Source organism: Mastacembelus armatus, chromosome 13, assembly GCF_900324485.2.
Source record: "Mastacembelus armatus chromosome 13, fMasArm1.2, whole genome shotgun sequence".
Taxonomy (NCBI): Eukaryota; Metazoa; Chordata; class Actinopteri; order Synbranchiformes; family Mastacembelidae; genus Mastacembelus; species Mastacembelus armatus.
The window spans coordinates 15,967,968-16,221,424 of record NC_046645.1 but is presented as its reverse complement, the minus strand read 5'-3'; the positions used below and the strand labels follow the sequence as shown (position 1 = coordinate 16,221,424).

Genomic DNA, 253,457 nt, shown 5'->3' with positions numbered 1-253,457 from the left:
GAGAGCAGAAAAGATTTCTAATGCCATATGAACATAAAGTTATATTTAAAAATCATTTTTATAGGCAATGGATTATCCACAGTTGACCTGATTAGTTGGATTTAACATTACATTTAGTACATAGTTTTAGCACAAAAAGACAAGAAACAAGACCAGTGGGTACTCATTCAGCAGTCAGAGGCCAAAGCATCACCTATTTTGGATTCAAAGGCAAATAACACCAAAGCCAAAATATTTACATACAGAACAAACTGACCATATAGTTGCAAATGCAGGCATTTCAAGATATGCATATGCACTTATCAGATAGCTTCATCCATCCATCCATTATCTATACCTGCTTATTCCTAATTAGAATCACAGGAAACTGCTGGAGCCTATCCTATATACTTTTCAATTTGTTGTGCATTAATAAATGAAATAAATTACTGGACGTTAGAGGTGGTGGGAGGCAGATTGGGTTACATTTGGTTGCCAGTTTCTGCTCTTCATGTTAATCAAAATGAAATGCTGATTATTCCATCACCAGGTGTGTGTGTATACATGTGTGTGTGTGAGAGTGTATGTGTGTTTGGTATAGCACTGTCACCTCCTCAGCAGGTACTCAAGCTTCCTCCCACATTCAAACACATGCAGTTTGGGGTTGGGTTAACTGGTAACTCTAAATTGCCCATAGGTGTGAATATCTCTGCGTGCCAGCTCTGTGATAGACTGTGATCTTTCCAGGTTATACCCAATCTTATGCCCAGTGTCATCTACATCATATTAGATCCTATTGAGTCTTTATTTCAACAAGATCAATTTCCTTTTGTATCTAATATACATAGAAATTAATTTGTTTAAGCCTTACTAAGCGAATGACGGTCTTGGCTGTGAGGTTATTGTAATTGGTTCCTAGCAATAACAATTTCTTTTCAATCATTATGTTGCCCTTTTCTAAAAAAAAAAAAGTCTCCAAATCACTTTGGCTTTACCTTTTCATTTTAAAATGTACTTTTTTTCTATATGTACATATATACATATGAAAATATGTTAAGCATGTACAGAGTAAGACACATTTATGTTGTTCCTGCTTATGAGTCCTTTTGTTTAGTAGTCCTGTAATATTGTTGTACAGAGGGGACTTTAATGCTGTGTGTGACACAGTATGTTGTCAATCTGTGGGTGCTTGCAATTGCAGTTAGTGCAGCCATGTGTTCCATGAATGAGTGAGAGGGTTACACATGTACAAACAGCTGCTAGAAAACAAGCGCAAATAAAAATACAGTGCCGGCATGAATAACATTACCAAACAGAACATGGACTCCTTAGCCTGCTTTTCATACTGTACTATACTATACTATTAATTATTATATTAATTAATTATATAAATTATATAATTATATAAAACAATTATTATTAATTATATTATTAATTAATCGTGTAATAATAAGTTACAATAATTAAATAATTAATTCATGGTCAAACTGACTATGACTTTAAAGATTTAAAGTCATCCCATCTACAAGAAGTGTAGGGTTGTGCTGTGTTCTTCTCAAAATATGTTTACTTGTTGCTTTGACTTTTGCAAGAGATTTTTAGATTTGTAGTGTGTTTTCTTAATGTTTGTGCTTTGTCTTTTGCATGTGCTTTGTCACTAGGGACCACCGTACACAACAAGCAATATTTATAAAAACAGGCTTGATTCAGATTCTGGTGCATGGCACAACAGCTTCAACAGATTTTAGTAACACTTGGACTAAAGACACAATAAAATTGTCTTTGTTAGAAGGGTTGCCATAGCGAGTCACGACTCAGGCGTGTGTCATAGCCAGCAACATGTAGTATCACAAAGAGTGCCTTTACTCAATATGTAAATCTATTTATATCTGATGGATTGTCACTTTCACATACTGAAGCTTCCAGTCAACCTGTTTAGGGTAGCTCATCACACTGCAGGCTGGTCCCTCATACTATTGTCCGCTTTGAAGAAAGGGGACTGAAATAGGACATGTGTTCAAGTGTATTGAGGCTCGCACACTGTTTCCAGCACCCAAAGTCATCCTGTGTTGACTACAAATAATGAAATATTGATTGGCTGGGAAATGTCACTGTTGACTGATTGCTGGAGGGCAATGAGTCACTACAGTGAAGACGTCTATCATCAGTCCACTAGGGGGAAGCAGAGCAATACTGTGAGCCCTCTGGTGTGGGACACTTACTGGATGTGGATGCCTGCCTTGATCTGTTTATAGTTGTGAAGACACTCGTTGACATAATGCATCCCTTGTTTTAAGATAATCATTAATTTGTTGCATTGGATTAATTGAAATGGATGACATTTTAATTTTACACATATAGTTACAAATTGATAAAGCTAAGACCATGGTCATCTTAAAGACTGTTACACTATGGTGTTTGTGGGGTCAGGCTGGTAATGTTTCAATTGTGGTTTGAATTTAATTCATTTTTTTATCTATTGTAATTATACTGCATCATTTCTATTTAAGCCCTGTTTTAAAATGTCGAACTATACAAGCTATACATTTTTTCTATTGTTCTAAAAAATAACAACTGTATTAATTATGTTGTGTTTAATGGTAACACATAATCTACACTATGTCATATATTTTCATATATTTTTTAAAATATTTTTTTATTTAGCAGGCATCAAGCAGTTAAACATAGTTACATAAGGATAGGGATGTTGCATGGAGAATCTTCAGGCAGAACAGGTAACAAAGACCAAACCCACTGACTGAAATCCTTGGGAAAGCAAATTATCCAATCACAAGAATGTCCAAAACCAATGAGTGAGACAAGTAGAGGACTAGAGTCTAAGTGGTAACAAGACAAACAGGGAACAGTCACAACAAAGTCACTGGTGAGGTGCATACTTCGACAAAATGGGCAAGCTGAGTAGCTGGCATAAATACAGAGGGCAAGCTAATGGGAAACTAGTCATGAGACAGGTAATGAATAATTTAAATCTAGAGACAAAAACAAAGACTTCACGGGAAATGTAGCCAAAATAAAAGTCCATAACAGGAAACCATGAAATCATGACAAGGGAGTGCAAGAGATGTGCAAGAGATGTGCAAGAGATGTGCAAGAGATGTGCGATAAGGCAGCCTCTGTCCTGGTTAGGCTCACAAATCTAATATAGTGTATTTTATAGGTCCACAAAAAAAGTGTGTGCGTGTGAGCCTTGTATTATTACACTGTGGGCATTAAACCTATTTGCACACTCACACTGTGGCAGCACCATGTAAATCACTGAATTTTAGGGTGATGAATTAGTTTAAGCCTAGGCAAGTCGTGGTAATGGTTGAGATTAGGGTAAGTCTTGGAGAATGGAATGTAAGTCAATTTCAATGTCCACACAAGAATTGAAAACAAAAGTGTGCGTGTGTGTGATAAAATGCTTGATAAAATGTGAGCCTCATCTCCTAAAGTTCTATCCAGCAGGTCTGTCTTCACAGTGGCCCAGGTGCAGGATAAATTAGACAATAAGAGGCGTGAAAGTGGTAAATTCACAGGAGTGGAACGGTCACTCATGGAGAGAGGTTTCAAGGGTTGCATTTGCAGTGTCACACCCCTCCAAACAAGCCCTTGATAACAGCAGACTGAATATATCACTGAGTCCCCATGACAACTGAAGAGGAACAAATGTCACGGTGTGCACTGGATGACTGGCAGGCATCCGCTCCTTTCATCCACAGCCACAGCCAGTCATGGCAAATACCACAGGATGCATTATGCAGATGCTGTAGTCACAGCACACCAGTCCAGAGAGAGAGAGAGGTTAGTCAGAGGTCTGAGGATTCTAAGCTTTTACATGCCCTGACAGCTGCTACACTCATCCAAGTGTGCTCTCCATTTTGATCTATTTAAACTACGTAAACTATGATCTATGTATTGTATAAGTAATTTGATGTCATATTTAGCAACATTCAGATGGACTTTTTATTTTAAAGTCTGAAAATATGCAAGTTGAGTGATTCCCAACACAGTTTTATCTAGTTTTTTTGTTTTTGTCCATCTCTCTGTAGACACCAGTCTTTGTTAAGGCACATTGATTTTAGTACAGTCAAGATATGCATTTATTCAAAATAAGATTTGTAGTGGTCAGCTTCTCCTAACCTAATATGTGTGCCACATTCAAATGTACTAAAAATGAACTTTCTGACTTATTTCTCTAACATAAAGTGAACATAAATTGTCCTGCATTGCCAAACCTATAGATTGGTAACAAAATAGGATCAGCAATATATAAAGCACTTTAACATCAAGAGTTCCTGCGAGTTGTTTACAGTGTATTTAACTCGGACTTGTTGATTCTGAAACATGATTCTCATTACTACCCTGCAGCTTTCTATATAATTCTAATCCCCTGCTATAAAGGAGGATGCTAGCTGTTCGTGTGCTTGCTCTGCTGCCATGGTTGGCGTATCTTAACTGAACCGTCAGCCCTAGCGTGATGGGCTCCACATGCAAAATTTGATTCTTTGTTACTGTTTTGAATACTCTGAGTGCCAGCCAACACATGACAGCTGTTTATAAATCAGACAATGAGTATCAAATCATCTGACTAATAAATATATAATAACTCTTTTATCTAACATTTGAAAGCCATTCTCTTGCCTTCGCACTTGTTTATTGAAGAGGGTGCTGCTCACACAGTTGGTACTTGTTGTGTTCCCAAAGGTATTACCAGACGCTGCTGCTAAACAAGCTGAACTATGGCAGTACAATGTTCACCTTTGTAACGTTGTGTTCTTGTGCTATGCTGGAGGTGCCAAATCCTGCACTGACAGTTTCAAGAAAACAATGTGAAAAAAGTGGAGGTTGTACTCAATCAGAGTCAGGCTTGTGAATTTGTCCCTGTGTGATGCACCAGGTTGCACATGGACTCACACATGCAGGAAAGGGCAGACAATTTACAACCATATAAATATCTCTTGGTCATTTTATATATGTTCTCATAATACAGGGGTGTCCAATCCTGCTTGTTTTCCAACTATCCCTGCTCTACCCACTCCTCATTACCTGGATCAGGTGTGTTCAGTGCATTAGAATCTGGAAGATACCATCTCAGATGAGGGTGGAAGTGAGGGAAGACAAAGTGAAATGGTATCCCTCAGCTTTTGATTGGCTGAACACACCTGATCCAGGTAATGAGCATTGGGTAGTGCAGGGATAGTGGCCCTTGAGGACCAGGATTGGCCAACCCTGTCATAATATGCTAAGGCATTCCTCACAAGATGCAGCAACAGTAATAAAATGTTAAATGGAAGAAATAATTTCCAGATTCAGTCTTATGCAGGGATTTAATAATACTAAAGGGACCCCTTTCACCTCTAAAGTCCGGTTAAGACAAGTAGAAATGAATGAACGTTACGGTCAAAGAAAACTAGGTAAACAACTGGTCTGAAAATTGTGTTTGTGAAATCATTAAATAGGTCTCCATGTAAAGTGGTGCTGACCATGAGAACCCTGATTAAGGTGGAAGGATAAGTAGACTGGAATCATGTCCCAAGATGCCTAATGGATCTGAATAGGGTAAACAAGGGCATATAAGCCTGCCTCTCCTTCTCTGGCATTACTATCATGGAGGACAATGTAACACAGCCACCAGAGTGCATGGGCTCCAGATAAGATGTGGATGAACACTGAGACATATTGCATGCTTTGCCATGCAGGTGAGAAGAGTAATCCTTTTTACCTCAAGAGGGCTCTTGGAAGTCTGCTTTTAACCCTAGGGCCTACAATGCTCTTTGGTATTGTTCCATCTGACAAAAGGGTGAACAATGATATCATATTTAAAGCAATGGAGTTGAGCAGAAAATTTTTCATATATTTATTTTGAAAAAAAAAAAAAAAGCTGTAGTTAGTTATGTCTTATCCAATTATTTATCATAATTCCTGATCACGTCCTGTCCAGTGCTTTTATTTTGAAGTATTTCTTTGTCTTTTTGGTATGTCCCTTAGTCTTCCTTGCTTTACCCCTGTCATTAGTTCTCAGACTGTTTTCATGTGACCACTTGTCCACTCACTATAGAAACCCCCAGTCACTTTCCACCCAGTGCTATGTTTTAACTTGCATCATTTCCCTGACACTTCTAGCTCCCTTAACATTTTGGCCCTGGACCAGAGCCAGTCCCAGATCAAGACTCCAGTTCACACTCAGTATTGCTGAGTGGCCATCTCCTGTCAACACCAGGTTTAATGGCTTAGCTCCACTTGCCTACACTTCTACATTTGAACCTGTCAGCCTCAGTACTGAATCTTCAGCCAGCTCCTGGTTTGTGACTCAGCATAGTCTGCCTGCCCTCCTGCACTCTAATGTAGTTGTCTCAGCACAACCCCTGTCTATTCTCAATCAGTAACTCACCTGCTTATCCCTGTATATTGGAACCTGTCTGGCTCAGCCCTGTTTTCATCTATCTGCTCCTGGTCAGTAATTGAGCTCCCCTGTCTGACTCTGGGCACCAGAACTTGTCCTTCTCATTCTCCAAACACTGGTCTACCTTGTTCAGTTACTTTGCTAACCATTCTGTCTGACCTGGACTCAGCCTTTTCATGACCATGCCACCTGCAACTTCCTGCACCTGAACCAGGCTGCCCGATTTGCTTGCCTCATCCTTAATTCACCTGTCTTGTCCAAGCTACCCACCACTGAGGTACCTGTCAGCTAACCTGATCATCTTGTTCATAACTGTTCTATCCCTGGTCATGCCATCTACTTGCTCAGTGCTGCTGAAGCGGCTGTGCCCCCTTCTCATCCCTGTAATAATGTCTTTTGCACTTTCATATTTTGTCTTGTGCATTCTGCTCCAGTCCATTCCTGAAACCTGACAAAATTATTTGCGTTTGTAGTAGGAGTGCACACTGATTTAGATTCATTAAAGATTTTCTTGAATGTAATTACTATGCTGTCTTCATTGGGACTGCTTGATTCTCTCAACCATCCATCCATCCATCCATCCATCCATCCATCCATTATCTATACCCACTTATTCCTTAACCAGGGTCACAGGGATCTGCTGGAGCCTATCCCAGCTCTCTTTGGGTGAAAGGCAGGGGTACACCCTGGACAGGTCACCAGTCCATCACAGGGCCACATAGAGACAAACAACCTCACACACTCACACTCACTCCTATGGGCAATTTAGAGTCACCAATCAACCTGACATACATGTTTTTGATCTCTGGGAGGAAATTAGTAAATCCATGCAAGCACGGGGAGACCATGCAAAATCCATACACAAAGGTCCCTGAGGGGTTGCAAACCCAGGCCCTTCTTGCAGTGGGCAACAGTGCTAACCACTCATTCACCGTGCTGCCTCCTCTCAACCAGTAGAGAAAAATTATGGCAACTTTGTTAGTGCCACATTCAAAATCAGTTATAATTGCATTTAACACGCTGTAAATATTTAGGTATAAGAACAAGAGACTATAGGGCCACCATGGGGTATTGCATAATAGTGGAATTAAGAAACCCACAATAACAGAAAAAGTGCTTGAGCTAGTTGAATAAGTACATCCTGGCTTAATCTTTTGCATGTTTGCTAAGCCAAGATGAGAAGGTGCAGCTACGCCAAACCAGGTGCAGATAAGTTCACGTTCATGGCATTCATAAATAGGCCAAGATAACTGAACAAGGAGAAAAAGCCTAGCAGACTATAGTGGGCCAAGTGAATGCACATTATCTATTGACTCCATTTAATGTCTTATCTATTTTTATTTCTTCTATAATGTCAGAATTTGATCTAGTTTATCTTTTCTATAATATCTATCTATCCTACATAATGCTCCTTCTTGAAGTGGAGGGGGCTTCGGTGGCCAGAAAAGGTGATGAACATGTGATAAGTGATTTCTGTGCTAAACTAATAGTTCATCAACAGATCATGTGGCAAATAGAGGTTTTCTGCATCCTTACCAGAATAAAGGAACATGCCACTTACTAAGTGCTGCAGCATTACACAGACCATCTGTGGAACAGTGAGGGCTCCACACTGTCCGGTGTTGCATCTTTGGAATCTGCAGCCTACATAAGTATCAGCTGCCATCACCTAAGAATCTGTACGTTTTGATCAGACATTCTTCTGTGATGGCCAACAGGTCTGACCTGAAGCCTCTTTCATGCCTGAATGACCACTTCCTCATCTAGTTGTCCAACAAAGGGCACGCCATTGTGAAGCAGAAACACGTGAATAGTTTTTTAGCCAATATATAAACTACATACTGCCATGTCATGGTTTTTAAACTGAACTGTCTTTGCAACTCTATCAACCATTTCTTAAGATCTCAACAACTGCAATAATATAAGTATTCATCAAACCTCTGACAGCAATATGAACAGCAGTCTTCCCAAACACTAGATATATAACACTAGGTCTGACAGTAATAATGACAGCCACATGAAAGTTTATAGAAATGACTGTTTAAATTAAAAATAATCATTGCACTAATGTGACATTTTACCACCTGGTAATATTCATCTGAACAGGCATAGGCCACCTGTGGAATAGATAGTTTTGTTTTGATGTTGATCTTGTGATCAAAAAGCAGGGAAATGTCACAGAATTTAGTGAAAAATATGAATTATTGACAAATCAGTATTAAACAGTCTGTTGTATAAACTCATAAGGATCATTGTAACCTTTGACATTGTGACCTGTAGTGAACCTGTCCAGTCATGAGGATTACTGTAGTCTGTTATTGTAAACTGCGCATCCTGGAATGTATTATTCAGAGAGGAGATATCTAACCATGCCTTTGTTGCAATTGGGTATTGTACGCTGGTGGGGTAATGAGTAGTTCAGCAGATCTGATGATGTTTCTCATGTTTCAGAATACATAAGTTCAGAGAGCATTTTAATTTGTCAGAAAATAACCCCACAAATGGATGACAAAGAAAATACTTGAGCAAATAAGTTGGGGTAAACATAATGAATGCAGATTTTTGTGTGCAGGACATGATAGTTCATTGCACAGTTTGATGAGAATGGAAATGCTGAATCATATTTTATGGGTTTCACTGTCACCAGATCTCACACCAATGGGAGAGTTTGGTCTAAATGTTAACACACTCCAACAATAACAAAAAAAACATTCCATCTTGGTAGTAGACTGGGAAGAGGCACATTTTGGTGACAACTTTACAGTCTTCTTTTGTATTTGAGTTTGTTATAAATGAGTCCAACTTTGCTGCAGCAGTACGTGGTTTAAGTTATTAAATGTGTCCGGAGCCTGTAATGAATATGCTACATAAACCTGTGAAAGACTACTATTCCTGCTGTGATTCTAATTCTCAGCCAAGCAATCACCCTAATCCAGCTAACACAAACACATCCTTGTCTCACTGCTTAATGTTGTTGTCTAACTTTAATATGGTTAGTGAACAAAAAGTTGGGGTGGGGAATTGAATTTGTGTCCTATGCAGATTTCTGTGTGCCTTCCCAGCTGCTGATTATGATTGGTGTGTTATTGCTCACTGAAGCATAACAAATCTGTTATGTTGTTTTGCTAGCAATAATTCAATTGCCACACTGTCACAAAAGTAATTTTCCACCATTTATTTTGATGCCATGAGCAGCAAGTATGAGTGCACCTGCTGCCTCTGGCCTACATTCTCCGCAGGTATACTGAAGGAGTGAAGAGGTTGGCAGGTACATCTATGGGTTTTACCTTTCATCACTAGTCAGTTGTGAAGCCTCAAAACTTAAAAGATTAGGTGATTTTCTGTTTTGTTATTTTCTACATCAATGCACTGGGTCATATGTTTCTGCCTCTGTTTTATTTAAAAAGCGATCTCCAAACTCTAAGAATGAACATCACTTTTTACAATCTCTAAAGTAAGAAAGAGTCAACTGCGCATTCACATAATCTCTGCTATGTCTGCACTGCTCTAGCTTTTCCCACTGTTAATACCCCACATATTTCATAAGAAAAATCATTTCAGGCAGTGCAGTGGTGTGGCTCACTGGTGTGTTTTAATAGATTTTGGATAAAAATTGAATTCTATGGCACAAACCAATAAGCTAAACCATGTTCAGGCTTCACACACATAAAGGTGAGTACACAATCATTGCTGCTTTTAGTCTCTGAGGTTTGTGGAAAATATCCCAAACATAGAGAATCACTGGCTTTACCCTCATAGTTTCTTCTTCTTTTCCTTTCAGCTGCACCCTTCAGGGGTCCCCACAGCGAATCATCCACCTCCATTCAACCCTATCCTCTGTATCCTCCTCACCCACACCAACTATCCACATGTCCTCCTTCACTACATCCAAGAACCTCCTCTTTGGTCTTCCTCTAGGCCTCCTTTCTGGCAGCTCTAACCTCAGCATCCTTTTACCAATTTATTCACTGTTCCTCCTCTGAACATGTCCAAACCATCTCAATCTGGCTTCCCTGGCTTTTTCTCCAAAACATCTAACATGAGTTGTCCCTCTGATGTACTCATTCCTGATCCTATCCATCCTCGTCACTCCCAGAGAGAACCTCAACATCTTCAGCTCTGCTACCTCCAGCTCTGCCTCCTGTCTTTTTCTCAGTGCTACTGTCTCTAAACCATACCCGGAACATGAAGACACTGGATTGTGCCCCCCTGTGGTTTCATTCTTGCTGACACTCTTTTATCACACATCACACCTGAAACTTTCCTCCAACCATTCCAAACTGCTTGCACATGTCTCTTCACTTCTTTTCCACACTCTCCGTTGCTCTGGACTGTTGACACGAGGTACTTAAAATGCTCCACCTTCTTCACCTCTACTCCCTGTAACCTCATCGTTCTACTTGAGTCCCTCCCTCATGTCAGCCTGTCCATCACCACAGCAAACAAGAAGGGGCTCAAAGCCGATCCTTGGTGCAGTCCCACCTCCACCTTGAACTCCTCTGTCACCCCTACAGCACACCTCACCACTGTCTTACACCTCTCATACATGTCCTACAGCACTCGAACATACTTCTCTGCCACTCCAGACTTCCTCATACAATACCACAGCTCCTCTCTCGGCACCCTGTCATCTGGAAGAACCTCCTGACCTCCCAGAACTTGTTTCAGCTCCTCCCTGAAAGTCACACAACACTCTTCCTTTTTCAACTTCCACCACTTGGTCCTCTGGTCTGCCCTTGTCCTCTCCATCTTCCTCACCACCAGAGTCATCCTACACACCACCATCCTATGCTGTCTGGCTACCCTCTCCCCAACCACTACTTTGCAATCACTGATCTCTTTCAGGTTGAAACGTCTGCACAAGATGTAATCAACCTCCACTCCACACCCTATGCTCCTCCCTTTTCGGGAAAAATGTGTTCACTACAGCCATTTCCATCCTTTTTGAGAAGTACCACCATCTGTCCTTCTGCATTCCTGTCCTGCATACCAAACTTACCCATCACTTCCTCGTCACCTCTGTTTACCTCACCAACATGTCCGTTGAAGTCTGCCCCAATCACCACTCTCTCACCACTAGGGATACCCTGGATAACCTCATCCATCTCCCTCCAGAATTTCTCCTTCTCTTCTAACTCACATCCTACCTGTGGGGCATAACCACTGGTAACATTCAACATCACACCTTCAACTTCCAGCTTCAGACTCATCACCCTATCTGACACTCTCTTCACCTCCAGAACATTCCTAGCAAAATCCTCCTTCAGGATATCCATTCCTACTTTCCATCCACACCATGATAAAACAGCTTGAACCCCACTCCTAATCTATAAGCCTTGCTACCTTTCCAGCTGGTCTCCTGAACACACAAGATATCCACCTTTCTTCTCTCCATCATATCAGCCAACTCTAGTTTTCCCTGACAAAGTCCCTATATTCAAAGTCCCTACTCTAAGTCCTACACTCCTGCCCTTCCTCTCCTCTCTTTGCCTATGAACATGCCTTCCTCCTCTCCTTCTTTGACCAACAGTAGTCCAATTTCCACTGGCACCCTGTAGGTCAACAGCACCAGTGGCGATCGTTGTTAACCTGGGCCGCAACCAATCCAGTATGGAAGTCATATTTTTGATTCGCATGTCTGATTTGGCTTAAATTTTACGTTGGATGCCCTTCTTGACACAACATTGCATTTACCCTGACTTGGGACCAGCACATGAAGACACTGGATTGTGCCCCCCTGTGGTTGAATTTTTACCCTCATACTTCAGTTTTTAAAATTAAAGCTGCTGTGACTACTAAAACAACACAAAATGGATTCACAAAAGATCCACTAACACAATGCAGTACTCTCACCCCCATAGAACTAGCTGATAAAGAATCTGTATTCGCTGCCCTAGGATGACAGTGTGTTGATAAATAATAAATATGTGCATAGATGCAAGGTTTGCACAATGTGTCAATCCATTAACTCCAACTGTCGTAGTAGGTTATGAAATTCAATACACCACTATCTGTTAGTATAATTGTGGTTTGTCTTTCAGGCGAACAAAATATCAATAACACAATCCCTCATCAATACTTAGCATTAAATACACTAAAACATCAAAAAGCTATTTACAATTTAAACAAATGCACTGGTTAGTCTCAAATATGTAGTATGTATCTTTGTGAACACTCATTTCAAATCTGCACAGCTACTGTCAAATCCATACGTTATCTTTAATTTTATCAACAAAAATATTGTCAACTGGCCACTGTGTAACACTGTACTGTCTACTTTAAATCAACTCTCCCAAATTACTATTTTATAGCCTACTTTTTCAGACACCCTGCATCACTCCTATACAGTAAAAAACAGCAACAATGCAGCTGATTGTTGGGAAGGATGGTGAAGGCACAAAGTGTAGTGCTGTCATTACTGGCTACAAACTGAAAAACTTTCAGTCTTTGGAAGGTGATGTGTATAGAGCCAATACCTTGAACCAGTATTATATCAGGTTGGACAATGTGGCTACTTCCATCCATATCTCTGCAGCTACTCCCTCCACCACCACCAGGGAGCAGTTGCTCCCTCCACCTTTGCAGCTCCTCAATACACCTAATTCTCTATGACTTCTCCTTCCACCTCCCCTTCTGCTGCTGCTCCCTGTACTTCCACCTCTACGGTTGCTCCCCCCACCGTTATTACCTCTGGCTGTTTCCTCCACCTCCACCTTGGCAGATGGCAGATTACTACACCTCATCCTCTATGACTGCTCCCTCTACCTCCACCATCCCTCTGTTACAATCTGAACAGCTCCTCCTGTCTCTAACAAGAGAAGAGGTTGGAGCTAAGCTCAGGAGACTTCGGCCAACAGGCCTAAATGGAGTGTGTCCAAGGCTTCTGAAGGACTAGCTCTCCCTCTTCATAGGCTCTTTAATATGACCCTTCAGTTGGAAAAAGTCCTTGCACTGTGGAAGACTTCTTGCCTAATACCGGTGCCCAAAACAAGGTAGCTGGTAGAGCTGAATGACTATTGACCAGTGGCTTTGACATCCCACATCATGAAGACCTTGTAGCAGCTCCTTGTCCGTTGCATGAGGCTGCAGGTTGAGGAGGATCTTGATCCGCTTCAGAACTCTTTCAATGCCTACCCCACCCAGTTTAATCTGTATGTGTGCATTAGTTCTGCAGTTCCCAAACACTATTATTTTTGTTTTACCCTGTTAAATGATAATTTATTTGTCTCATTTTTTTCAATTCTGTATTGATCTCCAGGATCAATAACTGAAGATCACTGCCAGAACAAAAAACATTGTTCTCATTAGCAAATAAAACCACCTTTTATACATTTGACACTTTGCATAAGTCATTTATATAAAGAATAAATCACTTGGGGCCCAGTGCTGACTCGTGCGGGACACCGCATGTAATGTCCAAACATGTGGAGCAATTATCTCCAAGCTTCACTACCTATTTTGTGTCAAAAAAACTCTTCATCCAGTTACCCCTGATTCCATACCGCTTTAATTTATTTACTAAAAATCTATGGTTGATTGTATTAAAAGTCTTTTTTAGATCCATAAATATTCCAGTTGTATGCCGTTTGGTCTATTGAATTTGTTATATCTTCCATGCAGTCTATTAATGCCTATGATGTTGCTCCGTTTGATGTGAATCCGTATTGACTTTCATTGAGTATTTTGTTTGTCCAAGAATTTATACTGAAAAGTTCTGCATAGTTTTTCTAGGATTTTAGAGAACTGTGGGCATAATGAGACAGGCGGGGTAACACTGTTGCCTCACAGCAAGAAGGTTGCCCCAGCAGGGGCCTTCCTGTGAGAAGTTTGCATGTTCTTGTACTTGCGAGGGTTTTCTCCAGATATTCCAGTTTCCTTCCACAGTCCAAAAACATGTATGTCAGGTTGATTGTTGATTTTAAATTGCCCATAGGAGTGAGTGTGAGTGTGTGTGGTCATTTGACTCTATGTAGCCCTGCAATGCACTGGTGACCTGTCCAGGGTGTATCCCTGCTTTTCACCCAAGGAGGGCTAGGACAGGCTCCAGCAGATCCTTGTTACCCAATGTCCTTTCTTCAAAAAGCAATTCTGAAGCAGCTCTATCACGGCATCACAATTGCCATCAGTTCATCCAATAATGTGCCACACAGCCCCACCCACTAAAATCTGTCCCTACCCTTTCAGTGGGTTTCACCACCTGAAAGAAAGAGCACACTAGAGGTCAAATGAGTGCCGTCATTCACTTCCATGGTAGTGGGGTGGAAGCCAAAATGTGAAAAAATAAACCAAAATTATCTGCATGATTAGATCCTACTTTTTTAGTTGGATCAATCTTTTAATTCAGTGATTTAGTGTTCAAGTCCCTTGCTTCTGTGTGAGTATATCACATAATTGATAACATTGAAGTAGAAAAGCAGCCAGTGGTGCTTTTACTAAAGCACAAAAATATTCAAGTCCCACATATAAAGCTTTCAGCTTTTAAAATCTCATATACTGTAAAATCTGTTCATTCTGTGACTCCCTGTTGACATACAAGACAACTGCCATTCATCATTGTCATGGCAACAGACTTTGTAACATGACAGCCTTGCCACCAGCGACCTATCGGGCCTATCAGTGTGTCCTGGCTTCTTTTGTTCCTTCCATAAACCACAAGCAGATAAGATTATCCATGACAGCCTCAGGTCAGTCACCAACCACATACCAAAGCCAGATGAACATGGTGGCAAAGTAAAGGGAGATATGCTGTGACTTTTTTAGGATGTGGATTTTTTTTATTCTAAGTGCGTGTGATGGGCATTTTTATCTCTTTTAGCCCTTCAGGAGTTAAAAAGCCTTTGGAAAGCCCTTCATGTCAAGGTACAGCCACAGCTCTGTGGAGACAACTGTGTGATAAAAGACAAAAGCTGTGACTTTATCTTCCAATACATCTCAGGATTTAAAGCTAGGCTGTGACACTTGAAGGAGCACAGTAGATTTGCTGAAAGTAGAGGGAGAGAAAATTAGAAGAACCTAGAACCAGCAGTCAAACTCAGGATTATCTATAGTTCTAAACATAATAATTCATGTCATACTGCGAGGACTGAGACTCTAGACTAATTATTTCTACCCCATTGCTGCTCTTGAGAGAGCAAAGGAAGAACAATATCCTAATAACAGAATAACTGAATTTTCATCACAAAATCTGATGATTTTGAAGAATGGATCAGAAGTGAACAAGCAGGATAGGAAATGAAAGAAAGGGTAGCAAGACAGAAAATGGATAGATCCAGATGAGGTAACATTATTTATTTAAAGCCATAATTAATAAGGGGTGCTTTATCATCATCCCCCTCCTCTGATGGCTTCAATTTTTAATGTTACTCAAGGGACAAAAATGGGAAAATATAATGTATTTTCCATTATGGGCGACAGTCAATGCCACAACTTATGAAAGATCCAGAGTGTGCAGGAATAGACTGGGGTGGTGGGGTCTGACTTACACAGGATGCATTTAGCATCCAAAAGGACTTTACCAGAAGCTGTGATACAAAACACAATCACTGCAGATACATGCGTAAGACAGAACAAACAAAATCTTGAGGTCTAGCTCAAGGTATAAATGTTGACATGCCATTTTAAAACTCATTCAATCACAAGGGCTCTAATTTTTCAACTATTTACCTTCCTAACAAATGTACAGTAATAGATATTACAGAAAATTATTGTGCAGCTCATGGAAGACAATGAAAGCTTAGGTAGTAGTGGTTCAAAGTGGCACTCTGCTGTGGTAAGTTTCCACCACGACTGTCATTTGTACCACAGCATGGCATGTGTTACACTATAATCCACCTGAAAAAGTCTGTAGGTGGCACTCAGCATGCACTACCACGTACAGCACACTGCACATACAAAGACCATACTGTAGCCCATACTAAAATAAATGTGTATTTAGAAAAGTAAAGAAAAAGCCCAGTGGTCAGGGTTTGCTGTAAACTGTCATTATTGTGTGTGGATTTGTATTATGTCTGTTCCCTGCTTCACATACTGAGGAGGGTGCCAAAACTTCTGCTCTAATCAGGAGCACATGTCCATAATTTTCTGGTACTCCTCGGAGGTCTGCAGGACACTGACAAACAGCCGAAAGAGCCCCGCAATCAACCTCTCCTCCAGCGTCCTCCCCTTGATGTCCGGTGGGTCTGTTATGATGTTGAGGTGGGTGCAGGATGAAAAGAGGTAAGGAACCAAATGCAACCAAACAGGAAACTCTTTGATTTCCTGAATCCACCAGGCTCAGGCTCACATATTAAATCTCACCACTCGGCGGTCAGGCAAAATAACTTCGCCACTCGCCGTTCAGGACAGGCAACAATAACCACGCCACTCGTCGTTCAACAAACCTTCTCCTCCGGTGACATGCACAAACAAATGTTACATTAACTTCGGGTAATGCTCCAACGAAGAACAAAGAAACACAGGAGGTATAAATGCATTCAGAACCAAAGCCTTACTACACACAGGTGAAACTAATCAAAACACTGAGACAAAGTCCAACCGGAACTCAGGAGAAATCCACATCATGACTCATTGTGACTCATCATGAAATGGGAAGTTAGAGACTCCAGTGATCATAGTCAAATGCATTCCTAGGGCCAGAGTGGGCAACACTGAATCCTAAAAATTTACTAAAATTAATGTTAAGTCACTGTGTAACTTTACCAAAACAATGTCAGACTCCATAATTTTCTCTGGACCTCTCCCCAATCTGACCAGTGATGACATGTATAGCCACATGTTATCGTTCCTTTGCTGGCTGTCTAGGTGGTGTCCATCAAATGAAGTGGGCTTCATAGAAAACTGGGCAACTTTCTGGGGAAAACTTGGTCTGATAGCAAGGGACGGCATCTATTCCACTTTGGATGGTGCAGCCCTCATCTCTAGAAATTTTGCCAAGTTCATTAGCCAACCTAAAGTTTGACAATCCAGAATGGGGACTGGAACACAGAGACTCTTCTTAACCCTCTGGGGTCTGAGGGTGTTTTGGGGCCCTGGACAAGTTTGGACATGCCCTGACATTTGTGCTTTTTTCAATTGCTTTTAAACATATTAATGGCTAAAGTCTGATAACACTGTAATCAGCACAAACTGGGCTACAATAATATGTGAGCAGCAAGTTTATACATTAGTTTTTACTCTGAGGAGAAAGTAAACTCTTCATCGCTGTCTGGAACATACGAAACGCTTCTTCACCTGCGTAGCATGCCATCATCCAAACGCACAGAAAAAGTGAGTAAATTCTATGATGTAGTTTGACATTTTATGTCATTTCTCAAGGGTGTGCAAATAATTACCTGGTTCACCTCAGATTATTTCTATATGAACAGTTAACAGATCAAGTTAGCTGTAATGAGGTGAGACAGGAGAAAACGTACCGCTCCTTACGTTCATACGGATTAAGGAAAGATCCTATTCTGTGAATTTTGGGAATTGTTTCTCATCTCAGGCTCAAATTTCCTATGGTGTTCTGCAGGGCTCTATTCTGGGTCCTCTCCTTTTCTCCCTACAGTATATATGCTTCCATTCATATTATATTTTTCAGAAACATAATTTATCATATCATCTCTATGCCGACAACACTCAAGTATATTTTCCTGTAGAAAACAGTAACTGTTCAATGTCTAATCTGTTTGCATGTCTTCAGGCCATTAAATGCTGGATGGACATTTTTACAATTAAATAATAATAAAAGTTAAATAATGGTTTTGGTCCAACAGCTGTGTCATCTGGCATTGTCAAGCAGCCTGGCCCCCTGTCATCAAATGTACGTGACCATGTTAGAAACCTCGGCATTGTCTTTGATCCTACGTTGTCGTTTGATAAACAGATTAGTGCTGTTATGAAAAGCAGTTTCTTTCAATCAAGATCAATTGTTAGAATCAAGACGATGCTTTCCATGAAGGACCTTCAAACTGTAATTCATGCATTTATAACTTCAAGATTGCATCACTGCAACTCACTTTATCTGAGTTTGCCTAAATCATCTCTGTACCAATTGTAATTGGTGCAAAATGCCGCAGCCAGAAAACGTGAACACATAACCTACTAGCCTCTCTACACTGGCTCCTGGTCAGAGAGAAAGAGGGAGCGAGAGAGCACAGAGGAAAACCAAGCAAGACTGGTTATTATTGCACATTCATATGGATAATAGCAAACATACATACACATTTATTGAGCACAGAATATATTTTTTCTCGCTCAAACAAAAAAAAAAATTGCTCGAATGTAATTTCTTTTCGAAATGTAATATATGTGCCTGCAAAATATATTTTACCGTGCTCAAAATCTCCTGTTGCTCACTCAGGATAGTGGCACAAAAAAATGCCATATCTCATAGATATCATCTCTAGCCAATAACCCGGCCTTAGTATTTGTATTAATAGCGTGTTACCAGCCACAACGAGTCATAATAAGCCGATCAGCCTCCATACTATGGTTAGGAGACAACTGAGAGGGAAAGAGCGGTAACACGTATTTCCACGTCTCCATCATTCCTCAACACAGGGAATTCTTCCCTTCCGTTTCCAGGGGACCAGCTATCAGTACAACCGCCTGCCGTTTGGGTACTGGCTGGGTTGAGTCCAGTAGAGTAGAGCCGAGTAGTGCTAAAACTGTATAATGGAAAAGTGGTATTAATCAAGTTAAAATGACCATGGAAGCGTTCCTGTTTTTTATTAAGCCTGTTTGGTCTGAATGGATTAGTACTTGGATAACTGACTCTATTCTGATGGCTAGTGCTTTGGTAATGACTTTTAAATGTGTTAATAAGTGAGGAGGGGCATGGGGCTTTGGACATTGCCAGCAGTTCTAAATTGTTTAAAAACATCGATTTCTGATGGTTTTGGATCGTGGTCAGAGGAGAATAGTTTGCTAGTATATGTTGAAATTCATTATTAATATCTTGTGAGTTATGTACAATTTCACCTCTGGAGTTGGATTTTGATGTGAGGATAGCTTTTTCTTTTTTATGTTGCAGTTGATTTCCCTAATATTTACTTAACAGCTACTTTAACAGTTACTTTTTGTTTGCGTGATGTAGTAGTAGTGAGTAGTGGGTTTAATGAGGATGTAGTGAGTCCAGTCTCATTCCAGTAACTTTAACCAGCTTTTTTTCACCAGTTCATTTAGCTGCCTTGCATCCTTCTGCTTTATGCTGCCTCATGCTGCAACATAAAAAAACAGGGCTGGTTCAGGTAAGTGGAATGAGGCTGGCCTCGCTGGAGGCTGTGGTGGAGAGATGCACACAGACAAAGGTAGAGTCCATCCTGGAATACACTGACCATCCCCGTCACAACATCGTGATGGACCAGAGAAGCAGCTGCAGCAGACGATTCATCTCACTGCAGGACTGAACAATACGGGAGATCCTTCATCCCCACTGCCATCAGACTAAACAACACCTGTGGGGGTTTTACACCAGGTCAAAGGGTCACTTGGACATATTAACCCATGCATGGTATGTGATTTCTTAGGGTTTTATGGTTGTAGAGGGTTGTAAATAACTGCCAACAATTTGTTTAGTGCCTGAAGATAAAGGACACCTGAACAAACATGTAGGGTCCAATATGAGCCCACCCCTCTTGACAAAGATATATAAACCTGGTGTTGTAACACTAAGTTAGAGGATTTTCTGCAAGGACCTCCTCTCCGGGCCCATGATTAGACCTGAGATGATTCATCACACTTGTGGTTGTTTCTGAGAATTAGCAACTCTCAAACTTTCCACGACACACCTTAGGCAGTGGCAGATGACTAATTAACATGAATTAAATGATTACTTATTGGTTATTACTATTTTGCTACACGACTACTTCAATTTCCCTTCAGGGATTAATAAAGTTTAACTGCAGCACCTCTATCTGAATACAAATCAAATATTTTTTTACAACATAAAAAAATATTAACATATGTTACCATTTTTTACTACAAGAACTCAAAATGCAACATCAAGACCTCATATGAAAATAAACCTAATAAATAGACATCAAAATGTTTTTGGAAAGAGCTAAGAACAAAAGAACTGAAAAAGGATGATATCTTTTCAGCACTGCTCACCTGATCCCCTCCAAGCTACATTGCTACCAACCACTGAGAGGATAAATCATGGCTGCACCAAACGTGTCCTTCCTTATCTGTTACTCCACTATTTAGCTTGGATTTGTGTCTGACACAGAACTATGGTGCACAGTTAACACCTCTTCTATGAGTAAGAAGGTTTTTGCTGCTCATGGTTTAGCTTTGAAGACCTCACTCCTGTGCTGGCTGATTGGTACCCATAATTACTGTGCTTTGTTAATAGCAGGTAGTGTCAGGTGTTAACAAGAGGCTGATTGGAGTGTGAGTGTAACAAGATGATTGGGATGACTCACAGACCAAAGCTAAATATTCCTTAGTAAATTCTCTGTGGTGTAGGGAGAGACAGAAGAGCTGACGGGGAGGAGTGTGGTTTGAGGATGTAATTGCTCCAGTGTGGAGGCCCACAGGGTAAGGTGTGCTCTAGATAGCCCAGTCCTGCAATCAACCAATGGAGGATGGAGGCTGCAGCAGCAAGATGCTTGAGAAGGGGTTGATTAAAACATTCCAGGGACCATGTTCACAGATTACTGAGACCATATGAAGATCTGGGATATTATTCATTTCTTCTTGTAAGAAAATAGGAGGAGGAATGGTGAGGAGAAATCACTTAGAAACAGATTTTTGTATATGATACACAAAGTTATATTGTCTGTAGCTTCTGTGGTGTTCCTGTGTATTTTGTGGGTGGGGAAAGGTTTGGGGTAGTTATTATAAATTCATGTATACCTGATGTTTGATTTCATGATTTAATGCAAAGACAAGTGCACACATTCTAATATATATATATATATATATATATATATATATAGAGAGAGAGCAATATAAAAATAGATATGTGGGATTTAAAATAATAAAATTAAAGTCTTATATTTAAATAAAGCAGCTGCAACATTGTTTCATTCTTCTAATGCTGAGTGTACAAGTGTTGTCTGTACATTTTCATTTAATGTAACCACTAATGCGACATCATTACCTAACAAACTAGTAAATAAATTATTGTATTATCAAATATCCTGCCATGTATCAAAAAATGGAAATTGCTCATTTCAGATAAATTTCCAACTGTATATCTTGATATCAGCAGTTTCTTAGAAATATTTAATTAATTAGTCATTACTAGTTTTTTCAGCATTCATGACTGGGCAGGCAGTTTTTATATTTTTCAGTTTAATGTTAGTTTTGTTCCATCAAACCCTGTGATGCTGTGCCATCCAACTGTAACCACCCGTTTATTACCTTCATATTTTTCTCCTTTAGCCATCATTTGAAAAACCTTTGCACTTAAAAAGCATTCACATCATGGACTAATGACATTGACTTGGAGAAACGCACCACAAAGGAGGAAAGCAGATTGTTCATCACAGTGAACTCAGAGAAAGGCCATAGGGTGGCTAAAGGAAGATGGGGACACAGAGACCTGGTTATATTTTAGCCTTCAGACACATTCACAACTACAGGACTAACAGAGTGTGCTTTAAATGCACACTGGAGAGTACAGGGCCTTGCCAAATGAGTTCTCAGGAGACCTTTCTGTACCTGCAGTCATTTTTCAACCTATTTTAATTGGTTCTCCTCAGTCAGCTGACATCCTGCGTGAAAGCTGCTTTGGCTTTGAGCCAGGTCCCAATGTAACCATCAACCTCATTGTGACACAGTGTTAGATGGACATAAGTTGTCTTTTAATGGAAATCTTCTGCACTATTGTCCAGTACTGACACAGATGAAATACACCAAGTAATTCAAGTACATCAATATAGACAGAAACCAGCTTAAACCAAGCATTTGGCTATTTCCTAAGCAGTGATGAATGGTTTGCTTGCTTCCTGTGCTGTCCATTCTGTCCATGGGGAAAGTAAAGCCCTATAAAAATTTACTTTAAATGTACTCTACTTAGGTCCGACTTACACTGATAGTCTTACACTGATATTTTATAAGGTGTCTGGGAATATGACTTGTTTTATAAAATTGTTGGCAGAAGACCCAACAGGAATTTGATGTTTGTTTGCCTCAGACCCACTCACATGGTTCACGCACCTCATCAGCAGATGGAGTTGGCTCAGTGGTGAAGGTACAGTAGGTGTTCACACTCGACATGTCTACAGTCATATTTGCAAGCAAAGTGTAGTAATATCCTCTAGGCTACTAGTTGTGTGAGTTAGGGAGGCTCCTTGTCAGTGCTTCTAATTTGTGATCCAGAGGAAGGAGCTCCCAAGGTGGTTGCCAAAGCACCTTGAGGTGCAAATGAGAAATGTCTGGGCTTGTGTCATTACTACTACGAGCTGCCATTTTACACATTTTGATTAGGAGATGGAAATTACATTCATGGCCTCTATAACACTTTACAAAATCATCTGAAATACAAATGTTTAAGCTTAATTTAATATAGTGAATTTAGTAGAAAAGCTCCCACTTGTGATTCTGCCTGATAAAAATACAAGTAAATCAGTTTAAATCTGAGAACAGGTGGCACACGACGTAAACTCACAGTGGGGATTTCATTTGACATAAACATCCACCCACTGGCTGTTCCTAAAGCTTGCAAAAATATGTTATAGTTTTCACAATCAAATGGAACTGGTGAAACAGTACAGACTACAACCCAATGTCTCTGTTCAAAAAGGGTCTATGATGTCAGATGTGAATGTCCTCGATATTCTGGTGGCTGACCATTGTTTTGTGCGATGCCGTCTGGTTTTGGTCTAGTGTTCTCAGACGACTGATGCTTGTTTCCAGGGTTTTGTTCACTCTCTGTCCAGGGTTGTTGCTGTTTCACAGATTTGGTGTTCCCAGCTGGAATATGTGATCTCATACACCAGTCCAGCCTCCACGAGGATATTTACATCCAACAACAGAAACCATCTGTAACAGAGGCAGGAATTGCAATCTTGCCTGAACACATGACAGTCTGTTGAACATGTGGTCCATGAGATACCATTAAAATGGAAACTATTATTTTATCAAATTACCATTACCAAGTTATAAACCTGATTTTAAGTGATTTGGTGTCACCGCACTGTTGGAACCTGCTGAACCTGCTTTTTGATTGTGATTTTTTATGTAAATACATTGTCTTTTAATTTGAATGTTGTCAATAAACCCAACTTTATGTTTCTGGTGGCTTCATGTTGCTCAGCAGTAAAAACATTAGGTAAACTCACTGAAAAACGTTTTATTTCATTTTTTTAGACAAACACATTATATTCTGGACCAGAGCAGAGGATGGAAACCTTTCACAAACATTTTTATTGTCATTATTTGAAAATACAAATATAAAATTATACTTTCCACATCTGGGATGTGAGAGACTCCCATCCGCCTTTTTTCTATTTGTTTTTTTTATTTTTTGTTTTTTTTTGTTTTATTTTTAAATTTTTTTACAACAGGGTTTGAGGAAGCCATAGAAGAACACCTGAAAGAAGCTTTCAGGTGTTCAGTCAGCTCTCATGTTAAAAAATCTGTTAACATTAAAAAATGGGCAAGTGGTAGGAATGGGCAAGGCAATTCCCCATAAAGGACAAGATTCTACTATCTACTGTTACATGATTAGACACTAATGATTGCACTGCTTTGAAAACATAACACCTAAGAATCAATGTAAAGTTATGCCAATTGAAATTAACATTGTACCTTTTGTTTCACTACCATTTCAAAAGTATGCATGTATGTAGTACTCTGCACACACACACGTGTGCAACCAACACTCAACTCATTTCCCATAAAGCTTTATATGCACACACTATATGCACACACTAATGGACTCTATGATCATACATGTGCATCTCCAGCATGAGCTGTGTTTGTGCGGTTGACCATACCTATCACTTGCCTCAAAATTCAAGTTTATGTGGATACAGTGTAGTACACTCAAAATACATATTCCAACAGCTTCCAGGTTTTATGTTTCAGTTTTTTAGCCAACAGCTATCCAATGATGAACTTTAGCAAGACATTTAGCAAGATGTGTAACATTCATTAGCTGTAAACTGTCAGTATTAAAGTAAAGTATAGCAACAACAGAGCCATGCTACCTTAAAGTGCAAGCTATGAGCAAAACAATCTGAAGCAATAAGAGGGAAAACCTGCATGAGAAGTGAATGGAAAAGGTAAACAGCTCATACTTTAATAAGCTCTAATTTCCAAATTTGTAAGCCCTGATGTGAAGAACTGTCTGTGACCACCTGAAACTATATTGCTGTGTAACATGTTTTCAAATGGCCATCTGAATTAAGATCAATAGTGGAAGATTTGCTGACAGTTTAAATTCCAGTAAAGGCACAGTACTGTACAAGTGTGAAACACTTGGTCTCAAATAAAGTGTGCTATAAAAGCAGAAGACAGGTCCATCATTTAGCTTTACCATGTGCAATAAAACACTGAATGTCTAGCTCTAAATGTAGAGCACGGCACTAACCTGTGTGGACTAGTAATAATGCCTGTCTTGTAAATTATATTCATATGAAACTGCAGTGGCAATGTGCAAAAGCATTCTGATGTTCATACCAAGGCAAGAAAGATAACGAGGCAAACACTATACCAAACACACAGACACCTCTAGCACCAGTTTGGGCTTTTGGTTTTACACCTTTTTGTGTCACATAAAAATTTGTATGTGACATGAGCAAGACTAGCAGTTTCAAGCATGATGCTGAATTCAGCTTTGATTTGTGCTTCTATTCAGTTCTGCTCATCAGTTCTCTAATCAAACCAGTCTATAGACATCATCGTCCCAACAAACATACCCAGTATCTACATATATACAGTATATTTGCATTCATGTCCTCAGCTGCAGTAAAGGGGACATGTTATTCCAGAGTAAAGGAACAAGTTGGGCATTGTTATCACAGAGCAAGAAAGTAGGTGGATGTGTCAATATTGACAACAAGATGTGGAACTTTAATTCACAAAACCACAATGTTTAACTTATCAAGTTGTATTTGTGCCTGAAGCACTGAAGGGCAGTTACATTAGCTTCTATCATTAACTGTGAAGGACCAAGACCACAGACAAGAATCATTCTGCCATGCACAGATATAATGGGGATAGAGATATTGGGATAGGCGAGTAGTTGTTTTGCTAATGCTGGAGTAGAAAAACGAGAGTACTGAGGACACATATGGCGAGCCGTTTTCAAGTTAAAAACATGGACAGGATTCACATTAAAGATATCTGTAATGTATTTATGACTAGTCAAAACTAAGTTAGGATATCTGCAATGGCATTTTGACTATTTGAAATTCTAATTACAGATATCTGCAACTACATTTTGACTATTTGAAATTCTAATTACAGATATCTGCAACTACATTTTGACTAGTAAGAACTAGTACCGATATCTTAAATAACAAATTGTTCTCATCATCAATACATTGCAGATATCTGTAATGTGAATTCTGTTGGTCAAATAAATGCTAAAACGGTGCAACGTCAGTGACTTCATTTCGGATATCCAAAATAGTATTGTGACTAGTCAAAATGTAATTGTAGATATCTTCAATTGTCATTCTTACTAGTCAGAATGAATCCTGAATGTGACTAGTCACACTGCAAATTTGACTAGTCAAAATGTAATTTTAGAAATCTGAAATGCAATTTTGGATATTCAAATGAAATCTATTTGATGTGAAAACGGCTTGCCATAGACACATAAAGAGCATTTACTGCCTGCCTCTGTCATTTGGTAAAACCACAAAGCCATAACTTGATACATTAACAGAATTAGTGTGAAACATTAATGGCAGACGTGGAAGAGCGCTCATAAAATGCTTCTCCACATGTCTATCCATATGTTCATACATTGCAAAAATAGCTATGGTGATCTGAATAGAAAGACTATTCAGATCACTATAAATATTTTTGCAATGCTTCAAGTCCAAGAAAGATAGTTTCTGAAGTTGTGTCGTATTTCACTCAAAATGAGCTGAGTAGTGTGCTGATCAGCAGGCAACCGGATAACAAGCTTTTGTGGTTGTCTGTCTAACTCGGATTAAAGTAGGAGCTGTTTCCATGATTCAAAAGTAAATAACAGGTCATTTAGGATGTAGATGAGTTTAAACTGAAATGTACATTTACCAAAGTTAACAAGTAAAAAAAGCTATATTTAAAAATAGTAGTATCATGGGAAACTGGAATATTTCAAGAGTACAAATATTACAACACAGATTAATGATATTTATAATAGTCACTATTGTTATTAATATTATTATCATTAATCTTTTATAACTATATAAAAATATCGTATCTGTTTCATCAGTGTAAGAAAAACCCTTCTGCTCTTTAACCCCTGTCAAATCATAATAAATCAAAGTCTTTTGCATATCTAGCATTAGCATTTAAGGTAGTATGGCACACCCCCTTTTTTATAACATTCAAGGGTGGGGATCCAATTAATCTTTGTTTACAAGAACATCTTACAGCAAGTCTTCCTTCAAATGTTTTCAATGAGAGCTTTGGTTCACTGAAACCACATGAGAGCAGCACAGAACAGAACGTTGACAGAAAAATAAAAATACAAGGGAAACCAAGGTAAGCGGTTTTTTCCCAGATGAAAAAAAAAAAATCATTAAGGTCTATCCTTACTGGTCCTACATAATCTAATGAGTACAAGCTATAAGTGTCTACTGTAATTACAGAACATCTATTACTAGTTACTATAGGACAAAAATAGTGAGAGGAGAGAAGAAGGAGAGTGATATTTTTAAAGGTTAAGAAATCTGTGTATAGACCACTACACTGGTATCAAAGACAACACTCCTATATAACATCATTGGATTTTCTTTTGTATATATATATTACTGAAATACATTAATGACCAACTAAGTGTTATTGTAGTGGATGGGAGGGAATGGAGAGAGAACTGGATGGATGTACAGTACATTATATTATTAGTTAGTTTTATAGATATTAACAACCACAAAAATATTGATACAAATCCATCTTAGAAATGTAAATCATACAAGGGAACATACATGTTTCTCTTTTTAATTAACGACATACACTTTTTTTTTTTTTTTTTTTTTTGGATTATTTGATTATTACTTAAAGTCTCCATTTTAGAAACAGTCCAGCATTCAGCTCCCTGTGGGTTGTAAAAGTAAGATGTAAAATATCTGTTTCAGCACAGAGGGGAACAAAACAGCATATGCATTTATGAATTCATAAAGCATTTCAAACATTAAAGAAAGCTTGATTCTTTAGTTATAGCAAATTTCTATATACATTAAATTATAGATAACATTCCTATTTTGCTTTTATTTTGTGATGCTTGTATGAAATTTGTGTTTATGTATGGCAGATTAACCAGTGTTATGCAGGCTAGTTGGCAAATGTCAAAACTTAAAAACAGTAAAACAAATGTCCTGACATTTTCAAGTTAGACTGACCAAAACTGGATAATAAATAAAAACCCTTTACGTCACTAAGTTCACTTTGTAAAGCCAACTAATGTGCAAATTAAATCTGCTCTTAGCCTTACCTTGAATCACAGTGCAACAACAACTTTGTTAGCCAGTCATATTTTTGAAGCTTTTTCAAATAAGTTCTCTGGTCATCATAACAAAACACACAGGACTGAGGTAATAAGCAACACTAATCTGCTACACTTCCTCCTCATTTAAAGGAAACACAAGTTGCTAAATATATATCAGACTTAAAATATTGCCTTTTATGTGACACCAGACATGTAGAAACAATTATATTGTATCAAACAAACATCATCTCTGTGAAATATGAGGACACAAATGAGTTTTGCGGTATTCCCAAAACTATCAAGTGTGCTTTGGATTGATTTCTTTTCATGCTACTGATCTCCAGAGTCACTGTCATACAGAAGAATAAGTGGGCATCCTGTCTGCTGTGTGTCACTGAGTGCAGATGCACAGATGTTTGCGTCGTCTTTTTTCTAACTGTGCACGCAATAGCTATCATGTAGACAAAAATGCTGGTTTTAAATTAGCCAGAGTTGGAAAGCGAAGAGCATTTACAGATCTGTCATGGGATTATCATTTCCTCAGGCATTGTGCAATGGATGGGACTCTCTTGGGACAGTCAACATCCTCCCATCCAGCATAGTGTGGCCTTCTCATCTGATCAAATATCACATAACAAAAATATGCCTGTCTCTCTCTACACCACTATATGCAATGACTGGAACACAACTTACAGTTATATACTACTTTTTTTTTTTTTTTAATTTGAAGTAGTATTAAAAGGACAATTATATATTTTTTCTCCAGACAACAAAACATTTATAAAACAGGACTGTGAAAATACTGTAGTCCTCTTATTGCCAAAAATAGGTTATGTTTTGTGACCACAATGCTAGAACCAAAGCTACTAAATGTTATTAGTGTGTCTTGTGTTTTTTTTTTCTTTCCTTTTTTTTTTTTTTGATGAACCAATCCTGTCTCCACTGAGTCTCACTGGTTCATGTAAGATATCTCTGTATGTGCAAATTGACAATCGTTCAATCACTCAAATATATAAAAAAGTATCCACAGTGTCTCAGCTGACACACACACACACACACACACACACAGACACACACACACACAGAAAGATATACATAAAATAATTTGAACTAAATATGTAAAAAGAATTTTTCATTCTTCATTTATAATCCAAGAAAAAAAGTCATAATCCGAGATAATTCATTTAAATAAAAAAACAATCAGAAGTAAAATCGAAACCAGCAAAACCTTACACAAGGATACCAGACAACAGTACAGTCAGAGGGATCTTAACAGCAGGTCAGGCTTTATAGTACAGCAGACTGTCTCCTTTTTTTCTGGGATGAGTTTTGACTTTTCTTTTCAAGCTGTCCTTCATCTGGTGCCACCTCTGCTCTGGCTCACTGCGTGGATGCTGTAGTGGTTAGGGCTGGATGGCATCACCTGCACACAGAAGCAGTTTAGAAACTCCGGCCTGACATCCCCTGGCCTCCTGAAACATTCTTCTGGCAGCACAGACACACAGCCGAAAGTCAGTCAGCAACAACAACAGCATTTTTCTTTCCTGACAGAACATTTACAGGCTGTTTTTGTAGTGTGTCTGACTTAATACAAAACAACACTGGGTATCTGCAGGTTCCAAAGCTCCTCACTGGGCTTAGTTTAAGACCAAATGATGTCAGATTTTTTTTTAATGTGCAAAAAACCCCCAAAACAAACAAAAAAAAACTACTGTTAGTTCAAGCTACAACTAAACAATGATATTATATAAAGAATACACATGAAAACATGCAACTTAAAGATTCCATCCATCCATCGTCTATATCCGCTCTTTCCTAATTATAGGGTCACAGGGTAACTTAAAGATTGTTCAAAATATTTTCTTTAGCAGACAGTGAAATTTGGGCCAATCTAACATAATATAACAGTTTTCTCAGTAACAAACTACTACAATAAAACTCATATGGAGTTCATTACAGACTATACTTAGAGTATGTAATAGTAATTAAACATAAGTTGTTCTGTGCAGGATTTGAAGATTTGCAATTCCTCTTCCATCAAATAAACCTCTAGAATGGAATAATCATGTCTCTAAACAAACAAACAAAAAACAATCAAAAACACATGTCATCCTGTTTGATGGCAAAGTGTCTTTTGAAAATAAACACACAATATAAAAAAAACTGACAGTATTTTTTCTTTTTTAAATTTTGTGATATATGCTTGGTACATGATGAAAATGTTTCAAAATTTACTTCAGTATTTTATAGACCCACAGATACCCTGTCATGTCCTTCCAGGTGTGTGACACTGAACAGACTTTGAGAGACATTAAGACAGGGATTCAATCTGCTGGCAAACTATTTCATGCAATGATATCTGATAAATAACTGTCCACTAAACATATAAATTCCATTCAATTCCACTTTTACTGTAACCCAAAGCATTATTATCACAGATGTTTTTTTTTCAACATTGGAATGTGGATTTATGGTTGGCATCTATCTATTTTTGAATGTACACAGATCAATAATGAAACAGGAACTTGTCTTCATGCTTGAAAGCAAAATGTGACATTAACATCACAAAGCTACATAGGAGTTGCAAATGTATGATCCATGCCTGGAGACAAAGGCCAGCAAGCTTTGGTATGATGCATGCAAAGACACTCATGCTGTGACTGCCAGAGAGTGTTCTGGTGTTCATATGAAGGTTTAGTGAGCAACACACACTGCAGACAAACATTGCTGTGATGTGCTGCTTTCTCCTGTGACTTCCTGTCTTTCCATACCACACCATGGCTCCTTGTACTGCTGCCTGACTTTAAAAAGCTTTTCAGCGTGGGTTAGTATGTACAGTGGGTACGGAAAGTATTCAGACCCCTTTAAATTTTTCACTCTTTGTGTCATTGCAGCCATTTGCCAAAATCAAAAAAGTTCATTTTATTTCTCATTAATGTACACTCAGCACCCCATCTTGACAGAAAAAAACAGAAATGTAGAAATTTTTGCAAATTTATTAAAAAAGAAAAACTTAAATATCACATGGTCATAAGTATTCAGACCCTGTGCTCAGTATTGAGTACAAGCACCCTTTTGAGCTAGTACAGCCATGAGTCTTCTTGGGAATGATGCAACAAGTTTTTCACACCTGGATTTGGGGATCCTCTGCCATTCTTCCTTGCAGATCCTCTCCAGTTCTGTCAGGTTGGATGGTGAACGTTGGTGGACAGCCATTTTCAGGTCTCTCCAGAGATGCTCAATTGGGTTTAGGTCAGGGCTCTGGCTGGGCCAGTCAAGAACGGTCACAGAGTTGTTCCGAAGCCACTCCTTTGTTATTTTAGCTGTGTGCTTAGGGTCATTGTCCTGTTCAAAGGTGAACCTTCGGCCCAGTCTGAGGTCCTGAGCACTCTAGAAGAGGTTTTCTTCCAGGATATCTCTGTACTTGGCCGCATTCATCTTTCCTTCAATTGCAACCAGTCATCCTGTCCCTGCAGCTGAAAAACACCCCCACAACATGATGCTCCCACCACCATGTTTCACTGTAGGGATTGTATTGGACAGGTGATGAGCAGTGCCTGGTTTTCTCCACACATACCGCTTAGAATTAACGCCAAAACGTTCAATCTTGGTCTCATCAGACCAGAGAATCTTATTTCTCATAGTCTGGGAGTCCTTCATGTGTTTTTTGGCAAACTCTGTGCAGGCTTTCATGTGTCTTGCACTGAGGAGAGGCTTCCATCGGGCCCCTCTGCCATAAAGTCCCGACTGGTGGAGGGCTGCAGTGATAGCTGACTTTGTGGAACTTTCTCCCATCTCCCTACTGCATCTCTGGAGCTCAGCCACAGTGATCTTTGGGTTCTTCCTTACCTCTCACCAAGGCTCTTCTCCCACGATTGCTCAGTTTGGCTGGACGGCCAGGTCTAGGAAGAGTTCTGGTCGTCCCAAACTTTTTCCATTGAGGATTATGGAGGCCACTGTGCTCTTAGGAACCTTGAGTGCTGCAGAAATTCTTTTGTAACCTTGGCCAGATCTGTGCCTTGCCACAATTCTGTCTCTGAGCTCCTTGGGCAGTTCTTTCGACCTCATGATTCTCATTTGCTCTGACATGAGCTGTAAGGTCTTCTATAGACAGGTGTGTGCCTTTCCTAATCAAGTCCAATCAGTTTAATTAAACACAGCTGGACTCCAATGAAGGAGCAGAACCATCTCAAGGAGGATCAGAAGAAATGGACAGCATGTGAGTTAAATATGAGTGTCACTGCAAAGGGTCTGAATACTTATGACCATGTGATATTTCAGTTTTTCTTTTTTAATAAATTTGCAAGAATTTCTACATTTCTGTTTTTTTCTGTCAAGATGGGGTGCTGAGTGTACATTAATGAGAAATAAAATGAACTTTTTTGATTTTGGCAAATGGCTGCAATGACACAAAGAGTGAAAAATTTAAAGGGGTCTGAATACTTTCCGTACCCACTGTATATTGAAATGGTGAGGTCTACCAGAGTGACATGCTTTGGCAGAATATTAGCAGGGGTGAGTCTATATAGATTATAGAGATTAAAGTTTACAATTAAGGTTGTTGAAAGTACAAGTGAACTGATACTGCTCTAAAGGTTTGACCCTTTGCAAGATTTGACAAAGACATGAAACTATGTGATTATATTTACCACAACATTTTACAATTGGAAAATTTATGCCGGAAATATTTTTCCCATCAGCTGGTAAACAGCAAAAAAATGAACAATAATAGAGAGCATAGATATGAACTCCTAATGCTCAAGCACACAATAACAACAATAATTTAGACAACAGTGTGCATCCATCTTTCTGTTTCAGCACGTGTCCACATGCACAAGTCCACCTGAAATTTGTTTCCCCATTTCCCCCAAGTTTAACAACCTGACTGGCCTGCAAAAAACTCTAAACATAAGCCCCACCATTCATCCTTTAGTCAAGCCGTACCATCCAGTCAGTTGGATGGATCTCACTCGTGCTCTCATGGGTGAATAGGAGCACATTTCTGCAGCTAGTTTCTAACATCTGGTGAAAAGACTGAAACCAGCAGAGTGGAAGCTGTTATAGCAGCACATTAATTCCCATGGTGCTGGAATGACATACTAAGCTGTCATGTGTAGTTTTAGTGTTTGGATATCCACATGCTTTATTTGGATGTCCAAATACTTCTGTGTAGCAGTGTAGTACAATTAGTATAACACTACAAGCGACATGCTAAAAAGTATTGAGCCTGGTGTGTGTGTTTATGTTGGATGTGCACCACAGTGAGTTGTCAGATGACTGAACAGATTATGCAGTGACAAATGGTGAGCCAGGGTCAACATTTTTTGCCCTCTGTGGCTAAGCTGACACTGTATGTGTCCATGGCTGTATGAACATTGTGGTACGATTAGAAGGAGTCGCAATTTTTTATTTCTTTTTTTTTTTCAAGCCATCAGTGATCATCAGTTGGCTCTGGGAAGTGGAACTAGTGCAAAAGAAACAAAGAAATTTGTTCTCTCTCCCGGAGCTGCGAGAAAAGCATGACAAAATTTTTTTCTCGCAGCCCTGGTTTGGGAGTTCTTGCAGCTTGTTCTTGACACATCATCTAGGCAGAACTTTTTTCTTGTGTGGTGTCCGACAACTATTGTGTGATTGGTCAGAAATTCGAAGTGGGCGTAGTTAAAGCAGAAAGTGGAAATATTACCATTCTCGCTTTTTTCAATGAAATGTCCTGAGAAGTAACTTTGTTCTTGTTCTCAAAAACGAACAAGTTTCTCTGTTCTCGTGGAGTATGTAGGCTTTATCGACATTCAGTGTTTTCTAAAATCTCCAGTTTCAGATAAAGTTCCATTAACAGTTGAACCAGAGCCACCTGAGCCTCCCAGACTGCAGCAGCTAACACAATGTGAAGACACAGTCACACAAACAACCAGAGCAGTCCTGGATCAGCCCGACACTGATGGCTTGATGGTTTGCAACATACAACTATTGTAATGTCCCCTCCATGATGGCAAATGTCAGACTGCCTATGATGTGATGATATTGATATCTGAATGTTTTTATTTAAAATCTTGTAGGTTGAATTTACAATTCAAGAACAGATTGTTTTTCTTTCTGCATCGGATAAAACCAATTTCAAATCAATCAAAATCAGCTTGAATTTTCAAACACGTGCACTGGCCAAAGCAATCTGCTCAGACTCAACAACTGCAGTGCAATGAGAATTTATGAGTAGTGTGTATAAGACAAGAAGGCATTTCCTATAGTAATCTTGTCTCAGATCAAGTATATTTGGACCTAATGTTGATGATTTCATATCTTAAACAAAAAGTTAAAATTTAGGAGCAAATGTAACTTCATGTTCATCATAATATGTTAATATTTTATGTGTGGACCTCAAGTAAAAATAATAGGTTTCAAGATCTATTTTTAGTTATTTGACAGCTATATACAGAAGAGTAGCCATTTCAAGACTGAATATATAAAAGGAAATGGAGAAAACAGAGGAATTCCAAACTACAGTAACTGGATAAATGGACACAAATGGATAAATGGACTAAATTCTAGTAACACATTTTAAAAGTATGCATGCATATATGAGTCAGTGGTTAATATTGCAGTTACATTGAAAGACAGATGGCTCAGGGTGATTGGAAGAACCATTTACAATGGACACCAAATTACTGACAACTTTTCAAAGGGCTTGGCATTTTTGTGTACAGCTACAGTGCAAACCCTGTGAATAGCTGTGTCATCTTGAGGGTCAGTGTTCACAGTACATATTATATAGGAGCAGGAAGGACAGGGAAAATAAGATGTGCAAGGGATGTAAGAACAATACACAGTTTTATGGGTAGACAGAGTTGTGATATAAAAATAGTATATAATACCTTAAACGAGATGGCAACCAGTCACGTGTTAGCTTTCAATGGTATCCATTTGTAAATGCTGTCGCAATCAACGGACCCTAAAATGTATAATTAGTAACTGTGTCAGTACGCATTTCTTGGAAAAAGGCAAAGAGTAGCAGACTGCAGGTGAGTGCAGTTATTCATTGGATGTGATGCCAGCATGAATGGAAATACATCTTTCTTACTTTTGTGGGAAGGACAATATGTACAGTTTGCTAACAAAATTTAGATTCTGAAAAAACAGAACTGTAACAACTATGACACACAATCTGAGCCATATGGATTTTGCCATGAACATGTAATTTGTGGTATCTTTGGTTATGTAAACTAAAACAAAATATGTTGATAAATTTGATCTAAATTGAAATAAAACATTGTTTAATTATGTCAAAAAAATGTCAAATTAATACTATACTGTGCCCATCTAAACTCTTGTATCATAACATTTAAGACTGAGACCATGACCATGATGTTTTTTCCCTTAGCATTACGTGTAACACTGGTGTATAAGGAGAAAGCTTCGCAAAAGAAAGCAGCAAAATTTTGCCAGAATTGAGTAACTAATAAAGGAAAATTACATCCTGAGTGTTAATTGGCTCCAGTGTCCAAGATACAGCTTCAGGAAGAAATTGCATCAACATAATTCATAATTAGGAAGAAGGTGTGCGACTATGCTCCATAACCTTTCTGCAAAATGTGATATAGCATTGAGAATGGTGTCACACCAATCATTATGCATTTATCTTTTTATTGATACCAATAACATAACTTTCCATTAATTTATTAGTTTTTCATGTAACATTTTCATGCTGTTTTTCAGTAAAAACTGACTAAATTGTGGGTGGTCCCATTGCTGTGTAGCTTCCCAGACTATTAAGATACAACCTCAAAATTCAACAGTTTTAAAGCTTATGAAATATAATGTGAGTAATATCAGATAATTACAGAATGCAAGCTCTAACATCAGATTAAACGACAAGGTTCCATCTGTATTCGGTATCTAAACTGCGCTTTTTGGCTTGCACACAGCCAGGACATAGATTACTGCTGATACGTCAAAAAGACATTATCTGGCCAAGACAAATTTACTCTACAGAGCAGAAATTGTTTTGGTAGAACTGGTAGCTTAGAGATAATCAGCACTTTTTGACGAGTACTTATTCTTACATTTGGGCTTTTGGCACAAAAAAAACAATGGAAACATTTATTTGGTTCTAAAGTAACTGTGTATTATCTTGTATTATTCATCACACGTTTAGAAGCTTCCATATGGTAAAACAACTGTTGTTGTGTTGTAACTGTCTGAGAATTTGAACCTAGAAAGCAAAGTGGATAACCACACCCACACTCAGACCAGTTATTCACGAAAATAAACACCAAAAACCTTGACATTTGAAAATAAAAGGCCAATATATTACAGTTAGGTAATAATCTTTAGTATCAGATTTAATTTCATTCATTCCATTTTCCATTGTCCTACTGTACTTTGTTGAGAAGTTACGAGGCATCGTGATCATCAGTCACCCCCAAACCTTGCAGGCAAATATACTCACCTGTGTATAGATAATTATAAATCATTTTCATGAAATATCTTGAAAACTTTAGCCAACCAGCCTTTTCATCACCTGTTTTCTAACTAATCTAATCAAAATACGGAAGAATTAGCACATTTTATCTCATAAAACTAAATGCCGTACATAAGGTTGTCTTATGTAGGTGAGCTATTTTAAAATGCATGTTTTCATGTTTGTTGTACATAGTGTATATGTTTCCACTTGTATGACTTTCATTTACATAAGGTCATGATCTTTAAAATTGATTTGATTTTCACACAGATCTTTTAGAAACACAGATAAATGTGTAAAAGACAGAGACTAGAGATTAATGGCTTTTTGTAGGTTCTATCATTTTCTTTCTTTCTTCCTTTGATACAGAGTTTAGATCTACTTGAGATACCTATCACATTCATGCTAACACATATTAATTAAACACTCAAACATTACTGGACAAGCAGACAGTAATTCTGCACAGGTGTACAGAAGTGTGTTGCATTCACCAAAGGGAAAAAAACAGAAATGTTTATAAATAAATAAATACATATATATATATATATATATATATATATATGTGTGTGTGTGTGTGTGTGTGCTTTCCATATATCAATATATCATAACTTTCACCTTGCGAAGTCCTAATGTGAGATTCAGTCTCTTAAAGGATAAGTCTGGTGATTTTATGATTTTCTTGTGTGACACAGAGCTCCACTAGAAATCATCAAAAACAAAGCAATGAGCTGCACAGTTGCATTGGGTCACATGTTCTTTCATTACCACAAATACACATACTGTAGTTTAATTGGACATAGCCTCATGTACACTGTCCTGTTCACTAGAGCACTAAATCATGGGCTAATGCACTGCTGAAAATAATCCCCAACAAATGTGTCATTTCCTCCTGCTTTGAATAGAAACTACAGTGACCAGCTGTTTTAGAAAATTACAGAGCATCTTCTTCTTCTTCCTCTTCTTTTTTTTAACATTTTTAGTAGGAACAAAGTTTTAAAAGACAGCAGAGATTTTGGCAATAAAAATATAAGATAACACCAGCCTTAGCTTTTGAGAAAATAATCCATCATTTGTCTATCCATTCATCCTGCACACTGCATTATACACCCTGAACAGGTTTTACTGTCACAGAGTTGTAATGTAGATATTCTGTGTCCAAATTCAGGGGCTGGATCTTCTGAAAAATGTGACCTATGCTGGTGGAGCATCTGAAAGCTCAACTGTGCCTCTCGTTCACACCACAAAGACCAACACCATTGAAGCACCTGTGCATTCCTTGACAACTTGTTAAATCAAAAATGTCACACTTTACTCTACATATTGTAATGTATGTTGTAAAGAACCTGCAAGTTTGCATCAATTTAATGGAAAACCTATCCATGCAACTTTCATTTATCTATGATGCTGTGCCATTAGCAACATTTCAAGGCTGCTAAAAACAATTGCTTTATTCCAGGCTTTAATTATTTACTAATTGCAGCTGCTTTTCATTAGTCAAGCTGCAGCTCGTCAGTGATGAACACCTGCACACAAATATGATTATGATGTGGTACACAATAATTCCCAGCTTCATAGGTTTATCACAGCTCCACAGTTGCATAACTGACCAGTGCACAATAGGTTACAACATACTGAGGTCTGCAAAGGACACATTCTGAAAAGAAGTATGTTTTTCTCAAATGTACATAAAGCCTTTGAAAATTGACAGACCTTGTTATGATGTGTTATAAATACAAAATCAGGCTACAATATAATTTAGCAAGTTGTCACACAGAGATGCATTCACTGACACCTGTACACTTTTTAGAGTTGCCAGCCCACCTGACCTGTGGTATATCAGCACATTCTCATCAGATGCTGATGTTATTAGACAAAGTATGAGTATTTGATGCCAAAGGTACCCTTTAGAATAATTGTGGGATGCCAAAGTGTACTACACAAAAGGTACCTTTTAGTGTCTGTATAACATGACACAAAAGGTACTTCACAAAGCATCAGTATTTCATGTGAGAATGAAAATGGGCTGGGTATACTGTATGTATATGGCAGCAAACCAGGGTTTTCAAATAAGAATGTGAAAACACTAGATTTTCATTTCAGGGTGACAGTCCGCTGATCACCAGGTTATCTGTGCAGTCATAATAATTTGAGAGTGGTGGTACAGTAGTTGTTTCAATTCAATCAGCCAGCTGCCTGGTTAGGTGATCCGGGACCTCAAAATTGGTCATGTTTGTGGTTAGCTCTGTGATACTCTGATGACCTGTTCAGGGTTTACCTTACCTCTAACCAAATATATTGTGAGACAGTCACCAGCAATATTATGCAACTTAAGTGGACATACATAATGTGCCGATGAATAAGTGGGTAAATGGAAGAGAAAATGGATGTGTTTCTTTGTTGAATGCGGTGCACTTCAGTGGATATGTAATGCATGAAAACAATTGATATCAGGTCACCATTGTCAGCCTGTGTAACTGGATACAGTCAAAATAAGCCATGCACTACCACATTTACCAAAAAATCTGCAGTATCATTCAGACTTTAATTCTGCAAAGGTATGCAATATTGATTATGTTAGAAACAGTACAGGGAAACATTCAGACAAATTATAGGTGGAACATGATTTCTAAGCTGGATTGTTCAGTGTCATGCAAACAATTTACTAGGGGGTAAAGTATCAAAATATGCTGCTGCAATATACTGCATAAACTGTGACCAAACAGGTCTTCTTTATAGTCATGACAAATATATGACACATTTCTTTCTATAGGATTCTCAGCAGACTGTGTTTTAATGAATTAAATGGCTCTTGAGTCATAACAAATAGCTACTCTGAAGTCCTACAGACAGTTTTTTCAAACCTCGGTGTGCTGGGGAATTCAAACTTACATTACACATGGTACTGACAGTGTGTCTGCGCTGAAAAGCAGATGGTCAAACACAAAAGGCCTTGTTCTGGTCAGTAACTGTTAAATTACTTGGGCAGAAAATCAAAGAAGCTAATACAGAATGGATATACTGAGGTTTTGGTTTTCCCTAGCTTTCATCTGCCTACGCAGCTCTATCAAGAAGTTCATATTGGTTGATGGCATCAGCTGGGAAAGCATCAAAGGCCATGAAGAAAGATTTTCATAACAGTAGTTTGCAAAAGGATTCTTCCAGTTCTTTTTAACTGTTATCATGCCCTGCAGTGACGACCTAGGAATCCTGAGTAGAGAGATTAGAACTGAAAATACTGATGTTCAATGGTGCACACAGAGATGCTTGTTAAGAGAAGAACGGGCAATTTCTGGCCTGGAACTGCTGGACATATAAACAGATGGGGGAAATGGGGCTAAATGTGAAGGGAGTACGCAAACTAACATGGCCCTTCAGCTTTTTCATCAACTAAAGACATTTTATGGTGAGGTGTCAGTGGAGTACTGGAAGATAAGCATGAATTTTAAAGCAGCAGTGAAAGTGATTGCATAAAGTATGACAAATTTACTGATTCAAGAGGTGGACAATCAAAATGCTCTATAGTTAACCTTGCTATTTTCTATCTCACATTCTTTTTTGTAATCAATGGAAAAAATAGAAGAACAAGAGGGTGAGAAATGAGTTTTAGATATCAAAATTTAGTGGAGAGATGGAATGAATTGGATGATGATGATGCTGCTGCTGCTGATGATGATGCAAATGACAGTGACAAAAAACAGATATACTTACTGCAATGCTGTGGCTAAAGCCAGAGCCTGGCTGAGGGCTGGTGGCACTGATGTAGTTGCCCACACCAGAGTCCTGACTGGCAGTGCCATAAAGGTCAGCTACAGGCCCAGGACTGTTGGCACCAGGAAAGGCTCCAGGCCGGGTTGGGTTGGTTCCTGTTGAGGACAATCAGGAGACACATTAACCAAAGAAACTATAACACTGGCACTCAGAGATGAAGCCTGACCGTGACCTGTTACACACAGAGACAGGAAATTTATTTCATGCAATCTTCATGGTAATGATTGCGTTGGTAATGATTTGGAAAGATCGTATGATATGAGTTCTTTTTATGAACAAAATTAAATGCAGTTTGACACTGACCGAAGGGCATAATGTGTTAAAAGGGTGCAGGGTGACATTTCAGTTCACCAATGAGCCTTATTTAATCTGAAACTTAGTACATAAAAGGATAATTACTGTGGTTTTTACCAAATACTTTCATAGTCAACTATTTTTCATTAGTCATTTATGGTCATTGGCAATATTCACCTCCAATGCACAAGGAGGTGAGACAAAGAAATCTGGTTCTTTTGCTCTATACAAGATGTAGTATAAATACAACCCCCCAAATGTAAAAAAAAAAGAAAAGTTATAAAAACTCTTCTTGTCATTCACCACTCATTGGTGCTCTGTGCCTTGCAATGTGCAGAACCCTCAGATATGACTGCCAGACAGTTTATAAATGCCTGGCAGATATTGCACAAGGGAACTGGGCACAACACCCCTCATCTAATCAACACCTGTCACTAGTATAGCCTCTACACTTCACCACACCCACATCCCCTTCCCCTCTATAACTTCCCCTGCTCCTTCTCCAGCCTCTTTTAAATATATGATGGTGATTATCTTCTCCAAAGTGCCTGGGGCATTGGATCTAGCCTGCTGCCTGACAAGCAGGAAATTACACAGGGTGTCCTGGGTAATGTGTGCTAAAAGATTGCAGGGGTGAGCTATTCCATGGGCTCTTCACCAAGAGGGGAGTAATACTGAAGGGGAGATGAACTGCAGACCACCATTCATATTGAGTTTCTTGGCTCAAGCCATTTTTAGAGGAGTAAAGTATATAGAATATACATTACAGGTTAGGAAAAGAGATAACATACAGTCGTCCTTTGGCAATGGTTGACATATGAAAGAAAGTGAATGCAATGCTGTGAGTTCTCTGTAACAGAAATATTAAAGTCCTCTCACAAGTGACTGTGTGTAAACCACAGCCATATAAAATTTTTTTTCAACCTCTGGCTGAACAGAAATAACAGGGATAACTGAAGATAAATGGCAAATTTCTATATTGGTTGAGATACCTGTGCTGTGCTTTGTTTGAATAAAAAACATGAAAGACCAATGGGTTAAAAGTAGGAAGCAGTATTGCGAGCTGCAAGATTACCTTCTGTCATGAGAGCCCAGTGTAAATCCATACCATAACCATTCTATATGTATCTATGTACATGCATGATGTATAGAGTACTGTGTTAAAAGTTTTAGGCACTGAAAATACACAGGGGAAGCTTTTAATATAAATTATATAAATAGTTCTTCATTCCAATTAACTTCAAAGGAAGTGCAGCAAAGGGAACAAAACCTAAATCTAATCAGTATTTGCAGCTTGTGTCACTTTCCTCATCCTACAATACTATAAAACAGAACAGTATATTAAGTTCAGATCATGTTTCTGGTTCTAATCCCAATCAAAGTATTGGGCTTTTGCAAATAAACAGTCAGTTTGTTCCTGAATGGAGTATCGTCCTTCACAAGTAATGTCTGGCAGAGTGCAGACACTATCTGCAGAGAGCACATAAATCTAACATCAGCAAAATTACATTTTGGCTTGTCATCAAAATATGATGCATAATTTCCAATGGCAAGTTCTTTGTCGTCATGGTAACAATAATATGCTGCTTACAACCATCACCAATTTATTAGGTTTAGTGAAAAACGTACTTGTTAGATTTAGCTACAAATACTACTGTAAGACCTCACTCCTGGTCACGGTGTTGCCATAAATAATATATACCTATGCAGATTTATTAAAGTATTTCTGGCTTGGCACACTGATATGTATCTGCAAGCTCACACAGTGAAATCTCTAATTAGTACTTTTTTTGTCCATTCATCCATCAGCTATTTTACTTATTCTGCAGAGGGTCATGGAAGGCTGGAACCAATCCCAGCTGACACTGAGTGAGAAGCAGGGTATACCCTGGACAGATCACACCAGTCTACCACAGTGCAGTTACATAAATATAAAAATGCTCAAACTAATATTCACACCTACTGATAATTTAGAGTCACCAGTGATCCTAACCTCCATGTGTTTGGACTGTGGAATGATGCTCGAGTACGCTGAGAAAACCCACACAGACACAGAGAGAACATGTAAGCTCCACATAGAAAGGCCCCGGATTGCTGGCAGGTTCAAACCCAAAACCCTCTTAGTGGGAGATGATGGTACTAACCACTGCACCACTGTGCTGCCCATAATATATTCAATTCAATTGAACAAACCTAAAACCCACACCACTTCAAAAACTACTTACTTTTCTCCCTCTGACTGCATTTAGTGACCCACCCATTAATAAACAGGAATATAAAGTCAGGTTGGGCCACCTAGCTTACATGCTACTTAGTTAATGGAAGGTTTATTACTTTTGAGAGTTAATGCTCTCAGTAGAGCTTTTTAAAACCCAAAACTGAAATATAAAACACTCAAAACCACAGAAGGATTTAACATCTACTCTCAGACAAAGGCCAGGCAAATGGAGATTACATATTCATACTATACTCAACTCCTTGTATGGCCACACCTGAGTGTGCATGCTTGATCTGATCTTGAAAGCTAAGTAGGGTTGTGCCTGGTCAGAACTTGGATGGGATACCACCTTGAAAGACCAGTGGGTTGCATCAGGAAGGGGATCTGGCATAAAATGTACCAAATCAAACAAAAAAAAAAAACAAAGCTATTCTTTTCATTGTATTTTACTCTAAAACAAATCTCATTAAAATGTTGGTTCGTTTGGTTATATTCAGCAGTGTATGTAGTGATATTAAAAAAAAAACACATTTGCAAATGTGCATCTGACAAAACAAATAGTTAAATTATGAAACAATAAAAAAATTGTAAAATTCTGGCAATTTGATTATCCACATGCTTAACAATAGTACACAAAGTTAAATTGGAGCTACAAACAATAAAACATGCAGTGACACACTACAGCATTAATATATAATATGTGTACAGAACAGTATGTTCAATTAGATTTCATCTACTACTAGAGTGATTATAGACCTGTTTCAAAATGCACTCAAATGCATCAGCGTATAACAAAAATAACCAACATCAAGCCAACTCCTCACTGACTGTCAGTGTCAAAAAACCTGATAAAGATGTCACCATAATGGTAGGATTAATTGAAGAGTTGATGTATTGTATTACATTGAATTTATCAGTGTGAGCCCCATATAATATTGAAACTCACTATAGTTTCTGACTTCTTTCATTATACTTTTAGCTTTACTAGACATGGACCCTAATAGCTACTAGGTGTGGCTCACCTTGCAGGTCTTCACTACTGGTTCTTCACATTTAGCCATTTTTCCTAAACAAGATATGCATGATACAGAGGATGCACCAGTGTAGTTTCTCACAGTCAGTATGAGCACAACCAGTAGCTGTTTCACAGTGTGACTACTGGACAAGGTCTTCTCAGTATATGCAAAAAGCGGCACACTCACTGTTCATTACACATTTTTTTTTATCTGGGATGTAGTAGTGAGTGTATATCACAAAACACAACCCGAGCCCCTAGACTCAAGGCAAAGATATCAATCTCCAATGGTAAGTGTTTGCTGCAGATTTCACACTCTGCCTCTTTTCCTTTGGTGCTGGGAATATTAACACATATGGTAACTCAAAAACCACAAGATACTCTGAAAGATCTGTTTTTACCTAAAGAAGGAATCATTTACCCATTTAATAGCCATTCCAGGTACAGCTCAGAAACCCCAAATATACAGTCGTTCCAATATTCAAATCTGTGAGAACAAGAGCTAATGACCAAAGAGCAGAAATTTTTCAAAGGCAATGCTATAAAACATGCACTGCATTCTAGGCAAATTTCCCATTCTCTCAAGCTTTATTATAGCCCACCACATTCCTTCAGTCTCTTTCTCAAGCTGTTGATAAGTTGTGTTGTGTGTGGGTCTACATGCATGTGTGGGAGGAGCAGAGACATGGAAATACACACCTGGGCTCTTAAAAGGGTCCGGGCTGTGCAGGTGGTGCTGGAGAGATGTGGGAGAGTTGCAGGCCGAGCTGGCATGCTCACTGGGCAGGATTTGAGCAGCCGCCTGGGCCCCCAGTGAGCCATAGTCAGCCAGGGAGTAGGGCGTTCCTCCCCGTAGGTCACCGCTGGCCATGGAATACAACCCATAATCAGGGAACCCTGGGAGACAGGGAAGGGTAAGGGAGGAGTGGGATGAGGATCAGGAGGAGGGGGGAAGGGGGAAGGGGAAGGGAGGGTTGGGACTCCATCATTGACTTATAATGACCTTAACTATTTCTTGAAATATTGGACTGGATCTTCTAGCCTCTGTGGTGATGTACTTGATGCCAACACCTGCCATCCAATCAGTCTAAAATTATTAACAACAACAACAACAAAAAAAGATTATCACACTAGCTGATAACTACTTTTTGTGATGTATCCAAAACATCATTCAGACAAAAAACTAGAAAAACATTCAGGACCAAACACTGCAACTTTAAAAATCCATTTAGCAGCACTAAGGACTGAGGGCATAGATCCATCTGAACAACACCCTGCAACTGAGCTCACTGTAACTGTCTAGGGATGCTATCCTCAGTGGTGAGATTTTGTTTATTTCTTCTGCTAAAAAGACTTGAATAGATGAGTTCCATAGATGGTCCTGTCTGAGTCTGCGACTCAAACAGAAGGTGCAGGTCTAGAGCTTGGTGGCCCATCTCTGTGTTCATTGTCTCGGTGTTCAGCCTTCAGGCAGGCAAAACCCTCTACCAGGTGTCACTGGTGGGTGCCACTGGTGGGTGCCACTGGTGGGTGTCACTGGTGGCAGCATGAGTGGTGAGCTGAAACAAAGTCAGACTCACACTGCTGAATGAGACAGCAATGCCAGGAACATGTTCATCAAGTCCTCTGACAAAATAAACTCTAAATTAACAAGGTTCATGACAATAGCTGTACTGTATGAGCTCAGAAAACTTCACAGAGAAGTTGATTTGCAACATGACACATCAGCTGCCATAATCCCCAGTATTACAGCAGGGAATATTTCCATGACAAAAGCAGTTTTTCATCTCAGATTATGGGATATTGAAGGTAGCATAGTTAGGACATTTAAAACACAACACTGAGCACATTAATATTACATATTAAATAGTTAAATGGCTGGCAGAGACTAAGATTTATGTTAGTTTTCTAACAAATTTCTTTTAGAAATATTTTGTCACTGTGTGGAAAAACCCACTATGAGACAGTGCTGATGAGATGTGAAAGAGGCTGCTAAAATGAACATACTGTCTCAAGCTGCTAGTTGAAAATCGCTGATCTGACATCAAATCCATGCACAATAATTACTGCAGACGAGGCACAAAATAATACATGAAAGCAGCCTATGAGGCAATGCAAAAAAATCCCACCATGTTCTAATCAATCATGTATAGATTTTACTAACCACAGATGAAAACACTGACAATAGCAGAGCTTAGATTTACATATGGTAACCAATGACAGGACGCTAGAATGTAATTAGTTTTTGAATGTCTTTTATCATCCACTGCAGCATTAAAAATGAAGCCTGACCTAAACCTAGCCAAAGTGGGGATTCGCACAACGGTATTTGGTGAAACAACTTACAACTTATTGTATAAGGTCAAGGGTCAAGGGTTATAAGGGTTATTTTTTCAAACTTAACTACAGGAACAAGAGGATGCTCTACTTCCCTGCCTTCATATCACCACCAGTTCAGTATATTTTTCTTTGATTGTTGATGCAAAGTAATTAAATTGGAATAAACTATTATCACATGGTTTTTACTTCCATTTGTTAAAAGTACACTATGGACCATTGTAGAACTAATTGATGCTGCTGATCTGCTGCTGGTCCACTGTAAAACATAAAAGCAGCCACACAGCTGATGTACCTGTGAAAGATTGTGTGTAAGCTGAGTGCCACCCACACACAGTCTACTGTGACACATGCTTTGATTCAGCACAAATACACTGCAATTTTGCTAAAGGTGCACCATTATTGTGGCAGGGTGTGACAATTTTTACCAATGCATCATAGTATCATCCAAGAACCAACTGCAAGAAAGAAGAATCATTAATTAATTAACAAGGCAGGTCAAATTAGCCCACTTTTAACCCTGTGCATAATATGATACACTGCAACAGCCACAGACCAGAAGACCTTTTACCAAAACAAAATAAGGAAATAATGATTAAGAATGATCAATAATTTAGGTCTGACTGTACTCATAAATCAATAAGAACAAGCCAGGGATTTCTCATTAATTTTAGATGTGAGGCTGACAAGTTTGTAAGATAAGAAATAAGTTGTTGAAACGGGCTTATATTCACACAGTTTCTACTCATGCATTGTGTCTCACACTTCTAAAATGTTTGCTTTGCTAAAAAAAATGCTCTGGGCCTGCTGTACTCTTAATGCTGCTCCACACTGCCACACCATGAATGAAGAGAGGAGTCGGTGGAATGAAAAGAGAGCAGACTGGAAGATGATTAGTGAGGATGAAATGATTATAGAAACACTGTGGACAGTCTTTGCGCTGACGTGAGAAACTAGAGGTGCAGGCTACTGTCCTTTAATTCAGGACAGAAGACTGAAAGTGTTTCTGGATTCCTGGGGAATTCCTCTTACTAGAGAAGACAGGGGACCACAGGCACCATGGCTTCAACGGTGGCTCCAATATTAGTCCAAAAATAAGCAGGCAAAAACAAGGCAAAAATAGATCAAAAAAGATCAAAAACTCAGGTGAAGGTACCAAAGAGGATGAGGCTAAATCAGGGTCCAATTCTGACAAAATACAGAGAAAAACCATAGATGCAGGTAAGTATCAAAACAGGTTTCAGGCTGAAGGCTGGAAAGAACTGCAACATGCAAGGTACAATCTGGCACTGATTGCAAGGAAGTGTGAGCTCATGTAGTCAGAGTAACATTAATAATTAGATGTATGGAGTTTGGATAATCACTCATGATACTTGCTAGATATGAAACAGGGGAGATCAGAAAAAGGAAATAGTTCAAGAAAAATAAAAGCCTAGCCTTGAAAGTTCCTTAGACTCCAGAAGACTCCCAAGGGCAACTCACAATGCCCCAGCAGGCTTGTCTGGATGAGCCTCTTGTAAGGCCCATATGAGGTCATGTTCCAGAATGTGCCTGGACAGCACCCATGATAATTCCTCAGAGCTATAACCTTCGCAATCCTCCAGGTACTCGAGATTCCTGCTTGCTTGCTAGAGTGGAGAAGGCAACATACCATATACACTGGGCACCCAGCGACAAACCAGGAGGCTTCTTGGTGCCATAGGGAGAGAGAGCCCACTTGAGGTGACCAGCTTAATCTCTTGAAATAAAGGATGAATGTGCAGTGACCTGGTGAGTCCCAGACAGACCCAAACAGGTTTAAAGATTGTGAAAATGGGGAAGGGACCTGGAAAACAAGGAGCCAGTTTTTGCAGACATCCTTCAAAGGCAGGTCAGAAGAGGATAAGACTTGTCGACCTACCTTGTACTGGGGCGCTGGAGTTTTCCGACAATTACCCCACTGAGCATATGATCTAGACGTCTAGAGAAACGCTCTTTGGATAAGTTTCTACATCTGCCAACACCACTGAGCATCTTTCTGCTGGGGGTTAAAACTGATAACAATAGACAACTGAAGCGGGAGACACTTCTGTGATTGTAGAGGTTTGGGCATACTCCAGCCAGGCTTGGGGACCCGTGTCTGAAACAATGTACTCAGGGAGTCCATGCAGACAGACATGTTGGATAAGTTGCCCATGTCCTTCACAGAGGGGAGTTTCCTGAGTTCAGCAAAATAAACCACTTTGGAAAAGCAGCCAATGATAGTTAGATCACAAGTCTGTCCATGTGAGCGTGGTAGACCAGTAATGAAGTCGAAGCCAATATGTCACCAGGGCCTTTTGGGAATAGGAAGAGGACAAAGGTAACCCAAAGGAGGATTTGAAGATGTTTTATGTTGAGCAGGCTGTAACATACTATCTGACATCTTTGGTCATGGTGGGCCACCAAATCCTTTGTTGTCTTACCAAAAGGGTGAGCTGGCATGACAGATGGGAACCATGTGCTAACTAGAGGGCTTGTGGGCGGAGTGCTTGGTGCACAAATAGCTTACCCGAGGGACATAAGGAGGGATCAGGAGACTCTCAGGGCCTATGGACCTGTTCCTCCAGGTCTAATTTAGTGGTACAAACTCTAGCACTGGATGGTAGGATGTGATCCGCCAGTGGATTTTCCTCAATAGGGTCTAACTGGTGAGAGACAGTGTGAGTTTTGGTGTTTTTCTAACTCGGTCTGTAGAAGAAAGTAAAGTGGAAAAGAAAAGTAAGACCCATCTAGCTTTCCTAGAATTGAGTCTTTATTTGAAGGCATCCTAGATTTCTGTGGTCTGTTACCGCGAAAGGTAGTGTGACCGCTTATAGCCAATGATGCCACTCCTCCAGGGCACATCCTGTTCTCCTATGCTATAGTTGAGTTTGGATGAAGTGAGCCTACATGAGAAAAAGGTGTGTTCACTCGTCTAGCTCTGACAGCTGAGACAAAAAGGCCACAATTCCAATGTTGGATGCATCCACCTCTACTAGGAAGTAACGGTGAAGACTTGGAAGAAAAGGTGCTGAGGTGAACCTATTCTTGAGGTGTAAAAAGACACTTTCAGCCTCTGGAGTCCATGTTAATATAAATTTGTAGAACATCAGTTAATGGAGATAAGTGGCAAAGCTGCTAATGGACATGATAAACTTTCTGTAGAAGTTAGCAAATCCTATAAACCTTGGAGTTTGCAGTTTGCAGGACTGGGTCACCTTACCCAGATCCATGCTGATCTGACCTGCTTCCACAATAAATCCCAGAAAAGAAATGGATGAGGGATGGATGTTAGCTAGTAGATGCTGAAAAAAGCTGTTGAATGTGCTGGGCCTATTCCTGTAGAGTTTGAGAAAGTTAAAGTGTTTTTAGATACACTAACACAAATGTATGTAACATACTGTATCTCTTAACACTTCATTAATAAGGTTTTGGAAAACTGCTGGAGCATTAGTGAGCCCACTCAGCATCACCAGATATTCATAGTATTCAGGTAGTGTATTAAAGGCAATCTTCCATTCATTCCCTTCTCGTATGTGAACCAAATGGTACACACCCATACTGGACGCACAGAACACCCTGCTCACAATACCTCAGCACCAGCAGAGGCTCCGGCCCTTGTGTTCCATGAAAGGGTACAAAATTCAACAGCATACTTCCAAGGAACACAATTTCCTTGTAATGTAATAATTTTATGCTGAGGTGGTTAGATACAGGCATTGGCTGGAGGTATCAGCTGTGTCTATCTTAGGCCAAACTGTATTGTCAGAAGAGAGCTTATTGTAAATTTTATTGTGCATGTAAGAAGAATTATTGACTGCAGCAGGATTGCAGGGGGCTACAGCATAGCAATAGGGGTAACCCTCATGGGTTGTGTTTTGTGTTGCTTTTTGCTGGAGAGGTCGAGGTCTCTAAGACATACAGAGGAAAGATTAGGTTTGAGAAAAGGCCATTGGGTTGTGGCTAATAGAGGGAGATTCTGTGTAAACTTACACTGATGGAGACACGTTGTATGGGAGAGAGATGCAGAACTGCCCAAGGCTCTGACTCAGAGTGAGTGGTGGGCCTGCCATATTCTTTATGGTTATCTGCACTGTCACACCACGAATGAGGAAAAAGCGCAAAAAATAGATATAAATATATAACAGATATATAATAATCTAACCCTTTAGACAATAACCAAAGTAAAATTGAATTAAAAAGCCAATGAGAATCAGGGAGATTTTAACTTTAATTTGAAGAGAACAGGGTCCGTGATTAAACTACTGTGCAAAGGGAGTGAATTCCACAACCATGAGAGGGCTTGATTATGCCAATGCTTGTATTTAGTTCTAGGAACCTCCAAGAACATGCAGTTTTCACTGTGGTATGTTTGTGGTGCCCTGGCAATGGCTTTGTGTCACGAATGCAGTGGTTTTAATCCTGCGCCAGGCTAAAAAAAATCCAATGTGCAGTCCCTTTTTCTGCCACCAGGTGTCGCAAAAACATATTAGCCTGTTTGTGGATACATAAATATGCAGGCACTGCTGCAGAGAAAAAATTATAATCTGTTACACCAGGTTTCATGTATTTTGTCAAAGCTCTATTAAGATGGGGCACAACACCATAAGTTACTAAAAGACTAAACACCATGTACAGTTTGCTAGAATGAAAACATCTTTGTGAACACTAATTGCAAATCTGATATATCACACAGCTGCTGTCACAACCATATGTTGGCTTTAATTTTGTCAGGAAAAATATTATCAACTGGGCTTCATTAAAACACAATAGAGCTGACCACAGAGAGGGGAGACTGGAGGTTTAACAGTGTAACACTGCACTGTCTACTTTAAATCAACTCTCCCAAATTATTATTTTATCTTCTACTTTTTCTGTCACTCCTACAAGAAATAACAGCATACAATTGCAATTCCAGCCTCTGATTTGTTGTGGCAGTAAGGATGGGGTCAATTTTTAAACTGTATTTATCTCTTAACTTTAATTATTTTTACACAGGAAAAAGAAAAGAAAAAGTCAGATATGGTTTAGTGTCGATTTAACACTAGCCTATATATGTACAAAATCCCAACATATTTTGTTCTGCCAAAATATCTGATCCTTGCATTATCAAAAAGAGGGAAAATCTAGTGCCATGCAAAGATGGATAATGTATTCCCATGGTAATAGATGCCAGTACACAGGCAGGAAAAGTCCCAGAAGAGAAAAACAAACTTCCTGACCTTTTTCACAAAGTAAATCCTTAGCCATGCATAATAAACAATGAAAGCTATTGTGTTAATGTTGATAAAACAAAGCTCTAGTAGTCAATCTATAAAAAGATCTTATTGTGATAACCTACGTTGCTTAAAATTGTGCTTATTTGGCAAAACAAACTGATGAATGATCAATACATTATCAATATTACTATGACAATCCTTTTCTACAGACATAAATGCTGGATTACGCATCAGCCTCATCTCTGTAATGAAGTTGCTATACACTCTAGAGCCACAGCTCATATGTTCATTTTGACTGGTTGACATATAAACAGACGTGAATACATGTACAAACTGCTAGTATGCTGATACATCAGTAAATTGCTTTCAGCACAAAAGTCAGTTTTCTGACTATAGCTTAAATTTTTTTTATTGAAAGATTTATTATGTGCAGAATCTCACAGTGAAAATTAAAAGCAATTTCTATCTCAATTTAGAGTGCATCTTAAAATGGGAGCTAAGGGAAGTCTCCTGCATGAAAGCACAGCGTTGTTCACCTCTGAAAACCTTTCAGATAGTTCTGCTGGAGGTTTCTTCTGTTAAGGGGAGTTTTTCCTCTCCACTATTGTCAAGTGCTTCCTCATAAGGGATTTGTCGGTTTTCTATGTAAAAAGCCTTGAGATGATTTTATTGTTCATGTGCAGAACTGTAGGGTTAACATGTGGAAAGTAAAATTCAAAATTCATTTGATTTTTGAGGCGTCCCTGGTCCTGAAAGAGTAAAGCAAAAGCAGTGACAATCCACATCATTTCTGACATGTACTTTGATATGAATGACCATAGAGACGAATACCAAAAAAATGACAACAATTTGTGAATGTGTACTTTTACAGGACGGTAACAACACACTCACACTCTCACTCAAAGCTTTAATCTTTTCTGATGTGTAGGCTAATTGGTGGGTGTCACAGAGATTTTTAATCCCCCCATCAATTAGACAGAGGGCAGGCATCCCATTCTGTTGTCTTTCAGCTCTCTAATTAGATCTGTAACAACAAACAGATGAAGACCTGCACTGAGGTCCCAAGCCACTGTCTGGTCTGTAAGGTAAATAACTGTGTATGAAGAAAGGAAAACACAATTGCTACTAGCAGAAACACACCAGGACAGACCAGCATTGATGTTGCCTCATGTATAGCTATTGTCAAGCACAGCTATGAAAGGCTTTTTCAAAGCAATGACAAACAAGACTCATGACATCAGAACCTCTGGTTTTCCCGTGTTATGGAACAGCCCAGCACAGAGAACTGAAGCGATGAGTGTCATGGCAGTGGTGAGAGTGTGAAAACAGTTGTAGCCAGGAAATGGTAGGTGGACTACACCTAGCACAGCCAGCACAATTGTGTAAACCAAAATTTACAGAAGGTGCAGTTAAAACTGGAGTGAAACAATTGTACAAGATGCTCATACAAGTTGACAAGCCCCAAACTAAAGTTTAGAAGGACAAAAATATAAATATGTGGGCTTACTCAGACATAATCTATATAATAATGAAATCTGTGAAGCACACACATTTTTACCTTTTCTCCTTGCCTCTTCTTACCTTTTCTTAGCTGATTAACTTGACAAGATATCTGGCAGGAAGACCCTTGTGAAACTGGGCTATATAAATAAAACTTGACTTGACTTTCATGTTGAAAATGCATTAGAGTGGGCTACATTTTATGGTACAATGTGACCATTCATGACCAGGGATTGTGTAGAAATTACTGAGGGCCTTGAGAATTCAGTTTAACAGTATTTATGAAGTGACCCATGCTAAGATCAATAAAATAGGCAGTTCCTAACTGACAAAAGTATTTTGTCTGACCAATGAGATACATGACTTAAACTTTTTTTTATTCATGTTTTTAATATGCCAGTTTGTTCTTGCCTTTACATATTACAGCGGTCCTTTCATGTACTGATTCTGATGTAGAGTGCTGTCCATGATTAACATTAAATGTTAATTTACATGGACTACAAGTGATATTTTTCCTTTTACTTTGTAGTTGTCCCTGGGGATTTATTCCCCTGCATAAAAATAGCAAAACAGCTCCTCTATCTGAGTCTTGGTCATTGATAGTCAATGAGAAAATGCTTAACAATTGCCCTGTCAGTGGAAAAACGCCATTTGCTGATGTAAGCAAAAGATGTCTGTATGTAAGTGCTTTGGATGGGTGGGAGGCTGAAGTGAGGGCCAGTACCACAACAAACCTTAGAAATAACACTGCACCACAATGAGTTGCACGGAGCAAAACTGTCAAGAGTCTAGTGTATGTGCATTTATGTGTGTGTGTGTTTTCTTGCTGGTGCACACTGACCTTGCAGAGTCAGAAATACCAGCTGGTCCAGATGCACACATGAGCACATTTACTCAGTGTCTGAAACTACACAGCTCCTGCTCATTTTAAAATCAAGCCTTTTTGTGTTGCACTCCTATCTTACTCTTGAAAACACGATCTAATGTATCGCACATTCTTTAAAATCACCAGTGGGATTTAATAATCTGCAATTTGTTTCATTTCCTGTGATCATTTTTCATAGGATGGGTTTCTTTTCTATTTCTGCCCATAATGGTTGTTCCTCTCTGTCAGGCCTTCATCAAGCTGAATCACAGACTAATTAACATAAAGAGAATTTTTTTGTCAGCCTAATATGGCAGCTCATAAATAATCTACAATGACTGGCACTTCATTTAGTGCCCAGATAAGCCATCATGAAGATGTCTAATAGAGCCTATATCTTGCAGGTCTAGCACTGACTTGCCACTCCTTAGATGTTTATGAAATGTGTCGTTTTTTTTTTTACATTTTTATGTACAGATTCACAAAATACACACACTACTTACAACATCTAAGAGACATCTAAGAAATTATGTGAAAAGTAATCTGTTCCAGGAAAGTCTAGATAGACGCTTATTAACCTCAGCATGAACAAAATAATTTAAGAAGTGTTTACCCGAAGAAGCACTTGTGAGACATACTCCCCTGCCAAATCCCAGAAAAGAAAAGAAAGAAACTGACAAACTGCTCTCATCTTTCACTGGTGCTACGGTCATATTAACAGAAATGAACGTGTTGCTGTTATACACAGTACTGTGCAGAGGTTTTGGGTACGTCAGATATTTTATATTCATACAAAACCATGAGTGATCCCAGGCTTATTTTTCAGGACAACAAGCCCATAAAGAACCCACTAGGTTTTATGAAGGGCTATTTTTAGAGGCAAGAAGAACCAGGAGTCCTGCAGCAGATACCCCCCACAGAGCCCTGATCTGGGCAGTGTGGAGTCAGTCTGTGATCACATGAAGAGACAGAAATACTGGAACAGCCTGAATCTACAGAAGAACTGCAGTAGCCTCTCCAAGGTGCTGCAAAGTACCAGAAGAAAACTGTGCAGTTCGAACCAAAGAGAACTATTTTTAGTGCAAAGAGGAGTGCTGCATATACTGGTTAGATTTAGGATTGGTTCCCTTTACTGCACTTTGTATGAAGTTAACTAACAAATGAAAAACTATTTTGGTAGCTTTTGCACAGTAGGACCATATTTTAATGTTTGCTTGAACAGACATAGGCCTGGTTCTTCAAACATGATTCATATAATGCACAGTGAACTGCAGGGCTGCAAAAACAAGCAGTGTCCAATAGGTTGATGGTGTCACAGTGAGTGTCAGCAACTAGCCCCCCTCCTATAGCCTGCCTGTTGTCTTCTCTCAGTATTCCCTGTTTAGAGCAGAGTTAGTGACTATAGGCCTATACATACTATGTGAGAACAGAGAAATTTGTTCTATCTCCTAGGGCTGCGAGAAAAGAATGCTATCATTTTTTTCTCCTAGCCCTGGTTTTGGCAAGTTTTGAGGAATGGCTGGCAGATGCAGTGAGGAAGTATGAAAATCTTCATAACACATTTTGTAAGACATATAAAGACACACAAATGGCTAATAATTCATGGAAAGAGGTAGCCCGAACATTGTGTACGGAGGAGAGAGTCTGTCATAAAAGATGGCAATATCCGATATCTTATGTGTTGTATTGTAGTTTATGTCAGATTTCCACAATGCTTAGCACCCGTTACGTGTGCTGCAGTGGCAGGGACTCCCCAAGAGTTCTGCACTTGAGTTTCTTGTGGAGTATGAAATGTCCTGGCAAACACTAACTTTGTTCTTGTTCTCACCACCTCGCGGAATATGGATCAGCCTTAAGGCACAAGGAGTAAATTGGGTGTCTGAAATTAATCACACAATATTTCTGCACCTTCTTTGGGCCCCTCCAGTCTTAACTTGTCTATGCCTAAAAATACTCATATATTGAATAATTGTAATTATTTTGGAATGATATGATGTTGACCGACCCATAGATCCTTTAATGTATTAGCAAATAACAGTACTATACTACTATAACATAAAGTACAATAACCAATCAATCAATCAATCAGATTACTTTATTAGTCCCCAGGGGGCAATTAAAACTCACGCAGAGCAGCATACATTAACACAGACGCAACAAAGCATGGTAAAAATTCAACTACAATAAATAAGAATAAATACAATATAAAGTGCTACAAAGGTCACTTTCCTCCTTTGAGTCCTGCATCCAGGACAATGAAGTCTGCGTCCCGAGGGAAGCCAGTCAGAATTTTTAGACAGTGCGTGGGAAGTGTCTACAAGTATCCTGTAAGCAGTTTTAAGTGTCTGTTCATCATATAAGGTTCGCAGCACTCTAACAGGAGTACCAACAATACCAACAATACATATTTGTATTTAATGAAAAAAAGGAAACGGACATAGTTTTATATTAGAGCAACACAGCTCAGTTAGTACAATTAAGATTCATTTGTTAGATTGTGATTTTAAAAAGGCAGATGCACATTCTGCATGTTTGGCTATATTCGTCAAAAAATGGCCAGTATTTCTCAAATTATGCCCAGCAGCATATTTAAATTTATGATCACAACTGTATGAAAGCTAAACATACTTTAGTCAGAAAGTTCTTCCCAACACAGAAGATTCCACAAACGCTTTGCACTTGTAGGTTGCTTTACTTTTCCCTCTATGTCCAGTTTCTCCCAAACCAGCTTGATGAGATTTATGCCTGGAGATTGTGCTGTTGTATCAAACCCCTACTCAAAAAGCCTAGTCTTGATCCAGGAGTCTTGGGTTAATTATAGACCAATATCCAACCTACCATTTATTTTTAAAATTCTTTAAAAAGCTATTGCTAAGCAGCTATCAGACCACTTACACAGGAATGAACTATTTGAAAATTTTCAATCAGGATTTAGAGCACATCATAGTACAGAAACTGCACTGTTAAAAGTCACCAACGATCTTCTCTTAGCCTCAGATAATGGACTTGTTTCTATACTTGTCCTCCTAGACCTTAGTGCTGCATTCGACATTATTGACCACAACATCTTATTACAGAGATTGGAGCATGTGACTGGCATCAGAGGAACAGCATTAAATGCAGCTCATGACATGATGAACCTTCCACATGCACAAAAGTTAGTTATGGAGTTCCACAAGGCTCTGTGCTAGGACCAATTCTGTTCACCCTGTACATGCTTCCTTTAGGCAATGTTATTTGGAAGCACTCTTAATTACCACTGCTATGCAGATGACACTCAGCTGTATCTATCTATGAAACCTGTTAACACAAACCAGTTAACCAAACTTCAAGCGTGTCTAACTGACATAAAGACCTGAATGACCAGTAATCTTCTACTTTTAAATTCATAGAAAACAGAAGTGATTGTATTTGGGCCTAAAAACCTCAGAAAGAACTTTTCTAAAATTATAGCTACTTTAGATGGCATAGCCCTGGTCTCCAGCACTACTGTGAAAAACCTTGGAGTTATTTTTGACCAGGACATGTCCTTTAACTCACACATAAAACACATTTCTAGAACTGCCTTCTTTCACCTGCGCAACATTGCCAAAATTAGGAACATCCTGTCTCAAAATGAAGCAGAAAAACTAGTCCTGGCATTTGTTACCTCAAGGCTAGATTACTGTAACTCATTACTATCTGGATGTCCCAGTATCTCCATAAAAAGCCTCCAGTTAATCCAGAATGCTGCAGCCAGAGTCCTGACAGGAACTAGCAAGAGAGATCATATTTCTCCTATATTGGGCTTCTCTTCATTGGCTCCCTGTAAAATCCAGAATAGAATTTAAAATCCTTCTTCTCACATACAAATCCCTTCATGATCAAGCTCCATCATACCTTAAAGACCTCATAGTACAATATTATCCCAACAGACCGCTTCGCTCTCAGAGTGCAGGTCTTCCTGTGGTTCCCAGAGTTTCCAAAAGCAGAATGGGAGGCAGAGCCTTTAGCTATCAAGCTCCTCTCCTGTGGAACCAGCTCCCAGTCTGGGTTCAAGAGGCAGACACACTTTTAAGGCTAGACTTAAAACCTTTAGTTTTGACAAAGCGTATAGTTAGGGCTGGCTTCGGGTAACTCTGAACCATCCCTTAGTTATGCTGCTATAGGCCTAGACTGCCCAAGGACCATCGGTGCACTGAGCTCCCCTACCCCTCCCCTCCCTTCCCTTCTCCTCTCTTCCTCTCCCCCCCCCCTCACATGTATATTCCACCACTGAATTTCACTAACTTTGTGCTCTTTCTCTCCCCTAGTTTGTGCTCTCTCCCTCTCTCTCTGTACCTTCTGCAGCAGGTGCCCCCAGTCCTGGAGCTGTATATCGCTGATGTGCAGTTACTGGCTCCACCAACCTGCAGTTTCTATTTGTTGTTTATTGTTGCTGTTCTTTTCTCCCTCCTCTCTCCACTCACCCCTACCGGTCGAGCCCGGTTCTGCTGGAGGTTTTTTCTTCCGTTAAAGGGAATTTTTCCTCTCTACTGTCGCCAAGTGCTTGCTCATAAGGGATTTGTTGGGTTTTTTGTTTTTGTAAAGTGCCTTGATGGCAATACTATGATTTGTATTGTGATTTGGCGCTAAACAAATAAAACTGAATTGAACTGAATTGTGGCTTTGGGTCTTCCAGACCTCTTCCTGTTAGGTTCCTCCAGTTTCCAAGTTCATTTTGATGGGGTAGGAAACTGTACTCACTTGGCTTTCTATGCAATTTCTCTAAAATTGGGGTGTTCTAAAACATTTGGCCAGAAATGGTGCCCAGTGTGAGGCTTAAACCCAGTCTCAGGCTCTACCAACTGAAGGGTATCAAAAAGGGGGAACATGCACTTTATTTACACTATGATAATGTTGCTCCTGGGCTTAGCACAGTGGACTTTAGTCTATTTAAACATGCAAAATTAATGTCTCATCATGTTGCTTTAATTATACACTAACAACAGTAACATGGATTTCTCACATTAGCTAATGAATGTTTAATGAAAACTGAGGGTCAATAGGGGTAGAAGAGGATCATAAAATTCACACAACAGTCAGCTGAGCAAAGTTAAGTGAGTAGAGCTGTTAGCATTCCCTCTGTGCAATTAGCTACTTTAAATATCTGGATGGACTCACTGGAACCATGTATTTACTGTTCCACAATGGCAGATTTCACTATGCACATGCCAACAACTTGCTATCAGTCTGGAGAGTGGTGGCTTTCCACCATCTGAATTTCTTATGACATTCACATTCTGTGGCAGAGGCTTTCAAAATACAATCATTGCACCATCCAGCAGGCATGTACACAGAAGGACAGCAACTAATGCTGAGCATAGTACTAAACTCTGACAAATACCAGAAAATGTGCATGAGATTCTTGCATTCTTTTCTGGGACTGTTGAGCACTTTTTACTGTGGCAGCTTCCACAGCATCACCTGTCAGCAACTTGGCCCAGCAAGACAAAAAAATGATCAGCAAAATGTCAAAGTTTGTCATGTACTATGTGACAACTGTCACTCACTTGTTTAGGTTTATTTTTCTTTATACTCAAATAAACTGATCATGGTTTACAGAGTTCTGTGTGTGGGGTGTGAAGTAAAGGTTCCTTTTTTCTCAACTAGCTGGATGGGCATGTTGGCCTTGGCACTGGCAGAAAAGCAAAAGACAAAATAAATAATCTGCACTGTAGTTTGTAATATAAGTCATAAAAATGTGTTATTAGAGGAAGTGAAGAGTAAGGATGCCACCAGTATTAAAAACAGATGCGGCAAAACCCAACAGCTCTGGGTACCCCAGTAACCACATGAAAGAAGAATGTGTTGTCTGTCTGGCTCCTTTACTACTGCATGCAATGTTAACTTTTATTCTTTTATTTTTCTTTAACTTCTTTTTTAACTTTTATAAGTCTAGCCATGTGACTTCTAAATTTTAGTTATAATAAAGTCTTATTTGTGCTATGTTGACAGCTAGTAATTTTTGCATCTAAACAGAATCAACTCCATATCTCTGAATCTTTACAACCAGCTGACACGGTCTCCAGTAAACCAGCATCATCTGCCTGCTCTAAAAGCTGGTGAAAGAATTATGGGTCCTGCTCCTGATGGCTCTGGTGATGAAGGGCAAAACAGGAACCTCGTCTCACTTTGAAACACTGACAGAATCAGCACCAACTGGCCCAAAGTAGACATGATCCATCCTTTCATCTGAACCAGACCTGTCTTTTAGATTGAGATCGCCACAGGCCGTGACACTGACTCAAAATTGTTCACCTCAACAAAATAATCCTCTGGTCCATAGCACAGATATCTCTATATGTCCATACACAGGTTAATTCATAATGATAAAATCTAATCTCACTACAACTTTCTTCTAAATAAATCCAAATTGCTATTGCCTTGAAAAGTCTGTCTCATATCAGTATTTTACTTTTAATTTCATGTAAATTGCACAAAATTCAGTTCTGCTCTATTTCTTTTCTTTTTGAAACAATAAGGTCACTGATTAACAATTTGTTCCACAATTTATGATTGACTACATTAATCATATAAAATTTTGTTTGGTCCACCAGATAAGACCTGGTGCTTCTGAAGTAATTACTCTAAATTTAGACACTTATCTAGTATACCTAGTATTTTCAGGTATATTTACATGCTGTTCAGCTAGCAGCTGTTATATTAATGAAAAGATGAAGTGCAACAGGAAAAATAAATAAAATAAAATACAAATGTCCCAGTTTCAGTTACTTATTACACACAGAACAAGGAGATATGTCTGCTCTTGTAGACAAAAATATAATTTCATTTGGACTCCAACTGGACATGCATTGTAAAGAAGTTATATGCGCAAGCAGACCTACAGAAGGAAATGCAAATAGTATAATAATAAGAATCCAACCATCCATCCACAGAGCTGGCAGGTAGAGTAGCTCTTGAGACAACCTATGGTAGCTATCATAACTATATCTTTATTTTTTCCAAAGTGAGAGGAGAGAAGTCTAAATTTTACCCTCTCCTTCCACTTTATAAAGACTATATACATATAGATGTGTGTATGTTTGTGTGTATGTGTGTGTGGATGTTATGTTGTAGAAAAGCAATGCAGACCAGAGAAGTGAAAAACTGCATGGAGAGAGCGTCAGGCCACACAGAATACAGACAGAGCGTTTACCTGCCCCTGCGTTCTGCCCGTATGCCGTGTAGCCGCTGCCTCTTCCACGGGTCCCCCTACCTGAGCCGCGAGCTGCTGCTACTGCCGCTGCTGCCACCGGTCCATATGCTGTAGCTGGAAAGCCTGAGAAAGCGACACAGGAGAGGGCACTTATTTTTAAATTTATTGTTTTCTTATACACATTCATCATTTATATTCATAAATACATTTGTTTCAAAATCTTATTCTTCTAACACTGGTTACAAATTAGATATCTATTAGTTACAAAAATAAATATTAGTTAAGATTATAATTTGACAACTTCTGAGATGGGCCTGTTGAGCTGTTTCAGCTTCACTTAATATTAAAACAGATCCTTCAAGGACTCATACAGATGGTTTGTCCCTACCCTGTAGTATGGCCCATAAGAGCATATCCTGAAATAATCTGGAATCTAGGTGGAATGAAAAGAACTCTGCCAATATTAATGTCAACATTTGTCAATCCAGCAAACATCAGACAGTCAACATCACATAAACTGTCCTACAAACACTATTGCAATTAAGGAATCATCACAGTTTCATTATGTTTAAGCATAGTACCTGGTTAGGATTAGAAAGAAATATTGGTTTGGGTTAAAATCTCCTTCATCATGATGGTTACAATAATGAACAGAAAGTTAAGGTTTTGAAGTGGTCCTAGAGAAAAACATGTTTAACAGTGTCCTGTGGGAATGTCGTGTCTTCTCTGACCCACCCATCTACCACAATCCTCCTCCAAACATGGATTTGTCTCTCTCTCTTACTTCCTCATTTGCTTGAGTCATAATTATTAAAGTCAAGGTTGATTGATCCCTAACTTACTGCTGGTTCTAATAACCTGCAGGCACAAACAATATACAGTATGGAGTAATTTCACACAGTGAAGAATGATATAGAAATAACAACATGCTGGCACAACTTTACAGCACCTACTGTACAGTTACAGTAAGTCAAGCATCAAGACCAACATGATTCAGCTGCTACAAACACTTTCATGAGAACAGTCAATAAAAAACACAAAAAACAAGATTAGGAAACCATTCAGTAGTATTTGGCCTTTGGGCTCTATGGAGTGGAGTTTACTCATTCAGGGAGGTAATTTGCATTCTTGGTCTGGGAAAGGGTCTGTCCTAAAGAGGATCTTTGTGTTTAATAAACACATTTTTTATGATGTAAACATTTCCCAAAACACAAAAATAATATACAGATAACTTATGTAATTTAGGTAATGTATACTAGATCACTTTTCAAGTTTAGCCATTTTCAGTAGTGCATGAACTTTCAGACAACTGAAAAAATACAGCAAGTCACTGTACAATGTTGATTATACATCTAGAGATGGTCTCCACATTTGGCTCAGTACGGTGTTTTGTTTGAACCAGTGGTAGAAGTATTACAAGCTTTTACTCAAGTAAAAGTACCATTGCCACAGTATTGCAAGTGAAAGCCCAATAATCACAATTTTATTATCAATAAATATTTCCAGTGCTATGAAAAAGTAGTTACCTCCATGGCCCTATGTGAAAAAGTAAGCACATGTGAACTGGTTGGGCAAACTCCCATGAACCCTCGAGCACCCTGGAGATGGTATAGAGTTGGTCCAGCGCTCCACGACCAAGACGACAACCGCATTGTTCCTCCTGGATCTGAGGTTCAACTATCGGATGAATTTTCCTCTCCAATACCGTGGCATAGACTTTCCCAGGGAGGCTGAGGAGTGTGATCCCCTTATGCTTTGAACACAGCCTCCGGTCCTCCTTCTTAAAAAGAGGGACCACCAATCTACCAGTCCAGAGGTACTGTTCCTGACTGCCACACAATGTTGCAGAGGGGTGTCAGCCAAGACAGCCCAAAAACATCCAGAAATTTAAGATATTCAGGCCAGATCTCATACACCCCTGGCACCTTGCCACCGAGGAGCTTCCGAACTACCTCAGTGACTTCAGCCCGGATGATCGACGGATCAGCCTCCAAGTTCTCAGCCTCTGATTCAATGACAGGGACATCAGTGGGATTGAGGAGATCCACAAAATATTCCTTCCACCGTCTGACAATGTCCCCAGTCAAGAGCAACAGCAGAGCACTCCTTCCCCTCCTTAGGCACAGAATGGTTTGCCAGAATTTCTTCAAGGCCAACCAATAGTCCTCCATGGCCTCATCGAACTCCTCCTAGACCCAAGTTTTTAGCTCTGCAACTGCCAGGGCCGCAGTACGCTTTGCTTGCCAGTGGCCATCAGCTGCCTCAGGAGTCCCAGAAGGCTCAATAGGACTCCTTCAGCTTGACAGCATCCCTTACTTCTGGTGTCCACCACCGGGTCCGGGGGATTCCCACACAACAGGCTCCAGAGATCTTACAACCACAGCTCCAAGCAGCCATGTTGACAATGGAGGTGGAGAACATGGTCCATTCAGACTCAATGTCTTCAACCTCCCTTGGGATCTGGTTGAAGTTCTCTCGAGTTGAACACCCCTCTGACAGTGGGTTTGGTCAAAGGTTCCCAAGAGACCCTCACAATATGTTTAGGTCTGCCGAATCTGTCCAGCTTACTCTTCCACCAGTAGATCCAACTCACCACCAGGTGGTGATCAGTTGACAGCTCAGCAGCTCTCTTCACCCGAGTGTCCAAGACATATGGTTGAAGGTCAGATGACATGACCACAAACTCGGTCATTGACCTCAGGTCCAGGCCACTCCAAATGCGAACGATATTGGCGAACAAGCAGGTGGACCGTTGCTATGCACAATGTGTGTCACTAAGTGACACTATGACTCTTTTTTGGCACTGCGGTGAGAGTGAAAGTTGCGTTTGATGTGAGGATTTCAAGAGTCTGTCACCTTATCCTGCTGCTATATTAACACCCGCAGGCCATGCAAAATGCCCTTATGCTCCTGATGGTCTGCTTGCCACTGGCTTACACCATAACCATGGTTTAATTTTTATTTCATGTTTGCAAACTCGTTAAAGTTTGTTTTGATAATAAGAGATTGAAAACAGACTTCTCTATATTCTTTTGTAAAAATATGATTGATTAATTGAAAACATAATTCACAGATTAACTGATTATCAAAATTGTTGTTTGTTGCAGTCTTACAAGAAATTACTTAAATAGAACCTGTCTGACAAAGCGAAGCATGCTAAATGATCTCAAAAAACAACACATCATGTCATCTCAAAAAATTCAAGAATAGATGAGAAACAAAGTTATTGACATGTATCAGTCCTGAAAGGGTTACAAAACCACCTCTAAGGCTTTGGGAACCACTATTATTCCAAAATGGAAAAAACTTGGAACAACTAGCAAAATTACCCCAAGAGCACAATGACAACTCATCCAGAAGCTCAAAAATAACACAGAACAATATACAGTGGGTACGGAAAGTATTCAGACCCCTTTAAATTTTTCACTCTTTATGTCATTGCAGCCATTTGCCAAAATCAAAAAAGTTCATTTTATTTCTCATTAATGTACACTCAGCACCCCATCTTGACAGAAAAAAACGTAAAATGTAGACATTTTTGCAAATTTATTAAAAAAGAAAAACTGAAATATCACATGGTCATAAGTATTCAGACCCTGTGCTCAGTATTGAGTAGAAGCACCCTTTTGAGCTAGTACAGCCATGAGTCTTCTTGGGAATGAGGCAACAAGTTTTTCACACCTGGATTTGGGGATCCTCTGCCATTCTTCCTTGCAGATCCTCTCCAGTTCTGTCAGGTTGGATGGTGAACGTTGGTGGACAGCCATTTTCAGGTCTCTCCAGAGATGCTCAATTGGGTTTAGGTCAGGGCTCCGGCTGGGCCAGTCAAGAACGGTCACAGAGTTGTTCCGAAGCCACTCCTTTGTTATTTTAGCTGTGTGCTTAGGGTCATTGTCCTGTTGAAAGGTGAACCTTCGGCCCAGTCTGAGGTCCTGAGCACTCTGGAAGAGGTTTTCTTCCAGGATATCTCTGTACTTGGCCGCATTCATCTTTCCTTCAATTGCAACCAGTCGTCCTGTCCCTGCAGCTGAAAAACACCCCCACAACATGATGCTCCCACCACCATGTTTCAATGTAGGGATTGTATTGGGCAGGTGATGAGCAGTGCCTGGTTTTCTCCACACATACCGCTTAGAATTAATGCCAAAAAGTTCAATCTTGGTCTCATCAGACCAGAGAATCTTATTTCTCATAGTCTGGGAGTCCTTCATGTGTTTTTTGGCAAACTCTATGCAGGCTTTCATGTGTCTTGCACTGAGGAGAGGCTTCCGTCAGGCCACTCTGCCATACAGCCCCGACTTGTGGAGGGCTGCAGTGATAGTTGACTTTGTGGAACTTTCTCCCATCTCCCTACTGCATCTCTGGAGCTCAGCCACAGTGATCTTTGGGTTCTTCTTTACCTCTCTCACCAAGGCTCTTCTCCCACGATTGCTCAGTTTGGCTGGACGGCCAGGTCTAGGAAGAGTTCTGGTCGTCCCAAACTTTTTCCATTTGAGGATTATGGAGGCCACTGGGCTCTTAGGAACCTTGAGTGCTGCAGAAATTCTTTTGTAACCTTGGCCAGATCTGTGCCTTGTCTCTGAGCTCCTTAGGCAGTTCCTTCGACCTCATGATTCTCATTTGCTCTGACATGCACTGTGAGCTGTAAGGTCTTATATAGACAGGTGTGTGCCTTTCCTAATCAAGTCCAATCAGTTTAATTAAACACAGCTGGACTCCAGTGAAGGAGCAGAACCATCTCAAGGAGGATCAGAAGAAATGGACAGCATGTGAGTTAAATATGAGTGTCACTGCAAAGGGTCTGAATACTTATGACCATGTGATATTTCAGTTTTTCTTTTTTAATAAATTTGCAAAAATTTCTACATTTCTGTTTTTTTCTGTCAAGAAGGGGTGCTGAGTGTACATTGAGAAATAAAATGAACTTTTTTGATTTTGGCAAATGGCTGCAATGACACAAAGAGTGAAAGATTTAAAGGGGTCTGAATACTTTCCGTACCCACTGTATGCAGGGGTACACCCTGGACAGGTCATGAACAACTTCACACACTCACACTCACTCCTATGGGCAATTGAGAGGCACCAATCGACCTAACATGCATGTTTTTGGACTGTGGGAGGAAACCGGAGTACCCGGAGTAAACCCACACAAGCACAGGGAGAACATACAAACTCCTCACAGAAAGGTCTCTGTCCTTCTTGCTGTGAGGCAACAGTGCCAACTACTAAGCCAACGTGCTGCCTGCTGCTACAGAACACTGTACGTCAAAACAACCCAACACAAAGACAGATCCTTTCCCCGTGCCATCACTCTATGAACACTTACCACTCAATCCATGTTGTGTGACAACTGAACACTGTGAACAACCCCCAGTGCAATAAGTGTGAATAACAACTGTAAATATTGTAACTACTGCATAAAAAATGTAAATATTGTAAATATACAACATTCACTCAGAAGCTCTTCTACTCCCTTGACCTGCTCCTAATTCTATTCCTATATGTATTTGTATTTTATTTTCCCCACTTTTAATTAATTGTTTGTACATATTGTGGGGACTGTTGTGACAAGCACACTGAGAGACACTGTACATACAAGTCATATTCCTTGTGTGTCCAATATACTTGGCAAATCCGATTCCAACTTCTGATTGATTCTGTCTACAATAACCATGGGATTATGTTATATTGGTTAATATTATGAACAGGAATTAGGACTGGCACCAATAGCAGCTTAATGTATTTGGGTTAATGGATTTGTGATGCGATGACTGTGTTTCTTTGTTAGGCATATGTCGGGTTGTGGTGGTGGGTTTATCCTGACCAGACAATCTTTATCTTTATATCTTGTACTGTGCCCAAAATAAAAGAATAAATATTAATTTCCTGGCATTTCTGGGAGAGTGTGCAAGTCTGAGATGGACAGAGTATACACTGATATATGCAGCCTCCATAAAAGAGCCATATGCTCACACTCTAAAGTCCGACACAAAGGCTTCGGTGTGCTCAGTTTTTATATATTTTCTAACTAACAGTCAGACGTACAAATTAAAGTGTCACAAACGGAGGTCGGTGAGTGAGTGAAAAAGTTTAGCTTTCAGTAGTACAGGTGGAGAGTGAGTGAATCAAGTTTTCCCCATGGGGCTTGTAGCTGTACGTTCATGCTTCTCAGACTCCAAAATATTACAGTACATACTCGACTTGACTTGGCTGACTGTGATACTTGCTCTTGTACAGATCACTGCATTTGACACTTCCCCTACTTGTAGCTCTTACAGCGGAGACCACCTGGGAGCTGCAGTGCTCAAAAGAGTCGATCATATACCAGAGCCAGAGAGCAGTCAAAGCCTGTTACCATGTGGACATTATTCCTGCTCCCTGCAGGTCTTGGGGAGGCTCACTGCTGCTCTTAGGTTCTGTCAGTGGTTCCCAGAGTTGGGGGCATGACCCCTGGGTGTTGCAGAGCTATTGCAGGGGGAGTGCAAGGCATGAGTACTAATAACATAACATGAGGTGCTTTCGGAGCAGAGGAACTTTTTCATAGTTCTTAGAACCTCTGGAGGAAATTCCCGTTTTTGTGTAGGAACCACAGAAACTGAGAACTATAATAGGCCTTAGAACGCTGTTTAAGGGGAATTTTTTAGGTCCTACTTCGGAGTAGGTTCTTTTCAGTACAATAGAAGCTACAAGTAATGTATGCTTGCATTGATTTGTCAAACACTTGGCAAGTCATCAAGTACCATCAACCACTGTTTTTAAAAGTAAATTTTAGTAGTGAATAAGACTTTTCATGCAACGGCAAAAATTCAGAGAGATTTTGAAAGATCAAAGCGAAACAAAAATTTACGCTAGCGTTGCTGTTAAATGTCACACCACAGCAACCATCAGCTGGCTTACACTACTTTGACGTTACTACTATTGGTGTGAGGGGACAATTTTGTGAAAGGGCTCCAGCTAAATATAGCATTACAACAGAGGATGAGTCTTCACCACTCAAAGCACAACTTCCAAAGCAAAGAGGAAGGAGTAATGTCATTATACAAAATACATACAAAATGGAAAATGTTTGTTTACTTACTGTAATAATATACACAAGACAATTATCAAATAGCAACAACTTCTTTTTAATAATGCAATATGCCTGTAGTTACATAAAGAAGGATAATGAAGCAAATTGATTTATATCCACTTGTTTTTTGAGTTAAGTGTTAAACAAAAAAAGCTGCCTTAAACAGGCATCCACACAACCTCTGCCACAATCTCTGTATAAAAGTGCTTATGTGTCAGCTCTGTGATAGATTTGTCCAGAGTGTACTCTGCCTCTCACCCAATGTCAGCTGGGATTGGCTCCAGCCCTCAGTGACCCTATTATAACATTTGCACTACAAGTTCTCCATCAGTCTATGGAATGGTTTAACAATATAGAAAATAAATATTTTTTTTACAGTATGTGAACATGTAACTACTTTTGTTTGTATTTTTGGCTGTACAAGGTAGCAGTGTATTTTGTGGCCATTAGTTACATATGCATTTTTGATTGTTTGTAAATTGGAATTCAATGTAATTTTCTTGGATGAATTATGCCACGAGATAAATAACCCAAAGAATCTTTAGATTCAAATGTGTTTGATCATATTCTCTCCATCTATCACCTAGAGGCCTCAGCAATATGAAGCGAGGCCTGGCAAGTGACTTAAACAAAGCAGGATTAGCAGAGGTTAATGAATCAGGCCAGTGCCTTGCTGGCACTCTCTGGGACTCTTGCCACCCAGGAAAAGCTTGTGTAGCATTAAATCAATTTCATGGACTCTTTATTGCTGGAAAGATAATGCCAAAGTTTAGATTGCAGTGGGTTTCTGGGCCTTGCTATTTAGCTTGTCCTTAGGGGGTTTCTGTGGTCTGAGACCAAGGACAAAAACAGTGAAAGAGCTCAAAGCACAAATAAATCAACTGTAGAGTTTTTACAGTCTCATTTCCGCTATATTTTGTCTATGTTCTTTCCTTGCCTTCTTTGCTATATACTGTCCTAGTTCCTCTGCTTAATGAGTGTAAGTTCTTGCCATTTATTCTCTGTTTGTCTTTTGCTTATCTGATATCTCTATACCGTTTGATCTGTCAAGTCTGTGTGAACTGAGATGTGTATCTCCTCATGTAGAGTTGAGTTCCTATCATTTATGTCTGCATTCCTATGCCATATAACATATATTCTGCTATACATAATTCCATATGTGTTATTTTACCATTTTGATGTTTTCAGAATTAATGTAGGCATTAGAACATATTAGAAAGGAAGGAAAACAGTGTCCAAAGTTCAAAGACTAGTACTTTTTCTGCAGTCAGAATATGAATGGATCAGCTAGCCTGTGTTAGGTAGCTCACACTGTGATGACCTCTCAGCCAGGTGCTAATTACATTTGTACCATTTGGTCACATTTCTGCACCAAAATTTGGAAAGGTTATCTAACAGGCTTCACTTATACATAATACCTGTAGGAGTAAAATATTGGGACATATATATAATTTATCTTGTCTCTGACAAATTTCAATTAGTGATGTCTTTGCACAAGGGATCTAAAAGAAACTTTGACACATCATTTATTGTGAAAGGTGACTAGGGCCTGCACAAATGGATTATCTCTTCATAACTATTATTAACAAAGAGAACCTTGTTCAACAGCCTTGTTCAGTAGTGTCTATGGCCAAAAGTAATTTCATTGCTAATAAATTTGTGTGTCTCTGCATGCCCCTTGGTATTACTCACATTGTGGGCACTTGCTTTGCTCATGTGGCCCAGATACTGGTCTCCACCATTTAAATCAGTGAATTTTAGGGTGATGATTTGATTTAAGGCCAGAGTAAACGTTAGGGTTAGGCAAGTAGTGGTTGTTATGGTTATGGCTTTGTGGTAAGTCTCCAGGAAATAATGTTAAGTCAATGTAATGTCTCCATTAAACGTGCATGTATGTGCATGCATTTGTTTGTGAAAACATAGCCCATGTTATAGGCAGTTTATTTGCACATTACCTTTACACCCAACACACCAGTGCATATTTCTTCTCTTTTGCCATAAACCCCTATCCACTAACCCCTAACCACTAAGTACACACACACACACACACACACACACACACACACACACACCCCTAACCACTAAGTACACACACACACACACACAAACACTCGCTCGCAGAATCTTAAAAGCATCCTACCAGCTAATTTGGAGCTCATTTATCTGGGTTGGATTAAGCAGATGATGTATGTTTATGGAGCAGGGTGGCCCTCAGGCTCAGTACATATCCATGCTGTTTCCAGTCAGCTCTGTGCTTCCTCCATAGAGATGGTCGCCTAAAGACTTGACTATATTTAAAACCCTGAGTGCCAGCCATAACCTGCTTTCAACACATACAGGAAAGTATTCTATAGTAATCACATGCCATTTGAGAAGTAGAATAGAGGTCCAAGAAAATGGCTTTATCTGTTTTTCTGCTTTAATTATTGTCCAGTCTAGTTTTCCTGTTAATTTAAATTTTAAAACCCTAACATATACAGAAAAGAATGATCCATGTGTGGATTAATTTTTAAACTAAAGAGAAAAAAAAAATCATACAATTTATATGTTTAGAGTTTGGTGTATTTTATTCCATTTTGTTTCATCTATGATTTTTACAGTTTAAGTTTATTTTAGACTTCTTGCTGGGTTCTTTTTTTTCCTGGTTTAGATCCTTGAATTCCCTGAATTGGTTTATCTTGCCCTTTTTTTTTCTTTTTTTTTTACCACATATCACAAGCAGTAATAAACTGATTTACAGAGCTTCCTAAATTTCTGAGGACAGGTTTCTGAGGACCAAATAAGTGAAGGCACAGTTAGACGACCATATTGTATTTTATGTTGTCTCTGGGTTGATTTTTGTGTTTATTTATTTATTTATTTTCAATCCAGTAGTAGTAATAAGGTTATTACTAATAGAAATGATGGGAAAGCCTGCAAAATTATGACCCATATTATTATAGATGATGCAAAATATGCATATATCAGAAGGTCACACAAAGGATGCATTCCTTTTAAATTTTAAGACTGGATTTATGGCTGAGAGCTAAAAACAGCAAAGAAACTTTGGAAATAGAGGGGTAGTGTACTTCTGGTTTCCACTCACAGTAATTGTAGCAGCCTCTGCTGCAGGTCTAGAGTTTGGGCTCATTGTCACGCAGAGCAGTGGTGCACCTTTGATTGCATCAGGAACTGCATCTGGTCATGACTCCAGACCCTTTCTCCATGTGACTGACCTCTACCTTCTAATTGAATGTTACACCCTACTCATCCCCTCTTCAACATGGTTTACTTGGGCTTCACACAGCTTGTGAGATCAATGCACCATCAGTGAACTGAGATATTGCATGAATAATCAGTGGAAGACACAGCTCTTGGAATTTTGATCTCCATTTGACTATTGGCCATTACAACACATGTGGAGTGTCTTGAGATGTAGGCCTGTAAGTTTTTGATTTCACTTTCCAATAACTAGTTGAACAGATGCTTTAGTGTATTTTTTATTTGTATAAATGAGGTAAATTTATTTTATAATCTCTTTAAATAAACATTTTCTTTATTTAAAAACACAACTAACTATTTTGTTAACTTGATATAGATACCAAGAATTCTCTTATAGAGCTCCTAACTTAGCTTAAAAACTTTAGCTAGGAATCTTAACCTTAAGGGTGATTAAGGACTAATCTTTGAGCAAATCTGAATAAGGACAAGACAAAAATTCATACCTCAGTGAGGGGGTGGGGCTGACCCCCTTGTTACAAAACAAAACAAAAAAACAACAAAAAAACAGCGAAAAAAAAAAACTCCACAGACACAACGGAAAGTGCATGATCCTGTATATTATTAGGCTTTATTTTGAAAAACTGTCCATGACAAACAGGCCTACTTCTATATATTTTGTCCTAATCACACACACACACACACACTTAATCTATTTAAAACTGGAAGAAAATGTCCTTCCTCCTCATTTCAGCATTTTCTCTTCTGCTTAAGAAACTCCTAAGCCTCTTAAAAATTCTGCCTCCCGATACTCCTAACATTGTTAAACACAAGGAGCTCTTTTAAATGTTAAGATGCTTTGTGACTTTTATCTTTACTAGCATCTATGGTTAGAAATTGTTGAAAAATGCCCACAATTCTAAGAATTTCTTAAAAGTTCATCAACAGGAGCGACTTTTTGCACTCAAAATTCTTCTGAATACAGCCTCAGGACTTCCCTTCTTTACGGGACTATTCTGTATCACAGGGATAGCTGGTGATAGGGAAACAATGGACTACATGTGTCTATATTTTCCAAGTAGTGGAGGAATATGCCAATATACAGGAGCATGCTATTTAGCTGTTGGCCCAGACACAGGTTCACAGGTCACAGTATTGCCACAGAGATGGTCTGGGAACTGTATATGGATATATTCCTTACTAATATGAATGGTCATTTAAGGAACAAGTGTTTTCTGATGAAATTACTTTGTTTTTAGTTATGTTGTTCTTAAACTGTATCATTTGCAAATATTAAGCTTTTGCCATTTTATTTCTAATGATGCATCCTCTAGTGTTTCTAATGATTTTTTCCATTCACTCTAAGAATGAACCTACCTGAAGTGTGATGTCTGTTTCTATGCATTATTTCACCTATGTTATCAATTACCTTGGGAGCTCAGTGTTCTTCAGAGAGCAGCCTTTCCTATTAGCCCTTTGTATTTCTTTTAAACTGCAGACTAGGAGTTGACAGCCTCTCCACACCTGCACTTTAACCCATACCTCCACTGCCTTTTCAAAGCTTCTGTGATGTTGCACTCACCTGGAGTGAGGCAGCTAGAGGTTGCAGGCTTTTATACCCTTAATGGCAGATGGGAAAGAGGAAAAAAGCCTTGTTTTTCACAGAGGATGTGTCAACAATGGGTTGTCTATTTTGAGGAAAAGGATTGATGGCTGTACCAATTTGATTCTCACTGTGCCTTAATGCCTTCAAAAATAGTTCTATGTAATGCAAGCTCAGACTGGAGGCATCCAAAAAAGCCCCTCTGTGTGTGAGTCTGTGAGAGAGAGAGAGAGAGAGAGAGAGAGAGAGAGAGAGAGAGGTGTTTATGGTGCCAAATGGGACCAAATGACCTTTTTTAATTCCTCCAAAATCCAGTCTTTATGCTCAGTAGCAAATTGAAAACTTTTATTCTGATTAGACTCAGTAACAAATGGCTTTCCTATGTCCACACTACCAATTTATCCCATTCCGGTGAGTTCCTTGTGTGTGTGTGTAAATGATCTTAGATCTATTAGACAGAGCTATGATTTCTATTGCCTCAGCAATGCAACTTTATTCAAGTGATCTCCAATCACAGCCATTTGAGATTTCTTCCATGAAGTTGACAGTTCACTACTATTCTCTTACATTTTTAGTAATGTTTTAGAAAACTGTAACTGTTCTGTATAGAGGCAAGGTGAGAATTGGACAGTCACTGTGCATCGATAGTATGTGCATTGGTAGCGTTGCACTTTATGGTGCACATAAAAAATGACAATGAATGAGCTGTCACTGCCATTCACAGAAAAACCAAAACAGTCACCTTTGCATACCTGGAGAAAGCAATATAAAGCTGAATTTATTGTAGATGACTGGAATGGCACATACATTCACACATCCTGTGATATCTGTTTGCATAACTGATTAAGCAGTAATCAAAAGTGAAACATCATTTCCAGGCATGGGCCTCAACAAACAGATACGCAGAGGTAGATGGTGAAAGAGAACAGAGGAAAGGTGTGATTTTATTAGCTGTGCCTGCTATGGAAGTTGCCTCTTCCAGAGGCTGTGACCTTGAGACTTCACTACCATACTACACATGCAGATTCAGGCACGCTCTTCTGTGCTACAAACTTCAGTCCTCATCAGAAGCCCACATATCCTCCATCAGAAATGAACTGTGACAAATACATGGAGACAATTGCTTTGTGAAAAACATGTTAAGGATGGGAAAGTGGATAGAGATAGATGTGGTAACTGCCTTTTGCTTACATCTCACCAAGTAGTACAAGTAGGCCAAATACAACTGACATCACTGCAGCAAAGTAGTGTTGTGATTACATTCTGCAGTCACTGATCCGAATTACTATTGAGTGTGTTGGTTTTGCTGGTAAATACGGAATGTGGTGACCAGAAATGACTGAAAAAATAAGCATGATGCATGGTATACGTCAATATTGAAAAACAATAAACTGATATATATATATCCCAATACAAATCTGTTACCAGAACATTATGTCATCACTGTATGCAGGAAACAGGCAGTAAATATTATATTATAAATCATTACTTGTGTTTAGATACTCAGGTCATTATTTAGCTGTTGAAACAGGAAGATGAAATAATACACTGCTGATGGACAGGGACAATAAATATTGTGAGCTAATTCTTAACAACAGCAATTCTTCTTGTATGAATGTTCAAATAAAAATTTGAGTAAGAAATATTTAGACAGCTTCTCCCTCATATTTAATGTATATAATGATCTGTATGTAACACAGCATTGGTATGGAAATTGGCATCTTACATTTATTATGGAATGCAAAAAGGACTCACTTCTCTCACTGTGATGTATAATTACAATTTTATGTACCTTTTGACTTCTCTTGTATTACATAAAATAGGGTTTATATAATTCTTGTGTTGTTAGGTATTTTTCTTATATGTCTGTATGCACTGATGTGTGTAGAACTAAGGGTTGGATGAATTCCTAAAATAACTTGAATGAGAACTTGAAGGCTAATGTCTCTCACACTCACACGGTACCTGAGTGCAGAGAATTGACACTGACACAACTCAAACAGAAATCAGTAATGAAACCATTGGAAGCAGGTCTACAATGAATACACCAAAGCAATACCAACACGGGAGCATAAACTGTAATCATCACTGTTGCCATTTAGCATGAGTGTTGTGTCTTCTGCACACAGCCCATATTGCATTCAAGAAAGCACTAAATGGCTATGAAAACAAGACAAGGCAATAGAAGAAGTCGACTTTGAATCAGCCTGAATATAAAGATGCTGTAATAAAACTGTGTTAAATGGAGCCAAAACAGCTGGCAGGATGGAAGAGGAAAGGCAGAATGAACACTCACATCATTCCCACAAATAGATACACTGATACGAACCATTCTGTTTGACCTCGTCAAAATTAAGTCCCTAGCGAGGATTATGGGCAGTGCTTCAGAAAAAGATGAGGTCTTCATTTTCTTAACAGTCAATTTTTAACCTCTACCACGAGCCAACTATTCTAAATCCCCCAATACGGCGAGGGGAACGGGGGATAGGAAAAAAAAAAAAAAAAAGCTTTTCACCTTTCATGTCCACGGTCATTCTGGTGCTACTAGAAAATCACAGGGAATGAGAATAAACAGGAAGAATGGAGGAAAATGACAAATTAATTTCATGGGGGCAGAAATGGGATTAAGAACAAAGCTGAAAAAGTTTAACCTAGAGCAATCAGTTCCCCCTTAACAGGGTCTTTATAAAGGATCCCAGATTGGATGAGGCGGAAATGCAAGAAACACATACAAGTGTAATGTGCTGCAAGGCAGGCCTACTATTCAGTTGATGATGGCAGAAGAGAACATGGCTTTTAGCTGGTAACACCATATAAAAATAACACATTTCATGTCATTATGGTGAGACCAATTATAGCTTATATACTCAAGGTAGACGCCTTGATTCCTTACTCAGCCTCAGGAAACAAAGCTCTGCCATCATTAACTCGTGGAGCAACCACTGATGATGAGAAAGGGCATTTGGAGGAGAGATCACAGTTGGAGGAGGCTGGGATTTGACAAGCTGTGTTGGTCAGCCCTAGTGGGCCATCAGCTGTGTGTGAAGAATGACAGCAGCCTGCTGTGTCCCCTGGTGAGCTGTGGTCTGTGGCCTTGAAGGCAGTGCAGTCCTGAGGCTGACATATTTTAATCCTTTTTCCTCTGGCTTTGTCACACCATGGGACTCCTCCAGCAGTGCTCTCTTTCTCAATCCATTTCCATGTCTACATTTTGCTTTTTAATCAATGTGGTCAAACAGGGAAGGGAGTGAAGATTTTACCAATATAATACAAAGCATGAATTCTAGCTACATTGAGCTTATTGGCTCGTTTTCACAAGAATGACCTTGAGAAATTGCAGGAACATTCAATTTTTTGCTGTACCTGCAGATTGTGATGCCAGTGTATGAAACAACAAAACAACATGGCCTTGTAAAATGCTGTTTCATAGAATTGTAAACCACTGTATTTTATTTTATGGTATAATTTCTCAGTCCTGGATCTATTAGTCAAACTGGACTTCCTGGATTGCATTTGTCTCATTTCGACTCAGTGTAACACATTCATAATACATACAGAGCCTTGTGGGTTTTTTTTAACATAGTCCTGATAAAACCTCATTTACACTGGACACAATTCAGTTTTTTTAGGTGATAAAATGTCACTGATATCTATTTGATTAATGCTTCCATTTTTAACCAATCAATTGCATGTTACAGGATTCTGTATATTATAGTGTACCTACAATACAGTATGTGAAGCAGCTGCTTTTGATTCTTCTCAGATGAAGATGTACAACTAAAATGAAGAACCATCACCATGTTTGAGGAAACTGTTCTTTTAAAAGAGCATGCAGTCCAGTGGTAGATGCTTAGTTTAGCCCCAGGTATAATGGTGAGTGGAAATCCAGTGAAGAATTGAACACCTGAACACCCTCTGGAGACAAACATGACCTCAGTGCTCTGCCTCATAGAAGTTTGAAATCTAATTTAGCTTGAAAAAAAGACCAAAACCTGGTTTTAATGTTTTATTCTTACTAACAAAACAAAGCTAACAAAACTAATAAAACTAATGAAAATGTGGTTGAGTTATTTCAGAGAACCCACTGCTGAATACTAAAAGACATAATAAGGGTCTTTAGGAGGGTCCTACTGCTAATTAAGTTTTATGCTTAAGAGTATTGTGTTATATCAAATTGCATTATCCAGCACAGAAGAACTGACCACACAGGGCAGACTGAACCCAGCCATTCATTTTTGCCACAGGTGCCTAACGAGAGGATCCAATCATGAAAAAACAAAACTAACAATAAATGCATTCAACTAACAAGTAGTTTGTGCAAAGACAACCTGATTTAGCATTCCGCTGCAAAATAAAAACATAAAAAGCCATACTCTTGACACCTTACTTTTTATGATGAACATAAGTGTACAATAGTGTAAAGTGGCATACTGTAAACATGAAAGTAAATTAAAAAAACAGCAAATATACACATGAGCATATGTCATAATATATGACATGATATTGTAAAATATGCTAAACAAATTTCATAGCAGTAGTAATTCTCTGTTTCATATCAGAATAAGATATAGCCAAATATTGGCATCAGTGCAAGACAGGAGACTGTCACATCAGCCCACCACCCACTCTGCCAAATAAACCATGAAATCAGATGTTAAGTGTGGATTGCTGATGACTAGCTTTCTAGACATAACTCTGGCATTACCAATTTTAAAAGTCTTTAGAGGTAGTGAATTGGGAAATAATAGCCCAGTGTCACCTTATCAAATCAAATTTGGAGAGAAAGTGGAATTGCATTTCACTGGGATTAGACTGCTGTGTGTGGATTGTTAGGCAGAGATCTATCCATTAAGCAGAGCAGGCCAGACTTGGTTGAAGCATTACACATTCATGCTGAGGAACCCTGCTTTGATCTGATACATGTGCATGTGTGTGCTTGTGTGTGTTTGAACTTACCAGGGAACTGGTAGCTATAGCTTGGGGCAAAACTAGTGTAGCCTCTGCCATATGTAGCTACAATGTTAGGATAACCTGTAAAGAAGGCAAGAGATGAATGCTAAGAAAAGCTTTAAAAATGACTTATGGTTCATAATCATCTGCAAATTTATTAAAAACATACGTTGTATTTATACTGCATACACAGTAGTCACAGTATGTGCATGGACTTCACTGTTCAGATGCTGAATAAGTCATTTTGAATGGAAGCAATGTATATTTTTATTTAAAACTCTAAATATTCAGTTGACATCTATGGGATAATAAGACAAAAACAGTTTTCAGGGGCAGCTTAATGTTCTAAATCTGCAACCTGAACATGAGATATGATACAACTATAGTTCAACTTCTATAGTTGAAGTAAGACACTGAGTTATGTTAAATACATATATGCACATGCACAAAACAGGGTACTTACTCAGCATGCCCATGCCCAGCATGAAGGCATCCATTGTGTACGGTAGACCTCTTGCCCGACCTCGTGTCCCTGGAGGAAACATCACTTCCTTAGGTTGTGCCTTTTTGCATTCTACCTGTAGAACATTGACAAACAGAAACTGATACAAATCCATCCATACAGTCCTGCTAGTTGATTAAAAGGAACTTTTTGTGTGCATGTGGGCTAAACATTCAAAATCTGCAGATAGATGGCGTAGCCCTTTCAGCTGGCAATATTCTATGCCATATACAGAAGAAGATTGTTTTAAAATATACTCATGACATAATCATAGTAATATTTTTTAAGTTCACATAGTAAATAGCTTTCTTCTGTCAAGTCTTATTGATGCTTTCAGGAAAAGCTGCCTTCAGCATGATAGTTCTCTGCTATTACATTGCAGACACTATCCAAAGTAAATTATAATGCTGTAGAAGACTTAAAATTGTAAAAGTAATTATTTTATAGTTTAGATGTAAGCCATGTTGCACTGGACTCCAGGTTATGTAGGATAATATCAGATCACAACACTTTAGAGTTATTTTTTTAATATTTTAGTTTGGCTCTAGTGGCTCCATCTCACAGATGGTGTATGCTATTTGTGAGTGCAACTAATGTTTTAATTTCCCTCTGTTATTTCTCTTGTCTCATCTCTCTCTCATTACCTCTCTCTTCAAATTAAACCAGTACTGTTCTCTCACTAATCCACACAAACACACACATACACACACACACACACACACACACACACACACACACACACACACACACACCACCTCCCTTGTACTTCTCACATTGTTACTGCCTTTACCAGGAGTATATCGGAAATGCAAATTTGTCCTGGATTGCACCAAGGCCATTTGCTTAAGGTCAGAGAGTCTTGTTGGAATGGCTTTGCCGATATCATCATTATGCCTCAATCAATATGCCAGAGACAGAAAAACACGTGTCAAAGTCTGCTTTAACCTTCAAAGTTTTTGTTTGACTCACTTAAAAAGCTTTTACTATCTCTAGATGGGGAGTCAGTGTTGACACTTGCAATGAAAATCCTAGAAGACATGAACTAACACAGTACAACTGTACTGCTAACCTGATGCATTTCAGTCATTATTATGAGCAGCTGTTTAAACTTTACTTAATACTAAAGTCTTTGGACAGAGAACGGCTCAGCAAATGTCTCTCAGTGTGGGCTTTAGATTGACAATCCCACCTACTCCCAGCCCTGAGGGAAGATAAAGGGTGGTGGGTGGCACTTGGCAGGGTGCAATTAGTAACCCTCCAGGTGACATAAGCAGCGCGGGGAACTGCAGGCAGGCAGTAAGGCCAGCAGTCAAACGGTTATCAAAGCACATACTAAGGGACTATTTCCCTTTCACTCCTAAAGTGAGAGCTCACAGTAATGCATTGTATGTGTGTGTAACTAGATTTACTATAGCCTGACCAAAACTTTGACAGGTGATAACATCTGAGAGGCAGATGTAAGATGCAGACAGAAATACAAACTATTATTACCTTAATTCTTTGATTTTTCAAAAAAATCTCACTGATATCAAGTGAGCACTGAAATAAAAATAACAGAAATAAGACAATAAAACACACCTAGCCTCAGACACTGACAGAGTTGCTACTTAACTGGTCCAAAATAAAAGAAATAAATTCATCTATCCACCATTACATATCTCCTGTTATAAAACACAGGTACATCAAGCATGAAACAATCATGCTGGAACGAGCAGCATGACAAACCAGGGGTATATCCACGGTCAAACAGAAAGATTTTATGTCAGTTTTTTTTTTTTTTTTTTAATGTCCTCAGGAACATAAACATGCTTAAATCCATATACAACATATATTTTTATCTTCACACTTAAGGTCAATTGTCAGACTGCAACCTAACCAAATTCCCAGATATTCATAAGTTCAAACAACACCACTTTCAATAACACTTGACAATTCATAGATGACAATGTAGACAGAATAAAGCACTCTTAAGAATAAAATACATTTTATCCTGTCAATACTTAGGATATACCAAGTGTTATGTTCTGCACACGTGTCTAAAGAATATTAAAAGTAGGTTGAAACCTAGACATGAGTTGGAGTTCATAGTCATATTGTCTGCCTCAAACACCTCTGTGTTAATAAAACATTTAACTGCTTAATTGCTGCCATCCTGATCTGTGAGAGTGTAACATGTCATATCAATCAATCAATCAACCTTTATTTATATAGCACCTTACAACACGTAGGTTGACCAAAGTGCTTCATAGCATTAAAAACAACAGACTTAAAAAATGCGTATATATACACAAGTAAAAAAAAAAACAAAAACAACATATATATGTATATATCTATATATACTCTCCACTCTTCTGGATAGAGATCTCAAAAGTTGTTCCTGAGCCACTCTCCCAGTTTGGAGGGTCACAGCCCAGAGTGTGCTCAAATGGTAACAAGAAGAGGGAAGGTAGTCAGAACTGAGGTCTGTACTATCAGAAGAAAACATAGCAGATGTTGAGGACAGCTACAAGTACCTTGGAATCCCTCAGGCAAATGGCAACCATGAAGAGGCCACAAGGAATATTATCATGAGGAATGTCAACTCTCTACTGAACAAAACAATGAGTTGGAGGCAGTGGTTAAGACCCAGAGAGCATGTCATGAGTGTAGCCTGATGTGTTTTACAAATGTTCATTAACATCTGATCTGCCCCGTACAACACCTGAGGCAACTGAGTCTCTAAGGGACTGCTTTCAATGACTGGAACATATTGTTGGGAGCAGAAGGAAACAGCATGGACATTGACAGACAGGTTGACTGTTTCATGGATTTCATCAACTTCTGTAGAGACATTGTTATACCTAGAAAGTCTGTATAGTAATAACAAGCCCTGGATCACTAGTGACATCAAGGCAATCCCTAACCAGAAAAAGGAGGCATTTAAAAATGGAGGCAAAGAAAGGCTCAAACAAATCCAACAGCTGAAGAGGAGATTAAAGCAGAATAAGGAGAAGTACACTAACAAAATTTAGAAAAATCTATAGCACAACAACATCAGAGAGGTGTGGAGAGGAATTAACAACTTCACTGGCTACAGAAAAAAGATCAACTAGGCACCAGTGGGTGATGTGGACAGAGTCATTGAACTCAGGAAGTTCCTCAACAGGTTTGACACTGCTGCAAATGCTCCAACCTGTTGAGCCATACTCCCTCATTCTTCCTTAATGGCTCCTCCTCCTGCCTGTCCTCCACCTGCGTGCATCTCCACCACTGCAGCTACACTCCCTCCCTGACCTGGGCAATCTCCACCATCTGTCACAGTAACAAGGGTGAGGCTACAGTTACAAAGACTGTTATGTGAGAAGGCAGCTGGCTCAAACGGTGTATGTCCAAGGCTGCTTAAGGACTGTGCTGCCCAATTGTATGAGCCTCTACAAAGGATCTTCAACCTACAGTCTACAGTTGTGTAGGGTCCCAGCTCTGTGAAAAACATCTTGAATTGTTCTGGTACCTAAGGTAACACGTCCAGCTGAACTAAATGACTACAAGCTGGTGGCTCTCACATCCCATATTATAAAGGTCCTGCAAAGGATGATTCTCCACCTACTAACACTTGAGGTCAAACATGCAATCGATCCCCTGCAGTTTGCTTAAAGCGAACACACTGGTGTGGATGATGTTGTTCTCTACATGTTTCACTATGTTTTGTCTCATCTGGAAGAACCTGCAAGTTATTTGAGGATTCAAGTGACTGGATCCACATAAACTGCCTCCAACTGAAAACCTCTCAGGATGAAATGGTAGTGCAGTTCATTATCCAGTCACCCTCTGTGATGCTGACATTGAAGTGGTCAGTGAGTGGAATGAGGCTGGGCTCACTGGAAGCTGTGGTGGAGAGATGCACACAGAAAAAGGTAGAGGCCATCCTGGAATACACTGACCATCCCCTTCGCAACATCCTGATGGAGCAGAGAAGCAGCTGCAGTGGACGACTCACCTCACTGACCTGCAGGACTGAACGATACAGGAGATTCTTCATCCCCACTGCTATTAGGTTCTACGAAACCTTAACCAATGGCAGATAATGACTGACTACTCTCACTACTGACTTACTAATTAACTACCTGCATTTCTTTTTGTGGGTGAAAAAAGTTTATCTTGTCATTCTTATCTTACTTGTTGGACTGATGATCAACCTAGATGCCATTGGAGTCCACTGGTGCCAAGGCTGTCAGTCCACACGAGCTGGGAGTCACCCAAAGCAACAAAGAAAGTCAGGAATGCGTTAATTCTTCCGTGTATCTGTGAAGAATAAAAGGTGTGCATTCCCTGTCCATAATTAGCGCTGCTAGCTCATCCATTTTTTGAGGGATAGATCTTACATATGCTCAGCTCTCAGGGCATTTCAGGTCTCTTGCCAGGGAGCAGGCCTGTGCCAACAGCTAACACTTGCTCCTTGTTGAGATCATGCTCTATCCATTGTAATATATCTCTCCCAATTCAGTCTTTTGAAGTTTTAAAGTGAAGATTTGGTACATATTTGGCACATTCCATCATGTATAATTGTTAACTGATATGGCTGGCTGAGGTGGGCCTAGACTGTCAGGTGACTTCCCATCATGCACTAAGTTCCTCTCATCTCTTCTCTTCTTTTTGCCTCTCTTATGTTCTACTCTTACCTCTCCTCTCTTTGTGTCTCCTCTCCACTTTCCTCTTCACTTTGCGCTCTCCTCTCCCCTTACATATGCCACCATTGAAAGTCACTAACCTTGTGCCTTCTCTCTCCCGTAGTTTGTGCTCTCTGTCTCTCTGCCTGCCTTCTGGAGGTATTTCTGGTCCTGGAGCTGTATATTACTGATGTTCAGTTACTGGCCACATTAACCTGCAATGTTTATTTGTTGTTATTTTCTCTGTCCTCTCTCACCCCAATCGGGCGAGGCGGACGGTCACCCAAACTGAGTCTGGTTCTGATGGAGGGTTCTTGCATTAAAGTACTTGCTTTGTGGGTTTATATTTAAAGTGCTTTGAGATGATTTTTATGATTTGTTGCTATTACAAATAAAACTGAACTGAAATGAAATTTATTTGAATTGCTGTATATCGAACATTTTCATATATTGTATCACAAATTTGCTCTTTGCTTTTCTTGACAAATACATGAAATTTGATTTCCTGTCCTTAGATGGGGTCAAACAAAGTATATGTGCATGCTTACAGTAGTTGCTACTAATGTGTTCATATGTCCTTGCCATAGAGTATGGGGTGAAACACAGTGCCATCACCTCTTCTTTATGTGTACTGTTACAACCAGTCAGGGAGCCCTAAAGCTGAGTGAGCTTTACAACCGCTGCTGTTGCCATTCTGACATACACAATTAAGTGTGGAAAATTCTCCTTCAATTTTTCTTTTTTTGTGGCTGTCTTTGATGTGTTGCTTTGATAACACCCCTATTTTAAAGACAAACTCTACACTGGACCTTTCACTGTTCTCTCTGGATTTAAAATATTTCTGTTAAATTGGTGCCTACAGTGAAATTCCCAACTAGGCATTATAATATAGACTATAGGTCTATTATAAATCCTGCCTTAAAGTTTAGCTATGCTATGCTTTCAAAACTCAAATAAGTCAAATTGTTTTGCACACAAAACAAAATTTACTAGAAACACCACATTGCAGTTGTATGTTATAAATGTATTTTAGGTTGTACAACACCAATAACTATGAGCCCCCAAAATTTGAATAAATTATCTTCCAGGCATTCCTGACATCTTGTCAATGAGTCACTGTGACTTTTGACCACCAAAATTGAATAAGTTCATCTTGTGCCAGAGGTGAAGACATTCTCTAAGGCATTGCTGTTATATCACATTCACAAGAACAGGTCAAATGCAAGGTCAGTGACCTAGACCTTTCTCCACCAAAATCTCATTATTTTAACCTAGATTCCAAGTAGACACAAATTTGAAAAAAATTCCTCAAGGCATTTACAAGAACACATAGTTGAATGTATGGATGAAAGAATGTCCTAAGAACATATTGCCTCCAGCTACAGCTATTCAAAGAGAAAGACAAAGGGTCTCTGTAAGAATGTGAAAATATAAAATTAGAGAAAGGACAGCATTTACATAATATATTGTACAAGGAAGTTAGGCCAAAGCTCTCAGAAGGTGTAATGGTATCACACAAGTAAAAAGGGTCATAGTTGAAAAGCTTGTTATGTTGTTGCCACCCTCTGCAAGTATAAACTAGAATCTTGACAGCAATCACTGCAGCACATGCAGAATATGCTACTATTTCAAAAAGATATTACACTGTGTACTGATTCTACTAAAATGTAGTTAACCCAGCACCTGCCATTCATTTACCTGGCCCAGGACACCCCCTCTTCTCCTTTCAGCCTGTGCAAGAGTCGAATGTACTTGTAGAGCTGAGTAGACTAGACACTTACACATCTGCTGGACTGGATGCACTGGATCCATTCTTCTTTAAGACAGCAGCTTATGTTATCGCAGCCCCTATCTGCTGCCTTTTCAATCTGTACAAACCAGTGTGTTCCCTGAGGACTGGAAATCTGCTGCAGTCACCCTGCTTTTTAAAGGTGACGATGCAGATTTGAACTGCTACAGACTCATCTCCATTCTGCCCTGCCTCACCAAAATATTAGAAACACTGTCAACAAGCAGCTCATACACCACCTGAAGACCAACACTGTCTTTAACCCAGTGCAGTCTGGCTTTAGATCAAGACATAACTGTATCTTTGCTACAACTGAAGTCAAAAATGGCATAGTATGCACCACTGTATTGTGCTATATTTGTTGATCTGGCAAAGGCCTTTGAGTCTGTGGACCATTGTACTGTATGTTGCTGGATAGTTTAAGAGACATAGGCCTTTTCTGTCTGGGCTTGTTCAAAAGTTACTGTACTGGTCATACACAGTGAGGGTAGAGGGTCTTTTGTCAAATCATCTACCCCTGTTTAATGGTGTTCCCAAAGGATCAATTTTGGATCCTACACTATTCAATATTTATTTTAATGATATTGCTCATGCTGTACAAAGTTCTTATATCCATCTGCATGCTGATGATACCATTACCTCCAAAAATCTCAAAAACCCTCCTTCACAAACTAGATTTTTACCACACTGCCATCCACTTTGTGACTGAAGCTCCCTTTAAAATTCACCACTACTGCCTGTATTATCTGGTGAACTGGCCCTCACTCCACTCCCACAGACAGACAAACTTGTCTCATTTCATTTCTAAAATCTTTGTTGGTAAAACCCCATTATATCCCTGCTTATTACTAAATATGCATAATTCTAATCGTAGTTTACATTCTAGCAGTCTGATTAATTTGGTCATTCCCAAAGCCCGTACTTCATTTGGTTGCTTCTCCTTCCAGTTTGGTGCTTCAAATGACTAGAATCAGTTACAACAATCACTAAAACTCAGCTCATTAATTCCAGTCTCTACTTTTATAAATTAACTTCAAACAATAGTCCAAGATCTTTGCACCTGCTTTTAGTCACTTAGCTTTTTAGCATATGTCATTATTTATACAGCACATTATACTGTATTTTTATTGTGAAGCGTATGATCCTGGATGAAAGTGTATTTGTTGTAGATGCTTTTTTCTCTCTTTTGTTCTGCCTGCTCTTTAAGCTGCCTCTTGGCCAGGTTGTCATTGCAAATGAAAATTGTTTTTCCGTTGACTTACCTGGTTAAATAAAGGTTAAATAGAATAAAAATAAAATGAATGTCCATGAAGATGCCACTATAGGGATATTTCTGAAAAAAATGTCACAAAGTTGCATCTGTGTTTAGGAGAACACAGTTCAGGCTCTAGTGCATATTTGATACAGTTAGAATATGACCCAGGGCATAGACAGGAGCAGTGGAGTTGAGGTGCATGATTTTTGAGAGAGCGAGATCAAAGACCGAAAACACTCGATGACCCTGACGGTGTGTCCAAGCTGCCCATCTAGAAGGATGGTGTTTCCTTTACACATGATTTCTGTGAGAAAAACATCCTCCAAGATAAGAACAAATACAGAGAGATGGCAAGGGAAGACGTTCAAAGGGATGAGACAATACAGAGCCAGCAATCTGCCATTTATAGCAGAAGAAGGAAGAGAGGGTACATTTCTGTGGTAGTCAATGAATTTTTTTGTGGTATTCATCTTATTGATAACATGGCACATCAAACTAATAACTTTTGCAAATTGTAATGAATATTTATCATTTGCTTGGAGTTTGCAGGGTGTTGGGGCTGATTAGTGTCTTTATTATATCCCTCTATGAGGTACTTTTTATAATAATGAGAATGTGCTTGTCACGACAGGAATCAGGAGCTGGCTTGAAAGAGTACACGTTGGAATGCAGATGGAGGTGAGGTCCATTTATGGCAGGGGAAGCAAGACTATTTGAAGATATCAGAATGCATTGTTTAATGTTTAGTCAGGAACACCAGCACAGAGGTTTGTGCTCTGACTGCAAAGGCACTTTACATTATTCTAGCTAGTTTTCTCAGGGTATGCAGATGCACTGTGACAGACAGTGTGTAACTGGCCAGTTTTTCGGATATAACCCGCAAACCACGGTTACCTATGTGTTGCCTTGACCTACATCACCTGAACTCCTTGCCTTCCTGCATATCTGTGCTCATCCCCACCTTCACAATCACTTGTAAGATTGTGTTATTTCCTGTGTACTCACAGCTTTGCAGCTCATCTACTAGTTTTTTGCCTGCCCTCTTCTTTCCTGACTAGATTAGATTAGATGACTGAATGAGGAAAATGTTAGAAATGTTCCTGACTGCAGGAAGTAGCAAAGGATGAAGTGAGGAAGGCATGGAGGAAGAACAGTGGAAAGGCAGTCGGTCCTGACGACATACCTGTTGAGGTATGGAAGTGTTTAGGAGAGGTGGCAGTGGAGTTTTTGACTGGGCTACTTAACAAGATCTTGGAGAATGACAGGATGCCTGAGGAATGGAGGAGAAGTGTACTGGTGCCCATCTTTAAGAACAAGGGAGACGTGCAGAGTTGTGGAAACTACAGAGGAAAAAAGCTAATGAGTCACATAATGAAGTTATGGAAAAGGGTAGTGAAGGCAGGACTGAGGTCAGAAGTGAGCATTTGTGAGCAGCAGTATGGTTTCATGCCAAGAAAGAGTACCAGAGATGCAATATTTGCTTTGAGAATGCTGATGGAGAAGTACAGAGAAGGTCAGAAGGAGCTGCATTGTGTCTTTGTAGATTTGGAAAAAGCGTATGACAGGGTGCTGAGAGAGGAGCTGTGGTTTTGTATGAGGAAGTCTGGAGTGGCAGAGAAGTATGTTCAAGTGGTGCAGGACATGTACGAGAGCTGTAAGACAGTGGTGAGGTGTGCTGTAGCGATGACAGAGGAGTTCAAGGTGGAGGTGGGACTGCACCAAGGATCGGCTTTGAGCCCCTTCTTGTTTGCTGTGGTGATGGACAGGCTGACAGATGAAGTTAGACAGGAATTTCCATGGACCGTGATGTTTGCAGATGACATTGTCATCTGTAGTGAGAGCAGGGAGCAGGTGGAGGAAAATCTAGAGAGGTGGAGGTTTGCTCTGGAAAGGAGAGGAATGAAGGTTAGCCGCAGTAAAACAGAGTACATGTGTGTAAATGAGAGGGACTCAAGTAGAACGGTGAGGTTACAGGGAGTAGAGGTGAAGGAGGTGGAGGATTTTAAGTACCTAGGGTCAACAGTCCAGAGCAATGGAGAGTGTGGAAAAGAAGTGAAGAGACGTGTGCAAGCAGGTTGGAACAGGTGGAGAAGAGTGTCAGGTGTGATGTGTAACAAAAGTGTCAGCAAGAATGAAAGGAAAGGTGGACAAGACAGTGGCGAGACCAGCAATGTTGTCTGGTTTAGAGACAGTGGCACTGAGAAAAAGACAGGAGGCAGAGCTGGAGGTAGCAGAGCTGAAGATGTTGAGGTTCTCTCTGGGAGTGACGAGGATGGATAGGATCAGGAATGAGGACATCAGAGGGACAGCTCATGTTAGATGTTTTGGAGAAAAAGCCAGGGAAACCAGATTGAGATGGTTTGGACATGTTCAGAGGAGGGACAGTGAATACATTGGTAAAAGGATGCTGAGGTTAGAGCTGCCAGGAAGGAGGCCTAGAGGAAGACCAAAGAAGAGGTTCTTGGATGTAGTGAAGGAGGACATGAGGATAGTTGGTGTGGGTGAGGAGGATACAGAGGATAGGGTTAAATGGAGGCAGATGATTCGCTGTGGCGACCCCTGAAGGGAGCAGCCGATAGGGAAAGAAGAAGAAGATTAGATTAGATGACATTACCCCTGGAAATTACAATAAAAAGTAAAGTATGGAAAAACACCATGTAATAATAATAATAATAAAATAGTTGGTCTCTCAGTCAGACACCACCTCACACTGCAGGTGCAGCAACCTGTCACTGAAAGGTGTTGCTCAGAGGACTGTGTGTCCTCTACAATGGTGGATTTATAAAATTTGACACATTTTACATGATACATGTATCATAATAGATGACAAACATACAACAGAAGATAGACAACAGATAAAAACATATCATAGCTAATCAAAAATAATCAATCTCCTAGCACTGTCTCAAAAGTGTATTTGTAAGGCCACAGTCCCTACAACCCACTTTCTAAATGTTATGGATTCAAACTTGATAGATAGAAAATAACCGTATAAAAGTGTTTAACACACCAACTGCACACCCACATCTCTTTGATATTTACTCTCTTTGATATGAAACCAAACAGCAAAATGCAGTTCAAAATGCACTTCACATAATGTGATAAACATCTAGAACAGGGGCCCATCCTTCCTTTTTACCACAAGCTTTTGCTTGTATGTTTGACCTTACCAGCTAGAAACCCACCGAAGTTAGAAGTTCAGAATGAGTTCATTTAACCATGTTCCAGTGAAGCATAAAATTATATAAATAAATGGCATTTTATTACAGTCTTACATTCCCCATACTGATAGATGGGAGACAAGGTTTATAAAGTATGTATTTTTCATGACACTTCACTGCTGCTCTGAATCCTTGTCTCTTCACTCTCAACTCTCAGGGCATTTCAGGTATCTTCCAAGGTAGAAGGCCTGAGCACAAACCTCTACACCTATAACCTTTATAACAGCTATGAGTAGTCCATATGTATAATAATGCTGTATCCATGGTAACACATATCTTCCAGACCAGTTTTTACACACAAGCCTAAGAATTAGCATTAGCATAAAAAAACAAACTTGCTACCATAGTTTGGTAAAACGTGGAGCATGTCTGCAGACGGCTAAGGACCTAAGCCCCCTTAGGAGGAAAAGTCGTCTCTGCCACTTTTTATATAGTGTCTCTGTTCAGTGACCAGTCCAACTTATTGTTTTGGGTGCACATCTAGATATATGTAGGCTAGAAACACTTCAGTGTCTGCACTACAGATGGATGAGGCTGGAACTGACTGGATGGCTGGATGAGGAGGAACTATTGGAACAATGCAATATGCTGGGACCCTCTGCAACTGTAGTCTGTAGGTTGAAGATCCTCTGCAGAGGCTAACACAATTGGGCAGCACAGTCCATAAGCAGCCTGGGACATAGACCATCTGAACCAGCTACCTTCCCACAGCTCTTTGTAGCTGCAGCCTCACACCTGTTACTGTGACAGATGGTGGAAAGTGCCCAGGTGAGGGAGGGGGCATAGCTGCAGTGGTGGAGATCCACACAGGTGGAGGACAAGGAGGTGAAGGAGGAGACATTGAAGAAGAATGAGGGGGTATGGCTGGACAGGCTGGAGCATTTGGAGCAGTTTCAAACCTGTTGAATAACGTGTTGAGATCATTGTCTCTGTCCACATTACCCACTGGTGCCTGGTTGTTCTTTTTTTGCAGCCAGTTAATTCCTCTCCACACCTCACTGATGCTCTTGTGCAGTAGATTCTTCTAAATTTTGTTTTTGTAGTTCTCTTTAGGCTGCTTCAATCTGCTCTTCAGCTCATGTTGGACATGTTTGAACCTTTTTTTGTCTCCATCTTTAAATGCCTCCTTTTTCTGGTTAAGGATTGCCTTGATGTCACTGGTGATCAAAGGTTTGTTATTAGGAAAGCAGCACATAGACTTTGTAGGTATAACAGTGTCTCTACAGAAGTTGATGTAATTTGTTCCACAGTCAACCTGTCTGTCAATGTTCATGCTGCAGGGTTTATAACAGGTCTGCAGTAAGACCAGGTTGTGATCTGACCTTGGTATGTGCCTCCTTGACATTTGCACAAAGCAGGTCCAGTGTTTTACTTTCTCTGGTAGGACAGTTGACAAACTGTGAAAATCCAGTCAGGTAAGAGGTGAGAGTCACATGGTTATAATCTCCTGATATTATAATGAGGGCCTTAGAATGTTGAGTTTGTAATGACTCATTACTCTCATTACGTTCATTAACTGATTGCAGGTGTTTTTCATAAATCTCTGCATTTGTGAGTCTGCATTCTTGGGTTATGCTCATTTGCCAAACCCAACAGAACAGTATACTATAACAATAACTATAGTAGACTGGGAAGTGGTACAGAATGCTCTGGCTGTCCAAGGACCTTTACTGGGCCATCATGAGCATGCAAGAGAGAGTAAACAGAACACTAATCAGCAGCTTACCACTTAACTGCTCACACTCTGTTCAGCAGGTGCATACCTCAACTTCAGCCCAGCTTCCCTGGGAATTCCTTGTTCCTCCTCTGAAACCCTTGCCAGTGTCTCTGAGATGATCCATGGGTTTCAGCTGCAGTGCCCTTTTTGTTTTCCGACACCAGCCATTAAAGGATTAAAGAAAGATTTCATGTTTGGTGTGGCTGTTACAGGGTTGAGCTTTGAGGTGGGCAGAGGCATATCCCAGTAGAATTCCTATCAACTCATATACTTAGCATACCAATCAATACCAAGATGGTGCCGCTGTTTTGTCCGCCATCTTCCTCTGTGCGTTTGCTTTTGATAATTGTGTTTATTTTGCTTACCATTTACGATGTGTCATCTCTGCTGTCATATGATCATCTGACATTGTTAAAAATACAAGACACAAAATACAAGAACAACTTACCTAATTGTGCTAACAATAGTCATTCAAAGCCTCCGCCACCTTTCCTAGCATCTGTACCAGCCTATCTGCGGCGTCCTCTCTGACCATTGCCTGGCAACAAGAGGCACCGGAGATGCAGAAAGAGAGAAGTCCTCGTTAAACTCGACTTACCTGGCTTCTTGTGGAAATAATCCTGGCTCTTCCCTAAATGGAGTACCTACAGAATTTGGGAACTTTGATCTCATCGCTCTCTGTAGTATAGCTACAGGTGGCTCAGACTGGCAATCCCAGACGGTGGGTATTTGCTTCTGTGTAACTGGCCGGCGAGGATCCGGACATGGGGCTGCGTGCGAAGGAATCTCTGCCCACTCAGTCAAGATCCTCTGCAGTCTGTAAACTGCAAGCTGCTACTTACAGCCCTGTTGAACACTTGTTTGTTCAAAAACAAGACATTTATTCTGAATGATTGGATTACCTCCCATGATGTGGATTTTTTTCTTGCTCACGGAGACCTGGCTAAAACCAGGGGATAACAGTGCCTTCTCCTCCCTCCTCCCTCCAGACTACTCTTTCCTGGAGGAGTGTCCAGCCACGGTGAGGGGGTCTGGCTTCCATATTCAACCGAAATCGCAGCTGCCGCTTACTTCCTCACAAAAGCTAAAGTAGCTTTGAGCCACAACTGTTTTTGGCTCAATTTGTGTGTCCTGTTCCAGAGTGCTTATACAAGTTTTTAACACAGTGGGACCATGTCTCTTATTCATTTAACAACTGTCTCAGCTCAGGGTCTGTCTCAGATGTATTCAAGCATGCTGTGGTCCGGCCTCTTCTCAAGAAATCCAATGTTGATCCTGCACTTTTGTCAAATTTTAGACCAGTATCCCATTTACTGTTCCTGTCTAAGGTTTTGGATAAAGTTGTTTTCATCCAGCTACATTCTTTTTTGAAAAATTCCAATCTGGCTTTAGAACTCGGCACAGTACTGAATCCGCTCTCCTGAAGGTTCAGAATGATATCCTCCTGTCCCTGGATTCCAAGAAACCTGTGCTGCTAGTAATGCTGGACCTCACAGCAGCATTTGATGCTGAGGACGACTCCTCCTGACACATTTATCACAGCTAGTTGGCCTTCAGGGACCTGTACTACAGTGGTTCAGGTCCTATTTAACGAATAGAACCTTTTCTGTCGTGATTGGTGACCTTTCCTCCTCTCCAGCTCCCCTGACCTCTGGTGTGTCACAGGGTTCCATTCTGGGCCCTGTTTTATTTTCGTTGTACATGTTACTAATAGGATCAATTATCACAAAATACATTGGTTCTTTTCATCTGTATGCAGATGACTTACAGATCTACCTGCCAGTTGTTTCTAACTCTTCTGACAACCTCATATCCATCTGTAGGTTTTTGGATGACATTAAACTCTGGTTATCACAGAACTTTCTTAGTTTAAACAAGAGCAAAACAGAATGTATTCTCTTTGGCAACCCCAACCTCCCCAGTTTCGCGGCTTCTCGTTTTGACTCTCTGACACCTCACTTTAACCAGACAGTCAAAAACCTGGGGATGACCTTAGACAACAACTTAAATTTCCACAAACAAATTAACTCTGTTGTCAAGGCAAGCTTTTTTCATCTATGCCCCCTTGCAAAGGTTAAGCCCTTTCTGAATCGCAGTGACCTAGAGAAAGCTATTCATGCTTTTATTAGCTCTTGGCTAGATTACGCTCTTTACATTGACATTAACCAAGCTGACATCCATCGCTTGCAACTCATACAGAATGCTGCAACCCACTTGCTGACTAACACCAAAAAGCATGCTTATATCTCCCCGGTCCTGTACTCCCTCCACTGGCTCCCTGTTAAATTCCAAATTCAGTTTAAGCCTTTGTTGTTTACTTTTAGTGCTATTAATGGCATGGCACCCTCATACTTATTTGAGATTTTAAGTCCTTACCAACCCAACAGAGCTTTGCGTTCCAGTGGCCAACATCTGCTAGAGGTCCCTCATTCGAGGCACAAACAGTGGGGTGATCGTTCCTTTGCAGTGGCAGGTCGCAAACTCTGGAGCACTCTTCCCATCTCTGACCTGCCCCTGTTTAAAGCTAAACTTAAGACTTATTCAGACTGGCTTTTGGTTCATAGCATCACCCTGCCATTTTTGTGTTTTTGGTGTATTTTATATTTTTTTTTAGTGTAGATAGCCTTTATTTATTTATTTTCAATTACTTAGTTGTTTTTAATGTTGTAAACCACTTTGGTCAACCTGGGTTGTTGTAAGGTGCTATATAAATAAACACTGATTGATTGATCTCTTTAATGAAGTTTATGAGGGTGTTTTGACAGTGAATATGCTCATAACTCTCTCTCCTCCTCTACCACAGGTCTTTACCCATTTAAGGCTTCACTCAGGTTTTACCCTCCGTTATTCCCTGCCAACAATAAAGAGCTTGCTTTGCCTGGAGATCCAGGCAGGTCTTCTGGGGTTATGGTCTTTAGTATTTGGCGGCCTGGAAGAGCGTCGATCCCCTGGTCATTTATTCTGGACCCCAACTTGGCCTGGGGCTCCCACTAGAGACACTCTGAAAAGTTTTTGAGCATTGAGAGGGATGCACTGTCAGGTTGCAGTCTGGCTGCTGGTTTGCCTCTCTCTTGCTCTTGGTATGTGTATGTGTGACTAAAAGTTGTTGTTTTCTCCTGTCCATTGCCAGATTGTACTTCTGCCTTAAATTGTAGCAAGGCGTTCAGCCAGTTATCTCCTTAAAGTTTCTTGTCTCCTCAGCTATTTCAGGATTCTCTATGTGTCTCAGTTTCGCTCTCTCTCAATTCCAGTGCTGAGTCCTCTAACGTTCCGCTATACTCCTACCTGCCCACTTGCATGAGCCCCCTGAGCTGCACTTATATCACACTTCTCTCTTCTTCACCATACAGTTAACAGTGTTTTTAATAAACGCCTACATTTGCGATTCTGCATTCTTGCAGTTTTCCTTGTCTACTGCGGTCACATTATGTAACCTGGGTGTGCTTTCAGTATGTGCTTATGATTGCACCTAGAGGCAGTAAAGTGTGACAACAAACTGATTTGATGGCCACTGAACAGCTCACTGGATCAGTTGAAAGGTAGTAAGTTTGTTAGCCAAAATTAGGAACCCAGGGCAGGTGGCAATTCCATGTGAATGTTTTATTCGTGTGTATATGTGTTTGCTGCCCTGACAACCACGGTTTAGTGGCTCATAAAGGATGGATGGCAAAGGTGTTAATAATCTAGAAATCAAAAACTCAAAACTTATCAAAATCAACAGAAGTCCTAAGGTCGTCAGTCTTTTTGCAACACATTTTGCCATACAATACAAATGACACCAATACAGGAGACAGACTGTTAAACTGAGGGTAAATACACTTTGTATGAATCACAAGTGCCCTGGACCAAGTATAGTCAGAGCCTTTGTTGAGTGTCATACCCCTTCTTTCTTGTCTGACTGCTTGTGTTTCTTTTGTCGCCTTGGTAGTTATGGCATAAAACGCCTGCAAATAGTTTGAAATATAGATTGAACCTGTCCAAACCTGTTTTACAGGCCACTAATAAAGTGCTGCATTCAAGTAAATAAAAATAAATAAAATGATTGCATGTGAAACTCAATCAATATTTAGAGTCTGTCAGAAAAATGTGTTTTCCTGGTTGTTAAGCAGTCTAAGACACATTTCCACTGAATAAAAGTTTGAGTGAACCCATTTTGGGTATATTGCCTATACTTTATATTTTCTCTCACAGATCACTTAGATGCACCTTGATTGTTGTTAGATACATGACCTTCAGCTTTGAGCTGTCAGTGAGAGTGTACTGTAAGAAAAGGTTGCTCACTCCTGTTCACATTGCACAGTATGGGCAAAAAAGGATAGCAAAATCAATTGTGGTTCTCCCCCTTTACAGTATTATCTGAGTTCTGCTGTAGACCAGTACTCTTGGATTTTCACAATGCCTTCAGGAAATAGGGGCTTATATTAGCCCTCACTGACAGAAAGCAACAAAAGCAAATTAAACAAAAACACAGATGCTTATTTAGTGTGCATGTTGGAACTTAGTATTAATGCCTGTGAGGGCTGGGATTCCAGCCTGTATTTCATCTTCTTCTTACTCTATGTTTCTCTATTATTCCTTCCTCTTGCCAACACTCCCCTGCTGGTGTTAACAATGCACGCAATTCCCCAGTAGTCCAATTTATAGCAGGGCAGTCGATGAGTGGTGTGGAAGGAGGAGTGGAGCTGCAGGCTCTTTATGGGGAGATATCGACTAAAATAAAGAAATCATGGTCAGCACTGTTGAGCTCCCCAAACAATAAAAGCATGTGATGTGCTATCATGTGAAAATCAATAGCTAGGGGGTGCAGGGCTTCTTCCTCCTGTTTGCAACTCTGGGTTGTTTAGATGATGGCTGTTACATGCTGACTAAGTGACAAAAACTAGACCAGGGGAAAAAGAGCTCACATAGACAGCAGCATGGGATCATCTCATAATTAAGGAGAAGTAAGAGTCTGTATGGAATGCTAATGTGTGTGTGAGTGTGTGTCTTTACTGCACTGTGTAGACAATTTTTTTAATGCGGTGTTATGAGCACATGTTAATGTTCTGAGGACATTTTGGCCCATCCTCACACTTTCAAAGAGCTGCCTGAGGGTTAAGACTTGTTTTAGGGTTAAATTAGATTAGGTTTAGGATAAAATTTAGGGTTAGTCATTTAATTGTGATGGCTGAAGTTAGAGTAATTGGCTATGGAAATGTGTGTGTGTGTGTGTTTCTATGTCTGTGTGAAGATATTTTTTTAGGAGAATTATATCATGTTTACCAAGACCAATTACTAAAGACTGAACTAGCGAGAGGATAAACAATAAGGTGTGTAGTAAATTTGAAGACAATACGACACACCTTTTGTCCTCCCAGGTCAAATTTACCCATTCTGCTTTGACTGCTTATAAAGCAAGAGGTATAAAATAATCACCAGTTTTTTTCTTTCACCTTTTTAGTGAACTTGATTCCAACCTATTGACATATATTTTACACTTATAGTAGGAACCATCCATGTCATTTTTAGTTTATTATATGGAAGAAAACTGAAGTTATCACATATTAACTTTTGAAAACGGGTCAAATTAACCTGAAGACAACAGGAGGGTTAAAAGATCGGGCCTTATGTCTGTAGTGAACATCTCTTATTAGAGACTGAGTTACAATCACTAACCTCCCTGCATGAACTTGTCATAAATTGCTTGCTTGTGAGAAGGTGTGAATTCAGGTGATTTGATCATTTGTATTAACAACACACCTAAATAGCTATATAATGCCACACGTTTCTTTCACAAATATATTACCAAAGATTAAAAAGAACTACACTGCAGAGGTTCAAGTCATCCATAAGCTGATGCAAACACTTTAGAGACAACACACTGGATGTTACAATATTGTAAACAAAATAAAATTGTTATAACTGTGACCTCAAAATAAACTTAATATAAAAGAAATAACTAATGAAAATGTTACATGTCATGTCACTCAAAGTAATGTAATTCCCTTAGTGTGTACAGTTTCTTACCGTTTATATCCTGAGGAAGATCCAGTGAGGTTAAAAACAATCTTTAATCTTTTTAATTTTTTAATCTTTAATATCTGCCAACAACCATCATCAGAGCAGCTCTAACAGAATAAAGAGGAAAGAGTTTGACTTGAAGTTAAAAGGATCCATGAGGTAGCCAGTTTAAAGGTGGAAAAACATTCATAGAAGGACAAGGAAATATACGCCTACAAAGTAATTGATATTATACTGTCTGGTACAGCACAGGAGGATCTCCGTAGCTACCTGCATAAAGACCCTACATAAAGTTTCCAGCATGATTTAGAGACTTTTTCGAAAAACTAAACCCTAGCACGGAAATTGACAAGCGAAACTTCTAAAAAAAAAAAATTAAAATTATTCAAAAAGCACAAAAAATGTTTTCTGAGCTGTCGATGATGTAACAGTGTCTGCAGACTAAATTTAGTCAGTTCATGGGTTAAAGGGACACTCCATCAATTGACAATTGTTCATATTAATATTTATTTTAAATGCCACAGAGTTCCACTGAGCCTGTGCAATCTGCTGTATAATGTAATATTTGAGTCTGGAGGGAGCTTTTAGAAGTCTGACATCATCAAAGTTACATCAGGCTGTGCTTGAGACCCAAGTTATAAACTGAAGTTATGGTTTTACAGATGAGGACATTTAACAGGCTGGATGGCCTTATAAAAGACATATTTGAAGCCTGCCTCACACTAGAGACTAACGGTAGGATATTTCAAGAAGTACTGCTTTGATTTTGGCCATTCTTTTTTAATCTCTCTCTTGTCAGTTCCTAAACTTTAAAGACAAGTAGTTCTAAAATGCTGCCCATCAAGTTCTTGTACCCATTTGGCTGTGACCTATTCTACCTCCCTCTCTCTAGCCTTCTTCTCAGGCATAGGATGATGTGCTATGATCTTTATTGTTAGAAGTGGTGACTGGTGTTCAAACTAAGATACTGGTCTGTGGGAAGGGCTTTCCTATACACTATGGTCTTAATGTGCCCACCATGATCAGAGGCTTCTAGGAATGGCAGCTAACCATATTTTTGGTCAATCAGTGTGTCTAAGACGAGAATGCTCAAAATCAAGGCAGTGTTTTGAGAGTCACTTAGCCATAAATAAATACACTCGTTAACATCTGTGGTATACTTTCAGTAGTGCTCAATCTAAATCAATTCTAATTTGTATAAGAGAAACAGTCCTAATCTTTCATTGAGAGGTGTGTTTTGTGCAGTGATCAATTAGCTGAATATTGCCTATTGCAAATGCAAATGTTCTGGATGTAAATTTTAAAAGCTTAAACAAAGCAAAAAGCACTGGACAATACTTTATGGTACACTAACCATACGCTAACCTGGGACCCTCTGTTGGGCCCTCATGTCCATTGTGAGCTTTTATATCTGTTACAATGACAAACTTTCAGTCCTGGCTAGCTATTCCAGTCTAATTTGCAGAGCATCCTGCTGTGAAAATTGGACATTGGGGCAGAGGTAGGGCCAGGATGTTCTGCCCTTTTGCGTGCTTCAGGATCATAGACACAATTTCATGGTTAGTGAATGTTGTCCAGAACAGTCAGCTGACCTCCACTTCCCTCATCCCTTAGTATCACACTGGTGGTTGTGTAGGCTTGTGTGTGTGTGTGTGTGTTTGTATGTGTGTCTTTGTTTGTGTGGACAAATATTAAATATGAATGTTGTAAGAGAATTTTGGCTAATCTTCACACCTTCATGTGTTGTTTGAGGGTAAAGACTTGATATTAAAGCTTCGGTTAAAGTTAGGCTTATGTTTGGGTTTGGCATTAAATTCTGACAGTTTAGGAGTAGGATTAGGGATTATTATTAATTATGTTTATTAATACTAATAATAATAATAATAATATAACTATTATTAAGTGAGTGAGTGTTCTGACAACTATACATGGCATGTGTGCACATCCCACTGTACATCCAGTCTATTTCAGTGTCAGTTTCCACCATCATTTTCACTGCTACACTGAAAAAAAATCTAATATTTATCAAGATGTGTCTCAGACATTCTGAAAATGCGATGGGATCCACTCACCATTTTATTATTGATTTCATGAAAATGGATCTCGCAGACTTTCTCCACCACATCCTCAATTTCAAATGTTACAAAGCCAAAACCTGCAGATTAGACAGAGGGGTAGAAAGAATAATGGCAGGAGAGGAGACAGAAGAGGAAAGAAACAGGAAAGAGAGGAGGAAGAGACACTTCGTCATCATTCCACAACAGCATGATCTGCACACAGCCAAGAACACTCAGGTGGAAATGGAGCCTTTCCCCTTACAAAAATGGTCTGCTTCCTTAGGTTCACTAACCATCATAGTCCCGGTGCAACAAACACCCTGAGGCGATCAAAATGATACACATCTCACAAGTGGACTGGTGTGTTTTGGTTTAAAGTGAAGAAAAGCAGAATAAAACAGCCACAGAGACCAGTAAAGGCCTTAGACTGGTATATATACTGTGTTTGTTTTATTTGTATTTCAGCAGAGAAGTTAACCAGATTAGTCTTGAACTAGCGGCAAAACATTTTGAGTATTATTCCACATTTAGGATAAGCTTCCAAATCAACACTCCAAGGTTAATAGTGAAGTGCAGTAACACATGGTAATATAGTAATTCACTAGCATTAGCTGATCATTTGCATATCATACAGAAATATTTGTGAATCAACTACAATACAGAGCAGACAGCAGTAAAACCTGAGTGTGTACATGTTTGCACTCTTTAAGTCTGTGGAAACAGATAGACATTACAGAGTATTTTAACAACAATTCCACTTTTTGTGAGTCCACTGATATATCCAAATATTTTATAATGAGGATCAACTGACTGTGGTTCCAGGGAGGGGCTCAGCAAATCTGTGATGGCACACCCTTGTCCAAGACTGACAGAAAGTCAGAGGAGGCTGTGTTCAACGTTTTGGGATGGGAGGACTATTGCATTACTGGGTTTGCTAGAAAGGAAAGCCATGTCTCCAGTTTGGACAAGTTTCTAGAGGAACCTCTTAACAATCCATACTGTACAACACAACAACATTTGATAAATAAATAGAGCCTGTTTTTACTAACTGAACCCATTCGGACACTGTTGAACATAAGTAGCACGGGTAAGTGCACCTACCTCCAGCAGTCACTTGATGAATGACTGCATTTCGTAAGTGGTCACATTCCATGAATACAAATTTAACACATAACATGAATGAATTTTAATGTGAAGACATTTTAAACCCCCTCATGAAATACTGACTGTCGTGCCAAGATTAGCTATTAGCCAGGTTTACTGGAAAAAATATATAGATATTTTTCAGTCAGTTTAAAATAGTTAGTATTATGCTACATAAAACCATACTGTGTCATGAATGTGGACGAAAAAAAAACATGATGGCTGATGTTACAATTTCATAGGCAGACAAGACTTCTGTTTTTCACAGATTAGAGTCAATCATGGCCTGCCACATTCACTACTATCATCCCATTAAAACACTGAGCTCCCACTGTTTTGGGGACACAACACACTGCTTGGGAATCCTGTGGAGAACTATCCTCAGAGTAAACTTATTGTTGTCTGGAACTTGAAGTTTCATATGTGGACATATATGAATACACAGCAACTCAAATATCCAGCCAAAATCAGGTGGCATTTCTTTTTAGGCTGAGGTCACTATTTTAGATATGCTGAATTCATACTTGTGTAGTATGTTAGGTACACAGTGCACAGAGTCAAACTTAATATGAAGCAACTATAGGAACATATACCTGTACAGGTGTCAGAAACCACTGTATCTTAACACACTAACAAACCCAGGTGTGCACTGTCTCTTCTGCCATCAGAGACTGACACAGAATGACAGGTTTCTACCTCACAAAGCAAACTGCTGAAATGAAGAGACTAAAAATGCAGGCACACAAACTCTCCTGCTTTCCATCCACACACAGCTCAACTGACAGAAATGATCTACGTCAACAGTGTGTTTAGAAACGGCTGCATTGCCACCGTGGACATCATGAAGCACCAGAACAGTTGTATTTGGTGTAAAACCAAAAGCTTTTAACTGTGCACAATTCAATAACCCAAAGGACTCCAAGTAAGACTATAATAAAGAAAAGAAGCAATGCCTTTATTGGAGCATACACACTGCTGTGAATTGCATTATTTTCCCAAACAGCATGGGTCAGAGTGACTCATTCTAGTTATTCCATGGCCACATGCCAGCAATTGAATTAATAGTACTGTTTCTTCATATTCTGGGCAATATACAGTGGGTACGGAAAGTATTCAGACCCCTTTAAATTTTTCACTCTTTGTGTCATTGCAGCCATTTGCCAAAATCAAAAAAGTTCATTTTATTTCTCATTAATGTACACTCAGCACCCCATCTTGACAGAAAAAAACAGACATGTAGAAATTTTTGCAAATTTATTAAAAAAGAAAAACTGAAATATCACATGGTCATAAGTATTCAGACCCTTTGCAGTGACACTCATATTTAACTCACATGCTGTCCATTTCTTCTGATCCTCCTTGAGATGGTTCTGCTTCTTCATTGGAGTCCAGCTGTGTTTAATTAAACTGATTGGACTTGATTAGGAAAGGCACACACCTGTCTATATAAGACCTTACAGCTCACAGTGCATGTCAGAGCAAATGAGAATCATGAGGTCGAAGGAACTGCCCAAGGAGCTCAGAGACAGAATTGTGGCAAGGCACAGATCTGGCCAAGGTTACAAAAGAATTTCTGCAGCACTCAAGGTTCCTAAGAGCACAGTGGCCTCCATAATCCTCAAATGGAAAAAGTTTGGGACGACCAGAACTCTTCCTAGACCTGGCTGTCCAGCCAAACTGAGCAATCGTGGGCGAAGAGCCTTGGTGAGAGAGGTAAAGAAGAACCCAAAGATCACTGTGGCTGAGCTCCAGAGATGCAGTAGGGAGATGGAAGAAAGCTCCACAAAGTCAACTATCACTGCAACCCTCCACCAGTCGGGTCTTTATGGCAAAGTGGCCCGATGGAAGCCTCTCCTCAGTGCAAGACACATGAAAGCCTGCATAGAGTTTGCCAAAAAACACATGAAAGACTCCCAGACTATGAGAAATAAGATTCTCTGGTCTGATGAGACCAAGATTGAACTTTTTGGCGTTAATTCTAAGCGGTATGTGTGGAGAAAACCAGGCACTGCTCATCACCTGCCCAATACAATCCCTACAGTGAAACATGGTGGTGGGAGCATCATGTTGTGGGGGTGTTTTTCAGCTGCAGGGACAGGACGACTGGTTGCAATTGAAGGAAAGATGAATGCGGCCAAGTACAGAGATATCCTGGAAGAAAACCTCTTCCAGAGTGCTCAGGACCTCAGACTGGGCTGAAGGTTCACCTTTCAACAGGACAATGACCCTAAGCACACAGCTAAAATAACAAAGGTGTGGCTTCGGAACAACTCTGTGACCGTTCTTGACTGGCCCAGCCAGAGCCCTGACCTAAACCCAATTGAGCATCTCTGGAGAGACCTGAAAATGGCTGTCCACCAACGTTCACCATCCAACCTGACAGAACCGTAGAGGATCTGCAAGGAAGAATGGCAGAGGATCCCCAAATCCAGGTGTGAAAAACTTGTTGCATCATTCCCAAGAAGACTCATGGCTGTACTAGCTCAAAAGGGTGCTTCTACTCAATACTGAGCACAGGGTCTGAATACTTATGACCATGTGATATTTCAGTTTTTCTTTTTTAATAAATTTGCAAAAAATTTCTACATGTCTGTTTTTTTCTGTCAAGATGGGGTGCTGAGTGTACATTAATGAGAAATAAAATGAACTTTTTTGATTTTGGCAAATGGCTGCAATGACACAAAGAGTGAAAAATTTAAAGGGGTCTGAATACTTTCTGTACCCACTGTACTTTTTAAGTATGACTTGATCACAACATGGGTATTATTTTTTTATTTTATTTGCTTTGTCAATCATCTCTTAAACATTATAATCACAGAATTGACCCATTCAAGGAATAGCAGGGTCATCAGACAAGTAGTAAACAAACCATATGTATCTAATGCAACCACTTTATTTGAAGGTTAAACTAGTGTTTAACTATTTGTTCTTTTCTCCTTCAGGTGCAGTAGGTTTGACTAACCCGGTGGCGGGTTAATCACCTGCCTGACTGTTTGTGTTACATGACCACTTGTTTTAGTCATGTTTCCGTTTGATCAAGTCTCAGATTTTAACTGTAACTAATTTATATCAGTGATAATCAAAATTACAAAAAAAATACAGAAGACCAAAGTTGCAAAATAAACAGTAATAATTTTAAATGCATTATTTTTCATTGCTGAGACAAATATGGGCTGCATTATGAAAACTGACATAAATTACTTTTAAACTTACAATATGATTCTCAAATTTTGGAGATATTTGCAGATCTAAATTAAATGAATATTCTGTAGTGTTGTGTGTACATATCTCAGTATGACTACTCTTGATTTCTACCTCAGGCCTTCCTCCCTGTGGGGCTGTGCACATATACACATGCATTTGTATCCAATAGTTTCACTGTGTACACTGAAAAAAACCTTCAGATGGACAGATTCAATACAATTATTCTGAAGGTGCGCAAGTAGGTATGTATCTGAGTGCCGATCATATACTTTTAGCCAACCAATGCACATGTTTAAATCCAGCCATGGCCATCGTTCAACAGATTTGAGTGTTTCCTCCCAAAATCACACACTGTTCTGTTTATTCTTCCAGTAACTTAATTATCTTGGTCAAAAAGAACAGATTTCTCCAGAGAAAATGGAGAAAAGTACCCAAAAACTACTCAGTTAGGTTTAGGCATTGAAACTACAACGTTATGTTTGGGCACTATAACTACTTGGTTAGGTTTAGGAAAAGATTTTGACTTGCATTAGGCCATACTGACCTATATACACAGATAACCCTGTGCATATCTATAAAGGTGGTGAATATCAGTCTGCGGTTCATTTGTGCAGGTCCAGCAGCAGAGGCAGCTCTGGCTAGTTTAGCAAATTAAAGTAAAATCCAAAATGTGTTATAGTAAGATGTTGTTCCACCCCAAGGCTCAACAACAGTATTAGTGCTTCTTTTTTAAATACACTTGAAGTTTGTTGAATACCATTGGAGGGATGAACAGCATGCTTTGTTCAGATGATTGTGGTGCAAGTCTCCATTTAGTTTTATTGTTTTATTCATTAAAATCTTTTTTATTAGTTACTTATTTGCCAGTGCAAAGTAGGTTTTACGCTGTAGGTATAGACAGGGCTGTTAGAAGAGGTCCCTGGTAAAATGTCACATTTGAAATTCCTGTAGTGTAGGTTTGATTCTAGACCAAGGTTCTTGACATCTTATGCTATACTGTTTGCTGTATTACAGTAAATTGAATTATTTTTCACATTTCTTTACAAAGTCACTTGTGATGGATGATTAGAAAGACACAAAGGGCCTGGTCTGTGTTACTATAGCAAAAAAAAAAAAAATCCTTCTTTGCTAGCCACCTCCCACATTATCAGTACGCCAGCTACCACTTCTGACATCCAACAAATCAGCTGTCAGGAGCAATTTCTTAGTATGCTCTGCAGCTAACATACAAGCACCATGATGGGAGGCATCGACAGAGAGGGGGTGTAATGGTAATGGAGAATGAGAAAATAATCTGAGTGGGACAGAGAAAGGGGGCATTTATAGAAATTCATCTTGTAATACCTATACATGATGTATACAGAAATTAAACAACCCACATGAGGTTTTTCTGCATAGTCTGTAGCCTATAATTAATGAGATGGTTATTACAGTAAGTATTACATGAGCAATTTAAAGCATATTCCCCCACTGACTTCCAACCCATGAATACAGTTAGTGGGAATGCATGGTCAACAAGTGGCGCTGCTGCTGGGAAGTCAGTGTGAACTTTAATGAAGTTTAAAATGTTTAATGGATTATATGAAAACAATGCATTTAATGTGAAAATCCAGAAAAATGATTTTTGTGGAACCTGACTCACATATTCACCACAAAATGCACCAGACTCAGATTTGCTGTGTAGAGAAGATTATATGGATAGCTTTATCATTTTCTGCTTAGCCCATTTGCTTAGTAATTATTAACCCTGATTGTGAGAATATTTTCATTCCAAACCCTCCAAATAAAAAGACTGATTTTACAGTAAGCATTTCGAACAATCCTTATGTGCCCATGGCAGCACAGAAGCTCTTCAGATACCAAAAAGATACATTTATACCATGAGAAAGAAGTGATACAGTGAAACTTAATCATAAAATGTGACTCAAAATTTAAGACTACAGTTTGATATTTGTTACTTTGATGAAGATCAGACTACATTTCATGTCCAATTTATGCAGAAAACCAAGAAATTGCAGCAGAATTAATTTGCAACTGTAAATGTATAAGAAAAGTTCAGCAAGTCAAACAAAGCATCCAGTGATTAAGTACACTAAAAAGTAAAAAAGTGAGTTGTGAAATGCATCCAACTTGCCAGCATGATACTGATTCAAGTATGCAACTGAGCAGCCAATCACAGGCCACCCTGCAGGCAGCCAATCATTTAAGTGGATCAGCACAGAGCACAAACTAGCAGAGCAGAGAGCACAAACCAATAAAATGATGCTCACTGTGACCAGTGACAGCGGCGGATAACAGTGGCTGGAGGGGTCTAAAAAGGGGCTTTATTAGTAATAGTACGAACTAAGCATTCTGTCCTGAAAAACAAATAACTAAACATAACAATTCTGCTGCAGTAAAATAAGCATCTTCCAAGTTTTGTTTCATCAAAGCAGTGTTACAAGTGTGCTTTGGCAAGCCCTACCATTACAGTTAGACAATGGGGAAAAACACAGCACCCAACACAATGCAAAACCAGGTCAACCTGCACTAATTAAATTTCAGTTCAATTTATTTGTATAGCGCCAAATCACAATACAGTCATCTCAAACAAAAATGCAAAAAAACAAAAATCCAACAAATCCCTTATGAGCAAGCACTTGGCGACAGTGGAGAGGAAAAACTCCCTTTAATGGAAGAAAAAAACCTCCAACAGAACCGGGCTCAGTTTGGACTGAGCTGGACTGGACTGGCTGAAAATATCATTATACTGCCCAAATGGATGACAAGACTGGAACTGGTACACATGCAAAGAAGAACATGACTCACACATTGTTCAAAAAGTAACACTAAGGTTCTATTTGTTGACAATGAACAGTTTGATGAAATGTGCACTCTGCAGTTACAGAAGAAAAATCTCTCATGTGTTTGTATTAATTTGTAAAGCAGTAAGCCAGCAGAACTAGGTGGCTCTTGTATTGCTTTAGTTAATCAGGAATGTCTTTAGCTGATGTAGGCAAGAAAAACTTAATTTATATGCAGCTGATGACAGGCAATGTGTTCATTCTCAGTGCATCACATATTGTGTATAATCCCATTCTGCCTCTTTCAATAAGGCACTGTGTCCAGTGATATTCAGTAGACACCTGCTCCTTCACATACTCTCTCAGTTTGTGACAATGGCAAAAATGTTTTTTTTTTAATCAAGAAATGTCTACATTGGACATGATACAGTACTTCAGAAAATAATGAAATTCATAAATCTATCAGTCACTGGATACTAATAGTGGTCGTGACAATCATTTGATGTTTCCAAATGCTATCTGGACCCTGCTTTAAAGAAAATCTTACAGATAGTCAAGCTTTTCTCACCTGTAGGCATTGCACCTCGATGCCAAGGGATGCGCACTGGTTATTGTCTCTTTCCCAGTTTTGGGTGTGCCCAACTGATCACAATGATTAGCAAATGAAGAAGCATGCCAAGTGGCTGCAGACTACACTGTTTGTGTTTTTTTTTTTTTTTTTTTATCATACTCAAAATGTCTTTTAGCATAAATGTGCATTAATTAATTATTAATTATTAATTAATTCCTGGCACTACATTTCTGACAAGCTTTTCTGCCTTTGCAGAAGGCTCAGGATCTGTATGTTTCTTAACAAATACCACTGTGAATGAATGTTCCAGAGTAGAAACTGTACCTGTGGCAATGTTCTAAATGCTTTCCAAATGGTTTCATCACAGATGCCCCATCCTAACACAGCAATGCAAACTAGAATTTATTATAGCATATACAATAATATGCAAAGAAAAGTGTGATCATTTAGAGCTATAGTTTACAAAATAAAAGCAAATACAAAAACAAAGAGACAAAGACCAAGTACAAGGTTCCAATCATGTTCTCCCAGATTTAGAGTCTGAATGTGTCAACGGTCTGTTAGACAGGCTTGTGGTTCTGCCCCAGATATCTGCTGAAGCTTCCAACAGCTGGAGGGGTGAGAGGAGTCTTTGAAAATATTGACTCTTCTCACCTCTCTAGTAGACTGTTCAACCCACTGCCATCTGAAGAAAAATTTAGTTGCAGATTCATCATTGGAAAGGTTACAATCAACAATAGTTGTTTTATGCATAGTGTCTGGAGTGTCCTGCCTTCATCACTTGCACTCTTCATGTTACCATGATTGCACTGAGCTCATCCTGAATGCTGTGGTGCACATACTAAGTACTGGTTGTGTTCTGCTTTCCCTGGTACAGGTCTCCTGAGTCTCCTGTTACACTCACCTGAGGGTGGGGACAAACTAGACAATCTTAAAAACATGGGAGATGACAGACATAAGGACAGTTTCAGCCAATTTTTAATATTCTAATACTCTGAACGCACACACTAGAAGAGTCATCAAGACCACTAGCCCACACACTTGCCATTTGTAGTATGACGATTCCACAGACACGAGATTTCACAGAAAATCACAGGATCAAACATGACTTCGTGATGCATGCCCTTTCATGGTCGGCCCTCTTGTAGTAATGTTACATCTTGCACAATACGTTAAAAAGACACGTGCTGTTGGCGTGATTTGACAAGCACGTCTTACATGCTCCCTTTGGCAGTGGTTTTGTTTGGATTTGCTATCAAGTTTGTAAGGGGCACAGGTACACGACATCTGGTTGATGACAGCTTTCGGACTGCTTGCTCTCATTGGCTATTGAGGGCATTCTGTTGGAGCCTGCCCCGACCAGTAGTCATAAATGTCAAATGTGTTTGATATTTATGACCCAATCAGGAGCAGTAAAATAATCATGTTGACACCACACACTTGAGATTTTTAGACAATCGGTCACAACAACCTTGGAATCAGGCCACGACCCCACGACTACTGGAGGGGGCGAATCAGGCATGAAATCGTGCATAAAATCGTCTAGTGTGTCCCCAGCCTAAGTGTCCTTAATCTCCTCCTGGTCCCTGATTCATGTATCCTAAGTCTCTTGATACACCCACCTGAGTCTCCAGTCTTCACCTGTTTTTTGTGCTCTGCGCTTTCCTCATTCCTGCTCTTGTATTCCTGAACTCCCTGCCATGTAATCCCTGAGTTGAGTTTCTTTCTTCTTTGTGTTGTGTCAAATAGTCTTTTGCCTACAAGTTGGATCCAGTCCTACCTTTCTTTATACCTAACTGTGACAGAAATGGTAGAAAGATAAGCTGTAAAATGTAAGGGGTAAGAGTCAGAGTTAAAACAAAAAGTCATTTTTCATGTAAGAAGTAATTAACAACTTACAGCTGTTCTGCAGCAGTGAAAGTAAACTAAGCCTTAAAAGTTGAAACAATTTTTACTGGTTTCTCAACTTTTGTTGTTGACCCTCTATCTGTATAAAAGCAGAGTTGAAACAGACTATGTTACTAAACCCTTTTGAACAATATTTAGCTGGACTGTTCTACAGCAAATTGTCAGGATCTAGTGTTGACTTCCTGTCATGTACCTTTATTTTGAAATGACTTCCTGTGTTATTGTAGTTTCTGTTCCTCTGCTTTACGTTTCTCATTTTTCCTCACTGATTTCACCTGTGTTCAGTTATTTAGTTTGTGTATTCACACCAGTTGCTGTTCCTTAGTTCTCTGCTAGATCCTCTGTTGAGTTTACTTGTTGAACCCTTCCATTGCACTTATTTGGTGTTTTTCCCTTGAACAATTTCCCAATAGCCTCCCTCATTATCTTTTAGTGTCTACTCCCCACCACGTTTGGATAGACTATTTTGGATTTGCCTTTGTATATCCAGGTTGATGGTTTTATTCAGCATTTTCTCCTTTGTTCTCCTGGACTCTCTAAGTTAGTAATTTTGCATTAGTTTTTTCATAAGCTGTACACAATCCCACCCTGCCTTGTCTTGTGTCTAGTCTGCACTGTTGAGCCCAGCCTGTTTACATGACAGAAGCATCTGGCCAAAATGGGCTCAGTAAGCTATTGTTCCCAGAGAAAAACTGGTCATGGACTGAAACAAGGAAGAGAATGCCATATTAGACAATTGTTTGACTCAGTTCACCCTTTCATGTCCAAGCCGCAGCCATGTTGTCCTCAGGCAACCTGCTCCTACATTACATTGGGAGGGATGCATGTGCACTGGCCTGGTTTACTCCTCTGTTCCCCCAGCTAGCAGATGGATGAACTTGTGGAGCTTTTCACATACCTTAGAAACCTGGTAATTAAAAGGCGCTGCTACTAACACTGAGTATTGCAGCTATGAGTTTCACCCTGACAATTCCATGACCCTGAAATATACCGCTGATATATCCACAATAAGAAATCCTACAGGAACTGCCATTTCCAGGTACAATATCCTCCAGTGTCCAAGTCCAAGCCTCCAGCATCCAAATCCATGCCTCTAGTATCCAAGTCAACGCCGCAGTTTTCAGAGCTGACATCACCACCACAGACTCCAGCATTTAGAGCCAGGCCACAGCTACAGCTACCATGTCAGGCCCAGCCCCGGCCAGCCCCGGTGTTGGATTTCCTCAACCTAGCTGCAGTGTTCAGCCCTGGCTTGGTATCTATCTACACTACAATTCCTGGTACCCAAGGTCTCAACCAGGTCTCCACCGGAGTATCCAACGACACCCCCGTTCCGGTTCTCCCCATTGGGTTGGCCTTTCCAGACAATGATACCCTTGGTTTTGTTCCTGTTCCTGTAAGTGGGTCAACGGTTGAAGCTGCTGACACCACTCTTGTTCCCATTTTTGTTCCTCTTTCTGTGGGTGGGCTAATCCTCATAGCCGTCGACATCGCCTAATTTCGTGGTCTTGTCAATGGTTGGCTGTACCTGCCAGCACCACTCCTGGTCTTGTTGCTGGTTCTGTGGTTCTGGTTTAGTTCCTGTCTTGCTGTTGGGCCGTTTACCAAGGCGGCCGATACTGTCTTCACATCAGCAATCATCGCACTTCATGAAAAGCCCCAGCTCACATTTTTCTCTGACGCTTCCTACAAAAACTCTCTGCTCCTTGATCACTTACAGTACATGTACACTTCCTGAACTGTCATTGTCCTCCTTAACAGCCCCAGTTCCTAGCTCGATTTAGGGGTTGCACTCCAGAATAAACCCTGATTCCCATTTGCCTGTGAGTAAAGCAACCTACAAGTGCAACATATTTGTGGGAACTTTCGTTTATTTGCCATGTTTCATCAGGAAGAACTTTCTGAATGTTTAATATGCACTTCAGAGAATGCCAGCTGTTATACAGTTCTCAAAAATTTAAATTAAATTACTAAATATACTAACCACTTTCCTTAAAAGTTTTGTGTAATCATTTATAGCTTTTAAAAATGGCCAGTATTTCTGGAGTATGTAAAGTTATGAGCACAACTGTGTCTGCAAAAGGTGGCTACTTTGTGATTCTAAAATTTACATTAAATTTACAAAATGATCTTTATGTCCAGTTCCTTATTTGTTCTATGCTTCAATTTCAGCATAGGTGTACAACTGTGCAAATTTCAATAAAACCTGGAAAAATGGAGGTGTTTCCGCAATTGATTGGTAGTGCATAACGTGCATGACATTTTGATTGACATGTGACTGCACTTCTGCTTTCTGTCACAAACAAACGGACAGTGAGTAAGAAATAGCGTGCTCTAAGATAACATTTCAACCAATAATAACTAGCCCTAACTCGTCTTTTTTTTTTTGTTCATTAAATCTAACAGAATGCTGCAATAAAATAGTAATTCTGTATGAGAAAAAATGAAAAGACCCTACACCAATCCGGAGAAAGCCAAAGTGACAAAACAAGTATTCTAATGAGCATCAGGCCACTAATCCAATTGATCACCTGTTTGGTCAACGGTCTGTCGCAAGTATGAAATATGTAAACACAATCTACCTAAAGTGAATGATATTAGAAAACTGAAGCCTCCAGTGAGAAAATCTAAATTAAATATGTTCCTAAACTTCAATTCCTAATAGTGAGCATAACCTTTATGAAATTTATGAAACAGAAAGAAGATGAAAAGAGAGATGTTCTCTTTACCAGTCTGAACAGGCCACTGCCTTTTTTTTAAAACAATGCCCAGTAAACTACTATAGGCTTCAGTCTCCTCGTATCAGATGGGGAAAACATATTTTTCTTTTTCAAATTATTTTGGTGTCAGCTATTACTTTCTACCTGTCCCTCAATGACAACATGCAATTTCCAATCAGAGGTGTGTAATAGGTGCTAGTAGCAATTATCAAGGCGTTTGGATGGAATCTCACACTTATTAATATTTGTAAGGCACCCATGCATTATTGTACACACACTGACACACACACAGCTGTTTGCAGAATCTCACAAAACAAAGCGTGTGAAATCAAAGTGAGGGTCTTAATGCCAGACCCCACTGGATTCACTGCACAAATATAAATAAAATGCTGAATCGATGGGGTCTTGACTGACCTTTACAGAAAAGCGAACCCTCCACCACACATGCTCTCAAAGTGCTCTAATGTAATTCAAATGGAACAATGTGAGCAAATTATTTCATTTCACAAATCATTTAACAAAATTTTACAACACAGAGGTTGGCAGGTCCAGATAATATGGATGAAGATGACTGGAGGCAGAAAATATTTTACTGTGATTTAGCCAGGCACATGCAGCTAATATGAAAGATCAGATCATTACACTGCTTGATGGATTGTACAATGAACAATCTGATCCTAAATTTGGGCAAATATATGGTTCATACATAATGTAAACACTGTGAAAAAGCATCTAACATCTGGTAGCAGCAGAAGATGTGCCATTAGAGTACCTGGAGGAAATGAAATTAGTTTCAGTGGGTCTTTATCTATTTTATTCCCGGAGTATTTAGTGGTGCAAATTTTCTATCACTGAGTAAAAGAAAGAAAACCCATAGATAACATGATTCCAAAAACCTGTACATTTTACTCTTGCATTTTGGGAAGAAGAAAACAACTGTTTCATGATTGGTACAGTCTTAATGAGCTGCTAATTCCTGCCACTGTTCCTCTCTACTATTAGTGTATAATACACTTGTTTGACTGTTTTGAGTAATTATATATGTTCACACAATTATTGATGTCTTGGACTCATTTAATTGTTATAAAAAGTAACGAAAGCTGTAGAGACTGAATAGACTGGTATTTTAGAGGACACACACACACACACACACACAACAGTAGTATAATGTGTGATAGCTAACAGAGCCATCATGTTATCTATGGGTTTTCTTTCTTTTACTCAACTCAGCTGTGAAATAAAAAAAGCAGCATGAAGCTCTGAGTCACCCACAGCAGCAGGAAGCAAGATATTCTAACTATATTAACAATGTCTTGGCATATTGATTCATCTGGCAATAAAAAGAGAAGCACAGAAAATAACGCTTGTATTTCTTCTTTCAAAAAAATCTTTACAAAATAAAGCCTACAAAGAATCCAATATGTAAGCATGACTATAACAGCTGCTGTTCTACACTGTGTTAGTAAATATTCTGGGGATCTGTTACTGCCGACTGTGCAGCTAATAAAAGCCAGGGACAAATGAGAAAATTCAGTCACTCAAAGTTTATGAGAAACACTGGCTGCACATTTGTTTGTTTCTGTCCATTAGGGTGCTCCTGCTTTTTGCTCTGTCTTTTTTTGTTTCTCTCTCTGTTTTCACTCTCCCATCTCCATCTATCTCTGCAGCCCTGTTCAATTTACTCCCAAGTGTGAGAAGTCATTTACATACAGACATACACTATGACAGCACTGTCACAAATGGCATCCAATTTCTACACTCCATCAAAATGAGAGAGGCTGTATGTGTGCTTGTATATACACATCTTTCTGTGGTTGTGTGGACAAATTTTTACTTCTATACCTCTGTTGTGAGGACATTTTAGCACTGTGATGTTCTAGTTCTCACACCTTCACTGAGCTGTTTGAGGGTTAAAAATTAATTTTAGAAGTAGGTGTTGGGTTAAGGTAAGACATTATTAGGCATTTACTGTGATGGCCATCCTTAGCATGTGTTTGTCTGTGTGTTGAATATTGGTTGGAGCATCGATTTATTATAGAATAAAATATTTTTAAAGTATTTTAACTGAAAACTTTATTAACTCAATATTCAAAAAATATTCACAAAATATGAAGGAATAAGAATTCTTAGCATGCATGTAGTCACGAAAGTCATTCAGTACAGTCATAAAAAGTGAATGTACATGTGAGCATATTTATTAAAAGTCATCACAGTCTGATAAATAGTTATTTGTTTTTAATAAAATAAATACTGCACTGTCAAGACTCATTTGGCCAAGAGCAGACCACTGGCTCTTACTTAATAGAACCCTACTAACAAAGAGACCCCCCTGCTCACACCCAGCCATAAATACCTTAAAACTATTCCTAAGAACTATTCCTAAGAAGAGACCTGAAACCTATGCAATGACTTATAAGTTGTTCTTGTTATATTTCTGCTTTGATTGCTAAATATGTAACGTGTAACCAGACATATGCAGAACATTGCTGTCAAACTACAGTACAAGATAGAAGCTCTGCTATTGTTTATCTGTCACTCATGCTTGTGGTTAGACCATGTACCTATGTGAAGTTTTATTGACTTTCATTTATGTTGTTGCTGTACTATTGACTCTGATTACTTCCTAAGTGTGTCATGTGTTTGACACTTGCTTGGTGGAAAAAGAAATTATTGTTCGTATTTTAGGAAATAGTCTTAAAAACTTGCAAATAGTCTTAAAAACTTGCAACACTTAAAGGAAAGATTAGTCTCTCGATTCACAGAGACCAGTGAGACTACACCATCACAGTCTGTGGGGGGGGACTGTGAACCAATCGCTAGCAAGGATGGAGCGCCTCCTGGACCAACCACATCGTGTCAAGCGCGATGAAGGACCAACCAGATGGATTCCCCACCCAGTGCGGCAAGATGCAAAATGACAGTACACAGACACCCAGATTTCCCAGATCTCTTAGATTCCTGAAGACTCCTCAAGATTCTCTGGACACTCAGAGACCCTCTTGTTCTGAGGAAAAAGACACTCAGAAAGAGAGCACCAGCAGAAGAACGATGAGAATGATGAAACTGTTTTAATTGCCCACACGGAGGAGAGAACCAAAGACATGCTCCCCGCATGTAACACACAGCTCACCTCCAGCTGACCATCTCACATCAACAAAACTCCACAGGACAACCCTGAAGCAGTTGGACCAGCCAACAGCGGAACAGACTGAGCCTTAGTAAACCTGAGGTCAGACATGTAGCCCACGGCTGTGCTGATTGTCTGACACTGATCTCAGTTGGTCTCCATAGTTACTTAGAGCTTCCCCTTAAACTGCTGTTTAGACCTCAGACTCAAATCCAGAACATAAATTGATTTTAAAATTGATTTTCCACCACTGCAAACCACTTACTTTTATACTGTTACTGTTTAATTTGTTAATTCATCTAGTTTCTCTGCTCAGTTCTCCCTCCGTTTCCCCCTCTGTAAATAGTATGTATGTACCATGTAAATAGTTGAATAAATCTTTAAAAGGCATCTGTGACTGGCATCATTTATATTGTTTCACACAGTAAACTCGTCACTGATTATTAGTATAATTAGAAATGTGACTTATACACTGAAATTACTTATATATGTTTTTTTTCTGTTCATCAAAGCTGTTTTTGCTAAAAGCGACTTACACTCTGGTGCGACTTATAGTCCAGGAAATACGGTATTCAACAAAAAATAATAGTACAAAAGGATCCACTGCAAGAAACAGACTATACAGTCAGTAACATAAAGAGAAAAAGGGGGAAAATACTGTCTTTTCCCCATCCTCCATTGGCATTGTACAGATGGCTTCCTCAGGGAAAAAAGAGAACATACACCTGTGTTCAAAGTCACTTATGATCTAATGTCAGACTATTATCTACTCATTAAATAATTAGTCAAATATACTCCCGATCACATAATTCACACCACATCCAACGTTTCAATAAAATAAAGCTCACACAGATGTGCTTACTGAAAGCAGGCTGACATTTGAATAGTGAGATCCATGTGAATAAAGCACACTATTCAAAAAAAGTATGTAAAAGCATTTATATTACAGGTGTATGACAAGACTAGAATTGTTTTACACACATAAGAACACAAAACCCGTAGAAGACCTGACATTTTAAAAAGATGTCTAATATCATGCCTCTCTCTTCTCTCTCTCTCTGTATCTCCATGCTTGAGTTTAATCTGTAATGATGTTGCTAAGACACACACTATTACCTATTCACCCTCTCTATGTTAGCATTAGCTTAAAACAAGGATGAGTTAACAGTTATCATGATAACATTACATCAAATCCATCAGGGTAATACAAGTAAAATACTGTAAAAATCTTACATGTGAAATGCTATTTCCTATTTTATAGTTCTGGAATTTCTTCTGTTATGACACCCAAAGGCAGCACTACTGCAGTAGGCCTGTTTGAAGGGCCAGAACGGCCAGACTCCCCCCAGAAATACAGTGGTGGGTGAGATGCATCTCAGAAGCTCTGATGCGCCATATAGCATCTATACAGCTATGGCAGACATAAGAACTTAGAACTGGTGCTGTATTGATTAACGTCCAGAGTGACTAATGTAGACCGTTAGCTGATTGTCTTATCAGCATCCTGAGCTCCTGCAAAGTTTCAGATTTACTGCCTGTGAAAACAGTGTGAGAAGACCAATCTGCAATTCTGCCAATAATGAGAAACACTGCAAAAAAATTGTTAAAGCTTTGACAGGACAGAAACTAATGTTTGCAAGGCAAGTTTCAAAACTTTGATGAGGCTGAAAAGAATAAAGCTTGTTTTTAAGATATGCAGATGTTCACATTCAAAACATATGTTCAAACATTTAAATCTTAGTTTCAGTGTTGCAAATTGTGACCCTAATTTAATTTAATATGAGGCAAGACTTCAACTGGCTGAACATGACATCTGCCTAGAGAATTATACACACAGGAGAGCAATGTCTGCACAGAGAATAATCCTAACATTGTCACCTTGGGAGGTTTTAACGGAGAACTGGACGGACATGGCACTGGTAATTCAATAAATAGATTGGCATACATCAATGGGAGTTTCTACCCTTATTTACACATCCTCTTAATCAAAACCAACAGAGAGGAGGAGAGAAGAGAAAAGACAGTTAAGCTCTTTAAAAGCAGGATCCCTTGTAAAGTAAATGAGAGCGGACAGAGGAATCGATTGAGGGAGCAAGCCATCTCACTACATTGTAATAAGCGAAGTGAAATACGTTCAGCGGACTGACGGGCTGGGAGAGAAACACACAAGGTGAATGAGGAGCACGAGAAGGCCTTTTCTGATGGAGTGTCTCAGACTTGTTAGGAAGAAAATACACAAGATTTAACAGTGTCTGCAGACTGGGGCTGCTCAGTCACTTAGTGCATGTCAATTCTTTGTAGGTTGGGTACATCTCACCTTTTGCACTTTTCAGACTGTGTTAAACACAAAACAGAAAATACTACTGTAAACTGGGTGAACTAATGAAATGCTACTGGACCATAATGTTACAATGTTCAAGGCATTAAACAAATCCTACAGGCTGTGTAGTGAGAACAGTTTATGTAAGCAGTTTAGCAGCAGTGTAAAATGACCTTTTGCAAGTGAAAAACCACAGCTGAGGACAGGCCAATAAACAAATTTCTTCCATGTCACACTACAGATCAATCCCCATCGTCACCCAAGTTTCCTGTCAAATAAAACTAATGGCAACTGTATGTGGGGCGCTGTCCTCTAAAGAAAAATGACAGCATCAGTTGTGTCATTGAAAACAGTTATTTGCATTTTAATGATAAAGGCGTGCTGTGGAATTATGAGAAAGTAGTGTGATGTTCGAGAGCTAGTCCCAACAGGGAGGAGGTTACAGTGGATGAACACAAATAACTTATTAATAACTTATTACACCCCTAATCTTTGTGGCTAAACCTAACCAAACCAAACAATGTTTTGGTGTCCCCTCATTAAAGAAACTTTTGTCAAATCAGAAAATGTGTATGTGTCATTCTGCAAGGCATGGACCAGTGACAGTATGTCTTGTGAAGACAGTGAGAACTGAAAAAAATCAAGCAGTAAATGCAACAAAACAAATCATTGCACCACTAAATGACTTATGAAGGTGGTTCATTACATCCAACAAATGAGGAGTCCAGTTCAGTAAGCAGACATGGCTTACTGACTGACTAATGCAGCCAGTAGCTGACCTGAATATACTAACTGTGCACTCCACATATCTGAACTGCTCCACTATCATTACCTGCTTTTATTTTGCTAATACCTTGAACAGTTTCATTTTTTACACAGCTTTTAATGTTGTACCAGTGTGCAACTTCACATGTGGTGAATGTTATAGACAAATACATACACACATGAACACCAACTACCTGAGCTGGGCTGGATTTGAGGGTTCACCAGCTTCCATGAAATGCAAACCATGTATTCGAATGGTGCACTGTAGGACATTGAAACATTTGATTTTCTGCAGCAATATAAATGGCACCCACAATGTAACTGAATGGACTACAGAGATCATATGCCTAAATGTTTTTAATCTCATCTACAACCTGCGTTACCAATATAGGTACAACTACAATCTTTCATTGGAAATACCATCTTTTGCTGCTGTTACTTCTGCTACTAGTACCACCTTTTAGCCATCACCACTACCATCACCATCAATATTATTTTACTCTGAAAAGACCAGAAAACACCAGGTCAAACTCAGAAATGTTTCCTTAAAGGTCATTCAGCACATCAGTCTCTTCTAACCCTCTGTGTCCATGAGAACTGCCTTTTTTTTTAACCATTTGATAGAAAGTTTAATACTATATGGGCCTGCATTTGGAGCACCATGCATGGTGACAGCTCTATGCTCATATTAACCCCCCCAACACACACACGCGCACACATTGGGAGCAGGTTGTAGATGTGAAGCTGAAAAAAAGTCCAATTTCACCCTTCTCTCTTCCTGTCTCTTGCTTTTCCTCTCCTGCAATAACACACTAATGTGATTACACTGGCATCAAAACAATTTGGGCTTTAATTACACAAGACACATCAAGACGAAAACCATGAGAGGCTATTCTCAAAGAAATCAATTGGCATGACCAATGAGGTGGGGGTTGGGGTGAGGATAGGAGGGGGGCAGCAGCCATGCAGAGAGACAGAGGTACACAGAGAGGAAACAAAGAAAGATAGAGGTGGCTGAGAGGTTGAACAAACAAGACAGACAGGGAGAGAGAGAGCCTTTCTAATTAGATGATGGCAATGCTCTCAGACAGCTTTAATAGCAATCTACGTGTGACAGATGAGACACTGGAGTCTGTGGATTGTGTGTTATCTCAAAGCTCCTGTAGATCTATGGGTCTCCCTCGCCATATTCTCACTCCTGAATATCAACCATGCAGCTGCTGATTACTAGAGCTGTATTTGGATGTAAGTGGAGCTCTCACAGGAGACGTAAACAAATGTATATTTGAGCGTTCTTACCTGGAATGATTGAGTGGGGGCTTGTAATTGCTTTCACACTTTAAACACATCTCTCTCTGGTGCATACCAAACACTGCAGGGGATCAGGTAACAATTAATATGTGAACGAAGAATAGTTCTACCAAGTACCGTAACAGAAGACTCAACCAAAAACATGGTCTTTTTTTTTTTTTATAATGACCTTAATTAACTTGTAGGCAGAGGTGGGTACAGTGTTCATTCTTTAACACGCTTGTCTGAATGCAACAGTGAAGGCTAATTTCCCATCCATTCCTGAATAAGCAAATTAAATAGCAAAATTCTTACTCTTACTTAAGTGACCTCTAGTGGTACAGTAGGACTCAAATCATGTATACCATGATTGCATGATTAGTCAAATCACTAGTATTTAACACAGCTCTCCTCAACTTTTTATGTAAATTCTTATATATTGAGAAGACCCTAAAACGATGTGTGTACTATACTGTACATCAATACTTGTTTGGATGGCCATCCATGTGGAATATCATATCAGCATTTCTAACAATATGCATGTGAGCACACTGTGTGTCATTGCTGCTGAGTTTCATACCTATAGCATTGCTTAGTGCAGGTGGGGAAGGAATCTCTGTCCACATTCATTTATGTAGGTCACCAACACACAGTAGCCCATCAATTTCACTGTCCTACTTAGCTAGATGTTTGGTGCAGGGGGTGGGCGGGTCATTTCACAGTGTTTCCCTTCTACCATTTCTCTCTCTCTCTCTTACAACTGCAATAAACAATCCCGAGGAGGGGGAAACAAACTTAGAGCAACGTGCAAGAGCTGCATAACACAAAATAAAAAGCATTCAGTAACAATGACTCTCTGATCTTATCCTTCCAATGCCCTTAACAATTAAAATTTGCCAGAATCCAATACACTGGTATGGTCTAAATTTAATAGCTAAGCACGAAGTCCACACAGTGGTGTGTTTTAGTGGCATGTGGTGCAGCTGATACAGTACATTTAATTTGTGGGCTACAATATTACATTTTGTAAAAATAAAGGAAAAGGAAGGGTGTACAAAGTCAATCAAAACATACAATCAACCAATATATATTGAAGACAAATTTCTATTTATGAACTGTGTTCCATCATGGAGCAAGAACCAGCAAAGGAACACTGTAGCATGACGTCAGTACTCCAGTGATGGATATGTAGACACATAAAACAAACCACTCATAAGAAAGGCTTCTGAAAGCTTTGAAACTTAGGAGGTGAAATATTAATAGATGATGAATCGGACATGCAGCTCTCAGCAATGGTTATGCACTTTAAAATCCTGCATAAAAACCAAATGGGCTTACACTTAAGCATATGTTTGAGAAGTAATCAAGATTGTTCTAAGGTTTATTGAAATTGACTTGTACCATTGCATCTTATAATTTTATAATAGTGGCTGCACTGTGTCATGTCACATTGTCTTGTATGTCACTGGACCCCTGTAGCACACATGCTGAGCAGACAATCCCGGGTGAGTTAGCCTGAATGTAGAAACTGAAAATGATATGCTTTTCTATAGTATTGATGGATATCAAGTCAAGCTAAGTCAATTTTCCCTATAAAGCCACAAATCATACCTTTGCCATCTACACTATCATCAGACCTTCAAAAGTGAGTCATAGGACAGTTGTATATCTTGACACAGCAACACATCATGAACAGTGATGATGCCACTGCCAGTGTGTCCTGCTTTGATGCACCCGCTGCAATTACATGCACTGGTAAAACCAAGCTGCAGGAGGGATGTTCAAGATGCCCCTGTCTACATGTAATTGGGCCATAAGTTACTGCTGAGTCTACAACTGCAAGCAGCTGGACATGCAGTTTAAAGCAGCTGAGGAAGACCAGTAAAATGTCTGAGGTAGTATGGTTCTGTGTAGTGACTAAGGCTCTCCCCCTTTTTTTCATTCTTGCTCTGGGATAAATAGCGAGTAAAGAGTAAATATTTCATCCACTGCTAAAGTTTGCAAAATGAGAACCAATATAATCACTGAATAACCACAGTGAACCCTTTATTCATGCAGAACATGCCCCATTGTCAAACAAATGCAATGGGTAAAGTTGGACATTGACATTAAATTTGTATAAGATAATGAAAAACCCATACATACCTGTAAAGATGACCATAAAAAGTATCAGTGGAGGATAAAATGTAGTCACAAGTGTTTCTCAAGTTTTTTTAACTGACCTGGACTGAGGTCACATTTGTTTTTGTTTACATGCCATCACCATGGTGAGTTTTGTAGGAAGATGATTATTCCTATCTATTTTTGGTTGTTTGGGAAAAGGTTGGAAAGCCTAGAAGTGAATATTTCTTACAAAATTTGTACAACATCCAAATAAATTGCGTAAGCATCATAAACAGTACATTTCATAGTTGTTGGGCTGATTTAAAATAAAGAGAAACATATTTAGTCTGTTTGAATTTACTGAATATAAGTATGTTATTAAAAAGCCACTGCTGCACATTACAAGTTATTTAATGAGTTTGATTTTGTGTGCAGCAATTAGCAAAAAAAAAAAGCAAATTGATTATGTGGCAAATAGACATGCATTGTCTCTATTCTTTCTTCTGCTGTTTTGTTCTATGATTTGCTAATAATACTTTTTATATAAATATGAGGTGGTTATCACTGTGTGTGGGGAGGGGTGAAGTGGGGGTAGTAAAAGGACTACTCTCAGTCAATATTTTGTAAAAGCATTGTTTTAACTGGCACATCCATCTCAGGTGGCCTTCAGCCAAACATACATTCCAGTAACTATCTTTTAGGAAGATACTGTAAAAAGCAGCCATCAGCAGCCGTGACAGTAATGCAAAGGAGACAGCAATGAATAAAGCAAGACAAAAGGTAGAGGACTGGCTTTATTTGTAACCAAGAGATGGTCTAATCCTGACCATATTACTGTCACAGAAAGGATATGCTAGATTTTCCCAGTTTGTCAACTGTCCTACCACACTTGCTCTGCTGTATGCAAATGTCAAGGAGGCCTATACCTCTACTGTCTTACCCCCACTCGACAGGTCAGATCACAACCTGGTCTTACTGCAGGCCTGTTATAAACCCTGTGTACTGAAGCAGCCTGCAACCACCATCACAGTCAGGAAATGGACACCTGAGGCTGTTGAGTCTCTAAGGGACTGCTTTGAATGCACAGATTGGAAAATATTGCTGGGAGCAGAAGGAAACAGCATGGACACTGACAGGTTGACATCAATTTCTGTAGATACATTCTTATACCTACATGGTCTGTGTGCTGCTTCCCTAATAACACATTTTGGATCACTAGTAACATCAAGGCCATCCTTAACCAGAAAATGGAGGCATTTAAAGATGGAGACAAAGAAAGGTTTAGACATGAGCTGAAGAGGAGATTAAAGCAGGCTAAGGAGGACTACAAAAACAAAATAGAGAGAAATCTACAATAGGTGTGGGGAGGAATTAACAACTTCACTGGCTACAAAAAAAGAGCAACCCGGCAGCAGTGGGTGATGTGGACAGAGTCAATAAACTCAACTCAAGTTTGTCAACAGCACAAGGATGCAAGGCAGCTGGACAAACTGGTGTAAAAAGCTAGTTCAGTGACTGGAATGAGGCTGGACTCACTGGAAGCTGTGGTGGAGAGATGCACACAGAAAAAGGTAGAGTCCATCCTGGAATACACTAACCATCCCCTTCACAACATCCTGATGGACCAGAGAAGCAGCTGCAGTGGACAACTCACCTCACTGTGCTGCAGGACTGAACCATACAGGAGATTCTTCATCCCCACTGCCATTAGGTTCTACAACACTTTAGTCAACATGAAATGGATTTTTACTGACTACTTCATCTGACTAACCGATTGAAAATATGGCTTAATTATTTATATGCAGTCAATGGACTTTTTAATTATAGTAATATCTTTCCGGTCTTGTTTTTACATTATACCACTACTTAAATAATTTCATTTTCACTCACATCTCTAACAAACATTGATTGCATTATTTTACATCCTCCAATCTAATTAACCTCTGGCCCCACCCTTACAAAAATTACATTTAAAAAATTACAAAATCAAATCCATTAGTCACTTCCTCCATATTATCTGATTTTGCTGTTCTCAGTTCAGTTCTGAAATGACTTGGAAAATGTATAAAGTATTCCCAAGAATACTAGTTACTAGCTTCCAAGTATCTCTAATGTTATTCTTATTCTCTCTTAACCTTTAACAATAATATTAGTTTTTAGCTTGTCTCAATATTTTAGTTAGCATATTTTTGTAAGTCTTGTATGTAATTTCAGCAGCCACTGTTCTATATTTTAAATAATCTTTATAGAGTTTGTTTTTCTTTTTTGCAACCCTTTAGTTATCCAGGGACTTTTATCATATCTCTTATTGTGTTACATTGTATTATTGGACAGTTTTTATTAAAGAAAATCATGTAAGTCTTTAAAAATACGCACTATTTACTCCCATGTAATAAATTTTGTTCCATTCTTCTGATAAAAGTTCATTTCTGAATTTATTTATTTCTTCATCAGTTTGTATGCTTATATGTTTATAGCCGTCCTTCCTCCGAAAGATGGAGAATCTTCTCACTTGTCTTAGCAATTTGGGATCATCTTGCGGTGCACAATGTGGCCTGACCAACTGCCTGACCAGGTCAAGTATAAGTATAAGTATATAATAAGTATATATATATATATATATATTTTTTTTTTATTTAATTTTTTTTTTACATTGTCATCATGCTGTTTTGGTGTCAAAATTTAAAGCAATAATCTTACTCTTCAAAACAAAGGACTGTGTCGGGTGCTGGGACACCAGCTCATGGAGGGAGTGAGATGTGAGATTGGAATAGGTTAAATTCAGATTAATGTTTCAGACATAGTGATGCTGTCTGCAGGATAGTGCACAAACCAACAGCTTGTTGAAGTTCAGATATAAAGGTCTGATCTAACTTCCATGGTGTATTCTGTTTTAACAGTGACAAATTAGGTCTATGTGTTGTATTCACTAAACACTTGTAGAAAGTATGGAATTCTCTTGGATGGATTTATGTTTGCATTTCTTTGAGAAAATCATTAATAATCAGTATGTACTGTAGCAGACTATTAGCACTTTCAGGCAGAGACCCTGGAAAGCAATCAGAGCTGGAGGTGCAGACAGAAATTCGCTCTGTAATGACATAAGAAATGATGCACAAAATGTACAGTTTGACAGATGATCAAAACAAATTAAGATGATTCATTTTTCTGCTTCTGTCTATATGCATGTTTCTTGACTTTACACAGTCACTGGTGTGATCTCTTTGCAACTTAGAGAGGACCTGTCACAGACAGGCCAAGGCCCCTTTACAGACCATCCTAAAATTTAAATTAGCTGCATATACATCAACTATAGTGACTGAGACAGAATTGTCACACCTGATGACATTATCTGTTTTAGATCTAGTGGATTAAATATCACAGAGCCTTATGGATGCACCAGCTACTCACAGGCCAAATATACAAGAAATGCCTTTTGCTTTTTCTCTCAAAAACAAAAGGATACAGACCTTGACTGACACAATTATGGCAGAATTTGTTCATGTCCTTCCTAATACTTAGCTAACAGTGTCTACTTTTTATAACATTTTATTGCCTTTAAAGGATTGACTGTGATACAACATTCATAACTAAAAGCATTTAGCCTATGTCAGCACATCTGATATATAACAATCAAGATGGATTAGGGTTGGGGTTTGGTTCAATGATGATGGCAAGAATTGCATGCATGCCTGTATCTTGTGGCTGTACAAGACTTGATCAATTGCTGAAGTCATAGTGCAAACCCATATGTTTAACTTGACTTGATTGCTAAGGATACCAGTTTTGTATTTTACCATTGCTTTGACCAGTTCACTCAGCTGGGGGATTATAACAGGTCAGAACGCCTATGGCTCTGTGTCCCTGTCGAGTTTTAACTACAAAAAACTCTTAGTTCACACTTCTTTCATGCTTTTTCTCAACAGTTAAGAGATTTGATTCTTCTAGTCTCTTCAGGTTTACATTTCCTCTCTTTTTTAATTCACTCACTTTACCACAGAGAGCTCATTTCAATCTCAAAGCCAACATCTGTGACAGGAGAGTGAGCTTTAAACTGCTGTAGTTAATCCTCCACCAAGGGAGATGACGTATGGAAGCTACAAGGAAAAAGGAAAAGGCAGAAGAAGAAAGATGTGCAAGCAAATGTTTTGAAAAAGTAACACTGCTTGAGAATTGAAATCACATACAATAAAATGCTGCAGTGACAGGGCTTGTTCAGATAAAAGGTCATGTTCCTGCAGACAAATGGGTGTCTCACTGGCTTCAGACCCTACAAAGTGAACAGTCTTGTTAGCCATAACACTAAATCTTCAGACTGAGAACATTTGTTTCAAAGATCATGTACATGGTTGTGTTTCCCTGTGAAGTGCTGTGAAACTGTGAGGGTTTTGAATCTTAAGAATTATGTTGTTACCCTATACAATGCATATTATATGCACTTTTAAAAGTATTTCCAACTATATGGAAAAATTTGGGCACCCCTGGACAAATGACATGTTTTGTTGAGTGTAAAGAGGAAATACAGTTTCTACAGTTCATAAAAGAGAAAAAATATATTTTCTTCAAATGTTAAATTCTTTATTTCAGACATTTTAAAAATAGAAAAAAATAATTGTAATATGTTCAAAAGTTAACTCAAAAGTTAACTCATCAGCTGAAAATCTGTGTTTTTTAACCAATTAGTCCTTGCCTCTGGCCTAAGGGCATCAGCTCAAGCAGTGTCCTGGACAAAATGGGTCTTTAAGGATTGTGTTTTCTTTTCTGAGACAGCAGGAATCATAAAGCTCTTGCAAAATGGGGAGAGGGCAGCCAATAATTTTCTGGGCTGAGGTGATGATCCCCTGGAGCGCCTTCTTCTCTGCTATTGTGCAGTTGGCATACTGCACACACACACATGCATTATGTGAGCGCACTTAACAGTGCAATGATAGAAGGTTACCAGCACTGTCTAGGAGAGATGGTTCTTCTTGCGGAAGTAGAGTCTCTGCTGTGCCTTCTTTAGTAGCTCTGAGCTCTGTGGTGTTGCCGCACGGTCATGAGTATAGAGGGTGTAGAGTAGGGGGTTCAGAACACAGCCCTGTGGGAAACTGGTGCTGAGAGCTGTGAGGCCCTACTCTAACCCTCTGGGAGCAGTCTCAAAGGAAGCTCATGGTCCAGGAGCAGAAGGATGCAGAGAATCTCAGGTTTGCCAAATTGGACACCAGTGTGTGAGGGAGGATGGCGTTAAAAGCCAAGCTAAAGTCCACAAGGAGCAGCCTTGCATAGCTACCCCACTGCTCCAAGTGAGTCAGAATAGTATGGTGAACTGTAGCAAAGGCATCCTCCTTGCATCTATTTGCCCTGTAAGGCAAACTGCTACTGGACGGTACTCATTCAGACTGTCATAGTCCCTTTGCCTACAAAGACCACCACAGACAGAGGATTTCAGGCAGGGTGGGATAGTCATCCTTAGTCATCCAGTGTTTCCAGTTGGGATAGACCTGCACACGCTTATCCACGGTGACAGTGTCTGAGCAAAACCTGTTGTACCTGACCACCGCCCTGTAATATATGCACTGTGGGAGATATGTTGGGATCAGAAGCAGGGATTTGTGGTCAGACTGTCCAAGCTGGGCCAGTGATTTAGCCTGGTAACCCTGTTGGACATTGGTGTACACCTTGTCCAATGTATTTGCTCCCGTAGTTGCACAATTCCTGTGTTGGTAAAGTCTGGGGAGCACTGCCTTCACATCAGTATGGTTGAAATCCCATGCTACACTGTGCACTGCAATAGTATCAGGTGGTATATATACATCGCTTGGCAGTATGACAGTGAACTCACAGGAGATAAATGGGCTTGCATTTGACAGTCACATATTCTAGGTCTGGGAAACAGTGACTGGTACTGTCTTAGCGACGGCACACCAGCTGTTGTTTACATAAATACATAGCCCCCCTCCATTGCTCTTACTGGAGGCTTCAATTCAATTCAGTTCAATTCAATTTTATTTGAATTGAATCACGATACAATAAATCACGATACAATCATATCAAGGCACTTTACAAAAAACAAAACAAAACAAAAAAACCCCAACAAATCCCTTATGAGCAAGCATATGGCGACAATGGAGAGGAAAAACTCCCTTTAACGGAAGAAAAAACCTCCAGCAGGATCAGTTTGGGTGGCCATCTGTCTCGACCGGTTGAGGTGAGTGGATAGAGGAGCGAGAAAAGGCTGAGGCTTCAGTCCAATTGTATGCTGTGCAACGTGCTAGCTCAATAGCTGCATCTAGGGTGAGTGAGTGAAGCCAGGTCTCTGTGATTAACAGAATGCAACTGTCCCCGACGATCTTGTTCGTCGCAATATGCAGGTTTAACTCATCCAGCTTGTTGGCAAGAAAAAATGCTCGGAAACGGTGGTTTGTGTGGCTGCAATTCTCATCGATGCACTGACCCATGGAGAGCCGAGGTCCATGTGATAACTGCTGGGATGTCATGAGATTGTGCTGGTCACAGGTGTTGCTAGCCAAGCATGAAATTTGTGACATTCCACAAACTTAGAAGAATTTTACCAAGCCTAGAAAAACAGTCTAGTAACATATAAATAAGCTCTTCATAAGGCCAGAACTGCATACTATTCATCACTAATAGAGGAAAATAAGAACAATCCCAGGTTTATTTTCAGCACTGTAGCCAGGCTGTTGAGCCCAGTGTTCCCTTAGCTCTCAGCACTGATGACCTTATGAGTTTCTTTACAAATAAAATCATAACTATTAGAGATAAAATTCATCAGGTCCTTCTTGCAGCTGCCACACACTACAGTAGCTCTTGAATCATCTGTAAGACCTCAGCTATGTTTAGACTGCTTCTCTCTCATAGATCTCTCTGAACTCACATCAGTTGCTTCGTCTAAATCATGGAGTAAATCATATGTCTCTTAGACCCCATCCTGACTAGACTGCTCAAATACTTCCATAATTGACTCATATTTATTAGACCACAGGCTAACAGGCTACGTGCCTCAGGTTTTTAAGGTTGCAGTAATCAAACTGTTACTCAAAAACACAGGTGTCCTGGGTAATTATACAGTAGACCAACATCCAACGTACCCTTAATTTCTAAAATCCTTGAAAAAACGGTTGCAAAGCAGCTTTTTGACCACTTACACAAGAATGAAGTATTTGAAGATTTTCAATCAGGATTTAGAGCACATCATAGTACAGAAAGAGCACTGTTAAAAGTCATCATTGATTTTCTCTTAGCCTTAGATAATGGACTTGTCTCTGTACTTGTCCTCTTAGATCTTAGTTCTGCATTCAACACCAACAACTACAGCATCTTATTATAGAGACTGGAGAATGTGATTGGGATTAAAGGAACGGCATTAAAGTGGTTTCAATCTTAGACAGATTCCAATTTGTTTATGTTCATAATGAACCTTCTACGCACACAAAAGTTAGTGATGGAGTACCACAAAGTTCTGCATTAGGACCAACTATCCACACCTTGTACATGCATTTTACAGGCATTTTTCTTACTGAAAACGAACAAGTACAATATAATTGTCACATACTGACTTTATCAAAGTTGTTTTGACAAGCTAAATCAATCCATCCATTCCTAGCTGCTGAAACAACTTGGACCAGCATCATTCAGCTGCTTGCATCCATCTGCTAAGCCGAGAGAAAAGTCATGGACAGAGAATGAACTGCAACTCCATTTTAAGCATGTGGTGAGGAAGAGGGGAATGTGGAGAATCCACTCTAATCTGCCTAGTATACGTAGCCTGAATCAGCACATTACATCTAAATTATGTTCTGCTCTCCTTGTTACTGTTTGTTGTAAACAGTACAGTGGGTACAAACTTATCCTTCAGTAATCAAAGTTAATAATTCGATTCAATATTTGATCAGTAATTTATGAATTTTCACAACTATTAATGGTGCTCCTGAGGTAATTCATCTGTCATTAAATAAACTAAAATTCAGTATACTACTGACTGTTCACTCCTCCTTCACTAGTCTGACAAATAAAGAGACTACAGTGAAGCAACTACAGTGAAATTGTTGCAGTAAAATGCAGAATAAATAACCAGAGGGAGGAATTGATGTTTAATTGAACGGCAGAATACTGAACTGTCCATGCACTTTCTCCAGTCAGGATAAAATGTAGGGAATGCTGAAAAATTGTAATAGAACTGTGCATTTTACACAGGTGCAAAGAGAAAAAAACAGGTATGATGGTCAAATGAGACAGCACAGCCTGTTTCTGTTAAAAAGTCACTTTGTTGGTGCATAAGAAATGCAACACAGGTATAAGGCTTAAACTATGTATTTAAATAAACATTTCTAAACAACAGCACATGTGTTTTTATTATGTTTTATATAGCTGAAGAAGAAACAAAAGGAAAATTGTCTGTATTTCTTATTCATCTATAAATGAGCATTCCCCTCATTAAATCCTTGCACCATCTAAAAACAGCAGGGAACATGTTGATAATTATGTAGCCTGTGATTTGAGAAGTGCCTTGCCAGAGCACAGTACACTACTATCTACCCTGTTCAACTTTATTAAACCATGTGTGCAAAAAACATCAGATTGCTAAAACCTTTAAAAAATTATTCCACTAAATGATGTCCAGATGTGTCAGAACCATAAACAATTTTGACAGAAGAAACGGCAAAGAAACTGCAACAAAAAACTCTACAAAGTTGTAAAGGCTGCTGTTGGGTGATTTTTGTAAGTAAAAACTCTTAAAATTTCATTTTTTTGATGAACAGAACAAATGTTGCTACTAGCTAGCAGGGTACCATGGCAGGGCATCAAACGTACACTGCTTAATTTACCTAAAGGTTATTTAGATAGGTGCATCAGGGACAGATAAGCTGCAGCACCTTCTACTCAAATCAATTTCTTCAGCGCCCATCACAGTGCAAGGGTTATTACCGAGGCAATGAGATAGAGCTGAGATACCCCCACAAGACTCCTTTCAAATTTGACCCCGCTTGGCAGAGTCAAGTGATGTTTGGGAGACAAAGAGACAGCAAAGGAAAGACAAAATTTGATAGAGACACAGGATCAGGAAACAGACAGCTAGCTGTTATCAAGTTTGAAAAAGGTGCTTATCAGAGGTCAGAGCCCAGACAGTATCATGGGACAAACAGCAATCTAACAAATAAATAACCTGCATCAGGCATAAAGCCAGATCTGCACTAATAGTCTTACTAGGCATTATGTTAAAAATTACAATCTGTGTTGGTCGGGGTATGCTGCTTGTGAGACGATATATTGCAGATGTCGACATGATGCTGGATGACATTAAACTGCATTAGTGGCTTTGGCATTTTTAGTCAGAGGCATTTGCACTGACACCCATCGTTGTTGACATGAATGAGGCGGCTGCATTTTTCAGATAGTGCTAATGTTTGTCTGAACACACAGGATGGTAGGTTGCCACAGTACCTGCACAATGACATAAGAGCTATTGACAGTAGGTGTAGCACTAAAAAATAATGCCTGGTTTGAAAATAGGAGGACTTTTAGTAGCACTTCATACATTAGTTAAAAATGTCTTTGTAGTACATGAAATATAGCAAAACAATATAGATGGGGTTTTAAAATGTTTGCCCCTCACCAACATTCCCTACAAGAAACCACCAAGCTCAGCTCCAGCCATTTAGAGTTAAGAGGACTCCTGAGGAGGAAAGAGTGCTTAGTTTCTAAATAGTAGGTTACTGGTTTTCACTATGCTTAGCTGGTAAGCACACTTAACTGTGTTATTAAGGATTTCTGATGGGAACTGTGACCACATTCTGAAATGTGGTGTGTGGTGAGCAGTGGCAATTTTGGCAGCTTTACTCCAAGTCTTCTGACTAAAATGCATATTAGTTTGACTCACTTTTAGTCTTAATGTCTGTATTAGCTTATTTTTTGTTGACAAAAACTAGAATAATTTTAGTCATGCATTATTAAAAGATCTTACGACTATCATTATTATTACCACTGCCCATAAACAAATTATTTTGTATTTAATGAAAAAAAAAAAAACATTCAACTCAGAGCAGTTTCACAAACCAGGACATTTTTTCTTCAATTGTATTTAGAAGTGTTTAATCTTCAAAATGCTGACAATTTCAGTTACATACAGTGGCAAGAAAAAGTATGTGAACCCTTTAAAGTCTCCTGCTGAGCTCCCTTTAATGATGTGACTGTGATCCTGATTGTTAGTTTGCCCCCGAGGCAACACCTTGTATTTGTTATTCCTTAGTAATCTGAGCAAGATGGCAAAAGATTTAAAGAAGCAGGTGGGATGATCTAAGATATGAGGCATTCATGCTTTCCCCCAATCTTAGACTGGAAACAACACAGATGCCTGGGTGACCTCCCTCATTATTATTCCCATCATCTTGCTCTTCTCTGGGCAGCTATCATGTCTTTATAATATTGCCAAGTTAAGGTGCTCTTAATTTAGCAGAAAGCTGGAACTTAATCACCTAGCCCATATAGTGCGCCATGGCCCCAGTTGTGGTGCAAATAATTGGTCTACATAATTCTCATGTTCTGCCATGAGAAATACCTCAGAGATATGGCTAGGAGGCTGGGGAGAGGTTTTAAATACCTTGGCCAAATACCTTTCAATTATCTTATGTGTAATGCAATGCATACTCAGTAGGATGTAGTAAAGCCCACAAAAAACTGTGCACACACACAAGGGAAAGGATAACCTTCAACTTTCAAGTTGTTTCACAGTGAATGACATTCACTGTTCCTTCTGATAGTGCCAACAACCATTGTTTCTGTATGAAGTCAGGGATTTATAAATGAATGTGAAAACTGAAACTGCCCATGGTCATTGGGCAGTAATGGTGGTATTTTTTTTCCAATCAGGGGAAAGTCAGTGAGTACCTACAGGTATGATTCCTTTGGTGTAAAGGCCAAAGCTTACAGGTACATTCTCATGTTTACAATAGTATAACAGTCACTTAACCTATTATAGAAGTTATCAAACTGAACCTGAATGAATTGGTAGTTTCAGGGTGGTTCAAGATGGGTTACAGCCCAAACAAGAATTACCAGGGTGCCCCATCTGAGACCGGGGCTCTTTCGACAGGAGTTTTGGTGCTGAGTCCCAAAGACAAGCGCTTTTTGGAGTTACATCAGGCTTGACGTCACTTAGAAAGAAAGCATTGGCAAGGACACACATTGAGTGACACAACAGAATTTCTAGTTTTAATTAGATTATAGTGTACTGCATTTCTGGATTTAGACAACTTTATTTCCATATAATAAGCTTAATCTGTGACACCAACATCCTGTGAGTGCAATTTCTCCTCCCTCTCAGGCAGCACTAGTGAATGACATAACATAACAGCAGGGGGATAAAGGCTCTTGATGTCCAATGGCCAGCACATTCCTCATGTGTTCTCTAGACATCTCCATTGGCTCTCCTTTGAACAACAAATCTGGCTACCATAACTCCTCTAAATATTTAAACCCAATTGTGTATGTGTGGTACTTGAATAGATATTAAGACTGACTTTCCAAACTCTTTCAACATACAGTTATACTGTATAATAACATATATGTATACTGGCACACTTAAAGAAATATCTAAAACTATGCTTTATAATTGTAATGCTTTCAAAAGCCGAACATTAGTAGAATTAATTGTTAATATTCTGTCAATACTAGACATTATACTCAGTATATATATATATTATGATAAATACTAAAAAATTCTCAGGTCAATTTAAATTTGAATTAGTCACTCCTTCTGTCATGAAAATATGCACCAAAAAGAGAGGAAATAAATTCTTCGAAAGCATGAGGTACGGGGTAATTCTTAGCCAGTCCTAACAGGCCATTATATTCGTTCTGTGAGGCTGCGACATGAGTGATGACTTTCCTGACCACTGGTGAGGATTCATTATGGAGCTATGGTCCCATACTGTATCACTGTCCCTGCGACTGAAGGGATAAAGAGAATGCGCATACATATGAGTTGATATAAATAGCAAGCACATATTTTTATATATATAGACTGCCACATTATGCTGCTGCCTTCATTCACTCATCACTTGAAGGGGCCTCTCAGTGGAGAGATTGATTTGTACCTTGTCAAAATCTGATTATAGACCAAATCAAAGAGTTGTTTGCTAGAGCCACAGGATAAACATATCATTCACTCGCAAAAACTTCTTTTGATAGCCCTTGATAGCACAGATCAGCATAGTAGACATAACAGTTAAACTGAAACCATGAACTTCAAATCCTACTGTCCACTGTACATGATCTTAGCACTAACTGGACATAAACCTGTCGTCTGCAAATATGGGTTACTCTGGTGTTCTCTATAAATTTCAAATATGTTAAGGTGATCATTTTCTTTAACAGGAGCTGAACTGCCTTTGAGCATGTTAACATACTTTAGACTTTTACATTTTAAAAGCAAAGCTTTTTGTCAAAAACTCAAACTAGCTCATCAAAGAATCTTTATGATTCCAAATGTACATAATAGCACAACTGTACTACAGCAGGTATTTAACCTCTCACTAGCCAGTCTGAAACATCCAATCTGTTTGGGTGATGCATGTATTTATCTGGAAAATGTCACCTCCAGCAATCAGTGAGCAACAGGAGTGGAGTGGAATCAAGGACTGAGGCCCAAACAGGGGGGTTTTGACTGATGGCAGAACTCATATAAAAGCCAGTTCACCAGACCTGAACTCTCCTATGTCCTCCAGCTCACAAAAAATGGGTAAAAAAGGAAAAAAAAAATACACCCTTCATATGTGAAGATGCATCTTTTTGAAAAAAGAGTTTAATTACAGTATCTACAACAGTTGGAGGTCAAACTGTTAAATGACAGCAAAATCAGGATTGTTAGCCTGTGTACTACTACACATTTCTGTCAGCAAGAATTTCAAAAAACACTGGACAGTAGATTTCATAGAGAGCTAGTGATGTTCTAAAACCCAAATTTAAAGATGGCACAGTGTCACATTAATTTATAATTTCCAATTTTACCACACAAAATAAGTACTGATACCAACCCTATGGAAAATCTTCCTCTTTAACATTTATAAGGACATCAATAAATCTTTCCTGTGAAAAATGCATGGTCTTGAGATTGTCTTGTAAAATGATCTACTTATAATTGAATGCATCCCCCGAAACACAGGCACACAAGAAAATGTCCCTGATAACTGTGATTGAGGAAATGTTATATCCCAAGTGAAAAAAAAAAAAGATTTTTTTTTTTTTTTGTATATTGTCAAAAAGTATATTGAGTATACTTTTAAAATGTTAAATTTCATTATACTTGAATGAAACAACTGAAGTTGCATTTAATACACTGGAAGCTGCACTATGAATCTGCTTCGGGAAAGACGGTTCAAAGTGCCACTCTTTCCTCATCATTTCTGCCAATCTGCCAAAACTAGCATTTATCCTTCACGTGGGGATTTTCAAGGCAGGTTATGAATTTTGAAAAAATGAAAACCTGCTATATACTGTATGCAACTAAAATGTATTTTAGTGATATTCATGATTATTCATAGTTCTCAGAAGAATTCCGCAAAAAGCATACAAAATACGTAAACGTAATACGAAAGAGTATTTTTAAGTGAAACTTTGCACACAAGAATTAGACCACTTACAGTACACTTCACCACATCCAGGAACACATAAGTTGTGTACTTTAAATAAGTATTCTGTAATGTAGCTAAAGTTAAATGTAGGCACTGTATTATATTTAGAAAAGAATTACACAATTCAAATTAAAAACAAAAACAAACCATTAACATACTTTTGGAAAACATAACTAATTATATATATAAATATGTTTAAAATAAAGTGCACTTTTAAGAAATATGCTAAATTACTAATTAATATCATTTCAGTATAGTTTACAAACATTTACTTTAAATATGCTTTTGTAAGTTTACTAAGCTTGTACTTTGGAAACGTACTAAAAATGTATTTTTACTTTGTTTCAACACAAGCACAAATACACATCATAACATTTTTAGGACACTTTATATGCAAAAAGTATAATATAAGTATGAAGCAATATATTTATTCTTGACTTGGGTAAGGAGTTGCCAAAGTCAATAGAATGAATTGCCATGTCACGACATGCGTCAGGTTTTGGCATTTAAATGCATTTAAAATGCATTATTATCTTTAGGTCCTTTACATGTTTTTTATGGAACAACTGAGTTATTTGAAAACTTTGAGCATGTTATCCACTTCATAAAAATGCAGCTCCATGGTTGTGGAGTGCTTCATGTTTTCATACTATTTGCATAAGCAATCCCGACAAACACAATGTAGGTAGTTGCTATGGCACCATGGAGAAGATCATCACGCAGTTTCTATCATGCAAACCAGACTCTAATTAGCACCAATTCTAAAGCACCAATTGTATCAACACTAATGTAACAGCCTGCACTGGCTGCACCGTTCATAGTTACTCCAGTGCTGTTAACATCTAGACTTTTATGAAACAAGAGTGGAGGAGGCATATAATGGAGAGCACAGAACATTCAATTGTGTGCACGGTTTATTTATTTTTTTCTCCATGATATCCCCCTGGGCTTTGTACTGTGGTCAGACTGCCTGAGCATTATCACCATCTTTAGGCCTCAGTGCTAGCAAGCAAAAATTGAAAACACAATTATTTTACTATAACACAAACACACACACAAGGGCAGCACGGTGGATGAGTGGTTAGCACTGTTGCCTCACAGCGAGAAGCTGTTCGCAACCCGGCCTTACTGTGTGGAGTTTGCATGTTCTCCCTGTGCTTGTGTGGGTTTTCTCCAGGTACACTGGTTTCCTCCCACAACCCAAAAACATGCATGTTAGGTTGATTGGTGACTCTAAATTGCCCATAGGAGTGAGTGTGAGTGTGTGAGGTTGTTTGTCTCTGTGTGTCTATATGTGACCCTGTGATGGACTGGTGACCTGTCCAGGGTGTACCCCTGCCTTTCACTGGAAAGAGAGCTGGGATAGGCTCCAGCAGATCCCCGTAACCCTGATTAAGGAATAAGCAGGTATAGAAAATGGATGGATGGACAAACACACACAAATGCACCATGATTGAAATGCATGAAAAAGCAGACACGGACATACAGGAGCACTCATTTACTGTGGTGATTTATCCATTGTGCTATAGCTAAAGGCCCCAAGATAATCACATTATTTCGAAGCACCATGACCATAGAGGGAGAAGCAGACCACCTCACTTCACATGTTCTAGAGTATATGTGCTTCCTCTTGAATATTATTTGTGGTAGACTTGTAAATTAAAACTTTTGTCACAGGGCATAAAATGTAAAAAAGAACAAAGATGATGTCATTAGATGTAACATAGATGGAAAAGTAACAAATAATCAGAATACCAAACATAATCAGCCAAACAAAGCCATCACAATCTGTGTTGATTTCATTTGTTTATGTTCTGTATGAGCTTGAATACTCGTTTGTCTTCCTCTGACGCAAACATCAATAACTTTTATTTAGATGACACGCTGTAATGATGATAAATACAATTTCTCATCTCCCTCATGTATTTCCCTGTGCTGCACAGTATCATTGCTAGGTTTCCAATGACAATATAAAGTTAGGTGCCATTCTGCTCTAGCTAAACATTTTGTTTGGCTGTCTTCAACATGAGCTGACAATCCATTAATCTTCTTCCACAGCTGAACATCAGCTGCCGAATTTTACAGCATCTGTGCTAGATATTACAGAAGGCTGAGATCTGAATGGATGCATGTTCAGGAGGCTGTGGTTCATATTTTGCATCATTGGAAGTGACACTGGGGTGGAATACAAGGAGAATACACTGATGACTTGCTCTGCATCAAAATATATTTAATATAGAGTTGTTATTCACATACTGGTGTTATGAGTGAGTAGAAAAAAGTCTAATAGAATGACAATAAATAGTCAAATGTCAAGCATTTTTAAGGACTCTATAATGGTCAGAGTAGAAGAATAGGAGATATAGACCATCACATGGCATGATTTAAAGTATTTCAGATTTTAGATAACCCAGCCCTCAGTTTACTGGTGCTCTATTGGACCCTCATCATCATGGGCACAATAATGAAGACACGTTTAAGGTTATGAAATGATCATGGTTAAGAGAAACAACAAAAACAATAATCCAGTGTGACCTCCTCCTTTCATTGACTTTGTTGTTGTTTATAATATATCACCATCTTTGTACCTCTCAGGGTAGCACATTAACCCAAAAGAGCCTGTGGGAACGCATGTTTCACAAACCCTTTAAATTGAGCACAGTACAACCTATATGCAAAGAAAAAAAAAAAACACAAGGAGAATGGGTAAAGGCTTACAGACACTAGAACACTGTGTAGTGTTGTATTATATATGAGATTTTACAAGTTATGGTTATCATGGTGACACTTTTTATTTGGTTTAAAATCCATCCAACCACACTATACCACTTAGTCACAGTGGGCTGTAGGCAATCCCTGCTGACAATGGGTGAGAGGGAAGGTAAACCCTGGATAGTGCACCAGGCTATCACAGGGCTGACACATAGGGACAGGCATTCACATTCACACCTATGGGCAATTTAGAGTCACCAGTTAGCCTACCCCTAAACTGCATACCTTAGGTCTATGGGAGGAAGCAGAAGTACCTGGAGAAAACACACAGGCCCACACAGAACATGCAAACTGAACAGAAAAACCCCAGGATTTAACAGGATTCAAACCTGAAACCTTCTTGCTGTGAGGTGACCACCGCATCACTGTGGCACCCATGGTTTAAAATACAAATATTTCACTTACTCAGCTGTATTATCCAATGTAAACTAATTTGTCTGTTCTGATGCATAATACTAGTTTTCTTTTTTGCTGCCAATATTTGCTGACAACACAGACTGAGGTCAGTAACTCACAAAGCAACAGGGTCTCTTTTCAAATCTGCATCATTCTCTAAAGAAAAAGCAGACTGAAATAAAATACTAAAGTTGAAAGAACCCATTTATCCCAGCGCGTGCCCTCTTGAACGTATCCATCACCAGGAAAAGGATGAGGAATATAAGAGTTTAGGGGGGGCTTTGGCAGGCTCTTTCTGTGCTCTCCTTTCAGCGTCACTGTTGTGCTGTGGCTCCATGCCAGTGGTACGGATAACAATCGAGCAATAATAAACCAGGTCTGTGAGCTGAGATGAGTTGGGCGAAAGTAAAGGTGACATTCAGTAAGTTGTTTAGAATCTCAATAACACAATAGGCTTTAGTACATATTGTACACCTAGGTAAATGGAGAGAGTGTGGACGTGAACAGTGGTGAGCTAGTTTGTCAGTCTTTTTCTCTGCTTTTCTGTATCTCTGCTTACCTCTCACACAGTTACTACTTTGTATTCTTTCCCTTCCAGCTGGCTGCCACCCAGGAGAGCAGCTCTCATTAACCTCCAGTACTGCACTCTGCATACTTTAAATTCAAAAAATAGGCATAACACATTCTAAACTCTCCATGTTGAATCAGTTTTCTCATGAAGTTATGATGCCACTAATTTGACCTTCTTTCCTTCTTTCCAATCTCCCCATACCCTTACCATCTCTTCTTTACAAGAAATGTGATGATCATTGCTTCATTTGTTAATAACGCCTGTGCAGTTGTTTGCAAAGTCTTCAGAAAACATACAAGGAGACTAAGGAGAAGGTGATTAGTAAATGTAAAGGTATTATTACCTTGCAAGAATTTTAGGACTATGAGACAAAATACTTACTGTTAGCATATTACTCCACAAGTCCTTTACTAATTTAGTTTTTCATCAAAATGTAATCTCACATTAATATCACTCACACTGCTATCCTCTAATTATTATTGAATGAATCATACTCCGAGATAAGCTGTTATTAACTCATTATCACTGTGCTTTTACTAAGATGTTCTCCCCATGATTACCATTACCATTCTACTTTGTCTTCAGCATCCTCCCTTTGAAAAACAATCATGAACCATGATATTTTAAATTTCTGCTGAATGTGGTGCACTATGTCCTGACGCCTTGAGTGTCAAAGCTTTTTTTTCTTATAACCCTTTAAAACTTGCAACATGCATGGACTCCTTGGAAACCTTGATAAACAAAACTGAAAAAGTTATATCGACCAAACTATGAATGCAATGTTCATCATGGATCATCAAGCACTGTAAAGAGTTTTTTGATTTTACGTTGCTGCTATATATACAAATTATAATATTCCAATATAGTATATATAGTCCACAGAAGCTGGTTCTACTCAAACATTTAACAAGAGACACGTTGCATCTTTTCAGGCTGGGATCAGCTCGTGGCTGCAAGAAGACGTCTCTTCTTGGGTTTGTGGCTGCAGCCCCGAGCCTCACACAGACTTCTTTATTTATAGCAAACAAGGTTACACAATAGTTACACAGAAGACCTTTAACATATACTTCGTTCGCCTTAGAAACAAGGAAACTGGCTTTTGTCCCTATAGATTCATGAAGTTCAAACAGGGGACACTTGGTGTCACAAGTTCCTTGCCCCCAGAGCGGGTCTGTTTCACTTCCTAAACGCATACATTCTTTCAACATATGCACAACTGACATGTGTTGAGCGGTCAACATTCAAAGCAGTCAAACGTTCAATTACACAACAAGATCACATGTACATTTACTTATAGCAGTGAATAAATTCTATGATAAACAATTTAGACTTTTGATCCTAACAGAGGAATTACGAGAGTATATAGTGTAACTTTTGACAACGAAGACCAAGATCCACATCACACATTATCCTGCATGTGGTTTCATTTTATCTCAGAAAGGAGTGCTCTAAAGTGAAAGAAAATATTTCTGACAACATTGTCAGGGTTATCTCATTGCACTTGTGACTCCTAATTTTTCTTCAGCGATTCGTTTCAGCTGCTTTTTGAGCTGAGTTTTGTAGGGGCGTTGCTCTACCTTCAGCTTTAAAATACTCCAAAGGTGTTTTACCCTGTACTTGTGAAGCGATTATTGCCATGCTGGGAAACTCCACTCCTGCCCAAGCTTCTCTATTCATTTCTCTCTCACCTTATCCCCATCCTTTTAAGGTTGTACTTATTGAGGAACTGTGTTCTTGACCTCTATCTCTCTATCTGCCACTTTCTCTTTCTGGACAAGTTAATAAGATGACAAACAGGTCACCCCTGGGGCTACAGCAGCCTGCCAGACAGCATCAGTCAGACAGACATGTACTGACACAAGGGGAACAACTCAGTCTTTAAACCACCCCCTTCAAGCCTCTATCCACAAGAAATGCACAAGTGCAGAGGAGTGGAAATGGGCACTGATATATGAAACAGATGTAGGGATTGTTCTTCACCTTGCCCTTGGGGAGATCCATAAAGGAAGCCATTGCTTTTGGCAGCTGTAATTAGGTGCATTGGAAAGGAGCTTATCAATACTTGGCTTATGCTGGAGAGAGTACAGTGTAGGCAGTGTAAAGAGTCAACAGCTTATTATTTGAATACTTCAAGGTCATTTCAAAGGGGGGGACTGAGTCTGCTGGAGTGGCGCTACAGTCCAATTATGTGATGAAGTAGTGTTTTATGTTGAGAGCACGGAAAGAGAGTTAGTGAAAGGCAAAGGTATTGAATACAAAAGACTATCAGTAGATCACTGAGAATATATATCGGTGAAGCACAGCACATGAGCCTGGGGTGGGGGAGAGGGGTGGTTGGGGTGATGTGGTACAATAAATAGTATGTAATGTTTATGTTCAGAGGGTACAGGAATGTGGTAGTTACAACGATTAAGCAATTTGTTCTCCATTATTTCAGATAACTAAGTGTGGCCTGGGGATGCAACATCACTTAGCACTCAATGATTGTTGCAATAATTTCATTCCCTGTTTGCTGAAGTAATTAGTATTTTGCTTCAACATGTAAAAAGTGTTGTTGGAGAGGTTTACACCTGACTTATCTGTGTTTCTCTTCCATTCATGACCACTGGGGATCTAGGAGGGCGTGTGTGTGTGTGTCAGCTTTAAGAGACAGCGACAGCTATTGACAGATTAGAAATGACAATGGAAAGTAGAAGTGATGTGATAAAGTCTGGCAAGAAAAGCAAAAATGAAGGAAACAGTAATTTTGAGAATGGATGGAAGACAGATCAATGCCTTAAGAATAGTGAGGCCTTTATTCTCTCTGCTACATGCAGCTGACATAGCTTCAATGTTATTCCAGAGGAAAACTCCTACAGGACTCAAAATGCAAAATGATACAGAATTTTCTTGTGTAATTTCAGTCAGAAGGTTGGGGCAGAGGAACCTGCGAGCTGTAGTGCTGGGTAGCAAGAACCACTAATCTACATGATGTGATTCCAAATATGAAAGAATTACTCAAATACAGAAGACCAAAACCTGCTAGAAATCCAATTTTAGGGCAAAACCTAATGTCAAATAACATCGAATATTGCTGAAACTCTGAAATAAATTGTGAGCTGCTAAAGTCACAGTTACTGAAGCTTAATCTCAAGATTAAGAATCATATTTGAAGAAACGACTCTGGAACTTAAGGATGAAAATGTAGAGCTATGCGTTGGTGATACAGGGTTCTGCAAAATGAATACAGTTCCAGTGCCTCAGCCTACTACACTTTGCACAGGTAATCACAACACAGCACTGTGCATTTGGATGTCATGTTGTAGTAGAGTGTCTCAATCTGTATCTGTGTGTATTTATTTTAAAGAAAACACCATCCATCTAGATAGGCAGCTTGGACACTTCAGCGGTGAAGAACCCAGGGTCATGGGGTGTTTCGGGTCTTTGATCTTCAGACAAAGTCATCTGAGCAACCCAGTTGGGGATGATCAGTCCCCGGCTTGTGTCCAAGTAGCACGCTATACCAAGGATCCACTCCTCTTGATCCACAAGGACCTGGAAGCTCTCTCTGCAGTGTTTACAGCAACGTGCAGTGAGGTGCAAAGCTGATGTTTAATGATGTGCAAGACTAACTAAAAGTACTAACAATAGAGGCAATTAAAGTAAAGGTCAAGTTATGCTTGAACAGAAGTGTTGTGTGGCAGCATCAAAAATCAAGGCAGAGCAACGAGGTGACCATGGAGAAGGGGAATTGTTGATGGAGTTAACAAGGCACACTTTTTGATATTATTACAGAGCTGATAAGTTCAAAAGACTAGTTTAATGACCCACTGCCCTAATAGGGCCAGAGGAGAAAATGCAAACGCTGAACCTGTCGTTACCCAACTGGCCCAGAAAATGGCAATTCATCAGCGAGCCCATGCTCAGTGTCCTCAGTTAAAAAAATTAATCACCAGAGATCGGTTGACAACAAGGCAGAGTAAAGAGCAGGGACAGTGAGGGTCAGCTCTGCCTAATTGGAAATCAGACAGTTGTCTGAAGGACCCATCACAACATCCCGAGTCAGCCTTGAGGTGCATACATGAAAGATACATGGAACACTGGTAGAATAAAATGCAAATAAAGGAGAAGATGCTATTTGACTTATAATTGGCACCAGACTGGGTTAAGCGCTGAAGAAGGAAGTGGCTTAATAATGCATGCGTCAATCAGAGGCAGCAGTGGAATCATTACTGGCCACAGACATGGTGGTGGGCAAGGTCAAAAGCAGCTGGTTATTACCACAGCTATATTATTTATAAGAGTGATTTCCGCATCAAATGGCCTTCCCTGAGCTGCAGCTGCTCCCCCAGACCTCCCACACAGCTAGAGGAGAGGTAATAGGCCAATCAGCACAGTCATGCAGGGAGCCTGCCTGTCATGCTGGGAACCAACCAGTGAGCAAGCCAGGAGAGAATGCTATCCGATCCTCAGATAGACCCTGCAGTAATTGTGGGATGTGTCAATCATGCAGGTTAAACACAGTCAAGATTTGTGAAAGAAATTTTAAAAAACTGAAAGTTCTGCTTTTCATATTAGATCATAGATAGATGTGCTGTTTTCTTAAAAATATGAGTCAGGCAAACTGAACACTTCTAGCTAAACATGGAATCCTCTGCCTTTCCATGATTGTGGTTTTTCTCCAATGAAATATTCATATTACAAGCTATATCGCAAACACTTGTATTGAAAGTCTCTGGCCTCCTGGCTGAGCAGCACATCTAAACCCTTAAAAGACATTGTCCCACCCTTCCAGACAGAAGGTGCACCAACAGGCCTTATTTTTGCCATAGTTGTAAAACTTACATTTGTACCATGTTTGTGCCTTTTCTTCCTTGATTCAGTGATTTTGACTTTTTTGGTTCTAAAATATACAGTTACCTTTCAAAAGAGACCAGAGACCAATATTTTTGAGCTTGTGCATGCATTTTATATTCTTGCTGCAAATTGGAGAAGGGAAATTGTGCCTCACCTGAACTGAGTTCATATTTTCAAACTCTATCTATCTAAACTGATTAGCTTGTGGAATGGCTTTCGACAACAATGTGACTATACATCAGATGCAATTCAATTCAAATGAAAGGGTTCATTTGTCATCTGTAGAGTAGTGCCCCTAGGTCAAATTGGGGAAATGAAATTCTTAGGATAAGACTACTAAACTGATTAACACACAATATTCTATAAAGTTAAGAGAATTGAAATAAAAATTAAAGGGTCATCTTGATTTACATGCAATGTGGATGCAATTTGAATTTTAACAGCTTCTGTGTGCGAAACAGCAAACAGAACAATTGTCTTCATCTAAAAAAATGTATCCTGAAACATTATTTTATCATCAATAATTTCGTTATTGATGCTTTCATGATTCATTAACTCCTACAATCATACAACTGAAGAACTTTGAGAGGTCAGTGTCACTACAGAAGATAACACAGAAAAGCTGTAGCAGTCAGCGGCAAGTATGATACCAGCGGCAGGGATGATACCAAAGGTCAGTGTCGGGGAATTGTAAGGGCAAATAGCCATGACCACCCCTACATAAAAACAATCCTAAGATGAACAATCACATCACCACACAGTACTATACATATACTACATTGATTGTGCATTGAACTGTGAGTGTTGCTAAATGCAATCAGAGCTTCCAGCTCACACAGCATTGAGGTTGAATGGATTTGATAAAAAAAAAAGTGATGGAGGACTGCTCCTTCACTGCTGATGTGCTGATTTTGCTACGTGGCCACTGTAGCATAACCAGCGAATGATGAAAATCCCATCCTGACTTTAGATCAGGATACACACTATTAAATAAACAGTGAGCACCAGAATCATCACAGTGGGACTACCTTATTATAGGCTACTTGGCAGGACTGGACTGTTAGAACATCTAACCAGAGCCAAGTCACAGTAAGTCAGCACTTACCACAGAGCATCTATTCATTCCTGAGACAGACACAAAGACAGACAAACATTCACACACCTACGGGCAATTTCACCAGAGTCACCAATCACGATTCAACTGGAATTCTTTAGACTGTGGGAAGAAGCTGGAAAAAACTAAGCAGAATTAGCGAGAACATACAAACTCCCCACAGAATGGGCTGGTCGAACAAGAATTAAACCTAGAACCATCTTGCTATTGACTGGTGCAAACTACTGCTCCACCATGCTGCCCCAGAACATCTAACTAGGATCAAGTCACAATACATCAGCACCTTCAAATCACTGTCCACCCTAAAGACTTAAAGCTCCCTTAGAATCTAATGTGTCCCTCCCTGCATACTATTGTCTACATCACACAAACACACTAAATCTGTACTATGACAATGTCATGGGACACATGCTGTCATCATTATGATGATTAAAGGGTAATAGCATTGTCTTACAAAAGCTATCTAAAGTTGTTGAAGACAGGCACTCAAATGATACTAAACCGTGAAATAATGTCAACAGACATCAAGCTACTTTAAACTGCATCTGCTAAAACATCTGTATTTTTGAGGGCAGTTATTGTTTGAATAGGCTACAGTCATCCTTGGGGAAACCGAGGCCCACTTATATTGTGCCATAAAACAATCTTCAAGATTTGTCGCACTGTGTAAGATAGGTCTAATAAAATCTTGGTTGCATCCAATTTTTGTCCGTGTCAGACAAAGATTTGATGCAACAGTACAATATCAGTTTTGAGGCGTGTCAGATGGCACAGTGAATTCCTTGTGAATGGTAGTTCCAGCGTGGAAACTGAAAAAAATGCAAGCAGAGAAACGCTATTGCTGTATTGTAGGTTGTAAAAAGAAAATATACTGGTATATTTAGAAAAGCAATGACTTGTTAAAACTCTTCAAAATGAGATGATGCATTTCAAGAGGCAAATCATACATCTGTTTAGATGCAAAGGAAGTTTTCACTACAGAACTGGCCGTGATTTAGTTGGCATCAAAGTGTGTATATTACTAGTATATTAAAGTGTGATTTTAACTTAATGAGCACAAAAGGACAAAGAGGGATTTTGGTGTTATTTAACAGCCAAACATTGTGTTTATTCCATATATCTCCATTAATCGTTAATTTGTAGTTATTTGTCTTAAAACATACATTTATCTAGAAGTTACTAGTTCTATGTAGCTGAACTGTCAACCCAAAACAGTCTCTGCCGAACTGTGTACAGCAGAAAACCCAATTGATCACACTTATATTCCACTGACATTTCCTCAATCATCCTTCAGATACATCTACATAAAGATGGCCAAGGTACATGAGCTGAATGTCCTAATAAACTGTTGCCCAGGCTGCATATAAATAAATACTAGTAATGGAGTACACTGGACTGGATCAGTCACCTCTGCAAACCAACTAGCATGTGTGGGAAATGTGTAACTTTTTAATGAACTCTTCTTGGTTGGTTGGAGATGTTTTCAGCAATATCACTAAAGGTGTAAACATAATGTAATTCATTCTTTGCATATTATTCTTTGTTGTCAGTTATTTGTAATTTATTTTTGATATCAATTCCTCCAAATATTACACAAAATACTACTTCAGAATGTAAAAATTAGCCTTTTTGCCATTGGTCATCTACCAGCTGCTATTACTAGCTCTCTCCTGTGGTCGGTCCGCTGAACCTGTCAGCCTGAAATGCACATTGTGTGAACAAATCAAATATGTCAGGCTTAACAGGCTACTCTGTGATCACTTTATTTTGAGAATAAAATCTTGTCTTAAAGTGAATGTGTGTCTCTATGCACGTGTCCCAGACTTTGCAACTAGGGAGTCCCTGTCTACAGTGTACTCTAATCACCCCCCTGCTGTAAAGAACATAGGTAAGCGTTGTTCCTGCAATCAGAGCATACGTGCACAGTCACCCAAACATACTGTACATGCAGTCCTCCATCACAGGAATCCTTTTGCAATCAAAAAACAAGAATCTTCTCAAAGTTCAATAAAAAGAAGCGAAAACACACAGGGAGTCTGGAGGCACACTGTCTTTAATCAGAGTTTTGTTTTTAAAAAAAGCAATTTTGTGCATCTTAAAAAGATTATCCATCTATTATCTACACCCACTTATTCCTAACCAGGGCCATGGGGATCTGCTGGAGCCTATCCCAGCTCTCTTTGGGTGAAAGGCAGGGGTACACCCTGGACAGGTCACCAGTCCATCACAGGGCCACATAGAGACAAACAACCTCACACACTCACACTCACTCCTATGGGCAATTTAGAGTCACCAATCAACCTGACATACAAGTTTTTTGGACTGTGGGAGGAAACTGGAGAACTAGAGAGTAAACCCTCGCAAGCAAAGGGAGAACATGCAAACTCCACACAGAAAGGTCCCTTACAGGTAGCGAACCCATGGCCTCCTTGCTGTGAGGCAACAGTGCTAATCACTAAACCACCGCGCTACCCTTAAAAAGATTATGGAAAATTAATTTTCCAAATGTATCAGTTGCCCAAAAACACAGAGCTATATGTGCATTTGTATTTTATGGTGACATAGACTTTGAAACAGGCATCAAAATTTTTGTCACATCTACCAGAGAAGTAGATGTTGGGAATCTCCAAGCTCATCTGTTATGTCCAGCAGTGCAAACAAGCACCATGTGACCTTGGATCCCCTCCTTACCTAAAGTGCCACGTAGTATTTGCCGTGCATGGTCATCCTTTCTATTCTATATTCAACATTCTATATCACATGCTATCTTCTCCCTCTGTGTAAATATTGTAAACACATGACCATATATCAGACACTGAATGCTCACATCATTTTGTAACCATCCAGTCAAGAAGTAGCTGTGATGGTCAGATGACCTGTCAAAGAAACCAAATGCAATTGTACATACTGTATCTCTTTAGAATCCAAAGGTCACAAGTTACCTAGTGTTTATCAAAAAAGTAAGTGGTTGAGTGAAGATTACAGTGACAATATTTTATAGTTAGAATTTAGTGGTGATAATATTGAAGACTAAACATAAAGCTATATAATATGTGCAAGAAGCAGTCTGCAAACCGATGCTGTGATGTCTTTATTAAAAAATAGTCTAACTTGGGATTTAAGTCCAACCATGTCAAATTGTTTTACTGCTTGTCAGTCCTCTTCCAGTCTCATTGTTATCAAAAAAGAAACAAAAAAGAAAAGAAAGAACCATGGTCAAAACCATGAATATAACACCCAGGATGTTATAACCCCCTTCTATGTTCTATTTCTTTTTCAGAACCACCAACTGTACAATAGACTGTACCCCTGTACTGTGTTGTTCTGGAGTGGCTGACTAGTTCCTGTATCTGTCTTTAAAAGTGCTCAGAAATGAATGTTGGTCTCCTCCTTGCTGCTGCTGTGTCTTTGTAAAGTCCTCTGTTTTGGGGCACAGGGCTGCACTGCTGGAGCCAAAGATAAGGCTTTTTGATACGGAGGGGGAGGCGATAACCATCCTGCCACCTGAGTTGCTCTGCAGAATCAGCTATCTGAACCCTTATCAGACCACACAGGCCTCGCTCCTTCAATCTCTGTCCTTCTGTTCAGCTGTGGGGCACCTTTTCTCTTTTACCTTTTCTCTCACTCCCTTATTTGACCCCCTCATTCTTTTCTCGCCCTTGTGTCTCCCTTTTCCATCATCCAATCACCACAATGCCGGTGTAGATCCATATCGACTTATCAGAGGGGCAAAATGGCCGAAGGGGAAATGATGCTAATTAAATTGATAGGGAAAAGAAATGCCGGTCTATGTGGCGTGTTTAGCTGGCAGGCTCAAGTGCCACGTGCTGTTGTATGCACTTGTGTTTGTGCATGTGTGTATCGGTCAGCAGCATGGCAAATCACTATAACAAGGAAACATTTAGTATGGATTGCTGGGTGGAGTGAAAGCTATCTAGGATAAAAACAATAGACCTGACCTTGAAGGAAGTAGGAATCTTTGAGGAAATTCACTTACTGATGTAGATGTTGCTGTTGTGACTTAGTATGAATATGTATGAACTGAATTAGTAGTGAAGCAGCTTTTATATACAGCAGATAATATACAGGCAATCAATCAGTGGTGGCTATTGAGCAAGAACTCAAGAAGTATGTTGAATTTTATGTGTAAACACATACACATAAGAGTCACACAAGCAAATGCCACTGCAAACTTACCTCTATGTCGGTTGGTGGTTTTGTCAAACATTAGCATAGCATCCTCTACCTGAAAGAAGACAGAAAGACATGTTAGACTTCAATTATAATGCAGAAATGCACACTGAACTGATCGGCACTATATGGTCAGCACAAAAGGAAGGTTGTGAAGTATGCCTGTAAGCTTTCATGTTGTCATCACTGGTCGAGTGTGTGCATTCACTGCCCCACAGGCTGACATTAATGGTAGAGAAAAGCACCAATTTGATCACCTTTCTTTCCAGACTGAGACAAGCTGCTTTGTTTCATTTACCACCATATAACTATTGTTTTTACTAAATCTGTCATATTTTGAGCTGACATTTCAGTAGGGGTTGACACAGGAGCGGATTTTCAAACCTTTCCTGTCCCACATCCAAAAAAAAGAAAAAATCCTGTCCCATCCCAATTCCAGAAGAATGACTCCCATTCCCTCCCACTCCAGTGTTTAAAAAAAAAAAAAAAAAAAAGTAGTATTCAGCAGTGGTCTGCATTGTTGGCTTAAACAAGAAGGTTCTGAGTCTGAACCCCAGGGCTGGCTGGCACCATTCTTCCTCTAGCAGCACGGTCATATCACCCATTTCACATGCTGCCCCAGAGCTTATCTGGATGACAGAAAAACTTTCTAACATGTCATCCAGCCTAAATGACAACACATGTTGTTTGTATGCACCATCGAATTCAACCCATAGGACCTTTCCAGCAGCTTACCAGACCTTTTTCATCATGATGAACAACACTATGACTGACAGAGGATAAGGACGAGGATACTGAGTCTAAGGTGCGGCAGATCCAGTGGGTGCTTATGGCTAAATGTCACAAGGAGTGGATGATGAGAATCCTACCACAACATGTGTCCCAGTGGGATTCTCTTACCATGAGAACATCAAAGATCTTCTAGGTCATAAGGAGTCAGAACTTCACACAAGCTATTTAGCACCTTATTACCTCTGTTTCCACACCTAAAGGACTTTTGTTTTTTTATCTCTTTACCAGGCTCACCTTCTTCATATACGCTATTGTCTCTTTCTATGTTACCCTACCAAACTGAACACCACTAATCCCGATCCTACCATAGAAAACATGTTTAACATACAGCCACAGAGCTCCAGATGCTTGATTTAGCCCAATCCACAGTGAAATAAACAAAGCGTTTATTTCACATTATACTTCTTACTTCAGATGAATAGAGTAGGTCAATGTCTGTAAGAACATTATCCACTTTCCTATTTCACCTGTAATTTTATAAATCAGAAGGCAGGAGGGCAGTGATGCACAGATGTGTTGTGATTCTAAAGGCTCAGGTCAGCATGACAGCACTGGTGTGTGTTGGCTGAGGCCTGGGAAATGTTTGCTGAGCAACATTAACCGATCTTATTCCCAGTAACTGATGCCAAATCTTTGTCTGTGCACACAGGCAGAACAAACGAGCTTTATTACTTGGAGCGTGAATTCAAAAGCTAGAAGTGTGATGAGAGAGATGTGAGGCCACAGAAAATGTGTTGTTCCAGCTCGAAGACAGAAGAGAGTAAATTAAAACAATGCAGGGTGAGGGATGACAGACTTTGTTTCTCCCCTCATCTCTGCCTGCCTCTTTTTTTATGGTTATTTGATAGATGCTTTATCACATTCAGTAATCAAAAGACTTAAAATTTCATGGGTGGCTTGTCTTTAGAAGGAAAGGCAACAATGTCAGTTCATCAAGTGTTGTGCCTTCATCGTGCTTCCAGTCTCTTTGGCAAACATAAAAAAAGAAAACTGAATAAAGTGGTGGAGGCAGAGAGTTCCTGTGAATGTGAGCCAGAAGGTATTACATGGATTCACCTTTCTGAAATGCAGCTGCATTCCCTGGGGAACCTTGTGTCAGCTGCCACTAGCAGGGGTTATTAGCCAATATCTGTAAATATGAAATGAAGCGATAAGAGCGCAGCAGATAAGGAGAAACTGACTGAGCCTTTGAGAAACAGCCTATCTAAACTTTCCATGCCTCTGCTTACTGCTTTATCCCAATCCGCCTATGAAGAACTTATTTTTTCACCCAGATCTCACCTTTATTTCAACCAAGACGGGCTATGGCGATAAGAGCTCTCTTTTAAAAAGGTCCTGGATATCACCTACTGAAAAAAAAAAAACCCAAAAAACCTCAGATATTGGTCTTCGAACCGAAATTTCACACTCACACTTCCTAACTCCCCCAATTCTGCAATATTTCTTAGAGCTCAAATGGTTTCACATGTGAACTAGTGCTCATCACAAAGAGCAGATCTTGAAACAAAGTGCCACACACTAATGGATGAATTTAAAATTCAAACAAACAAACTAGACAATGTTATGCCTGATTTGCCCCTGTCCAAAGATTGTGGAGGCGTGGCTCAATTCAAGGCTTGGTGATCGAATCGGGTCAGAGCCTTCATAGGGCAATGCCAATGGAATACCCACAGTAGCCAATGCGAAACCCTAATAACAGCAGGTGTGGTCTCCTGGTCTTGTTGAATCATCTAGTGTGTGTTCAGAGAATATAATATTAAAAATCAGTTTAAAGTGTTGATATGTCTGTGGTCTCCCATGCTGTTAAACTCTGTGAAGCTTTTAAATCATCTTGCGTTTCCCCAGCGTCAGTCAGGTGTAGTAAAATCATCAAATTGACACCAGACACTTGCAGATTATTTACACAAGAGGAGCCTTGAGCTACGTCCACACAAACAGTTTTTTTTTTTTTTTTTTTTTTGTCAGCTCAAAATTAGGCATAAAATAATCTTAAAGGCCCTTCTTTGCACTATACTATTAGAGCTGTGGCCATGGGCTGAGAGGATATGCTCTGACAAGAAAATTATCAGCATGATACACAATTTAATTGATATGCTATAGATTTTCTATTTAAGTTGTATTAGAACATAACATAGACCAGCACCATTCCGGCAGATCTGCGCATACTGAGAGTAGCAGAAACTTTAAGCCATAGCCTAGAAATTGATATGTTATTACTTTTGAGAGTCAAAAATAAGCTGGTGATCACATCCTGCCTCCCATCACCAGTCAAATGTCTCAGTTTGGTTTCTTAGCAGACCTGCATCACTCTTTTCATTGCAAATTTCATTTATAACCTGTTTACCAGTTGTTTTCTGACGTGCGCACCACATTTAAATAAAATAAATAATGAAAGAACACTGCACAGCACTTCTTTCTGTTTTTGTAAATTGTGAAGACTTACTATTACTTACAGTAGTACAGATTAATCATACTGCCAGTAGTGTTATGTGTCAGTATGCTTTAATGCTTTACTGAACAACCAGATAGATCTGGGACAATTTTCTACCTTTGTGCACAATATAGTCCTATTCTATTAACCAGCACAATGTAACTCCCACTGTTAGTTCCACACAGATCAAATGGAAAATATCCACTATTTTGAATTTAGCAAACGGAGTGTTTTCCTTAGAAGCCAGAAATTGAGTGCTGGTCTGATCACTTTGAGTCTTCATGGAGAACCATTTGCACATGACTGGCTCCCTGTGTAGCTGCCAATCCCATTGGACTTGCTGCAGAAAACAAACTATTCCTCAGGGAAGGCTGGCTTATCCCAGCTGTCAGTCACCATTATGGCTGTGGTGAAGAGCACAACAGCAGGTGCAGAAAGGAAGCTCTCTAAACACATATATTAAAACTGAATGACCCTCATTGAAATGTACAGTGTGTGTACTGTAAAAAAAAATGTACAAAACCTGCAAATCTATCCATCCCTCTGTATTCTTGAGAAGGATGTAGGGGTGGGGGTCTGAGACAATGATCCAATCCACCTCTACACTGTACATTTATTTGCTTGTTCTGGAGGTTTTGACAGTGTAGATTTCATGAACAGATAGAAATATATATGTTTAAACTTTGGGAATCCTCATCCATAAATGTTGAGTCATAATGCTAGTGGATACTTGATTAATGTATGGGTTGATAGGAGAATATACAGTATACAAATTTTGGCGTCCTGTTTCAAAGTTTATCAGAGTTCTTAGACAAAATTTTACTTTTTCTGTGATAACTACAGGCAGCTAGTCTAAAAACCATTTCTAGAAGCATTTGGTGTCAGTTTTGTGTTGAGGAATGTCTCTTTTGATAACCTACATCAAGATTAGCTACAAAACATTAGTGCATTTCTGCAAATACAGGTAAGCCACATACAATTCTCATTGTGGCAGAATTTCACACAGATTGTTTGCCTTGATTGTGAACCAATAATCTTACTCACTACTACTTTGTTTGCTTACATTCATGAGATTGTCACTGTCACCTCCTGTAGCATTTATCAATTTGCCAATGGAAAAAAAACCTCACCAATCTACAGCAACCCCAGGCACACAGTACAGTGACGGAACTAAATGTCATTTTGCAAATATAAATTATCAACCTGTTGTCAGTAGAGAGCTAGTCTGAAGGGACAGAGATGGACAGAAATAGAGACAGAAGGTCTGTAAGGGAAGAGGTGGCACAGGAGAAGGAGCTCAGGTGTTCCTTACAAACATCCATTACACAGCAGAGATGACACAACAGCCAAGGACAGCTGATTTCCAAATGAACCCCTGTCTCTCTCTGAGAGAGTGTGTGTGTGTGTGTGTAGCTGTATGAATAATAAAAAGTCAAACCCATGAGAAGATGCATAAGATGTATTAACAGCGATTACTTTCTCAGCTTGTATAAACTCTCTGCTCTGATATGCATGAGAAAAATAATTGTGGACCATGTGGCAGATTGACAGCAGTAGGTAATAGGGTAAACCACGGGAAAAACCTGCCAGTGCTGAAAAGTTTGATTGCTGTCCCCACCCTTTCTGTATCTCATGCATAAAACTAGGAATACTCTATGCCATGGTTCATTCTTTACAGATCATGGACTAGAGGCCTTGGGGAATGCATGGGCCATTCCCCCATTAGTTTTAGGGGTCTCCAGCAGATTAGATCCAGTCTGCAGCTTCAGCAAACATTCACATTAGCTCAATTCTACTGTCTTTTGTCACTTTGCTTAAATGCCATTTTTGTAATTGATATGCATAAAAACTGCAATATATATGACTTGGGGAGGTTTCTCTCATTTCTTCTGGATGTGGAGTGTCAGTGAACTGAAAACTTTCAGCTATTACACAGATGTTGAAAATAAGCCATCCTTGTTGTCTTACCTGTATTTTTTAGATCACTGTTAATAGTGAAGCTTGGCTATATCTTGGCATAGTTGGTTAGACCTATGCTGACTCTACTTTTGGATTCCATTTCTTCTGTCCTTGCTGACAATACTTTCCAGCTCACTAGTGAGGCAAAAAAAAACACTTGTCTGTAACAAGTGGACAGAACAGCTGGATAGGACGGGGGTAAAGCTTGCTTAGTTGTATGCAGTTTATGACCAGATGACATGGTGTTAGGAATCTGGTATGTCACATGAGAACATGTCAGTCTCCATGTCAGCTCAACGTTTATCTTTTTCTAAACCAGCAACCTGCCTGTGCTGTCAGTGTACTGGCTCTAGCTTTCGCCACCCATTTGTAGCAGAATGACCACAATGCATCATTGCAGCTCAGCATCACCATCCCCTTCCATCCAGCAGCACTATCACTTCCATATCTCTCCTCTTCCATTGCCCTATTTGGCCATTCCACCCCTGTGACGCCCCGTCTCCTCCTTCCAACCCCCCTCAACATCATTGCATCTCTTTCTTCAGCGGCCTATCTCGCTGCCTCTTTCTCTCCCTGACAGTCCCATGCCGTCATGCGCTCCTCTCTCTGGACTGAGCCAGATAAGCAGGTAATTCATCATTGCAGTGAAGGGTACACACATGTACACACACTCACATACATTTACAAACACGCACACACTCACGCACACACAAACCAGGCAGCTCTTATCAGTGCTTCACAAGAATTGGGCCCAGCTCATGCAGGGTCTCTGTCTGAAAGTGACCCACAGCCTCGAAGTACCAAATTACCATGACAACATTCAAATTATCCCCAGCGAATGACAAGAGACAAATTAATATATTTCCCATCATCCCTCCGTGCCCGCACTCACAGCCCTCAATTTGTGCTTCTATTATAGGGAGGGGAGAAAGAATGGTTTAACCAAACCCAGGGTGGGTAAGGAAGGCCTTTATAAATGCAAATTACCCCTGCTTGCCTTTCTCTGCTGAGAACAATGCTGAAAAATAGCAGGTTGGCCTGTTAAAAGTGATACCACTTCCACTTCATTTTTCCGTTCCTGCTGCCTTTTTTATTTACAATGCACAAAAAAGCCTGCGAACAGCAAATTTAATTCAAGCTGCACAATAAAACACAATCATGCAGAAATGTGGCATATTTCAGCTGACAGATTCATAAAAGTGTCGCCAGCATAATTGAGTCAAGAATGAAGAGGAAATGATGATGAAGATGGTGATGATGATTATGGTTGGGTAGCGCTGTCAGGAGGAGTGATTGTGTAGGAGAAAGAGAGGAAGCTGTTATTCCTCTACCCGCCTTTCAGAATAATATAAAGCCTCAGCAGACACAAGATGTTCAGCAATTTTACAATTTCAAACTGTTTTACAGCACAGAACGATATCAATCCTGCATCTGCCTGCCTTTGAGGAGACAGTGTCATGAAGCAGAAAAACAATTAAAACAGCTGTGTATATTCTCCTAGTAACACAGTCAAACAGCTTTGATACACTGGAGGATGCTTAAATGGGATTTGTGATCCCAATAACAAACACTAACCATACAGCAGCCTGAGACCATGAAGACAATTTGAATTACATCATGAAATAAAACATCTTTTGTAAAAAACATGAGCGTATTGGGGTTCTGTTTTAGTGGTAAATGGAGGGTGAGTGGGTAACTCGGGTTGAGATTTTTAGTTGCACAGCAGGATGCAACAAATACTGATCTGCAGGGGGCTGATACACAGAATGCAGTTTGTCAGTCACACAAAACTACACAGCACACAGAATCGTACATATATACCCTCAGAATTGAGGAGAAATATATACCAAACATGTTGGCATTAAAATTGTACTTAGCCTGGCAGGAGTCATGGACAGGGAAAAAATCTATCTGCCTACACAAATGAGTAAATTATGTTCTCAAATGAAAATTGCATGCGCTCACATCTTCCTTTGTACAAACAAATTTACAGAATATGATGTTTTACGTGTGTGAGGGACGGAACTTTCAAGAGGCGAACAGGCAACATCTAAAGTACCTCATATCCATTTACAAACACTTACGTTCACACCTATGGGCAGTAGGTCTGAATCACCACTTAACCTAACCTGCATGTGTTTGCATTACTGTTTTGCAACTGTAAACCTAATGTTTTCTTTTTCTGATCTATTCACACATGAATATTAAACAAGCATTCACACAAGAACTTCAACTTATAAACAGTTGATTTATATAGAGGCCCATGTGGGTGAAAGATTAATATATCGAGGCTATATGAGAATATGACACTAGAGTAATTATTTATATATCTTGAAGAGGTTCTTAATGACAAAAATGTGGCCACCTGTGAAAGGTTGGTTGTTGATAAAAGAAATGTTGAAGAATGATGAAAAAAGAATCTGCCTCTATTGACAACATAAATCCACAGCAAATTTCAAGAATACAGGCATTTTTACAACAAATAACTCACAAACATAAATGCAGAAACAGGAATTAGCACACTAAGGATTTAAATGTTAGTGTTAGAGCTATTTAAAGATAAAGCACAATGCACAGTCATGGCATTAAATGGCCTATTATCACTTGTTACTGCACAACAGTTATGGGTGTCAAGGTTTGTATGAGTATGTCCTTATCATGCCACAGACCTTGGTTGTAAATTTTTCAATTATAAACATGGGGCGTACACAAAAAGTACATGGTTACATTTATTGTAACCATCATTTACATTATTTATTCTATACAAAAAAAGTAGTTTCATGTAGCAATCAATCCTCTCTCTCTTGGGGGAAATTGTGATGTTTTATCACTATCCATACCAACCATATCTAACATGGACTTTTTCTTTCTATACATCACTTCATTTTCTCATTTGCCTCCGTCCGTCCATTCGTCCGTCCATCCAACCATCCATCCATCCATCCATCCATCCACCCATCCATTTTTTTCCGCTTATCCGGGGCCGGGTCGCTGGGGCAGTAGCCTAAGCAGGGATGCCCAGACTTCCTTCTCTCCTAATATCCAAATCTTTTAAAATTCGAGGTGTAGCTAGCACCTCTTCAACCACCACAACAATTGACAATAACTATTCAATGGCAACACAACACCTGAATTTGCATCCCAAAACTGCTGGTATTATCAGGTTTGCACAGTCATAACTCTGAACAAAATCCAGCTCTTTGAATAGCCTGTACCTCATCCATTTTGTATGGCACTAATCTTATTAAGGGTCATGGGGGTACCTTAGCTAATTCCAGTCAACCAAAGTAGCCTATCATCTATAACAATTTCAATTATTGCAGTGCTTTATGGTTTATCATTGTTTTCCATCTAAAGTATTAATATTAAAGTAGCTCTAGGCTCATCATTCTTAGGAGTCAAAGCAGTCAGGAAAGACGTCAACACTGTCTGGACCAAATTTAAGGCTATACGATTCTTGCATTGAGCCTCTGAGGAAATACCGATTGCACCTGGTAATATGCAGCTACACTACATCCTGTACACAAAATATGACATGTTGATTATGTCCGTTTCCATCAGTCAGGAAAAATGAACCACTAGACATGTTTGAGCCATGCAGATGGTAATAAAGGCTAATAAATATGACACAGTTGATCAAGTCCCTGATCAAGTATTAGACTGCTCCAAACATATCATTAGAGACAGACCCAGTCTCTTCTAATTGTCTGTAATGCAGGTATAAACACACATGTTGCCAATCCTAAAAATCCTCATGGATGTAATGTGTCCATCAATCAATTAAAAAGCAGCCCTATGCCCAAGTCTGAGACAGTGTAGTCAATTTGCCATATCTAATGGATTAAAAGGTGAGAAAGTGCTCATTTTTCAGGCTTTGTCATTGAAATTTCAGCTTGCGATTTTCCCATTGCGGGACAAATAAAGGTTTTCTTATTCTTATTCTTATTGATCGATGGACAGAAAGCAAATATCAGGGGCAATGTTTACATGTTTCTGGCTTACTTTGTATGCAGAAGCATGAACATTTTGGTTAGTATCCACAACTGTTTAGGGTCTTTTCAAATACTATATAATAAGAGTTATAATATCATCACTGCAACATCAATTCAATTAGCATAGGTTATGCTGAAAAAAGATGATTTGTTTGTACTTTACAGTACTGAATTGTAAGCAGTCTGAGGTGGTAATGGTAATACAAAAGTAGGTACTAATAGGAAAACATAAATCAAATGTACTGCGTTCAATACACTGATAAATGTTTTTCTCTTTTTAATATTAATAAAGAAGTCAGAATGAAACAAATGAATAAAATCAGCACATGGATGGTGCTGCACAGCTAAGCTTATACCTTTTCCTATATTTCTACAGTCCTATGTATCACATACAGCTTTACCTCAACCTAACAATAAAATTGGTTAAGTCACAGTATTTAATTCCACCAGCAAAAGCAAAATTTTTGCATTTTCACCACTTTTAAAATTATTTAAAAAAAACAAAACAAAAACAAACTTTAAAAATCAAAACAAGCTCCTGTATTAAATAACACACAGTAACACACTTCAGTTATATATTTTTACTGTCGGGCACGTTACTTGACCTCTGGATTAAATATGCACTTCTACTCTAAAATAGTTGGGTTTTGTCTAAAGCACAATTTAGAAATCTGTCTCAATCTCTAAACTGAGAAGGGCATTGATGTCAAAGCAATAAACAAAACCTCTGGGTCATGTGTCTTAGTATAATTTTCCTCCCATCACAGCTAATTATTAGTCAGATGATAACAGGTGTGCTGTGTACCCTGATGAGACACAGAGGTGAGTAAATTAGCCGACATATGTCACATTTCGGCCCCGCTGTCTGCTGCTGGGGCTCCAGGCTAATTGGTTAACAGCATCCGGTTGCTGAATAAATCCTGTTAGTACTAAAAATGGCAACCCAGTGCACAAGACAAAGAACCACAAAAGGTCCCAAACTACTGTGGAGAGACTGTACAGTATGTGTAGGATATAGTCAGGTTAATATACACTGAATAATCAGTACACACTGTTTGCTTGACTGTAAATAAAAATAAATGATATACAATAGAGTGGACAATATAAAAATATTTATTAATTTGAATTATTATTTTCATACTGCATTGCGCAAGTATTTTTCATATTACTTCTCATTATGACAGGTAAACTCACATGCAACTGTGGCTTATACATTACTCAATCTCTATGTGCTGGGTGGATAACACTAGCTGCTGTCTGCATATACCAGGCTGAGAAAGCTCAAACAACATGAGAACCTGGTGCATGGTCTTTTCTGCTTTATCTCTGCTGAAAATCAAGAGGTGTCCATCTTTGAGTTGGACAGACTTATTTAAATACACCCCCTCATCAGCACTGCAGCACCTTATGATCAAAACTTGTGTAATGGCAAATACAAATGACCCACTATGTTGTTTTTCCATCTTTGTTTTTCATGCCTTCATTCTGTATCTTGAATAGCTATGTTATCTGCAGTTCTAAACACTATCATTTGAGGAATATTGACCAATTTGAAGTGAGGTTTTATTGGTCAACTGTAAAGGACTTTTCACACGGCTAATAAAACCTTTAAGCAATGTAGTATCCCTTGTGCTTACAGTCCAAAAAATATGAAACACTGATGGAGATTCCTTGGGCCACACAGATAAGACAAAAATTACCCCATTCCAAAAGTGCTGTTTTGGTTCATGTTTGTTCTGCAAGTCGAATATGAATAAAAGGGTAATTTGCAGGACTTAAATCACACAAAGTAAAATATTGAAAATGGGCTTAACTTGAATTGGAGAGTGTGATCCAGTGTTGAGTGGATCAGTTATAGGTCCTTGGAGCTCATGTCTTTCTTCTGTCTCTATGCCTCCCTTCAACTGGGTCCTTCAGCTCTGGGCTATCATTATTATTATCAATCCATCCATTATCTATACCCACTTATTCCTATTTAGGGTCACAGGGATCTGCTGGATCCTATCCCAGCTCTCTTTTGGGTGAAAGGCAGGGGTACACCCTGGACAGGTCACCAGTCCGTCACAGGGCCACATAGAGACAAACAACCTCACACACTCACACTCACTCCTATGGGCAATTTAGAGTCACCAATCAACCTGACATACATGTTTCTGGACTGTGGGAGGAAACCAGAGTACCTGGAGAAAACCCATGTAGGCACAGTGAGAACATGCAAACTCCACACAAAAAGGTCCCTGATGGGTTGCGAACCCAGGCCCTTCTTTATGTGAGGCAACAATTGTTTGGCATGATACTGTATTCTTATTTGTCACATGGAAATGCGTCTATTCCTTGTTCACTTAAACAATATATAGATCAGTGGGAGATTTATCAATATGCTTTAAGCAAATCACATCATCGTTCTCATCAGCTGTGAAAGAGCTGTGCCAATCACACAGCTAGGCTATATATGATGCTGGGAAGGTGCAGAATTGAAAGAGCCCATCAACTCTGCCAGCATCATAGAGCACATCCAGTCTGGCAATTCTTGCTTCAAGTGCCCGTTTTACATATTTGTGGTATTTGTTGCATTTCTGGATCTGAACTGCCTTTAATGTTTTTGCTTTCATTCTTGTATGTGCTTTTTCCTAAGGGTCACTGTAAAGAAAATACAAAATTCTGCTAGTTGTGCTGCCTTAAAAAAAGACATTATACAGAAATCATGAAAAAAAAAATCAAGTGGTTATATACATGTACCTCATCAGCCATTAGCCATAATTGAGTAGTTTTGTCTATCATTTAATAAGCAATAATATTGTCCCTTGGTTAATTTCTGAGAGCTGGAATTGACTGCTGAGAGAAGAATCATAACCACAACCACCATAATTACACCATAATTACTAGGCCCATACATAGTGATCATACCTGACAGAAATGATGAACAAACCTTCAAAAATGACCCTCAAACTGTAATAAACTTTGAATCCTAACAGGTTGCTGAGGAGGCAACACATGTAACCTCACAGCCAAAGATTAAAGTGAATTAATTGGTCCTGGAAGGAAAGGGTTGAAATCTGAGACACAGTTACACCAGAGCAACAGAGGGACCGGGAGTCGGTGGTGTTAATACAGTATCAAAAGCATGACAGGTTCTATTTGGACTCAACACTTGTGCTTTGATGAACTGATGTATTAATGAAGTGAAGTGTTGGCTGTGCTGGGCGACAGCAGCGATAGCTGTGGAAATGATGTGCGTGGCACAACAGAAGACGACTTTGATCTTTTCACATGAACCAGCCACAGCCATGACTCTTTCTCCACACACAAACACACACGCACACGCACACACACACACACACACAGGAAACAGACCACTGTTACCCTATAGCTCCTAGTGACATGTCACAGTTACAGGTCCTAAATATCTACCATGAGCTAGACCTTTGATCTCAATTTACTATATGTTTCTGACATCACAATGGTAAAAAAGGGTTAAATACTGTTTGACCAAAGATGGTCAAACTAGTACAAAAGAAGCAAACATAATAAAAGTTGAGTTGATCATTGATCGCAAGAGAGTATTTCCATTGTTGCTAAAGTAGTAAAAAAAAAAAAAAAAAAGGGAGAGCGCATCTACCTTCTGCAATGACTCATAATACTTATTCTATTAACCAGCCAGGTTTTCGCTCTCCCAATTATTTGTGACACTACAAGACTTCAAATGTGTGCATAAAAGTTAGCTGCCACATGAACTTCTCAGCCTGTATTAATTCAACACATTTAAGTCAAGGTAGTATGTTTAACAGATATTTTAGCTGGTATAGAGCACATAGGATAATATTGTAGTGACTTCAAATTAGCATTTTGCAACTACAAAAGAAATCCATGTGATTTGATATTTAAGTTGTCAAAGCAACATGACATTATTCATACATTAATCCGTAACAGCCAAACCTTCAAAGACTGAATTGCAAAAAATATATAATATAAAAATATTTCCAGGAGCACGGAAAAGCTGAAATAAAATAAAATAAAAATCATGTTAATTTATATAGCACAGTTCTGTCCAGCCACGCTGTCCTTGCAGCTGAGAAGCTCTCTCCATAGACTTATATTGTCACCACCATGCTTCATAATAGGGATGAAGTAGAGGTGATGCACCGAGCCTCTCCAAACATAATGCTTGGAATCCAGAGAATCTTTTTCCAGCCTTCATTCAGTCTCTTTGAAACAAACTAGTCACGATTACTGCAGATACATGAACTTTACAGGCACCAATAGGTGAACCTGTGCCTATGACAGAAGTGACAGATAATGGATGGACTGGGTGGATAAATGGACTGTGGCAATATTACAGTGTCACAATGGAGTTAAATTTACACTGTCAATTCCATGAAATATGAATATATTAATCCTTCCCAAAGGAACTTTTCACATATGGAAAAAAATATAAAAAATAATCTATATTTTTGGCACCACCCTCTAACTAAACTTTCAGTTTTTCACAAACTCTCACCATTTAGCCACCACACTACCTTTTCCTTTTTGTGATGGTTCCTGAAGCTCTACAATAAGTGTTTGAAATGCAGAAAATCTTGTATTCATTTAATAAATCTCAGTTCATTTAATAAATCTGTAAATAACAGCAAAAGTTTTCTTCAGTCATGACATTAAAAAATTGCATGAGTAATACCATTAATACTAAAACTGCTACCTGTAGAAGTTTCTGGGGATGCTAGTGTAGGTGGCAAATTTCTTCAGTCTCCTCAGGAAAAAAAAGTATCTGGCAGGCCTTCTTTACCACAATGTCTGTGTGCAACATCTAGAAGAAGTCCCTTGTGATGTGCACACATTCTCCACCTCAGCATCAGTGATGTAGATAGGGGGTGTGTTCGCCTGTTGTGTTCTGTAGTCCACAATCATCTCTTTAGTTTTGCTAATGTTCAGACAGAGGTTGTTGTCTAGGCACCATATAGTCAGTGCTTTCACCTGGTCTCTGTAGACACACTCATCATTGTCTCTAATGGGGCTCAAGATGGTCATGTTGTCAGCAAATTTGTTTCCAGGGTCAGTGTGGGATCCTCCTCCTCCATGTAAGGCCTAATGGCAGGTGCTGTATTGTTAGTGTTATACTGGGCATATAATCATACCTGTCAACACTCCTGTTTCCTGGGAGTCTTGCATATTTCACACCTATCTCCTGCCATAATTTGTATGGCCAAAAGCTTATTATATGAATAATCACATCAATATATCATTACAAGGTTGTTTCCCGTTGACAGATCATAGCTAATTATCAGACAGATCATACACAATACTCACACAATTGGCATAGCATGCAAATTTCATAGTTTGTCATCTTTGAATGAGGTGCAACAGTGGTCAAGAGGTTGTGATTTGCTCTCCCCTGTTGGGAAGATCGATGTCCTCGTAATATATTGCAAGAACCTTCTTCATACTGGTTCTATTAAAGACACCCAAAACAAGGAAAGCCACCTCTGAATGTGAGTGCTCCAGACCAGTTTAAGGCCTATATAACTCATACAGAGGATGAGTTTTATCAGCCTGGGGGGAATGTAAACAGCTGTGAGAAGGAGTGAGCTGAACTCTCTGGTTGGTCTAACTTTAATGGTCAGCAGCTCCAGGATGGAGGAACAGTGAGTTATTAAAACACAGACATCTGTTGCCCATGATGAGACCCCCCCCTCTCCCTCCCCTGCTTAATTTGCCTTTGTTCTGTCTAACATCGTCTGAAGTTTGGAATATTAGAATCCAACTATGTCACTGTGAATGCCAAAACACAGGAGTTCCTAATGTCTTACTAGTATTTACACTGTGTGGACTGAACATTTGCAAGCAGAGTAGTTAGGGAAGGTCTGTTGTTTCTCTGTTGGGCTCTGCACAGTTTCCTGCCATGCTTCTCTCTTTGTCTTCCTCCTGCTACAAACAAGTACACAAAGAAGCCCAGGAAGTATGTCGGTCATGGAGTTATCAAAAGTCAATGGTCATAAGACCAAAAGTGTGTGTTGATTGTACTGAATGCATGTTGGTGAAGGTTGTACACAAAAATTAGAAAATACAACAAAAAGATACAAAAATTGAGTTGACAGAGCTTTTTTTTAAAACTAATACTACTGATAATAATAATAATAATAATAACAAATGGAATGGAGCATGTCATATACTCCAAATGCATTATGTTTTAAAGGACTTGAAATTACATTAAGGCAAGCCAATAACTTTGAAGATGTTCATTAACTTACCTTGAATTTGCATAACTTGCCAATTACATCTCTCCAGATTTAACTGAGACATGTAATTATTTGTTTCCAGCTCTTTAATTACAGCCCGCTGATGACTGGCTTATGTAATTAAACGCAATACCTTATTTTTGTGCTCATCATGCCATATTAAGGAAATTACACAAGAGTCATTTTTCACTGCTGTGTGTTTTTCTTTTTTTTTTTTTTCTTCTTCTTCTTTTTTTCCCAAGCAGCCAGGCCTATTTGTATGAGCTGTACTTGTGTGTGTAATCCATTAGTCAGCCATGGAAAAGCAGTAATGTGAATTAATCAAAGAAAGCAAAATCACTATAAGAGCAGGCTGCAGGGTATTTATCACTGATGTCTGTAGTAACCATAAAGAGCGGCCCAGGCAGACAAGCTGAAGGTATTGCAGAGAAAACAAAAAACAGTAAACATCCACTCACTTAGTTGCTGTAATTTATTTTTATGTTAGCATACATAATAGTACCTGAGAGTACAATCATTATGGATCTGCTCCACTACCAGTAAACCCATTAGACCTGCATCCACTCAGTCATGAATTGTTTTCACATTACAGTACATAGAATACAGCAGCATGCTGGAGAAGTGCTGTCATCTAAAAGGAAGAGGGTTCTAGGTTCCCACCTCTGGACCGACTGGGTTCTCTCTATTTAGTTTGCATGTTCTCCCTGTACTCCATGTGTCAGACCTGTGATAGACCGTGCTGACTGAGCTGTCAGTTAGGCTGCTGTGTGTGTGTTAAAGTGATCTTAGTAATGTTACTTTGTTAGCTAGGTAGCTATCTGGTTATCGACAAACTTCACCTGCAACCCTACAGCCAGGTTCTGCTTTGTAAATCAACAGCACTGCTAATGTTATATCTGCATTGTGTGTAACATTTCAAGAGCTCAATCAAACAATCACATTATTTTTATATATTATATGTATATATGTATAGTGAAGAGGGAAAGTGTAGTGTACAGTGCAAAATCCAACTGACAAATGTGACAGCTGGAGGGGTGAAAATGGATTAAATAATATACTTGTGGCATTACTGCCAACTTAGACTTCCTAGTACTCAAAAAGTAGGAAGATAATTTGCACAACTTGTCAACTACAGTTTTCTTAATCAAATTTTATGGTAGGGAACTGAACAGTACTCCGGTTTCCTCCCACAGTCCAAACACATGTATGTCAGGTTGATTGGTGACTCTAAACTGCCCATAGGTGTGAGTGTGTGAGGTTGTTTGTCTCTGTGTGGCCTGTGATGGACTGGTGACCTGTCCAGGGTGTACCCCTACCTTCCACCCAAAGAGAGCTGGGATAGGCTCCAGCAGATCCCCGTGACCCTGGTTAAGGAATAAGCAGGTATAGATAATGGATGGATGGATGGAACGGAACAGTTTTTGACGGTCAGCTTTTTGTTAATTTTGTTCAGGCTTTGCCACACAGTGTAATAGTTACCTGTCATTCCTTCCTCGGTTATTATGACCATTTGTTAATCCACTATTATAAGTTTCAATTCAAAATGCATGCATCACACCGCTGAGCTGCCACTGTTTGACTCTGTATGTGTGGCTATAAAGTAAAAATGCACTGCTAAAACTATATGACATTACTCCCATGTATGTGATAGTAGACTGCAGGTTGCCATTGTCAGGAAGGGTAAACACAGGCACTTTTTCTACTACAAAAAGTGGGAAATTGTAATTTCTGAAAATAAGAAAATTAGTTTCCGGGTTCCTCATCACAAATAGACTAGAGAGGGGGCAGTGAATAATTTAAGCTTTAAAATGGGTTAGCACTTAAACTCCTTGTTGAGCTTTGTTAATTAGAAAAGTGTGGACATGTAAGAGTGTATCCCTTTTTAGTTCCTAAATTCATCATTAAGAGAAAATGGTTATTTGCTTCTCATCAAATACATAAATGTTCATTTACGAGGTATCCAGTAAGTTAAGACCTGATTGCTGTGCTGGCTTTACAGCTGGGACCACTCTTGTAGATTTACTACAGATCCAGAGGAAACATGAAAAAAGGACTCTGCAGAAAACAGTTACAAGGTTTTCAGTGGTGGGAAGAAAACAAACAGGAAACTGTCCATTCAGTGACATAGTATGTGCTTTGAAAACCTCAGAAAACACAAATTCAAAGTGATTTCTTTCTTTCTTTTTTATACTGATGCCATTACCCATCCTTAGAGGTGATGTCTGACACTTTGCAGAAGCTGTGATGGTGAACTCTGCACTCTGGCCAATTACAGCCATGTTAGTGTGATTATGCCTGCCAGTACATATACATGAAGAGAGATTAAAGGAAGACAGCGTATACTGTATTTGTATATAGAGGTCAGGGTACGGTTTTTGGGGAGTTGGAGGTGTGCGAGGGAGGTGGGGGTGGAGGTGGTGTGCAAATGGAGCGGGATCAAAGGCAAAACACCAAAGCGGATTACCATGGATTCCCTGATAATAGCTTGCTCTTTTCTGCCAGCACCCTTCACAGTTTCACAGGATGTGTAGTCCCTCACCTTCCCTGCACACACCTGCAGACATGCAACATCTGAAGTGGGATTGGCTTTGTGCATTTCTGCTGTCAGGCCAGTTATTTTTTTGACATCACTACCAAGGTTACAGCCTTGGTTGCAAATGACATTATGACACCATAATCACTAGCACAGATATTAGTTTTAGTTGCTGAAGGTTTTATGCTTCACTGACTGCACTATATTGTTTTTGTTTATTTTAAAATGTTTATAACAGCTGAAAATAGTACTCATGGGTTAATGTTGCGGTTTTAATATAGCAATAATAACTACTGCACATTATGCATGTAGTCACTAAATCACCAAGCTTCCAGCACCTCCTATTTTATGAGCAGCATTTGATTGGACCTTATTGAACTTCAGTCAGATTTTAGTCAGATTTTAACCCTGTGGTTAATCAGCGTGTTTACATGCACCAAACTATCATAATCAAACCATCATGTATAAATAAGTTAACATCCATCGTAATCAGTGTTTGTGATAATCTGCCTACAAGTTCTACAGTCTGCATATTCCTAGATGTTCTCAATGTGAAAGTGAAACATTTGAAAAGGTCTTTCTGAGATGCATCACTAAGATTGCTAAGATACTGGGCTGTGATCACAAGACCACCAAACATTTTGCTGCAAAGAGTCAACAGGGTCGCAAGAAAAAGATGCAAATTAACTGCCAAAGATTTGAGATGAATCAAACATGAAGCTACCAGAAACCCCTTATCCTCCAGTGCCGTCATATTCCAGAAGTGCAACCTGAAGTACAATTGTTCAGTGCTCAGAGACATGGCCAAGGTGAGGAAGGCTGAAACCCGAACACCACTGAACAAGACACATAAGTTGAAATGTCAAGACTGGGTCTGAAGACAGATATTTTAAAGGTTTTATGGACTGATGAGATGAGAGTGACTCTTGAAAGACCAGATGGATGGGCCCGTGGCTGGATCAATATTGGGCACAGAGCTCCACTTCAACTCAGATGCCAGCAAGGTGGAGGTGGGGTACTGGTATGGGCTGGTATTATTAAAGATGAGCTAGTTGGACCTTTTCGGGTTGAAGTTGGACTCAATCAACTCCCAAACCCACTGCTAGTTTTCTAAAACACTTTCTTTAAGCTGTAGTACAGGAAAACATCTGCATCTTTCATGAAGACCATGATTTTTATGCAGGACAATGTTCCGTCGCTTCGAAGTATTCCACTACATAGCTAGCCAGAAAAGGCCTTAAAGATAAAAGAATTATGACATGGTCCCCTTCCTCACCTGATCTAAACCCTACTGAGAACTTATCTTAAACGGGAGATTTATGGTAAAGAAAAACAGCACACCTCTCTGAACGTTGTTCAGATGGCTGTGGTTGCTGCTGTACAAAAAGCTGATCGTCAGCAGATCAAGAAACTGACAGACTCCATGAATGGAAAGCTTATGACCGAAAGAAGGGTGGCTATACTGGTCACTTTTTTTTGGAAATGTCAGAAATGTTTATTTGTAAATTTTGTGTTGTTTGTTTATTATTCCCACTTTAACAGGTGGAAATAAATGAGCGAGATGGGAAAATCTTTGTTTTTCATTTAGTTGCATAACAATTCTGCACATTAATAGTTGCTCAATAATTGTACACACATAGATATTCTACTAAGAAAGCCAAAACCTGTTTTACTTTCTCAAATATTCAGGTTTGAGGGTTATTAACATTTTGGAATGACCAAGAGCACTTTAGGGGTTCAGTAATAAAATGAATCCTCAAAAACACAACTTGCCTAATAATTGTGCACCCAGTGTAAGAGCTACTTGCAGCCGTAAATGTTGGCTGCTGGTGTTCACAGGTTAGTAGTGACAGACATACAGCTGAGCGCTTTGCCCAACAGAGAGGAGAAAGAGGTGGTAAGCTACAGCTCTTAGCCAGCAATTACAAGCTTTGGTGATATTTCTAGCAAGCAGTGTACCTCCTGTCCTTACAGGCCTTTTAACATCTCCTTGGGCTGTGATCAAAGCACACTGTAGTTTTATTGAGGGACAATATCTATGTTCAGTCAAAACACTAATGTGAGTTTTTTTTTGTTTTTTTTTTGCTGTGGGCTGTAGTTTCAGAGAAAGGCGATGGAGCAGACATCTATGGAATTAAATTTGAGACAATAAGAACTGAACAGCAATGAGGACATTCAAAGAAAATCATTTTTTGCAATTTTAAATTTTTCAGTTTCGAATTTCTATTTTTCAGTTTCAATTTTATTTTTTTCAGACCGAGTAAAACAGTAACTACAGCAGAAAGAAATCGACCTACGTCACAGACATGTTGCAGATAATCACACCTAATTTGTGACCTAATGTTACATCCAGGACAGCGACTGAAGAATGCACACTTAACGACTGCTTCCTTTGGCCGCTATTACGATTATTCTGTTACCATTTTTATAAAAAATGCAAGTTTTACAAAGACATACCTTCTTACTACCACAGGCACACACACAGTGTCTATTTTCTAACTTTATTACACTTTGATTCTAACACAGTCTGGCAGAGTCACTTTTCAGCACAACACCCCCAGGAAAAGTAGCTGGCTACTAAGAATGAAGTACAATAACAGTCACTCAAAAGTAGCTGGCCAACAAGGAAACAGTCCTGCCACAATCACCCCATATTAGCTGGCCAATGAGCTGTAAACCCACCCCATGAGAAAAGTAATTTGGTAGAGCAACCAGGTCAGACTCCTAAGTGCTTAAATTATGCTGCAAGTGGCTGGAAAGTCTGTGCAACCTTTAACATCCAAATTTATTGAAGGTCAGCAAAACTGACACATATCCCAATTAGTTGTCCACGATTTAGCTTACTATTCCCATGTGAACAAAACATTCCGAAAACAATTCTAGGCAGTGAGCATTTATGTGTGTGGCTATATCCTGCTTTTTTTTTTTTCAAAACAGACATAAGTAAAAAGTAAAGGTAGCTTAGGTGCATTTCAAAACTGGCTGACAAAGACAGGCACAGCGTCCTGAAAGCACACACACAATCTGTACAAAGAGGAACGAGACCTCTGCTAGGATCAAGATTTAAAGAAAACAAAATATGACTGCTGGTTCAAAATGTTATTTATTACATCCACCACCATCGAACTGCCACTGAGAGAGAGGAAGGCTGTGGGCTGTGGGCTACAATAAATCTTGCTGGCCTACATATGGAAATGTTAAAATAAATTGCAGTGGTGTATAAAAAGAGACAAATACACAACTAGCACAATTTACCCAAATCCACAGAAAAATGTGGATATGCATGTAATCTTTATCACAAACACGCTAGTGAAGAATCTTGTACAGTGCAGTACCTTGTTAGTATAACTCGAAGGACCTTTCAGTGAACCAGTGAGTGAATCTTCTTAAACTGAACCTGGTCCACACAAGGATATAAGTCCACATGAACACACACATAAACGTAAAAACCTGGCTCAGAAGCCCCCGATTCTGAATGAGCATTGTGCTGGCCTGCGGGTAAATGACTGTAAAGTGATTCATTCAGAGTAGAGTACTGATGTCATTACAGGGCTCATAAAAAGATGTGCCTGCAGCAAACACACATATCATCCTTAAAACTGAAATCCACTCTGCTTTACAAATGGCACCCATGGGAGCAGCTCTATGCAAACACAGATTGTGGAAATTTTCAGGTGAGTAATACTTTATGAATAAATAGAGAGGTTGATTTTTTTTTTCCCCCCAAAGTGCAACCATGACTCATTATTAGTCATAATGATTGTCCTTGAGCAAAACCTGTTTATCTTATGGTTATAGACTGTCAAATAGAGGAAAAGGTGATTTGGGAGCTAGGTGTCTATTGATGCTTGGCCTCACTCTGTGAAACACACAGTGAGTTAACTACATCAAACAGTCAATCAATGCTAATTCCTGCAGCTTAGTGGGGTAGTTAAATGCAGTCACTTTCTCTGCTAGCCTGAATGTTAATTGCTCATTCGAGAGGAAACATGACTGGAGGTCACTGTGGTACAGAACATTTGGAAACAAGACTAAAACCTCAAGCTCTGCTAATTGCCCCTAGAGGCAGAGTTTTTCATTATACTCCACAATAATGTCAGATCAAATGATGAGCATACTGATTTTGTTTCAGAAGTGCAGTTATAAATGTTTGCACTTAGAATGGCACTGTATGAAAAAAAGGTCCTGGGGTCATTCAAATCTAGGGCAGGGGGTGGGTCTCAAACCTCAATTTTCTCCTGAAAGCAGTGGTTTGTATTGTTAAATGAAAATGAGAGTTCAGTAGAGAAAGAGAGTAATTTTGGCACCAGCAGTTACAAATGTCTATATAACGCAGTAGTTATGTAGGCAACATTTTGGGGAATACAGATACTAAATTTAAATGCCACCTACGGGGGGTTCTCGCATCATAAGGAGATAGTCAGATGTGTTCTACAATTTATACTACTGCCTGAAAAAGCTCACTCCATGAACACCTAGCTGCACAAATGAACCAGCTGCTATTGGCCCACCCTGAATGGTTAACCTAGTGGATCTCAAACTTTTTCTGTCAATCATTTGTAATAAAAATTCAAATCTTTGCCTAAACAAAAAAACTCAACAAGATTACTCCCTGAAACAATACTTTTACAAATACAAATCTAAAACATGCAATTATCATGTTATAATTATAACAATAAAGGTAAATACTTTCAAAACAAAACAAACAAAAAACACATTTTTAGCAAATGAAGATTCTGCAGCAGAAAAGTCAATATCACAGAGGTAGGAAGTACTGAAGAGAAGCAGAATACACAGCCTTCTGTCTGATGAGTGGATGTTCCCTCTCCACACCAATCCAGAACTCGCTTTGTGTCTGTGATGCAAACTTTAGTCTCAGGGAGGAGTCAGATGTCATCTCGATGAACTGGTGCTCTTCAGCAGAGCTGAAATCAGTAGGTACTGCTGCAATGAAGGGTTTTCTCACTCAGTCAAACTGAGCACTGTTGTCTGGGAATTATTTTTGAAAGTATCCTCTTAAGAGAGAGATGTGCTCCTTGAGACACGGAATAACTGTAGTAGCATTCAAATCACTGGATTCCACAAATTCACTCAGAGTCTCAAAGGAGTTAGTATTTCCCTTTTCCAGGGGTTTGTGCCACATCTCCAGCTTTCTGTTCTGAAGGAGCTGATTTTGTCTGCAAGATGAGGAATGCTCTTGTCTCTGCCATGAAGTTGTAATTTTAAGTCATTCAGCTTTATAAATATGTTGCAGAGTTATGCAAGTTTTATCATAAACTGTTCATCAATAAACTTGGCAGCAAGTTCATTGATGCGTTCCTCCTCCAGAAACATCCAAATGTCAAACATTCGCGATAACACTTTACCTCTCGAGAGCCATTGTACTTCGCTGTGCAAAAACACATCTGTGTGTCCAGCTCCCATTTCCTCACACAGTGCAGAGAAAAGTCTTGCTTTCAGGGGTCTTGTCTTAAAGAAATTGACAACACTCATTCAAACATCATTCAAAACAGCCTTTAGTTCTAGAGTCATCTGCCTCGCTGCCAGCATTTCTCTATGTATGACACAATGCATGCAATGCATTTGGCGAGACTGTCTTGATTTGTACACACAGTCCGTTACTTTTTGCTGCCATGGTCTGTGCTCCATCTATGCAAACATCTATGCTCTCTTTGTGACATACTTGCAAAACAGTAAATCCTCATTGATCGAGTCTGTTGTGACATAGCGAATGTAAGCAATAAGTAGATAGTCTTTATTGCTATCAGTAGCCTCATCCACTTACAAAGCGAAATGAGTGTCTCTCACCTTTTCAATGAGCTGATCTTCCAGATCCTGTGAAATATCGCATAGACGCCCTGTCATTGGACAGGGGGACAGATTTCAATTTAGCAGCACTTTTATCGTCAATCATAACTGACACCATATCCAGAGCAGCGGGTAGTATGAGTTCCAATCATGTGTTGTTTCTTGCACTGTGCAATTTGGTATGCAATCTTATAGGATGCTAGTTGTGCTGTTTACACATGCTGTTTTCTTTAAACCGTTTTCCAGGTTAACAGTTTTCACAAAGTTTTCTCTTAAAAAACTCAAGTAGCTTACCGACGTGACTGGGGTGTAAGGTTTCTAAGTGCCTCTTCAATTCATTGGGTTCTGTTTCATCCTTCCTGACCGCCAGAGAGCGGTGCTGCAAGCACTGAATGCTCCCTTCGCGTATGCGCAGTTCGAGTAATTATATCAAAAAGGTCACCTGTGGCCCCAGATGACCCCCTGAGGTGATATATATTCCGGCGTCATCCAAGGCTCTTTTCCTCTTTTCTTCTTGCGCACGGTTCGCACTAGCAAGCGACGCACTCCTTGACAGTCGCTGGGAGCCCTGTGACTCAATTGGTCGGAGAAGCGGAATTCCGCCCTCCAGGGGATGCAACTGTGGGTTTGTGGACCTCAGGTACATATATTTATATACTGTATCTTCGGTTTGACCTTTGCTGGTTTAGACAGCGTGCGCATCCTCTTTCCTCAGCCACAGTGCTAACGCTCTTAGCTTCACGCTATAACGTTACCTAGTAAGCCAGTTGGTAACTGTGGCATTGTGCCCCCTTTCCCAGCTGGCTGTGATAGATGTTGTGCTTTTCGCTGCGGCGCTGACAGAGCAGTGTCACAAAATCCTCCATAGTGTCCCTGTGGAACCTGGAGAATTGTTGAATTTGAGCTCGGGAGACCTGGCTGCCACCTAGAACTCACCCCACCACCGGTCCTTACCAGCAACATTGGACGCGACAGGCAGGCAGGTCAAGCCCATCAATCACCCAAACAGCCTTGGGCACAGCATCTTCCCCGTCGCCCTCCCAAGGCCCCTAAGGGCAGTGGGGGCAGGGGATGAGACTTCCAGGCCTGTCGGGTTTTTCTCCCAGCAGCACCTCAGCTGTTGGGCTGCTTTCACTCCAGACCCAATGGAGGTGGTCACCGTGACTCATGGGCACAAGTTGCAGTTCCGACGCCCGCCCCCTATTTCGAGCGGGGTCAAAATGACCATCATCAGTGACCTGGCAAGAGCCCTGGCGCTGAATCAGGAGTTATCCGCCCTCCTGGCCAAGGGGGTGATCGAGGCAGTAGACTACTATTCCCCATACTTCCTCGTTCCCAAAAACACTGGTGGATTTCGTCCAATCCTAGATGTACGAAGACTCAACAAGTACTTGAAAGTGCTACCACTCCATATGCTAACCATGGCAGAGGTCTTGCAAACCATCGCTGGGGGGAATGGGTCATGTCTATAGACCACAGGGATGCTTACTTTCTTGTCCCCATTGCACCACACCACAAGCGGTTCCTCCTCTTTGCATACCAGGCAGTTCAGGGTGCTCCAATTCGGGCACCGACAACACAATGTGTAACATGCGTAACTCTCGTTTCATACTATCCCCTGCAAGAATTTTGAGACACAACACACAGAGTGGTCTTTCTTCATCTCCTACTACATTTGTTGTGAATCCAAAACTAAGATACGCGTCATCATATTTTCTCGTCTTGGATTTTTGTGGCAAATCATCATCTATATTGGCTGTCTTTATCCTGTTGGTTTTGGAAACGTCTTCCTTTTCGTCCCAGTCAGATATTTGTCCATTGTCCAAACCTATATGTGTCTAGTCAATAAGAACCAGAGGCCAGTAAGAAATCACCATGGCAGGATTTGTTGTACGTCCATAAAATTAGTTGGGGATGCTCCAACACCAAAACAATAGTTTTGCCTGCTACATGTTCTGGTATGACAGGGGGGGAAAAAAACACCCAGGAGTGATCTTGCGCTCGTTAATGCATCTTATAAGCTTGGTCACTTTGTTTTGTCTGATTTAGATGAAGATTGGATCACAATGCAGAAATGCAGAAAACCAGGTCATTCCAAGAGTTCAGATATGTCTTCTCGCCAGTGTAATGATGTATGTCCCACTTTTAGTAAGGTTGAAAAAAAATAAATAAATCTGCTCTCTGTAAGTACTGGATGCACACCATCACACATTCGCTGAAACTCTTAACCCTGATCCACATCCAATTCTCGTCTGAACCCTAAACCTAATCTGAGCACTCAAACTGCCCTTTGAAATAGTAAGGACTGCCTAAAATTTGTCACACATACACACAACTAACACCCAGCTCTGTCACTCTTTCAATATTCTTGCATATGTCTTTATTAGCTTGGTTTAGCTGAATTATCACTCTGTAAATGGTTACGAGCCTGCAGTCACAGGGAGCAGAAATTAAACTGCATCAGTCAGCTTCTGTCTATGCTCCTCATTTCCCTGACTGCCCCCAGTTCCTCTTTAACTTGTGATGAAACCATTTGCTAAAATGTGTTAGAAATATCACAGCAGTACTGAAATGACCTGATGCATGGAGGTTGAAATATGTCAGTATTATTTAAAATCTAAGGGAACAGCAGTGAAGACATGTCCCAGACCCAGGAAGACAAGTGTGGTTGCAGTAAGACTTCATCACTATCCTTGATTATCAGCAAACATGCACAGAGAGAAAATTTAAGAATGGGCGGGGACCGTGCCTGTAGCCAGTAGTTGTACTGCAGCTGTCATGGTGGATTTGTGCAGAATGGAGGATTTTGGCATGAAGTACAGGGAGGTCTCCTAAAATGCTCCACAAATTAGTTTCAGGTATTCAGCTAGAAGTGACCCATTTAGATATAATATTAGAAATGGTTTAATGTGAAGATGGGCAGGCATGGTGGAGCAGTGATTAGAGGTTAGAGATCTTGCAACAAAATTCTGGATCAGGGAGTTTGCATGTTTTCCCTGTGTGTACATGGAGTTTTTCTGGGAAGGACAGCTGTAAGGATCCATGACTTGAAGGAAGTTTGACTGAGATGATGACATGACAGTAAAGAAAACCCCTCCTTCTTAAAAAGTGTTAAGTCAGGTTATGGTGAATTACTACTTCTACGCCAGTCAGTGACACACATTGTTGAGACATCTATTGTTGAGACATCTATTCTCAGTACAATGGGTACAAACCAATTTCTACCAAATTGCAAACAACTTGCTTGGTGCTCTGTATTAATGTCAAATTTAGTTATCTTAAATTTCACGAGGTAAACTACTGTTAGAATAGTTACACCACTGAGTGTCAGAACCATTCTGACCTTGATGCATTTGGCAAGAATGCAACCATATTCAATACATACTGTTTTGTCTATGTCCAATATCAAGCCTTTTCACAGTTCCTATTTTCAGACTTTTGTCAAAGTGTATCAGTAAAGGTTTCCTTATGAACAATGCTTTGTGAACCTGCAAGGTCATGAAAAGCGGCAAAGCAGCGCAACAGAGAAAGGATGGAGGAGACCAGAGCACAGTGTCTTTTTGATTATCCTTCTATCTGACACCTCAGCCCTTCAGTCTGCCTCAGTAATTGTGATTACTCTACTGCTATTTTGGGCTATTTGGGGCTTTGGCAGACAGCCAGGTTAAATAAATGACCTCGGTCCAGCCATGGAGGCTCTGAGGCGACCGCACTTGTTTTCTACCTTGAAGTCTAAGGGCCCTGTTTTCATGGCAGTGCAGTGACCAGTGCATGCAACACTGACAGTTTGGTATTTTCCTGACCTTGAAAATATCTGGCCCTCTCTGTGCTATTTTGGTGTTCAGCACAGCATTTACAGAGCACAGAGAGGAGTAGGCACAAACAGTTGGGAGGTTAATTCAAATGAGACAGCACATAAGTTATTGGTAGTCACATTGGTGTTAGATGATGTCCTGGGAATCCATGTTTCAACCCCATCCATTTCCTGTCTGCAGAATAAACAATACTTTTAACAGAATAATAACAGAAGGAAACATAATTTTAGTTAAAATGAAAGTAAACTAATTCAATTTACACAATGCAACGAGCAGATGTGTTTAAAATTTAATATATAACATGGTTCAAGTAGGAATCGCAATTGGTCTTCATTTATCAAAAAAACTGATAGTAGTGATTGTTACAGTACCTATTGTCCATCACGTTTGTTTGAAAAATTTCTCCTTCAGTTCAGTAAGTCCCTACTGTGGCCGCAGGACATATATGTTGATAAAACTGTAGCTTCTGAAGTGCTGTATCAGAGTGCAGTTTCAGCCACAGGGTTGGTTTAAAAAATGTGCAAATGACACCAGGCTGTTATAAAATGCCCATAAACACCTCCACACACATCAAAAGTTCAATGGTTTATATCTTGGTTTTGAAATATATTAGAAAACAAATGCTGCTGTGTCATATTTAATATGTAATATTTTTCAATATGAATTACAGTAGGATGATGATTGAATGTGAGCTGATTGATGCAATCATGTAAACTGCTTCCCTAAACAATTATTTGCTTTTACCATGACTGAATTAATTAAAAAAGCTAAAGTAAAAAAATAAAAAATAAAAAAAAAAACTTCCTGCCTTTGGCTACTTATTTTTGGTGCTGTGTGTTCACATCATACAAAAAAGACTAACAAGCTCCTTCAATATAAGCACTGAGCAGTGTTTTACAAAAAACGTTTCCTTGAACTGACAGCTGTTGTCCTTTCTCCTCATTTTAATGAGAGTGGGCATACAAACACATCTCTAACCACTTAAGCAGAAAACGTCATTTTTTTCCCCACTATTTGCACACACACATACACAGACGACCTTGCAAACAGGATCAAGTTGGGGTTTTGTATCCTGTTCAAGCACCCTTTGGCATGCAGACGGGAGAAGCAACAGCTCAAACCACTAACTCTATGGGATGACCAGCCCTATCTCTGACAGCATCCATTGTAAAAACCATGTTATATTAATGGCTTCTAATTTACTCATCAAAATTAACATTATGTATGATGTTCAGTTACTGTGCTTTCTACAAGTTGGTGTCTGTACTCAGCCAAAGATCACATTTGAGGTAAAAGAACTTTGCATTAATTTACATTAGTTTATCTCATCATTTAAAATTGTAAGTGGAATTAGACTTGTATAAGTTAATAAGGCCAGCAGAGTGGCAACTCAATGTCATTTTCAGCTGTCAGATTCTGCCTGTTAAATTGTTCATTCATACCATAGCAATATATTACACTATTCAACTTAAACATTTTTCAATCAGAAGCACAAGCAGTTTGACCAAGCAGCTCATGAAAAATAATGTGCCAAATGAATAGGGTACAGATATTAATTCTGTGTCATCTACATACCAGCGTATGTACATATGTATATGTATGTATATATACATATCTTCCCTTCTCTTTTTTTGTCAGGTTCTTCATCAGTGTGTATAAGTAAAAATTACAATGCCAATCAAAACTGTAGCACTATGTATTAATGATTCTTTTTGTAATTTTTAAGGTTTTTTTTTATTATTATATTTTACAAATAGTGAATATTTAAGAAATTATTCTGAGAACTCTAACCCAAATTTACTGAGATTTGATAAAATTAAATACTGTGGTCTCAAGAATAATCACTTTTCTTAAATGTTAAAAATGTATATTTCAAATGTAAGATTCAGATACTGATATAAATTTTCAACTGTGATTGCTGAAAAATGTACACATAACAACATGTTAGGGACTCAAAATGCAAAGTCTTGGCTGGAGACTTGTTTGGAGAATTTGGGACAATCAGAACTTCCATCCATCCAATATCTATTCCCACTTATTCTTAATCAGGGTCACAGGGATCTGCTGGAGTCTATCCCAGTTCTCTTCAGGTGAAAGGCAGGGGTACACCCTGGACAGGTCACCAGTCCATCACAGGGCCACATAGAGACAAACAATCTCACACACTCACACTCACTCCTATGGGCAATTTAGAGTCACCAATCAACCTGACATACATGTTTTTGGACTGTGGAAGGAAAACCCACGCAAGCACAGGGAGAACATGCAAACTCAAAACAGAAAGGTCCATGATAGGTTGCAAACTGAGGCCCTTCTTGCTGTGAGGCAACAACGATAACCACTAAGCCATGCACAGTCAGAACCTGAAACTTGGAAAAAAAGAAGGGCCCTATCTGTGATTCAAGAGCTTGTGAAGATGTTAAAAAGTCAATAAATACATGCCCTATACAAAGATTTGGCAAACTGACTGATGTAATTTTCCACAGACCTCTGTCCAGTGGCAGTGAAAGGTCTCTTTTTCATTCTGCTGTGTGCTCTGTGGAGGGAAAAACAGGGCACTGGCAGTTTGTTGTTCCCTCGGGCTTCAGCATTTTCCCTGCCACATTAAGGCCACCTCCAGTGTGCTAATTGCTGTATGTGGTGGGGGTTTAGATGGATGTGTTATTTATAGAAAGAGGGCTGCACTACTGTCAGTTGCAACATGCTGACGTACTAGAGCAACAGCACTGAGGATGCAAGCAAAGGTCAAAGGACAAACCCAGTGGTAGAAACCCATTACACCAAGCACTTCCTGTTTTTGTGAACTCTGAGGTGAAGCTGCCCTTCAGCAGCTGCTAGATGTTCGTTTTTTAACGGATCTTATTACATTACTGACCTCAGACCATCTGGAGGCTGGTAGTAATTACTGCCAAAACATACCAAAAAACAAGAGCAAGGCATTTCAGAGTCCAGGTGAACATGATTTCAGTACCAGCACTGAAGCAACAGAAACACAAAACAACTAAATCAAATCAGTTCAGAGGCATGACTGACAGCCGGAGACTGTAAGAGGCATTTCTAGTAGAAAAAGGAGGTCAAACAAAGTCACTGCAACTAACTACTACCATGATTACCTGTTGCCAAGAATTATTCAGTGTGATGCAACCGTTTTACCCTGGGTTAAGGAGGCAGTCTCATAGAAACATCAGCCTAACAGCACTATACACACAGTTAGAGAGACTATTATTGTCCTTTTGAACATATGGGGTTAACTAAATGCAGGATATAAGAGTGTTCGTTTTGAGTCTGACTGCCCTTTTTTCAATAGAATAGCTAAGCTATTTAAAACAGTCATAGCTTCATTATAGACCAATGATGAGTCATGACATGTGATTGACAGATTTTGTTTGGATTAACAGAGACTATCCATGCCAGTATAACTGCAGCACTATTCAAACACTTTACCTGTATTTATGTTTTTGGTGTCTTGTGTTCATACCAGTAAGTATTTTTAGAGACACACCCTATGTTGATGTTGTTACAGCACAGTCAGTTTGGGATAGTTGCAGCATTTGACTGGCAGATTGGGAGTTTGAGGGTTAGCCCTTCATTGCACTGCAGTCAGCACAGAGAGCTCTGATGTTCCTGGGATCTTTTGCTACCACTCTCCAAGCTTGGGAGTCACAGCTCTGAGTGTTCCTATCACTAGTGGGACCACTTGATTGATCAGTAAGGTAGTCCAACTCATCCATCATCACTCCTGCTTTCAAGCATTACATCCAGTCTCCTGACTGTCACTTACAGAGACAAATTGGGTAAGTTACATCAGCTTTATTCCTTCTAAATGCACTTTGGGTATAGTCACAGCCACATCTCCCCATGCCAAAACACAGACATGCTAAAAAGCCTTGATTTGAGGCACTGACTGCAGAAGAGGAACACTTACAATTTAGTATAATAGAGTAGTGCAACTTGTTTATCTGTATGTAACATTTTTCAACAACACACAAAGCTTTATTAAAAATGGTTCCAGCATGCAGACTGTGCTCATTTATAAAGGTCACAGCAAAAGTGAAGGGGGCTATTTAGTTGTGATCAGTTACAATAAACACCATACAGCGGCTCTGCTGATGTGAAAGGGGACACTGTGAATTGTGAGGCACAGTTGAGACTGTCATGACATGTTTCCTGCAAGTGCCAATTAGGACTGCTATGGAGTGGATTAATGGAACACTTATTCCCCTACAGTAAACAAAGTAGCACTTCACCCCTTGAGTTCAATGTCTAAATTAGCTTTGTACTTGTGAAAGAGAAGAGTAAATTTTAATTTCAAGGCAACGGTGTGCAAACAGGATTTGGAAAATACACTTTGCACTGAATAAAGCCCAATAGTTTGGAAGTCAACTGACTGCACTATTTCCCCACAAAAGCTAACAGCTGAAATTCTGCTTGTGCACTTGTGCCTAGCTCTGCTGACTCACAATGACAGTGGTGCTTCTCCAACCCTGACTAATCCACACAGCCCACTCCACCACACCCAACTTTATCCACACATTTAAACAATATGTGTCTACATGTGTGAGCAGCCCAGGTGTGCTACAGGAAAAAAAGAAACAAACAAACAAACAAACAAACAAAACAGATGGCAGCCACTTCACTGCTGATGCCTTGTCTGCTGTCTCTGACAGCTGTAATGGACAGGCAGGTGTAAAGCTAACCGAGCCTCACCAGATACCATTCACATGTTATTTTATTCTTGAAATTATGAGATGCTTGATTCTTTTCAAGTTTAAACCAGTATAATTTATAATTTTGATTAATCAAAGTCAAGTAAAACCAATGCTATTACCACCCGCAACAGCAATTGATATACTGGTGTGGCTCATGCAGTGTAGATTGCCCTGTCTGTTCATCAGTCCAAAAGACACTAGTTTGATCATATATGTAATATGTCATGATAATAACATAATTTAACATTATGTCATCTTAAATGTTTTTTGGCACTATGGGCTAAACATCCTAAGATTGCCTGATCCTGTCAGATTTTTGAAGCTAAGCTGGGCTGGGCCTGGTTAGTACTTGGATCAGAGTCTGCTGTGGAAGACCTGGCACTGCTAGTCAACCACTGAGGTTGCACAAGCCAGTAAGTGTCAGTCCCAAGCTTGAATAAATGAAAGGGTTGCGTCAGAAAGGGCATCCGGTGAAAAACTTGTAACAAATCAATCATGTGGATCAATTGATTCACTGTGGTAATGCCTAATGGGAGCAGCTGAAGGAGGAAAAAAAGATATTTCTTGGCACTGGAAATAAGTGTTGGCACCTCATCAGCAATATTTTGCACTTGATCCACATAGTAAAGCCATAATGAGTATGAACTCTCCAGGTCCACCACATCACTCTCTCTTTCTTTCACACTTTCTCAATTCCACTTTTGCATTTTTTTCAAGGTCTCCCTGCAGGTTTCTCAAAGGCACTTTCGCAGCACTAGTGTGATATCTTACTGCTGGTAAAATGCCATTAAGGTCAAGGTGTGTAATGAAGCATTACGATAGCGAGAATAGTTAGAAGTCCTGGGAAATCACACTCAGTTGTACTCACTGGCCTCATGAAGAAAAAAGGAGGAACTGCAGTGCAACAAAAGATAAAGAGAAGCTGCTGGTTCCAGATGCAGACGATGTGTAGCAGTTGGACAGAGATGACGTGAATGAAAAAATATAATGTATGGAAATTTGTATTTGTATTTATTTAAAGGGAAAGGCTGTCAATATTGGATTCTATTTTTCTTTTTATCTCATAGCTTCACTGTTTGCTAGACTCTACAATGATCAGCTGCTTATTATGAGGGAGATATAATGAAACACTAAGAATCTTGTACAAGGAGCATCTGCTGAGAAAAGTGGCCACTGAGACAATCCAGCACATCAGAGCAGGATGTAAAATGCTAGATAGCTTCTAGATAACTTCTAGAGAATCCCCACAGACAAAGGATGTGTAAGGTGAAGGCAACAGTGCTCCCTGTGGTAATTGGGACACTGGGGCTGTGACCCTCAAACTGGCAGAGTGGCACATCTGAAAACTCTATCCAGGAGAGCGCAGTCTTAGGACAATACTGCGCAGTACACTCAAGCCCCCAGGCTTCTGGTAGAGGACCCGAGTTTGAAGTAGAGAAAGACCGCCTGCAGGGTTGAGTGGGGAATTATCACACAACACCATAAGGTGTTGGATTTCTAGAGAAATAATTCCACAGGTAAAATAGGATGTCTATATGGCCTATATTTTGATGGCTGAGATCACTGCAGAGATGAATTGTACATTTGTGAGATGGATATAAACCTATTATTTTCTGGAAATGAACAAAATAGTAAGTCTAATCTATGTGTGACACCGGGGGAACTTTACATCAAGAAATAGCATGAACTCTGCTGGATAATTAATGGAGAAACTACATTTTAATATTTTAGAATGCCTAGTCATATTTCTGTGGTTATTTTTGTGAAAGTAATGCAAATGTAATAAAAAGGTAGTGTTCAGACAGTAATATTGTAATGTAACTAATTACTTTCAAATAACTAGTAATGTATAATGTATTACATTTTGGAAGTAACTTGCCTAACACTGTACATATAGACATAGGTTCACAGATCTGAGGCTGACTCTACACAAAGGTTAATCCAGGCACTGTACTCCCCAGAGGGAACAGAGAAGGCTCTTGTGAGGCTCTCTGTCATAATTTGGAATAATTTGTTCCGGAGAAGGTCTCCTGACACCGACATGAAATTAAAACACTCACCAGTGAATCTGTTCAGCTCACTGAGAGAGGCACAGCTGCAGCTGCAGCAGATGGTGAGCAGGATTTTGTCTTCACATGGTATGAGCAGGCATTAAAATATTGAGCCATTAGGGCCTTTTGTCAGAGAGAATAAGGTGTGATGGGGAGGCAGAGCGTGCACCGATACACAGAAGCACACTTCTGCCAAAGCTTCCCTAGTGCACTTAGGCAGCTGTGGAGAAAAAGGCAGAAACTTTTCCAGTAAAACAAAAAACTCTTTTTGTGATTCAACGATACAAATGTGAAGATTCCAGTTACTCCAATGCTTATTTATTGTTAATGAATGCAAATATAATATGGTCTCTGAAAACATGTCAAATGTATTCTACAGTATACAAAGTGGCATGTATGCATGGCATTTATCTATAAAAAGGTCACATTCAGGTTTCACAGTGCTACACAATTCACAAACAGGTTTTCTGAGCTATAAATGGAAATGTACCTTTTTTAGAGCAGATGCAGCTTTAGTGCTGACACAACATTGGTTTGTATTCATTTAAAACCGATACAGTCTTATTCTGTTTGGTTTAAAGGGGACATATGCAAAATTGACTTTTTAAGATATTTGGACATAAATATGGGTCTCTAGTGTGACACACACAAAATGTGAGAAGATGAGTCAATTTTTTTTACTTTTTCCTTCTGTGTAGAAATCTGTGCTGAAACGCTCTGTTCAGATTTACTCGTTCAAGTGACGTCAGAAAAAATATCCTGCATCAGGGCCATCACGTGAAAGTGGTGACAATTATAGGGGCCCCCAGTATAAAATCCAGCAGTTATAGTCCCTCTATAGTCCCCTGTTCTGTGAATAATTCTAATATTTATATTAGTTGTATGCCAGAGATTTTAATGAAAACCACAGAAACATGCAATTTGATGAAAGAAATTTTCCAAATATCTGAGCTTCACCCCTCCCTAAAAATTGTTTAGTTCGATACAACGTATTTATTAATTATTCAGCCAATGACAAACATCTAAGGAACCCAATAAATTGTAAGTCCCACCCTAGCTTGTGAATAGGACCAATCAGTGTCGACGCGGCTGCTGAAGTTAGAGATGAAGTTGGTGGAAGAGAAGGAGACTGACTGACCGATTGAAAATTAAACAAAAACATAAATCAGGGAACCAAAAATGCCATGAAAAGAAGGAGGGGAAGGCCAGAAGAGCTGCTGTATCCAAGTCTATCAAAACATTCTTTATGACAGGTTAATGTAGCCTATTGTCATTTCGCTGCCTGATTTATTTTAGTGGGAAAAGTACCGTCTACTGCTGTAGACGGGTACTGTTATTTTTTTCGTTACTGGGTGGGGGCCCACATCAATATTTTTTCAGGGGGCCCTGAATCTTCTAGCTATGGCCCTGTCCTGCATCATTATAACAGCGCAACAGAAGCTCAGCTGTAACTCAGCGTTGTTGTTACATTTGCGTTGGTTACACAGAATATCCACAATCTTGAACAGGAGTAAAACAGTGATTTTCAAGCATGCCAGAAAAAAAATCATCTGAGTAGTATTTCAGCTGGAAAGTTAACACCTTTTTTGGACCTCAGAGACCTGAAAGCTGAGAGCCAAGAGTGTGAATCCAGATCACGTCGTACAAGCTAAATGTCATACAAACAAGACTTAAAGTTAAACTGAAAATGGAAAAATGTAGCTTTAATGAATGTGTCAGTGTTAGTGTGTCACTTTAGAAATCTCAACCACATACAAATCAGATCGCTCTTGTGGTTGATTCCAGTGTAAATGGAGTGTGATGCCCCAGGGATTTGTTTGAAGCATGGTGCTGGGTGGGCAGCATCCTTAGGCAGATGAGTGCTAAACCCTGCCCCCCTATAAGCCTCATTTAACACAGTTCATAGTGGTCACAGTGGCCCAATGTACCTGACAACAGCCAAGAATCCAGGCCCAGATAAAAATTCTACAATCTGCATTGGGACCATGAACACCACAGACATACTGGAGGTCCACAGCTGACTGCACAGCTAAATTTGTGACTTGGCTGTGAAGATAAGATCATACATAGTTAATTTCTGTTTTCTTCACAAATAATTTGTTTAATTCTAGGTATACTTGTTTTTTCTAAATAGTTAGCTTAAAGGAGAACTGCAGTGTGTTACATCTTGATCACTTAAATATTTCACCAAGTTAATTGCTGAGATCTGGAATCTGGGTACAGAAACACCAGCAGCAACTTTGTGCTTGTTATCAAACCTGATATAAATAATTATCAGAGCTACAAAACTAAAACTAAGTTCCACCCTGTGATGCAGGGATACATTTGTAATGTGGTCTCTATAATTATTAACAATTCTTCTAATACTGGACATAGTATTTTTCTGCTTCTTAACACAGTCAATGAAAACATCTAAAGACTGGCAATGAGGGGTTACTCACACAGAGTCTGACGCCTTGGTCACATAAGCAATAAAGAAGCTTGAACATAATTGGCCCTTCTTGAAGTAAAGGGCTATTACAGAGTAGTAAGAGAATGAGCAGTTTCAAGTGCCTGGCAATTAGGAAGCAACAATATGCTGTGCAGCAGCCTTGAAACAGCAGCCTGTACATGATGTTATAAACACTAACTACAGACACCAAGCTGAACTCTTCTCCATTCTCAAAGTGGGCTTCTGCAGATCAGGGAGAACAAGATCTAATGAAGTTACTTTCCCTGCTCACTAGCAGAGTGGATGGTATCATTACTGAAAATGAGATTTGCTATGCACACACTAAAAGATAATTGACCTAGAGACTGCTTGAACCAGAGATCTTCCCCCTGGTTACAAATCAAAGCCTTATTCACCGGATCAAATGACTGGCCACGAGAGAGAGAGAGAGCTCAATGAAAACCACTCTAAACCCCATGAGTTCTGTCTGCTAGAATACATTTGTGTTGGGGGTGGTTTTAGCACTCATTGGCAAATTAAATTTATTCAGTCCAAACATCTCTGCTATGTAATACTGTAGATATTGTATAATATAAAGTTTTTTAGGGTGAAAAAGTACTGCAGAAAATTTGCTCATAATGTTAGGCTCTTTTTGAAAATGCTAGTAGCTTGGCTACTAGGGCAATGATCTGTCTTGTCATATTGTCATTTTTTTCATTATCAGGGATCACCAATAGACAATCCAATTGCCCTAGTCCCACAACAGAGCAACAGAGTGTCTGACTGCACAGCATAGAAACAATTGGCATAGAAACAATTGGCATATGCCAATAGGAGCACAAATCTGTCGATTTATGATATAAATAAAGGAGCAGAGTCAGTTGAGTTCATTACCAATGACCACCAACAAAAAAAAAAAAAAGTATCTGCTTCATCTAATGGCTACCATTTATGCCTTGTTGCAAAAAATTTGACAATGCAGCCAAAGTACCTGCTGGAGCCTTCTAGAAAAGGAGAGATACTAAATCGAGGTCAGCAGAGCACTTGCGCACTGATGATTTTACAGCATAAGTATGACTGATGGAGAATTCGTATCCTGGGTTTTCCTGCAATTTTCACATTTTTCCTCCTCTTCCAAAATCATTTTTTAAATATTTACTAAAGTATTTTCAACTTTCAACACAGCCTCTAAAATTTCCTCTAGTTACCGACATTACCAAAAACTTGACATCATACTGACAGTTAAGTACAAACTGTATTTTCTACATGTACAATCATAAATGGATGGAAACCACCTACTGCTCTGGAAAATTACAATGTTTCCTTTCCTTTTTTATTTTTTTGTTCTCGTGCTCTTTCCTTATCCTTTCATGTCTCAATGCATTTCTCTGATACTGTGCAGTTTATGTTATATATCATTAAGAGAACTTGAACTTTGTCCTGTAGCTTTAAAAAAAGATCCCAAAGAAATTGCAACAAAAGGAAATGCAGGCTAGCAGGGTGTCTCTTGTTGGTGAAATGTCAGGAAAGCTCTGAGTTGTTAATTACAGTACCAAACAGCTGGCTCACAATGTTGAAAATAGGACAGTAAGTCTGTGAGAAAGTCTATTATAGCTTCACAGTGAATGGACGCACAACACGCGAACAGAGAAAGTCTGAGAAAAAGAAAGCTTGTAGAAATAATGTGTGGATTGATGGAGGTGATTCTGGTCTCAGATCAAATATAAATGAGGGTGTTCTGTGTGGATCTGGGAACACAGCCAAGCCTTCACTGTAGATTCTCTTCATAATTCTTGCTCCACAACACACACTGATTGCCTGAGGATTTGAAATTCTACGTCCTATCATTCTCCTTTCACTACTGCTAGTCACAGGAGGGAGGTTGATCCACATAGCCAATTTACTGCTTCCAGCTTGTCTCAAGCAGAACTTTCAAGATCCAAGCAGAACGTATTCAAGTCCACGTATTCAGGTATTCTTAGTTCCAACAACAAAACAATGTTCTGCTTGCCACAGCAACAACTTGTACACAGCAATAGGACCAGAAATATGCATGCAAAATAAAAAAAAAAAGCATGAGTCGAAACACAAATGGAATGTATCAGCATGGCTTCCACTTCATTACTCTGACACTTTATAACACATGTTCATTTCCAGTCTGGTTGAATGTCTTAATACATATTACATGCACTGTAAAACTGCAAAATGTATTTGAACTACTGTACAGGGACTACTACTAACAATAAAGTTGGCTATAGAATGTTAAACACATGCCAAACCATAAAAGAACATGAAAAATAGGACAGGTAATGTAATCTGATACCTGAGTAGCATGAAAGATATAATAGATCATAACAGATGTAATAGATCATATGACCACATTTCAGTCCAGGATGCTTAAGACATGTACTGTAAATATCAGGCTACCTGATTTAGTGAAAAATGTTTAGAGGTCGCTCTAAAAGAATTGAATTAGAAATTAGTAGTCTGCTGTAGAAATCATTCCAAGTTCATAAACATATGAACACACATGAAAATTAAATCTTAATTAAATCAACAAAACCACTCAGCGCATAAGGAGGAAATTGGGATGGTGGAGGAAGCTGCAAGAGCAACGGTGAAGCAATGCAGTAGTGAATAGTATCTGGTTATAATGTCCATGCCATTTACCTGAATATAATTGGAAGTTGCAGGTAGCCAACCAGCTAGTGGACGTCTATGACAGCAAAGCATCAACAATGCAGTGGGTGGACAGTTGCAGTTATATCTAAAGTAATGTTAGGGTTCATGTAAGAAGTAAATATTTTAAGTATTCCAGCCTGCCACCAGACCCTTTTTCCGCCTGTTGGACATTTACTTCACCCCCACTGTCAATAAGCACTGACCACTGGCATCTTAGTGACACTCAGCCTACCCTCCATCTTGTCCCTGTGGTCAGGCTAGCCTACTACCCAGCTGCCCCTTAAAGCCTCACTTCTGGGTCTTCCTATTAGTCCTCTTATGCTTCTGGGAAAGACAACCATCCTGTCAGATTTAGTTAACTACATGATTATGGCCAAGAGCCTTTGCTCCTAAGGTCAACAGGCTTCACGGTAAGACAGACCTGTGACATTTCAACTTGTTACTTTCACAGAGCGACTCTGTGGAATTTCTGAAAACTTCATTAAAATCCTGGTAGTGTGAGTGAATTTCAGTTAATTAGCACACCAACCTGAAAGTCCTTCACCTCTTCGCCTAGTGTACTTGACTCCAGCAAGGAGAGCACTTAGCAATGGCTCACACCAATATAATTTACATACACAGCAGTGGCATAAAAAAGAAAATCTATTCAGTTCAGAAATGTTCACTTGACGTTAAAACCTCCCCTTAGTAACACCTACATATAAGTTGACTGATATAACCTTCAATATGAATTTGACCTTCTTTAATCTGATGGAAGACAAACCACAACATAAAAAATAAATCGGCCATCAATGCAGCTGATACTACACATCTGATTTTGGAGGCTCCAGATGTGCATGAGCACCATGCAAAGTTTGATTGGGATGACAAACACTGTAAGGCCCTGCTCTTATAGGAAGGCAAGCAGGGTAGCCAGTGGTTTAACCTAACATAGTACCTGGATGTAGTAATATGGACATTATTTAATTGATACATTGATACAAACAAGCATTCATACTGCACCTACGGGCGATAATAATAATTTTGACGGAGAAGGCCATTACTGACTTTATGGCATGGGCAAGGACATAGACACGCAGCCCACATCCAGGCCATTACGCACACATGCACTGCCACTGCACTGCTTAAGCAAGCACAGATACACACACACACGCACACGTGCGCGCGCACACACACGCACACACACACACAAAAGTTCACTCATAACTCACCTCTCATCCCGGCCTTTCAGTATCGTTACCTGCTCACACACATCCATCAAGGGTGCACACTTGCTGCTCTAACTGCACAAACTCCAGCCATAATCATTCCAACCTCTTGCAAACATTTTCCACTCAGCGTTCATCTCCATTCACGGGCTTTGGGTCAAAAACCAAGGAGCGTAATTTCTGCCAATATAAAGCACCGAGTGTGGCTTGCTGGGCGTGATGTCGGGGGACAAAAACCATCAGTTTACTTTAAAAATATTTTATTATGTACATGGCACAGATGTGATCATCACCTTGAAAAATATATGTTGATTAGTTTATTGAAAATTATAATTATTATTAAATGTAGAAATAATGCTGTATTAGTGGAAAAAAAATTAATTTTTCCAAATGGAATTGGTTGGGAGGGGCTTATGGGCTTTGTAAGGAGATCTCCTCCAGCAGCCAAGGATGTTTGGTTGGTGTGTGAGTTGGTCAGTCAGTTAGCTTGGTTACAGAGAAGGTAACACCTTAACAGTCAGTGAAGGGCTGTTTGTTCTTGTTCTTTTTCTTTTCTGACGTTTGTAAAAGAGCGCTGTAAATATTGTAAATATTTTTTTTTTTTCTTTTTCCTCAGTGAATTACATATCACCTTCATCACTTTTAACACTTTTTGGCACTTTTTAGGAGATGAGCACAATAAATCACTGAAAATCAACCTGCGGCTTCTGCCATCATTATTTTTTTTCCAACAAGAACCCCATCACAATAATAATGTTATTATCATTATAATAACATGCATGCATACATGTCTGGACTGGAAGCTGGGATACCCTGAGAAAACCGATGCAGACACTGGGAGAACATACAAACTGCACACAGAAAGTCACTTTCATGATATTCTGTGTTATATTTTGTCTCATATTTTTGTCACGTATATGTGTCACACACATATAACAGTGCATTGCTAAATCACTAGAATGCCCCTAGGGTGTGACGTAGGCAACCATAAAGCAGGATTTAACTGTCATGCTTGACTGTTACTTCCCCTCACATTGCTCTTCTCTTATGCCTGAGTGTGTGCAGTGTGAGTTTTCTTTTGGAGTACCACCCGCACTGGTGCCTCCACAGACAAGGAAATCCCAAACCAATCCCAAACACACTCAATCTCCACTGTGCAAGCACAGTAATTGTACTGAACAGGATGTCTACTAACTTGGAGGCCCTGTTTATCTTCTTTGGAGGTTTCTCCTGCTGTTCATTCATTCATTCGTTATCTATACCCGTTCTCGTTAACTCATTATATATTATGCATTCTTTTTAATAATAACTGCTTGGTAATGAATGGAAAATTGCAAATTTGTATTGCATTGAATTAACAAATTCAATTCTATAGAAATCTTTGGAGGAAACCTTTTTCTTCTGTTATTCATATTTATAGACTGGTGACCTGCTCAGGGTGTACTCCACCTCTCACCACATGTCAGCTGGGATTGGAGTAGCACAGCTGCTCCTGCAAGATGCAAGGGCATCTACTATAGGTATCACATAGGGATGCCTTCCTTTAGAAGGTGTGCCAGGCATGACTAAATTATAGGAGACCCCAGAACACACCAGTGGGACTGTATATTTCCTCTGATGTAGTAAGGCCCCAGTATCCTCCAGGAGGAGCTGAAGACATTGCTAAAAAGAGGGGCATAGGGATTTTCTCATTCTGCTGTGAACTGGCCTGGAAAAGCAGCAGAAAATAGATAAGTGGATCGATATAGCTGCCCAGTTTTACACCAAACTTAAGTCACTACACCAGCTACTAAACAGGAAAACTGAAAATCATCATGTTGACTAATCCATCTTTGGCTTATAAGTGTACCCTGTGGAGTTTCTGACTAACAACACAGTTCGAACGAAGGCAGGGAAAAGACTGTTAGCTCACAGTTAGTTATTTAAAAACATTAATATTTTACAAGGAAACAAATGTATTCAACATGGTTGTTAGGCCTCAAGCATACGCGTACAGTAATATGCTTTGATAAAATCACATAATGTTAACAGAATTCAAAATATAATAACTTTTAGAGGGTAGACGCTAGGGGTGGAGTGAAAAAAAAATATTTGACCTTTGAACTTTGAGGGTAGGTGTTTACTGGAGCTTTTTAACAGTGGATTTGTGTTTTTCTGAATCCAGTGCCTTTATACCCAGAGATCCTAGTTATAGTTCTTGTACATATCACAATAGTCTTCAAATTTGTGGTGTTTTTAGAGACTTTAACTAAGCAGTGACAGCAGTGTTTTTGGTCCAGGTGTTAAAATGACATGTCCATATAAGGCAGATAAAAATAAAAAAGGAGACATACTACATTATCTCAAACATCGTACTAGCTGTGTGTTTGTACTTTTACGACAGTGTGCTCAATAAAAACTGTTGAAAGAACTACATCATAGAATGAATGTTTTAGAGCTGGTACTACTTTGTTGCCCTAACATCTTCCCAATGTGACATTACAGATGTAACATCCACTTAATATTGAAATCCCCAACCTAACCATGATCAATCATTTTAAAGACCTATTAAAATTAAAATGGAAAGGGAAAGCTTTCTTTAAACAGCCCTTACACATTCTTTTGGTCATATCTCATAAAGATTTGTAATGGATGTGTTTTACGCCAGCTTTTAGTATCACAGGACTTTGATGGCAGTGGAATGCAGGAAAAGCTGCAGTATAGTTTTCTGCAAGTCATCAGAGCCTCTTGATTTACTTAGTGCACATCATGACAGATTCATTGGTAATGTGCCTGGTCTTGAAGGATTATGGCCAGCCACTACAAAGCAATATCTCAGTAATGCAGGCTCACTACTCCAGGATGAACAAACAATATTAAAAAAGGTTTGTAATTTCATACATCATCGTTATTACTTTGATATATTATTTAAACTCCAGAGATTTCCAGAGTGTGATGCACAGCTCATATTTTGTTTGCTGTCCTTTTATTTACTACATGGCAGCAAATGATAAAATTCATTAGTAACTATCACAAGAACACCACCTGAGAAGGGACTGTTTGCTTTGATTATGGGTACTTTGGTGCAGCTGATGATACTCAGCTCTGCTGTGTATCCATTACCGTCACACACCTAGTCACAGCAAAGCCTTTCACAATAATAGGTATCAGTGCTATACAAGCACTGCTAAATCTAGAAAGCTGCAGTTCAGCCTTTATTTTGTGCAGCAATTATTCTGTTGAGTAAAGCCTAAAGAATGAGAAGTTCCATTTTTCTTGCTTCCAAATGTAATGAATATAAAAAAATCCAATAAAAAAATTTAAAAGATGGAATATTTCACCAGCTCCTGTTGTTCTGCCTGTACGTCTACGTTTGTAAGTTGTTGTAGTTTCAAATAGGCATGCCATGCCCAGTGGGGAGAGAGAATGAGAGCATAGTAGATGTTTGCGCAGAGCATGCAGGATTGAAGGAACTGTCTCTTTGGTCATGTTTGCACTTCACTTTTAACAGGACCACCAGGGTTCAGTTAAGGGAGGTCATAATGCAAGTATGAACTATGTTGTACTCAAATTTGCTCTTCAAAGTGAAAAAGTGCATCACATTATTAGTACCAGCCAGAATTATTTTACCAGAACACAGCTGCAAAATCTGTGAACTGTGATTTCTATTTTTTAGACAGTCTAATTGAGTAGCAGGTTTGAATTAACCATCCAGAATCTCCAGATGGTTCACAGATGAAGCAGTTTCTGTTATATGTAACAGAAATGTGAAGAAGTGTCCCATCAGTAACAGCAGATTACATCTTGTCTCTACTGTTTCTTTCAAAAGAGCCACCCTCTTCATCAGTCATCTCAGTGCTCACTCCAGGACTTCAAAGGCAATTACAAAGAACTGCTATTAGTGGGATAGATTAACTTTCCAAAATGTGGAGTGAGGAGCCACCATTTAATCAAGCAGCAAATGACCTGATTAAAAAAAATCACAGAGCAGGTAGAGGGCAAAACATTTTCGTTCCACCCATGAGTCATGCTAATGTGCATGGAATTAAAATGGACCTTGCCCTGAAGATATGTGGTGTGAGGAAGGTCAGTTGAACACCAGACTGAATGGAACAAGGCCCATCACAAACCCCAGAAGGGCCAAAGTGTTACGCAACAAACTCAATAAGATAGATAACATAAGAAGGCTAGGGAGAATAACTTAATTCAGTCACAAATGACTAAACCAAGACACAGCAGACCTTTTCTCTCACTGCTGCTTACCTCAGGGTCCAACACCAAACCAAACTGTGCTTAGAGTGCATATTAAAATGTTAAGTGTTGCTTGACTCTGTTTCACCCTGCCTTTATTCATGCTGTTGAATGCTTCTGTTAACTTTCATGTGCTCATGTTGTAAGAGCCTTTTCAGCAGCAGTGTTGTGACTGGGCTAAAAGCTGACAAGCAGCTCCAGTAGCTGGGGGATTGTCCGTAGGCTACAGCACAAACCAGTTGAATACGTCATTTAGCCAGCACCTGAGAGGGAGACCCATCTCCCGGTACCACCATTTGCCTCCCTAAAGACTATAAAAATGGAAAAACAAACAGTTGTTGTTGCCGGTGTTTGATTCTTGTGTCGGACACGGTTGGACATTGTGCATATGATTCCTCAAGTCTCATCAATCCCTGGCCAATCAGTTTTAGTATTGGCTTGGCTCACTTGGAACCTCAGCCGAGAAGGTACTAAAAAAAATACCTGGTACCAGGTACTATCTGCTTAATAGAAAACCCAAAAAAATGAGTCGAGTCAGGAAAAGCCCCATTAGAGAACCACAACTATTTACATGGCTGCGATGAGTCTATGCAGGAGCAAAAACTGAGAAAACCTTTCCCTGGGGTATCCTGTAGGGGGGTTAATAACCATCTAAACCACTCGTTCACCATGAAAAACAAACTGATCACCCAAAAAAAACCTGTGTGAATTATGACTCTTTGTCAGGTAGCATTGTCTCTTCTTTGGAGGTCAGGATGTGAGAAGTGTGTGACAGCACAAATTTCCTGCTGTACCATTAAGACAAAGGTTTGGGTAAGCATGCACCAGGAAGTGTCCAATGGAACATATCACTAGATCTTTAGAGTTAGACAAATTCAAAGTAAATGGAAAAGGACATTAACTGTGAAAATATTTTAAAAATAGTCCCTTTATAATAGAGAAATTAATTCTCTATATGTTTGTTGGAGATCATCAATACAGAACAGATGTCAGCCACACCCTTTGTGCTACTTTAACCTAGAACTGATTAGCTCAGCATCTAGAAATTAATGAGGAAAATGAAGAAATAATTAAATGGCCCTCATTAGGATAACACAGCATATGGGGGAGGAAGCAGTGTTGTAGCTGATCTCTGACGTGGTTTTATCCTCCATCACTCACACACTAACATAAATCAGACTTAAGGGACACACACACACACACACACACACACACACACACACACACACACACACACAGGAAACAGACCAAAAGCACTGTTTCCCTACAGCTCATACTGACATGTCACTGTTACAGGTCCTGAATATCCACTGTGGGCTAGACCTCTGATCTCAAATTTCTGTGTGCCTCAATGTCACAGATGATAAAATAGGGTTGCACCCTGTCACATGGACACACATTAATTCCATGGTTCCAAAACTTTTTCAGGAGTTTCACTTAGGGTGCAGGTCAAAATAACTGGACTAAGCCTAATTAACTACAACACAGGATGAAGTAATCATCTACACTCTTACAAACACACACAACAAAAGGAACATAACTGAACAATGTGAACACAAATGATAATAGTGGTCAAATGCAGTTTCTATCCTTGGGGCATGCCAGGAAATCTCACCAATCTAACCACCCAACACTCATATGCTGTGTAGTAGAGTATTCGTGAACCTATATGTTGGCTACTAACATGTTTGCCCTATCAAAAGGAATAGGACTAAAAGAGCAGTCATGAACCAACCAGTTAAGTGTTGGAGCCTTCCAGATTCTGATTGGCTGAACACACCTGGTCCAGGCAATCAGCAGTGAGTAGGGTAGGGATAGTTGGAAAACAAGCAGGGCGGTGGCCCTCGAGGGCCAAGGTTGGCCATCCCTGAGCTCTAGGCTATTCCAAAGTTCTAAACTACAAAACAAGTACAGTACTTAAATGTTATGTATTAGTAGAGGTGAAAATTTATATAATTTTATTGATATCAATACCATTACTGATCCTCCTTATCTGTCTAATTCTTCACGACGCAATTTTAGCCAGAAGGTGTCTTAGATACAATCAAGGCCAGGGGGCTGGTTTAACTCCAGCTTTTAAAGGCAACTGCTACCATCTGACTCTTTTTCTAGTTTTGACCTACAGACATTTGTTATGAATTTTAATACTACTATCGTGTGCTTTGATTTAACAAGGATTGTATACAGGATGTTACAGACTTTGTGACAGGATTGAAATTCAAATTCATGTATATTGCAAATCTAAAACACTGGTTATTAAAGATTAACTATCTTAGCTGTACTCAACCAGCGTCTATCCTGACTCATGAAAAAGGACGTACACTGGACCTTGTGATATAGTTTGGTTTAAATCTGTCAGTGAAATTTGTCACACATGTATATCTCACCTCTTTGCTATTTTATTTAGGATTATACTGTCTGGTTCTCAAGTGAAATCAAACGCATTGGCACTGTAACGCTTTAACAGCCTCACATACGGATTCTTTCTGCTCGTGCTCAATGGTTGTAACTAAAGGTGGTGGAACAGTTTACCTTTGCCTTCAATGCCAGTTGAGCTGGATATTTTGACTTGTAATGTTTGCTGATGATGTTTTATTGTACAATATGTCTATTTTGGTTTGGGTTGGTGTATGTTATTGTTTTAGATTGTTATTTGTAGTTATTTACTTACTATACCACTATGTAGCATTTTGGTCAACTGAACTTCAATGAAGTTAAATGTGGTTTAGAAATAAACATTGACTTAACTCTTAACATTGAGTGATTGACATGGTGGGGAGCAGCATCTGGTCCACATAATAAAGCCACTAGCACTCTGAGTAATACCAGGCCCACAGGCTACTCATGTACACTCGCACACATACACATGAGTGAGTTAGATAACTGCATCATGCTGCTGGACGACCTGGGCAGTTGTGAGAGAAAACAAGAGAATAGAGGTATACAGATGGACTAAGAGGTCGTCATGGTGACCTGGCTGATCCACATACATGCACACACAACACAGCATGGGTTGTATTGATATATGAGGCAGATAATGCCCTATAAAAGATTTTTTTTTGTAATGAAAATGGTCAGTTACACAGATATCAGGCTTCCAGCATCCAAGTCAGAAAATCTCTTCTCCAGCCATAGACATATATCCACTGACAATTACACAAAAACAACATGATCTCTTTGCCCAACCATAATATGTTAAAATGGACTAAATGTACCAGAACACTTTATTAAGTATTTTTTTGGACATTTTTTTAGTCCATCATAGACAGGAAATGACAAAGGCAGAGACAGACAGAAGGGTGAGACTTGCAACAAATAACAACTCGCTGGACTCAAACCACCCTAGGTGTGTATGCACTATGTAACATATAACAATGTTCTTAGCACTTTTTATGAAGCAGTGCAGCAGTTTCTCTCTGCTTCTACTCCTTGTGTTAGGCTAAACTAAACATGTCGTGGACCTCGTTGTACAGGACAGTGCAGAAACTGATATGTCTTTTTTCATCTGACTCCAGAGGGCTGGATGACATAACACCTACAGGGACAGGCTATACGCATCTCATGACACTGGCTCCCACGTCGATTCTCTTGGCTCAATATACACAGTGTTGCTACAACATCACCAAGAAAACATGCTTAAAAGAGAAATAGCGGCAGCCTGCCACAGTGCTCACACAGCAGCACTAAAGTCATCAAACTGCTTTGAACCTTCAAATGATGCAACCTCACACACCCTCAAACACACAACCACACAGCAATCCAAAGGAGAAAACAGTCCAAATAGTCTTACCTTGCCAAACTGTTCAAAATACTGCTTCACATCTTCAATTACTGTGTTGGCTGATAATCCTCCTACAAATATTTTCTTTGTTCTTGTCACCATCTGGAGAGAGGAAAAACACAGAGGAAGAGAAAAAAGGAGGTAAGAAACATTTTAAACAGCAAAATAAGAATTATTAAGTGTCTCAACAGCTCTATCATGGTGTATCTATCGTGGTGTGTTTATAACAGATGAGCAGAATGGAGTGTCATCCCTGGTGTACAGTAAAGTTGGTTAGTCTGGAGTAGTGTATTATAACAGGAGGTATTCGATACTAATGCCCTCCACCTGGGATATGTAAAAACTATCATTCTTATCTGATCAACAGCATGAAATCACAGAGTTTTAGCATTCCTGTTGAAAAATAACACAATAATCTGCTAATTTATAATTTATATGTCAATGAAAAAATTGAAAAATTCTCCATTTTAGCCTGCATATGTGGTGTGACGACAAGAGAACAAGCAACAACATAATTTAAAGCCATAAACTATTGAAAGAAATGTAAAATGTCAGGCCACAAAGTAAATCCAGACATTAAGAGATTTGAAAGTGACTACTATTGTTCAATTATGGTGACCCACACTCGAAATTCCCCTCTGCATTTAACTCTCTGCATTTAACCCACCCGAAGTGCACACACACAGACAAAAGCAGCACTTTTCTATTTCTTGGCTTCTGCAGAGAATTACAGCTGTCATTTTTCAGCAGCTGAGAAACACCATTAGCTCATTTAGTGGTTAATACCAGCGCTGTAGCCAGACAGCATTTATCTTAATGATGAGGATAGCCACTGCCACTGCTCTGACTGCAGGTACAATAAACAGCCAAATGGAGAGTTTACAGTGAGGTAAGGGAATGAATTACAGTTTTCTGTATGGCAGCAGGCCAGTGTCTCATATTCACCATGGGACAAATATATGGCAAGCTTTTTGCAACACTGATGTAATTACTGTACCAGCACAATGACTCTCACTGCTCAGGCCTCACACACACACACACACACACACATATGCACTGTGAATATGCGCCCCACTAGTAACGAGGCCAGAGTAGGATATCTGTCCAGACTGCCATAAAAATCGAAATGTTAAAGAAGAGATGGACTGGTATGGGAGCTGTATATACAAGCCCAGAAAAAGTGGAAGAAGGTGGCAAATAGCACTTATTGTGTTTGTTGGTTTCAGAAAGTTACAAGAATTGTCAGACGCAGCTCCATCTAGGTCCCATTACCAGGTTTCAGATGCTGCTAGGTGAGCCAATAATCACTTGCTTTGACACATCCCAGTGGACATGATCATCACCTCCTTTTTTCTCCTCTACTGTATACATCCATTCTAAACTTTTTCTTTCCAATTCTTTAAATAGAATCAAGATTCATTTAAGGAATCTTGAGCAGAGCTGATGTTAAGTTTCTCTGAAGGTGGATCTCCCTGTTGGAGCACGAGTATATCAAAACCAGAATAGCTTGTCCCTATACAAGCATAAACTGAGAGGTACGTGAGAAGAAGTATTACCAAAGCTGTATATGCTATCTCCTCTCAGAACAGGTTGGAAAATTAGAAACAAGCCAACAGCCTGAGATGATATTGCTGAGGCTGCTAGAAAGATTCATGCAGAAAATGCTGACTTTCTGCCAGAAGTCAGGAGTGGCTGCCTAGCAGAACAGCAGAGCAGGAAGGTTGCTGAGCTCCTACTGCTGAGGATGCTAGTTTAAACTGTATCCCACCATGTATGGATTGCACATTTTTTAGGTAGAATACCCTTATTGTTTGTGGCATAATTTGGTTTAAATTTTTGCTCTAAAGATCTAGTTTAATGCCCGTATAAATATATATTTACATTATCTATACCCGCTTAATCTTATTTTAGGACCACAAGGATCTGCTGGAGTCTCTTCCAGCTCTCTTGAGGTGAAAGGCAGGGGTACAACCACACACACTCAGTCCTATAGGCAATTTAGAATCGCCAAGTAACTGTGGTCCCCGTGGTAATTGTCACCCTCAGAGCTGTGACCCCCAAACTGGGAGAATGACTCCAACAGATCCCAGGAACAACATCAGAGCTCTCAGAAGTGTGCAGTGCTAGGAACACCTAAGATACTGTGAAGACATGCACACCACCAGGGGTGAGAAGGGAATTTATATATCTATATCGATCTAAAAATACTTTTTTGCAGATTTGGACAGTTGAGTCCATATGTATGCAAACATAAGCTCAGTGCAATAAAAAAAAAAACTAACTAAAATGCTTAGGCTTTAAGAAAGCCCAAACAAGCATTAACTCATTCATTCTACCACTTGACAGATATGTTGCTTGGAGAACACAGAAATACTTACAATTAAATACATTGGTTGGTTCATCTTTTTGCAATCTTGAAAAGTTAAATTCTTAGAGTAGGTCAGTGAATATAAAAGGTTTTCCCAAAAGGTAGGTGACAAATCGGGCAGAGCACAGAGCATCAGGCTGTGATGAAGAGAAGGTGTTTTGATTTCTGCTGAGACGAGAAACTCTGGAGAGATTAGGTGAGAGAGGAGAGGAGGTGGGGGAGGAGTTAGTCTTCCTCTGCTGATGCTACTGTTTTGGCCTCTGTCAACTTACGTTATGGCTGAACTCCATCATTCTTCCAGCTGCAACTCCATTCCAGCATCTGTGCTAACACCTTCACCTGTTTCTCTGAGAATGTCAGCTGTCACGGCTGTCCATGAAAGATGCTCCCCCACCCACATATCCACTCACAAACACAGGCACACACACACACACCTCAAATGTTAGCTGCTCAGGCTGTGAGGTGCTGATAAAAGGCCGACTACAATGGGGGGGAACAGGTGAGCCATTTCCACAGAGCATCAGGCAGCAGAAGAAAAGGTGGGCTGTCATTGAGCACAGAGACGGGCTGAGCACAGGCACCTCCAGACAACGTTATGGTTATCTGTCCCTTAGTGATAATGCACAGGTCTCCTGAGATGTGCCACATGTATGGCATACAGCTGAGCCAAAATCACATAAAGGCAGCCTCTTAGCGTGGAGAGCAGAGAAGGACAGTCTGAAGATGGAATACTAATGAATGAAGAGAATACAACCACCAGGGATGAAATGTTAACTGACATTTCCATTAACACAAGAAGAGAAAAGCTCAGGAGAGAAAAGACCTTGCTTTTATTTTTTTCCACATCTCACCTGCAGCAGGAAAAGCTGCAGGGAGCTCTGGACTAAAAATGCTGACGGCTGGTTGTGATTCCCTCGGGAAACACTTTGACACCTTTTTTCTGTAGATCATTGTTTATCTGGATGCTGCAGGATTCAAAATCCTCTTGCACAACAAGCTAGAGAGAAAATGTAGTCATTCTATGGGTTACACTGGAATGTGGAATGTGAGCTCAAATATGCCCAGGATGCAATTAAAGGGCTTGGGGTGGTTTACATCATTAACGTTAGAGCATCACAGCTCCAATATCAGATCTGAAGAAGAGCTTTAGAATAACCACCACCACTTTCTCTACATATATTTTATCTCCAAAACATCTGTGAGTTACAGTAGTTGACTGGTGCTACACCTTGTACAATCAGCTGTGGTGTTTGAGGCTTGACCATTTTTTTGTAGATTTTGATTTTATGACTCTCAAAATGGCAGAAAGTAAACCAGTTTCTTTCAGCTTCAGAAGATTGAAGGAAAATCACTTTCCAGATAAAAAAAAAAAAGATGACAACGTTTCTTTGGTCACATGCCTCCAAAAGACTAAAGCAAATGACTATGCCTTAGACTGAAGGACATTTATCTGCTACTTCAAAATTGATCAATAGTTACACTATTAGGCAGTTCGTCCAAACTAATATTCTGTCAGTCTGGATTCATAGCGCAGAGACAGTTCTTTAGTCCAGCCTTTTATAAAACCCTGTTTCTTAAACTATAGTTTCTCTTTTTGACCACCTTGTCTGGTCCCTCTGGTCCATTACTGCACTACAGTCAATGTATTTACATGGTGGCAGCACAACATAAAAGTTTAGAAAAGTTGCTATTACTGGCACTATTTAAACTGAGTAACAGACACACAATAGAAACTAGCTAGCCTAACAACATCATGTTCATCACATATGTTACATATTACATACTGTATATTGTGTTCCTTTTTCTGATGTTAGGGTCTGTGAGGATAGACGGTGTTGTATAAAGAATGTCCCACTAATTTGTGATACACTATTCAAATATAGCACAAGCTGACTTAAGAACCCATAATACAACAGTATGACACTTTGAGACAGAGGCCCACACTATCTCAATTTATAGGAAACATACACTGTTTAATGACAACATTGTATCCTGCTCTAATTGTGTAGCTCCCCATCATGCCATCAAAACACTGGGCACTCTACCAGACTTGCAAAGATGTTGCTGTTTAGAGAGATTGGGACCTAAAAGAACAGACATTGATTGAAAGATTTAACGGTGGGAGATTAAGGAACTAGTGTGTCTTGAGCAGGAGGCTGAACTTTTCCAGGGTGAGCAGGTTTGGGTAGCTGGCCATGCTGAAGCAGCGGGAAGGCTGTGAGCAGGAGAATCTGTGTTGGCTAGGTGGGAAGTCAGCATGCACAAGGGATTGGGACAGAGACAGGATCAAGGCCCAGGTTCCATTGGTCAGGTTTCAGCTTGGCTGGGTAGGGTAGAGAAAAAGAGAGTAGACACAAATCCAGTTTTCTAGACTAGAGGATTTATGCAAGTGTCAAATATTAACAGGCAGACAAGCCGGTCCAAGACCCAATGACCAGACAGGCAATCAAAACCAGGAAAACAGGCAGAGTTATTGACTAGGATCAGGCAGGCGGCTTGGTCAAAGACAGGTCATCAGGTCATCCAGAGAACACTGTTGTGAGAGACAGCCTGGTACAGAAGGGATTTTGTATCAAGAATGATAAAGCTAACAACACCCAGTCAAGGAAATAATAACAGGGTGAATCTGGAGCCAATAAAGGATGAACCAAGAAAATGATAGTGCTAGAAAATAAAAGTGCGAGAAAGGAAATGGATAAGGATCAAGGCAGAAGTTGGCCTTCAATAGCTGACATCAGGATGTTAGCTACAGATCCTGTAAATGCAGGAAGTGAGATCCTCCCCGTGAGTTTTCCCTGTGCTTGCGTGGGTTTACTCCGGGTACTCCGGTTTCCTCCCACAGTCCAAAAACATGTATGTCAAGTTGATTGGTGACTCTAAATTGCCCATAGGAGTGAGTGTGAGTGTGTGTGGTTGTTTGTCTTTGTGTGCCTATATGTGGCCCTGTGATGGACTGATGACCTGTCCAGGGTGTACCCCTGCCTTCCACCTGAAAGACAGCTGGGACACCTGAACGACAACTGTTTGTCCATGTGATGTAAAAAAAAAAGAAAAAAAGAAATGTGTTTCAGCATACCATGTCACCTTCTTTCAGTGCTCATATAGGAGTCCAGTTGTAGGTGCAGAGGTGACAGAGGTCAGCATGGCCACTCTGACCAGTTTAGCGCTATTGTGTGTTTTGACACCTGTCTATCATAGCCAGTATTAACCTTTTCAGCAGTTTGTGTTATATTAACTCTTTTGTAGGTTCGAAGCAGATGGACTACCCCTTACTCCCCAGTCATCTGGCCATCTTGTCAAAGCTGCCTAGATCCTGCCTAGATATATTTCTATTTTTCCTGCTTCCAAGAGACACATTAACTTGTTCACTTGCAGCTTTATACAGTATATCCTATCACTGTAACAAGGTAATCAATGGTATTCACTTCTCCTACCAGTGGTTTTAATGTTGGGGATGATCAGTTTTATTGGCACTTATTTTTTAAAATATACATCTAGAAAAAACAATATTGCTGCATGAGATGATAACAGTGTAAATATTGGAGCAACAAAAATGCTAAAGAGAATGGAGCTCCACTGGCTTTTCCCAAATTATTCAAACAATCCTCATGTTACTTTTAAAGTACATTTTTAATTTTATTACACTGCAATGCACTACTATAGTTCACTCTCCTTTGTTAGAAGTTTTCTTGCGAGCTGTCACAAACAGAAGATGTGACTGGCATGAGCAGCAGCCTAGGGAGAGACAGGATTTATACTAAGTAAAAGGAGTGACAACTCTTTTTCATATCCTTCTTCATGCAAGCGGTGAGGGAGATCTAATTAAGATTGTTCATTAGATGAGCCTCCCCAGTACACTGATCTTTATCAATGTGCCTCATCCAACAGCAAAACAACCTAAACGCTCCCAGAGGGCAGGGCTGAATCTCTCCACTCTAACTAAATTATTCTGAGCTCTGATGTTCAGAAATGTAACTGTTTTTCCATATTGGTGATATTCAACCATCACTTATTATTCTAGATTATCCTGTCAGCAAGGGGCTACACAACACAGGGGCAAACTTTTGGAATCACACATGCCTAGGAATGCCCACAATCATCAAAACAAGAAATTGTTTTGTATATCAATTTTATATACTATATCAACATGCTCTAAAGGTACATAATTACAGAGGGTATAGAAATTCATGACAAAATTCAAGACAAGTGGATCAATCTTGAAAATTCAAGAAATACAGCAAAGTCACTAACAACTTTTCTCCATAAATAATCAAATTCATCAAAATACAATTTAAATACAGGTTTCTGTATACTAGTATTGTTTTGACAATGGTTCTGCAGTGATTATATTAGTGAGGATACCATGAGCATTAAATTAAATACATCTTATTTGTCCCTGTCCACATGACAAAGAGTACATGGGAAGAACCCAGTGATGGTGGTGGTATAAGAACCCAGTGGTATAAGAAATATACTCTATGGGCTCTATTTTCCTGCAGGGACAATATTGGCATTAGTCCAAATTCAGGCTTTTTCCAATTTTCCTGGGGTGCAAGTCTATTTTTTGGTCTAAGACTGTCTTGTAATTTTCCTGCCACCAAACAAGCTTGTTTGTGCCAGCATGGGAGAAGAGGTGTGGCTTAGACTGTGTGTTGTGCACATTAGGTGGAATTCAGTGCAGTGCAATTTCAGTGCAATTTGGGTGCTGATTTTGGACCAAAACAGCATTTGCACTAAAACCCTTTAATCGAAGATGCAGTGCAACTTTCCTAACAGAAGTGCATGCATGGGTACATGTATTACCAATATATTTCACAAAAGATACCAACTTGAAATATAGTAAACTTCCCTTACTGAATGTTTCAATAATTTTCTCAAAAATTTAATATTACAATTTAGAAATGTATATTAAATAAATAAAATAGTATGTATAACTGATTTCATTGGCCATTACAGAAGCCTGCCCCAATTCCAGCTGTTGATGCATTCCTCCTATCAATATTGTATTCTGCCTCTCTTTCACCTTGTGTCTGGTTTTGCCAAGAATAGGCCAATGCTAGTATTATTCAAAGTCTTAGGCAAATCATTCTAAGTATGGGAAGATTTACACCATTTTCATAAATTTCAAGCAACTTGCTGCTACTGTAATGCTAAAAAAGCTGAAGAAAATGTAGCACTGTCCAGTGTTTCTTGTACATGTCAGTAGGAGCAGAGGATGAAAGAAGATCATCGGTAATCTGGGTAGAAGACATTACAGGACACTTGTGCTGATTTCTTTTCTGCGGATTCAGTCACAGCCCGCCAAAGAGGAAGTGGGTCATTGAGCAGGTTGGACTTACTGTACTGATTACACCACACACACGTGGCCACAAACACACAATCATCTTCTCTCAGTCTCTCAGGAGGGAAAATATGGAAAAATTGTAAGAGAGAGTCACCAGATTATAAAATAACAATGGTGGCAAAAAAGGCAACCGAGGGAAACAACATTATAATTCCTAGTAGAACACCCCACATTTTGTTGTAAGCAACACAATAAAGCTCAATGAAAGAACAAGACAAGACAACCAATCACATGGCAATGTAGCGCCACAAAGAGTTCAAATATCTTAAATAGAAAATCTAACACTAGAAAACAAATGAATAAATAAAATAAATTTTAAAAAAAGGGCTTGGCACTAAATTTGAGTTGATCACTGACAAATTTTAGCTGTTGTGATATACTGCATATTTTATTGTAGCTTCTATATGACCCCCAACATGGAAACAAAAAGTTTCCATGTTCCATTTTTTTCGATGTGTAGACCACCACTTACTGATCTCTGGTGCAGAGTATGGATTCATTCACTTTATAATAACATCAAACTTGGAATGGAGCTCTTTTTTGGAAAACCTATACACAACATGACTTCCCAACATGGCAAACATCCAACCATGCTTGTTCAAAAGACCTGCATAAGGTAGACAGATAGAGTGTTTAATGGATCCCATAGGGAAATTGGATTGTTGCAGCCGTCATTTCACAAATTCACAAAAACCAGGACCCAGCTCCAGTTTGTTTGCAAGGGCAGTTAATTCCCTTATTTAAATGTGTTTGGGAAATGGTTGCTGAGTGCTAACTCTGACTGACAGCAGCTGACTCTATGACTGAGAGCTGCAGATTAGTTCCATTTGCCAGGACTGCATGAATATAAGACCCACCATCTAAAACACCCACAAACACACATAAATGTAACTGGGTAAGACTAGAATTATACTGGTCTAAGTGTAGCTAATATGCAGTATACAACCAACAAACATACAAGAGAAAATGCCTGTGTAATGTTTAGTGCTTCACTGACAGAATGCAGTGCTCTTTAAACACAGACTGTACGGAGCATAAGGTGTAGTGCGAGGTGTGATAAACTGAGCTAATACTGTTTCACTGGGCTTTATGCACAACCATGCCTGCTCAACCGCTGACTGTACCCTAATGAAGATCGATAAGAGGCACATATTTTGGCAGCCTTGAGACTATAGAGGAGGATACACCTCATCTGCAGCTTTCACCCCAGGGAAATTGAGCTCAGGTCCTGCTTCAAGTCAACCAACAAAATATTTTAATATTAATAAAAGAGGTTTGAGAAAAAAATATAAAGGAAAAATTACGAAGCTGATCCTCAAAGTCATTCTAAAAAATTAATATGCTAATTAACCGTCAGCTTCAAGGGAAATCTTGGAAACTTTTGCAAGGAAGTTATAAGCACTTAACAAATTACTTACACTATTATGCTTGAAGCTATATACATTTTTAAAGTGACTATTTTCTCATTCTGGCTGCGTTTCCTGCTGTGTTACAGACTTAGCTGATTGTGAAGTCTCTTTCCCCAAGTTGCCAATTTAGGAATATGAGAAAGCAAGATCTGGGCTTGAAGCATCCTTTCATGAGATATTGAATTCTGGGAGCAGTGAGGGATTTATCAGTGTTCCTCATCAGGCTGGATCGTCAGCAGCTTAAAAGCTGCTCAGTAAAGTTTTATATCTGTAGATGTAAAGAAAAAGTACTCTTCCCCACACTCAGCCATTAAGAACACATTTTAAATGAAACTTGACCAGGAAGCTTATTCCTTAAGAAATATAAAGCAACTTTCAATGGCACTTACCTCAGAGTGAAGGGCATGCACTATTCTTCTTTATTCAACTACAAACACACCAATTTTAACATGGAAGTTCATCCTTCACCTTTCAGAACACTACGTCACAAAACAATCAAACTTCTGCTGACTAACTTTGACTAAACTGTGGAATTCCAGTCTCTATGTTTGTCAGAGCCTTCCACAATACCCCAACCATTACAAGTGTGACAGTGGGATTATGAGTAGCCATCTTTAGTACCACAGTTTACATCAAGCAGGACACAAGGACAAGGGTTGGGCACCCCTGGTCTAGACACTTTGTACATTGAGTAACCCACTTGATGGCTGTTTTTGCCTTTGCTCCTGACAAACAGCCGTGCCGGGTCAACTGTTTCAATCATCAATGATATTGTTGACCTGGCAACAGTACTGTCACTTTAGACATGATTTTTTTTTTTCAAGACGACCAGGTGTAAGCAATGAGAGGAAAATTAACTAAGAGCACTTTTGAAATGGTGATCACTAAGCTGCTGTAGTCTGAAGTATGATGGAAAGCTAAATGTGTGGCTGCGGTTTCTATAAGTACAAGAACAAATAGATGAGCTGAAGAATAATTTTTTTCTTTTCAGTTCTAACTGTGCATCAACAATTCTTGATTGAACAGAAATGGTAGGTGTATGATTCCCGATGCCCCAATTTTTATCTACTGTCCTCCATCCACATCCTACTTCTCTTTACTCCACAACTCCTTTTCTTCCTGCTCTTCCTCTCTTTCTTTTTTGGTGTTGTTCTCCTCATCTGTCTTTCTACAGGTCAGTGAGAAGCAAAATTCCAAACACTTTATTCTGCTGCTTGAGAATGATGAAGAAGAAATAAGCAACAGTTTTTACATGAGAAAAACCCTGTCAAAACCTTAAAATAAACAACAAATGGGGATGGCATACAGGAATTATAAAGTCACTTTCCCATCTCTACCACAACATTACTCCAGATCGGACTGATCAATTGTTTCTCTAACTAGAGCAACAGCACTGACCCATTAAGAGAGTTATTGAACCCAAACAATCATTACCAACTTCCCATTTGTTTTGTTCAATATTCTCAGATTTTCCTTCCATATTTTCACACTTTTACTTCAGCTAATTTCTCTTCAGAGCAACGAAGGTCCATCTGAACTAGGTGCTGCACACCATAAACAAAACAAAACAAGAAAAACTGACAGCAAACATTTCAAGTGGTTTTTTTTTTCAAATATTCATAAAGCATCAACAAAAATGCACGAAATTCAACAAATATGAACAAATTTAGACTGATCATTAGGGACTAGAATAAATACTCTGCTACTCATTGAAATTGCTCAGTATAGACTGACACATAAATAAATAAAGTGATGAATGGCAAAGAAAGGCAAGTAAGTGGCAAAGAAAAGCATTTGGAAGAGACAAAGCCAAGAGAGTCTGTCAGAGACGGCAAAGATAATGAAAAAGTGAAGAGCACTCACGCAGCTGCAGAGCCCGGAGGCTTACCAGCTGCCACACTCCCATTGGCATGTACAGGTCAACGGGCTGGGGCGACAGAAAAGGGCAGAGAACACACACACACAACCACAAAGGCAGAGCCCAAGAGAGCAACAAGGCTGATTGTTGCAAACTGCAAAAAGCAAAGATGGAATCCTGTGGTCTGGACTCCCTCCGGCCACTGGCTGAGCCTAGAAATTCTGTCCTTAAAATGATGAACAGAACCAGTGACAAAGGGTAGTCCTGCCGGAGTCCAACATGGACTCAGAACAGGTCTGACTTACAGTCGGCAATGCGAACCAAGCTCCTGCTCCAGTCGTACAGAGACCGGATAGCCCCTCTCCAAATCCACAAAGTACATGTCGATTGGTTGGGCAAACTCCCATGAACTGTCATGGGAGCGGAAACTAAAAGTAGGGTTCCAGAGCACAGGCTATGTGTGGAGGTTAGCCCAACTATCTCCCGCTTCCGGATCCTCAGTGTGCCTACAACACAGTCCCCGCTGAGGTTCCTCTCCAGCCTTCTAAACCTCAGTGTGCCAACGACGGCATCCCCGCCTAGGTTTCTTCCCAGCTGCATCAGCCTTGGTGTGTCCCGACGACAGCATCTCCGCCAAGGCTACTCCTCAGCATCTCTGGTCCCAGTGGTCCAAAACGGATGTCCCGGGCGAGCCTCAGCCTCCCGAGCCACTGCCAAATGAGCACTTGCCATCCTGGTCCAACAAGCCAAAATCCCCGCTGTCGCCTTGGCCAGAGTCTCCAGTGCCTCAGCCAGAATCACCGGACCCATCACCAGGATCGTTTGCCTTGCAGTCTTGACGACGGCGTCACCATCGCCCCAAGAGAAAGACTTTCGAACCTCAGCGTGCCAACGACAGCGTCCCCGCTAAGGTTCCAGTACTGCTTCCAGAGCCTCAGTGCGCTGACGACAGTGCCCCCGCTGAGATTCCATCCAGGAGTCCAGAACCTCAGTGCGCCAACATCCACGTCCCTGCTGTAGTTCCAGTCCTTCCTTCAGAGCTTCAGTGTGCCGACGACAGCGTTCCCGCTGAGGCTCCAGTCCTGCTTCCCGAGCTTCAGTGCACCGACAACAGCGCCCCCGCTGAGGCTCTAGTCCTGCTTCCAAGCTTCAGTGCGTCGATGACAGCGTCCCTGCTGAGGTTCCCTTCCAGTATCCGGCCAGCCCTTCATCTGAGTTTCCGGCTGGCCTTTCACCTGAGCCTCCGGCTAGTCCCTCGTCTGATTCTCTGGCTAGCTCTTCACCTCAGTCTCCGGCCCATCCCTTGTCTGATCCTCCGGCTAGCCCTTCACCTCCGTCCACGGCCAGTCCTTCTCCTGAGTTTCCAGCCAGACCTTCACCTGGTTCTTCAGCCAGTTCCTTGCCTCAGCCTCCGACCAGCCATTCACCTAAGCGCCCAGCCAGCCCTTCACCCGAGTCCCCGGCCAACCTTTCACCTCAGTGTGCGGCTGTTCTCTCACTTGAGTCTCTGGCTAGCCCACTGGAGTCCAGGAAAAAACCACCAAGTCTCTGCTCAGCGCCCTTCAGCCAGAGGTCAGCGTTCCTCAGACAGAGGCCAGCTCTCTCCAGCCAGAGATTAGTGCCCAGTCAGAGTCCATAGCTAGACTTTCACCTGCGTTCATGGCCAGGCCTTTGCCTCAGACCCCTAACTCCTCGAGGGGTCACTCTCCAGAGTGGTCCCGGGCTCCAGGCTTCCCCAGAGGCCCACTCCCTAAACAGCTCCAGACTTATGTTGGCCCAAGGGGCCATCCTCCCGAATGGCCTCGGACCTTTGCCTGCCTGACAGGCCATCCTCCCGAACGACCTTGGATCTACGCCTGAATGAGGGGCCATCCTTCCGAACAACTCCTCACCGACCACCTAGGACTCTGCCCTGTCAGAGCTATGTTGGTGCTTATGTTGCCTTGTGGGGGTCCTTGCAGAAGACTTAAACTCTGCTCCCTCCGGCCCACCCTGGGTTTTGCCTTTTGGACTGTTTTTGGGCCGTCTGGAATCCGCCCTTGGGGGTGCGGGTCCTGTCATAATGTGTTGTTCTTGAGTTTCCAGTTGGACTTTTATTTTGGTTTCTGGTTTCCTGTGTTAGGCGTATGCATTATTGGTAGCTTTATTTCTCGTTAGTTCATAGTTTTCACCTGTGTTTAATTAGTCCTCAGTTCTGTCCATATATACCACCTGTCTTTCTCTGATGTGACATTTGTTGTTGGTCTTGATTTTGTCTGTCCACTTTTCTCTCCCGGACAGTGGATTTCATGTTTTTTGTGCCTGAGCCCTGAAATTAAACTTTTTGTGTTCTGCATTTGGGTCCTACCTCTCCTCCTCCATCACCACATCCCACAGCTCATGACATAAATAAAAACATTAGTCTTATGACAGCTGGGAAATTCAGTTACAGCAGCAAGTAAGGCACAGGAGAAAAAACAGGAGCAGAATACAAAAAAAGAATAATATTGCTAATTTTAATGCAAATACCTTGAAAAACAAGTTATTTGCAATACAAATATATTTTAGAATACGAAAAAATATAAAAACGTTCAATCTGTACCAGCATAGCTTCACACCCAACTCCATAGACCATAATCACAGTAACAGTGGGCCTGCTTGCATCCTATTTCAGCAACATAGCTTACTGGGACTCTGCCTGTGTACCCTATGTGGGGTGCTTCATACACGACAATTCACCTTCATTACACTTAGGTCACTTCCAACATTCTTCACATACCTCTCTGACATTAGTGGCCCTCTCTTCAAAGTTTTTGTTTCATTTTCCCCTTATCTATGAGCTATTTGTGCAACACATTTGTAAATCCAAGTATGCATGAATTGTGCTATCATGTAATTTTGCGTTTCTTCATAAGCACAGCTTTGTATTTGCACTACAAGCGTGGTTGAGCAAATATCTCACCACACTGTGCAAGTAAAATATGCAAGTGGAACTGATTCATGATAATCCTGCATATAGGAAAAATATAAAATGATGAGATGTCACTGAGTGTTATGTATACAGTGACAAATGCTTGAGCTGTCCTCACCACCTGGTGTCTGCATGTTCACTGCATGCATAATGATGGAATTTACAAACTGGTTACACAAACAAACATCCTACTGCATGTCTCTTTCTTCCTCCCATGTCCAGCTTCTAACTTTATACAGTACATGTGTTTCTCTCTAAAAAACACTGGTTATGAAGGCTATTTTAGACAATGACCTCTTAACATAGTTGATCACCAGGATGACCAGTCACACTCAGCTTAGCAGAGAACAGTAACTCATTGACTAGGTTTACACACCACACTTACACTGTAATCAAACAGTTAAAGGTACAATGTGTAACATTTCAAATGGAATATAGTGTTCATAAATATGTAGACATTAGTGCGTAATCTCCCCACAATGGCAACTGTTGAATTTTCTTAAGCTTAGAATGAGATTTTAAATCTACATAGGGAGCAGGTCTCTTTTCATGGGGGCATCCATGTTGTGCTGCTATGTTTCTACAGTAGCCCAGAATGGACAATTTAAATGCCGGCTCAGGGAATTTTCACCCTCACCCCTGAGGTGGGGTGGCATCTACACTAAAAACTTACAGACAAGCAGAAATCTGGACTACTGTGTAAAGTGACATGATTGACCCCCTTTCACTGAGCCCTGATCTGACACAAGGAGATATATATGGACCAATTCCATTTGGGTTTTCTGCTGCTTCCAGAGATGTAGCAGTTGAGGGGTTTGGTGAGTTTACAGAAAGACTCTGAAATATCCTCCAAGTCTCCCTGTACATGATCCATTTAGGGTGAACTTGATCCTTTAGCTCGTGCTACATGGTAGGGCTCAATGATTAATTGCAATTGCAATAATATCGTGAGATGATAAAATGAGATTTTCTAACCACAATGGCTGCAGTTTCACTTTGGTCACTTGACACATGGGTGAGAGTAGAGCAATTGGCAGAGGCAGCATCAACTTAGCACGCTACACTGTTCCTTGATCTGTTGTACAATGGCCTTGGACACGACAGAGCCTGACACTATGGAAACTTATTGTCCAAGAGGAACAGTATATCAGTTGTGTGGAGGTATTTTTGGTTTTGAAAAGGAAGATGTTGCGCAGCTTCAGGCATTATACACAACCTGCATTGCTGTTGTTACTACTGTTGCTACCTCACAAGGCAACGGTACTAACCTGCATTAGCACTTAAAAAAACACCACAAAGCCATGTGCGATAGTTGCATGGATAAAATGCCAACCACCAGTGTCCAATAAACCAAATGCCACCCGGCAGGGATCACTGACTGAGATGTTTAGAAGTGAACTCCATGTGAACATAATTCAAAACGCATTGTGGAAATTACTCTGGCAATAACAGAGTTCATAGTGAAAGATATAATGCGCCTCAGTTCCGTAACCAAGCATTGCAGCATATCCTCCTGCACATATTTTAGCCAGGTTCCAATACCGGAGCTGCATTAGAAATGCAGGCAGAGTCACAGTGGAGCTGAAAACAATGGAGTTTATATTACGTTTATTACAGCTTCAAAATATATCAAATATACAGGCAGATATTTGGTCGTATTTATTTATTTAAACTTTGTGTGTTGTGCTACTGATCAGTAAGATATATTTTCTTCATATTTTTTATTTATATATTTAAATACTGTCTAGTAAATTTCACAGACAGTGTTTAAAAACTGCTATGCACATGCTTACATATCACATTTAATACGACTGTGAATTATGTGGTAAAGCCACAGATCTGTATTTATATTTCTGCAATCCGCACTTTTGTATATGTGATTTGTTACTGATTTTTGTATTAATGTTTACACCAAGCTTATTTGTCAGTGCCTTATGTTGTCATAATAATTATTACATGTTTATAAGGCTGGATGTTTAACAAATCAGACAATATACTACTGTGATTGAAGTATTTAAATAATTTTTTTTTAGAAGAAGAAAAAAAACAACAGATACAACAACAGATATGATTTAAAATGTGTCGGACATTAGGTTGAAAGACTGATTGAAATTGAACAACTATGAATATGAGGTTAACAAATTGGCTTTATATTTATATTTATTTACTTTTCAGAATGGTTTGCATGATATAATTGAAGACATCCATCCATCCATTATCTATACCCACTTATTCCTTAACCAGGGTCACAGGGATCTGCTGGAGCCTGTCCCAGCTCTCTTTGGGTGGAAGGCAGGGGTACACCCTGGACAGGTCACCAGTCCATCACAGGGCCACATAGAGACAAACAACCACATATGCTCATTCACTTCATGTCACTGTGCATCAATGACTGTACAGCAGTTACACATTTTTTGGAATATTGTCATGAAAATTATGCCTGTTTCCAAATGCTGTATGATAACACAGTTAATCAAATAAAATGTAGGGCACTCATATCCAAAAACTGCTGCAGGATCTGGACTACAATACAATCTGTAGCAAACAGCAGAAAAAAAAACACACACACACACACACACACACACACTGCACTAAGCTCCTGGCAATTTTAATTAGCAAAGCAGCAACGTTTCAATGACATGTTTAGTACCACAGGCGACAGGGGACTCTGCCTGACTTTTTTATTCTCCAGCTGGCTGATATGAAAATCACATGCACACACGCATGCACGCACGCGCACACACACACACACACACACACACACACACACACGTTCCTTTAATTCCACAGGGGGACTTTATATTGACTTCATTCAATAGAGGCTTACCATAACTTTTACCAAAGCAACTACTTGCATAACCATAACCCTTACCGTAACTTCACCCTGAAGTTCAATGATTTTGATGGCAGGTACCAGCCTCTGGAGCAGCATTTGGTCCCCATAAGGAGGGGAAGTGCCCTTAATGTGACTAATACCAGGCACACACATGAACAGGCACACAAAAACATAGTGCTCAGGTTTAGCAATCATATGTCCCTCCTTTTGTTGAGAATAAATACTAATTACATAATTGTCTGCAGTATGCAACTCATGTCAAACCAGGGCAGGAGAGATAGACTATCAACCTCTCGTTTACAACAACCCTCACACAATGACACAGCCACCATCCATCCATTATCTATACCCGCTTATTCCCATTTGGGGACACAGAGATCTGCTGGAGCCTATCCCAGCTCTCTTTGGGTGAAAGGCAGGGGTACCTGGACAGGTCACCAGTCCATCACAGGGCCACATAGAGACAAACAACCACACACACTCACACTCACTCCTATGGGCAATTTAGAGTCACCAATCAGACAAACTCAGACAAATGTGGGGAGAACATGCAAATTCCACACAGAAAGGCCCCTGCTGGGTTTCGGACCAGGAACGTTCATGCTGTGAGGCAAGAGTGCTAACCACCAAGGCACTGTGCTGCCCATAGACAGAAAGCTATTTGGACAATTTCCTATTTAAAACTTTGAACCAGATCTTAAGGGACAAACATAGAACAGTGTTTTTTGTTTGAGCAGTTAAGCCCACAGCAATTATTAATTGTTTTTTAACAGGTGCAACATTTCCAAAACCTTTGAACAGGCCACTTACTGTCCTGTCCTTTGCAACTTTCCACTGGAATCTAATTATGTATTTTATATACATTGGATCACAGGTGAAACATGAACATGGTTCATGTAGAAAGCAGTTAAGCAAAGTGCATGTGAATGCACTTGAGGAAATGTGTACCAAAACAAGGCCCATACAATATTCATCAGTGTAACACATTGTCATTTACAATAAACATACTGCAGGTGTTGAAAAATCAATTACAGCTTTACACTACACTCATTATTATTCCTGATGCACACATTTAAAGTATGTAGAGACTGAATTTTTTATTGCTTTACATGTTTGTAGTTGAATATCTTTATTTTCTATAAATTTTCTTTTTATACAAATATATAGATATGAGATAAGATAAAACTTTACTTTTTAAACTTGTACTGCCCAAAAGAAAGTTCAGGTAGTCTTGTAGAGAAACTAATAAGGAGTAAGCAATAAGAGTAGTCAGTAACAGTCCAGTACATGTTAAATAGTCATCTGCCATTGGCTAAGTTGTGGTATAGCCTGATGACAGTGGGGTGATCTACAATTTAGAATTTGCACCTGAGCAGATGAGAAAAGAAAAATGTGTTATCTGTGTAAGGTTCTAAATAAGTCTTTCATAGTTTGTTCATCTCAAAATAAATTTGAGAATTCTTAAAGGCTGCATGACAGGATTGATGAGAAAATAAATATAGTTAAATACCATATTACTATATATGTGGGCTACTGCATGCAGGAATCTATAACAAATAGGCAAAATGTGGTGTCAAACGTGGATCAGTCTGCTGCTGTACTCTTGTTCTGCTGTGTGCAGAGTAGTGACTCATAAGGTAGATTCTCTAGTCCACAGTATGTCTGACAGACTCCTCCAGGCACTGAGCATGTCAGAGAGTTCGCTCTTTTCAAGCTCCACTGCCCTGTAGCCTGTACATTGATTTTCCTGTCTCACCGCTTATTTCAACACTTGCACACTGCTTGTTGCCAAAGGAGAATGCATTGTGGCAAAACCGAAACTGAAAGTCTTCCCTCCGATAACATTATGTACAAGTCTATATACTTATACCGACAGTATAGGATAATGTAACAAAATAACTGGTCAGTCAATCAATTTACATGCATATACATAACCATGTAAAACAGTGTTTTTGGCAAACCTGACATTGTGTAAATAAAAAACCAGATTTCCAAAATTCCAGAAATTTTTCCTGGAGAAGGTTGACTTCATATGTGCCGTACTATATACATGTGGGCATGGCATCTGCTTTGTTCGTTTAAGCATGTGCAGAGCACACTGTAGTAAACATCTGTAGAAATTACATGAATATAATAAGTTGGCCAATTTTTAATAACTATAAATATACTGTATATTGCATTGCATTGTGGGGCAGCAATTGACTGGGCCCCATGCTAGAACTGCTGTGAACTGCAAAAATGGACATTTATGAATGTCATTTCCAGAACTAAGACCTGCACAGTAAAGACTGTAGAGAAGATCTTAAAAGTAGAGTTAAAGGGAGGGGTATTCCGCTGTCTTACCAACAAAAGTTACGGATTCAGATGAGCCAAAATGTTCTTTGTGTAGTATCTCCAGGGAGGCTTCTCCTACAGTATCTATCCATCTCCTCATTTGAGGTCTACACTTTGAGCCAAATTACAGTCCTGTGTTTCAGAGCTGCTCTGCTGCTGCCAGACAAGCTCTCAGTGCATCTTTAGTTCACTCAGAGAGATGTGTGAACTGAGATGTACAAACACCACCCCACCCACTGCTCAGTGGAGAATATCAAATATAAAATGAATGAATGGGAATGACAATGCTCAAGAATATTATTATATCATTAGAATGTAGAAAACACTGCTGCACACTTAACAGATGAGGCACAAAGGTCACTGGGAAATTTAATTGTGTTGTCCTGACTACAGATTACAAGAAAACACACTGCTGTGCTGTCACTGACAAACCTCATTACAATGTACATGCTCGTATCTTTCGGTTTTAACGGTGAAAAGGCTTTATCAACCATAGATTTAAATTTCAGCACTGCAGCAACTTCTGTAGAAATTTGATATCAAGTGTCACTCTTATAGTTATGAGTCCGATTTACACTTCCAACCCAAGGAAACACTTGTCATTGCCTAAAGTACTTGTGACACCTAAGCTATGATGGAGTATAGGGGGGAGTATACCAGTCAACTATCTAAACAGTACTTTAGACATAAACGTCATATGTTAAAAGGATGAAGATCTACAGAATGAAGAGATGAAAATTTCACCTTCTAGCAGCATCAGCCCCAAAGGGAACACCTTCTGATCTGTAGAGACAATGAATTCAATTTCAGCACTATCTCATCTGAGGTGCAGTGTTTTCCTGCAGGCACGACTGCTGGTTATATAGCCACTCAGACACTAACCAGCTGATCGTGTTACCCAGAGTCACGGGGAGGCTGTGTCCTTTCGACAAGTCCTCACACTGAATATTACAATCTAATACAACACCAAGATTATCCATTACCTTTACTCAATACACATATAATATCTTTGTGAATATACCACTAAAATGGGTCCAAAACCTTGCAGAAATCTGCGTGAGATAATACTGTGCATATCCAGTGGTTCATAGTCATTAAGGTGTATGAGGACAAAAGTACTGCACAGGCCCTGGCACATACAGACACAGAGTAACAACCCCCTCCATTCCAGTGCTAAATATAGAACTTTTTCCATGTGATGGCAAAGGGACTTCACAGGACACACACACACTCTTGGTGGACATGCAGTAAAAAGCTGCAGCAAACAGTCACACTGATAGAATGGAGAATAAAATGAATGAGCAGTCATCCCAACTGATACTTAATGGGTCACTGGTTAGAATCCAGTTTTGAATGCACACAGTTATCTTTAGCACATGACAAAGTTTTTTTTTTTTATTCTGATGTTTATTTGGATCTCTGAAATTTTGAAGCCATCCCTATTCCGTCACATTTGGTACACTTTATTGTGTTGTAGATTTAATATAAAATAGATAAACCATTGACGTCTTGTTCACCTCCCTGGCCAAAACCCTTCTTGTCTTATTATGTATTTTGGCCTGACAACCACCTAGGAAGAGTCCTGGTTGTTCCAATTTTTTGCATAAAATGTCAGAAAAGGTTTTATACCCTTGCCCTGGTCTGTGCCTCTCTACAGCTTTACCATCGAGGTCACATTTCCTAGGACTTCATGGATCGTTTCTTCTCCTGAATTTATACAATTCAGGACACTGTGTGAATTGTGGCATCTTATATACAATGGTGTCTGAATACCTAGTGTTCCTGTGAAGGGCAACACAAGTGGAAGTGGAAGTGATGGATTCCAGTACTGTAAACTGTAATGTAAGGACAAATTCAATAGCTCCAGCTCCCACACACACACACATGCCACAATCCTCAAAAGCTTAAACACCCAGCCTGATCTCAATGACAGCAGAATACATCAGAAACAAGAGAGCAGATGTAGAAGTGCGAAGAGGGGAGGAAGAGAGTGAAAAGCATTCAGCCAGAGATGTGTTAAAAGATTCAATTGCTGCTAATCAGAGCACGTTGTTTGCTTGGTGCAGAGCACAGGCATCAGGAGGACTTATCGACTGGTTACAATGTATTTAAAGACTGAATGTGAATCACCCCCCCAAAACTTTTCATGAGCTGGCAGAGAGTAGAGCTGCAGCTCCACTTTCCCTGCGCCTCACTGGACATTAATGATGAAGTTTATCTGAGAAACAAATCCAGATCGTTAGCTCACATTTTCACTGCAGACTAATAACACCTTGTAAAGATTACTGGGTAGGAGGCAGAATACAAATACATGCAAGCATAACAAAAGAGAAAATCTTTTTTTTTTTTTTTTTTTTTTTGGAGGAATTGCTCAACACTCACTGCACCCACTGACATCCACCCATTCCTATAGAGTGTTGTAGTGGGGTTGGTGCTAATCTGAGCTGACACCAGCCAAGAGAGAGGGTAGACCCTGGACATATCCACTATCATTGTATTAAAATGTTGATAAACTTTGACGGATTTCACATTTTTTTACCCAAGCTAAATGCAACCTTGTAATTGGAGACAGACTGTCATTTTTATATTTTTGTTTCTTTTTGAAATGTGAGAGCAGCATGTAGTTAGATGACCACGGCAGAATACAGGTCTCCCCCTCAACAGTGGGATGCAGCATGAGAGTGGTCTGACCAGGGCAGACTTTGACTTTCATCTGTCTGCTGGGGACAGCTTCCTGAAACCTTTGGTGCTTCACCTTCATTAGCTTTCATTGAGACAGAGTGTACTGTAGAACCTCACCGCACTGCCCGGTTACCTTTTGAAGATTCTCACCTTGTGAAGGACATGTAAATATAAACCATTTTTGGAACACATGTTGAGAAACATAAAATTATTTTCACATTGTACTTTTCATTGATTTGACTGTTAACCTGTGTTAGGAGGGAGGGAGCCCAAAAATATGGGGAGTGTTCAAAAAACAGAAACAACAAACAGTAGAATAAAAATGTTTCTTTTCATGTGGCTCTGTAAATTTGAAAAAAATTTAAAAGGGACATGAAATCTAAAGAGTTTCTAACTAAAATATTTGCAAAATAAGTTCACTGCAACCACTGTGACCAGAGCTTCAGGGTGCTCAAAATGACTAAATGGAAATGTAAACTGCTACAGAAAAAAAAAAAAATCAGCTAACATCAACATGATGTCAATCTGAATGAATGAGGCGAAACCAAAAAGCAACACAATCTGATTATCAGAAGAGACGTGTGCCAACATTGTTCAGCCCTATTTAGCAAAAAGGACAATACAGTTAGTGTTTCCTCACTCACTGAATTACAACAAAGACTTTAACTCACATTAATTCAGCACACAGCTTTTCTCTTTATGGTGATAAAAGCTGTGGATCCACAGAGGGACTGCCTTCAGAAATCCCTCTCAGAGCTAGAGAACAGAAACATTCATTTATTTTCTACATAGACCACATGTGCCAATAGAAAAAGGGTCTGAGTGCAATTATTTCCTGAATAATGGCTATGTCTGTAAAAAGAATAGCTGTACACTGTGAAGGTGTGAAAGGGCCAGTCTCTCAGTTGACATGGACTGTCAGTCAAACACTGAGGTGAGTGGAGAAGAGATCCAAGCTGAGAGACGAACAAAGTTAGGACTACTGTAATTGGACAGAGAATAAGACAAACATTGATTGGAACGTGTTAAATGCCTGTTGTTGATAGATTCACTCCAGTGCGCGTGTTTTCAAATGTCAACATCCTCCCAAAGCAAAGGTAATGCTCCAACAAAATATTTAAATACAGAAGGAAGACTTGCTGAATAAATCATGAGCCTGTCACTAACACTGCTCCTTGCCTCCTGTCAGCAGACCGCTTGCACCTTCATAAAATCTGCACCTTGTTTTACCCATAAATCCTGACAGTGAAACAGGCTGAGAGCGAAAGCAGAAAATCCCTGGTAAACACAGGGAAAGTCTTAATATGCTGCTGGGATGATAGGTATCAGGACTAACGGAGGGTGGAGGAAAAAAAATGGGGATGCCCGTCTATTTATTATGAGCCAAAGCAATAGGAGCTGACAGAAGCAATCTGAATGCATTTGTGTTTAATGATAATAGAGCTGCAACAGATGACAGCGCGCAATTTCTCATGTTTTCACAGTGATGGGTAAGGACTAATGAGTCGCTCTGCAAAATACAAAGAAAGAAGAAAGGGATCAGCCCTGGCCATTTCTCTTTGGCTCTAGACGACTAAAAGGTGACTTAATGCTTCGATGTGCTTTAAATTAAGTGCTTGTCAGATCATCTAACAGCTTCTGAAATCTCATTTCTAACAAGAAATGCAGGGTAATCATTCCACAATTTTTGAGCTTTCCAAAACAACTGGCATCATAGCCCCTTCATTCAGTGATTGGCTGATGTGCAAAGATGTAAAAGTATGTAGGGTTTAAACTTATCTCTCAGGTTCAATACCACCAATGCTTACGAAGAGAGACCCTCCATTATCTATGTTTATATTATATTTTTTGGGGGGGTATTAAACCACATTTCAGTGAATTAAGTTTGCTCAAGTGTCATCATGTGACCTGAGTCAAATGGTTCTACATGTTCCATTCTCTGGAAAATGCTATTGCATAAGAAGTCCTAAATTTAGAGTACTGTATATAATAACGTATGTGTGTACTTGTCACATACTAAGTGGTGCATAAGTACTGATCATGTTTAGTTGTGACTACTTCCTTCCCTCCATGACAGCAGCTTTTTCACCTGCTTTTAAGTGTGGCCATTTAGAACAGCTATGAACATTTTGGACTTAATTTGTTTGAAGCATAGTGAGGCCAACTTCCACCGTCCCTTTCCTGTTGACAAGATGACATGCCTTAAGGAAACTTAAAAAACGAATCCCAGTCACAGGGTTAAACAGTTCTCTGTCAGGTGGAAGGGAACAGCAAAGCAAAAAGGTTGTTCACCACCTCAGTCAGGTGAAAGGAGGTTGAAAAGCCTGTCTCAGCAACACTCTGACAAACCTGCCATCAGAGGAGGGAAGGGAGGAGAAGGAGAAGAAAGGGAACACCAGAATGGTAAGAGGAGGACATTGTTGCCTACATGCGTGCACAAATACTGACAGAACACAAAGTATGTGTTTTGTGAAAAACACCAAAAAAATAAAAAATTCACACAATAAAACAGCTCATATAGGAATGGAATTAATCATTCAGAAGCGGAAGATGTGATTTCAGATAAAATGGAGCAAGGAATTTGACACAATATACTTTATATACTATTTGTTTCTTTTAATCTACACACTATTCACTATTATTCTAAGAGTCTAGATTCAGAAAGTGAATTGCATTGTGACCCTGCTACATCTAATTTTGTGACTTTTGTACTTGTTTCATAGCCATTCAGCTGTAGTCTTAATCTCTTGTTAATTCAAACTTAACACTTCTTACAGCTGCTTTATATTTAAAGACCACCTCACTGGAAAATGATTGAAAGGCCTCTACTGATAAGATGCAGCATAAAATGTTGACAAAACCACTGAATGTGACAACCAGTTTTTAAAATGTTATGATGGTGAAGCTCAGCAAGAAGGTCCCAGGTTCAAAACCCAGCAGGGGCCTTTCTGTGTGAAGTTTACATGTTCTCCCTGTGCTTGTGTGGGTTTTCTCCAGGTACTCTGGTTTCCTCCCACAGTCCAAAAACATGTATGTCAGGTTGACTGGTGCCTCTAAATTGCCCATAGGAGTGAGTGTGAGTGTGTGAGGTTGTTTGTCTCTATGTGGCCCTGTGATGGACTGGTGACCTGTCCAGGGTGTACCCCTGCCTTTCACCCAGAGAGAGCTGGGATAGGCTCCAGCAGATCCCCGTGACCTTAATTATGAATAAGCTGGCATAGCTAATGAATGAATGAATGATGGTGAAGCTAGCAAAAACACATCGCATAAATACAATAATGAGGTCACAGTCCATCCTCCAACTGCACCTACAAACTCTTTGAAATCAGCATCAGAATGTGTGAAAGGCACCTCTTTTAAGACACCCCAGCAGCCGTAAAGGTCAAGGTCACATTGCAGGTATTAATTCCACCATTTGTCAGAGCGGATCTTATTGTCAATAGGTTAGGGTTAGGGACATGTATCTAACTGTGTGTGAACACTGTTTAGATCTTAAACTTCCATGCATGTGCACGTTTAACTGAAATGCAGATCACGTCTTTATAAGAATATTGTCACTGGTATAACAGCATCCTCTATGCTTATTGTGTAAATAACTTTCTTTATTTTGTAAATAACTTTAGTGTTGCTGATATTTCTTTCTTCTATTTCTAGTGTATATGCTGCTGTATTGTTTGGAATATTCCCCCTGTGGGAGAAATAAAAGTTAATTTTACCTTATTTTTACCGGTCTGTGAGGTGCTGACACTGAATGATGATTACAGGAGAAATGCACATCCTGGAATGAGTGGGATTTAAAAAATCACATGAATTTAAACAATCACATGAATTCTTAATCTTAATGAGACAACCGTCAGGGATCAACTCTAGGACTACATATGGCGGTAACCCAGATCGTATTTTAGAGAATCCAGTTTGTCCACATATCTGTGAAAAGATAAGACCAGTTAAGGACGTAATGTAGACAATGTATTTCCATACATAAGATAGCACTATAAATACCAGCAGCCTGAACATTGAATACTGAAACCTACATCAGGCATTCCAGACAGACAAGGCAAGTGATTTGTGGATGTGTGGAGCCACAGCTCAGAGTTACTGGCAGCTAGCTGGAGCTGGGGAAGCAGGGGCTTTTCCTGATTGCTCCTACAAGGCTGCAGTGTGTTGGTTTAAGAGCTGTGGGAGGTTGAGCTGTTTGTCTAAGCTGCACATGATGGGAGATAAAATCAGCCTGATCACAGAGCGCACAGAGGGCCTGCCTGCTCAAACACTGCCACACATACATACACGCAATTGTCTTTCTGAAGTTGTGAGGACATTCTGTGGCTGTCACTTACAACAATTTCTTCTCTAGGTTATTCTATTAACTATTTTACCAATATTAGTCAATTAATATTCCTAAATTAATTTTCCTCCAAAAATCAAATTCATTTTAGCAGCTATAAGGACAAAAAAATCTGTCTCTCACTCTCTCCCTATTATTTGTAATTTAACGAATATGAATGGACAACACTTTTACCTCTCCTGGCATTCATCATTTAGAATAGCGCCTACGCGTTTTCTTTTCAGGTGCTCATGTATAGCACTGGTGCTGCTGTGATATACTAACCCTAACAAATCACCTTTTTCTTTTCTGATAATTTGAAGTATTACGATGATTTCGAAACCTTGAGTCTTTGGAAGATCTTTTACTGAAACATGGCTGACGTAAGCATGCAGCAATTATGTAGTGACATTGGGGGCGGGGGGAATTTTAGAGAAATAGAAAGTAGTGTTGCACGGTGTAGAATCGTATTGCAGTACCGGTACAATGCCTTGTTTTATAAGTATCGGTACCTGAATGATAGTCGTATATCCGACATTATACTGCTGTGAAGCAGCGGGCAGCACTGTGTGTGTGCAGCATCTGCTTTGCTCCAGACACAGTGGGTGTGTTTTTTTTCTCTTCTACTTCTCTCTGTGAGCTGCAGGCAGCTAGCCTGGCCAGACAGACTAACTCTTGTCCTATTCTATACAAAGAATTAGTCTGTAATCTCTTCTGTTGAGATCGATTTCCAGGGGGCGGGGAAATAAACCAATCAGAGAAACAAAGGATATGACACATGCTGCAGAGTAGAAATGCTAGTAAATGACTGTTGTCATCTTTGTTGTAAAAACATGAGAATATACGGTGTTATCACCAGTTCTGTGCATATTTTTGAACAGAGGAAACAGCAAAAGTCAGTTGTTTAAAGATTTGCAACTGATATTGAGAAATGTTATGAACAAGTCAGTGCTTATGTACAAAGCTTGTTTAAATCTGGTTGAACGGCTGAAGCGTAAAGCCCGCCCCATTGCAGATAAACAGCTGTGATTGGCCTGGCTCATTTAAGGCCGGAGGAAAAAACTCTGTATGGCAGGGATTCCAGACCCACATTCTCTTGCTAAGAAATCGGTGGGTCTGCTGGCCAGGCTAGCAGGCAGCTTTCAAGGTTAAAAAAAGTTCAACAAAAAACCAAGGGTGCCACCATGTCCACCTTTCCTTGTATAAATAATTTAAAGAGCAGCAGGGTAGCCATCAGTGGTGTTGTTTGACATAATCATTCTGGACTATATTTTGAGCTCAGCCCTGAACATATTCGGTCCCATTCAAAGGTTCAAGCTAACACTAAGTTAACTAGGTTAACTCTAAAGCCATGGACTGGAGCAAAGTGAAACTAATTACAGTGTCGTGGAGAGGGGTGATAATTCAGCGACACAGAGGAAGAGGAAGCTGCATATTCACTGACTAGCAGTCATAAAAGAATGAAATGTTCAAATGGTAACACAGAGTCTGGCCTTCTTGGAGAATTTAGTAAGAAAAACGAAGGTTCTTTGAAAAAACCAGCACAAACTGTTTGCACATATACTATTACAGACATAAATTCCGCTTGCAACACAAACCAGTTTTTTTTGCCAATGCAAGTGGTTTCCTAAGTTACACACACTGCTCTAAGTATCAGCAGTCAAACCATTTGCCTCCTTTGTAAATTATTGTGTGGCCATAGAGTGATGGACAGACATTTATTTCTTACACAAAATATTAAAATATTAAGCACCTGAACAAAGAGGGAAACTAAGTGCTCAGGCAAAGTACAGTATGTTGATATTTACATTCACATTAACAACCAGATGGAGACTGAATGGAGAGAGAGTGTGTGTGTGTGTGTGTACATAATAACAGTTTTTATTACATTATTTGATATATATGTATGTGAAACCTCCCCTGGTAGTGATTAGTGAATGTGATAGACATTTACCAAGTCAAAGGAGTGTGACAAGTGAGCTTTTTTTTCACCATCAGAGTTTGATGAGGAAATTAAAAGGCAGCTGTCTAATTTAACTTTTTAGTTGTCACCGTGATTAACATAACTCACCATTGTTGCTTTATATCCTCTTGTCACATTCTCCAGAGCACTGACACTGGCAAAATACTTTTTTTCCTTTCTTTTCCTGTTACTTAGGCAGGTATTGGTATGGAAATCATAATTTTGGAATCATGACAACACTAATACAAAGAAAATAATAAAAACGACGATTTAAAATACTGATGTAAACACATTCTCAGCATCAACATCGTTTACATTACAAAGACAATGACATAACACAGTCCACTTAGTCCGTTAACAAAACCCAAACCATCACAACTAAATGTCAGACCCCAACCCTGAACCTCATTTTACCCTAATAGCTGATTTTAACCTGAACCCCAAAACCAAGTCTTAACCCTCAAACAGCACTTTGAATGTGTGAGGACCAGCTAAAATGTCCTCACAATGCAGGAATTTCCTCACAGCAATGTTTTCAAACTGAAAGTTGTCCATGTATACGCACACAAAGAGCATAAAGCATGCTTAAATATACCACATGCAGTGTGCAAATGTGTTGTGGGGAAAGGAAAGTAGGAGCTGCCAAGACTGAAGCCAAACGGGACCCAGCTGAAGAAGAAAAGCCAAAGGCAAAAGGTGTTTCCTAAGAACAAACACATACGAGAGCATAGCAGGTGGAGAACTGCAAAGATTTAACAGTTAGCTGTGAATTCCACAGGCACTGAATGCAAGCCAGACAGCTACTTATTTATTTTTAAGGTATTACTCTTTTTTGTGTAGGCATTTCCCCTATATGGCCCGTTTTTTTGCAGTTGGTCATTAATAACAAAAATGTGATTATACACTTTATTCATTCATTCAAAAGTAAACAGCTATCAGATATTATTACACATCATTTTGACAAGACAGAGTGGTCACATTTTGAAAGTGGTTTTAACACTTGAAAGAAGTCATAGCACCATCATAGCAAAAGGCACTTTAGATGCCTTCATTTTTATCTTACAGTGTTTGTACAGCTACGAATGAAATCAAATGACAGAAATGAGCCAACAAACAGGTCTGCAAAATGAGCTTTCTTTTCCACAAGAAAAATTACACAGGCATGAAAGACACCCATTACAAAACGAAGCCCTTAATAAAAAAATATTCTACATTATTGTTTTTATACTTAATCATATAACATTTCATAGCATTCAGTACATCATATACATTGTATATATATATATACATTGTGTGTGTGTATATATATATATATATACATATAAATGTATACCATATATATATATAAAACTGCCATACATACAAGTGGGAGAGTGGAGGGTGTGTTTATGTCTCACTTAACACTGTTCGTTAAAAGCCCATAATGTGAAGTTCCCTTAACTAAATTCAGAAAATAACTGTTTCCACACTAACACTGTAAATTTCACATTATTCTTACAGCTTTTATTAAATATTAGCAAATACCCAAAGCTTGGTTTTACCATACATTGTATTAATTACAATTTCATTCTACAATCTGAAGTCAAATTTACAACACAGCAATCCTCAACTAAGCAACCTATTCATAGAGGCCATGTATAGCGTCTCAGATATTAGCTATTCATCACCAGTGTTTCAAGACAATATTTTACTGCATACTGTTGCATACATCGATATTAAAACCATTCTACTAAGATGTTTTACCTAAACTTGCAATAACTGACTTTATGGCCATTTGAGGTTAGCAGAAACAGGTTATGAACACAACATTCAGATATCATCACCATTAAGTTGATACAGTGTAGCTAAATTGATTAGCAAAGAGCTGCTTATTTCCACATCAATCACTAACAGAAGAAACATGATCATGCATTGGGGGAGTTGTATGCGTAAATCCAAGTCTAATATTCACACTCTCCTATAGCTCCATTGTTGGTCTCTAACAACTCCTGAGGAAAATTTCAGTCTCTTTAGGTACTAAATGCTCCACTGTGTTCACCAGCTGCTCCCTTCCTGTGTCTGTCTGCTGCTAAGCAGGTAGTTACACTGACTTTGTTTCTCTGAAAGCAGATACTGCTGCAACCACAGACACTATAAGGGCAGTGAGAGTGAACTAAAATGTTAAAGCTGTGGTCTGCAAACTAAATATTGAGCTGAAACTCACTATAAAGCTCTGTACAGCTGCGAGGTGCTGCAGATTCTGGAAGATCTATCAATATGAAAGACCCACCCTTTTTACACTGTTTTTACACTTTTGTTAAAAATATCAATTATAACCACTTTAAGTTGGGGTATAATACCCATACAGACCAAAGGCCTTCAGATATGCCCTGAGTGAGAAGGGTACATCAATAGCTTTGCTTTTGCTCCCCACAAAGGTACCCAAACCATCCATGTCAGCTGTAGAAACAATAGGGACAGTGGTGTGCTGTGCAGTAAAACAAACACACCTGCTGTCCAGCACAGCAGCATCCCTCTCTAACCATCTCTTTGAGAGACAACTAGAGACAACAGAGTTCCAAACACACCAGGGTGTGCACGTTTTGGGTGAGTGTGTTTATGTTTCACTGAGTTCGGCCAGCTGTGTGAGGCTTGTGTGAAATGATGCTCACAGTGGTATGTGTTTCTCTAAGTGTTAACAACTGATACATTTAAGTTTTTATTGAAAAAGTCAAGCACTTTCTTTAATCAATGACCGGTTGCACTAAATGGCACAGGCTATATTTAGGATCAGATTTAGTAGCCTTTAATTATTAATCCCTAAAACTCCACCCCAGACATGGCTTAGGGGGGCAGTTCTACCTCTCTGTCAGATCCCGTGGAATGGCCAATTGATCACACGACTATAATACGGCAGCTGCCTATGCCAACACTGCAGGAACCAAAGGCTGAATTACCTACATAAATCAACAGCCACAGTATAAGAGAGATACTCATTAGACCCCAATCAGAATAATTATTTCACTTGGTAAGGTGTGACAGGGGGGCAACTGACTCACGCTCAACCGGGGGTCATTCTGCATGTTCCTCCTGTGTCTGCATGGGTTTCCTACAGGTAGTCTCACTTCCTGTCACAGCCCAAACATATGCAGATTGAATGTTTGTCTGTCTCCATGTGTCAGCTCTGTGATTTGTCCAGGGTGTCAGCTGGGATTAGTTCCTGCCCATTGTGATACTGGAAAGCAGGAATAAGTGACAGATAAGGTGACGGAAGGTGTGACATATTTCCCCACAAAGCACATACTAAAAAATAAGCATTTTTTTATTCCCACAATGTGACTAAAAATCATACAAAGCAGCTGCATGTTCTATACCTATAGCTAAATGGTTTGGACACCTTGTTTTCCATTACACTCATGCAAGTTAAGAAAGGAAGAATTTCACATTATAAGGTAAATGTTTCCTGAATGTTCCACAAAGACTGAGATATATGGAAATCAGTTGAAACACAGAGGACAAAGTCAGAGGCTAGGAGGTAGTGCCATAGCAACCCAGAGCCATAACCCCAACACACCATGGGGACTTGACATTTACTCCTACGAGTCCTAGTGCTGCGGGAAAAACCTATTGTTGCCAACAGTCATTTTCCGTCCCCTCCCCTCCTGAGACTTATGACTTTAATTGCTTTTGTTGTCTTTGATGGAGACACAGAGAGAGCAGAGCTAGCAAAAGTAAAATGCTGCAGATCCTCATGCTGTCTTCCAGGCTCCTCTAACTGATTATAGAGCCCTTGAGATGGATAAAAAAAAACATACCCTTGTCCTAGCCGATGCTTTTAGAGGACACAAAACAGGCATGTCAAACAAAGCCATTAACAGATAATGAGAAATGTTTGCTACATGGTCATATATTAATCACTCCATATTGTTTCTCAATGCACTAGCAAAACCTTCTGAAAGATATTTTATCCTTACATGCATTCTTTAACATGACTTCAGTTTGGGATCAAAAGATGATGTTTGTCTGTCAATGGCCTGAATGTGACTCACATTAACTAACACCACTCATTTCACAGTCGGGTTCTACTGTAGAGGGATTATATAGAAACATCAATCAAGTAAAGGGCAGAATGAGGGGTAAAAGTGAAAATCTCCCCAATAACACAAAATATGGGTAATAAGCAGCCATCAGTGTGAGGAGAGCCAGTGTAAGAAACAAGAAAAAGAAAGAAAAAGCAACAAAAGAAATAGTTGCAGATATACATATCAGGATATCATGCAGGATATTATGTTCCAACCCACAATGGCTCCAGACCCATAGTTTCTAAAAAAAAATACATACAAGAAGGTAATAATCTCTAACCACTTTAATATCTAGCTAGTATTATGAGCTGCAGCTCTTACACCGAAACCGACAATCACCAGGATGTAAAGATTAGAGAAGCAAGGAAAAGTATTATGATGATGTGAGATCAAAGTCCATCTAGAGATCAGTGTTTGTGTAGGTCTGGCCACTAAGAGACAGAAGCAAACAATAACACAGCATTCCTCAGGCAGAGAAAAAAATGCCAAGCAGACCAATCAGATTGTGTAAATCCCCAGCTGAGACTGTCCAAAGAGCCCCTCAGCTGCTTTTACTTAAAGCCATCTTAAGTGCTTGTTGCATGCAGGTGGTAATTGCACTATTCATCTTCACTGCTAAGTAATTACACTCAACAGTGTTTTCTACTAGAAGCAAAAGGACAGCAATTCAGTGGGTTACAGTGTGAGGCCATTTGTCGAATGGGGTGTGGGGGTACTGGGCAGCGAGCCTGGGGGCTGCAGATTTAGCTGACTGGGTCAAAATTACAACCTGGTGTGTGTACCGTAAGATTATAGGTCACAGAATCCCAGTGCTCTGCAACACATTATTACAACTGTGACCTAAATATGGCTCTGTGTGATAGAAATGCTAACAGTGTGAAGGAAGAGAGAGGGCTGCTCCGAAGACAGGCACATGTTAGGAGCCTCACAGCTGATGGAACAGTAAACACAGAGGCCAGAACCATAATAATGAAACTGGCTGTTTTTTTTGCTGCTTGGGTCCTGCCATCCAGTGCTACAGCAGCTGCGTATGAGTATGATAAATCTACTATCACCAGCAGAAATAGCGGATCAGTTTGGTTCTCAACTCAAAATCCACTATACTTTCCACTTCATTAGTCACATGATAACAAATGGGGATGGGTGGAGAACGTTCAGGGCTTCCAACACCAGGGACCATGTTTGACCCGAGACATGGTTTACTACCTACACCCATGATAACTGTCACTGTACCATTGGATATTTTTCCAGGATGAGCCAACATGCAAAATATTTAAAAGAATAACTCAAGATTCCAATTAAACAGAACCTCTAGATTTTATGAGTTATAATGCTTGAACAGTAATTTGCTTAAACTACAGTATTACTGTCATCCAATCTTGCTAATATTATACAAATCATAAACAGATCTCATTTTAAAAGGAACATCCGTGATGATGGCAGATGCCAGCCAGGTCTGGAGTCATTCACAGAAAGCATCCAGTGATGTTCAGTGCCAGCTGCTGTATTCTTGCTGTGTGACCCATTGAAAATGTGCTGTATTGTGACCGACTATAGAATGCCTATTTGTAAAAGGTTTTACAGAATAAAAACTCCTGCTTTCATTACAGTACCATCACCTTCCTATATTTATACCAAAAGTAAGTCTGATGGTTTTCTGTATGTTGTTGCCAACAAATCTCAGGCCCAAGCTATGAATTGATGCTATTGGCAGATAGATGGCTATTATGTGCATATCCAGAGGATGATATATCTTATTCCTGCCATACAGCTCCATTGTTGACCAATACACAATAAAACTGCTTCTGTTTTTGCTGTTTTTTATAAATATAGGATAATGCCACACTGCTCCTTCAAGGTGTACAGTGTTTACTACTGTTTTCTAAAGCTTTTCAGCCACATTTCTTGTCATCTTCTTCTGTGTTCTACATACAACTGTCAACAAACATAGCAGTCATTATATTCCTTCACTGACATACACAGAAATCCTGAGGACTCAGGCCTTAGCTTGTAATTAATGAGAATACATGATGTACACTGCAGATCAAAGTGAAATATCAACCCTGATGGGTCCATTCAAGGCAGTGACCTTTTCAGATGTCAGAGCCCATCCCGACCAGTGGGCAGCTGAGACAACAGTGCCTCTGCAGGGTTCACACTGTCCTCCAAGAACTCCCACAGCACAGCTGGGCCTGGATCACTCACAGTACTCTGACTCAGTGGACTCATGCATGTCTCTGGATCATCAGTCTCTTAAAGGCTGCACAGTGAAAACACTTTTTACATTAACTGCCTTATCTTTGACAATGTTCAATTCTGAGGGCCTTTTCAAATAAACAGCACAGAGAGCACTATGCGCACCTGCTCTTGTTATATATGTACATCACAGAAAAGTGCATTAGGTCTGGGAGAAGTCATTGGCTCTGAAAGCACATGTGCTTGTCACAGCAAAACATGACAAGAATAGCTCCACAGACAGAAAGATGTTTCTCCAGGAAATCACACTTTCATACTCACACGGTCTGGGTTATAATCCTGCTGTAAGGACCACCATTTCAGCAGTTCTCCATCTTTCCAGGCTTTTTGGTACCATGTCGACTACGAGTTTTTCTCAGGCAGAATTTAAAGGTTTCTGACAGCATGAGGAAAGACATTCTCTGGTCGGCTAACACAAACATTTTTCTTTGCAGAATTCCAAGCAGGGAGAATTACATATACAGCTGTGGACAACAGATACTGTAACAATTACCCAATTAAATTCATTGATGAATAGAGACCCATTAATGTTTTCCTGCTTTCACATTAGAATTGATTTTTATACTGTTTTAAACTCAGTTTAAAACAGAGTTTTCTTTAAAGTGTGTAAAATTGTCAGCAGAAGTAAACAGATGTGGTTCAGATTTACACCAAAACACAGACACCTTGCTTTACACTGCCTCATGTGAAAGGACCTCCAGCCTGTTTGTTCCTGTCCTTCACCAGCACACTCCTGGCACCAAAATACCACACAGACAGACAAGTAAACTTCAAGAAGACGAAAGTAACAAATTGCTGGAGTGCTTCTTGCAATGGTTGCAGTGCTTGGTGGTCTCCAAGAGAAGACTGTAATTCTGTAGTGTCAGAAGATCCATCTCCACAACACACAGGCGAAATAGTAAAAGTGAGTCCCACAAAAAAACCTAGTATCTGGACATTGAGTTAGAATTGTTTTCTCATACTAGATTGAAGTTTTTTGAGATTAAGGATTTAGAGAAAGAGTGAAGTTGTTGAACATTCAACATTTGAAGATGCCATCTTGACTATTGTGAAATGTTTTATATGAGAAATAAAGCTAACAATTGTTCAGTAACAAAAACAATCTGTATAAAGAAAGCTTGGTCAATAATGTAAAAAAATTGCCCCTTTAGCATCCCAATGGTTTTGGTGGGTGTCATGTACATGTGTATATTGCAAGGTCAACGTTGGTGGTTCAAGTCAATTCAATTCATATTTATTTATATAGCCCAGATCACAATAAAAATCATGTCAAGGCACTTTACATAGAAAGTAGTCATATGGGGCTTTTCCACTAGCACTACTCAACTATACTCAACTGGATTCGCTGTTTTTGGGTTTTCCAATAGGGGATAGCACCTGGTAGCAGGTACATTTTTAGTACCTCCTCAGCCAAGGTTCCACGCGAGCTGAGTCAATACTAAAATGTGACTGTGAGCCACTGATTGGCCAGGGAGTGACGTCACAGGAAGAGTCATGAGTGAGATGTCCAACCGCATCCAACCCAAGAATGAAACCTGCCGTTTTTAAGGACCAGCAACAGCGATTGTTTGTTTTTCCATTTTTATGGTCTTGAGCGAAGCAAATGGCTAATGCTCTTCGCACAACAACACCGTGGTCCTATGGGGAGTTGTGTATGCGTGTGTTTGTGTCGCATATAAAGGACATCACAACAGTCCCACGTTGAGGTGTCACTTGATTGTAATGGAAAATCACCAAAACCGAGTCGCGTCAAGTAGAGTAGAGCCGAGTAAACTAAAAGTGCATAATGGAAAAGTGGCAATAGCGGTAAATGACATACTGGTAATCACAGTGTCCTTTCATGGATGGCTGCACTGCATATTCCTCTGCACTCAAATCATCTACCTGGTGACTCTGCACACCAGCAGCACCCATGAATACACCTCCAATACTCACAGCCTGGACGTAGCTACTGTACGCTACAGCTCTAGGAGTTCAGACAATCTACAATGGCAGGACAAAGAACCTGAAGGCAACAGTATAATGCAGCTGAAAGAAAACAGTCTTTAAGTTGGCATACTCATGAGAGGAGCCCTGCGGTAACAAGATCACTGGCAAGAAAGCCACAAACATGAAGAGACATTTTAAAGTGCACCACACAAAAACTGGAGTAACCTAACATTCAGAGGTAAATAATGTTATGTTAGTTTTAAAGCCATATTAAGCCAAATACTAAAGGTAATGGTATAATGGTTTGGGGACTGAATAAAGTCTGTTGGGCAGAGGCCAGCTCCCTAGTACTTAGCATGTATTATATTTTATAAGGTTCAAACTATTATCTTTAAAGATTTATTTAAAAGGTAGTGTGAAGTGTAATCTAAACATCTATGTGAGTATAACACAATCAAACACTTTCTTTCTAGCACAGTCCTGACAAAATGATTTATTGCTGGGAACTGAAAGTTCATTTGACTCCCACTGAAAGAGTTAGATTGCACTGGATTATTAATGTTGCTGCATGCTGCACTTCTTTGTTTTACCCTCTTTTATTGTATTTGAAATGTTATAATCAGTTGGATGAAAAATGTTTGCTGACGTTTGAAATTCTCATTTATGTCAACTATTCTTTTGAGGAATAAACAAGACAGAAATTGTTAATTTATTCATCGACTAAAATGTTTCTGGTCTTTTTTGACTAAGACAAAAGTAAAATAAAAAACAATAAAGATTGATTAAATATGACTGAAACTAAAAGTGACTTTAGAGAACAGGACTAAGACTAAATCTAAAAATGGCTGACAAAATTAACACTAACACAGAGACAGAGCAAAAATAGCTTGGGAGCTCTTAGTAGCAGACTGAGCCAGCCAGCCAGCCTACCGCTGCTTTCCCCCCACCCCTTGTCATTCTCTCCCTCCTGCTCTGCCAGTAATCCCTCACTGCTGGAGAAAAACGGCCTCTAAATTTAGCATCAGATTTATCATGCAGCAGGAAAGCTGCAGCAAACTAGACAGCCAGCCAGAGAGAAAGTGAGTCTGCATATATGAGAGCAAGCGACACAGAGACCGACAGGGAGAGAGAGGGTGGGGAGGGTGTTGACAGACAGAGGCTGTTTATCACACGTGCTGTTCAGGACCAATCAGACGGCTTGGCTTTGAGTGGCAGCCAAGAGTGCATGAGCCAGACAGAAGCAGTAGACTTTCTACAGACAAAGAACAAGAGACAGAGACAGTTCAGAGAGAGAAAAAGAGTAGAGAAAGTAGTGAGTGAAAGATGGAGGGGTTACAGAGAGACAGCTAGAATAAAGAGGTTTAGGAGCAAACCCAGAGTTTCTCAAGGACTTTTTCCACATCCCAGCTTCCCAGTGCTGACATGCAGCCAGTGGAAGAGCAATCAGAAAAACAGTGGTGGCAGCTGATCAGTTTTTCAAAAGTACACAGCAGTTTCCTCTGCCATCCTTTATTGGTTAGTGTCTGCTAGCAGAGTCGAAACCAAGTCATCTGAATTTTTAAAAAAATTATCAGCCCTAGTGAGTGTCACACCTACACTAACATGTCTCCATTGGCAAGTAAGCTACAGAACTCTTTTGAGGTGCTTCTTATCTTTTTAAGCCACTTTTTGCCTTAATCGTTAGCCCCTAAAAACAATGTCATTTTCAATACATCAGACTTTTATGGTAATGACGGCTGGTCAATAATGTGACACGTAGGCCGATATTCTCTGTAAATCTGGCAGTATTCTCCTCTGAAGGGCCCACAGGAATGACTCCATTATGAAACAGGCACAGTAAGTCATGCAGTGCCTTGACGACTCCTGCAAGTATCTTCAAAACTGCTGTAACACCCCAGGATTACAGTGAACAGGTGAACTCTCTAAAGGACACTGTGCAGAAATAGACCATTAGTGAGTAAAGTCTCATTTTGCCAGTTCCACTATAGCACCAAGGACACAAATATTGTGTGTTTAGAGGTTAATCTTTTAATTCTAGTGAGACAGAAATATAACTATATTTTAGCAAATGAGATCAACCAAAAAACCATGAGCCGTTGATGAAGCATATCCCTGATAACCGATATTAAATACACTTTCCAACTCTGCCAGAACCCTGTGTCCTAGTACTGTATATGTAAAAAATGCAACACAGTGAAGGAACAAGGCTTCATGGCTAAGTGTCAAAGCATAAAAACAAAGAATATGAATGAGTAATATGTGAGCAGTTACACAACCTTATGTTCGTAAGACAGACATCTGAAAACCACAGCAGAAACTCCACTATTTAGATGTAGTGTGTAACTATTACCACAGGTGTGGGTGGTCAAACCATGAAGCAGACCTTGGAGTCTTGCCTATTACACTACCAGTCAAAAGTTTGAACACACTTTACCATTGAATTGAATGAGAACGTGTGTCCAAACTTTTGATTCACAAAGTTTAGTTGAAATGAACACCTTTGAACAGAAACACACAATACCTACACGTTTTAGCATAACTTGCCAAAAAGAATCTATGTAATTGAATGTTGAACGCGTTCTTTTTTGATTAAGTCTGAAGTTTCTCTTTAAAGTGAGCAATTTATATATTTAGATATAACACATTTATGCTATGCAATGCAGTATGTTAGATGACTGATGGCCACAACAATCAAAATCATGATGTTATTCCTATACACTACTCAGTCATGTGTACATTTCATCTACAGCTGCATTCCCATTACTAATTAAGAGTCACCCGCTTCCTGTCAAATGATCCATACCTGCAGGATTCAAGCCCCTATATTCCACTCATCAAAGAGCATTTATGCTGGCTTGTCTGCTCACTCTCTTAGAAGCTAGAGAAGTGGATGTGTGGGGGCGAAACAAGCACTGGGGCAGAGGCTAAATCTTCTCCCAAGCAGAAAGAAAAAGACACCACAAGCATAGGTTTCAGATGAAAAAAATGAACTCTGTCTATGTTTGAGCCTATTTGTTCAATCGTTCCCCTCATTAACGTCACTGAGTGAAAGGGTATCGGTGGGCTGACTATGGAGCCCCATTCCAATGGGTCTTGCACTGCCCTGCAGGTTGCTGCTCTAGCACTGGAAACCACAGTGTTATCATGCATCAGTACTGGGATCAGCGAAGCAGTAATGCAGGACCTGCCTATGGAAAGCTTTACAGATCTAAGGATAACTACTAGACTTTAACTTTCTTGACACGGTCCAAAGAACAGTACAGGAACTAGTCCAGCCAGTAGTACAGTCTTAGGTAGTTGGGGAAATATATATGTATATATATATATATATACACAACTGTGAAGCCAAGGTCACATTACTATTGCTTCAACCAAAAGCTCTTTATTTGTATTTACGATTATCTTCACTCATCATGACCTGATGTTTCTGTCTGAAAACAGAAACATAAAAAGAAACACTGCTTCCTCTATGTTTGGTTTGTAGCTTTCCTTTTAATTCAATATATCAGGCATATATCAGAGACAATGCCTGATCAACACAGAGGTGGAAATAAGACAGTTTAACTAGTTACTGAGCAGAATTAATCAACTATAATTATAATTTATAATTATAATATGGGCATAGTCTGAGAGGTGGCTGGTCTTCCTGAGCATTCATAGTATCACTAGAGTCAGCTTTTACCCTGTAAGAAATATCAGGAATGTCCTTACAGGTACACCAATTCACCGGATATCGGATAGTAGTAGCCATACTAGCCAGGCAATCTGTTCTGGCGCCACAGAATCTTTGACCTCATGGTACTTAGATGAGAAGGATTCCTGTGAGTTCCACACAGTTGACTTCACCACATTAGATATGTACATTCTTGTGTACTCACACTGTTACATGCAGTCAGCTAAATTAGTCTAATAGGCATACCACAGCAAAACACAACCTCCTGGTGATGAATGGGAAGCTGCAAACAGAACAGTTGAAAACACAGATTTTCTGCAAGGTTCTGCTTGTTTAACAAGTGTTTTAGTAAATTACTGCACATACAGTACAATAAGCATAGCTGATGTTACCTTGAGTAATGTAACTCACCTGCTCTGTGGGTGTGTGTGTGTATCTGCAAGCACCTGGTATTACTCACATTGTGGGGACCTGCCTCCCTCACCATGTAAGTCATCAAATTTGAGGGTAATGACTTGGTTTAAGGTTAGGGTTAGGTTAAGGTAAGGTTAGAGTATGTTACAAAGTTAGGTTAAGGGTTATGTTTAGGCAGGAAATAGTTATGGTTAAGGCTAGGGTAAATCTCCAGAAATCTATTTAAATCAATGTCTCCAGTAATCTGAGGTCCCATACAGAAAGCCATAGTCTTGGTTTCAATGGAGACAAACCACAGATGCCTCAGTACTAACTCACTGTTATGAGCATGGGAAGATATTGGCGTCTGTGATCTTGTGTTTTTGTACAACATACACAGTAAATAGATTTAAGCTGCAACAAACATTTATTTTATTCAATTCATTTTCTCAATTAATATTTAAACATCTATGAAATATAAATACAAATAACCATTATAAATTTCCACAGTTGAAATTACTGCACAGTATTCACATGCAGGTTAGGTTAACTTGTGACTCTGCCTGCAGGTGTGAATGTGTGTGTCTGTCTCTACGGGTCAGCCCTGTGATCTGTCAAGGTTTCTACCCACCTCCACCCCACCTAATCCCACCTAGTGGATAGATAGATTGTATAATTCTTGCAGTTCTAAACAGACATACACCTAGCTGAAACCAGGGACTAATGATTCATTATTGGTATGATCAAGACTTTTTAGACCACCTTGCAGAATAATTTATAAAAAGTCATCTTTTAATTGATTAGTGCTGAAACTAATAACAGATTAATCAATTACACCTTCAATAAATCTGATTATGATGCCTGAAGACAATTAAATAGGACTTGAAATTTAGTTATAGTAAAAAATAAACTCTAGAGTAAGAACTGTACGTATTTTCCAATGTTAGGTGATTGGCTGGCCACATGATGAAAAAAAGAACAAGCATGCAGCAATGCACTACACTCTCCTGTCTACAAACCTTAGAGCATGTGCAAATAGTGACGTTTATCAATTAGTTTTTGCAGACCCAAAAGTTCTATTTGTCACAAAAATCACAGTTATCTTCCTAAATTCTTCAGCACTACACTAGACCAAGAACAGTTTCAGTATTCTCAAATAGAGAATACTCAATAATTTGTTCCTTAGGGAGTAATCGAACACAATTTCCTTTAAAATTCTTCACACTGCATCTCATGAGGAAACGGTAGCTTGGTCTTTAGCCCTCAAGTCAGAAATGTGTCTATTTTCTAGTTGAAATGCGGATCATATCCACTTTAACACCAACAGCTTAGCAGAGTGAAAGCTGTTTTAGGTGAAGTAAAGCTATGAAAATATTCACTGTTGTCACATATGGTAATAAAAAGAAACCACTGCCTTTTTAGAGCACAGGTGAAGGTAACAAATCTTCTATGGACGAGGTCAGGCTGGATGCCTTTAAGTCAGTGAAGCATCTGACACAGGAAATTACTGTTCTTGGGGATCTGTGTACAGAAGAAACCATTGTTTCTGTGTGCATCACTCCCAACACTTCCATCATTTTCAAATGCTGACATGTAATAAAATCATTTGTTTCCCTATAACAGATATGGTACCATGATGAATAATATTAATGTTTTGATTGATGACAGTGATTGCGAAAGTGTTTACAGCATGATCCTGTACCCCTTAATAAAAACATCTGGCATGCAGGTCCTGGTCCTGAAAATTGCACACGCATGCGTGCACACACACACACACACACACACACACACACACACACACACACACACATAGCTCCACAATGTGTATGAAGTAATCTAAATGACTGAAATTCAATATGATAAGGTAAGCAGAAATGTGGCACAGAAAATAGGAGCCAGAACCCACCTGAGGGAGTGGTGGGACCATCAGATCTCATCAGACTTATCAGAAATGATACCAACAAGACACACACTCTGACTCAAAACAATTAAAAGTCATACTTTCTTCCTTCCTAAATGACTTTGCCTTTAAAAAAGACAGTCCAGAAGCAAACTGCAGGTTCTGTTTAACCTTCAGCCATCCTCCAACATGCACCGCAGTGCAGCTCTCAGCTCCTTCACAGCTGCTGGCTGCAAAACCATCCTGTCTGCAGCTCTCCCTTATTGTTGTGGATGTCCTTGAGTCAATTTCATGTATATTCAAATAATGAATGCAAATGTTCCCCTCCCTCACCACCCAACACAGCTCACACAGGAGAGAAATATCAAAGCTTTGTTGAGATTTACCAAATACTGTAGAGCCGTTTATGCATGTTGTACTGAATATAAAACCTTTTCAGGCTTCCACGATGTCACAGCAGTCACTGTTCAAAGTGCCAGCCTAATGTAACATGTAACAATGTAGATTTCAAGTAGACAAAAACAAAAACACAACAAAGATACATGTCTCTCTCCGGTAGTCAATTCTTCAGTAACATACCACCTTAAACAGAGCATGTTCTCTGGCTGTAAGCACTCCAGCTCTGCCGATTTTCTCTTAAACATCAACTACCTAAGTGTGATAAAAAGCATTCAACAATCAATCACACAGCATCCTTGGGGACAAAAAAAGTTATGAATTACTGGCTGCACTCACACAGAACACACAACTATGTGGCAGTCCCCTGTGCTTTAGCTTGAGGGAATAAATATTCTGTATCTTCTGTTTATGTAATTTCTGTATTTTTATTTTTATATATGTAATTCACCAATCATATGTCTGAGAATGAAAACAGCTGAGACACTGGACCACCTTATTATGACATCAAAGATAGTTTAACAAGAGGTGACAATGCACCTCTGCAGAGCACAAAGGAAAAAAGTCCTCTTACCTTGGGCTGAGCACGTCTAGGAAAGGCAACTTTAGGGTCAATCTGCAGGAGGGAAAGGACATAATGATAATCAGCAACAAAGATACAAAAACAGAGGTCAGATACTGAAAATCCAGATTTAACAGACAGAGAAAAGCCATGGACCAGAGAAGAAAAATGGCCATTTATTTTAACCTGTTTTTGATATTATTCCTTACAAGATTTCTGTTCAGGTTTATCTGGTGACACTTGTTACTACTACAGGTCCAAGAGTTCTGACTGAAACTAGACACATTTTAATCACTGGGGGGAGTGAGCAGCTACTCGGCCAGAAATGCAACAGACAAAGAAAAACAAATGGTATATCTGTTTACAGAGCTGCCAAACAAACTTTGACCTGAGAGGATTCATCACCTCTCATTTGTTAAATAAATGGATGATTTATTGGATAATAACTAGCTCACACTAATTGTGTGTCTGTCCCTGCCACAAATCATCAGCTCACTGTGCTTGTCCTGCTCATTCCATTCCCTACAGTATTTAACACTGTTAGCTTGTTTTGTAAATTATGTCTTATGTTTCTTTTTTGTTTTAAATTTTTGAGTGATTGTAGATAGCACTATGGTAGGCTGACAAATACATGACATTTCCTATGACTCCTTCAAAATAACAAACTGGATGCCAGGTTGTACTGTTGTGTGTGTCAAACTAATTTGAATCCTGCATGAGAACCTCAGCCAGTAATGATCTGAAATATAAAGAGTTAATTATGTATTACTATGTTATAGGTATTTATTTTACAGGCTTAGTGTCCAGGTAAAGACAGGACACCACACAGATCACAACAAGAGCAAAGACAAAAACATAAGAATAATGCAAAAATCCATCACCCTAACTAAATGTAGGAAGTACAGTGTGATATAAATACCAAACATGATACTGAGGTTTCAACATTGATGCTTTCCTTCAATCACTGTGTTTGCATCCATTTGCATACATATCCATGCAAAGAAACCCGGTTAGGCAGCAAAGTGTTTACACACCCTGTAACTTGGCTACTATAAGACCACACATACATGCAAAGTAGTCTGATTTCTCCTTTACCATCCATCCATCCATCCATTTTCTATATCCGCTTATTCCTTAACCAGGGTCACGGGGATCTGCTGGAGCCTATCCCAGCTCTCTTTCGGGTGGAAGGCAGGGGTACACCCTGGACAGGTCACCAGTCCATCACAGGGATTTCTCCTTTATCCTAGACCTTATTCTGCAAGAAGGATTATTTTTAACTGTTCTAACAGAAGATATTGAATCTCAACTTTGTGTCACTTGCAAGCGAAAGGACTTCAAGAATAAGGACGTTTACTATCTCCTTTCATCCAGCCTCTCTGCTGGTACTTCATCTATCAATACCTGGCATAGCCTTTTATTTTGCACAAGCACACTCATGAAAGGCCTACAAGAAATCCAGTTAGCTTACATATATATATATGACAGAGAAATGAACTTTACAGTTACTGAAGTGCATGGCAACACAGATTTCTTTTATAATGCGGCACACGGGGCAGCACAAACATCTAAAACATGCATTTCACTCAAAGATATCAGAACAGATCTCAGTGTATTCAGACACAACAAAATAATTCATTTAAATAACTCTAATATGTGAATTTTTGCTTAGGCTCTTTGCTCTGAACAGTTAAGCCAAAATGTGATTTCTGCCACTGTGCTGTGTGTGTATGTGTGTGTGTGTGTGTGTGTGTGTGTGTGTGTGTGTGTGTGTCGTTATTTCCCGACTTCTCTGTTTAAGTTAATCACTGTTTCCATTAAAGATGTCTAATAACATCTAGAGCTACTAGCAATTTACCTCTGCCCAATCACAGGACCATTCCACATCAAATCTAATCTCTTCTTAAGTGTGTGTATAGAGGGGAGGGGGACAATAAAGCTGCAATGATTTACAAATTACACAGACAAAGAGCTAATTAACATGGTGTTCAGCCTGCTTGTTGAACTCTCAGAAACAGGAGTCCTTCAGAGCACAAAGAAAAGAAGTGACAGTAGAGACAGTAAGCTCCTGCTTTTTAACAGTGCACAATGTCTGTTGTCATCCTTGCAGTGTAAACCACGCCTTTTTCTGTCATTAGGAAAGGTGTCACAATCAAAGACAGCAATATCGAAGTTGATTACCCCAATGTGAAGAAGAGTGAGTTTTCTATATCAGAACAGCTGAGAGGTTATGTCCTGGCCATGAAAACTGTAACATGTACACATGTTCCACTGACCTGCTATGTACTAACACTAATTTTGTTACACTAGCGGTTAAATGGAAATCATTAATTGGAAATCTTTAGACTAAATATTGTCTTTTATTAATAGAGATTTTTTTATTTGTAGTCAGATCCAGTAACCTGCTTGCAAATTTTGAGGAAAATATTGGTCAGTTAGAGCTCAATAATGTGCCTCTTTAACTTATTTTATATACAGCACTGGTAAGGCTTTCATTCAAACATGATTAATGTAAAAATAGTTAGCCAGGTTGCTGATTTATTGACCTTCCCAAAGCAAATTTAAGGCAATTTCTTTATCTGAATGTCAGCCATATTAGTAATAAACATTTACTCATTATAAACATATAAATTACTAAATGCTTTCTTGGTGAAAGCTTTATTTAAACTGGATCTTAATTTAGAGCACAACCTATGTAGAATGAATAATTCTTAAATAAAGTCATTTATTTGAATTTATAGCATTTTTTTAATCATACATTAAATGCTATTCACCCACAGCCTGTTATTTAACAAAAGACAAATCAAAAGATTAAAAATAACAATTGTGAGTGAAAGTCACATAAAAAATGCATTTTTCAAGTAAGACTTGAAGCACTGTTTGTAAAAAGGGCTACATCTACCACATAGTTCCTCCTATGTTGATTTGAACCTACTCAAATTAAAGAGGAGACTTGATGTTTCAGTATGCATTATTTTATTTCAAATTGAATGTGTTGAAGCACAGAGCCCAAAGAAAGGAAAAATTCAATAAACTGTTCAAATATGGACTGTACACTCCAAAAGATTTTGTCACAAAGCTGACAGTGAATCTGATTAGCAATCAAGCAAATGAAGCCAGTTCCTTGATAGCAGAATGATATTCTTATGCATAAAGAGAGAAAAGACAATAAGTAAGTGTGTGTGTGTGTGTGTGCGTGTGTGTGTGTGTGTGGGGTGTGTGTGTGTGTGTGTGTGTGTGTGTGTGTGTGTGTGTGTGTGTGTGTGTGGGGTGTGTGTGTGTCTGTGTGTGTGTGTGTTGCTGCAAACACAGATAAAAGAAGAAGAGAGAAAGCTGCTGATGAGCAGGACAGTGTTTGACTGACTGAAAAAGGCACTTGCCAAGAGCAGCTGAGCCTGACAGCATAATCTGCTTTGGTCTACAAAGGTGTTTGGTCTGCTGCTGCTAACAGCTTCACCTTCACTCACTTCACTGTCATGACACTCATCATAGTACTGTTACCCTGCAAGAATGACATCACATTTTATAGAATCATATGAGCATTTAGCTGAGTTACACAGGAGTAGCTACAGTCTGTTCATTCTATTCATGAAGAGGCTGAAAACACACCAGCTGAGAGCACTTCACTGATCTCATCATGCTCAAGGGTTAGAAAGAAAAGATTAAACTATGGTCATCGAAAATACTTACTGCTTGTTTCCTGATAGGTCACTGTTAAAATCATATAACAGAGTATATTAACCAGCAACAGCTACCTCCAAAAGAAAGAAAGACAAATCTGTAATAATCATCTTTGGCTTCAAAATGTGATAACAGATAAGAACAGACATACTGAAGGAAGCTGTGTTAATTCCTGCATTATTAAAGTGCTGACCCTCTAACAGATCACGCTAAAAACATGTCATCTTTTACAACATTTCTGTTGTCACTGTTGATACTAAAAATCTCTTTTCAAGTGTGTCATGGCAGAAATGAGTACAAACATGCCACAAAACAGGAATTAAAATTATTTTTTAATCTTTTAAAGCAAATAAAATGTATAATGCTAATCATAAAATATTGCACCATATCAAATAACTAAATAACACCTTAAACAACCTGCAACCTCCTTGAAATATAGTAAATAAAATCGATCTAAAGCATTAAGTTAAAAAGACTTACAAATCAGTATTCTAATATAGCCTTAAGCTGGTAGCGAAAGCATACTGATTTGAGTATTGTAATTTTACATCCAATTAGAGGGGGAGTCTGTTAAGTTCCACTTATGGCAGAAATACCGTTTAAGTGAACAAAAAGATCCCAGGATGGTCTTAATGCAGCTTCAGAGACTTTCCCTCATCATACGAGTAACACTCCGGGGAATCAAAGAGATTTAAAGTGTGCACATCCACAGCTGTGAGCAGCTGCTCTGGTAAAGGCAGACATTAGAGCATACAGAGGAGGGGAACTGGAATCTCCCTGTGGTCTTTACTAAAAGCAATGTTTAGTGCAGATCTTTCTCAGGCAGACATACGCAGATTGAAACACAGATGTACCAACACCAACAGGAGACCAATCACACCTTAATGAGTAGAGCATGCTTCAGGAAAGGCCAGTGTTTCCCACGCACTGGTTTATATGGCCAGCCTACAATGATAAACTTTTAATAGTGAAGAAAGTTTTGTTGCAGTTTTTCTCTTCCTTGACAGAACTACAAACATGTCATCGCATGTACATCCTTACAGTTTCAGGCGCTCTTCTCCAACTTTTCACAGCAGAAACAATAGTCAGTAAATCAATTCATTTGGTGATTCAGTAGGCATAGTTAAATACCATCTGACATCACCCATTCTGAACTTCATGTCACACCCTAGTCTCCATGCCCCATGTTCAATTTTTCACTTGAAATGTACCAAAAAAAATGTCAAATCAATGCAATTATTGAAAACATCAAAACATGCGTTCCTGTCTGCCACACAGTCACTCTGAGTTGCTGGATTCAGACATGTAAATACTGCACATAAGGACTTCAAATAAACAATCTCTAGTGCTTAAGTCAGCTGCCTTCCCCATTTCACCACACAGCCTCACACGCCGTCTGCTACATTACTGAGCATCGTGTACAAACACTTCAGCGACCGCAGCGTCACGATGTCTGTGATGTTCCGAGGTGTGAGCAGGCCAGCTGTGCTGCTCGCCACTCTCTCCAGTCTGGGGTTAGGCGCCAGTAAATCAGATGTGCTCTCAGCAAAGATGTGACAAAATAAAAATAAAAAAAACTTAAGATGCAATTTAGTATTGTTCACAGGGATGAATGAGATCAAGCTGACATATCTTTTATTATTGTCACAAATAACTACTAAAATATTTGAAGAAAAGTTTTTTTAAAAGGTAGTTGATAACCACTGACTTAGAAGTAACACATTATACTAAAGGTCACAGACTGGATTTCAGTTAGTGGGTGAGTGAGTGCAGAGTTTCTCTGCTCTCAGCAGCCCCACTCCCACACTCCCCTCCACCGTAAACACAAAACAGCCCCCTGTTACAACAGAACTCCAGCTTCAGCCCGTATCACAGTGCTGATTTCAATACCTGCACTGCTGCCTCAGTAAATCAGCTGTCAAAAGGCTCTCTCAACAATCACCTGGGCTGACCTACTTTGTTCAGCCAACGCTGCTCACACACAAATTACCTCAGTCCCCTGTTGCACTAAAAATGCTCCGCGCGCGTGTGTGTGTGTGTGTGTGTGTGTTGGGCCAGAGGGGAAGACAGCTATCACACCTCACTGTTCTGTCTTCCTATTGCCAAATGTCACAAGATGAAACAACAGCTTCACCAGCCCAGACACAGTGGGCAGACAGGGCAAAAAAGATACTGTAAGGGAAGCGCAAGACAAATCTGAACAAATAGAAAAAAAACATCTTGAGACCAAATGTTAGTTCCATACTCTCTTTTAATACACTGTTAATAAAAACCCAAATGAATGTATCCTATTTGCAAACTAAATCAAAACCCTGCTCGACTTTGAGTTCTCCTGGCCATCAAAGGTTGGAAACTGTTCAGTAAATCACACAGCCAGATAAAATGTGTGTTTGGCTTTCCCCCCCAGTGAACAAACTCTACTAGCATCAGGTGTTTACAACTATACAGAAACAGAAAAGACCCTCACAGATGAAACACAATACAGGTAAATAAAAAGGTGAACGTACCATTTTAGAATCTAACTCGTGGTGCGGTTGTGCTAAGACTTTGTCTACGCTGGCAGCATCTGCAAAAGTGATGAAGCCAAAGCCCCTGTTGAGAAATGACACAAAAAGCACTTGATATTTCCAACATAGCCGTTAAAGTAAAGTAACAGTTTTCATTTTTCACATCACAGTGAGCTACTTTATTGCACATCTAATTATTGTTGGAACCCACACTGATTTCTAGCTGCCTCATGTTTTATTTCTTATTCAATCATTTTATTGTCTTTTTTTTTTTAAGAGTGACATATATTTGTATTATCTCTATAGATTCCAGCACAATATAGTGATTTGAAATGACCTTTACATTATTTTCACTTTGATATTAAACAAATGACCTTTTAAATACATTACACCATTATAAATGAGGGAAATGGCATATTCTCCACAGCTCTGTGGTCAATGTCAAACTGCATTACCCTTTCACTCAATAGCAAATCCAGGTGAATGGCTGCATGGCATTTATGTCACTCCAGAAAGCAAAACTGGCTCATTTCCCTATCATTTTCCAAGGGAGGGAATATTTGGGTTTATTTACCTGGAGCGTTTTGTTGTTGGGTCTCTCATCACCATACATTCTCTGATTTCCCCGAATTTACTAAAATAATCTCTAAGGCTGTCTGTGGAAAAAAAAAATCAGAGACAGGGAAGGTTATAGATTATTTTATTTCCTCCTTAAACAAAAGAAATGAATGTGTGACTTCAGCAGGCAATGTCACTGTGTTGCACAAGGGTCAATGGGGGACTTGAATTCAAAGTAACCTTGCGCCGTGTGCACACGCAATCAAAGCGCACGCACGCACACACACACACACACTCACACACAGCTCTGGACGCTGTTCTTACCAGGTGAAGTTTGCCAGCTGAGGCCACCGATAAACATTTTCCTGCAAAGAGAAAAAGGGCAGCAAAAGTCAGACCAAATTTTACATCGGCCATTTTGATGTTTAGCTATCACTACTTGAGTGGCAGGGGGGAAAAAGCTGGGGACAAAAATAGAAGCAAAGTAACGCGGGAGGCAGCCCTACAGCCGTTCCCGAAGCCCGAACAAGCAGCAGCAGACCCTTACGCTCTCTCCTCCCCGCTGTGGACCAAGGCTCATGCCAACTTCCACTCAAAACATCTGGAAGTTAAAACCTGCTGCTTTGTTGGCAGGGTTACATGCCTGGCGGAACAAAACTTCAGGTTGTCAGTTGCTGGTGTGAAAACACTCTTCAGTTCGGTATATGTTTGATAAACCGTCCCATACTAAAAGCAGCTTAGTTTAACTTTTATAATACGTTTGGCTGTAAGAGAATTATCACCGTCTATCCAAACACAGCTTGGATACTGGTATTCAGCTGCGTGAACCAAATGCAAATGTTGTGTTTTATTAAAATAAAGTGCGCGGAGCTGTGGAAACAACATGCCGATTTTACCACAAGAAGCTTCAACTGGATAAAATGTCTTTATCGCTCTTTATAATCCGGCGTACCTTAGCCAGTTCGTACGGCACCATTTAACTCACATATTTTAAACGAAGTTTGGTTTGTGTGCTTTCCAAACGCGTAATAACGGCACATATCTGGGCCAGCCAAGCGTATACACTGCAAAAAGGGGGCAGGCCCTTTTGATAATATAACCAAACAAAGGTGTAGTTGACAGGACACCGGACCCGGAAGGTACTGGACTTGCCGGTGCAAAGTCAAGCTGTAAAAATATACAGTTTTAAAAACAAGAAATCATGTGTCAGTAATACAGTGTTTATACTGACAGGCTGTAACCTTACCCCGGGTCGTGCTGCGGATCAGTCGGACTTCCAGACGTGGCTTGGCTCCCGTCTCCTTCCATATCTGACCCAGCTACAGGCAGTGACTAACGGATACACACAGACGATAGGTCGGCAGACGGAGCACAGCTACAGTGTCAGCGAGCCGGGAATGCAGCGCTCCGTCACACGTGGGATCAGTTCGGTCTGTGGTCCCTCCTCCACCGTCACCGACAAACTACACTGACGTCAGTTCGCCACAACCCGCCCACAGTAACCGCTAATGGAAGTGTGCATTCTGTCCGATTTTCAATTACATGGCATGTAGCATCCAGAAATGGTTCAAGGAATATAATAGTCAAGGGAGCTGAACACTCAGGGCTGAGACGCAACGTTTGAAAACAGTTCTGCACAATGACACACACAATTGCCCTTAGGGTAAGCTGTGAGGCTGAGGGTCACCTGCCCTGTATATACAGCAGGTGTGTCCGACCAACTAAGCAATCCCAGCCCACTACAAATACAACAGACTGAACGATTATTCATGTGACACATTTTTCTTCAAAATAAACTGCAAAATTCTTCCTTGTATAGTTATAATGAAATCTCACAATATGATAAAAGGTAAAGTGATTTGTATTGTGAAAATATCCATATTTATATTTGTAGCTTGTTTTATCTGGTGTATTTTTTAAAATATGTTCATATATTTCCTGTGTATGTCCAACATTGGTCAATAAAACTGATTCTGAAACTATATACATTATGTTGTGACAATCACACGTAAACTGACTCTTGTTTCAAAGGTCAAACTGACTTTTGTTGCAGAGGTCAAACTAACTTTTGTTGCAGAGGTCAAACTGACTTTTGTTGCAGAGGTCAAATTGACTTTTGTTGCAGAGGTCAAACTGACTTGTTGCAGAGGTCAAACTGGCTTTTGTTGCAGAGGTCAAAATGACTTTTGTTGCTGTGGTCATAATGACTTGTTGCAGAGGTCAAACTGACTTTTATTGCAGAGGTCAAACTGACTTTTGTTGCAGACGTCAAACTGACTTTTGTTGCAGAGGTCATAATGACTTGTTGCAGAGGTCAAACTGACTTTTGTTGCAGAGGTCAAACTGACTTTTGTTGCAGAGGTCAAACTGACTTTTGTTGCAGAGGTCAACCTGACTTTTGTTGCAGAAGTCAAACTGACTTTTGTTGCAAAGGTCAAACTGACGGTTTTTACAAAGGTCAAACTGACTTTTGTTGCAGAGGTCAAACTCACTGTTGTTGCAGAGGTCATAATGACTTGTTGCAGAGGTCAAACTGACTTTTGTTGCAGACGTCAAACTGACTTGTTGCAGAGGTCAAACTGACTTTTGTTACAAAGGTCAAACTGACTTTTGTTGCGGAGGTCAAACTGACTTTTGTTGCAGAGGTCAAACTGTCTTTTGTTAAAGAGGTCACAATGACTTGTTGCAGAGGTCAAACTGACCTTTGTTACAGAGGTCATAATGACTTGTTGCAGAGGTCAAACTGACTTTTGTTACAAAGGTCAAACTGACTCTTATTGCAGAGGTCAAACTGACTCTTGTTGCAGAGGTCAAACTGACTTTTGTTACAAAGGTCAAACTGACTTGTTGCAGAGGTCAAACTGACTTTTGTTGCAGACGTCAAACTGACTTTTGTTGCAGAGGTCAAACTGACTTTTGTTGCACAGGTCAAACTGATTTTTGCTGCAGAGGTCAAACTGACGGTTTTTACAAAGGTCAAACTGACTTTTGTTGCAGAGGTCAAACTGACTGTTGTTGCAGAGGTCATAATGACTTGTTGCAGAGGTCAAACTGACTTTTGTTGCAGACGTCAAACTGACTTGTTGCAGAGGTCAAACTGACTTTTGTTACAAAGGTCAAACTGACTTTTGTTGCAGAGGTCAAACTAACTTTTGTTGCAGAGGTCAAACTGTCTTTTGTTGCAGAGGTCATAATGACTTGTTGCAGAGGTCAAACTAACTTTTGTTACAAAGGTCAAACTGACTTTTATTGCAAAGGTCAAACTGACTTTTGTTGCAGAGGTCATAATGACTTGTTGCAGAGGTCAAAATGACTTTTGTTACAAAGGTCAAACTGACTTTTGTTGCTGAGGTCATAATGACTTGCAGAGGTCAAACTGACTTTTGTTACAAAGGTCAAACTGATTTTTGTTGCAGAGGTCACACTGACTTTTGTTGCACAGGTCAAACTGACTTTTGTTACAAAGGTCAAAGTGACTTTTGTTGCAGAGGTCACACTGACTTTTGTTGCACAGGTCAAATTGACTTTTGTTGCAGAGGTCAAACTGTCTTTTGTTGCAGAGGTCATAATGACTTGTTGCAGAGGTCAAACTAACTTTTGTTACAAAGGTCAAACTGACTTTTATTGCAAAGGTCAAACTGACTTTTGTTGCAGAGGTCATAATGACTTGTTGCAGAGGTCAAAATGACTTTTGTTACAAAGGTCAAACTGACTTTTGTTGCTGAGGTCATAATGACTTGCAGAGGTCAAACTGACTTTTGTTACAAAGGTCAAACTGATTTTTGTTGCAGAGGTCACACTGACTTTTGTTGCACAGGTCAAACTGACTTTTGTTACAAAGGTCAAAGTGACTTTTGTTGCAGAGGTCACACTGACTTTTGTTGCACAGGTCAAATTGACTTTTGTTGCAGAGGTCAAACTGACTTTTGTTGCAGGTGTCAAACTGACTTTTGTTGCAGAGGTCAAACTGACTTTTGTTGCAGAGGTCAAACTGACTTTTGTTGCAGAGGTCAAACTGACTTTTGTTGCAGAGGTCAAACTGACTTTTGTTGCAGAGGTCAAACTGACTTTTGTTGCAGAGGTCAAACTGACTTTTCTGGCACACGTCAAACTGATTTTTGTTGCAGAGGTCAAACTGACTTATTGCAGAGGTCAAACTGACTTTTATTGCAGAGGTCAAACTGACTTTTATTGCAGAGGTCAAACTGACTTGTTGCAGAGGTCAAACTGACTTTTGTTGTCACAGGTAAACTGTATTTTATTGCATAGCTTGCATTGCATTGCTTTTGTTGTTGCAGGCGTCAAACTGAATTTTGTTGCAGAGGTCACAAACTGACTTGTTGCAGAGGTCACAAACTGACTTGTTGCAGAGGTCAAACTGACTTGTTGCAGAGGTCAAACTGACTTTTGCCAAACTTTCAAACAGAGGTCAAACTTCACAACTATGAGCATTTAAGAGTACCTATTTGAACTAATCCAACATGAGTTTCGACTGCAGGAGGAAGCCAAATTACCCAGAGAAATCCCATACAGACACAGACAGAACATGCAAACTCCACACAGAAAGGCTCCAGGACAAAATGGAACTTTCTTTCTGTGATTGATGTTTTAATATGATTACAGTATCAGCCTCCTGGCAAACCCTGTCCCAGCCACAGATAGAGCACAGAAGAAGCAGAACTCCTCCAGCTTTCACAAGTGGGCTTTCTACAATATATGGCTCTTATCAGTGCAAACTGCAGATATGTGTCGGTCTTCAAAGTAATAGATGACTAGAAATGGATGAAAGTCAGAACAAAAAATTCTTTTCATTTGCACCCTTTTAGTCATCTCCATCCTGCTTGGACTGTGAGTTTCTATAATGTATTACCTGTTCAGCTTATTTTGTTGTCAATTATCTCACTCTGTTTCCTGTCTTTTCTTACTCAATGTTGACTTGAAAAGTTAATATGACAAACCTGAAGTGTTTGAGTGTAAAATGTACTTTCTAACAACACTGAAATCAACGTAATGCAAAGCCAGGGGACTTGTCATTATGGATTATTATTATTACATCTTTTATTGAAAAGGGCCTGTATCTCCCACACACATATTTCTGTACTGATGTAACACTACTTATTTTCAGGCAGAGACTTGACATTTTAATGTGGTACCCAATATTTTTTTTTCACATTAAATATGCTGAAGCACAGTGCCTCAAGAATGACAAAGTCATAACTGTTCAGGTTCTTACAGCATGTACTGTACAAACTAACAAAGACAGCATTAATCATGAACTTTTTACTAAATATTTCCAATAAACTTGTTTTTCCAAAACTGGACCAAATGATTCTGATGGAAGTGGAATTTATTGGTACGTGTAACTGGCTGATGTAACTTTATTGTTTTTCAATAAATATTTCCATCCATCCATCCATTATCTATACCGGCTTATTCTTATTTAGGGTCATGGGGATCTTCTGGAGCCTATCCCAGCTCTCTTTGGGTGAAAAGCAGGGGTACACCCTGGACAGGTCACCAGTCCATCACAGGGCCACATAGAGACAAACAACCACACACACTCACACTCACTCCTATGGGCAATTTAGAGTCACCAATCAACCTGACATACATGTTTTTGGACTGTGGGAGGAGACCGGAGTATACCTACGCAGACATGGGGAGAACATGCACACAGAAAGGCCCCTGACGGGTTGCGAACCTGGGCCCTTCTTGCTGTGAGGCAACAGTGCTAATCACTAAGCCACCATGCTGCCCTCAATAAATATTTATTTTTGTACATTTATTTGGTATGAATTACAGAAATATTATGTTGTTCTGGCTACAAAAAACAACAAGGAATGGAAAATATCTTTGTGTGTATCACTGCAAACAACAGTGAACTCCAGGGGTTACAGTTGCCAATTGAGGTGTCTCCCCATGAGATTTAGCAGGGTCAAAATGACTGTTGTCAGGGACCCCTGAGAGCGTTAGCCCTCAGGCAGGAGGTCTCCACCCTTTTAACGAAAGGGGCAACCAGTATTGTAGACAGTTCACTACACTTCAGTGGTTTTTACTCAACTTACTTCCTGGAATCGGCTCTTCATTTTCACATGCTTCACACAGCGGATGTTCTCCAGGTTGATCCAGCAGGAGATTAGCTCACAAGCTTCGACTTGAAAGATGCTTGTGTTCATGTGGCATTTGCACTCCACTACAGGCAGTTCTTTTATTTGCCTTCAAGGCACAGTGTACAAATTCCAAGTGCTTCCATTTGGGCTCTCCCTTGCTCCATGAGTATTTAGCAGATTCACTGCTGCAGACCAATGACATGATTTTTCAATACTTGGATGATTGGTTCATATGTCTTCCTTCTTATAAGCAGGCATTCTGGGACACAATTTTTCCTAGTGGCGTGCATTTCTCGACTGGGCCTCACTGTCAACTTTGAGAAGAGTTCTCTTGTGCCCTACCAGTGGGAGACCTTCACTAAGATGGCATCAAAAAAAGTTGATAACGGTCTAAGCTCGGTGTCCCTGCTCTTTGCTTTCCAGCTCTCTCTGCTGTGTACTGTACTTAC

The 253,457-nt window shown here is 39.6% G+C and overlaps 1 protein-coding gene across 10 annotated transcripts; it reads right to left on the bottom strand.

Annotated features, from left to right (window-relative positions):
• Positions 1-27,459: 27,459 nt before the first annotated feature.
• msi2b (musashi RNA-binding protein 2b) lies at positions 27,460-248,329 on the bottom strand. 10 transcript variants are annotated; one of them, XM_026316669.1, is made up of 15 exons: positions 248,145-248,329; positions 247,223-247,263; positions 246,915-246,996; positions 246,341-246,425; positions 240,165-240,206; positions 196,924-197,016; positions 148,266-148,314; positions 98,833-98,915; positions 78,094-78,208; positions 77,637-77,711; positions 60,811-60,933; positions 44,412-44,609; positions 40,126-40,280; positions 34,832-34,908; positions 27,460-29,385 (listed from the first exon to the last, which is right to left on the bottom strand). In XM_026316669.1, the coding sequence occupies exons 1-14, from the start codon at positions 248,204-248,206 to the stop codon at positions 34,867-34,869; spliced, it is 1,245 nt and encodes a 414-aa protein (XP_026172454.1). In that variant the 5' UTR covers positions 248,207-248,329; the 3' UTR covers positions 27,460-29,385; positions 34,832-34,866. The 10 variants fall into 10 exon arrangements, with proteins under 10 accessions (XP_026172454.1, XP_026172471.1, XP_026172446.1 ...); XM_026316686.1 differs by having other exon boundaries at positions 60,871-60,933; XM_026316661.1 differs by lacking the exon at positions 34,832-34,908.
• Positions 248,330-253,457: the final 5,128 nt, after the last annotated feature.

Excerpts from the sequence above, each read along its gene's own strand:
- msi2b (XM_026316661.1), bottom strand. The coding sequence starts at position 248,206 with ATGGAAGGAGACGGGAGCCAAGCCACGTCTGGAAGTCCGACTGATCCG. Across the intron at positions 98,916-148,265 it reads AACCACCAACCGACATAGAG|GTTTTGGCTTTGTAACATTT; the intron begins GTAAGTTTGCAG and ends TCTAATCTGCAG. Across the intron at positions 44,610-60,810 it reads CGGGCAGAACGCAGGGGCAG|GGTTCCCTGATTATGGGTTG; the intron begins GTAAACGCTCTG and ends CCTGTCTCCCAG.